General features: G+C 42.7%; 1 protein-coding gene and 1 non-coding gene across 4 annotated transcripts; both read right to left on the minus strand.

The window, feature by feature from the left end:
- Window positions 1–31,274: 31,274 nt before the first annotated feature.
- Window positions 31,275–170,139, minus strand: LMO1 (LIM domain only 1). 3 transcript variants are annotated; one of them, XM_048486296.1, is made up of 4 exons: window positions 169,382–170,139; window positions 76,130–76,343; window positions 45,785–45,910; window positions 31,275–31,728 (listed from the first exon to the last, which is right to left on the minus strand). In XM_048486296.1, exons 1-4 carry the CDS (start codon window positions 169,401–169,403, stop codon window positions 31,623–31,625), a joined length of 468 nt encoding a protein of 155 aa, XP_048342253.1. In that variant the 5' UTR covers window positions 169,404–170,139; the 3' UTR covers window positions 31,275–31,622. The 3 variants fall into 3 exon arrangements, with proteins under 3 accessions (XP_048342253.1, XP_048342252.1, XP_048342254.1); XM_048486295.1 differs by lacking the exon at window positions 169,382–170,139 and adding an exon at window positions 161,623–162,211; XM_048486297.1 differs by lacking the exon at window positions 169,382–170,139 and adding an exon at window positions 133,975–134,099.
- Window positions 91,882–91,990, minus strand: LOC125427624. The gene has a single exon (XR_007243741.1). It is a non-coding gene; the product is annotated as a U6atac minor spliceosomal RNA (small nuclear RNA).
- Window positions 170,140–217,525: the final 47,386 nt, after the last annotated feature.

Consider the following 217,525-nt stretch of genomic DNA (forward strand, 5'->3'; position numbering starts at 1 on the left):
GCAAGTAAAATAACAGTGCCAAATTATAGTGTACTGCTATAAAGAAGAGAAGGGTAAGGCTGCTGAATTCAGCAAGAATTCACAAGGTTTCTGCAAAAATTGAATAGAATGCAAAATAGAGAAGAAAAACTGATAAGAAGCTGTGTGTAGAACATGTTTGCTGTAAGACCAATTTTCAACGTCTCCACTGTGAGAGGGGAACAAATAAAATTAAGATGTGAGGAATACTTTTCTTATGTGATGTTTGGGTATCTCCAAACTAGTCTGTTAAGGGAAGATGACTGTTTCGTTTTTAAAAACACAGAGGATTTTTAAAAACCTGAACTCCAAGCTGGCCTATCCATGGCACTGACTCTAGAGATAAGAAGGGTTTCCTCGGCCTGTTTTCTGTCCTTAGCCCTTTTACTTGCCTCTTTCTTTCCTGATTTGTGGCACACCTGTAGTCCTGCTACCTAAATACAATGGAAGAATCCACAATTACCTTTTTCCTAGTGGCAAATGGAGTTTTTGGGTTGACTACAGTGGTAATCAAGCAAGACTGAATTTCTGTTGGTCAATGACAAAATTGCTAAAGGATTTAGGTGTCAGCTTGTTATAGTAATCCTGAAGGAGCAGGTTCATAGAATCTGAGTGCTGCTGGATCCTAATGTGTGACTGATTTCCTTTCAGATTTCAGACTTCCTTTCAGTACTTGTTTTTATTAGTTTTGGCTGAAACATCAGCTATGGACATTACTCAAAAAACATGATACACCATGGTGATCCAAGCTCTGATTACATCCACTTAGGTTACTGTAATGTGCCATACATGAGACTACCTTGGGAACCATCCATCTGATTCAAAATGCAGCCAACAGATTGCTGTCAGGGACAGTATCACTTGGGGGTGGAAAGATCTGCACTGGCTGTTTGTTTGATTGCAGGTACAATTCAAGTGCTGTTTCTTACCTCTTAGGCCCTAAATAGCTTGAAGCCAGGATACCTAGTGGACCACCTTCTCCCATATTTTCCAGTGCACCAGTTCATTTTGACCTCACAAGCCCTGTTGGCTGTATTCTCCTGACAGTGGTGAGGTGGGCCGTGGGTGGTAACCAGAGGCAGGGCTTTTGCAGCAGTAGAATCTCACCCATGGAATGTGTTCCCCCCCCCCCCCCCCGCAAGTAACTCCGTTGGAGGTGCCCTGTTCTCAGCTGGGACAGAAAGGTCAAGACACAAGCCAATCTTAACAGTTCAAATAATGGGTTTATTTACAGAGATGGACAAGCCTCTAGCTCCTCCCTGGCTCTGACTAAGGGGGTTACTTGCTTGTTGTAAGGAATTCCATAGAAGCAGAAATAAAAGGCTCTTTGGTGAAAAAGACCGTTTATTCAGACATCTTAGAAAGCTCAAATTGCAGGTAGCAGGAATGGCACTTCCTTAGAAGCTGGGTTATAACTTTATCCATCCCATCCCCCTCCCGGCTTCCCATGGGAACGGAGACCTCTCATCTCAGCACTTGGGAGATGGAGTCTCCGCCCGATGAAGCTATTCCATTATGAATGGAATGTGTACTCAAGGTTAGGCGGCTGCCCTTCCCATCAACACCATTGAAACCTTTACACTTGTCTGCTGATGATAGGAGCTGTAGACTGTGTCCTTTTCTGGCTTCTTTCAGTTGGAACACTGTCTCTTGCTTCCTCATGGCTCTGTTGGTCTTGGTCTTTACTCTGGATGCTGATAGACTTGACTTGCTCTCTGTAGATCATCACAGGGACATATGGACTCCTCTTTGAATCACCATATGGACTCGTGAACGTCACGAATAATAAGGGACCTCAGCTTCCCTTTGCACCTGAATGAGTCTGACTAACTAAAAACAGGGGATGCTGGGTAAGGAGAGGAAATTGCCTACTGGGAAAAGACTTAAAGGGGCAGGGACTAACTAAAATACCCTCCCAAGGAAGACTTAACAATAAGGCAGAACCATACTGACTATGGGGAAATTAAATCTTAAAGGGGAAATAACCAAAGGCTCTGTGGGGGCATGACAGAATGCCCTTTGCCTTGAGGCTTCCCTGGTTCCTCCCTTACTTTCTTTTGGGCACCATGTTACCCAGGCTTCAATTAAATTATTGATCATAACACACCATTTTTATAGTGTACTTTTAGCCTGAAAAGTGTTAAATTTGTTTTAAGCTGCTCAGTTATTCATGCTTGCATCTTTGATGTCACTCAGCAAGCTTCATAGATGAGAGGGCCTTTGAACCCAGGTCTGCCAAGACCAGTGTTCAGTATACCATCGACCAGCTTCTTATATTGAATAGTTAAGTGTGAAGTACATTGGAATATTTGTATCTGTAGCTGCACATATTTTTGCTGATTAAATCATCCCCACCCCTGCTCAAGTTAGCTGTGTATCATACATGGTCAGATTCTCTTAAGTAATCATCCTCCAGCAGCTCCTGTTGTTATATCTTCACACATACTTAAGTGTTCAAATATGAAAAACAGGGTCCTGAACTTTTTTTGAAAGTCTGGTCCAAAAATTCCTTGTGAAACCTATTCATTCCAAAGACAGAAAAATCTGCATTAAATCCAACATTACCAAAAGAAAATCTCATTGTGAAAGTTAGAATGAGAAAAGAACTCACTTGCAGCATCTTACAATTATGAATTCCCTCTGCAATTTTATTATAGATGACTGTTAAAATATATTATGAGGCAAATTACTAAAGGCAGTGTAGTGTGTTACAATTACATTACAATGTACGCTACAGAGAGAAGCCATTACGGTACCTGTAGTAGTATAAAACCAAACCAATTTTATGACCAATGAAGTTGTAGTATTGTCAAAAATAATGAGAAAAACTGAAGAAATTAAACACCAAACCCTTCTCCAACATCAACATCAATTAAATTTCAATGTCTTTAGAATTGATGTCAGACTCTGAATGCTAATTTGAAAGAATTCTTTTTGTTAAATAATTGAGTTGTTAAAAATAAATGTAAGAAATCTGGTTATAATAGGACACATTATCTACCAGTATTTATTTGTGTACTGTAGAAACCAATCAAGCTTTAACCTCACATCTCAGGTAACTGAAGATGATGCCCCAGTCACTTCACCACTAATAGAACTGCCAACAGCTTTGTTTTCATACTGTTAATGCTTAGAAACCTCACCAAATGATTGTACAGTGTTCTGGTCCTCTCTTTGGTGCCTAATTTTTCTGCCAGGCACCTTACATCCCTGCGCGACATGGGAGTCTTTGGAGAGTTTGGGGCAGGCCAGTTACCAAGAGAACTCTGATCCTTGTCAGTTTGACTCCTGCCAGTTTTCTGAGTATACCAGATCATCTCAGGAGGTAGCATAATGACTTAAAAAAAGAGTTGTGAATGAGGAGGTCATTGGTACATACTTCATCTTAGATAAGGCTCACATGGTAACTTTAGGTAATCTACTGTTTTCCAGCCTCAAGCCATATTCTGCAATATGTGGATACTAATACTGGCCTACTGCACAAAGCCATTGTAAGGATTAGTGCTTACATGTATGAAATACTTTGAACAATGAAAATTCTATATAAAAGCCAAGCATTATTATCTGCTCAATGCAGTACAAGTGCCAGTGTGAGTCCCCAAATGTGTTAACTGATGCTAAGAGTCAGTCAGGTGTCCAGGCCATTTTTTATTCCGAAACTTAAACATGTCCCTGCTTTGGCTGTGTTTGTTTGCATTTAGGGAAATGGGTAAATGTCACCAAGGGAATCAGCCCATATCCTGTTGGTGTAGAAATTTTCACCATTACTAGGCCTTGGGAAGGCCACTATTACTAAGTTAGAGATCTCCAATCCCTTGCCAATTACTTCAAACATTTGTTGGATGCCTTTCCAAAAACTCAGTGAGGCTTACAATATCTAAAGTATCTCTTAAAACAACAAAATGAAAATCCTAAAAACAATAAGCACCCCACAAGCCTTGTGTTAAACAACAGAAGTTAACAGCACTCACTGACTTTCAGTTCATTTCATAATCAGAAAGCCAGATAGAATCAGAACATATTTAGCATTTCTAAAGCAGAGAAAGAGTTGCAAACCCATTTCTCAAGGGAAAGACAATTCCAAACCTATCGGGCCACTTCTGCAAGGATGCTATACTTAAAGCCATGCCTTTTGTCTCTTTTCCTGATGAAACACCAGCAGCCAGAATTGAGCCTGGTAGCATATCAGGCTGCAGTACATGTCAGAATATATTGAGGCTTCACAATATTAAGGAGGCCAGCAGCTGCTGAGGCAGTAGGAAAAGAGGAACAAAGAACATGAGACCTAACCTGAAATGGATTGACTTCAGTTTTCAAGATGTGAACAGCGCTATTAATGATAGGATATTTTGGAGGTCACTAATTCATAGAGTCACCATAAGTTGGAAGAGACTTGATGGCACCTAACACACATGCAGTACTTCAAGGCTGACTTCAAGGACAGCGTTGTGAAAAAGCAACAAAGCAGTCAAGTCTAGAAACTGTAAAAGCAGAGATCTATTTATCAAGATTCCCCTCTGTCCATAAATGGATAGAGTGCATGCAATAAATGCGGGTAGTAAAAAGTATCTCCAACCACTGCAGCCACTTTCTTAAAGCTATGCTGATTCCAGGTATTGTGACTGGGATGGGGAGAGGGGTATGTAATGGACTTGCCCCCACCCTGAAGGGCTGGTGTGAAGCAGGCCTGCTTAAAGAGGCCTGTGTGACAGTAAAAGTAAGGCAGCAGGCCCTAATTTAAATAAAAGCAAGGTGATTGGTTGATGGAAGGCGCTGTTGCCCCTGGCCAATTCAAGGGGGCGCTAAAACGCTGCTAGATACAGAGAGAGCCTGTCAGACAGTTCTGGGTTGGGAGTTCTGAAGAGAACAGCTCGTGTTCAGTTGAGAGCAGAGTCTGTGGAGTGAAGTCTCCCAGCTCTGTCTCTGGTGTAAAGGAATTCTGGTCCAGCTCAGATAGCTGGCAGGATTCTAGAGACTCTCCCCAAGTGAAGGAAGCTTGTGAGAGGAAGGAAGGCACTGGCTTTTTGGTGCAGAGTGAAGCGCCGGCCAGAGGCTTGTCAGTAGACACCGATCAGACCCGGGAGTCTGTCTTGCCCAGTTCAACACCAGTCTTGAGAGGCCCAGTCCAGTGGCAGTTTGGTCAGTTTGGGACAGTGGGAGAGGGAGGCTTGTATGCCAGAATCTCACAGGGCATAGACTGGGTGTGTGTTGATTTAGTGGGGGAGGTACAGCAAAAGACTAGTGTCTGTCAGTAAAGGACTTTGATATTTGAAAGTAAAACTTTTCTCTGAAGAGACACCTGCGTGTGTCTGTGTTTGTGTGAAACTAAAGTGCCAACAACGTCTCTGAAACCTAAGTGAAAAGAACCTCTCTGTAACCGCCAAGCTTTAGTACCTCTCTAAGCCATTTAAGAAGCCTTTGTTTTTAAAATAAATTTCATTCGTTGTGTTCAAGTTACCCTTGTGCCAGCCTGCGTTTGTGTGTGAGAGGTTGAAGAGTGCCTGTCTGAGAGTCTAGAATTCCAGCCAATTTTGAGTTCCCTCCATTTTTGTACATGGGACTCTGAAGGACATTTCCCTCAGACCAAGAGTGAATGTGAGGTGGGATCCTTTTATATATTTGGCAGCCAGCAGCAGTTTTGGGACTCCTAGTTCCTACTCTTTTATGGTGGCAGCAGAGTAAAAAGTAGATCCCTGAACACTCTAGCCTGGGATATTTTGGGTGGCCAAGGAAACCCCACTGGTCAGTTTAGTGGGAACCTTGATTGCCGGTCACCCGTCCTGTTACAATTGGTGGCTAGTGGTGGGATAATCTCTCTCCCTCGCCCTTGAAATTAAGTGTCCACGTTGCAGGGTACAACCCCAACAATCACAGGCAAATCAGTTCTACCCAGCATCTGAACTGTCTGAATCCAGCAACTGAATTTTCTGGGGGTTCCTCCATTTTATTTGCTACATTTAGGCTACATTAAGGCACGTAGGGCCAGCTGCTCAGTCACAGTTACAAGAGTTCAGCCAATGATAAAACATGCAGCATGAGAGATAGGAGGGAGAGTTACTAAAGCCTCTTGTTAATGCTCGTGGAAAGTGTGCGCACATGCACACACACATATTTCTGGCTTGCAAAAGTAACTTGTGTAGTCTAGTGGTTAGACTGTAAGACTAGGATCTGGGAGACCCTTTTTTGAAACTCGATTTTGCTATGGAAGTTTATTGGTTGACCTTGGACCAGTTACATGCTATCTCACAGGGTTATTGTGAGGATAGAATAGAGGACCCACTTTGGGTCCTTAAAGGGGAGAAAGGAGGGATATAGATACAGTGAAAAATAAAAGGTTGTAAAGATGTAATCCCTATCTTATAATTTGACAGTCATGCTCAGAGAGGCTATTGACTAGTTGCTTGGCATGGATCATTCTACTTGTATGCACATATCTGGCTAGTACAGAGTTGGCTACCCTTTATGTCCTTGGTAACCATTCTCTTCTCAGTGAATAAAGGTATGTTAGCAGCACAAGCTGCACAAGTGATCAGTCTCCATCATAAAGTTGATGCCATCTAGCAGTAAAGGCTTTAGAGTTATGAAGCACATGTCCCTGGGAATAATATTACATAAAGATGTAAATAGGTATATACTGTGGAGGTACATATTATGTACATGTCACTTGCCCTTTTGCTTTGAAACATTGAAAATGGGTAAAGAGATTATGGGGGGGCATAATCTAAAACAAATTATAGTTCAAAATCACATTTCATAAGCTTAAAGATAACTCCTATTTCAAAATACAATGCATAAGGCATCATAGATTGAAATATGATTAAGACTTCATGTAGTTCATAACAAAACAAAAATTGTTTCACTAACTAACTAATACAGGCATTCAAGGGAATTTATAAAACCATGCAACTGGCTGCCACCTTATCCTAACTTATTGGATGTGGTAAACAACTGTGTCGATAACAATTCTATCAATAATGAAAGGAAGGCAGAAACTTGGATTTACAAACATTAGAACTTCATAGGCACTTAACACTAACAGAATTAAGATGGTAATGTAGATAGTGGTAGAGCATTGGCAGTAATGCATTGAATCAAAAGGCATATTTAATACCCAAGGTTTGAATGTGGCGTTTCTGCTTCTTGCCCGCATGCATCCAAGAGCATTGCAGATGTATGATGTCCTTTCCCAGATCTTCATGACAGATGCAATCCCTCCCCACAAGTCCATTCGCAGCAGAGTTCCTATTTCTGAAGCCCAACCCCCCATCTTCCCAATGAAGTCTGGTGAAGAGATTTCACAGAACCACGATGCGCTTAGAAACTGGAACTATGACATGAGAGCAAGGCACACTTTGGGGAATGCAAGCTGAGGGCTGAGTGGAGAGTTGCCTTGTGAAGGCTACCCAGGGTCCCATAAGAGTTGGCAAGGCATCCTGCACAGGGCATTAAAACTGACATGGTTAGAGGGTTGATCAGCTCAGCCAAAGCTGAGGGCATGCTCGGAGAGCGACATGGAAAGCTGAGTGACTTCAGGAAAGCAATGTGCCGTGCTGTCTAGCTGACTTAAGGCACAGTTAGTTGCAAGACATTGTGGTTCATGAATACATTAATATAGCAAACAAAAATTCCAGTCTGAACATGCTAACCTTTTAGTCAACTTGTTCACTGTATCCTCACCTGGATGTTTCCAAGATCCCTTCCCTGTTTATTTCACTGCACTTTTTGATCACATCTCGAGCAATCCTTGGTCCAACCTTTCTGGGTTGGTTTCTGTGTACTAGCTACATAACAGGGACACAGTTTAGATTATAAGTAACTATAATTGGGTATCAGTTTACAGTAATATAACTTAACATAAGGATTATGCAAATATGAATAACTTTACTGGATTGATAGAAGTTAATTGCCTTGTATCATTGCCATGTAAATAGTTTGATTGTACTACTACCATTTTGCTTCCTTTCTATTCTGTATGCTGGATGTGGTGTTAAGTTAATTGTTGGTTAAATATTTGTCTCCCATCCATCTTGTCTTTGGAGAATTGTTGCAACTAACTTGGGCTGATTCCACATGGGCCAAAAACAACGGTGTGAAAACAGTGTGAAAACAGTATAAACCCTTTTACACCATTTTAAACCCTTTTAAGCCATTTTCACACTGTTTTCACACTGCTGTTTTTGGCCCATGCAGAATCAGCCTTGGAGAATTGTTGCAACTAACTGAGAACTAAGTATACAACAGACTCAAAATATCCCTTACTTCTGAACTTGTGTTCCTAGTTCTACACATTTAGAGGACTCTTTTCATATGCCTGCCTGGACACAGGGACTGATTTGGGTAACATATCTCTGGCCTAAAAGAACTTCCACCTTCTTTGTACTATTCCATAGTGTTAAATACTCTGATTGTGCATCATAACTTGCTTTGCTTGCATACGCTATTATGTGTAGAATGATAAACGGCAGAGAAAATCCAATCCCAGCACCAAGTTCCTTGGCATTATGCACACAGTATCTGTCATGTGCTTATTGCATTGGCCAGGTAAGCTGCCAACAGACACATTTTTTTTAAATTTTGGTTGGGGAGGGGAAGAGACAGAAGATTAATTGTTTCAGAAAATGTGACTGTTTGCAAACCACATTACCAAGACTAGATAGATTTGCACTGACTAACCCAGTCCAATTTGATGCAGAAGGCGCAGATGTGTAAATCAGGATCTTTTCCAGATTATCTTTCATAAATTGTCTTACTCAGCATTGTCAGCACTAAACAGGATGCTTCTGTTTGTTACAGAGACATTAGGCACAGTAAATAGCATACAGTTTGTGCAAAAAACATGTTGGATGGTCAGTAGCTCAGGTGTGGGATAGTGTATTTATGTTCTGTAGTTTAGAATGTAGATCTCAATCCCCCCCCCCCCCAACACACACATGCTGGAGCCCTGTCGGACATCTGCATGGCAGTCCCTTTGTTAAAGAACCATTATGTCATTGATACATCACATTCAAGGCTAGTTCCACACCATATCGGAGAAATAAGGAAAGGCTTTATTTGTATACTATTTTCTTGCTAGGAAAAATTAGTTCCAATGAATCAGTGCTTTGCTCTTCTCAGCTACTATTCACTAAACATTCTGCTTGCTCTCATCATCCCTATTTGCAAGTAACAGCCGTTATTTTCTCATAGTGTACCTGATAAATCTATTTTATTTTTCCTTCTATATTTTACCTTTTAGGGAGACTTTAGGGATAGAATGAAGTGGTAGAGTTTCAGTTCATCAGTGTTCAGTCTGCTCTGCCATGTCTCCAGAAATAAAATATCTGGATGGAGAAGACACAGCTTATCGCTAGTGCACAGGAATACTGTCACAGTGTAATATGCTGGTTGCCATTTCATATGCCACTGCTATGAAATTCATTTTGGACATTTGATGATATGGTAGGTAGACTAGCGAGAAGTGACCATGTCGTCCTAGAAGTTCTTTTGCAGCAGAGAACCAAGGAAGTTCATAAGCAGATATTTATGTTAGATTTTAGTAGAGCAGACTTTAATGGACACAGAGTAATGATGGGAGTCATTTCACAGGCAAGAATTCTGGAAGGGAAAACAGCAAGTTAAGGATGGTGTTACGCTAGCTCAACAGTGAAAACGTTTTAATAATGGGGAATAACTCAGCTTGGCAGCGAGAGGTAGGCTAGCAGAGGGATCTTTATCAACAGCTATACCAGAAAATGGCTTGAAACGTTCTACAGAGAATGCCAGGAGACCAAAATGAAATTGAATATTTTAATAGGTTTTTGGTAAAAACATTCATACAGTGAGATTTGGAGAAGCTTACACACAGTTACTAAGAGATATAAGCAGGGAGGAAAAATAGGTTTGGATGAAAGATTAGGAGGGGAGTAGTGGGGACTTATACGTTACCTGGGTTCAGATGAGAGGTTCTTGAAGAAGTCAAGGATTCATATGACCAGCATGTGAATCCAATTTCCCCCTCCTGAGGAAGAAAACAAGCTCATCTAGAGATGGTAGGAGGTAAGCCATGGCATCTGGACTGCTGGTTGTGGAAAAGCACTTGGCTGCATTGGATGTGTACAAATGCCCTAGGCCAGATAGTATGTTCCCAAGTGTGCTCAAATAACTGTATAGAGAGCTTGTAGAGCTGTTGTCCATCATCTTCAAGATCCCTTAGAGGATGAGAGATGTGCCACAAGCCTGGAGGAGTGCAAATGGTATCCCATTCTTCAAAAAAGGAAGGAGGTATGACCCAGGAAATTACAGGCCAGCCTGATCTCTATCCCAGAGAAGTTATTGAGACACATTTGAAAGGGGTTAGTTAACCTGCAAGCATCTGAAGGACGGCTTGGTGATCCAAGGAAGCCAGCACAGATTTGTTGAAATTCATTTTGTTTGATTTGGCCCAACTCTCTAATCTGTCCAGGTCATTTTGAATTCTGACTCTGTCCTCAGGGGTATTAGCTACCCCTCCTAATTTGGTGTCATCTGCAAATTTGATTAGCATGTCATCTATTACATCATCCAAGTCGTTGATAAAAATATTGAATAGCACTGGACCCAGGACAGAACCCTGTGGCACCCCACTAGTCACTTCTTTCCAGGATGAAGATGAGCCATTAATGAGCACCTTTTGAGTTTGATCAGTCAACCAATTAGAAATCCATCTAATAGTAGCATTGTCTAGTCCACATTTCACTAGCTTACTTGCGAGAATATTATGGGGCACCTTGTCAAAAGCTTTACTAAATTAAAGTGTGCTACGTCCACAGCATTCCCTTCATCTACCAAGCTTGTCACTCTATCAAAAAAAAAAAGAGAGATAAGATTAGTCTGGCATGACTTGTTTTTCAGAAACCCATGCTGACTTTTTGTGGTCACAGTATTCCTTTCTAAGTGCTAACAGACCGTCTGTCTAATGATCTGCTCCAGAATTTTCCCTGGTATTGATGTCAGGCTGACTGGATGGTAATTATTAAGGTTCTCCTTTCCCCCCTTTTTGTAGATGGGGCTAACATTAGCCCTCCTCCAGTCCACTGGGACTTCTCCTGTTTCCAGGAGTTCTCAAAGATTATAGCAAATGGTTCTGATATTACTTCTGCCAGTTCTTTTAATATCCTGAGATGTAGCTCATCAGGCCCTGGAGATTTGAATTCATTTAAAGTGGCCAGGTATTCCCGCACTTCCTCTTTATTTATTTTGTGCTGAATTTCTCCTACTGTATCTTCTGTTTCATTTTCTCCTTGATGAACACCGTTTCCTTTTGGGGAAAAGACTGAGGCAAAGAGGGTGATGAGTTGTTCTGCCTTTTCTCCATCCCCTGTTAGTATTTTGCCATCTCCTCTGTGCAGTGACTCTATCATATCATTTTTCTTCCTTTTGCTACGGACATAACCAAAAAAACTTTTTTGTTGTTTTTAACCTCTCTGGCAAGCCTCAGCTCATTGTGAGCTTTAACTTTTCTGACTTTCTCCCTACACATCCTGGTTATTTGTTTGAATTCCTCTTTGGTGATTTCCCCACTTTTCCATTTCTTGTACATGTCCTTTTTACATCTTAGCTCAGTTGAAAGTTCTTTAGACAGCCACCCTGGGTTCTTTAGACACCTCCCAGTTTTCCTCCTCATTGAAACTGTTTGAAATTGTGCCCTCAAGATCTCATTTTTAAGAAACCAGCCATCGTGCACTTCTTTCTCTTTTAGTATTTTTGACCAGGGATCACACCCAGTAGATTCCTAAGCTTACTGAAATCTGCTTTCTTAAAATCTAGAATGCATGTATGACTATGCTTAGCATCTCCTTTCCACAGTATAACAAACTCCAGGAGAGCATGATCTACCTAAGGATCCTACCACTTCCACTCCACTAATCAGGTCATTATTATTGGTTAGGAGCAGCTCTAAAATAGCCATTCCCCTTGTTGCTTCTTCCACCTTCTGGACCATGAAATTGTCTGCAAGGTAAGTGAGAAATTTGACCTGATTGTCATGGAAGAGTTTGGCTCCCAGCAAATATCCAGATAATTGAAATCTTCCATTACTTCTATTTCTCTTCTTTGTGCAAGTTTGGTCATCTGTTCCAAGAATGCCTCATCCATCTCTTCAGACTGGCATGGGGGTCTATAATATACCCCCACAATGTGATCAGTGTTGTTTCTCTCCCACTTATTTTTTACCCAAATGCTCTCAACCTGGCTTTCAGGATTTAAGTCATGGACCTGCTCTTTTATGTATAATGCTACTCCTCCTCCTTTCCTATTTGATCTATTTTTCTGAAATAGGTTATACCCTTCAATTCTTATGTTCCAGTTATGAGACTCATCCCACCAGGTTTCAGTGATGCCTATAATATCATATCTAGTTTGCTGTGTTAAGAGTTTGAGTTCATTTTGTTTATTTCCCATACTCTGTGCACTGGTGTAGAGACATTGACGGCCATGGTGCATTTCCTCTGGCTGCTTCTTTAAGGTTTTTTCCTTCCTGCTGGTGCCTTCTTGACCTACTCGCTCAGTTCTCTCTATAACCTTTGGACTGCCATCACTATCATTTGCTGAACTCCTATCTGTTTGAATACTGCTCCCTCCCTCCATTACTCAGTTTAAAGCCCTTTTAATCAGGTTTGTGAGCCTCCTGGCAAAGATGTTTCTTCCTACAGGCAACCCATCCCTTGCCAGCAGCTCCTCTTCATGCAACCACAGATCAGGGTCCAAGAACCCAAATTGTTTCTGGTGGCACCACTTGCAAAGCCAGTTGTTCACCTCCACTATCCTTCTTTCTCTCTTGGGCCATGTCCTTCAACCGGGAGATGAAATGACAACTTGTACATCCAGATCCTTCAGATTCCTTCCCAGAGCCTCAAAATCCCTTCTGGTGTCCTGAAAGCTGTGTCATTTGTCCCCATGTGGATCAAAAGGAAGGGGGAAATGGTCAGTGGGCTTAACAAGTCTTGTCAGCCTTTCAGTGACATCATGGATTTTTCCCCAGGGAGACAACAAACCTGTCGTGACATCTTATCAGGCCTGCAAATCACTGCTTCTGTTCCCCTAAGCGGGGAGTCCCCACTCCCCAACTATGACTACATGTCTCCTCTGATGTTTTGCAGGGGCCATTCTGTGGGGTGTACCTTCTATCGCTTGCACATTCTCTGAGGTCTGACTCGGTTGCTCCTGTGCATCTACCTTATCCTCACTGAGAAGGGATTGATCTTCACATTGATTTTGTAGGTTTAAGCTCCCTCTACTTCTTTGTGTCACATTTTTCCAGTTGCCCACCTCCAGTGTTTGGGAGCTGTCATCTTCCTCAGAGAAATCCCCAAGGTGTTTGTTACCCAGTACCGTCAGCCTCACTGTGTTGATTAAATCTTCCTTTTTCCTAATGTCTTGAGGTGTAGATACTTGTGCCTCAAGCTGCTGGACCTTCTCTTCTAAGAGAGCAACCAACTTACACTTGCTGCAGGTGTAGCTACACACATCCTCCGGCAAAATCCACAGCTGTTGCAAGTAACTGCAGCAACTCCCTCACCAGCCATATTTACCAGTTAAGTAGTGCAGGGCCTCCTGTAAGAATTTCTCAACCCCAAAAGTGTTCCCCTTACCTCTTTAGACAAGCTCCTGTTTACTACACTCCAAGGACAAGACCTAATGGTAGAAGTCCTGGTCCTTTGTCAAGACTCCAATGTACCTTCTACTATCCTGCAAAATAAATGTCTCTGCTTCCAGACAGTGAGCCACAGAACTAATAGCAAGCCCCACCTCTCAGCAAGCCCCACCTCTTAGAAATCTGGGGCAAGCACACGGCCAGAACAAAGAAAACAAAGGAAAAATCCAGTTAAAAACACACTGTTAAAAGATTTGGCTTTAAGAAAAGCCCTCCAAAAAGAAAAAAACAGAGCTCACCTAGCACTTTACGTCCCACTCCTCCATTGCTACTTATCTCCACTGCTTCCAGAGATTCAAAGTGATAGAATCAGGGAGAATGGCCTGAAAGTGATAGAATCGGGGACAATGGTCTGATCCTGCAATCGGGGCTTCTCAGCCCTGCATGCAAGAGTTCCCCCCTGTTACCCAGCTTAACACTGTAAGAACTTATTTTTATACTCCACCAAATCTGTTAGGCGGCTTTAACAGTATACAAACTTATTTTTATAGAGCAATGGGGAATTACTCGGCTTGGCAATGCTAGAGGCAGGCTGGAAGGGGATCTTTTTAGACTATGTATACCAGAAGCGGCTTGAAACGTATCTGCAGAGAATTCACAAAAGAGACCAAATTGCAGTTTAAATATTTTTATATAAGTTTTGGTTGCAAACAATCACACAGTGAGACGTTAAGGCACATACACACAGTTCCTAAGTATATAGATAGGGAGGAAAAGATAGGTTGGATGATAGAATGGGATTTGGGGAAGCAGGGGACTTATACGTTACCAAAGATCTGCAGAGAAGTTCCAGAAGAAGGCAAGGATCTCTATGCCAGCATAGGGACCCAAGCGAAGGACGATATATCATGTCTCACACCAACTTGACCAAGGGAGGTTCAGGTTAGAAATGAGCAATGAGCTTAAGGTGAACAGGACTTTAATAGGGTGGATCACTAGTTTGGCGGGGAAAGAGACCCTTTGCATTAGGTTTCGTTTCTTGCAAGGCTGAGCTAATTAGCAGCTCTATCTATTGTTCTGCTCCCCAGGACAATGGGGCCAATTGGTCCTAGATTATATCAGTGATACCTTGAATGGTTTATGCAGAGGTACTTCCTAAAGTCTCTGCCTTAAGTATTCAAATTTGGCTGAGGCTTGAGTGATTTAGGAAAGGATCTTGTTGTTAGGGAGATCGTATCTAGAGGTTGAGGAAATGCATGGAAGAAGCAATTGTTTAGAGAAATGTTTTCTCAAAAGCACAGTATCAGGGACTTCCAAAGATACAGCTTAGCGAGGTGTGGTGCTCAGGAGTTCTACAGACTCCATTATGTTAAAGGAGTACTCTGGCAGGGTGAGATAATCAAAGATTCATGTCCTTATTATGAGACGTCCAGATAGTATTGCCTGGAGTAACTCATAGATTTCTGCAAACAGATTGTTTTGCCTTAGGCTTGCTTTCAGTTTGGACACTCTGCTATCCATCCATACAAACATGGAAACTGGCATTTTGCAGCACACAGTATGAGAAATAATATTAAAATCCAATATTTCCTAAGGCAGGGGATGAAGGCCATTGTAACCCCCCCCCCCCCCAGACAACTGAGGCAGGGAGAGAAATGGCCTGATCCTGCACGCAGGGCTGAGAAGCCCCACATGCAGTGTATTGTCGAAGGCTTTCACGGACGGATTCAACTGGTTGTTGCGGGTTTTCCTGGCTGTGTGGCTGTGGTCTGGTAGATCTTTTTCCTAACATTTCGCCTGCATCTGTGGCTGGCATCTTCAGAGGTGTATCACAGAGAGAAGTCTGTTACACAATTCAGTGTAACACACTTCTCTCTGTGATACACCTCTGAAGATGCTGGCCACAGATACAGGCGAAACGTTAGGAACAAGATCTACCACCACAGCCACACAGCCAGGAAAACCCCACATTCAAGATTACCCCCTCCTGCCTCTGCTATTCAAGCTCTTTGGACCTTGGACAGCACAAGTGGGGAGATTTACAAAGCAGTATTTTAGAACAGATGGATAATATATTGTGATATAATTTTTTCACAAGGAAATTGTAAATTGAAATTGAGATAGCAGTTAATAACAGAAAGGAAAAATCTTCATTGTATTTTTATGCACAACTACTAGAAAGATTCAAAGCAGACAAAGAAGTTGATGGTTTTGACAGTGATAAATGGAGCCTTGTTGCTGCTGCACTGTACTGACAGCCACAGCAGGACAGAGAACCTACACAACCAGGACCCATGTACAATATGTTCAGAAACAAGAGACAAAACTAATGATTCACACTTACTGCTACAACAATTTGTTCTCACACCTTTGTACCATCTTCAGTGAAGTAGAACTAGAATCTTGTTTGATGAAGCCGAATAAAAAGGAGCATAAGAACATAAGATGAGCCCTACTGGATCAGACCAGTGGTTCATCTAGTCCAGCATCTGGACTAGACAGTGGTCAACCAGTTTCTCTGGAGGTCTAACTACATGAAACAGAGGATTAGGACTTTTCCTGATGTGCTTCTTGGCACAGGTATTCAGAGGTTTACTGCCTCCGAATGTGAGGTTCCCTTTAGTCACCATAACTAGAAACCGCTGATACACCTATTCTCCACGAATCTGTCTAATCCCCATATGAGAAAGGACTGCTATACCGTCAATGAAATTTATTGACACTAATGTCTTGCTGTTTTGGAGCAACAGTTGGAAACTCTGTGTTAGGAGTTCAGAGTGGTACACATGCACACATCCTTGAAGAATCTCTGTGGGGAAGCAAAATGCTAGCAAATGTAACAACATTACAGACAACCACCTGATAGAATGTGCACACAATCTTTTGTATTTTTTTTATTAATCTCAAAGTTTTATCAAAAGCCTTAATGGAAAATTCTGACACTTTTTGGAGAGGCAGTAGAATGCAAAGTTGTGGAATAATAACAGCCTCAATTTCCAGTCTTTGCTTCATGAACAGTGTTAGCTACAGTTTGAACCTTACTGTTACCTGAGTACTGTGCATTAGCTAACCCAATTTCTAACATAGCAGCCTACATTTAATGAGAGTATCATTGCTTAAGTAAAGGTTGTGATGCAGAGGCAGGCAATGGCAAACCACCTATGAGCATCTCTTGCCTTGAAAACCCTACGGAATTGGCATGTCAGCTGTGATCTGGTGGCCATTTTTTCACCAGTATCCCCTGAATAGCAAACCTCTATTCATGAGGGTAGCCTTTACTGAACTTTGAAGACATGACCATAGACTCCCGACCCTTGATGTACACCTTTGTCTTTCTTGAGCAGTTGAGAGGGTTTGAGGGCTGCTTTGCTGACCCTTGAATCCTTGCTGCTTGAGTCTTGAGACTTGTTTCCAGGTTTTCCCTGCACCCAATTATCCTAGAAAACTCCAGCTGCACTGATTGTACAATGTGTCTGCTCTTTCTTTCCATCTTAAAACAAGGTGGAGAGAACTATTTCATGACTGCCAAAACATACCCATGAAATATAACAACTCCCCAAGAATGAAATACTCTTAGGGTCAGCTGCAGCAATAAATCCATGTGAATGATTTGCTGAAAAGCGTATGGAATGGCAATATTGCCTCATGGACTTCCTTCTTAGTGTCCTCACTACAAATGTGCAGATGGTTCATTCACTGTGTATGAGCTTTTCACAACCAAATTTTCTGCTGTTCTGTTTGCTCTGGACTGGGATCCATCATACGCATTATACTCTGATTTTTTAAAAAAAACCTTCTAGGACAATTTCCTCCAATATTTAGTAGAAACATCATTTTAAAATAATTATTTTAGAAGCAAAGATTTCTTTAAAAGTGTCAAAAGACTATCTAGGCTAAACTTATTTGAGTGGGTAGAGAATTGCTGCTTTTAAGAAGAATGCTTTGTTGTGACTCTTTTATTTGTTTTATATTTCAACAATGCAAACTAAGGAAGGGAAAAAAAGCTTTTCAATAGAAAAAACTGATACTGACATTTATCTGAAGAAAGGCCAGAAAAGGGGGGGGGATGCTTTATCACACTCACCTGAAAAAGAAGCAATGTTTTTCTATTTTTAAAAAGATATTAATGTGATGCTAATTGTTTTCCAAACAGATATTCTTATAAAGTTAGAGCGGTTAGTTACAGCAGAGTAACTCTTTAATAATATCCTTTTGAATGAATTATGATGGGTCCCAAGACCTTAACGTAACTAAACAAACTGGAGAGCTTTTAGATTGTTTCAGTCTTAACAGAACAGGATAAAATACTGAAATGACTTAAACTAGGTTAGGTGAAAGGAGCCAGCAAGTTGAATGTAATATATGTGCATCCTGTTTGTGAACTGCATCTAAAGACAGTTCATCTGATGCAGCCCCCTCCACATGGTGTGGATGGTGTTTCATATTTTACCATTATTGCGGTACAAAAGGAAATGTCCATCTCCGCCAATGTCTAAGCTCAATGACTTCAGTTGACTTAGAAGGATGCATCTCTGCTTGGGGTGGTACAGTTACAGAGCAACCCAAAGTAGGACTGCTCAGAATCCATATCAAGCAAGTGTATTCAATGGGATCCACTCCCAGAAAAATGTTAACAGTGAAATGCCAGATATTCTTTTTTCAACATGAACTGCTGTTGGAAGTAACGGCTGTTGAATTGTTATGTTTGTGTATCTCCAAAATTCCCCTGTGAGGTGCTTTGTGGGTTTAGATCTGAAAGGCAAAGCAACTGGATTTATGTTGAAGTGACAAGCAAAGCCATTTACTCACTGCCAGCATAACTGCTCAGTGTGAAGCCACTACATACTCTTTTGTCAGCCATAATGAAATGTCACCTAATGCTGGGAGGGGAAACCACATCTACTGTTATTACCCTGTAGATTTGGAAAAAGCAAACTATTTGTACAAGGAACTTTTGTAGATTGATAGGGTCAGTGATAGCTGTTGAAGAAGAAAGCAGCCAAAGGAACTGTTGTCTCCACAAACCAGAACAGTGTTTAAATATTTAATGCTTTCACACGTGTGCAGATTCTGTTTGGTTTGGGCCATTGTGTGTAGTTTGAACAGCTATGCTCCTGATGCCTGTTAAAGTAGGTCATCTCCTCATTAACCTTTTTCTTTAAATGAAGGTAAAATCAGTTCGTTGCTTGAGAAATGTGTTGATAGTATTTGTCTTTAACATATTTACTTAACTTGGCTTCCACTTACCTTTAAGAATTCTTCTGAATTACAGTGGGAGTTGTGTTGAACTTCCACCATTACTTTTAAAAATCCATTATTTTAGCCTTCCAGTGAGAACAGACATGGCCATCTCCTAGCCTCCCATATCGGTAATAGCCGTGGTCTGACGAACAGTTTAGCGCTCACATCTTCTTATGCTTACCTAAAGAATTTTGACAGGAGTTCAAATCTCAAGTATCTAACAAGGTATCTGCTCTCAGAAACTTCATTCAGTAACCTTATTCTTCTTGCACATTTTTTTTTCATCCAAGGAGCTCAAGGTGGCATGCAAAGATCACTTCTCTTCCTCTTTTTTCTCATAACTACTGTCTGAGAGTAGGTTTAGATGAGAGAAAGTGGTGGCCCAAAATCACCTAATGATGTAAATGACTCCATGGATGTTTGAACCCTGGTATCTCTATTACAACAGTGTAACCACAGAACCACACTCCGCACTCCCTCTGAATATACTCTCTCTCTCTTCCTCCCCCCCCCCCCACACACATACATACACTCACCACTGACAGAAACAAATAACCACCAACATAAATATAGCAGCCAATCCTCATGAGACAACTGCACTGGTAAATTAGGTGCTGAACCAGTGCTGAGTGGAATTTTTTTGCCTGACTGTATACTTAAGTTATGTTGCAGCTAATACAGATGGCAGTAAAGTTTCTGACTTTCTTAAATAGTTGTGTGATACATATGAGTGGACTTGCCTTTTTCCATATTCAGGCATCAGTCCTATATTCAAGCCGTGATTTTCAGAGCTGCAATGTAGATAGGTCTAGAATTAATATAGACTATGAATGCGCAACATGTGGCTTTCAGGGATTCGATGTATTATAAAGGTGTACCTTTATAATACCTTTATAACCCCATTTCTCTAAATCCTACGTAGCCATGTCCTGTATTCGAGTAACTGCATTTTTTTAAAGGAAGCTTGTTTCTTGATAAGGGGCAATGATAGAAATTTAAGTGATCTGAAAGACCTCAAGGTTGTTGATTAGATGAAACAGAAACATACTTATTTTCTATGACAAGAATTAAACCATAAAAGATTGCAGAATCTAAAAAAATAGGTCATGTTGAAGTAAGAAATGTTGAACTTTAAAAAACCCCTTCTATGAAGTAAATTAAAGTGGGAACAAAGTAAAAGATGGGAAGAATGAAGAGTTGGTGGCAAAAAAAGAAATCTTAGCAGTTCTGAAATACAGGGAAATGACAAATGTCAGCTAGCTACTGTAAAGTGAACATTTGATCTAAGCAGTTTCACTGAATTTAATGTTAGGTATTGTGAGTAGACAGCATTGTAGTAGAAAGTGAAGTCAGGTTTTAGTGCAAAACCAAAGTCAGTGTATCAATGTTCACATCAAGAAAAGTATACCAAATGGAACCAGAGTTCATTAGACTGATAAAGCAGGAGGGTTTTCTTGTGCTTCAATTATCATTTCATATGAATATAATGTCTCTATGCCATCAGTTCAACACCTCAAGGTAAAACTTTTGGAAACAGTTCCAGATCATAAAGGAAATTCTATAATAGGCAAAGGGCTTAGGAGTAGCCATAATCAAGCAGTGGAAATGGCATTAAGCCCACAATAACATACTCAAGTATTTACTTGCTTCAGTAAGATGTGAATCAAATTTATGGATAATTACTAATCTTCATTCTCTTCCTCACATTGGATCTTTTTAAAAGTTTGCATGGTTGAACTGCACAGAGCTGGTGGACAGGTTGTCTTTGAGGTAGGGGACTGGACCCAATGATGCTTGAATTCCAACTCTGATTCTGTGGGGTAGTTCACATATGCACATACATTATTTAATTTCATATCACTTTGTTATTCAGCACATGACAGCACACAATCAAATGTTAGAAACTGTCTCATTCTGAAGTCAAAATATGGTTATAAGTTTAAGATGGCTCAGTAACACAAACAAGTCACTAATCAATTGATGAATGTACATGTGTGAACTGACTTCAAGATCTATCATCATGTCAGCCAACTCTTATGAATTTGAGAGGAGACTGGTGCTCATGTAGAAACAGAATATACCCACTTCCTCTCATTGCATATTCATGTAATGTATACATCATGACCTGATCAGCAGCTGCCATATACAAATATATCTGATGCAAGACAGCTTGTTTTCTTTTCTTACAAAAAACAATCCACACACAGGTAATGCCATCTCAGACTGGTCACTTACCTTTCACTTCCTGCTTATATTGTAGCTAGGGGCTATTGCAGTACTTCCAACAAGAACTTGCCTACTATTGATTTCTGAGTCATAACAGTGGTAATAATTTTAAAATACATTTGAATAGGAGTAAGGGTCAGTTCTCACCATATAGAGAATCAGGCTGTGATGTTTTGGGGAGGGGTGTTCCCAGAAAACCTGAACTCCACTTTGACCCTTTGGTCACCTTATCACTTAGACCACATTGCTAGGGGTATCTAACAGATTTTCTTGGGAATAAAATATATTTCTATTCTGTAGCCTGCTCAGAAAGGCTCTGATGTAGGCTACTGTGAAAAAGGCAAACTCTATGCTGGGGATGATTACCGTATATACTCGCATATAAGCCGAGTTTTTCAGCCCTGTTTTAAGGCTGAAAAATGCCCCCTCGGCTTATACACAAGTCACTGCTTACCAGCCGGCTCTTCAGGCCTCTGCTGAGGCTGGGGACGTGGCCGGGATGACCTCCCTGCAGCTGCACAAGCCGCTTGTTGCTGCCCTCCTCCGAGGGTGAAGGAGAACCCTGGCTGGGCTTCCTCAAACCCCAGGAGGCAGAGGGAGCTCCTTATTTGGGCAGTGACTCCCCCTGATGTCATTGCCCAAATAAGGAGTTCCCTCCACCTCCGGGCTGGGTTTGAGGAAGCCCAGCCTGCGGGGAGGTGGAGGGAGCTCCTTATTTGGGCAGTGACTCCTCCTGATGTCATTGCCCAAATAAGGAGCTCCCTCCATCTCCTGGTTGCCTGGGCTTCCTCAAACCCAGCTGGGAAGTGAAGGGAGCTCCTTATTTGGGCAATGACATCAGGGGGAGTCACTGCCCAAATAAGGAGCTCCCTCTGCCTCCCGGCTTCCCACCTTCGGCTTATATGCAAGTCAATACGTTTTCCCAGGTTTTGGTAGTAAAATTGGGTGCCTTGGCTTATACACGAGTCGGCTTATACACGAGTTTATACGGTAGGAAAGGAATTGATAATAAAACTGCAAAGATTGTCATGCCCTTATTTAAAGCAGTGGTGTGACCACACTTGGAGTACTGTGTTCAGTTCTGGTCACCACATCTCAAAAAGGATATCAAAGAGATAGAAAAAATGCAGAGAAAGGCAACGATGATTGAGGGATTGGAACACCTTCCTTTTGAGGAGAGGCTACAACGTTTGGGATCTTTAGTTTGGAGAGGAGACATCTGAGGGGGGATATGATTGAAGTCTATAAAATTATGCATGGGGTAGAAAATGTTGACAGAGAAATTTTTATCTTTCTCACAATACTAAAACCAGGGAGCATACATTGAAAATGCTGGGGGGAAGAATTAGGACTAATAAAAGGAAACATTTCTTCACGCAACATGTGATTGGTGTTTGGAATATGCTGCCACAGGAGGTGGTGATGGCCACTAACCTGGATAGCTTTAAAAAGGGCTTGGACAGATTTATGGAGGAGAAGTTGATCTATGGCTACCAATCTTGATCCTCCTTGATCTGAGATTGCAAATGCCTTAGCAGACCAGGTGGTCGGAAGCAGCAGCAGCAGAAGGCCATTGCTTTCACATCCTGCATGTGAGCTCCCAAAGGTATCTGGTGGGCCACTGCGAGTAGCAGAGTGCTGCACTAGATGGACTCTGGTCTGATCCCACAGGCTCGCTCTTATGTTCTTATGTGTGGGAGTTTCAACCACACATACAAATTCTCATCAGGTAAAAGATTTATTTTAGATCAATATAGCATATACAACTTAAGCATTCAAACTGTGGGGAAGGACTGATATTCAGTAACACTTGCCATGGACTTCACCCAGGCAGGCTTAATACTCTAAATGCTAAAGATCAATATATATATTATATCTACCATGATAGACATGATATTATCAAACTAACATTGCTAAGCTCTCTGGGGCTCAGTTCAGCTCAGCATGGGAAAGAAGTTCAGCATACCCCCATCCCCATGCAGTTCTCCAGAGCCAAACAGCCATTGGAGAATCTATTTATCCTACTGTGGGCCTCCACATATACTGGCTGCAGCACATGGAGCCCCAAAGCAAGACAAATTGGATCTTGTTTTTAAATGACTTAGCACCCACTGTCAAGGAACTACACCGCACTGTCCCAGTTTGGGCAACACCCAGTTAGCAATTCTGCTTTATGCAGATGACGTGGTTCTGTAAGTTGGTCTAAAATGTCTTTTAACTAAGTTTAATGAATACTGCTCCAACCTGCTTGAAGTAAATACAGCCAAATCAAAAGTAATGGTTATTTCAAGTAGGCCTAATCCCAGCACTTGGCTTCTTAACGGCATTAGCCTAGAACAAGTTTAGATATTTAAATACCTGGGGATTCACTTCCACGTTAGAGCAGATTGGGCAAACCACAGAGAGGCAGCAATCAGAGGATGTCAGAATTCTGTTGATGCAGTTGTGTGGGTTTTTTCTCTAAAGGACATGAATTCATACCTGCGGCCTTAAAAGTCTCCAATGCAAAGGTTTTACGGAGTTCCCCTTTGAATTGGAGCTTGGAATAAATCTGTAGAGAGAGTCCAATCCAAATTTCTTTACAAGATTTTTGGGGTACCCCACTGTGTTCCATATGCTGTTCTGTGTCTCGGATCAGGACAGCACTTGTTGGAAACCAGAGCATGGATGACTATAAAATTCTGGTCTCATCTTTGCTTTAATACTGAGCCCGAAAGCCTCACCCATTTAGCCCTCTCTGAACTGCAATCCTCTGAATGGTGGAAATGTATAGAGGCCAAAATAACCGCTTTAGGTTTTTCCTTGGAAACCTTTTTTATGCAATCTGCAAATGAAATTTGGCTATCCCTTAAAAGAAGGCTACTGGACCAGGAATACCAGTTGCTGTTGAGTGCAACCAGGACATCTTGCTCTCCCGTGCACTTTGGAATCTATCTTGAAATTAGCCTCACAGCTAAATATCTATCCCAACTGTCAGAGCCCAGGCAGAGATGGATCATTAGTCAAGCTAGATGTAATGCATTCCCCTCTGTCATTCTTAAGGGCTGACAGTTGAATATTCCACTTCAAGAGAGAATATGCATATTGTCAGGATACTGTTGAGAATACATGAACTCCCATAGCCACGCTGAAATCCCATGTGACCCCGATATGACCCTGTGTGCCTGCGTGGCTACGCAGACATGAACTGGAAATGAAAGAGAAATGCAAGCTGAGCCAGAGCAGAAGTGCCTCCTGCCCGGTCGTTCACTTGGCACTGGTTGCACAGCAGCATTTCTGAAAAGACTCACTTGTTTAGTGACTCATAAATACACTGTTTGGGGGGAAATGGGATGTTGCAACTTCACTTCAGCAGTGATAGCTGTGCGAAGTCCTCCCCTACAACGGTGTTTTTACTGTCCTCACACCTCTGATTTGGGCTCATGTGTATGTCTTGTTTGATCTTACTTTACAGAAATGACCCAATATTCTTAGGTAACCCTTAGCTGAATATACTTTACAGATTGTCCTGTTCACATAGCAATTCTCTGGCAGACTGTAATCCTTAATATTTGAGCCAGCTAACTGCCATGTTTCTCTCAAATGCCAGCCCAATTGCCCTTTTCTAACTCCCCACTTTCACCCAAATCTAATCTTATTGGTTTATACAGCTACAAATAATTGACAAGAACACTACTGTTTCACGAACTTATTAAGCTTCTGCAAGGTTCGGTTTCTGTGGCCTTTTCAAGACCACCTGATATGCTTAGGTTGGACCACATTTAAGGCCTGGGAAGTATGGGTGATATTGAATGGTAGACTGTAGAAACACACAGTAGCTTTGAAAAATAATCCAACCCATCGATTGAGGACTTGATCTGGTCAGCTCAATGCCATTTTTTTAAACCACTGGTGAGATCAAACTGTCTGTTTGCTACCTGGAAAATCTTCTTTGACAGAGTGGCAAAGCATGGTTTGGCTCATTTGGCAGAGTCACCACCTGTATTTTTATCTGCTGACAAGCTTTCTTTTAGAAGTCTTCCATCTGAATACTTCCCAGATTTTACTCTTCTTGGTTTGAGATCTGAGCTCAGCAGGGAGAGGCTGAATAGAAAAAAAGCTTTCTAGGTTTGGTTCATCAGCATTCTTCTTACTTGCCCCTCCCTCCTTTTACAAGAATTTGCCAGCAAAAATAAAGATACTTACTTTGGCAGTAGATAAATCTCGTAAAACCTTAATGCACATGTTGACGATGAGCATGGAAGTAGTGCATAAATGCATCAGGAATTTGTTGGTATTAGAAATGTCTGCTGTTGTGCCCATATGTCTGCTTATTTCCATACTAAAGACATTTACTGTATACATTTGCCACAAGGGAAAACTGCCGTCTACTATTCAGCAGTATTACTGGAAGAGCAGTATTGTATTTGTATTCAGTGGTGTCTTCCATTTCCAGTACATGCACAGATCTTCATTCGGTAGCCCTTATCACTGAAAGACTTCTTCAAACTATCCTTCACCACCCAGCCAATTAGTGAATGCTTCTCATTACGGTCCCTCCTGTCTGCAATATGTAACTTGCTACAGTCAAGGCAAAGAGACTCTGCGTATCGCTCTGAGCAAAGTGAATGATCGTTAACGACACAGAGACTGGATAAAGCTTACAAATGAACAGCTCAGAGTTGAGCTGCAAATGCTGTGGCTTTTTGTAATTCAAATTAAGCTAATAGCAGGGTAACAAATTGCTGTTAATATTAGATTAACTTCTTTGAGAAGATATGAATTCACAAGAGTTAAGATTGCCTAGAGCTGGGCTGGCCAATAAAAAGAATGCAATTGAGGAAAAGGATAGCAGCAGCTCTCTGAAATACAGATGTACCAGTAAGGAGAGAAGGTAGACGGAAAAATGAAGTCAGGACTGGAAGCTCAATTACAGCAACATTAAGAATTCAGTGGAAGGAAACAGGTTTGGTTTTTCAACAAACACCTTTTATCCAAACACCTTTGACTTTTACTACTTCTATTATTTTACATTCCCCACTAGGATTGTGCACAATTTTTTTCCCTGTATTTTCTGGATTCTAGTTTAATAGATTCCAAAATTTACAGAAAATTCCCCCCAAAGAGCTGAATCTCCATACTGATATGGGTCTGGAGGGGAGGGGCTTTCTTGAATATCTGGAATTTTTTTGGGTATATTAAACCATATAGAAAAATGTTGTGTGGCCCTGGGAGGATTTTTTTGGGTAGACCCACCACATTTGCAATATAGTTGCTGGTGCCCCCCCTTACAAGAACCCCTGAGTTCGATAAAGATTGAGTCTCGGGTCTCATTTTTATGGGTCCCCAAAGAGGCTGCCCTGTCTGTTCACCCTTGCTGCGATCTTCACCAAATTTGAAGGTCCTTGTATGGAGAAGCGCGAGAAGCTGTGCTGCAAACTTGCTGCCACTACATTAAAAAAAGCACCCCCCACCCCACCCCACTGAACCCGGGAAAATGTGTCCCATTAAATAACATAGGAACCGCACCATTTATCTTTAAAAGGAATTCCTTTTGTGTACTTAATACGCACACTTAGAGCATGGTGTTGAACAATGTGTTTTGAATTTACAAAGTAAAAGGTTCTTCGCAGTAAAGACTTAATAACTGGATTAAATATGACTTTATGTGTGAATTCTTCCTTAAGAAATTAAGGAGGATCTTGTGGGATCAGATCAAGGTCTACCTAGTCCAGCGTTCTTTGCAAGAAACCCAGTAATTAACAGGATTTAGGTATTCACTGGAAGTTGTCTTGTAGTGCCACAGTCTGCCTTTGACCCTTGGTCTTCCCGCCACCATCTACTTTTTTTTTTGCTTTGTATTCACAATCTTTATGATTCCTACTTTACAAGACACTCTGTGGCAAAGATGAAATTTGACCCTGGCCTATTAGATCAAAATTCAACCAATTGGATCACACTGACTTAGAGAATATTCTCTTTGGACTTCAGAAACTAAATATCACTTTCATCTAAAATATGTAAATACAACTGTGCATCTTGATTATTTTTAATTCCCATAATCGTCAAAAGATTTTTTTTTTTAACAAAAATCAAGGGTTTAAGCAATGGGGTAATAGCACACTTATGGGCATACACATTCTTGATTCATCTACATTGGATACCATTTTGTATTGACCTTTAATGCCCTATATTGTTTGGGATTGTCATACTTTTAGGACCACCTTCTCCTATATGAACCTGCCTAACCCCTTTGTTCATCTTAAGGTGTCCTTGCCTTCTGGGATGGCAACTGCAGAGAAGGATTCTTAGGGCACCAAAATTATGGAACTCCCTTCCCAGTCATATTAACTGCCTCTTTATATTACTGTCTTCCAGCAGTAAGTGAAGTTTTAATGCTTTGTATTAATATTAAAAGTGTTAGTATGTGCCTTTCAAGAATATACATAGGACTGGATCAAATGACTCCTGTGACATTTGCACCAATGGGTTTTTACTGCCATCTGTCGTATATCAGTTCCATTTAGTACTGTTGTTAGTTGTTAAATGGTTTTAATGAATAGTTTTTATATGATATGGTAGGATTCAAACATTTTAACAACAGGTTCCAATGGTGGTGGGATTCAAATAATGACTGTTTAAAAGTATTTTTTTAAATATTTTTCATATCATTTTTTATTTTAAGTATTAAAAATATTAATACTTAATAAAAATATTTTAAGTATTTAAAAAGTGAAAAAGGAAATTTTAACAACAGGTTCTACAGAACCTTCGGAACCCCCTGAATTTCACCTCTGGATATGTATGATTTTATGCTGTTCACCACTCTGAGCCTTTAAGGGGGAGGGCGGTCTAGAAATTTAAAATATAAATAAATACATACATACATACATACATTTCTTTTGCTAAGTCTGCCAGTTATGGAGAACAACTTCCTCTGATTGTGAAGGGCTCTGCATTGGAGGAAACTTTCTACACTGTAAAAAGTCTTGGCAGGCATACCAGTGTCCATATTTATTAGCAACAATCCCAATTTTCATGTACTCTTTCCTGATACAACACTGTTCTAATTTTACTTTAGGGGTTATAGGGAATGACTGTAATGGAAGGGTGAAATTTAAATAGTTGACTAGTGTTAGCTGATACAGTTGACATTCTTCAGGTTTCTGTGCCCTTCTCCTCCTCTCCAGAAGGGATCAATTCTAAGCAGATTTACTCAGAAATAAATCCCATTTTATTCAATGGGGCATAGTTCCAGGAAAAGTTCTAGGACTGCAGTCTAAATCTCTGAAGGGGAATGCAAGTGTTTATTACTAGTCATGGAATCAACTATTTTGGTCACTAGTTATGGACTCAACAGATCTTTAAGTAATATGTACTTTTTTTAGTGAATCCAGTGTCATCTATAAATTGACCTCGAAGTAAGAATGATTAAGGTCTGTTTTTGATTCACTTGATCTGCTTCTACATGGGCTGCAACAAAAATCAATATTTTATTTTTAAAGTAGGAAAGAACTTGTGTAGCATTTATATAACCATATTCATAAATATATGTGTGTACTATAAGGCCCTCTGTAGTGACTCACATTCTGAGGTACCAAAGAATGATTTCCTTTAAAAAAAAATCCAGAATAAAAATGCAATCATGAATTTTGTGTGAACACTGCAAATTTGCTTAATAGAAACAAGTACCAAAGCCCAGACCTGCCACTGAATAATCGCTGCTGCTCTGAAGAACAGAAAGCAGAAAAAAAACCTTTTGATTGTGCTGTACTCATCACTTGGCATAAATATTCATTCACAGAATCAGAGCAGGGCAAATGGCATTTAGTATTTACAGATAGCCTTTTTACTGCAAAAGATAACTACTGCTTAATCAGTTTAGTGACCACTGGCATATAGTATGGCATTTATACTTTTGAATCAGGTCTGCATGCAGAACAAGCCCCCAGTGTCTGAACCTTAATGAATCTTATTTCAGAGTCAATGTCCTACACTTACTTTCCTTTATATAGTATTTTTCTTCTTTTAAGTCACAAACTTAGGCATAGAAATTATCTGAAGTCAGTTGCACAGGAACACTAACTCGAAATAATTAATACTTGAATTTAAAGGGATGAAAAGCAATAATAAGTGGATTTACATGGGAGTTCATGTAATATGAAAGTTAAACAAATAAGACATGTGGATTATGGAGCCATAGCAGCAAAGCTCAGCTTTCCAGTTTTAGAAGTATCCCATTTACCACTGAGCTGACAAACTAATGAACTAGTTGGGGAAAGTGTAGGCCTTTTCCTGCAAGTCAAGTTTACAGCACATAAACATTGACTATTGTTGGCAAAGACCTGGCAGCGGAGTTGCTTGTGCATCAAAAGGGTTATAAGCATCAAAAAGTGGGCTTAGTTCAGACATGGTGAAGGAGTAGATGAACCTTTCTCATTATTTATTTATGTCAAGAATTCTTACTTTGCTGCTCTATTTAACACAGCTCCTAAGGAAACTTACAAAAAATGAAAAGCAAAAGAAAATGAAGATAAAAAAGCAGCCAACAATAAAAGCCAAACTGGCAAAGAGATAAAAATATTAAAAGCATCATCAATTTCAGATATTAAAATATCAGGTAAACAGTGCAGACATTATTTGGTACACAAATAGTGATAGTGAAGGTGCCAAATCAATCTTGGGAGAGGAGGTATAATTGAAGCACCACAGTGAAGCATCGCAATAGAAAAAGTCATTTTTTTTAGTAACAGCCAAACTCATATTTGATGGAGGAACATGGAGTAGGTCCTCCGCAGAGGATTTTATTTGCTGGGCTAGTTCACTGGGCATCAAACAATCCTTAAATTACCTTGGATCATTTAGGATGCTTGGGGTCAAGATCAACACTTTGAATTGTTCGTAAAAACAAAATGGAAGCAAATTAAATTCTTTCAAGGTTGGAAAAAATAAGTTCCTTGTGAACAGCCCCAGTCAAAAGTCTGGCTGTTGTATTATGCTACAACCAACATTTTTGAACTGTCTTCATGAAGAATGAATGTAGCCAGAGGTAACCAGAGGATAACATTGGGAAAATTATCATTTACCAGCAGAATCTTCATCTTGTCCGGATTGTGTTTCAATTTTAACACTCATTTAACCTATTTCTGGTTCCAGAAACCTGTTTAGGAAAACTATTGTTTCACCCATATAACAAGAAGAGTTGGATGTCATCTGCATATTGATACGTCCCCCTAAATTTGTATACAAATTCCAGCAGAAATTAAACAGAATGAAGATAAAACAGTGTCCTGTGGACCATAAATGCCATTGTGCGAAGCAGCAGTGAAACAAAATCACTTCTGGTACCTGTCTGAGAGGAAAGATCAGGACCATTGTAGTGGAGATCCTGAGATACCCTTGGGAGTGGGAGATAATTTTTGATACTGTATTCCTCCTCCTTTGTTTTTTGATGTCGTTCACCATTTTCCACTGAGATTTTTCAACAGCAATAGGAATTCCTAGAGTAAAACTTGCTATTCTTGTCCATATATGCTTGTTCTACCTTCTCTCTCAATTCCTCCTCATCACAACAGAATTGCTATTAGCTTTCGGCTTTACTTAATCAAAGTAAGATCTTGCATGGTGACCACTTAAACTACTCAGCAGGACAATCTTTGACCTCACCACATCTGAGACCAACATTTTTCTAAAAGATGCAAAACAGCATTAATGATTCCTGGTATGGTTTAAAACACATTGCCTTAAAATGAGCTAGATAGCCTGGTTCACTCCACATTCATAGAATACATATTGAAAAGTGCTGGACAAATTAGTATTATCAGGCTGATAATAAAGGTGACTGGGGAATCTTGGAACAAAATATCCCATATGAATTGGCACATGATATCCCTTTCAGTGGCTTGAAATATATGTCTCAGTCCAGCTAAAGGTAATGCACATTATAACTCCAGTTGAATGAGGACTCACATAGATGATCAATATTTCAAGCACAGTGCTCCATCCTAATTCAGCTTATGGGGCTACGTATGGACAGCCCTGTTGGAATATTGTCAACCAGATGTTTGGGGGTGGCTGGTTCAGTTTTCCATGTTCTATTCATCCCTATGAATTAATCATATCTGGTAACATCAAGATGGGGCTGTTAGATGTGATGTGGTTCCTTGCTAAAATAATACAATCTCAATAAATAGCCTAAAAATGACCAGGAAACATTCATAATTTTAATTCACAACTGTAATAAAATTGCATTACATTTTTCATAAAATAAATGTTCAAGTTTATATACAGAAAACAGACTGTACAGATCCCTTCCCCAAATCCTCCCAAAACTCACAAACATACAGGCAATGCAGTGCTCAGCTAAGCAGGCACAACTGTACATCTAAAATTGTAACTGCTTTGTGTAGGGACAGGGGGAAATACTACAATGTATATAGTCCTTTCTGGACCAAGAATTAAAAAAATATTGCAGGCAAGCTGACAGACGCCCTTCACTGCTAGTGCGGCTGAACGTCCATCCCACAGTGTTTCAGCAAAGCAGGGTTTGTTATTGAACTTGGGGCTCAAAGCTTCCATTCAGCTGCCCCTCCTCATAGTCCATCTGGCACAAGATCATGTTGTTCTTCAGGAAAAATTTGTCTCCCACGCAAAATCTGAAATTAAAATAAATTAATAGATCAAAATCCATTTGCATACCCCAAACCTTGCCAAAACCTCATTTTACTAGTATTGAGTATATGAAACTCACTATTGAATGTAGTCATGTTTGGGGCTTTGAAAAAGAACTATGGTACTTTTGTACTTTTCCCCCACTTCTTTGACCAAATAAAAATAATTGTTTTTTTTTACCAACTACGAACCATTTTCTTTGATCATATAAAATCTATACAGTACTAAAATGAGCAGTAGCTCTACCATTGTGCGGCATAAGATAGTTTACTTGGTTCATTTTAACACAATAAAAACTCAGGTGGACAAATATTAAAGAGCAAAAAAGCTGATTTTGTAGTTCATATATTCATGTAGGTTTTAAATTAATAAATACAATGTACTGCAATGACCAAGGGAGGGCTTTAATCAAAAAAGTCCAGTTTATTCTTGAAATGCAGGTCTCTAAAGTCAGGCTTTTACACTTGTTTGGGCCTGAGATTGCAACATGTTCGATTCTCCCCATGCATTGGCTCCCTCTGATCAGGTGACCCTTTAAAGGGTTGAAAACTGTTTATCTAAGAATATACTCTTAGTAAAAGACAACTATTTTACTGAAGCTTAAATACAAGTTTCTTCACAGCTATACAACTCAGATTCAAGTGACTTGTTCTAGATTGTAATACAGTATTCTAACAGGCAGTCCTAAGCAGAATTATACACTGTTAAGATCTCTGATTTCAGGGGACTTATATATACCTCTGCTTAGAACTGAACTGGAAAAGACCAATGGTTTTACTTATTTTAAATACTAAATGAGTTCTTGTGTATTCCTTCCTCCTTCCTGTGATTTTTACTTTTTAAATCTTTAATCTCATCTGTGTAAATTGGAGCAAGTAAAGTCGATTTCACGTTGTACATTGAGCACTGAACAAGTTTTAAGGTACAAGCTGAATTAGGTAACATTCAGATTTTTAGCCTATTTACAATCTCTTGGAGATCTCTTTTAACTCTTCCCAAGGTTTTAAAGTTTGAATTAGACTAAAAAAACAACCCATACACCAAACAATAACACACTTGTTAAATCTACTCCTTGAAATTTGCCCTAAAAGTCATGGCTTCTCCAAGTGTTTTGCTGAACTGGAAAAGTTTTCCTTGCTGACTGAAAACAGACAGTTGCTGACTCGCTACTTATTTTAGCCTTAAACCGAGAAGGCAAAAACTGAAGGAGTAGTAATGCAAAATGAAGATTAAAGTGTTGCCAACGGCACAAATGTGTATGCTTGACAGCTGCCTCTTGCCAAATCAGCGGAGGTTTAGAGTGGCAGGATTGGACGACCTTGCAAAGCATTCAGAAATATTTTATGTTTTAAAAATGACAGTCTTGGAAGCTCGCGGGCTGGAGTTTCAAAATGGGGTCAAACTAGACCCTTGAGGACCTTTTCTCATCCTACATGCAACAAACTGGAGTTTGCCAATAATTCTACACATGGCAAGAAGCTACCGTCATTATTGTTCCATACTGAGGGTACCAACATGAAACAAACTTCTGCTGAAAACAAGAGTACCATATACCTAATTCTGCTTGACCAATAGTAGATATGATCTGGCTCCTCACACAGCAAATTTCTCTCCCCCTTCCAACAAAATGCTTTTGAAACAAAAGGGGAGTTTCAAAAGCAAAATGATATGGTGTGTTATTCTTGTGTTAATAGCAAAAAAGATTTGAAAAACCATTGGGCATGACCACAAAGGATGTGCAAAAAGAAAAAAAATGTGCATGGGATCTGTCCCTTGGCACTTTGCCCATGTGGAACGTCACTGTGCCCCATGGTTTGGCACCACTCTTTAAAGTATCTGGCCAAAGTGAATTATATCTTAATGCTCAGAGAATGAACTGAAGACACATAGTAACTTAACCAAGTCTTGCCCTGTAAGCTTTGGGAATGAGGGTCTACTGGAAGCTGCCTGAAAGCCACTCTGTTCTCTTTTGGGTGGGGGGAGGGCTGGAATGTCTAATAACAGTAATATTTTGCATTGGAAGCACTACCTGCAACACAGTCCTCAGGTGCCTGCAACAATTCAATGTCATGCTGACAACATAGGGAGACTTTCCAAACAAATACAATATGATCAAACTAATGAATCCAACCTGCTAAAATTAAACTTGTATTTAAACATTATAAACTTACTATAGTGAAATGAATACAATTTCACAACAAAAGGGATCAGGTCAGTTACACAGCATTGCACTTATCTATGTAACTGTAGTGGGTTTCTGTGCAGACACACATTGGGACTGCTTGTGCAGGCCTGCCGCAGAAAGATTTACAAGCTTTCTTCTACTCTGCAGCTCTAAAGAGCACTTGCTCCTCTCACACAGGAGGGAAGGTTCCCACACACATGGTCACATCTTTGCACTTCAGTACAAATGTTCTGACATCAAATGTCCTGGTTCTGATTGGTTCTGATGGGAAGATCAGTTCCTCCAGGAAGATGCTGAGTGATTCAGCAGGTCTAGAGGTAGATAGGTTCCGAGAACAAAGGGAAGAGGTAGGTGACTGCCAAGTGGGATGCCTTCTTGATCTTGATGGCAGTGTCAGTGAAAAGAATAGTCACTAAGCATTGAAGAAACTGGAGATGGGTATTGCAAGTGATGATGGTTCCAATGTCCTCAAAATTGAGGAGGATACTGCAGTAAGGACCACATGACTTAGCTGAGGCCTAGGTCCAGGTTGCAACATTGGAGGGACTCCTTGAATGGGCTGCTGCAAAACCTCAAAAATGCCATCATCCCGATGAAGGCTGGTCGGAGGCCACGCTTCTGACTCAAGGCTGTCAGCAATGATCAACTACAGCCCTTTGGAAGCAAAGTGCTTCAGGCCGGCGAAGTGCTGCCTCCCAAGAGCTCAGAGGCAATGGAGCTAAGTGCTGGGGAGAACTTGGCGGTGAGGGAGTATCTTGATGGTGACAATCTATAAACAACAAATGTCGTTAGTGAGACATCAAGTGGCCAAATAGCAAGTGCATATTTGGACTATGTCCTCTCGGCATTGGAGAAAACCTCAACAGTGATCTCGACTGCAGTTGAGAGCCATTTTTATTGGCCAATTGCCTAGTCAGGGGAGATGACCTCCTCTTTAGAAGAACGGTCTTCTGACTATTCTTCACCTGTCTTCTTATGACCCTTATTTTGAGGGTGCTCTAAAGCAGCCCACATCAAAGAAAGCCTCGAAGGTCTCACAACAAGGGATAGAAATAGAGGCTGGGGAACAAGCTTTCTTCTTCTCTTGATCTTAAGCATTCAAAGGAGCCAGAGACTTTTCATACCGGGTTGCCCTCAGGCCCTATCCTGGCTGGCCTTTGGTGAGAGAGAGAGGCACAGGTCTTGCAGAAGAAGTCTAAGCTGGACACAGTAGAGGCACTCCTTATGGCTACTGTTGTTAGGCATTTTCAAAGTACAAGTCACTCACTTCTTTAAAAGGACAAAGTCCTTCTAAACTTCCATAGTGGAAGAGAAAGGCTCCCAATTTTGAAGAAACAATACCTCACAGGGCATGAGACCATGCATAAGGTGAAGAATTAGCAGAGCTGAAGCAAGAACTTCTTTCCTCCTGAGGCCTGATATGAGGAAGTGAAAACTTGTTGGAAAGGGCAAAGCCCTTCTCAACTTCCATGCTGGATGAGAAAAAATATCACATTTTGATAAAAAAACCTACTTCATAGGGCCTTAGGCCTGATGTGAGGTAAAGAATCAGCAGAGCTGAAGGAAGAACTTTTTTCCTCCATAGCAGAGAGAAAAGAAGGAATAGCATTCCTCCCACTCCCATCATGTGACCACTTGGGTGGGAACCTTCCCTCCAGAGGGTGGGGGTGGGGGTGAGTGTTTTCATTGTTGCAGAGCAGATAGAAAGCTTGTAAATCTTTCTGTGGTGATTTGTGCAAGTGCAGTCTCAATGTGAGGATGCACAGAATACCCACAAAGATGAAGTCTTTAAAATTCTTTTCAAATACAGCGTGTAATTTTTGAGCCTGGATTAGCTATCAAAATGTAAAACACAGCCCTCTACTAACAAATTGCAAACGTTATTGCTGGGAAATAGTTTAGAAGTAAAAGTTAACATTGACAGTAACACTAACAGTGCACTGCAGAATATAATTAATGCAAATAGAGTCCTGAAGTAATTTTTAATCTAAAGTTTTTTTAAAAGTGTGTTCACAGTTCAGGCAAATAAATGAATTTATTTAATAAAGCTTAAATAAATCTCACTTTTGATTATATTTCTTTGTCACATATTTTAGGGAACAATGTGCTTTCAAATCACAGCCAATTTATGTCAACCCCACTTTTCAAGGCGACTGAGAAGCAGAGGTGGTTTGCCAGTGCCTTCCATTGCAGAATCTTCCTTGGTGGTCTCCTATCCAAATACTGACCCGCTCAGCTTCTGATATCTGACAAGATCAGGGTATACCATGTTGCTTTCCCTTCCAAACAAATGAACCCTTGGATTATATAATTTTTAGCTTTATTGAAGTACTCTCTCTGTCTCTCTGTCTCTCTCTCTCTCTGGGATTTAAAATTTTAAAAGATATTACATACAATGTTATTTAGCATAAAGAAGACACTAACAGATTTTGTTATTATTTATTCTAAAAACAATGTTAATTTCCATTAAAATAGACAAGAAATGTCAATATTCTGTATCTCAGTGGGGTGGGGTGTTGCAGAAAAAAGAGAAATCAGTTCTGTGGGTTTTAAACCCTTTTTAGGGGTCAAGAGATCACTTCATCAGATACATGAGGCAAAGTGTCAATCAGTAGTCACACTCATACACACTCACATAGACTGAGAGAAATATGAATGTGAATCTTCGCAGCCTTCCATAACACCAAGGCAGGGAAACTACTCACTTTCATTTTTCCCACCTTTTCTCTGAAGGGACTGAGGTGACTCAAAATGTCATAGTGTGAAGTAGGCAGCCACTTTCCCTCAGCCTGTTATAGCACACAGGAAGGTGAAGGGATGCCTATTGACGTTTCCGTTCCTTTCCTTATTCACTCTCCAAACTAGGCACACTAAAATAAATATACTGAGGCAGAAGTAAACTCAAAAAGAAACATAGATTTATTTAACAGGCAAAGGAAATGGTAAAGGAGGGGATATTTAAACTTGGAGATGGATGATAGAGTCAAGCAGGGCAGCAGTCGAGAAATATATTAACACTATTCACAAGAGAGCTTGGCACACAGATTTATAGTTTGGTTTGTTTAATACAGAATTTTAGATTACTAAATTCAGTTCAGCTTAGATGTTGTTTCAAATGATGTTCAAAGAATGTGTTCTGGCATATGGCTATTCATTTACAGAGTACATTCATTCAGTATCCCCCTCCCCCCCCCCCCCCCGGGCACCACACACATTCTTCTCTATTAGGTAAAACCCCTTAAAGCAAAACACAAACTCTTACTGAGGTAAACTTAAAGCAAATCCCTACACCCCAGACAAACTGCTATACTAAAATTCTCCTCTCTCTAGGAGAAGACCTTATCCTAGTTTATTAAGCTTTGATCTTGTCCTTCAACAAACCCCATCAATATAAGATGTCTATGTATGACTGCTTAAACTCAGCACTCTGGCTGATACCAGTAGATTCAGTCAATCCCTTTGGATCTACTCCCCTCAGAGTTTAGTTTTCTCTTAGTAGACAGACAGCACTTAGCTCCCACGGGGCGGGGGCATGACACCCCGGGTGGAGCAGTGGCAGAGGTGTGGTCTGGCCATCAAGGGGGCATGGCAGGGTGTGGCTTTCCAGGGGTATTCTGGGACGGGGCGGGTGACGCTGTGGTAGGGGTGCAGGGTGCGCGCTCCAGGCATGGTTTCTCCTTGCTCCGTCCCTGCTTAGCAGCTGTTAACAGTAGGAATGATTCCAACCAAAAGCCCTCTTGGAAGTCTGTGACAGGGAGATATCCTTCTTCTGCATCACACTGTTACTTGTCCAATCAGCGTGCAGGAGGCCACAGCCACACAATTGATTGCTAAGTCATTCCTGCTCCACTGTGAAGGTAAACAGTAAGTTTGCTTTGTCAGAATTGCATTTTAAGGGGACAAAGATCTTCCCAGCTGAATACTGATAAAATTCAGTAAGGGTATAGACGGAAACGACAATACTAATGGAATGGCCGGTTCAGATTATGGGTTATTTTGTATCTAGATGGGAAGAGATGTGTTTAAGTAAAGTTTTCCTTGATTAAGTAAGAAGAATATAATTAAATTAGAGAGCTACTTGGTAGGTTGTATACTTAGGTATTATAAGGGCATTAAGTAATAGGTAACGATGAAGTGAGTCCAGTTGGTAAACAGTCTTTTTTTTTTTTAACTATTCTGAATAAAGGGATGGGGGATTATTTTTTCATTCATTCATTTATTTATTTTCTAAGGGAAGGTAGAGTTGATGATTGGTACAGGAGAACATATATCTGGTGTAAATGTTGGAAAGGGTACTTGTAAGAGCAAGAATGTTTGGGTGTTTTTTTTAAATGATGTTAAATATTCATATTGTACTTAAAGTTTTGTTTGGCTTTGTTTTAAAAACAGAAAAGTGTTCATAAAAATTATAGGAAAAAAGAATTGAATTTAAAAATTATATGTTCCTTGCAATCTGTCAAAGTGAACAATACATTTCAGGGTCTTTTAATCCTAATATACTGATGATTTATCTAAAAAAATGGCAGTACCTAGGCAGCCCTAGGCAATTCTACTCAGAATCATACTTAAGTGTATTCAGTGGGGCTTACCTGTACTGTAATTCTTTGAAACCTCTTCTACATATAACCCAGCCCTTTACAGATTTTGAGGCTTGGAGGATCCATAAAGATGCGCCCCAGACTTACCCGGGGCACCGTTGCAGCAGGGGAGGATGGAGTGGTGGCTTGCCTCCCCTTGAGCTGATCACTGGACGGGTCACGTGATGGGGGAGCCAGGACGCCTATTTAAGGCAATGCCCGACCCAGATCAATCTCGTCCAAAGCAGCAAGCAAGCAGAGCACTTGCTTGTTTCCTCTACAGGGCTGACGCAGGCCTGAGCAGGTGGTGGTGGCTGATTGCATTGAGCCCTGGGGGCTTTTGGGAGCACGGGCGATAGGCCCAATTGGAAGGCTAGTGGCAGAAGGGGTGGGAGAGGGGGCCAGGGAGAGTTGGTCCCAGAACTGCAAGGCCTGTCAGTTTAGCGGCGCAGCCTCTGTAATGGCCGTTTTGGGGCCTTGATAGCTTGCCTCTCCCTTCCCTTTCATCAGATGCCAGTCCAGCAGTGAGGTGTTGAGTTGCCTGTGAGGGTTGGTAGATTTCCCCGCTTGATTTGGTGGCTTTAGACTGGGAACTGGCTCACAGTGGCCATTTTAGGCGGGGCCATTGCCTGCCCCGGCGGCCATTTTGAGGACCTTATTTAAACAGGAATTGGGAAGCTAGTTATTTCTCCCATTTACCTTATTGTTATATTTTTAAAAAAGAGAAAATAATATAATACTTAAAACAGGGTCAGGGGTAGTTGTTGGGATAGAGTTAATAGTAGTTAAAAAGGGGGTTATATATATTCATAGTTAGGGGTTCTTAATTCATAGATATCATTAGATAGTTAATCAGAGTTATTGCAATTGGGGTTTGATTAGCAGATTGGGTGGTTTGATTAGCAGATTGATTAAAAATTTACACGTAGATATTTCATAGTTAAGCAGGAACTTAATTATAGTTGAGGCTTGTTGTCTATTAGTGGGTTAGGCTATAGACAGGTGTAAAGCAGTGGCACATACTGCCACGCTATGGTGCCAAAGCCAAAAAGCAGTAAAAAGGGCACCGCGCAGCGCCCGTCTTCGGTCCCAACAAGGAGTGGGGGTCAGGGGCAGAGCACCCCAGCCATGGCGCAAGCAAACCAAGTAGGGTACCAGATGTCAAGTCCTCAGACCCGCGGTGCAGCAGAAAGTGCTATAAGTCACCCTGCACAAGACCAGATAGCACAGGAGTGGCCAGTGGAGCCGGTAGCCACACCAGGGCCAAGTTACTCTACATCTGTTGGCCTGGGTGGGGTAGACAATTTGCCAGCAGCTAACTGCCCGCCGGGAATATATTGTTCTTCACCTTATGTGCCCCCTCCAGGGACGCCAGGTGAGCCAAGCCAGATAGGACCTGTGCCATATTTAATGCAGTGGCCAGCAGGGTATGTTGGATCTCAGCCTGCTTATGCACAAGGGGGTGGAGGTTCCTTCTTGTACTTTTCTCCCCCTCGGGTTCTGGGTTTGAATGCGAGTTTAGTTAAGGAAAGTTTTTTTTATCAGTTCTTTTTGGCAATAGCATGCAGCCTCAGGCCTCTTTAAGCGTAGTTCCTTTACCAGTTAGTGGTTTAGAAAGGGACAGTGAGAAGTCTGTTCCAATGGGACAGAGTGGCAATGCAGACATGGATGCTAGACACATACGACGGAAGTCCACTCAGTGCTTACGGTCCTCAAGGTGGTCTCCTAGTGCTTCCTCTTCTGGTGAGTTGACAGATGAGGACTCTGCACAGGCCAACGGGGATTATTGGGTGCACAGGGAGCAAGTCCCCTTCCTTCATTCTTGGCTTGCTAGGAGGAGAAAGCTCAGTGCTAGCATACCTTCACCTCATGTGGCATCCGAGGGCCCAGGATCTTCCTCAGCTTGGGACGCTGGTGATCCTCTGGGGTTTCATCTTCCCAGGAAAATCAGGGAAAGGGCCTTAGATGGCTATTTTGTGGACATCTCTACAGTACTTACACCTGAGGGGGACCCGGTTTGTCAGGTTCCCGTTTGGGAAAAAGAAAGGGCCAAGTTAGGAGGGCAGAGTGTACTTTTGAGAATTGGTCAAATAGCCCTTGAGAGCATGGCATTTAGCGATTGGGCCAATGTGTTCAGAGGCCGCTCCCTGTCAGGGGACTCAGCAGCCCTAGATTATGATGAGGCATTCCAAAGGATTGGGATCTAATACACAACCAGACCTGGATGACTACAGTTCATCAGCTCACAAAGGCCCAAAGGGATGGTCAGTGCAAGAAAGGGGCCTTACAATGGGACCTGTCCAGGTCTATTTGCTGGGGATTCAATTAAGGGGCCTGCAAGCACTTAGTGCAGGTGTGAACATGTATGCTCAGCCTGCTACAGTGCTCACGCCAGGGGACAGTGTACGCAGGGTCCTGCTTGGCAGCCCTTTTGGACTGGCTGGAACCCTGGTCCCAGTGGTCCCAGAAGAGACAGCGGTAGCCAGGGAGGTCCTTCCTCCGTCCAGAAGACCTGAAATCCCAGCAGCACTCCATTCCCTGGCCCCCACCCCAGTGCGGTTGGGTCCTCTGTGCAGGTGATTGGCCAGGTATCCTCGGAGGCAGGAGGCAGATTACCCTTGGGATGCTTTTGAATCGGGTTTCTGTATCCTCTTTTCTGGTTGGAAGATGGCCACGTTTTCCCCCAATCTTAGATCTGCCAGGGAACTGCCTGACATTGTGGCAGCCAAAATCAACGAGGAATGCTTAGCGGGCCCCATTGGTGTGATGCCCCCAAAGGACCCAGGAGAGTACAGGATGATCCAACACTTATCCTATATGATAGGGGAATCAAGCAGTGCCCTTCTGGTGAGACAATCAAGCAGTGGTAAGGGTAGTGAACAGGCAGTCTAGCCATTCTGAAAGGGTCATGCCCTTGGTGCGAGAGTTGGCTTTGCTATGCCTTGTCGATAACATCTCTTTTAAGGCTGTTTTCCTCCCAGGGGTCCCTAACAGCATTGCTGATGCTTTATCTCATTGCCAGGTAGACTGTTTTTGCTCCCTTGCTCCCAAGGCCAATCAACAGCTGGATCCGTTCCTGGAGCAGCTGTCACATCTTGGCAGTGCATGATAGTGGATGGTGTCCTCCAATCCTTGGCTCCTGCCACTTGACCTTCCTATGAAGGGGCAGTGGCCTCCTTCCTGGACTTTGTGGCACCTCTGGGCTTGGCAGCGCAGCAAGGAATCCCTGAAGGTCTCCTCCTTCAGTATTTAGCCAACCTGAAGCCCCAGGGGTTGGCCCTGTGGACTATGAGAATTCACTTAGTGCCATTTCATTTTTTAGTGAATCTATAGGAATCCCTGACCCAACCACATCCTTCCTGGCCCGCAGGGCAGTGATGGGTTGGCACCGGGCTTCCCTTCGCCCTTTGGATGGCTGTTGGTCCATCACAAAAAACCTGCTGCAGGCATTGCTCAAAGTCACTGCCTCTGTCTGCTCTTCTCAATATGAGGGAGCGCTATTTCAGGCAGCCTTTGTCCTTTTTTGGCGCATTTCGATGCAGTGAACTAGTGGCACCTTCTACGTCATCGTTAGGACGTCGAGTCATCCAATGGGCTGATGTGGAAATATCCCACGTGCAGGAGGTGCATTTTCGGCCTGATGGAGTCCACCTGTCCAGTGGGGGGATGGACATTTGACTACATGCCATAAGGCATGCTCTATTGCAGTGGCTAAACAACACGCAATAGGCTAGTGGCTCTGGGCTTGGGAAGCTGGGGTGGGAGCTGTTGGTATCAGCTCAGTGGTGGTTTGGGGCATAGGAGCACATCCTTATTGGGAAGGCAGTGCTTGCATGCCAGACCCTCCCACAGTTGGGGGCCTTAATCAGAGGTCTGGGGGTATTGGAGAGCTTGATGGCACAGACCACAGAGGCTCTGTTTCAAGCTCGCTACCGCTGGCAGGAAGGGGTGTCACTAAATAGTATGCACCCAAGTGGCACCTAGTAACTTTCTGTCCCAATCCCCATGGGGGATGGAGCCAGGTTCAGCATGGTTGCTGCCCGAAGGGCTGGGGTCAGCGGTTGCTGCCTGGCAGCCAGGATGTACCCCTTATGCTCGCCCAGCTTCCTATGTTCTGATTAATAAACGGCCTGCAGCCAAATCTTATTCCAACTAAGAATGTGTCAGTGGTCAATGATGAGCGAACAGCCGCACATCTGTGTGCAAAGTGCATCAGAAGGAGTGCTGAGTATGGACTAGGGAAAGATACAGTCAGCTCGCTGATGAACCATGAAGCTTTCCTGCATGGGCCTGGGTAAGACTTTTCTCCCAGACAGTCTCTCTAAGAGCTGCTATGAGAATAAAACTGGATAAATCTAATCTACACTGCACTGAGATCCTTGGAGAAATGGAGGATACAGCAACACAAAATAAAGGCATAGAACACCTTATTGTTCATTAGGCCTGTGAAAGACTTACAGTGTCTCCATAGCTTCCTGAGATCCAACGCTGAGGTGGAAAGGAGACATTTTATCACACCACCTTGAGCAGACCCAACATGTTCAAGTATATTTTCTCCTGAATTTGGAATGGCTCTAAGAAGCATTTAAAGTCAGTGGAACTAGTAAAAGACTACAACATTCTAGCATGTTCCAACAAAAATAGTCACAAAAACTGGGATATCCACCTGAACCCACTAGATGTCACTATAACCTCAATGGAATAATGGATCAAATTGGACAGCTTGATTGATTGTATCTGCTGCTTTTAACCAGGCTGCCAGTCTATGCCAAACAAAATAATGACAGCTTTGTGTTTCATGCAGTTCCTTCAGTGAAAACCGCTCCAAATAACAGCATGTTCCCAGATATACTTTTACCTCTGATGTGTGCATGTGTGCGTAAAGTCCTGACCATTTGCAAGTTGCGGTCGAGTTGGGTGATCCCAGCAAGGTAAGTGAGAAGCAGAGGTCGATCGCGCCCCACCCTGCCTTCCTCTGCAGAGTCTTTCTTGGTGGTCTCCCTTCCAAGTACCAACTCTGCATAGCTTTCGAGATCTGATGAGATCAGGCTATATTATGTAACCTTCCTTTCAACCAGATGTGTTTTATTTAGGGGAAATAACGTTGGCTTGAGTAAGCAGTTAAATTGTTCTGTAGGTGACAAGAGAATTAGGTAATACCTAGGTTTTTATAGGAGGCGGCTGAGAAAGGTGAATAGTATATACTCAGCATCATCGTGCTCTGTTATGGTCAGTTCACATGGACATGCTGTGTGTGGCTTCTTTTGTTGCACAGTGATGAAAAGGTTCTCTGAATGATTTGTCACAAACAGGCTTAGTTTGCTACTTTAAAACTTCTTCAGTGTGGGTTCAGCATCAGCATGCCAAATTGCAGGTCATCCCTGTACAGGTGACCTATTTGCTGCACATAATTTCAGCATTGAGGCTAAAATGCAGCAGGTGGCTAGACACCTATCTTTTGGGTGAAAGCACTCTTTATAGTGAAAGGCCAATCATTATAGAAATTACAGTGTATAAGGAAACAGGGAGTGCAGGCATACAGCCTGTTCTTCATATGTCTTTGAAATTTCAGAAGTTCAGTTTATTTGATCACCTGATTAGATACACAGTCTCCTAGTAGTGGGACAGTCAGGGCTGGATTGATGCCAAGCAAACTAAATGGCTGTTTGGGGCCTCAAACTGGCATGGGTGGCACAGTAGAAAGAGTGCCCTGGTATACCTGTTCTGCTGGTTCCTGGCTTGACCAAAAGGTTGCTGTTGTTCCTTCATGTCTTGCACTCAAGTTGCAGCAAAGAAGACACTGGCCATTCTACAGCTTTCCAATACACTCTCCCTGTCTAAAGCCATTTCAGATTTACCCAGGGAAGACAGGGGGAACTGCACCTGGGGCATGCCTGCATCCCCGCCACACCCCCATCTGCCCCTGCCATGGCCCCACACTGGCGCGCCCCTGGTACATCACGCCCCGCTGCACCCCCTTGGTGCTACGCCACTGGATTCACTTACCTAGAAACTGACATGCTCATAAACCCCTCTGATGTTGATGGTAGCAAGACTTTCCTCATTACTGAAAAGACTGTTATATACTCTTCACTAAGTATTAGTTACTATTGCTCAATTGTAGATACCATCACAGTGGTTCTTCATAATGTACTGTGAAAACTATTTTTATTCCTCTATAGGCAGCTAGGCATTTTAAAAAGAAAATTATTATTTCAGACATTTTTGCATGTACATAGGATTGTTATGGCAGGTGAATTCTGTCCGGGCAAGAAGTCTGAACATGTTGAGTATGTCACGTGTGTAACATTCCTTGAAGGTCTGTGTAAAGGCTTTTTCTCTTTTGGAAGCATTTTTCAGATTGGGCTGACTTTTTGGACAGAGGGTTTTTGTTTGGTATTTTCATACGTCAGAGTTTCAGGTAGCTTTACATAAATCATACAAAGAAATACATCCGCATTTTATTTTCGGTATAGCTGCAAAATATGGATTTGATTTGTCTGAAACTTCAGATTGATGAGAACAAATGTCAAAATATCACCTAGAATAAAACCTTTGTGCCTCAGTTTTCCACATGAAAACAAGACTAAAACATCCTGATTGCTCTACACAATAGACAAGTCAACAACAATTCATTAAGAGCTGCTGTGGACTCTGATGCTATGATGCTATGAGACACATTGGAATGATGCTTGTAACCTTTGTTGATGAGCTTTGTCTGTATCTCTCTCCCTTTCAGGCACATATGCACATTCCATACAAAATTACGCTGTGAGAACACTTTACTGACTGTGCAGCAAGTTGACAGATGCAAGTCTAAGACCTTGCAAGGGATTACCTAGACTTGAGCATTTCCTTTGCCTCATCTCATCTTCTGAGCTTGTCAGATGCCTGGCTTAAGTAACCTTGACTTAAAAGTAGTTATGCCAAGTGATCCTCATATCAATGGATGTTCACCAGACCGACTAGAAGCCTGACTTTGAAGCTGTTCATTCAGTTGCCTTGACACGACTTAACACCACCTGCCAGTCTGTGCAGCAGCACCCACTTTTGTTGTCCCTTCCACAATCCAACCTGATTCTGATTGTGCTGCAAGTGAAGTCAGAGGCCTCCAGGGACAGGACTCGACTGTTCAATTAGCACTTAAAACAACTTGCACAGCAGTGGCAATTTGCAGATCTTGGAGAAGGAGATCAAACAGTGAAACAGACTTTCCTGTTCCATGGTGGAAAAAATAGCTTGAATTTTAAAAAATGCATGTAAAAGTCTTTTACTCACCTCTGGTTGCAAAGTTGGCAGGCAAAGCAGTCCAAATGGTAAACATTATCTCTGGCCCTCATCACCATCTCAAAGGCAGGGATCAGCTTACTGCAGGCAGCACAATTCCCAGTGGTCCCAAAGAGCCTGCCAAGGAAGCACAATCAGTAGAAGTCGTTTTAATTAAATGGCGGAAGGACTAATTAAGTGCAATTAGCAGTATCAAATACTGTATTGCACCAATAAAGAAGTTGCAGTCCTTGTTTTGCTGACCAGCCTGTGTGTGGGAATGTGGGCTGAAAGTACAGGAGGAAAAAGCTAGATTCCTTACTAGGCTTCTGAGCCTTCAGCTATTGTACTGTCTAATAATGGAACATACCCACTAACACACAGAGAGAATGACATTTGGGGGCTCACAAAATTTCAGTCATAAAAATCAACTTTTTTTTTCAACGCAAATGAAACGATGCCGTCAGGTTTGTTAATTATCTAGTGAAAATACTAGGGATGTCCCTTCAGATATTCCCAAGCCGAAATGATGTCCCAAATTCCTGTTTTAATTTTGGGTCATGAAATACCCTTATACCCCAAAACTCTCCTTAAATTTTGGAACTGGCAAAAATTCCTGTCTCAGAATTTTAGAAGTGTTTTGCCTTGTTCAGAATCACCGGAGCCAGTGGAGCCCTGGAGCCAGTGGAGCCCTGTGGTGAGAAGACATCGTAGCTGCAGACTCCTGCACTTCCTTGAAGGTGGCAGAAACAGCAGGAGTGCTAATGGAGAGTAAGAGAGCATGTGCTCCAACTGTGGTCCTTTAACATCCCACTATTGTAAACTGGTGGTAGACCTGGCCTGCTGTCCGAAAACCATAGACATTCTTTCATGGAACACTCTCAAGTGATCTCGGGCCACTCAGAGTCTCTCAGCCTAACTTAACCTCACAAGTTTTTGTTGTTAGAATTGTGGAGGAGAGGATATGCTAAAAGGTGTTGGGTTCTGATTAAGAAAAGTGGAATATAAAAATGAAAGATAATGCATACAAAAACCCAATCTAAGATACGATACTATATGCAATGCGACTGGATTATGTATGTAGAAGACATGACAACATAGTACATACAATAAACACTGCAAGATCCTTATAAAAGCATCCTCCTGAACCATTCCATTATATTATAGCCCTATTCTCTTCATTATATTATATCCCTATTCTCTTCAGAAAAACTGATGAGCACGTGGCCTGCCCAACAATGCCAGGAGTCCGAGGGCATGCCTCGCCCCCTCCCCAAATGGGGCAACGAGCAGCGGGGAAGGCGCAAGCCGTTGTCGCGGTGACAGGGAAGAGCAGTGAGACAGGAGCGCTGAGAAGGCTCATGGCGAGCCGAAGAAACAACAGGGAAGGTGGTGGCAGGACAAAGGGGCGGGTTTTTTAGCCCCGCCGAAGAGCAGAAAGAGGATAAAAGGCGGAAGGGAATCAGAAGGAGGGTGTGTGTGGTGGAAGGCGGGAGAGCGTGTGTGTAGGGGAACAGAGGAAAAGGAGTGGAAAGATGGGAAGAACGGAACAAAGGAGTGGGGGTGCAGGGAGGGAGAACGGACAGGGAGTGAGCGGGAGAGAAGGAGGGTGAACGGGGAACTAGAGGAGATGCGGTAACACAGGAGAGGGAGGGCCCCACGGCAGAGGCTGGCAGGAAGACTTCTATAGCCATTATTCCCAGCTGGCAGTCATTAGGCAAGCTGTGGTCAGCCTAAGCGAGCTATGGCTAAAAAGGCTGACTCAGTCCACTCCCCAGAGAACGGGAGTGAGGCCAGAGGTTCCAGCATCTGGGCAGGGGAAGGAGGATTGGCAACAGGGGACCCGGCGGGGACCCCTCCTGGAGCGCAGGACACTGATGTTGGTTACTATTGACCCATCCTTACACTTAAGGATCTTTTAAAACTCCTTCATAACTCCCCTTCCCAGACTCAGTTTCTTTCTGATTTCGAGGCTGAAGTCTCCTTTTTCATTGATGATTGAGTCAAAAAATATAAAATCTTGAACAATTCTGATTTTTTCATTGTCAGTCTTAAAGTTTTATAATTGTTCAGTAGTCATTATTGTTGTCTTCTTTATGTCCAGTTGCAATCCTGCTTTGGCATGTTTATGCACACACACTGTATATTGTTACATTCACATTCAACATTAACTGAAATAATTCCATTACTGACTTCATCAGCAAGTGGTTCAAATTCCTGTGATAAGTTTCAACCTGTACATGTGCAATAACCTGGAAAGACATGTGCAATAGCTCTTTCTTTACTTTCCAAGTCTACAAGACTAAGGTGGATTCTGTATGGGCACCGGGAGCAGCGGGGTTTTGGTGTACATGACACCGGGACTTGCGTGGGGCCGTTTGCGCACTTGTGCGTGAGCGGCCCCGGTGCACCTCTGCATGGAGGCGCGCCACTTTTTTAAAAACTTACCTCCTCCTCCCTGCGTAGCTCCATTGGGTCAAGGAGACACCCCCCCATGACCCTGGCAACACCTGGGGGTTGGGGGGGGGGGTGTCCCCTCATCCCAATGGAGCTACACAGGGAGGAGGAGGTAAGTTTTTTTAAAAAAGCAGTGTGCCAGAAAATGGCATTCGCTCAGCACCAGGCATTCGCTCAGCACCAGGTAGACGTTGCCACTTTCCAAAAACGCCATTGTGGGGGAAAAATGCCATTGCAGCTCTGCTCCAGCAGCGGCAGCCATGTGACGTCCTTCCCTACAACGACGTTTTTAGCAGCCGCACACTGCTCTTTATGGCCCATGCAGAATCCACCTAGGTCTACCTCTATATCAAATTATTTCACATCATCCTTACAGTCCGTGAAGACAGTGTCCCCCCCCCCAACACATACAGATATATGATTTCTTCCTCCAGACCCTCATACCAATGCATGAAGATATGAAGTACCACTGCTACATCATGGAGAAAACATCAAAGAGGCAGGAACTGACTGGTGAGCATGCAAAATGGGGAGAGACTCCATTTCAGTGGAAGAGTCCTTTTTTTCTATGTAGCAAGTCTTGGTTCACTCCCAATATTTCCACACTTGAAGCTTCTCAGGTAGTAGGGTTTTGAAAAACCTATGCATGAGAGCTAGGAAAACTACTTGAGGGGAACACTGACAGGAATGCTTCTGCCAAGGTATGGACTAATAGCAACACAGCACACTATTTGATGATTTTGTATAAGAAAATACATAACAGTTATCAGCTGGGTTCATTAATCAGTGATAAGGTCTCACAGTAGTCTATCTGGATCAAGGAACTGGGATACCATATTTAGAATTTGGATGTTCTGCAGCATTTACAGATGGGGGAGATGAACTTGCTAGAAACTGCAGAAGAAACCACTGCAGGAATGATACTTGGGAATCCAGATCAGAGTTCAACATTTCATCTACTGTGATAGAGTGTTGTTCCCTTTATATCTCAGCTCAGACAATGGCTTACAGTCCACAAAGCCTCAAAATCGTGTTTCATCAGCTCTTCATGTACCATGGTTGAAATATGCACTGGAACCTTCTGATGACCCATTTCTACATTCTCTCATTGTGAAGTGACTGAAAAGAGTTGCTAAAAGGTTGGAAGAAACACATTGCTTAAATCTATCCTCTGAGTGAAACCAGAATTTTCTGTTCTTGGAACACTGGATATATTTGAAGCATTTCACACACCACCACCACCCATTCTAACAAAGCCAGTTTTTCCGCGAAGATTCACATCACAAACTCAGTCTGCTGGAATTTGGTCACCTAATACATAACTACATTGTAAGAAAATCCAAAGCACAATGGAGCAGGGACCCATGGAAAAATCCTCCCACCCTGATTCAGCAGTTTCTCAGGGGACAAAAGGATGCACAGAAATGTGGCAGCAGTCACCCCCTCCCCTTGGCACGAACTCTGCAAAACAGAAGAACAATTGTGGTATGTTCTATGCTACAAACTACCTCTTTCATAAGTGGCAACCACCTTGGTAATCCACAGCATGACTTACAGCACAGTCCCTTCCTCTCCCATGGCCAACTGCTTGCCCCAAAACGGCAGGTAGAGCTGCAAGTACAACTAAGTCTCACATCTTTTAAAGCAACAACATCAACTTTGAAGGAACACTAATCAAAGCAATCCCATCCTCTCTCTTGGCCAAAAGAGAAGGTGGGATTGTAATTTTGTAATTTTGTTTTTCCCTAGGAAAATGTTTCCTTTTTGGAGAAGATGCCATGTCCCCCAGATGGGATTCTGACACTGGATCATTCTGATAGCAAATTTGGCATAACCCTAATTTCAGCAGGACTAAAGTTGTACGTTTTTCAGTATTAACAAAGTGTGTTTTTGATTTATCAAAATGTCACTTCCCAAGTTTTATTGACTGATCATCTCCCAGTGGGTTGTCAGAAAATTGATAGCATAAAGTCTGTCCCAGGACATATCACACTGCCTTTGTAGATTCAATGAAAATTTCCTCACTTATCCTTTGAAATGGGTAAATATTTGTCTATCCTGTAACTAGAATACACTAGAGTACTTTGAAAATAAAGAATGAAGCTTGATGCTTACCCAACAGTTGTAAATCTGTACTTTTTACTGTACTATTCATTTACCTGAAAAAGCACAAAACCTGACGAATACAATTTTCCTAAACTGCATAAAAAGAAGATTGTCGTATTAATCTTGGTGCGTCTTTTCAATAATAAGCTAGACATGTGGTTTTCATCTTTAAAATTTGAATGCTACCCCTCTTATCTTTAAAATATCCTCATGTTATCATTTTTGAAAAATCGCTGCCCTATATCCAAATGGGGAAACTGGAAGGAAGCTAATCCTAGATTTGTACAGAAGGCAATGCCACTCCATGTGCGAACATTTAAAAAAATCCATTATTCATTAGCATCACAGTTGTGTGGGGCTCAGTCTAGATTAAACAAAATAAAGGGACCCCAGACAGCACCATCTGCATTGTTAAACAGGCACTTTTTGTCACCCTTTGAGTTAAGGCCTTCTCTAAATGGAAATGATGGGAAGTTTAGACAGATGTTCACTTAACTATTTAAACAGTCAGCTTAAGGAACATGAAAAATGTATTTGGTACTGGATTCACCTGCCTCCTTCCAGGGGCTTGGGGGGGGGGGGGTGATGGTCGTATGAGAGTGTTAAACAGCTTTGAATGTTTGCATAAGATTTAAGGCTTATGTTCCGTCCAGCTGAAATCATGTTGCTTTTTAACGTCTGAAACAAATACAGCTCTTGGCTAGTCTGTATGCTAATCTTGTTCTCTGCTTTGAACATTCCTTTCCACTCTTCAGCATATGGACATTTCTCACTCACTCTAGTACCCTCTGGAATGAATTGGCTCTTTAGGCAAAGATGTAAACCTATGCTGTTATTCGCATTTCAACATTCACTATAAGGTATTTCAAAGAGCAAAAGGGATTGTTAATAGTGTTAGAATTGTCACCAGTGTAAGGAAGGAAGAAAAACTGTATCTTCTTGACAACCACCTCCTATCTACTCTAGAAACAGTAGATAGAAGTAATGTGCCTGGTCAATTGCCTCTGACTTCCAAATATTTATTTATTTATTTACTTACCGGTACTTATTTACTTTTCCATCCATCCATCCATCCATCCATCCATCCATCCATCCATCCATCCATCCATCCATCCATCCATCCATCCATCCATCCATCCATCCATCCATCCATCCATCCATCCATCCATCCATCCATCCATCCAGTTTTTATGCCGCACTCCCAAAATGGCTCAGAGCGGCTCACAACATTCATACAATACAATACAGTATCATATAGATGAGTATCAGAGCAGAAATCTTGAATAATCCCGACTGTGTTGACTTTGAAGTAAATCTTGTTTTATTCAAGGGGGCTGACTCCCAGGAAACAGCTCTTTGTGGACTGCAGCCATTATTGGGTGGGGTTTTTTTGCTTATTTCAGTCTTCCAGGCACAATTCCCACAACCCCAACTAATTTCAGCATTTAATTATTTAAAATATTTATATCCCATTGTATTGCTGTACATTCAAGGTGGCTAACAATGCAAAAAATAAATTGCAAGACCCAAAATGTAAGACTTCATTACAACACAAAAGCATGCAGATTAAAAAAAACACACCATCTGACCAATTCCCTTTGAAACAGAACTTTGAAATAGAATTCCACCCCCACTCTGGTAGGCCAGAATGGTGTGTAAATGGATTTCACTGCACAAACAATTCTAATAGAAGATATAACAACGAGAAGGCTGACGAATATAGCTACTGGTACTGTGTTACTATAAAATACCCAAAGGCCAGTGGTGGGATCCAAAAATTTTAATAACAGGTTCCGATGATGGTGGGATTCAAACAGTGGCGCCTCTGCACACACGCACCTCCAGTCCCTATTGGGCAGGGAGGTTGCTTTAGTAACCCCTTCTCAGCACTCAGAAAAAATTAGTAACCACTTCTAGAGAAGTGGTGAGAACTGGTTGGATCCCACCTCTGGCAAAGGCCACCAATTTGATGGCTTCAGTATAGGGTTAGACAAATTCAGGGAAGAGATAAGTGTATCAATGGTTCTCAACTATAACTAAATTGAATGCCCACATTTACCAGCATTGCACCTCCCTGAGTAGAAGAGTCAACAACAGAGGATGGCCAACCAAAAACTTTTCATAGATTTGATGCTCTGTTGGAAACAGTGTGCTGTAACACATGAACATGGATCTGTTAATGGAATGCAATCCTAATCTTATCTAAGGCTGTGCTTCCTCATAGATTAAAAAATGCATGTAAAAAGTATGCAGAAGATAGCCACAGTTTTGTAATGTTAGAAGGGTCATTCATATGTGTTCCAAAGTGATTTAGGACTATGACTCCTCTAGTTTTCTATACCCCAGAAAACAATGAGCATTTTCTATCCATAAATGCATTTTTTTGCTATCAAGATTAGTAATTTTTTTTCTAGAGGATTGCCTTTTTCCACATAAAGTTTGCCAGAGATTTTCCCAGTGGTCAAATCTTGTGTCTTGGAAATGTTTGTTGTGAAATCATTCCATACACCTCAATTCTCCCATAATTTCCCCCCTTTTCTTCAGTTGCATTAATTCCACATATTACTGCTGAAAACATTATTCCTAACTATCGGGGCCTGGCCACGCTTGGCTGTGGCAATTGTCCTTCTCAACACAGTCCACAACCCACACAGATGTCCATGCAGGTCCAATGATCCCCAGCATAGCTTTTTGAGAGCAGCAGTGGCGTAGTGGCTAAGAGCAGGTGCACTCTGAACTAGAGGAACCAGGTTTGATTCCCAGCTCTGCAGCTTGAGTTGTGGAGGCTTATCTGGGGAATTCAGATTAGCCTGTGCACTCCCACACATACCAACTGTGTGACCTTGGGCTAGTCACAGCTTTTCGGAGCTCTCTCAGCCCTACCCACCTTACAGGGTGTTTGGTGAGGGGTGAAGGGCAAGGAGGTTGTAAGCCCCTTTGAGTCTCCCACTGGAGAAAAAGGTGGGATATAAATCCAAACTGCTGCTGCTGCTGCTGCTGCTGCTGCTGCTGCTGCTGCTGCTGCTGCTGCTGCTGCTGCTGCTGCTGCTGCTGCTGCTGCTTCTTCTTCTTCTTCTTCTTCTTCTTCTTCTTCTTCTTCTTCTTCTTCTTCTGGGGTGGTCAAATGGAATACCTCTTTCCCTTTTCAATTCACATTATTATATGGTGCTGTCTTGGTTTTTAGTATAAGGTAACCCTTTCCATTCCACAACGGAACTGTCCAGAGTGCGAATCCTGCTGTCTATGAGGCTGGTTGACACGCACAGTCCTGGCTTGGGTAAGGCAGAACAGGGGCAAGCAGGCTATCCCAGTCAGGCAGCAGAGGCAGGGTGGTGAGGCGCTCAGATCGAGGCCAGCTCCCTGGGGTTTTAAAGGGCCACGTGCAAAAGAAGCGGAGCTAGTAGTGCTAGTTCACCCCCACCCCGTGGATTTTCTTAGACGAAAAAGGCGGAACTCTAGTTTGCTTTTAGTAAAAGAGAGCTGTGGCGAATATGGGTGAGGAAGTGGGTAAGTGGTGGTTGGATGTGAAGGAAGGCAGAGTGAGGTGTGTGAGGATGAAGTGGATGTGTATGAGAGTATGTGTGTTGTGTGGTAGTATTGGGTGAGCCACAGAGAGTGAAAGTTACCTGCATGTGTGTGTAGGGGGGAACCCCACCTGACGTCTCACACGGCAAAGTGTGTATGTGTTTCACTTCCACTCGTATTACCTACCAGTATTACCTATTTACTGTTTTCACTGCTCATCTCTGGCATCTCTGCGAACATTCTAAGGGCATACCAAGCCCTCAGGCCACAGACATTCTAAGGGTGACAGTTAAACAGAACATGCACGAACATTCTAAGGGTGACAGTTAAACAGAGCCAGCTTCATGGCCTGGTGCGCCAGGAAAAAGACGTTTTACCTGGCTCAGGTATGGACTTTTGGCAATTTGAAGGTCCGATTACCTGCCCGCAACAGGGAGGGACGTCATGTGAAAATTTGGGGGCGAACCGTCCAGCTGTTTCAGGATTAGGGCAAGACCAACAAACGAATGGTTAGCTTTTTATATATATATATTTGGTGGTGGGGTGTCATCCATGATGCAAAAGAACAACCCTCACCTTCAGCCATTTGCTCCTCCTCCTGCGTTTTCAAAAGTTTTTTTAAAACAATGTTCTCTATCAAATTAGTGATGTAATGTATGGCCACAGACATAAACCAGGTCAATTGTATCAGCTTTGTCAAATTCATCCTGAATGAGCATGTAACATTAAGGTGAAGATACAATGTGTCTGCAGCTAGGAGTGACTGAAATTGACAAGGGAAGTTGCTTTTGCTGAGGAACTTGGCAAGGGACTGCTGCAGTAATTCTTTATATCTTAAATTTACAAAGAAAAAAAATACCGTATATACTCATGTATAAGTCGATTTTTTCAGCACATTTTTAATGCTGAAAAAGCTCCCCTCGACTTATATGCGGGTCATTAAAAATTTTGTGTGCTTTTACTTTGCCGACCAGCAGGGGGCGCAGTTTTTATGCTAGAGGCAACAAAATTTCAGGGTACCCTCAGAAGACTCTCCTGATGATACCAGCTCTTTCTGGACAGTTGGTAAAGTTTGGTTCAGGGAGTCCAAAGTTATGGACCCCCAAAGGAGGTGCCCCCATTCCCCATTGTTTTCAATGGGAGCTATTAGTAGATGGGGCTAGGAGAGTCTCTCAGAGTCTCTCAGGAGAGTCTCTTTATGATACCAGCCAGGTTTGGTGAAGTTTGGGTCAGGGGATCCAAAGTTATTGACCCCCAAAGTGGATGCCCCATCCCCCATTGTTTACAACGAAGCTAATAGTAAATTTTTCATTTCTGATAATATCTCTCTTAAAATCTAAGTTGGGTTACATTTGGACATACAGATGATGATGAGGAATCCAGTTTTGAAGGATTTTAACTCTTGTGTTTTAGCTTGGTTGCTGGTTGAGCTAAGGTTTTTGTACTTTTAAAGTTATTGTTGTTACCATATTGTTCTTTTTGACCCTCTTTTCCACTTACAGAGCCAGTTTACTGTTTTTCTTTGAAATAAATATTCAGAAACATTTAACCTACTGATGCCTCAATCGATGCTGCATTTCCCACCCTTGACTTATATGCGAGTCAATAAGTTTTCCCAGTTTTTTGTGGTAAAATTAGGTGCCTCGACTTATATGCGGGTCGACTTATACACGAGTATATACGGTAACCAAAAGGGGGAACAACTTCACCTCTATGGCCATTTTTCATAGGAACTGCAATCTCTTCACTCTATACCAACAGAACGTTCAGATATATTAGGCAGTCTATCATAAAATCCACAGTACTTAGTATGATCCCAAAAGAAAGAAATGAGTCAGAAACAAGGAAGGCTTTTACCGGCTTTTAAAAAACTTTTTGTAAAATAAAAGTTGGCAAGTAGCAAATTTTTAAGTACAGATTTATTTCCCCTTATGTACAGGAGGGCCTAGCCAGCTTGTAAATAAGTTTAGGCTATGCAGATTTAAAATTTAACACAATTAAACTTTTACCCTGTGGTAGTAATTATGCTTAATGGCTCTTACCCTGAACTTAACCATGTCTATTGTCGTCAGCCAATCTGAAAGCAGGAGTTTAGCCAAGGACAATTTTCTGTAGTTTATAGGCACACTAAAATCCTGCAAGCTTAAAACCTCATTGGCTATTGATGTCATTGTGTAGAGTAAAAATTAAAGTTAATTGGCACAGAGGACCAGCAGTGAATACAAACGAATTGATGGGAGAGAATGGAATAAAAGTAAGCATGATTAGTGCCATGTGACTACTGAAGGCAGCTTTTTATTTAAAGACTTCTCTAATAATCTTTAGTTCCATTTCGAACATTTGCAGAGCTGCAGTCACATCCCAAACACATACCAGGCATGTATCTTTGCACAAGGTTGTTGAACATGGTGGCATGAAGGCTGCAGGACAAGCAGAGTTTCTTCCAAGAAATGTTCATTCACTGAGCAAAGCATTTCAGATTCCCATGTCATTGTTTCAACTCACCTTCAGATTCAATAGGAACAAGCTAGTTTTTAAAGTTGTATCTTTTGGCCTTCTCTCACTTCCGTTTGTGTGGTTTCTATCATGCTAATAATTACTGAAACATCTCACTTTCTTCACTAAAACTGAAGTACACATTATGGGTTTGTACATGGGATTGCCCATGACAAATATTTTGGCCCCAGGTACAAAATAAGATAGTCACTATATGATCAGCTACTATCAGGTTAGGAATTTTCGTGCTCCTTCTAGTAATGGTTGGGAATGTGTAAGCAGAGTACAATTGATCTGCATGAGGAGTATTTTGAGAGGAAGGACAAGGCTGATTCATCATGGCAGGCTGTGGGAGAGCTGAATAACTACTCTTCAAGTTCAAACATACTGCTCTTGAGCAAAGTGATAATGGGCAGCTTCAGATTCCTGAATGAAGAAGATTGTTTAGATCGATTGCAATTTGGTTTCAGCCTGGTTGTGGGACTGAAATGGCCTTGTTGCCTTCCTGGATGACATGCACCAGAAAGTGGACAGGGAAGCACAACCCTGTTAACTTTCGTAGACCTCTTGTTGGCTTTTGATACTATCAATCTTGGTATCTGTCTGGAACAATTTTTGGAACTGGTAGGCACTTATTTTTGGTGGTTCTAGTCCTACCTTAAGAACGGCCATGGAGCTTGGTGCTGAGGGACTGCCTTTAGCCTATGGGGTTCTCTCAACTTCCATCTTGTCCCCCATGCTTTTCAACAGCTATCTAAAACTGCTGAGAGAGATCATCTAGAAATTTGGACTGAACTGCCACCAATATGCAGATGACACTCAGCTCTATTTTGTATGACCAGCAGATGATCCCAGGGAAGCTGTGAAAACTGTGAAAAGGTGCCTGGAGGCACTTTTGGAATAGAATAAGGCTAACAAGCTGAAATGTAATCCTGACAAAATAGAGGTGACAGAAAAAGTATGGCTCTAGAAATCAAGTACATCAAAAGTAAGAAGCCAGTTAGGGAAGCGGTAGGCTGATTAGATAATGAAGGAACAAAAGGTGTGCTAAAGGATGACAGGGAGATTGCAGAGAAGCTGAATGAATTCTTGGCATCTGTCTTCACCCAAGAGGAGGTGAGGAAAATTCCTGCACCTGAACCAAGCTTCTTAGGAGGCAAATCCGAGGAACTAGCAAAGATAGTGGTAGACAAGGAAGAAGTCCTGGCAGCGATTGATAAACTAAATGCTACCAAATCCCCTGACCCAGATTGCATTCACCCAAGAGTTTTTAAAGAGCTCAAACAAATCACTTTAATATGCAGCTTATCCCTGAAATCAGCCTCCATCTCTGAAGACTGGAAGATGGCCAATGTCACACCAATCTTTAAGAAAGTATTTAGGGGGGACCCAGGAAATTACTGGCCAGTCAGTTTGACATCTGTTCCTGGTAATTAGTAGAATCTATCATTAAAGATAAAATTATAAAACATGTAGAAAATCAAGACCTGCTGAGGAAGAGTCAGCATGGCTTTTTCAAAGGAAAACAAACTTACTAGAGTTCTTTGAGGGTATAAACAGGCATGTGGATAAGGGGGAACCAGTGGACATTGTCTTCTACTTGGATTTCCAAAAGGCTTTTGACAAAGTTCATCACCAGAGACTATTGAGAAAACTCAGCAATCAAGGAGTAAGAGGGGAAGTCCTCCTATGGATTAAAAACTGGTTGAGAAACAGGAAGCAAAGGGTGGGTGTAAATGGGAAGTTCTCACAATGGAGAGATGTAGGGAGTGGTGTCCCCCAAGGATCCATTTTGGGACCAGGGCTCTTTAACCTATTCATAAATGACCTGAAAGTAGGGGTGGGTAGCGTGGTGGCCAAGTGATGATACCAAATTATGTAGGGTAGTGAGAACCACAAAGGATTGCAAAGAGCTCCAAGCGGATCTTAATAAATTAGGTGAGTGGGCTAAGAAATGGCAAATGCAGTTCAGTGTAGCAAAATGTAAAGTGATGCACATAGAGGCAAAAAATCCAAACTTTACATATACACTACAGGGGGCAGTGCTATCAGTCACAGTCCAGGAAAGGGACTTGAACGTCTTACATCTCCTATATGTGATGATGGTCTCTATCACCCTAGAGCTGCTAGCATGTTCCTCTCAATAACCAGGCAGTCAAGTGGAACCAGTCTGGGGTTGGATGTCACATTGGACTCTGTCAAAGAAGATCTGGAGAAAGTAGTAATCTGTGCACTTTCTGTCAATAGTTCCACCACATAAGTAAGGTCTGTGAGGCCAATCTGGGGCAAATAAATTGACTGTTGTCTGTACTTTTCTGATTTTCTGCAGTACTTTGGAGATGATGGGTAACAGCAAAAAAGTGTACAGAGGTTGTTGTTATAGCTACTGTGAAGTTAAGGCATCTACTGTTCGGTGTGATGATATTGAGTAAAGAACTGTGGAAATTGGTGACTCTGAACTGCTGCAAAAAGATCCACTGGCAAATCAAACTTCTCCATGATTTTCCAAAACATTCTGGAAAATCACATTTTAATGTAGGATTTTCCTGCTCAGCCAGTCTGCCAAGATGTTGTGGAATCCCTGGATGTGCTCCACTGAGCTGGATAGAAAGCAGCTTTCCACCCATACCAGGATGTGGAACATTTCTCAGTACAGCTGTGAGTATGTGGAACCATTCTGTTATTCAGATGGGGCACAGCAGGAACATTATCCATACATACCAGGACATGGTGGTGCTGAGTATGTTGCTTGAAATGAAGTACAGTGTGCCAGATGGCCTGAAGTTCCAGGATGTTAATGTTTAAGTTATGTTCCTGTAAGGATCAGAAACTCTGCTCTGGCATGTTGAAAAGAGAGCCCTGCCAGCCCAACAGACTGGAGATTTTATCCAGAAAATCTGGAGAAGGTATCTTTTTACATATGAGAGGCCCCATAGTAGATGTCTGGGGTTTGTTCACCAACCTAGGCTCTGTCTGACCTCTGGACTAAGTGCCAGATAGCTGTCCCTTTTGTTGGTGAGGTCCAGTTGGAATGGTCATAGGAAGAATTGTAATGGTCTTGCATGAAGGCTGGCCAATGGGACTGAGTTATGGCAGGCAACTGTGAAGCCTTGCAGGCACCTCAAAGTCAGTAGCCATTCTGATTTGGCTCTATGGTTCTGTTTTGCAAGCTTGGAGATCTTGGAATTGGTAGTGCCAACTGTGACAGGTAAATCTGAGGTATTTTGCTCTCTCTTTCTGTTTTGCCAGCTTTGAGATCTTGGAAGCCTTCTCTTAGGCAGGGAGAGTGTCTCTGTCTATGTGTCCCAGATGTAGTAACGACTGTGAAGGTTGTATATGGCCTTTCTCCCAGATTTGGTTTGTCAGCATCTGGACAACCACCTCCATATCGGGAACAGATTAGAGGGTGATTTTCCACTGGTGATTAATCCTGGGATAGTCACCCGAAATATCCAGGTTTCCTCACGATCTCCCCACTTCTGAACAGCAGAAGACAGATCAGTCCCATTTCTGCCACCACCACCCCCTTTGTCACGGGTTTTTTTCTGGACCTGCTTGTATATGCACCTTTTGGGGGGGGGAAAACACTCCAATGGGAGCTAATAGGAGATGGGGTCTACACATTCGATAAGTTTGGCTCCCATGAACCAAACTTCACCAAACCTGGGAGGTATCATCAGCAGAGACTCCTACTGATACCATCCAGGTTTGGTGATGTTTGGTACATAGTTTTGTACCCCCAAAGGGGGTACCCCCACCCCCCATTGTTTCCAATGGGAGCTTAATAGGAGCTGGGGGCTACACATTTGAGGGTCCATAACTTTGGTCCCCATGAACCAAACTTCACCAAACCTGGGTGGTATCATCAGGAAGGACTCCTAAAGATATTCTGAAATTTTGGTGCTGCTAGCTTAACCCTGCACCTCTGACAGCAGGCACCCCACCCGCCAAGGGGCAGGCCTAGACGTCTTCACTAGAAACATGCTGCAATGAGGATGTTGGAACCTGGATGAAAAAGTGCCGATGCTTTTGAAACTTGATTGTATCTAGATTAAATTTTCAGTGGGAATTTGGCCAGAATGTCCTGTAGGTATGGGTGGACCTGAATGCCTTGCCAATAAACCAGAGCCACCATATGGACCACAATCTTCATAAAGACCCTTGAAGTGGAAGCTAGTCCAAAGGGTAGGTAAATCTAAGGCATTTTCAGTGATCAGAGAAGATGAGGACATTGAGGTAGGTCTCCTGTAGGTCAGTTGATGTCTTGAAGGAATCTGTTGTTAGTGCCTCCATGATGGACCTCAATGTTTCCATCCTGAACCTCTTTTGGATCACAAACTGATTTACAAATTTTAGGTCCAGGTTGGCCTACCAGTCCCCATTTTGCTTGGGGACTATAAAGATATAAAATATATTCCAGTTTGTTGCTACTGAGGAGGAACCAGCGTGATGGCCCTGATTGACAGAAGATGTTCCATTGCTGTTTGAGTTCTTATATGTTCTCCTTTTGGCTGTTGGAAAGACTGGGAATCTGTCTGGTGGGGGACTGGAGGATTCTAGCATGTAGGCCCTCTGGATGGATTGAAAGATCCAGTTGTCCAGCTGAGAGGCTGTCCACTGACAGTGAAACCCATTGGACTCTGTATGGTATTACTGCTTTTGCTTGGAGTTTCTATTGGTTTTCCTGGGTTATAGGATGGAAACTGGCTGGATCTGTTGAAGCAGAAAGGATCCCCTGGAGGAGGCCCATGTCCTGTTTGATCTGTGGTGATCCCAAATAGGGTGTGAAAGGAGAGGACGGACAACTGGTGGGGTGTCCTTCTGTCATCTCTCCTCAGGCTCTTTGGCATTGCTTTAGTCTTATTCATGGTTTCCACCAAGATTTTTTTGAGATCTTTGCTGAAGAGCTTTTTTCCGCTGAATGGGTATGCCAGCAGACAGGGGCATACCTAGGCAAACTGGTGCCCGGGGACAAAACCTGAGTTTGGCGCCCCCCCCACCCGGCGTATGGGTGGCCACCCTCCTCCACCATGACCAAACAATGATTTTTTTTACCAGCTCACAAAACACCTCCCACTCCCAGCAAAACATACATGGCTCTCTCCCCACCAACTCTTTCCCTAATTTCCTAATCACAACAACCCTATGAGGTAGGTTGTTAGCCTGAGAAACAACTCCAAGCCAGTGCAAGTGGGTATTAAGCATGTAAATCTCTCACAAATCACCCCCAGCAAAACATTTACCAAACAAATGTCAGCCTCATCTCTCACAAAACACCTCCAGTGGAATCCACCCCCAAACAGCATCACTTTCAATGGTGTTTAAACTAGGGAGCTCAGATTCTTCTTTTAAATCTACCTTAAAGGGAGAATCTGGGGTCCCCGGTTAAAACAAAATTGAAAGTGATGCTGTTTGGGGGTGGATTCTCCCCCACCCTGAAACAGCATCACTTTTGAGGTTTGGAGATTCAGATGAAACAAATAGTAGATTTGGCTGGAATCTGGGCAAATTTGGGCACATTCGGACAAAAATTGTCCGATTATGTCCTGCCCAAATATGAACAAATGCGAATGCAAGGTATTTGGGCTTTTGGGGGGTAGTTTTGGTGTTTTTTCGGCCTGCAGGGAGCGCATTTTTAAAGCTAGCAGCACCATGATTTCAGGGCATCATCCAGAGACTGTCCTGATGATACCACCTGAGTTTGGTGATGTTTGGTTCAGGGGCAGCAAAGTTATGAACGCCCAAATGGAATGCCCCCATCCCCATTGTTTTCAATGGCAGCTAACCTGAGATGGGGGCTACCCATTTGAGGGACCATAACTTTGGTCCTCCTGAACCTAACTTCACAAAACTTGGGTGGCATCATAAGAATAGTTAACAGATGATACCCTGAAATTTTGGTGTCACTAGCTTTAAAAATACACCCCTTCCAGGCACCCCAAGAAATTTGCCCAAGATTCTTTGTTTTGCAGTGACTTTGCTCCATTGTAGCTAATGAGGAATTTCTGAGGCTGCACATTTTTAAAAGGTGGCTCCAAGAGGCCTTGAGTAATAGCATCCAAGCTTGGTGAGCTTTTCTTCTGGAGTGGGGGGGGGGAGTTGAGAGAGTTCTGAGAGAACTCAGCCCACAGGCTTTCATATGCAGGAGTGGGGAAACAAAATAAGCCTTTTGGGGGCCCATAAAATTGAACCCCCAGAAGCAAAGGTTTCCAAACCTGGATGCTATTACCAGGAGGCCCTCCTGGAGCCACCCTGAAAGTCTGGTGCCTCTATCTTCAAAAATGTGCAGCCTGCCTACACACTCAGAAAGTCCCCATTGGCTACAATGGAGCAAAGTCACTGCAAAACAAAGAATCTTGGGCAAATTTTGGGGTGCCTGGAAGGATGTATTTTTAAAGCTAGTGACAGCACCAAAATTTCAGGGTATCATCTGTTAACTATTCTAGATGATGCCACCCAGCAGGAGAAGTTATGTTCAGGGGACCAAAGTTATGGTCCCTCAAATGGGTAGCCCCCATCTCAGGTTAGCTCCCATTGAAAACAATGGGGATGGGGGCACCCCCTTTGGGGGTCCATAACTTTGCTACCCCTGAACCAAACATCACCAAATTTGGGTGGTATTATCAGGGCAGTCTCTGGATGGTACCCTGAAATTTTGGTGTTGCTAGCCTTAAAAATGCGCCCCCTGCAGGCCGGAACGTGAAAAAACACTTAAAACATTAAAAAACACACAAACAACCCTGAAATGTTGGCGCCCCCCCATGTAACCAAATGGGGGGCGCCCGGGGACAAAGGGTACCCCCTGTCCCTAGGCAGGAATGCCACTGCCAGCAGAATTGACTTGAAATGTACATCAGCTTGCCTGGCCCTGATTCACAAGGCTCTTCTGGAAGTTGCTGCTGCTGCTATGGACTGGGCAGCGAATGACACAAGCATGTGCCAGGAAGGAGGTATCCTTTACAATGGTGTTTGCTCCTTCCTGGAGGTGCTTGTGTTCTGGAGAAATTAACTGGATAAGCTTTCTTGACCAAACAATACAGTAGAGGCTTTCAATATTAGGGCTGATACTGCTGCCGCCCTGATGGGCTGAAGCCTCATGGACCTTTTTGGAGGTGAAACTGGCCTTTTCATCTACTGGACCCCCTCTGCCACTGGCAATTGGAGGACTATAACACAGCCACTGTGGCATCTATCAGGAGAAACTGTAACATTTCCACTGCCTGCTGTTCAAGGCAATAGAGCTTCTTTGGAAATGCAGGGGACTGTCAGATGGGCCCCTCTGTCCCACTCTGACCTAAGCATTCCGTAAAAAAAAAAACATCGGGGAAAGGTGCCATCTTGTTGGAGGAGGTGGCTCTGGGAAAATTATTTAGTGCCTTTGGGTTTAGAATTTCTCTCTTTCTGCTCATTAATTTGATCAGTGTCTTCTGAAAGGTCCATAGCCATAATGGCCTAGGAGTGGAATGACTGAAAATCCTCCCGTTAAATAGGCAAGAAGATGAGTCGGATGCATTTTGTTCCACTTCTTTTGAGAAGAACAACTCCTCTTTCTCACCAACAGCCTGTGAAGACATAGTTTGGGTGTCTTTGAGAGTCAAGCCTTGAGCCTGGGGCAGAGGTCTTTCTGGCTGCCTTGGTTCCTGATGCCCTGGAGTAGACAGGTTATCCACTATCTCAGTTCTCACTGATGATGCTGGGTATACAGGCCCTGGAGGGACTATGAGTGCACTGGTGGATAGGGCAAAATTGCTGAAGATGGTGTATTTCATCTCTGACTGCCCCATGCATCTCCTCTATTACCATTCTCTGTATGTGGCTGGAGAAATCCCAGGAACAAAATGGCTGCCCTTCCGCAGCATCAATATAGAAGAAAGGGGCTTGTATTTTATTTGCAATGACTTTTGTAAAACATCCTTGGGTCTGCTGTGGGAACTGCTTGTGGCCTGCCATTGTTACCCTGGTGGGCTGTCTGTTAGGTGTCTTTTGCTTTGGTGCTTTTTTATCCCTTTTTTAAAAAAAATGGTGCAACTAGTCACTTCTGCAATTCCTGTAGGTTTTCTTTTGCGACTCCTTCTCCTTCATCCAATCTTCGTGGGCTCAATCTCAGCTGCTGCAGGACAGTGAGCCTATGGCATGACTTGGTTTATATTCTTTTCTTTAGTTTCACATTAATGCAATGTTGTTATGCTATGATTGTATTGATACATTATCTATCTAGTTTCACATTACCAACTCTCTCACTTTGACCAGATGTTCATAATGGGAGACAACCTTTATTCAATAGCTGACTACTTTGCTCCACTTCTATCATATGCAACAGATGTAAACTGAGAATTTTACTGGTTCTCTGATCTGCATAGTGCTTTATACTGTTGGCACTAAAAGGCTGAGAACTAGCTGTAGTTAACCTGTTCCTAATAAAGACTTGATTTAAGTCTGAACAGCTTGTACCCTTCTACAAGTCATCTGTATTTTGAGTACAGAAGAATAAGCACTGAAATATGCCAAAACATTAACAGTTACAGAACTATAAAAAGTGATACATCTAATTACAATGACACATAATAAATAAGAACAATAAAATTTCAGTTTATAATTGAGTCACAATCTCTATTAAATGAACAGATGGAGCAAAACAATAAGCAAATATCTTAGCTGAAGTACATGCATAGCATTCCTTCAACATTCATAATAACTTTGGATAAAATTGTATCTCATTTTCTTTATAAAGTTCATGTGCACCAAACAACAGCTCCTTTCCCTTAACTATAACATGCACTAACAGCCCAATCCAAAGACGCAATCAGCGGCATGAGCATCAAGGAAGAAGGAGAAAAACCTCTTCTCTCCTGGGAAAGCCTATCACTGGGAATGACTTACACTATCCTTTTTGGTGTTGCACGTCTAGACTACATAAAGGAGGCATTCCTGGGCCAAAACTGCACTGAGAATGCCCTCAGACTGCTCCCACTCATATGAGTTGTGGGCTCCTGTGGTGGAAGGGTCCCAGCATGCTGCAGATTCTGGGTTCGGGTGTGAACAGTTGCACAGGGCCCTGCTGGAGGCACACCAGCACTTTCACTGGCATATTTGTCCCTTATGCTGGCGAAGTGGGCACCTATGTCAGCATAACCTTAAATTCCTTCCAAGGTTCAATTTGCCACACTCCTTTTGATTGATCTGATATTAGATTTATAGACAATGTATAAATTTTGAAACACCTGTGCACTGACATCCACAATGCATGTACTTAATAGAACGTATTTGCCCTAAGAAGAACCCAAATGACTAATCTCACATTCGGTTCACTTTTATCTTATGTTCTGAACTCAACTAACTCCCTTCAAACTTCTTCCTGAGATTCCGTAAATATCCCAAATACATTTTAGCAGCCTGATAGTACAGAGATCCAGATTGGCAGGGGCTGATGGGATTTGTAGTCCATGAACATATGGAGAGCTGCAGGTTGCAGACCCCTGATCTAGATGTTCTTCAAAGTTTTTGGATAAATAGTTGCATTTTTAATTAACAAGACAGCACACAATACATTGTAGCATCAAAAAAATCCCAGTGCCTTGTTAAAAGCTCCTTGACCTATTTCTACAGACTTTTTACACTTTTCCACTCCAGTAAAGAGACAAAAACCCACACTGGCATTATACAGGTGCTACCTTTCCATATTTGTTTACAGAATTTATACTCTGCCTTTTTGCCCTATATTCACTGCTTGACATATTAATATCTTTAAAGAAGAGAACTAAATTACCTACTTTCTCCAAAATCAGTCACTTTTTAGTTAATCAATATCAAAAAAGCACATATCCTTCAGAATATTATTTGATGGTGAACTCACATCCTTAGTGATTAAAAGGCATACTGAGAACCCAGTTATTTTATTCCATAGTGTCTTCAGATGCCAAGGCTTCTCTCTAAAACTAACTGTGTTCCTTCTATCTGTCTGCTGCTATCCCCCAGCTCTTCAGAATAGCTTCCTTCACCTGGCCTGGCCATCTCATTGTGTTTCAAATCATCGTCCCCCATTGTTACTGTGAGGAAGTTGCATCCTGTAACTCCAACAGGCAAACTCACACCAACATGATAGATAGCTTTGATCTCCTGGATGGAGAACCCAAAAGCCCATGCAAATTTACCAGTAAGCAAATGGTCAAAATGTCAAAGGCCAAGCTCAAGACGTTTTCAGCCCCACGCCAAGAGTGCGCGGCGCGCAGCGGGAAGCCCGTCAGCATTTGCTACGCTTAACGGCTGGCGAGTGTCGGGTAGATCTTGCAGGCTCAAGACGGAGCTCGCTTCGGCGTTTCGCTTCATTATTGGCCTTCACGGTGATCGGTTGTGCCTTCGCTGCCCTCCGACCCCTGGAGGTCGGAGGACAGTGTATGGGCTGCGACGCCGCAGGCTTAATGCAGGAGGACACCGCGGAGTGGGGCTGGACGGAGATTACGCCCGGGCGCCGTTCGCGACCGCTGAAGACGCCTTCCCAACAACAACCCTTTAAAGGGTTAGTTGTTTGTATGCTTCTGGACGCTTCCCTGGGAGGGAAGAAGACACGCTGCTGCGCTGCAGCAGCGGGCGCCAGAACGGCGCCTGGGGGCTTTTGCTCTGTGTCGCCATAAATGGGCCGTGTGGAAACGGCCAAAGTCTAGATTGCCTCATGGTAGGTAGGATAGTTTTCCCAGGAAGTGAGGACAAAGGCTTGGGAAGATTCCACCTCGGGACTTGGCCAGAGAACCATCTCTGGACCATGGGCTCCCGAGATACAGACAAAGGAATCGAAAGGAACATGCTATGCTAAGAAATCTATGTAAATGGATCTTTTTATTATTTTCGTTTGAAATAAAGCCTTTGAAACTCAGCAATTTGGAGGGTTTGGTTGGAGAAGAACCCGGTGAGAGATGATAGATTGGAACCCCCCCCCCCCGATCTCGTGACAGTTACCTACAAACCAGGCTTCAAATCAGAACCCCAGAATGCAGCTGAAATACCTCTGTAGAACAGTCAGAAAGGAGCAGCAGTTCATTTCTTAATTTGGTCCTTCCCAGCATTTGGAAGAAAACATTGTAGCCAATGAATATTGGTAGACAGGGGTAGTATCAGAGCTTTGAGGAGTTTTCTGTATTTCAAAACAAAGGAAGGACATCCAGAAACATTTTGCCCAAGAATGGATGCATTTAATTAACCCCTCCAATTGACAGCAGTGTCTCAGTTAACTGAACTCGTTATAGTCCAGATACACAAAATATGCTGGATATTTGGTGGTGATGTATAAACACATCTGTCTCTCAGGTTGTTACTTTTATTCTTTAGCACTATGTTTTTCTTCCAAAATCCTATCTTACCAAATGGCTACAATATAACTTAGTTTATTATTCTTTTAGAATTGTATACCTCATCAAAGAGGCATTGGCACCACAACGTCTGAGACAATATATTTCCACTTTTGCTGGTGTCCACTTAATCAATCAATAAGATTTAAAACTTTTGGCTCCAGCCAATCTCATTTTGAGGAACATCTTATTTCCCTCTCTATCTACACCTTTTAGGTATAAAGACAGTCTCACAGATCCCTGATCTTGGGTTCTGACTCATGCTTCTGTGCAAACAGTGGCTTCTCCATCAATTACTGCCCTAAAGACTAATCAGAGCTAGTTCTCATCCCCCTTCCATCTCTTCCTCTGTGAAGAAAACCTTCAAGAGTACCTTCCTGGACTTTACCTTTAGGACAGGTTCATCTGTTTTATCTAAACTCCCTTCCTTCCTTCGTTAGACTATTTTATATGTATTAGAATCTAGCCATAGCTAGGATGTATATATCAGTTGTTTATTTATATGAATGCAAGCTCTTTGTTCTTTTTATATTCCTCTTAATAATTCCTTATGCTATTTTCTAAATAAATATTCAGCTTTAAACGTGTAACTTTTTATTTTTCCTCACTCTTCTATGCAGCATTGCTCAGATTCAGGATCCTGATATACACCTGGCAGATAAAGCCAATAATTATTACCTGGGATGCGCAAGTGTACCTGACATGCAAAGGGGGCATGGTCCCATTGTTGAGGGACACACATACATTCAGGTAACACTCATATGGTACCAGGACTTTCTGAGTTCTATCCAATTTCTTTTGAAGGTTTTTTTAAATTAAAAAACATGTATGCAAATGGAGAAAATAAAGTTATACAATTTGGAGAGCTTAAATTCAATCACAGAATTGAGGTTTCATTTCATGCAAAATTCTAAACACCTGGGGTATCACTACTCCAAATGGTATTAATGTAAAACTAAAGTTTCACAGATGCTATGCAAACACACATGCACAGAGCAGAGGTCTCTGGAGATTTCAAGAATTATCAGTAGCAAAACAGCAAGTCTGAATGTGCCAGAGGCATGTTTGAACATTAAAGGACTGTGAAATGTAGTCCACGCAAGCTTTTCACTTAATCACAAGGTTTAAGGAAGTAATAAAAAGTCAACCAACAAACGAAGCGCAATCACTTTCTGATTTTTGAGTGCAAAAATTCTGATACTACACAGCCTCCGTTCAGATACCATATTTTAGGTGGGTCCTTGCTTTTCAAAGCTGCAGACAGTATAATTTAACTTCTCTCCAGCATATTACACAACAGTGTTTTCAGTGGAAGTTTTTGTACAGCAAAATGGTTTTTAAATGTCTGCTCAACTCTTGTGAATTGTGTGAAGGGGGAAAGAGTGAAATAGGGATGCTCTTATGTGAAGGTCTTTCAGTCCCCTTGGGCTAGCAGTGCCACAGCTATTATCCTAACACAGTGACATCATTATAATTGTGACTTGCCATGTTCCCATTTGACACCAAGCATGAATAGATCTTGTAGTCTTACTTAGCGATGACACAGTCAATCATTTGCTTATAACATTATTCAGCTATAGGCAGGGTATACTAGGGATTGATCCTTCTCCTGTCTGATTTGTCTCCAGAATATTTTAAAGGAAGGAATTCCAGAATAGGAATAATCCTCGGCTTGCAACAACTTTGCCAGGAAACCATTCTTAGGAATTCCCATTTGCTGATCCAAGTGTTCTGTTTTGCGGAAGACAGATAGCAGTCTTCCTGAGACCAGCAGGCTGACAGAAATCAACACAGATAGGCAGGCAGCAAGAGTAAAGTAGGCAAGACTTAAGCAGGCAGGTATCAGCAGGCAGAAGCGAAGGAAACAACAGCAAGCCCACCCACCATTCATTGTTTGTCTATCTGTTGCTCCAGTTTGCCTGCCAATGCTACCCAGGGCATGTGCCCAATCCAAGCACCAATTATCCTCTGCTGTAATTTGCCATGCCCAAAACTGCATTGGCGGCATTTGAATAATTCAGGGCTTGTGTCCAGATTACAGTCAGTTTTTAATGATTGGTACTGCTGCCAGGCAATAGCAGCTGTTGCTGTGTGTTCTGGGAAAGGGTCAGAGGGCTTTTAAAAAGTGGATTGCCTTTGTGTGTTTAAGTGGGAAACAGTTATCCTTTTTCCTGAGAGCCAGCACAGCATAGTGGTGAAGAGAAGTGGACTCTAATCTGGAGAACCAAGTTTGATTCCCCACTCCTCCACATGGGCTACAGACTCGTATCAGGTGAATTGGGTTTGTTTCCCGCACCTATACATGAAACCTGCTGGGTGACCTTAGGCTAGTCACAGTTCTTTCAGAATTCTCTCTGTCCCACCTACATCACACGATGCCTGTTTTGGGGAGAGGAAGGGAAAGGAGTTTGCAAGCTACCTCGAGTCTCCTTACAGGAGAGAAAGGTGGGGTATAAGTCCAAACTCTTGTTCTTTAACACTTTAAATTCTGAATGTAAATTTTGGTGCTAGTGCTCATCCCTAACATTTACTTCAAAATGAATGTGATCTCTTAATATAAACAGATTGACAGTAGAACTTTTATTATTCTCCATGATGTCAAAGGCTTTCACGGCCGGATTCAACTGGTTGTTGTGGGTTTTCCAGCTGTGTAGCTGAGGTCTGGTAGATCTTGTTCCTAATAGGCTTATTGCATTTGTGGTTGAGCATCTTCAGAGGGGACACAGGGTCTGTTGGCAGTGTCCAGTAAATGTTTTTCCCTTCTCACTGGACACAATGTGTAACAGACTTCCCTCTGTGATGCACCTCTGAAGATGCCAGCCACAGATGCAGGCAAAACGTTAGGAACAATGTTAGGAACCACAGTCACACAGCCCAGAAAATCCACAACAACCAAACCTCCATGATGTTTGTTGCCAATGGTCATAAACACTGTGTTTGAAAAAAATACCTGCCTTGGGAAGTTTAGCTATACCAAGTTTTCTCCTGAGCACTGAAAGAACAGTCACTTATATTAATCACTGTACTGAAAGATTAACACTGATTTTACTAGTTTTGCGACATACATTTGACTTTGCAGAGTCTAAGTGAAGAACTAGTATGATCTGACTATTTAATTTTACTCTTCCGTGCTTTCTCACAAATGATAGTTCAATGAAAGCCAGGTATTACAGAGTGTACCTTTCTAGATAGAAATGGCACACTCCAAGAATCAAGGACTTACTTTGCACAGACAGTAATCAAAGAGACACTGCAGCTACTGTAAACACCTTTCATCCACAGGGATCATGGAGCACTTTACAAACTGAAATAGAATGCGCCCAAAACTACTGCTAAGGCCAAACTAAGGAAAAAGTTGCAGCCCTACAGAACTGGAAAACAGCAAAGACACATATATTGTTGTCTAGTTGAAACAAGACTACATCCATGTTTCTTGTGAATAAAACATGTCTTCCTAAGGATGTATGGCCAGCTGACTAATGACTATAACTCTGATGAGCAGGGAGGAAAATACAGTTGACAGGCAGCCTTACCAGATGTCAGAAACTGCTTCTTGACTACTTTCCACATTTACCATCTTCAAGAAGAAGAAGAGTTGGATTTATATCCCCCCTTTCTCTCCTGTAAGAAGACTCAAGCTCCTTTCTCTTACAAACTCCTCCCCCCCCCCCCGCCAACAAACACCTTGAGAGGTAGGTGGGGCTGAGATTGCTCAGAAAAGCTGTGACTAGCCCCAGGTCACCCAGCTGGCGTGTGTGGGAGTGCGCAGGCTAATCTGAATTCCCCAGATAAACCTCCACAGCTCAAGTGGCAGAGTGGGGAATCAAACCCGGTTCCTCCAGATTAGAATGAACTTGCTCTTAACCACTACACTATTGCTGCTCCCAGAAGAACCAGCCAGTGTGGTAAATCACCACCTCTATAAGAGATCTAAAGGCCTGCTAAAATTAGATATTACAAGAGTTACTACTGAATTCTGCGATATTTTTGCAGGCTACTGCTCTGGCACCCTACTTGTTTTCACTTTTCTATTCTGGAACTCAAACCTGCATGTCTCCATTATTGTGCCATTTTCCATTTGCTCACGCCAATTTTCCCTGTTAGATTTGAACAGCAGTTAAATCAGTATTTGCGTAAATTAAGTAATAATGACATAAAAATAAAAGAAACAAAGCAGGAGCACCAAAAAGGGGAGGGGCAGCAAAAAGGCTTGTAAGAACAATATATAGAACAGAAATGGAAGATCTACTTCCTTAAGAAAGGCTGGGAAGCTTTCATCATCAAAGAGCTGAACTCATCTGGTCCAATTTGTGAGGTGAAGACCCAGAGCAGGGGTGGCCAACCTATGGCGCTCCAGATGTTCATGGACTACAATTCCCATCAGCTGACAGGGACTGATGGGAATTGTAGTCCATGAACATCTGGAGCGCCATAGGTTGGCCACTCCTGACCTAGAGCATGAGATGGCTGAGTTTCCCACCAACAAACACTGCCAGTTGGGTCCCTTAGCAGGAACTCTAGCAACTGGCACAGAAAACCCGAAGTCCTTCTTGTTGACCCTGATTCCACTTCCCATTTGGCATAACAGCTTCCCCTATTACATCCCTGCTATGTTTGATATCTTGCCTTTTTCACTGCACCTTATCCTCACTATAAATACAGAATGTTAGAAGTTCATCAAGATCAATAACTGTCACACTAGATACTCTCCTGTCTCACTGAATGCTGGTATCAGGACTATTAATGCACCATGACTATTAATGGCTCCATTAGAGGTAGATGTATGACAGGCTATTCAAGAAATCATAAGGCAAGCTACTTTGTGCATTCTAGATATGTACTTGCTTCTTTTTTATTAATAACAATGCAATATTGTGCAGATTCTTCAACATCAAATATCAGTGATCATAATTACCTGCAAATGTAAATCTCTATGTGAACTTTAAGAATATTTTTTATTTTTATTTTTTATTTTTTAAACTTTTATACCGCCCCATCCCCGGAGGGCTCTGGAGGGCTCTTTTCTTCTTATAGTGGGAATTCAACTCCTCTGTGAGTATGTTAAGTGCTGTCAAGTTGTTTTCAATTCATGATGACCCTATGAATCAATACCCTCGAAATGTTCTATCGTTAATAGCCTTGCTCAAGTCTTGCAAACGGAGGGCCGTAACTTCCTTTATAGGGTCAACCCATCTCATGTTGTGTCTTCCTCTTTTCCTGCTGCCTTCAACCTTTCCTAGCATTATTGTCTTTCCCAGTGACTCCTGTTTTCTTGTTATGTGACTAGATTACGACAGCCTCAGTTTAGTCATTTTAGTTTCTTTGGACAGTTCAGGCTTGATTTAATCAAAAACCCCACTAATTTGGTTGGTTTTTCTGACAGTCCACCATATTTGTAAAACTCTCTTCCAACACATTTCAAAGAAATCTACTTTCTTTCTGCCACCTTTCTTCATTGTCCAGCTTTCACACCCATACACTATAATAAGGAATACTAAGGCACAAATCAGCTGCAACTTGATGACACTTTACACCACCAAAAGAAATAGCAAATAATCACTGACAGCATTCAAAAAGTCACTAGGCAGAATCCAACAACAGCTAGTTGGGACAAATTCCTTTTAAAAGCAAGGAAATAAGACTTGTTTGTGAATAACTTAAACCCCTTCAGACAGAAGTCCCTATCAGACATAGCTGTGATGAGGTTTCACAATAATGTTATTTGCTATTTAAGCCAAAAAATGTAATCTGCTTAAGCATGGAGGAGGGGAATGGGAAGGAGAAGAGAATTATGTCAGCCACTTTGGGTCCCCATTGAGGAGGAAAATGATGTATACATGTATCAAATAAAAAAGATAAATAGAAATTCTAGATGCATGTGAAACAGACATTGCATCGGCCAGAACACATTCATGTTTGATTAGGTGGTATGTTGATGCCATACAAATCTATTCTATGATATGAGAGGGAAATGAATGATATAGGTATAAGGAAAAACTTTGATAAAAGTTTGACCTGTCTTCCAAAGTACATAATGATTTATCTCTGGGACACTTTGGTATTATTGACCTAATCATATACTTTTATAAATTAAGGGAGCAATGGAGAGGATCCAGAACAAACATCCAAGCACAGATGCCCCTAGCTGTCTTTTTCATCTACAACTTAAACATGGCCTTCGTCTCTGCATGCTGGGTCAATGACTGATGGCATCTTCTACCCTGCTTGTCATCAAAAGGGCAGCAAATCGTTCTTGTATATGGCCATACCAACAGTTGGTACTGGTAAAGGAAATGTGGTGTGTGTGTGTTAATGCATCTGCAATCACAAGGGGACCTGAGCTAGAGTTTCCCCTTCACATAGGATGCATCCTTAGCAAAAGCAATTCAAATCTCTGGTTCACTTAGGGTAGCCCCTTTGCACTGTGCAGATTGCCTAGGACCAGTTCTCAGAAGACATTTGAAAGCCTTTCTTCTGAAGAATCCCTAAGAAACCATCCTATTTTTTAAAAAAACTGCCAGTATTCCTACAATCAATAGTATCACATTTAACAAACAAAGCAGGAGAGGAGTATTTTATTGAATCAGTAATCTTACCATAAGAAAGCTGAAAGATCTATTACCAATTGCTGCAGTGATAATGGATCACTGGATCAAAAACACTCTTTCCAAATGTATTGTCGAAGGCTTTCACGGCCGGAATCACTTGGGTGCTGTGTGGTTTCCGGGTTGTATTGTCGAAGGCTTTCACGGCCGGAATCACTTGGGTGCTGTGTGGTTTCCAGGCTGTATGGCCGTGTTCTAGCAGCATTCTCTCCTGACGTTTTGCCTGCATCTGTGGCTGGCATCTTCAGAGATCCTCTGAAGATGCCAGCCACAGATGCAGGCGAAACGTCAGGAGAGAATGCTGCTAGAACACGGCCATACAGCCCGGAAACCACACAGCACCCAAACTCTTTCCAAATGATTATCCAGCCATTTAGATGCCTGATTCTTGTGATCATTTCTGAGTTCGGAAACTCTCATTTTGGGACGGCCAAGTGGTGGTGTGGTTGTTCATGTTTAAAATAGTCACATTATTAGCCAGACGGTTTATACTGGACCATTTTTTTTACAGGAACAAGGATCTTTCTACTAATGATAAGCACTTTTGCAATTTTGCTAGTTCTCGCCATTTAACCTCCCCATTTTGATTCCAGTGTTGTTCCTACGATTTCAATCATTGACAAGGGAATAATTTTAAGGGGGACATAGATGACTGGGAGGTAGAAAAGTCACCATTTAAAAATGGTCATATTTTTTGAGATTTTCGAATTAAATGGTCACATACAATTTAGGAATTGTTCACTGACAAATCCATGACATATTATTGATGAACTGATGACTATAAAATGTCCTGCTGATTCACAGGGAAATCTAGGGAGATTCTCTTTACAAACAAATACAAGCCTGCGAACTTTGATCTCCATCTAGATAAAGATGAAAGCCAACTACATGTTACACATCAGCACTTCATTATAAAATTTAACCAGAGCCCTTCTTGACATGTCCTGGTTTCATAGTCCAATCATGTCCTTTAGTGTCGGAGTTCTACAGAAATTTTTCACTTCTGCTATTTTCAAATTGCCATCACACTTGTCCAATGCATCCTTCAGATTGCAGACAACCTTAATCTCTCAGATAATTTCCTTCCTGTAGTCAGGAATACTACTACCCAGCCTACTTATATTTGCCTCACAAGACTCCCAATATTAAATGTGATGTTCTCAAAGGACAGAAACAATCTGGTGTAAATCAGAATAACATAACTGATGAATACAAATTAATTATGTTCCCTCTAGCAGCTAGATGCATATTGATCCATTAAACTTTGCATCCTTGAATAACATATGAAGCTTTCATCTTACCCAGTTATGTTCTAAATAAGGAATATGAATTCAGTTTCAGCTAGGTAATCGAAAAAGCCCAACAGGATATTTTGCAGCTACGGGAATTCCCCTCATGCTGCAACATTAAAACCTCTCTGAGACAAAGATTTTAACTTCACACAGTCAGGAGAGATTCTTCAGTGAGATAATTATGGAAGGACCATTGACTGCTTGTTTCCTCCTGTGTAAGAAGACAGGGACAGGGCTGAAACTTGGTTTTTCCTGAGAATACTAGAAGGCATATGTCTCAGAAACACTTTGAAAACATTTTTTGAAGTAAGCATAATTGTCTTGTAGAATGAATTAACATATGCAAAAATTTAAACAAACATCTAGTATGCCAAGTATCAGCACTACACATAAATATATTCAAGCTGACATCATAGTGTAGGTGTACTCTATACACAGAGACATATTTTTAACAGCAGCAGCTGGGAAAAAAGAGAGATGGTAGTTAACTGTGATGTGATATAAGCAGAACCCGTGGCAAAGACCTGAATTTACCTCAGGTAATCTCTGCGGCAGAGAATGAGATTTGCCTTTGTGTAAAGTGTTGATCCAACCTCTCCCAGGCGACAGTCGCAGCAGGCACACTTTAAACAATCCTCATGCCAATACTTATCCAAAGCCTTCAGAAGATATCGGTCCTTGATCTTGCGGTTGCAGCCAGCACAGCCCTTTTGCTTCCCCTTTGGTTGTACAGATAGCATTGGCACACCTAGAAACAAAAAGCACACTGATGAGAACATTACCAGTCATCTTCTGAGAAGGTACCTTCCAAGTTCAAATCAAAAATCCCAGGCATTGAATGCTTACGGATTCCTGGTTTTGTGAGCTAAAACAGTTTTGGCAAACTGAAGGAGATCCTGGTGTTCTCATTGTAGTCCAAGCAATATGATTAGTTGCATGGGTACAGCAATTATGTTTCCAATAAGAAAATGTGTTTATTCCCACAGATTTTGCTTAAGTAATTCTCCACTCTGAAAAATAAATTTGATCCCTGTATTACCTTTGAGGATTAATGGTAACAATTCCAGCTGACCCTACTTATCAAAAAACTTATTAAGAAACAGAAAATTCAAACTATATTTCAATAACTGTCTTTGGACATAGAAAACAGACTTCATTTTTCTTTGTCCATTGGCAAGATCAGTTTTGGAGGGGTAACAGCAAAAAAGAGAATAACATCTTTCTCACAGGATAAAGCCCCCCTTTTTAACTTCTTCAGAGATAGCTTTGCTTCAAATGCCATCTTTTATCATTCTTGCTGGTAGGATCAGAGGCTTTGGAAGTCATGATCCTAAGACCTTCTGGAATGGATCTGTTAATGTTCTTCCATGTGAGTTTTCCTAAAAGAGTCTTATTGCACGTCTTTGGCAGGTAATGGAGGAAAAGCAAGTTCAATCTGCTGCTTTATTGTTTTTTGTTTTTAATGGATGTATTGTTTTTAATTACATTTTAATTATTTTTGAGTTTATTAGTAGTTTTAAACTATCATGACTTGGTGATATATGTGTGTGTGTATCTATCTATAGATATATATGTATATGTATGTATATATGTATATGTTGTGCCTTGACATTAGGGTTGCTAGGTACATCCTGGTAATCAGTGGGGAGTAGGAACTCACTGGCAATAAACTTAGCCTCTGGCCTCCACAATGTGTGATATCCTTTCTAGTGTGGCTGACAACTGCAGGGACACTTTGGTATTTGGGAAAAATTTATGGTATAAGCATTTTTACCATGGAGTTTTCTCCAAATACCAGAGCGTCCTTGTGGCTATCAACAAGATGATGTCACTTCTGGTGCATGCTGGAAATGACATCACCATATTGCAGAGGTCAGGATCCTAGGCCTACGTTTACTGCCAGTGAGTTCCCCCTATTTGAATGGCACTGTGGGTGGGGTACCAAAGCTGGGGATCCTGCACTACTTGCTATTTAGCCAAGTGAAAAGTGAAAGCCTGGTATTCTCTGGATTTTCTTTCTCAAGGTCACTACTTCCAGTACTTTGACCTGGAGAGACAAGAGTCCTCCATACCTGCACAAAGCTGAATGGCTTTGGTTATCTTCCTGCCATCAGGATCAAACAGCACGCTAAAGTATTACTTGTCTCCTTATGCCACTGGAATGTTCTGAATGAACCAAATGGATACTGCACATGTTCTGAATGAACTCCAAAGTTCCCACATTTGAACACAAAACCCAAATGACAATTAGTTAGTAGATGACTGTAAATGAATTTATGGCTACCAGTTATTTGCTTAAAATACAGCGCAGAATGTGCTTGTTTCCCATTTTCTACAGGGTAGATATTTCCCATGCCTCCAAAAGAAATAAGCTACATTCCTATTTTCAATATTTCAGTTCTACAGATTCTCTTCACCTTTAAGGCCACTTATGATGGGGTGCAAGCCTACTATTCTGGAAGAAATTTATAGCTTTTTTTCCTGGATCATAGGTAAAACAATTCAATGGTGCTATATGGGCTGTAAGTGCAAGATGTTTTAGAGAAATGTGCCAAATTCATTTTTAAATGGTTGTTTTAAATGGTCTGATTTAGCCTAGAAAAAGAAATTATTATTAGTATGATAGTAAAAAGAAAATTCATTTGACAAGTTGAAACACAAGAGTGTTTTTTTTGGGGGGGGGGTTAAAATATATAATGGAAAAAATATATAATGGAATTATGAACAGACCCTTAACGATAGTGGCTCTAGTTACCGCTGCTATAGTAAGTGACATTTTCTGTTTTCCTTAAAAGCAAGGGTGACCCGAGGGTAGTAAATGCTCAACACATAAAACCCACCATTTTTACAGTAATAATTGCTTTGTCAGAACTGCAAGCGGACAACAATAGCACTTAAGACACTTCAAGACAAACAGGGAGGTATTGATCCATTTGTTATCAAAATGGTCTTAGTACTATGGAGACAGGTCAAGTAACATTCAAAAACCCTTGAGAGAGGCTTAAAGGGCCCTCCTCATCAAGCCTGCTACAGTCACAAAAACCACTTTCAGTGTTAATTCCAGCTACATTTGTGCCTTGTTTTTCGAAAAATTAGAAACCCTGCCAAACTCATATTAGCAAGCAAAAATACAGCCCTGCTTTCAAATGAAGGCACACAATCAATGCCATTCAAATTATATCAGGAACTGAAATACACAGATACATGTAAAGCATATTGGGAGGGTTTTTAAAAGTGGGGTTGCTGGACGCCTCTTGTTATTATCGCTGCCTTAAATTGTTTTAATTAGTGTTTTAATTGTGTTTTATGTTGTACACCGCCCAGAGCCCCTTGGGGATTGGGCGGTATAAAAATCCAAATAATAAATAAATAAATAAATAAATAAAAATATTGTAAAATATCTCCTACCAAGTAATTCTGTATTGTACATTTTATGCTTTCTTTTTTAAAAGCTCAAAGTAGTAAATAGCACCTCATCATTCTCACAATGTGTCAGTAAGATAGGGTAGGTGAAAGATTTTTTATGTGCCCAAGGCCATCCAACTGGCTCCATGATGTAAAGGAAGTTGGCACACATGTTCAGGTCCATGTCCAATTCCCATCACTATATCTTACTGTCTCTGTCTGCTTATGGATGACCCTGGCCATGTATATAGGCCTGATCCCAAGGAAATTAGTTAAAAAGTTCCACTGAAATCAATAAGCGTTATTTTCAATTAAATCTTCTTGGAAAGGACTCAGGAGTCCATTTGTGCTTGCATTGTTGCATTTACTTTGGTGATATTCAATAATTTTAGTTTGGCTAATAAACCCAACAGCCCATTTTCCCACAGAGAATGGTCTTCAATTAGATGGCCTACTGGTTGTCTTCCAACTCTAAGAAGCTGTAAGGAGAGACAGTCATGAAATAGAAAATGCTGATATATATTTTAAAAAGAGATAAAGTGTTGGACCTTGCTTGTTTTTTCCCAGGTGAAGGGGGAGATCCCTTTAACCATAAAGGTGTGTGAAGGTGCTGTGGATCCTTGCCATGGGGGCAAGGACTGTATTACAGAGGGAATTGGGTGAGACTGAGGCCTTGTCTGCCTAAACTGTTTACAACTAATCTTGGGTATTTGTACACATATGGTCTCTTTGTGTTATGCAGACATTACTTTGAGGTCAGATTCTCAATTGCACACTTTTCCCTCCTCTTCAGACTTCACTGCACAGTAAAGCACGATTGTGCCTTATTGCAGTTCTAATTTGGTTGAAAAATGTGTGTGTGTGTGTGTGGGGGGGGGGTTATGTGTTTCTGTTCCTTCAGGTAATGGTGCTTGCTCCAGTAAGGGTTGGGTTTTTTTTAAATTCCATTTTGTGTTGGCAGTTTTTAATGGTAGAAATGGGGGCTGAGACATGTAACTGCGAAAACTGCTAGAGTGCCTGTGAATAGACATGGGGAAAAACAAAGAAGAGAATGGAGGTGTATGGAATGATTTCACAGAAAATATTTCCAAGACACAAGGTTCGACTTCTGGGAAAATCTGTGGTAAGCTGTGCATGTGGAAAAGGTCTGAATGAAGAAGCTGGCTGAATACAGCCAAATAGTATTAATTCTCTGTGCCACTAGACTCTACAGAAAGCAGGGCAGGATTGGAGACAACACTTTCCAAAATCTATCTGATTATACAAGAAGTGTTCTTTCTACAGTTTTCTCATTCTTCTCAGCTGAATAAGTCGTTGTTTATGCCATTCAAAACTAGTTCAATAAATACAACTGATTAAGCATACTGGCTTCACTCAATTTGGGTGTGGAAGGATACTTTAGCTCATGAAAGTGAGGGAGAATTTCTATTGATACTCTTTCCCTGGCAATCCACATTGCAGCCCAAATCATTCTCAAGTTTCCTCCCCTTTTGCGGAGCTCTGGCATGAAGAGGTAAATGAAGATATGTATTTTAGCTCCTGGAGTTCAGTTTGTGTTTTTTTTTCCACCCAAGCACTAGACACATTAAAGTCATTAAGCTTTATGGAGGTCACTGGATAACATTGTGTCACATTTCTCAAAAGCTAGAAGCAGAACTATTCTTTTTTTTTAATCACTAGGTAGCTGCCCAGAAGATCATCTCATTTTCAAGCTCCCCATTTCCCATCCTTAATACATAATAAACTTTACACAGTGCCCAGATATCACTACAGTAACAATTTGCAGGGCCCTGCCAGTGGCAGCCAAGCTAGGAAGGGCAAGACAAAGAAACACCTAGCATAATGAATCCAGGACATGGGACTTGGAATTATATGGTTGGGCAGGGGCGGGGTGGTGGTGGTGGATTCAACATGGAGTACCGGTTTTCAGAAGAAGCAGTCTTTAAAAAATTAGATGTTTGGCCCTAATGCTGGCTCATTTGTACTCCAGTGGGATCAGGATCCCTCTCCCCTGATTCATAGGCATCATTCTCTCTTTTCTTCTGTGCTAAGAAGCATGTTTCTTTTTATTATTAATTTATTTTTTTTATTTCTAGTCCACCTTTCTCACAGGGATTCAAGGAGGATTATACGTAGGGAGTCAGTACAATCAACAAAATAGGTCATTCAATAAACAATGAATTGGGTTGTAAAGGTCTGGAACTAACCAGAAAGAGTATCCCATAAGTATTAAGATACATTTAAGCAGCATAAAAATCAAGTTGGGGTGGGCAGGGAAACTCAAATAAATAAATGAAATGATCCTACTTGCAGTAAACTATATTCAGCAGTACAGACCACAGTCTCTAATCATTTATCCAAGTAACTTTGTAAACCATTTTCAATAGTGCAGCCCTATTACCTATGCAGAAAATCCCTTTGAATAGTTCAGTTTTACATAGTTTGCAAGAAGCCAGGAGAGTGGAACCCTTCCTGACCTCTTTGAGAAGACCACTCTAAAAAGCAGAAGGCACAATGGAGAAAGCATGCGTATGGGCAGTTGCTGAATATAATCAGAACATGACTGAGTTGCATTTTGAGGAAAGGATGCAGCTAGAGATCCCAACAAAGATGTAAAAGGTGTTTTGTGCTGAAGAGGAGACCATCTGTAGACATGGGTCTAGTAAGAGTAAGCTACAAATTTGCATCTCTGTGTGTAGGTGGGGCAGTGGGGCTGAATCTCATCTGGATCAGGCTACTTAATTCCTGAGTGAATATTGCAGACGGTCATGTTCTAGTCCTTGTCCTAGATCTAGTTGTGTTCTGCCCTTTGTGGTATAGTAGTGATGAAAAAAACATGCAATATATATACCTATGGAAACTTTTCCATTATCCAAGTATCTACAAAATATTTTTCTAAACTCATCAAACACAGACTTTTGAAACAAAATTGGTATAACTCTGTGGACTTTTATAAAGAAGAGTATTGCACAGTGTAGGTGGAGCCACAAAAAAAGTCCTGCTATGCACCACTGCAATCTCACCTCCATACACAAGAAAATGCAGATTTCTTCTAAAAGAATCTTAGTAGCCATAGGACAGTATAGGACACACATCAACATTTCAGACAGTATAGAAACATAAATTAGTTTGAGGCTATGATTATCACTATATGTAAAGATTCACATAACACACACACATAATGCCTCAATGCTAAACCATGAACAGCTCCTAACTTGCGTAAGTGAAAATAAGAAATCAGCATTTTTCTTCACAGATCCTATGACTTTTATATAACATGTGATTGATACAAGATTAAGATGTATTCCTTTTCTCCGTTTTTCCATTTAAAAGACAATCAGAAACAGAGGCCGTTTCCGCACGGCCAAAGATGTCGCCGATGACGCCGCGCAAATTCGCGCACGCGATCCCAAAAAAAGCGCTCATTAGCATTAGGACAGGCTGTTTACGCCCCGCAGGCCCCGCGCAGAAATGTGACGGTTCGCACGAAGCGCCGGCGAAGGGCGCGCTCAGCCATGCCGGCGCTCATGCGACTTTCATGCGGCCGCAGGCAGGTCTCGGGACGCCATTTACAGACGCATAGCCCGTATGCAGGTTGTTCTACGAAAAGCGGCGCCGACAGCGTCACATGGGGAAAAAGAGTGGTTTTAAGCCGCTGAATACAACCGCCTTCAAGGCCGGCATTTAGCTGCTTTCGCTGGTTTGCCGACCAAGCACTTCGCGCGCCGCTAACGCCGCTTCCGACGCTTTTTTTCCGCTGGCGACGGATTACCATATTTTGCCCGTAGGAAACGGCCAGAGTCCTTTTTTGGAAAAACAGAATCTGAACAACAAAAGTAATGCTTTTCAGAATTTTAAAACTGGCTATCATTACCACGCTCCTTGCCTCATACATAATTGGCAGACAAAAACAATTTGGATTCTTTACTGTCTATTTTAGAGACACAATGGTCTTCAGAGAGGCTTACGAGTCAGGTAAAAGAGGGACACTTTCTGATTTTTTCCTTCTAGTTATTGGTAGAAAAGATCTTTTTTTGCAGTTATCATTGCGAGATAAAAAAAACACACACACACATTTGGTCAGTTTTCAGCAGGGGGTTTTCTAATGAAAAAAAGCTACCGTTTCAGAGATCATACGATGTTCAAAGCTGCTATTCCCACTCAGATAATAACGAGCAAGGTCAACCTGTGCCAGTCGAGTTCAGTTTTTTGAAATTAGTTTTTGGTCTGGAAGGCTTTCCTCTCCAACACCCTAACCAATCTGGATATGGAACAAATACAAGCGCAGAAAAGTTGGGACTGTAATTAGCTGGCAAGTTGGTATGGGAAGGGAGGTGTGAAACAAATTTCAAAACTGCCAGAATTGATCACCGAGGATTTGTACTGCAAACAATGAGAGAACAGTGTCTCTGCGGCATTGTAACTTTACAGTCCCAGAGCTGTAGAGAGATGCCTCAAGACAGAGTGCGTAAAACCACCAGTCCTTGCTCTTTTCTACAGGTATTTTAAATGCTACAACATTTTGATGGTGAAAACTCTTTCATGCAAGAATTAGCATGCAAGCTCTGTGTGCCATAATCTCCCACACAACTAACTACACATATATGTGCTAAGAAGCTGCAGCAACCCAGTGTGTTTGTATGCAACAAAATGCAGATATGTGCATGCAAGCTGCATCAAATATGTGGCTTAAAGGCTAATTTCAACACATTTTTAAGTGCAAGACTGTCTTGGAAAAATATCCAGCAAGAACAAATACAGATTGTAAATTACCTTTCAGTCATCTGCTATATTTGGACTTCACACAGCTATTGTCCAAGTAAGGTCTAACAAGTAAATACTGAATAACCTGTCAACCTTACACAGTCTTTATAATATTTTACCAGTAATGCTTTCCCTCCATGACAGCAGTCTGGAAAGAGTGTGGGAGAGTTCTTTTAGAGATCACTACCTACACTTTCACAAAAGTACAGTTCCCAAGGCTGAATTTGGCTTAGGTTTAACCCAGGCTCAGCCTGTATGTCAACTGTAGAACACATGACATAAGAAGAGATTGAAGTGTCCTTGAGCAAGTGCCGAGTGCTTTTCTGTCATCATCACTATGTAATTCTCCAGGGATTAGATGGGACAGTTTTCAAATCACACAGTGGTATTTCCAGCAGATTTGAATGTTGTCATCTTTTCATAGAAATTAATTACTGACATAGCTCCCCATGGTAGAAAGAAGATAGCTAAACCAACTTAGGCCTGTAGATACAACCTTAGCATGTGTAGTATCTGTATTTGAAAAGAGCCTCATTCTCCTTTTAAAATGGAAGGTTTTGATTTTCTCCTCCTCAGCAATCATCTGGAGCGTTAACCCTCCACCCAAGTTTCCCTCCACTCCCCCAAATTTATGGCAGGCTGTTAAGTGTTATGTGGTTTTTTATCAAAAAGAAGTAAACAGCCTGCCAGAGGTACAATTCCACACAGACTGAGTAAGGTAATACCAGAAATGAAACAACATATTTACAGTAATAAACCAATACTTACTTGTTTAAATATGTGATCAAGAGTTATTACACAGAAATGCTGATTGAGTACTTATTAGGGAATAAGACCAGTTCCATGCTCCCTACCCCCTGAGCTACTAGCAGTCTACTGGACCTTTTCTTAGAAACAGTTGATGAAGGTTTTCTATTTTTGGCTATGAGCATCCAAACAGAGATCACTACCTACACTTTCAGTTTAATAGACTTGCTGCTGGTAAATACAAAACAAAACCTGTTCTGGATGCTCATGGCTCAGTACATTAAAATTATAGACACCACCTCTGGTCATTCTGAAATTTATGAGGGTGTCTAAACAGGCTGTTATTGTACTGGGTAAGCTAGACTTTACTACCATGCAAAGGATGACAAACTGGCTTTAATCAGCCCAGCCTTTCCATAGCATGAACAAGACCAAAAGTGCCAACTCAAGGCAGTGGACATCTTCCCAAATTTATTCTGAATCACTTTACAGTTATCCATGTGCTGATCTCAAAAGACAGGCCATTTGTATAGAGCTTTCTTTCAAGAGACAGAAAACTTTTACAAGAGGGTCAACAGCCAGAGATGCAGAAATGGTGTTTGTTGCATTGCCTGGCCACATGAATCCCTAGGCCTCAATGCACTCTCGTCATTGTCATCTGGCCTGCAGGAAGGTTACTGATCCTACCTAAAAGCATGGAAATTCACCATCTAATTTCTTTAATGCAACTCTAAAGGTTAATTGGTCTGAAAGAGTAATGTGGGACTGCTAACTAATGAAATACGCTTGAAGGCTTCCTTGCCTTCTTGTGTTTTATAGAAATGAGTCCAAAGCTGAACACACAGTGGAGGTTGTCATGATCTCCTTTGCTCTTAGTAACCCCCATTCTACCTAGATTTTTTAAAAAGAATGCCTCACGTTAAAGCAACAGTAACTGAAGGCAGTTTAGCTCCACCTGTATTTTATGCCTTGTTAGATGGGGCTTAGTTAAGTGCCGTGACTACATTCCTCATTACTACAGCACAGAACTAAAAGCAAGTCTAATTAGGAAAGTGTCTGAATGCACTGTGTGAGGAAGGCAAAGCCCTCCCACATCCCATAAGGGATACGGCCAAAATCTTCAATTTGCCAGTTATGACAGCTAATTAGTTATTCTATTCAAAATCTTTGCTTTAAATAAAAGAACTAATTATACACAAAGGTCAGTCCCCCACCTCCTGTGAAGCATATATAATTGGCTTATTTCCCTAACATTGTGTATGTTTTATACAATGCTTTTGGGCAGATGGTTTTAACTCTTTCTGCCAGCAACCAATTTTAAAGATTTCCACTCAATAGTCTATAATATGAACTGTAATAGCCTATTTTGCTCACATTTATCTCAAGATGATATCTTAAAATCAAAGAACAAATGCTTCATCCAACAGAATGATTATAGTTTCTGAAGAATTTTCAGTATACTTTGCAACCCCTATCTCATTACACAATTCATTGCACAAAATACGGGTTTACTAGATAATACTTTAGAAAATCATCTATAAAGAAGAAACCTCCCACCTTATAATCCTTCAAAACTACAGAACAAGCAATCAGCACCAAAATGAAAAATGTTTCACCATTTTTGGGCACTTTTTATGCATTTGAAATAGATGAATTCCATCACAAGTGTGTCAAGGACAAGACAAGATGAAAATATCTAATATAGGTTTTAGGGCTCCAAAAGTCTTATTTTCATTGTGAAACTTGGAACCCAAACTTTATACATTGCAAATGAGATCATCAAATATGCCTTTTTTGGCAAAATAAAATAAGTTCATTTTAAGCTTAAGTTTTAAAGTAAAAATGTTAGGGGAAAAACGTAAAGGGAAGGATAGAATAAAAGATTTGCAATCAAAATTTCCAACTGCACAACAACTGAACAATAATTAATACAGAGACAAATGAACACTTTCTTCTTCCATTTTAGTCAAAATAACCACCATTTTCTTCCCTGCCTAACAATGGAAGACCAAAGGGTTTAATTACTACCCAGCAAAAATGTTATCCACGGTACAGATGTCAGGTAAGTACAGAGTGTTGGGAATATGTGACATAATCCCAATTCCAAACCACAAGTAGATGGTTAAACTATGTGAGCTTTAAGGCTTGGATCCAGAGATTTGTAAGTGGAAACATAATCAGTTCTGATGAGCAAGATCTTTTGCAATACCTATACTCTGTTCCACATAAAGATGATAGTTTGGTCAGTTGAGGTGAAGTAGGTGAGAAAATTGTATGCTTCACGTTAGAATATAGTCCCAAACTAATAAGACAATTATAATTCGTTTTTTATGCACTGCCTTTGTCAAAACCACTTTTTTGTGCATTAAGAACATTTATCGCAAAACATATTTTTACTTTCAAACTTCCCCCTTCTATTCATAGTATTAACAAAAGTTTGCTGCTATGGAACTATTAAATATGTTATAAATTGCCAACTATGATGGATGAAAAAGAGCTGAGACTGAAAATAAGTGTTGGGGGAGAAACATTAGAAGTGGAGATAGATGAATAGCAGTTCATGAAAAGATGAGAACAAAATGGAGGAGAAAAGTATGGGGAAAAGTTGGAAAAAAAAGATAAGACAATGAAAGGGTTTTTATATCTTGCTACCATACACTAACAGGGCTTCCCTTTTGCCAGAGCTGGCTATGCAGGGGCTGGGTCAAACTAAGGGGAAAAGGAAACAATAGACTGCTGAATATAATGACCTTATTAGGAGATTGCATCCTGGCACTGACAGTAGCTTGTCCTGGCTGGTCTTCCCTTGCTCCAGTGCTGGATTGGCAGATTTTTTAGCAGGAACTGAGAAATGAGATTTTCCCTCAGCCTGACAGCAAACTTTGCAGAAAAGCCAAGTCAGAAGAATCATAAATACTGTTCCTTACTGTGCTCTGCCTTTCCTGAGTGGCTGCAGTCAGGACTGTGTCAGAATTCTTCTTAAGTATATTCTGTGAATTCAGCATGACACTGGCTTCAGAGGCCCTCCAATTGACTTGGGCCCTTGGAATGTTCTCCTCCTTCCCTCAGTGGCCCTGCATGGGTATACATGTTTGACTTAGCAACCATGGTCTTTTTTCTTGTATTTACACATGTGCAAGTGTTCTGGAACAACTGGAAATGTTTGCCCTAGTTCCACTTCTATGATTTCAGTTTTCTGTTGCGAGTACAGTGCCTTTTGGTTGTGCTGCTCTGGTCCTCCCACCATATTCTGTCCCTGGCGTTTTCCCCACAGACAAAATATTCTGGGATAGACCCGGGATCATATATCCCAGGGTGTTTTTATCCCGGTTTCTCCCTTCGCACGGCTGCCCGTCAGTGCGTTCAGGCTGAGAGGAAGAACTCCAGTGAATTATGCATGAGCCCCTAGTTTATTTTCATTTTCCACATGAACATTTACATTTACATCGTTTACGTAGATTCCGTTCTTCCGACGTTCTGATTGGCTACAGCTAAGGGGTGGGGAGAACAGGCGGCGATGCTGGAAAAAATTAACCGGCCCGTCTCCCATGGTGTTTGCATGGGCACAGGATTGGCGTGCGCTTTTTCAAAAGAACCACCAATTTCATCGTTTTTGAAAGCCGTGGGATAAGGCAAATCTCGCAGGGCAGGCCTGATTTGGGCACAGAAGCCGTGCGGAATTCATGCCCAAACTGGGATGGTTCACTTCCTTATCCCACGATATATTGGCCGTGGGGAAAACGCCTCTGTTGCATTCTGTTTCTTAAACAGTGTTATAGACCCTCCCCCCAAATACACAACTTTTGTTGTTCTCTTTTGAGCACTTTAAATTGCACTAATTATTGGAGTTAAAAACCAATATAAAACAGGACTGTATGTTTGTTTTATTAAGAGAATAACTTCATAAAAAGTCCTTTTTCAGCACATGGAAATGATCCCTTTAACATAAGTACTTCCTCCCTCCATTGCACTAACCTACACATATTTGGAAGTATATAGTCTGATGCATAGTTATGTCCGAACAAATATTTTCTGTGGAAGACTTGATGATGTAATCAGTGAGATACAGAATTGGTTACTTGAGAAATGAGAATGGAATCCAGAAGATCTGATCTGACATTACTTTCCCCAGCGCAAAGAATCTACTCTGATACCTTTTATCAGGGATAGCACCACAATTACTCAAAAGGATCCATAGGGTCCAACATTGTTCCTACCATTCGTCTGAACCTAACTGCTTATGCATTCCCTTGGGTATTTAGAATGTAAAATAGTCTTAATTAATGTTCTTTAAAGACTGTATGAATGGGCTTTAATGAACATGTTGTGAATCAAATGCAGGAAGTCTTGGTAGATGACTAATAGACAAGAATCCTTAAAGCAATTTATATAGTTTGAGGTTAGATACTGGGAAGACTTTGCATGGTACTTGAGACACGAGCTTTAACATAAAAAAGGTTTAATTCCAGCATTTATCTTGCACTACCTCATTCCAGTAAAAGAGTGGTATCTAGAAGACTGGCAAAATTAAATGAATGGCAAAGCAATCTCATTAACTTTGGTCAACCCAATAAACAAGAAGCCTTTCAAAGATGTCTCCAATGGTTGTAAAATGTCAGACTGTCTTCACTGTACAAATAGAAGTAAATGCTCACTTTTTGGCAATAATAATGAATGCTAGTTTCTTCTAGTCTACAAGGCAAATGCTCTAATTCTTCACATGTTTGGGGAGTATTTAAGAATACACATTTATAGATACAGAAAAAATCAAAACAGCAAATTGTCAGAGATTGTGGCTACATTCTGTAATATTTGCAGTAGAGGGATGATCTGCTAAAGTTAGCCATTTGACAACACAAATTTGGATTGTGAATCATATATCCATTCAAGTCTCACTCAGGGTGAACTCTGGTTTCCTGCTATAATTTCTGTGGAAGCATGTGTCACATTTACTTTAAATTTCAGAGACACATTTTTGAAGTTCCTTTGCTCAACTGTACGTGAGAAGGTTACTGTCAGCTCATTGGTATAACACATTTTGTGCAGCGGTGGGATTCAAATAATTTAACAACTGGTTGTTTACAAGCACCATTTTAACAACCGGTTCTGCCTAAGTGGTGCGAACCTGCTGAGTCCCACCACTGATTTTGTGAAAGCTGAAGGTACTTGTTCAATCTATGTTATGGCCAGTTAAAAATCACATGTAGCAGGGCTAGGAAATACCTCTAACACCTTGGAAAACCACAATGAGACACCATAGCTCAGGCTAATTTTTGCCATAATGCAGCTTCATATAGCAACACATGGGATTGCTTCAGAGAGTATAAAACAAGAAGTTGTCTGTATGGTTAGTTTGTAAAACTAGGATACAGCTCACAGATGATAATTCAAATGTTCAGATTTTCATTTGCTTAAGAAAGGCTGATTTGTTCTTCTCCACACTTCCCTTGTTTCCAAACTTACAATGTAGTCGTGCCATTGGGAACAACCAACAACCAGGATTAAGCTAGGGTGTCTGCATTCATACAATTTATGAAATCAGGGTTTAGAATAAATATGGATATGGATAATAAACCACCTTCAAATCATGGTTTCAGATCCTGATTTGACATATCCCAACAAACCATAGCTACTTTAGGAAACTGCATTCAGACCATGACATTAATCATGTCGTTTTGCACGGGTCACATTCCTTCTGTGGCTACTGCAGAAAAAAGGTTTTCTAAACAGAATGAACTCTTATCATAGCAAGTTTAACTTTGATCACCAATGATTTGAGAAAAAGGAACATAAAATCAAATTTATCACAACAGGTTCAAGGTGAGCTACATGCACATAGTATATACTAATTTGCAGTACTGTTATGTGCAGGGGCTCATCAGTTAAACACACAGAAAAATTAAACCCCCAAGTTTTCATGTTTAAATTTCTATAAACCAATGAACAACTGTTCTCCCTTCTTAACAGAACTTTCAATCCACAGAGTTCAGCTGATGCTGTGTCAACCATAATGATTCATATGCAGTTTCATAAATACAACAAGTGGTAAACTTGGGTGGGCAATAATGAGATTTGGTTATAACGTATTTATAAAAGTTATATCTTAAATCATACCAGACATCTGTGGGCCTGTATTTCAGGAGTTATAAGCCTAATTTGATCACTCCAACAATTGTATATCAGAATATTGTTTACTGTCTTTCCTTATGGTGTTTATATTTATGTTAGTTCTTTGATACTGTCTTTGGTTATTCCTGATGCCTTGAAGGTACTGTTTTTTCCACCTCCCCTCTTTTTGTATTGTTTTGAGCTTTCCTCAATCTTTAATACATATAAAAGTGTTCTGAATTGAAAAAAGGTCTATCACTGCAAGACAGTCATATTTTCCCTTCCTCAGTCCTGCACAAACACACACAATATCAGATCTGTCTTCCAACAACCTTAATAGAATTTCAGCGTACACTGCCAAATGGCCATCTGATGTTCTCTTCTGTGTACAAAGATTAAAACAGTCTGTCACAGAAGCGCTAATGCAGTCAAATGACAGTTCTCCAGCCCAAAGCTTTTACAGGCCTACAGACATTTTTCAAGGCTTTTGGAGCCCAAAATAATTGGGGGGCATGGATGAGACGGACAGGGGTCTCTTCCAACAGTTCTGTGAAAAAGGAGATTACACAGCATATTCAAGTCATCCACACATCACTTTCAGTTCAAGAGGTGGCACCTTAAGCTCTGCAGTATTTGACATTTTTCATGAAACTCAAACCATGAAGGTAGAAGCACAATAAAAAGCAACAAGCTTTTCAAGAGATTGGCACAATTGCATGATTTTGTTCAGTATCACTGAATGGCTTCACCTGCTGTGTGCAGTTGGAAATGAGATTTATAGCATTATGCTGTTAGGAACTTATATGGATCTGAAATGTTGAGGAGTCATCCCTTCAACATTTCTCATAACAAGTAAATGCTGTAGAATACAAATAGCCTTTACTTCATTTTGTTTTGCATGTTGCCATTGTGAGCACTTTCAATTCACCAATTTTCATTGTTAGCAGTCCTAAAGTATTTATTTATTTTATGGCCTGTTTACACCATTTTAATGCCTTTTATACATTATGGACCATTTATACACTATAAATCCAAAAAATAACACCAAAAATTGAATGAGTCTGAATATGTGAAACAGCCGCCTACTGAGATACACCACTGGCCTATCAAAACTAGTATTCGGACTTCTCCCTCTTCTCCAGGGTCTCAGGTAGACATCTTTCACACCACCTATTATCTTATCCTTTTGCTGAAGATGTTGGGGATTGAACCTTCTGCATCTGAAGCAGATCCTTTGCTATGGACCAATGACACCATCCCTCAAAAAGAAGTCAAATGCCACAAACTAAGTGGCAATGCCATAGTCACGTGTGTTTTATAGGCTACTAAGACTTCTTCCATCCTTTTAATCTCTTTCCTTTCATACAACATGAATTTATATGGATACAATTCTGCCTAAGGAAATACAAAATGGCATGAAAATAAGAATGCATTGGTTTGATTTGTATAAGGCAAAGCAAAATGAAATGAGGATTGTCGTGCTGAAACTGTGGGGTTTTGAGATTGTGAAGCATCCCTAATGTAGAGCTATTCACACTTTCTCTTTGTCAGTGACAACTCATTTTTAAGACGGTCTTATTAACTTCCCAGTTTATTCAATTGATGCAGCCACCAACTGCTGTTGACTTTCTTGAGGTTGTGAAATATAGCCTTCTAATAATTCAAAAAGGTGTTCCTACCTTCTTAGTTCCTTTATTCCTTTCCAAATAAATATAAGGCTAAACCATATTCTATTAGAACTTGGAAGAGATTAAAAAAACTTTTTCTCCTCTGTTGAAAGAGCGAACAAACTCCCCAGTTCTTTGCAGGAATAACTACAGACCATTTGCATGCTGAGCTGTCAGACCATGCACTTTCCATTAAAGAGATAGCATCCTTTTTCATAAGTCCATTTGGGATCCATTTTAGTGTTATCTAAAAATCAAATCTACACGGTAATCCTTTTAATGTACTCTTGACTTTTAAAAAACAGCTTTATGTTCCTTCAGGAAATGTTTTAAGCCATTACTTAGTAATTACTATTCACCCATGAAAACACTGATCTTTTACAATATATAATCAGTCTGCAGACTCAAAAATAAAGCAGGCTAGAATTTTGTCAAGTGAAAGCAGTGGAGAAAAACTCAAAGGTTAGAGGGATAAAATCATTTTTTCCCAGCAGTATAAATATCTAAGTGGCTTATTTCTCCATTGTGTAAGCAAATTGTGACTCTACAGCAGAAATTCCAACCCTTCATGAGAAGAGACCTTCAAGCAAATAGAGAGATCACAATTTTGTTTTAAGTCAGGTGACCTGATGTTTTAAAGATTAGGTAATGTTACCAACTCTCCTTTATCATCAGAAATATACTCAAACATGGCTTTTGAAGAATTAGTCATAGCATAACACACAGTTGTGGGATTCAAATAATTTAATAACCAGTTCTGATGGTGGGATTCAAATAATTTAACAACTGGTTGTTTACAAGCATCATTTTAACCACCAGTTCTGCCAAAGTGGTGCGAACCTGCTGAATCCCACCACTGATAACACAGCATTTTAAGTAATTGTAAAAGTGGAAAATCAGTTAAAGTATTTTGTCTTCTATAGTTTTATGGTGTAGTTCTATGGCCACTATCCACTGGAGAACTAACAGTAACTCTAAAACATACATTGTCCCATTCAGTTCAGCAGTGGACAATTCAAGATCTATTATAACTTCACCCAAAAGCAACATTTTCAAAATGTCAACATAAGGAGACATCTACTGGGCAGTTTGAAAGAGGAATGGTTAACAAATACAATTTAGAAGCAAAGATGTTTCATGTAAGTTGTGCACTTGTAGTAACTACTGTGGAGCCAGCATAGACTACATAGTCAGAACTGAAGATGGGATTGTCATAGGAAAAGCCTTGCTTTCATTTCACTATGGTACTGCTGAATCCAAAGTGTAAATCATTAAGCTCAGTCTTGGATATTCTGTACTCTTCAATATTTCAAGATTGAGGACATTCCTTTAAGTTCAACTTACAAGATGGGCCTAACTTTTAATATTTATTTTATCTATTTTACCTTTGAAATTTTTAGTTTTACTTTTTATCTATCTAAATCTGCCCCTCACTGGCCTTCTCATCCCCTCTTGCTGTCTGGCCTCCACTGTTATCTGTACTGTTCTTCATTTTTCTATCTTTCCTTCCCTCTCTCATTTTACACATCATTTCTTTGAGCATTTCTGCCTTCTTTGCCATTGATCTCAAGCTTTCCAAATGAGGCCATACTGGAGATGGCAAAGACTCCTCAACTGAGGGGACTCCAAACTTTTCATGCCTTACGACTCCTTTGGAATTTTGACAGGGTGGTGAGTGCAATAACAATAACAACAAAATGGCTACTGGTGGAGCCACTGTAAAATGTCAGGGAGTGATGTTATTCATTAATAGAAACTCATCAACATTTTAAGCAGAAGCTCTGTTTATCAGGATGCCTCATAAGATAAACATATTTTCCAAAAAGTATTTCCTTGCATACACACAGCTCACCTTCACTCAGGCAGTGAAGATCCTTATGTCATGGTAAAAACTGCTGACAAAGCAATTTTTTAAAAAAATCTGTACAGCCAATCAACTTTCCAATGGCCAATCAAACGCCCCACCTAGCCCCATCCACTTTCTAAAAACACTTGTCAGAAGAAGTTTTGGCAAGCACTATGTTGGGGACTCCTGTCTTAAGTAATGTTGCAATCTATCACATAAAGACCTGAGTCTGACACAATCAAATCTTTGTCTTTCCCATTTAGCATTATGGGGAACTGAGAAAATGCATTATTCATGTTATTCCTGTGGAACGTTTGAATTCCTTATAGACAATAACAGTTTTCAAATTTCACAACTTATGAATATATTTTTTACAATATGAAACTGAGTGCATGTACATAGTTAGTCTATTCTTTCTGACTGTTAAGGCTTATACAAATCCAAAGCCAAAGCCAAATCAGACAAACAGGAGGCAAGTCAGTTGTTCCTGTCACCTGGCATTGAAACTGGTCAATTTAGAATTTAACTTTTTTGCTAGTTTAGACATTTTGCTTATGAATATATCTTCATTTTACATTACTTAACATACAGAAACAGTTGGACTATAGATCATTTTTATACCACTACAGCAGAACATCCATCCATCTCTATAGTTGTAAGAGTGATGCTCTTAAAAGAAGTCACTTAATTTGAGACATTCATTTTCATATTCATGGAACTTGTTTTTATGGTATCCCTTTTCAGCCAGACCTGAATTCAACTTAATCTGGGTTAATACCAACATAAGAAACAGCCTGCTGGATCAGACCAAAGTCCATCTAGTCCAGCACTCTTCTACTCGCAGTGACCCACCAGATGTCTTTGGGTGCTCATATGCAGGATGTGAAAGCAATGACCTTCTGCTGCTGCTGCTCCCGAGCACCTGGTCTGCTAAGGCATTTAATGAAGTGATCTTTGTTGAACTGGAAAAGTTCCTATTCCATTCTTCACCAATTTGATCTTTGCCTCCAGTACTATTCAAAACTCTTTTGTCTTATACTTTATAGTTTTAGCAATACAATCACACATATTCTCAGCTATAAAGGATAACAGTTACCCAAAAAAAGTTTCTGGAACCATGTCAGAAATGATGAATTTCCAACTCTATGTTATCATTTCAGCCTGAACATTATATTTCCACTAAGGTTCACACCATAGATTTGTATGATGGCATAATGATATTCAGTGTTCTATTTACTTTAAGAACATAAGAACATAAGAACAAGCCAGCTGGATCAGACCAAAGTCCATCTAGTCCAGCATTCTGCTACTCGCAGTGGCCCACCAGGTGCCTTTGGGAGCTCACATGTAGGATGTGAACGCAATGGCCTTCTGCGGCTGTTGCTCCCGATCACCTGGTCTGTTAAGGCATTTGCAATCTCAGATCAAGGAGGATCAAGATTGGTAGCCATAAATCGACTTCTCCTCCATAAATCTGTCCAAGCCCCTTTTAAAGCTATCCAGGTTAGTGGCCATCATCACCTCCTGTGGCAGCATATTCCAAACACCAATCACACGTTGCGTGAAGTGTTTCCTTTTATTAGTCCTAATTCTTCCCCCCAGCATTTTCAATGAATGCCCCCTGGTTCTAGTATTGTGAAAAAGAGAGAAAAATTTCTCTCTGTCAACATTTTCTATAATTTTGTAGACTTCAATCATATCCCCCTTCAGCCGCCTCCTCTTCAAACTAAGGAGTCCCAAACGCTGCAGCCTCTCCTCATAGGGAAGGTGCTCCAGTCCCTCAATCATCCTTGTTGCCCTTCTCTGCACTTTTTCTATCTCCTCAATATCCTTTTTGAGATGCGGCGACCAGAACTGGACACAGTACTCCAAGTCGTCAAAGTCGCGACTTCACTGCTTTATATATGGGCATGACAATCTTTGCAGTTTTATTCTCCTCACTCTTTCCTAATTATCCCCAGCATAGAGTTTTGCCTTTTTTTTACAGCTGCTACAAACATTGAGTTGACATTCCCATGGAACTATCAACTAAGACGCCTAAATCCCTTCTCCTGGTCTGTGACTGATAGCACTTTGAACTCCCCTGTAGCGTGTATGTGAAGTTTGGATTTTTTTTGCCCCTATGTGCATCACTTCCTTTTACATTTTTTTGGCTACATTTGAACTGCATTTGCCATTTCTGAGCCCACTCTCACCTAATTTAATCCGCTTGGAGCTCTTTTTTTTTTTTTGGCAATCCTTTTTGTGGTTCTCACCACTCCTACATAATTTGGTATCATCTGCAAACTTGGCCACCATGCTACTCCACCCCTATTTCCAGGTCATTTATGAATAGGTTAAAGAGCACTGGTCCCAAAAGGATCCTTAGGGGACACCAATTCCGACATCTCTCCATTGTGTAGGAACTTCCCATTTTACACTCCACTCCCCTTTTGTGTCCTGTTTCTCAAAGCCAGTTTTTAATCCATAAGAGGACTTCCCTCTTATTCCCTTCATTGCTGAGTGCTTTCTCCAACAGTCTCTGGTGAGGAACTTTGTCAAAAGCACTTTTGAAATCCAAGTAGACAATGTCCAATCGTTCACCCCCCCCGTCCACATGCCTGTTTACACCTCTCAAAGAACTCTTCACTAAGTTTGTAAGAACCAGGATTTGCTCTCTGCAAAGCCATGCACTGACTCTTTCTCCTTTTCTCAGCAGGTCTCTTGCTTTTTCTACATTGTTTTATAATTCTTTTATACTTGTAATGATAGATTCTACCAATTTTACGCATGGAACTAGATGTCAAACTGACTGGCTTGCTTAATATTTCCTCGGTCCCCCCTAGATCCTTTCTAAAGATTGGTGGTGACATTGGCCATCTTCCAGTCCTTCAGGGATGGAGAGCCTTGATTTCAGGGATAAGTTGCATATTAAAGTGGTAGAAGATCAGCAACTTCATGCATTCGAGCCTTACTAAGAACTCTTACCCAGGTGAATGCAATCCCTGGGCCAGGGATTTGGTAACGCATTAACATTTAGTTTATCAATGGCTGCCAGAACTTCTTCCTTGTCTACCACTATCTTCGCTAGTTCTTCGGATTCGCCTCCTAAGAAGCTTGGTTCAGGTGCAGGAATGTTCCTCACCTCCTCTTGGGTGAAGACAGATGCAAAGAATTCATTCAGCTTCTCTGCAATCTCCCTGCCATCTTTTAGCACACCCTTTGTTCCTTTGTCATCTAACGGGCCTACAGCTTCCCTTGCTGGCTTCCTGCTTTTGATGTACTTGAAGAACTGTTTGTTGCTGGTCTTGATGTTCGCAGCCATGCGTTCCTCTTTCTGTGGCCCTTTCCGCACAGGCCAAATACAGCACCCTGGAGATGGCAAAAACGCAGTCCCCAGGGAGCTGTTCGCATGGGGGGCGCAGCTGCTTCACAGCTGCGCCACCCTCACTCCTCCCCAGCAGCGCGAAGCCACCATTTTCCCACCTCGCTCCCCGAGCGAGGTTTTTGGAAACGGCGGCTTCCAGCTGCTGCCGTTTGCATGGCAGTGGCTGAAAGGTGCCATCCCTCCCCCTTTGCCCGATCGACCTACTTTCTCTGCGACCATCCGGCGCATCGCCGAGGCCTGGGGACACGCCCCCCTGCCCTGCAACTCCGGAGCGGTCGTGCAGGGCAGGGGGCGTGTCCCCTGGCTTCGGCGACGTGCTGGACGGTCACAGAGAAGGTAGGTCAATCGGACGATGGCGCTCCGCGGCGCCATCTTCCCGTTCGTTACTGGGACCGTTCGTGCGAACGGTCCCGGGGGGGTTGGGTCGGCGTCATGTACACCGACCCAACCCCCAGCGTGGCCGTGCGGAAACGGCCTCTGTCCTAAGGACTCTGAGTTGCCATTTTAACTTATGCAGTACAATGGGATGATGTTTTCAGGGAACTTTCTATGAGCTTTCCAAAACTTTTTTTTCCTGAGTGATTCAATTAATCGAAACCCATCACCATATACATGAAGCTAACATTTTTACCCCAACATACACTGTTGTCCAGTCACATCACTTAAACTGCTCCTTTTAGTGATCATTAAAGTCCAATTGGAATTTTGCTATCCTGGGCTATATGATGTCATCGCAAATGAGGTCCTAACACTGGTTCTTTCACGATCTGTTTCCTTCCCCTGAAAACAGAAACTGATTGGGGTGATATTCAGGACAGAAAAAAAGATACCTCATCACACAATATGCAATTATTGTACAGAACAGATCACTATAGGTGATTGCTACCAATGAAAATGTTGTTAAAAACAGAGACATTAATAAAGTATAGATCTCTCAATAGATATCAGCAAAATGAGGCGTCCATTATTAAAAGCAAAGTACTGTTGGAGGCAGGGGCCAAACTACTGAGCATGTCTGTCAGTCTCAATAACAGCTGGCTAGTCACTACCGGAGACTTCTGCTGAATTTGAAGGGTTGTTGGCTTGATTGACTAAGACAACTCTACATCCATTTACCTGTAGTTTTGCCTCTTGTCATTTAGGTAATTAGTGATTCTTAACAGGTCCCATCACCTCATCCCATGACTGCTAAGTTTCTTCAGCAGTTTTTGGATTCTCGTTTACTGAAAGGAGCAGGACTCACAAAACTAACACAGTGAGGCATTCTAAATGCCTTGCAATCTTTTTAGGAGACTCCGATTCTCTCAGCCAGTCTCAATTTCACTGCCTCAGGTAACTCTGTGCCAATGCAGTGAACCAGAAAGCTAGAGCCTAGCAGGAGTTAGAGACACATTGCAAACATCAGGGTTATTTTAGATTAGGGCACTTCAAAATCAATTTTGGATTCAAACTTTTAGATTTACTCTCCACAACACAGAAAATGAACTTGCAGTAAGTGGGTATTTTCAAGGCTAATTTGCTACAGTTTTCTACACAAAAGGAGCAACATGAACTTTTTGGTTCTTGAAGTTCATGCATGGAGAATTAGGTACCAACCACTTTTCATATTTATTGATATATTTTTAGTGTAAGTGATGTAGTTTCACACGGCTCTTATTTGACCTTTCATATTACTATTAAGAGCTGGTCTTTGCCATGCTTCTGTACCTTGACTGACTCACTGAATAATTATGGCTCTGCCATTGGAAACAGGCTAACATTTCCACCACTGGGATCAAGAGAGTCATCTTATGCTGTATGATAGCTTCAGGGCAAAGATAAAGACTTATTTGTTTTTAATATTTGAATTCTACTCATCAACCTAAAGGTTCTTGGGTAGTTTACAAACATCTTTACACCTTTGAAGCTGTTATTGGCCTATGAAGACAAGTACACTAGCATACCAAAAACCATCCATAATCTGACCTGTCCTCTTCCTCATTCAGTTGACACAGATAGAAAACTAAATATCTGTTCTGGAAGGTCCAGAGTATCCGACAATGTATAAATGAGATACTCTGGCTCCAAAGCTTTCTTTCCACAAAACAATATGTATAAGGATTGATTTTGGTTATTTATTCTGAATAAAAGACACATCCTCAATGGTATTTTTTGTCACTTTCAAAATTCATTTCCCATGAGGACTAGCTTCAAAGGAGGTTTAAGGGCTCAGTGAGTCCTGGCTGAAAGTAAGCCCGGCATGGTAGGGGAATGTAAGCTAAAAAGCAGTTATTATGAGCAAAAAACTCAGAAAACTTGTTTTAGTACATTTGTAAAGTAAATTCAAGGCATAAACACACAAAAACATTGTAACAGAACTCCAACAATCTTAAATTGTGATAATACATGTGATAATACAAAGAAATCTATCCCAATTATTTGAAATGAGGCAAGGAAATTTTCAAGACACATAGATGAGAGAACTGAGGTCAAAGTTCAGCCCCAAAGCAATTAAGATGGCTAATACTCAGCAACACAACACAGGTTTGCTTTGTATTCAGAACTTTTCACTAGCACTCAGCATCTCAAGAGATTGTAATTAAAACCTGTCAAGCTCAAATTAAGTTATTTAGAAAGACTCAAGAAAGCTTTTAAAGCAGACTAAATGCCTCTGTTAAAATGGAAAAAGTCAGCAGACAGGCAGAGATTAAAATAGTTTAAAGTTCTATGGGCACTTGAATTAAAAAGGACAAATGTGGCAATTAGGAGAACACACCATTCAGAAGATTGAGGGTTGTAATAAAATCATTTCAATGAAGGGTCCAGAAAGAATACAAAAATGGTAGCTTTTCATCAGAATTTGATTGTTTTGAAAAAAAGGAAAACTATTACCCACCCTGTCCCACAGGTTAAGAGTATGTTATTACAGCACATCAACCCAGACCCTCAAAAGAGGCATAGGCAGCATTGTCATAATGAGCCTTTGTCATTGTCATAATGAGCCATTTGAGAGAGTTCACCAAGAGTTACATACCATGCACAGTTCACTCTTATCAACATGGACTTTAGACAAACTGCTGAAAAATCCGATTTACCAAAATTTACAGAAGTTCAACAGCGAGAAAATCAGAGATGGTAATAAACTTTTCCCAAAAAGACAGCCCACTTTCTATTACCCGTCATTCCTAAAATACACATCCATAGTTTTTCATGTGTTCCATGGCATTTGCTGAATTTATGCAAAAGTATAAGTCACAACAGGCCAGGCTAGCAGCCCCAGACCATATAGGCAAAACAACTCCTAGTACCTGCTGCAACATGTACAGTTCAATTTTAGCAACACTTTCCTGGGAGTAAGCACAATTACATGGACCCAATCAGGATTTGGAGTAGGCCTGATTAGCTTTGCTCTTAAAGATTTCCCACAGTAGGTAGCCCCATAGACAGTTGCTATGGAAATGGAAGAATTGCAAAAAATACTGTTGTACATTTAATATTACTTGCATTTTGCTTTTTTGAAATTAGTTGTGCATCTTATACAATTATATGGAATTCCTGTTAGCAACTATACTGTGTATCAGAACTCCTGACTGCTTAGAACTGGGTATAGCCAGATTCCTCACTGACTAACCAGATAAACGCTAGTGTTTTCCGTGTTGCACAAATATTTGCTAAGAACTAACGAAGCCGGAAGAAGTGACCTTGCTCTTTACTGAACAAAAAAGGAATTATCCACAAAATGTCAAATGGCATCATGAACTAATCAGGCAATATATTAACTCACACAAAAAAAGATCAGCTACAGATCTTTTTGAGAAAAGTTCATGGATTATAAGTATCTGGAAGCCAGATTTGAAAGAACAAAATAGTCTCAAGGGAAGACAATGTTGCACAGTCCATTTTATTACTTTTGAATCACATTAGGATTTTACTCCTCACTCTCCCCACCCCTTCACGTTATTGAAGTGAACTTAGTGCTGGAAGAGCAGGTTTTTAATGGACTTGGAACAAGCTAAGCAGCACCCGGTTCCATCAGAGTTCACAAAACCCAGCCTCTCCAGCTTTGGTTCTAGAGGACAGCTCAAGTTCATACTAAGGAGACACAGAAACTGCTTACAAATGCGAAAATGTTCCAACAAAAACACTAGAATCCAACTTACCACTATGTCTTGCATTCACAGGAACATTTAGCATTTCCTTCTTACCCACCTCTATTTTCCCAGAATTACCTCTTTTTCTACCTTTGTACTATCAGACTCTACAAAACACACCAACCGCAATTCTGAAGTTTGTAATATTTCCTGAAGTTTGTAATATTGTAATATTAGGACCTCATCTAGTGAGCAAAGAATGTTAACTGGTCATGCATTTCCTATAGCCAAGCATGTCCATTGGTGGCAGGATTAATAGCAGTTCGGGGTGGGGAGAGCAGCAATTTTTATTTATTTATATGTTACATTTTTACCTTGCCAATCTCCCAAAGGACTCAGGGTGGCTTACATGTAAAAACATATAAAAACATTAACAATAATATAAAAAAAATAAACATTAAAACCAATTCCAACAAGATAGGATAGAAAAAACCTACATGGAGACATAGAAGGCAGATGTGTGCACCATATCCAGACAAGAACCATTAAACAATATTTTAAAAATGGATGCCCGGCTGGCTCGACAGAAAAGGCCCAGTGAAACAACTCTGTTTTGCAGGCCCTGCAGAACTGAGACAGACTCCGCAGGGTCCAAAGGTCACTAGGGAGTGAGTTCCACCAGGCTGGGGCCAGGGCCTTAAAAGCTCTGGTCTGTGTCATTGCCAGTCGAACATCCCTGGGGTCTGGGACCACCAAAAATTCCCCTCCGTTGACCGCAGGGGTCTCTGAGGGCAATAAGGGGAGAGGAAGTCTTGCAGACATGCATGTCCAAGATTGCTAATGGCCTAAAGGTTAACACCAAAACTTTGAAGATGACCCAGTACTCAACAGGCAACCAATGAAGATCTTTTAGGACAGGTCCCAGCTAGAAGCTCCAATTAGGAGCCTACCAGCTGTATGCTGTACAAGCTTCAACTTCCAGATCAACAGACCACTAAAGCTGGTCCAAAATGCAGCTGCGAGCCTGCTCACAGGAGGCGCCTTTAGAGAGCATATCCAGCCTGTGTTGTGCCAGCTGCATTGGCTCCCGTTTGAATTCTGAATCATCTTCAAGGTGTGGATTCTGACCTTTAAGGCATTACGCAGTCTGGGACCCTCATACCTTGGGGACCGCATCACCCCATATGTCCCTACTCGGCCTCTGCGTTCAGCAGAGGCCAATTTGCTGGTGGTCCCCGGCCCCTCAATGATGCGGCTGGCCTCCACACGGGCCAGGACTTTCACAGCGCTGGCCCCGGCCTGGTGGAACACCCTCCCACCAACTGTCCGGGCCCTGCGGGACCTTGGTGAGTTCCGCAGGGCCTGTAAGACTGTGTTGTTCCACCGGGCCTTTGGAGTGTCCAGCTGCTGATATGGTGCCCCCCACTGCTCCTGCTTTGGCACTGGTACAACAAAGCTCCTCATATTGAGGGGCCTGCCATCCCCCCCTTCTTGGGGTGGGTTTTTAAATTGAGCCTGGATGTTTCTTGTTTAATTTGCTAATTGTTAGCTGCTGTTTTTATGTATTTTAAGATGTTTTATTGATGGAGCCTATGTTTGTATTGTACCGGATTGGCTCCTGCTTATTGTTTATATTATGTTGTTCACCGCCTGGAGCCCTTTGGGGATCGGGCGGTATAGAAATTGAATAAATAATAATAATAATAATAACATCAAAGGTAGGCCAGCATAGAGTGAATTATAGTAGTCTAGCCTAGAGGTGACCGTTCCATGGATTACTGTGGCTAGGTCGGTTCATGAGAGATAAAAGGCCCGCTGCCGTACCTGCCGTAGATGGGAAAAAAACACTTGAGCTGTCTTTGTGACCTGGTCCTCCAATGAAAGAGCGGAGTCCAGAGTCACACCCAGGCTCCTTACTGATGAGGTAAGATGGAGAGCCTCACTGGCAGCTAGAAATTCCCTAGCCAATCCCCCAGCCAAGCCACAGATTTAATTTCAGTCTGCTCGTACTCAACCAACCAAGTATGGCTTCTAGACAGTACTGGAGAACTTCAGGGGCAGAGGCTGGTTGGCTCTCCATCATAAGAATGAGCTGGGTGCCATCCGCATATTCACGGCATCCCACAGCATGTCTGCAACATCCCACCAGTCAGAATACTGCTTCTGATTAAAAAAAAACTGCTTCTGATTAAAAAAAAAACAGCCAGGAACTTACTGGGGACTGCCATTGCTGGCCTGGCACAGGGGAGGGGTTGAAGGTCAGCCTGTTCAGTGGCTGCAAGGCACCCTGAGAAGCGGGACCATTAAAGGCCTGGCCGGTGTGAGTGGGTGAGTTAGCTGGAGGGTGAAGCTGTAGCTGTAGCCAACCTAAGACCTGTAGCAGTGTGGAGGGTGAGAGTCTTTCTCCTGGAATACTGCCTTGGCAGACTTGGCAAAAGTGTCCTGAAACAAGTCTGTTTTCAGAAACTCCATCTTGGGACTGTCTGAACTTGTGGGCAAGAATGCCTCAAGGAGCAGCAATGGCGTAGTGGTTAAGAGCAGGTGCATTCTAATCTGGAGGAACTGGGTTTGATTCCCAGCTCTGCCGCTTGAGCTGTGGAGGCATATCTGGGGAATTCAGATTAGCCTGTACACTCCCACACACGCCAGCTGGGTGACCTTGGGCTAGTCACAGTTCTTCTGAGCTCTCTCAGCCCCACCTACCTCACAGGGTGTTTGTTGTGAGGGGGAAAGGGAAAGGAGATTGTAAGCCCCTTTGAGTCTCCTACAGGAGAGAAAAGGGGGATATAAATCCAAACTCCTCCTCCTCCTCCTCTTCTTCTTCCTCTTCTTCCTCTTCTTCTTCTTCTTCTTCTTCGTCTTCCCATTTTTGCAGTATTGTTCAAAGATCTTTGCAAGATATCTCAATATTAAAAGGGCCCTGTGCAGAGTTGTAGCCCAGAGGAAAAGCAAAGGCATAATAACAAGAGTACTCAGGTATTATCACTGGCATTGATTCATTTTGTTATGAACCATCACTGGATGTAGCAGTGCTGGGCTCACCATACTATGTAGATCCATGAGGTAATCAGGAGATTAGCAAGGCCTTTACACATAATAGTGATTCAGTGGCAAGGCTATGGGCAAGGCACAGAATCTGAGCCCCTATGACAGTGATGGCGAACCTTTTTGAGACCGAGTGCCCAAATTGCAACCCAAACCCCACTTATTTATCTCAAAGTGCCAACCCGGCAACTTAACCTGAATGCTGAGGTTTTAGTTTAGAAAAAACTAGTTGGCTCCCTCTTCCACTGCCCCACCCACTTAAGCAGGGGCCACCCTGCTCTCGTCTCCAGCAAGCCCTGTGCGCAACGCTCTGTGCCTCTCTAGCATCTCTGCCTCCTCTGCACACACCCCCCCCCCACTCGGGCAGCAGCCACCTGGAGCACAGGCACCAGGCCCGCCAGCCGAGTCCTCCGTGCTCACCGTGGTGTGCGCCCGTCGTGCACAGTGGCCCAGGCCAGCCTAGATGTGTGTGTGTGCGGGGGTGATTTTCTGTCCCCCACATGACGAACTCTGTGTGCGTGTGCCCACAGAGAGGGCTCTGAGTGCCACCTCTGGCACCCGTGCCATAGGTTCGCCATCACTGCCCTATGAGGTGTGACACTTGACAAACCACTGCCTCTGACATTCTGTGTTCCCTTCAGCTGAAATTAGTTACAAATAGGAAACAGGAACCATCTTTCAACCAACATGAGAATGGAGACACAAATAAAAGTTTCAGCTTTTATCGAAAAGCTTGCAGCTTTTGTTGAGGCAGCACAACAGAAGAACTGGCTCCCTCAAGTCATTGCTTCTGTATACCAGTGTCCCCAACCTTTTCAGTATGGTGACCCCAATTTACATGGCATGGTGATCAATCCAGGCAAACTATGACCTTGGCACACATCTAGTTCAGCATACTATTTTCTACGGTGGCAAACCAGATGTTTTTGAGAAGCCAACATTGTTCATAGAATGCAGCTGCCCCCACTATGAACCCTAAGTAAGTGACATTCCAACATACACAGCCTTCATGGAGGTTATATTCTAGCCTTTGACCAGCATCTCCTTCTCTATGGCTGATTCCGCATGGGCTAAAAACAGCAGTGTGAAAGCAGTGTGAAAACAGTATAAACCCTTTTACACTGTTTTAAACCCTTTTACACCATTTTCACACCGGTTTCACACTGCTGTTTTTGGCCCATGCGGAATCAGCCAAATACTCTCTAATCCTAAGATTCTTACTTACACTAGAGACTGTCAGGATACATTTTAACATGTGTATGATGTAAAGGTAAAAAATGCTAACTAATGTATAATGCGGAAAATACGGTTTCCAGGATCAAATCTTGGTTTTCAAGATACAAAAAAGAGCAATAGAAAGGGCAGTGAAGGCCATTAGGGAAGGCTGGCCTGCAACCTACTTCCAGAGACTTTGCAACTTTCTTTGGGCCCCCAACCCACAAGTCTGCAAACTAATGAATGCTTGATTCTTTTCATAGTATTGTGCAAGGAACACAGTCTCTGTTTCCGCTTTGCTTTGGTCTATGTGCCCTGACTCTTATCCCAAAAAGAAAACTGGATGCAGACATTAGGTTAGAAGTTAGGTTTACTACCAAAAATCGCTGTTCTAACATTGCCTTCCCAAAGGCATGGTGGAAGGTTACCTGAGTGTCCCTTTCCGTGCAGTGCATATTTACTGTTTATCACTGTAAGGGCAGCACTGCTGCAACTTGCTGTGTTTTGGAAAAATGTTAAGCAACTACACAGTTTCTCTCAATTAAAGAGGCAACAATCAGACACTCTAGCTATGGATTCTTGAGTGATCTCCCATTCTTTTCTTACAGTATGCAGAGGGAGAAATGGAAGATGTATAGTTCTGGCTGGAGGCATGGTGTCCCTATCTGGTGATCCTTCACTGTCATGCTTACCTCTTCTTGTTTCTATGCCCAGATGCTGCAGCGAAGTTAAGATTCTTTATGGGTGCTGACATTTTGACTGCTGTAGCAGGATGTTGGTAAAGGCTTTTGAGAAGACAACTGCTATTATCAGTCCTTTTATGTTCTCCTAGAGGCTGGATACTATAAGAGTTGCTCTCTTGCTAAGTCTGCCGGTGGGGTGTATTTTTGCTTAAAATAGCCTTTTTGATATTCTGACTTTAGCCGACAAGGAAGAATTCACCCTAGAGGATGACAGGATCCCAGCAAAGTTTGTCCCTCATTATGCATCCAACTCCCCCTAGTACTGCCTTACTGCCAGGATCTATATGGTGGAGGGCTTAAGATTACTCTGTATACTCTAGTATACAACCATGTCACAACTACACTCATCACAACCAGGAATCTTAACAGTATCCCCTCCGTTTAAGATATGATATACTACATCTTGAGCTCAGATCTTTTCTGCTGCTGCCCCATTGCATGAGGTGGGTACCTACTACCTAACCTTGAGGTCATCCAGCATGTCTGTAAAACACAGCTAGTTAAAAACAGATTATGATAAAATTTTAAGGTTATGCATTTGATTTTTAATTCTATAGTCTTTTCTCAAGAGAAATTGCTAGGACAAGATCATGAGATAGGATTCAAAACTGTGTTCGCTAAAGTATAAGTTGGGGAAAAGGGCTATTAACCCAAAATTCAGTAACTAAAATAGGAAATTCAATAGCTATATGTTTATAGCATGTTTGCCTTTCTCCCTTCTGGGAATCCACAGCAGCTTACATCATTCTCTTCTCCTTCGTTGTATCCTGTAAGGTTGGCTCAGAAAGTGTGACTGATCCAAGGTCACCCAGTGGCACAAGTGGGGATGGGAACCCATGTCTTCCAGAAACTAGTCTGATGCTCTTAACCACTTCACCACATCGGCTGTACTCAACCAACAAGCACAACACATGACATAGGACTACACCTGTAAATTAATGCAGTTAAGAACAGGTGGATCCTAATCTGGAGAACCGGGTTTGATTCCTCCTCCTGAGTGGCGGAAGCTTATCTGGTGAACCAGATGTGTTTCCACACTCCTAGGCTCATTCCGCACATGCAGAATAATGCACTTTCAAACTGCTTTCAGTGCTCTTTGAAGCTGTGCGGAATAGCAACAGTTGTGAAAGTGGTTTGAAAACGCATTATTTTGCGTGTGCAGAAGGGGCCCTACATTCCTGCTGGGTAACCTTGGGTTAGTCACAATTCTTTGGAACTCTCTAAGCCCCAACTACCTCACAAGGTGTCTGTTGTGGGGAGAAAAAGGGAAAGGAGCTTGTAAGCCACCTTGAGTCGCCTTACAGGAGAGAAATGTGGGGTATAAATTCAAACTCTTCTTCTTTAAGTAAAGTTACTTGTATATGACCAAAACATCAATATAAGTTACTTTAATTTTATCCCATTCTATAGAGGAAAGGTGTAAAGGATTCAATGGTGTTGATGATCGGGACAGCCGCCTGGCCTTGACTGCATTCCATAACCCGGGCGATGGGCCAGCATCTGCGGCGGAGACTCTGGCGGAGACCTTATCTCTGCGAGAGAGATGAGAACTCCGTTCCCATGGGAATCCGGGAGGGGGGATGGGATGGACAGAGTTATAACCTGTGTTTCTGGCGGGAGACTTTATTCCTGCCACGTCGTGTACGTGAGCTTTCTAGGATGTCTGAATAAACGGTGTTTTTACACCCAAAAAGCCTTTTATTTCTGCTTCTATGGAATTCCTTACATTGTGGCAGGAAACCCTAGTTCATCTATCTTCCCGGAATTAAGCGGACCTCTGGTGTCGGCATGGAGAGGTTGAATATTCCTGAATCTGTGGAAGGTGCGGTAGCCCCCAAAGAGGGCTCCGAAGCTTTCCTTATGGATTTGGAGGAACCGGGCGGAAGCGGGTCGCTGGTAACTCTTTCCCGCCCTGCGTATCAACACGAGTCTTCCCTTACTCCGTTGGGACGAGGGACGAGGAGGCGATCATGTGGACTTGCATGAGTCGTTTGGAAGCTTGTCTATGGATCGGCTGGATCGGATATCTGCCCGCTTCCGTGTGGATTACAAACCTCAGATGCAACCTGTCACGGAGGAGAGCCGGGCCTGACCACCTTTCATAGCGGCAACACAGGAGTCCATTGAACGGTTCCGGACTCATTTTGGTGATGCTCCCAAGATCCCACCGTGGCATAGCACTGGGGCCACGACCTAAGACCACGTTTGGCAGGGACTATATCGGGATTGGGAGAGGAATTATCCGTGCCAACTTCGATCCCGGACCCCCAGATCGGATCAGCAGCTGCGCATGAGGCACCCGTGGAGCCGCTTGGACCGGGGTGCTGCATTCTGATGAAGAGGAATCCGAAGCCTGCCTTCCCATCCGGATCTATTCCTCCCGCCAAAGAGAGCTGGGATGAGGAAGTGGGCGACTGCGAGATGCCCAGGAAGCGTAGGCCTGCGTGAACGCCAGCTATGGGAAGAGGCAGGGAGCAGCTGCTGGCAAGAGCTGAAAACCTGCAAAAGACCGGGAACAGCAGGCGCACAGAGAAATCCCAACTTCGAATTGGACCGTACCAAAGGCGAAAAACGGCTGCAACGCAATATATGCAGAATCTATCAGTCCATGATAAGGTCCTGGAACACTCCAAACTGGACAGAAGCGTCAACGGCGTTAAGGCCGTATGCGCAAAGTGAATCCAACTGCAGCTGTTCAACGAGACGAACCGGCCAAACTGGAACGAGAGAAAGCAGCTTTGCATGCGCACCAGGATGCCTTGACTGCGGGAAAGAGAGACTTAGCGCGGAAAAGGAGCTGAAGAAGCAGCAGGACAAGATGCCCCAGGGTGGAGTCGCTGTCACTGGCACGTTAACGCCAGAGGGCGGCGCTGCTGGGACCTGCTACTAAGCGTGATCTGCCACCTTCCAAGGACCTGCTCCCCACCAGAACGGCAGCGGCGCCGGCATTGGTGCCCCCACCCCCACCGATTCCGGCCCTCCCTGCGCCGCTGCCTCAGCATAACCGCCCGCCCCAGCGAGAGCGCCAAGGGCCGTGGAGAGGATATTACAGACCTCCAATACCTGCCCGCTTCGATGGGACGGCTTCCAAACTCCCCTAACATCCTACAACTCGATGCCCACATGGAGGACTATGACGATTTGTACCGCGGTCTGAACGTTGAAAAAATCACGGGACATCGGTTCCGTTTTAGATGAGCGGCAGCCCGACTGGTTCGTGACTCTTTTGATCTGCAAGGGAGGATACTCGCCGACGGTGCCTGCGCTCCTCCAAGCCTTAAGGGCTTTCGCCTAAGATCTGGTGCTGAAAAATGAAGCCATCCAGCATCTCATCAAATCTATTCAGCAAGGCAACGCTCCTTTGCCGAATTTGCCCGTGAATTTCGTGCGGCTGCTCGAAGCTCCTCTGAGTGGCCTGAGCGCGCCAAATGTGAATACTTCTCGGATGCCGTCGGCGACGCAAACTGCGTGAAACGGTGTTCCTATTAGGATCCCCGCACTATTGCTGATTGGATCAGAATTAGGATCTCAAGTGGCGTCGTTTGGATTACGCTGCGTGCGGGGCATACGCTAAAACCCGCCCTTCGACCACGGCTGCGACTGTAAGCCAAGCCCAGCAGCCTCTACGAAACCACCTCGGCGTCATTAAGCTGTCTGGGATTGTGTCTTTACTGCGGAGGACCGGGTCATCTAGCTGCCAACTGCCGAAAAACAGAAGCCAACCGCTCGCCGCTGGCGCCCATCTGCCAAGCCACCACGTCCGGGCGGCCCCGGCAATTTCGTCTAAAGAAATGCGGTTACGAAGCGACAGAAGAGGGGAAGCAGCTGTTTGCCTCTCTTCAGCCCCATGGATATGGGTTCGACTCCAGATGCGGTGAGTGAAGGCAGCGCCCCATTACGATTCAAGCATTTCTGGCCAACCCGCTAAGCACACTCTATTATAGCCTCAGCCCTTGTAGATTCTGGGTGCTCCATTTGTTTAATCTCGCCCCAGGTGGCGAGGAGCTTGAACTAGACCGAGTCCCCTGGCTACGCCATACCGTTCACCCAAATGGGTGGCAGCGTCTTGGGGCGAAGGACCGCCCAGTTCAAACGCAGCGGTCCTCCTCGCTGCGGCTGACCATTGGGAGAAAATTAGTTTTATTCTGGCGCCCGGTGTCAAACACTCCATAGTCCTGGGCATGCCATGTTGTTGCATGAACCAAAATTCATTTTGAAAGAACGGATCTTAGAATTCACTGACCCTCCACCTGTGGAGAACACATGAATTGGGAAAACTCACCTCCTAATGACATACCCCCTGAAAGCCCGTCAGCTGTGCAGCTCCAATTGCTCCCGAATCTACGGCATTCCACGGCTTACCAAGATTTAGCCAGGGTATTTCAGGAGCAAGAATGCGATCGAATGCCACCCCATAGAGACACTGACTGCAAAATCGTGTACAGCCAGGGGCTCCAACTGCCCAAGGGTAGAATCTACGCGAGTCCCAATGAGGAGAAGGACGGTAGACAAAGAACCTTGCTTTCGTGGAGTTCCATGACGAGCTACCAAACACACACATGCTGCTCGGTATTATTTGTTAAAAAAAAGGGCCGGATCTTTAAAGGCTCTGCCTGCACGGATTACGAGGACTCAATGCGGTTTCCTGTCAATAAATACCCTTTGCCATTAATCAAGGACCTTTTGGATGCATTGGGCAAGGGGCCGCTTTTACTAAGTTGGACTTAAGAGAAACTTACTACGAGGTCAGGATTCGGAAGGCTATAGGCATTTGACTGCATTTAACACAAAATTTGGACAGTATGAATACTTAATAATGCCATTCGGGTTAAAGTGGAATTTGGAGCTTTTATGGCCCATATCAACGAAGTTCTACATGATTTATTATACAAGGGAGTGGTATGCCAGATGATGTTTTAATTCTAATTCACAAACCATGGAAGAGCATGAAGCCACGATTGGGAAGTATTAAACGCTTGCTCAACAACTCCCTCTTTGCCAAACTTTCTAAATGTTGTTTCCACCAAACCTCTGCTCGACTAATTTGGGTTACGGATCTCTTCCGAGGGCTAAAAATGGATCCTGCTAAGATTGAAGCAGTCCTCCAATGGCCTGCCCTACCAATCGGAAGGAACTCCAATCTTTCCTAGGGTTTGCTAATTTCTATCGTGGACTTTATACCCCAGTGCATGAACTGACTCTCCCACTCACAGACCTCTTACGCACTAAGGGTAAAAAGATCCACAGGCTGCCAAGCCGGGGCCCCCCCTTTCCTGGTCTAAGAATGTCAGACAGCCTTTTCAACTAAAATCAGCTTTTACTACCGAACCTATCCTAAAACACCCTGACCCAGATCTTCCGTTTGTGGTTCCGCGTGGATGCATCAGACAAAGCGCTTGAACAGCCCTCTGTTGCAGAGAAATAAAGATGATAGGCTGGTTCCGTGTGCTTATTTATCAAAGAAATTCTCGGTGAGCTCAACTGGACTGTAGGGGATAAAGAGACTGCGGCCATCAAAGTAGCACTTTCGCAGCGCCACTGGCTGGAGGGGCTAAACACCTTTCAAGTTTGGTGGGATGCAGGGCACCAGCGCCCTTTCCACCCCCTCAAGATGTCATAAAACAACTCCGTTGGGCGATTTCTTTTTCTCGTTCTCTTTCACTGTCCATTTTTACGGAAAAAAGCAATAAACTGGCTGATCTTTCGCCTGCCGGGGAGGAGTGGAGCTGCCTTCGCGGGATATCCCGGCGCGACTGTCTCTCCCCTCCCAGTACCGGGCTGGCTTGTCACTCGATCTCAAGCGTCCCACTCCTCCTTCTCCACCCATTCCCAGCCTAGTCTCTCCTTTCCTACGAGAACTTCGAGGAGGCGGGGCTGCTTAGCGAGCCACCAGCGGAGGAAGGTGACTCTAGTGCGCCTGGAGAATGGTGTTTGGCTGGCCGGGGATTGTTGGTACGTGCCCCTCCGTGGCAGGTTCTCCGAGGCCTGTCATGATGCCAGCTTCGGCTGGACATTTGGGCTTCCTTAAAACTCTGCATTTGGCCCGCCGTCAATTTCAGTGGCGTCTTGCCAGGGCGTGAAGACATATATCAAGGTTGCTCTGTTTGTGCGGAAGCCGTCCGTTCGGGGAAAACCCCATGGTCTGTTGAAACTCTCCCGGTGGCCTCCCGCCTCTGGAAGTCATCTCCATGGATTTTATTACGGATTTGCCAGAAAGTCAAGGCAACACGGTCTTGTGGTGGTGGTGGACTTATTTTCTAAACAAGCCCATTTCATCCCATGTGGCTATCCCTCCGGCTCTAAGTTAAGCTAGCGTCACCATTTCTATTCAGCATATTTATCGTCTACACTCCGCCCCGTTAAGGTGGTCTCCGGTAAATTCATTTCAAAAGTTCTGGAAAGCTTTCCTGGGCTTGTTGGGGAGACATGGCGGCTGCCTTCTACGTTCAAAGGCGGTGAGTCGGGAAGGCAGACAGAACCCTGGAGCAGTATTTCACGTTCTTACACCAACTATCACCAAGACAATTGGTGGAGTTAATTCGTTGCAGAATCACTTCTATAATAATGCGGTTCATAGCAGTACAAAAAAAAACCCCGCCGAAATTGTGTCGCAGTGATCCTTCCCTCCGTTGCGCAGCTACCTGCGGGCGTTGAATCCTCGGAGTTCAACGGTGGATTTCATCTCTGGTCAGGGTGGAAAACTGTCGAACCGCCTTACAGCAGGCTAAAGACTCCCAAAACTTCCAAGCGGATAAGCACGGCAAGGTTTCCCTTTACGTGTAGAGCCTGGGTGTATTTGTCTACCAAAATCTCAGAGCGTGCATAAATTTTCAAAACTGGGCAAAGGTCATTGGGACCTTTTAAGATTACTAAAGTGATTAATGATGTCACTGCCCGATTGGACTTTTCTAATTCTCTAAGTAATATCCATCCTGTCTTCCATTCCGGATTTGCTCCAAGGAGGCTCCGTTTCCGATGCCTGCTTACGACCGGCGGAGACCCCGCTGCGACTATAATTGATGGCCGTACGAGTGGCGCCATCCTGGACTCTGCGTTTAATCATAAGCGCTTACGTATTTTAGTCTCTTGGGTGGGATATTCCTCTGGGTATAATCAATGGGTTTATTCCGAAAATATTGACAGCGCCCTGCCCTGTTTCTGCTTTCCATGCCGACCTTCCGCACAAACCTGGGGGGAGAAGTCTTTCTTAAGGGACGCAGGTGTAAAATGGGATTCAATGGTGTTGATGATGGGACAGCAGCCTGGCCTTGACTGCATCTCCATATAACCCGGAAGCTGTATGGGCCAGCATCTGCGTGCCCGGAGACTCTAGGCCCGGAGACCTCCTATCTCTCGCGAGAGAGATGAGGAACTCCCATCCCATGGGAATCCGGGAGGGGGGATGGGATGGACAGAGTTATAACCTGTGTTTCTGGCGGGAGACTTTATTCCTGCCACGTCGTGTACGTGAGCTTTCTAGGATGTCTGAATAAACGGTCTTTTACACCAAAAAGCCTTTTATTTCTGCTTCTATGGAATTCCTTACAAAAGGCTGTAATCACATGGATGGAGCAAATCACATGGGTCCTTATTGTCTAACTATGCCCTTCTTATCCCAGCCAGTCAGGTGGGAAAGGCCTTTTTGCCTGGTCCTGAACACATAGTGCTGCTCTTTGCAGTGGAGACTGAACAAAGCCATCCAGAAGCAGCCCTTTCATTACTGGCTGCAGATGAAGAGTCCCAGAGTGACTGAGAAGATGTAAGATTGATTAACGAGAATGACGTGACATAGCCCCATCTTGTTAGATCTCAAAAGCTAAGCAGGGTCAGCAGTTGGAAGGGAGACCACCAAGGAAGACTCAGTAAAGGAAGGCAAACTACTTCTGCTTCTTACTTGGCTTGAAAGCCCCTTTCTGGGATCACTAGAAGTCAACTGCACCTTGACAGTATTTCACACTCATTCAAGATTAATTAAAATGTAAAAAAAAAAATTAAGCTTCAACTCACTGAAGTGAAAAGGCCATCTTTTTGAAATATTTTCTATTTCATTATCTATTATGGAAAGATTTAGTTAATTCCACTATCGATTAAAGTCTATAGTACTCTATCTCATGGTATGCTCAGTAAAAAAATTTCAGACTAACTCTTTAGAACCTCAAAAAGACCTTATACCATGAAAAGATGGCTATTTGAGTTTGTCCATTGAACGATAAAATGGGGGAGAGGAGAACAATGCAGTCTGCTTCAGTTCCCATTGGGGAGGAAGATGGGGCACGCATCAAACCAACTTACATGTTGTGTTTGTTTAAGAAAAAGGCTGGTTAATTTTTACTGCTGGACATATTCTGTAACCTTGCGTTGTGTGTTATCCAAACCATACCAAAGTCCGGGCTAATTTACAGAACATTAAACTTGAAGCATGGATCTTCGTGCATAAGGAAAAATAATGTGTTTTTTGACCCAGAGAAACTGCTCCAGGCTACTTTAGCATAGTTTTCACTTTCACTGTAGTGATGAGATCAGTGAGACCAAACACACTACTCATTTAATAATGGATAAGATGTAATGCTACATAAGACTGGCACTGGAAAAGATCTGAATCTAAATATTAAACACAGCTCTACTTTGCCATCATGCATGCATATTAAGGTCATATTCAGATCCAGCATGCCCACTTTAAAAGGACAGTTTCTCTCTCTCTCTCTCTCCCCCCCCCCCCAATTTCAAGTCTATCAAACTGTGGTGCATATTTTTGTCAAAGCAGTTCTATAATTCTGGCAGTCAAGGTTCCACACTAGGACAACACATTTGTTCAGATGGAATTTTCCCATTCCCATTTCCCATGGCAACAAGGATCACCTGCATTGACAGCTGTTGCATATACGTGTGAAGACAAGCATATGAACAGTATCAGGATAGAATTTGTGCCAATAGCTTTTAAGTTTTTTAAAGGTTTTCCCCATCCAATGCAGAATTCAGCTCCCAGGGAAGGGCTGGGGTTCAGTGGAAGAGCACCTGCTTTGCATGCAGAAGGAGCCCGGTTCAGCCCCCGCATCTCCAGTTAACAATACATGTTGGACCAGCTGTTGTGCTGGATGAAGATGAGGTGGGTTCAGAAGGCCAGTCAAGTCATGCTATTTTCTTGCCCCATTCCTTCTGGTCAGCTCCATGGCCAGGGGGCCAAGGCCATCAGATCTGAAGGTTGGTGGCCTCCACAGCAAACTGCAGGCAGGTGGGCCTTGGGATCCCTCTGACTGTGGTCATGCCAGCACTGAAATGGTAACTAAGGGTTGTCCTTTTTTTTAGCATTTTAAGTGTGGCAACTTCCCAAAGGATATATGAAAGTGTTTCACTTGCATCTGAAACATGCCCATCTCCCAGTGAAAAATATGAAAGCAACCAAACATTACAAAAAAAAAAACCCTGTGAAAACAGGAAGTGCCATTTTATTTTCTGTTTCAGTACTGTTGAGCTTCACAGTTTAGTGGAGGCTCACTGATTTGAATGCTCTAAAAACAAACACTAATAATATAATGCAGGGGCGTAACGAGGCAAACTGTAGCCCTGGGCAAAACCTGAGTTGGCTGCCCCAAGATGGTGACAGCCACTCCACCACGACCAAATTTTTTTGCACCAGGACATTGGATTTCCCTGCAGGGGGGGGTGCATTTTGCTTACCCGATATCAAGCACCAAAATTGCAGCGTGATCATCAGGAGACTGTCCTTATGCTACTCCCCAAGGGTTCGGTGAGGTTTGGTTCAAGGAGTCCAAAGTTATGGACTCCCAAAGGGGGTGCCCCATCCCCCATTGTTTCCAATGGGAGCTAATAGGAGATGGGGGCTACAGTTTTGAGGGTCCATAACTTTGCACCCCCTGAACCAAACTGCACCAAACTTGGGGGGTATCATCAGGGCAGTCTCCTGATGACACCCTGAATGTTTTGAGACTGTGCCTTCAGAAATGTGCCCCCCCAGCCTGCAACCCCCATTGACAGAATACAGAAAACTCAATGCAGAACAAAGATTATTGGGCAAGTTTCTGGGATGTTCCTGCAGGGGGTGTATTTTTGGATGCATCGTCTGATGATACGCTGAAAATTTGGTGCTGCTAGCCCAGTGATGGCAAACCTTTTTGAGACCGAGTGCCCAAATTGCAACCCAAACCCCACTTATTTATCGCAAAGTGCCAACCCAGCAATTTAACCTGAATGCTGAGGTTTTAGTTTAGAAAAAAAAACAGTTGGCTCCCTCTTCCTGCACCCCACCTGCTTGAGCAGGGGCCAGCAGGCTGTGGCCTGCTCTAGCCTCCAGGAAGCCTCCAGGAAGTCCCGCTTACACTGCTCTGTGCTTCTCTAGCATCTCTGCCTCCTCTGCCCCCCTCCCCTCATGCAGCAGCCACCCAGAGCACAGGCACCAGGCCCACCAGCCAAGTCCTCCCTGCTCACCGTGGTGTGCGCACGTCGTGCTCAGTGGCCCAGGCCAGCCTAGATGTGTGTGTGTGTGTGTGTATGGGGGTGATTTTCCACTCCCCACATGACGAACTTTGTGTGTGCGTGCCCACAGAGAGGGCTCCAAGTGCCACCTCTGGCACCCATGCCATAGGTTCGCCATCACTGTGCTAGCCTAAAAACTGCACCCCCTGCAGGCCAAAAATGGAAAACCACTAAAAATACCCAAAAACGAACCCTGCATTTTGATGCCCCCCACAAGGTGGTGCCCTGGGCAGCTGCCCACCTTGCCCAATGGGCATTACACCCCTGATATCATGTCTATATTCATTGCTATATAAAGACATAGGAGACTATGGTTTTTGTTGGTTTTTGTCTGACTTTTGAATTATCATCTCCTCTTATTCACAGTCATCACACATATATTAATGCACAGCGTTGGAAATACACTCTGTAAAATACCAGTATATTCCTTATAGGTAGGCACTGGTTGCATAGGACTGAAATGGCATGAGCTGCAATGGGATAGCAAATGCTGTTTTATATGCTGAATGTTTTATGCCTTTAAAGAATAAATGCATTCAGAAATAGCAGCAGAGACCTCCTGTCTCTAAAAGCAAGCAAGTAAAGTAGCATTTACTGCTCTTAATTAATGGCACCTTGATGGGAAAATTTATGTTATTTCTGAGAAAAAGATTTAAATGGATATGTAATGGGTAAGGGCCTCTTTCTTTGGCTACAAAAAGTTCACAAAGTGATCCAAAGAATAAATTTGATTCTGTGGTTCAGAATGGCCTAATTTTATTTCAAACACATTCTTAAAATGAGCCATCTTCAAAAGATGACACTGTGGTCTCTTTATTATTTTTAAATGATGTATCAAAATGCAGATTAAAGTATCTCAACCACGGCAGAACTTCACTGATGATCACAATCTACTGTATCAGGAGGCAGTAATACATCTTGATCACATCCTCCTATGGATTATTAGGAAAACCTAATGTAGTAGAACACAGCAAAGCAGCTATTTTTTAAAGGAAATTTTAACATAATCTTCAGCAGATACTGCAAGTTTATGGGATTAAATTTTAGAGAGCTTTTACACTATGGTGGTGCCATTCTACTCCCTCCCCCACATCCAACACCATCTGCTGCAGTGTCAGCTAGCCATGGAGACCGTTGGTCCATCTAAAACAGGGGTAGGGAACCTGCGGCTCTCCAGATATTCAGGAACTACAATTCCCATCAGCCCCAGTCAGCATGGCCAATTGGCCATGCTGGCAGGGGCTGATGGGAATTGTAGTTCCTGAACATCTGGAGAGCCGCAGGTTCCCTACCCCTGATCTAAAACCACGAAGGAGGAAAAGGAAAATGCATTGCAAAGTGACAATAACTGGATTGCCTGGACAGTAGGTGACTTTAGTTGCTTTCTGCAGGTCTGAGTTCAATTGTCCTTTGAGACAACATCTAGGTTCAAAGAAAGGAGAGTGGGTACAAACTAGACATGCATGGCTACAACCACACCTGCAAGGGATTATTCAAAGGGGGCAATTTAGAGACAGACATACCGGTAATAGAAAAAGAGGGTTCAGAGCATGCTGGTAGTTATTCATTCATTCATTCATTCATTCATTCATTCATTCATTCATTCATTCATTCATTCATTCATTCATTCATTCATTCATTCATTCAATTAATAATTATATTTTTAGACCGCCCTCTCCCAAGGGACTCATTAGGCTTGTACTTATGCTTGCCAGTTTTGCCCCCTGCCTTGTACACTGCCTACCTCACTACCACTTTCCTTTCTACTGCTTGTGGCTCCAGCTGAGGAAAATTTACAAAACACCCTTCTCACAAATGCTTGAGTCTGGATGTTTCCTATTCCAATTTTTTTTTTAACTAAAAGGCATTTTTATAACTTCCTCCACAGCTGGAGCAAGATGCAGTAGCAGGTAGAAAGTGGAATGTGAAAAGATTATTTACTTAGTAGTTCTTCTTTCATTTTATATGTCTATTCTCATAGAAAATTCAACAATTGATGTTCTAGCATTGACAGCACACCTGGGTTAAGTTTCCAGAGAAAGTTCTAATAAAGCTGAATTATTTCTCACCTTTTTTATTGAAAAAAATTATGATGTCATTAAGGACACTTTTAGGTAAGATGTTCAGGTTATTACTATTAAAAGAACAGTTCAGAAATTATTTGGCCAACTTAATCAATTTAATGTATTGTTGAATTAATCAATTTAGTTCTATGTATACTGATGAAACATGCTCCTGATTTTGATTAACTATATTATTGGCAATTACTCCAAAGTGATACCAATTATGTATCAGGAATCATCAGAAACCTGTCATACCTTGATCTTGATAACAAGGCTAGAAAAGAAAGGAAACTCCAGTTCCTGAGAAAGCAATGCAACTGTAATAATTTCGAAAAAACTGGAAATGACTGCTGGTAGTTAGCACAGATTTGTTAACAGCAGAGCTCACTATGAACTTTCAGCCTATGAACAGTGGCATACCATTAATTGGGACATGGAGTATCCCATGTTGCTGGGAGCATGCCATGCTGCATGATGCCGAGCCCTGCCCCCTCCCCGACTACAGTAAGGTCGGGGGGAGGGGGTTCTGTGATGGGTGGTGGCGGCACCAGCCTGGGCTGCCTGCCATGGTGTCCAGCCCCCATGGCCTCCCTGCAGGTTGGCTTCTGTCCTCCCCAGGCCTTGGGGAGGGAAGGAGCTGGCCTGTAGGAAGAGCGAGGGGATGGGGTGCAGCGACAGGTGGTGCTGTGGTGCCCATTCAAGCCACCCCCCTGAACCCTGCCCTACCAAGGCCTCCCTGATTGCTCCCATAAGTGGGGCACAGGGAGCTGGGCACGGTGGGGGGGGGTGCGGGGAGGGGGTCATGCCCCCGGGTGCCATTCAGCCCTGGTGCACTACTGCCTGTAAATCAAGGAAAGGCAGTAAACGTTCTAATATACTCTTAAATTATCAAACCTTTATATACACTGTAAAATTCAAGGGATGAAGGGATCTGGAGCAGAAAAGATAATTGCAGAAATGAAAGTGTATTGAGATGGTGAACACATATTTGGATATGGGAAAGTGAAAACTGCAGACCCCATTAAAGTGGTTGCAGAAGTTATAACTAGGACAAGTCCATTCTTTTTCACCATGATAATTTTAAAAACATATTACTCCAGATTTTCAGCAGAGTGCTTTATATGGGCAGTTTAACCAGTTCTAAGTTTTTGTACGCTGGCAAACTAAGATAGGCAATATAATACCCGGCTCAACTGATCATAGTTATAAAAAGATTTTGGCAAACATCCCAGTGAAGTTCTAGAATAAACTTCAATACGGGAATGCCAAATACAGATGTGGCAAAAAGGCTGATGTCAGCTCAAAAAACACATGAACACATGATTCTGCCTTCAGCTGAGTTAGCCAGTGCTGACTCCTCTGATTGGCACTGGCTATCCAAAGTCTCAGGGTTCAAGTCTTTCACATTACCAACTACCTGATCCTTGTAACTGGGGGTACTGGGGACTGACTTCAGGACCTTGAGCATGCAAAGCACAAGCTCTGCCACAGAGCCATTGCCTCTCCCCTTTTAGAGAAGATATTAAAGTTATTAAAAGTCATGATCATATAACACCAGTTCTTAGAGAACTACATTGGCTGCCAGTCGAGTTCCGGGTCATTTTCAAAGTATTGGTAATGACCTTTAAGGCCTTGAGAAGTGAACCTGCATATCTATGGGACCGCATCTCCCCATATTGCCCTACAAGACCCTCCGTTTGTCAGAGGAGAACCTCCTGGTAATCCCCAGCCCAAGGGACATCCGGCTGGCTTCAATGAGAGCCAGGGCTTTTACAGCCCTGGCTCCAGCCTGGTGGAACAAACTGCCTAATAATGTCAGGGCCCTGTGGGAATTATGTCAATTCCACAGGGCCTGCAAGACATGGCTGTTCCACCAGGACTTTTCCAACTAGCATATAGTGACCAGGCATCCCACATTTGGCGGGACCCACCCGATTTTTAACAATTTCTCCCGTGTCCCTCCGTGTTGTAAAAAAGTCCCAATTTTTGCTGGCTCTCCTTGGCTGTCTCGTGCTGGTGACGGTGACAGGGGGTGCCCAACGCACCGGGCGCACGGCTATGGGTCACGTGGGGGGCGCAAAATTCTCCCCCGGCCCCTCTCCCTTCCCCCTCGTCGGTCTGCTGCTCAGCTGTGGCCTCCGGCTTCTCCGCATCCCAAAGAAGCCAAGCCGGCAGCAGCCAGAGCAATCAACTGTGAGAGCCCTGAGCAGCCCTAAGCAAAAGGAGCAATTGACTGCTCAACTCCCCTTCCCCCTCCCTGCAGAGACTTGGAGCCTGAGGACTCACTCCAGTCTCCACAGCTAGCCTAGCAAGCAAAGGCAGGGAGGGGACGGCTGCATCTCAGAACATGGAGAAGCTGACCAAAGCGCAGCATCGGCCAGGCTGAGTTTACCTCCAATCCCCAGGGCCAGCCCAGGAGTCGGGACTTTTTGTGGGCTGGGATCTCCGCTCTGGTTTTCCTTCGGCTGCTTTGCTCGCTGGTGGATGGAAGGAGAGGGAGAGAACTTCCTCATGATCTCCCCAACGAGGTAAGGGGGGGGGTGAGAAAGATTGGGAGTTGAGAGGAGGGGGGTGGAGTGGTGAAATTGATGGGGGCTTTGTGTTGTTTGCTGGGGGAAAAACCAGTTTCGTTTTCTCTTAGCTCATCATGCAACGGCCCTTTTCCAGTCTTAATTGCTGTGTCTTTCAATGGCAATTCATAGGTGATGAACTTGAGCTGCTAAAACAATTCCCCTTCTTGTTTCTGTTGTTCTAAACCAAGGTCTCTGTTGTGGTATTCTGGAAGATGCTGGTTGAATAGTGGGGGGGGGGGGGGGGGGACTTTGGATTGTTGCTAGTATTAAACGTTAGCTTAGCAGAGACTCTCAGTTCTTGCTTTTTTGCTTTTATGGTGCCTGACCCAGTTCAGTGAAGGCTTCTGAGCTTATGAAGAGTTTCCATTATTATTCTCAGAACACTAGAACCAGGGGGCATCCATTGAAAATGCTTAGGAGAAGATTTAGGACTAATAAAAGGAAATATTTTTTTCACGCAACACGTGATTAGTGTTTGGAATATGCTGCCACAGCAGGTGGTGATGGCTGCTAACCTGGATAGCTTTAAAAGGGGCTTGGGCAGATTGATGGAGGAGAAGTCATCTATGGCTACCAATCTTGATCCTCCTTGATCTGAGATTGCAAAGGCCTTAGCAGACCAGGTGCTCAGGAGCAGCAGCAGCAGCAGGCCATTGCTTTCACATCCTGCATGTGAGCTCCCAAAGGCACCTGGTGGGCCGCTGAGTGCCAGATTAGATGGTCTCTGGTCTGTTCCAGCAGGCTCTTTCTTATGTTTTTACTGACTGTTGTACTGAGAGACCTTACACTTAGTCCCCCTTCCAGTTTGTTGAAATAAGCTAGTCATATGAATGGCTGTCCCCTTCTCAAGGCTACCCTGGGCTGTTTCAGTTAGGCTTGAGTTTTGGAGGGGCTTTTTCCTTCAAAAAATAAGAAGTTTTTGGGATTTTTTTTCTGTGTGGAATCTGGCCAGTTGGCCTGTATATTTAAGCATCAGTTTAGCATCAATTTCACCCACAGCCCCCACCACAAAAGAGATTCTTGTGTTTTCTGTGATCTGGGAGAGGACTCAGTTCTTTGGAAGCCTGCTCAATGCCAGCACCAGGCCACTAGCCTTGGAATCTGGCCAGTTGGCCTGTATATTTAAGCATCAGTTTAGAAATTTAGTGCCCCAGCTTTCTCCTGTGCATGTTTCTGAGAACTCCTGTCCTTTATGTGGCTTCCAAAAGGCCAGAAACTTTTAAACGTGACAGGAAACCTTCAGGCTTCACTTTTGTCTACTAAGAAGACAAGAAAAATGTCAATGCAATCTGCTTATTGTAGTTGTGTAGCCCTGGAGGAAGAAGGTACATCAGTAGGTAGAAAGTTAAAGACCAGAATCTCCAAGATAGCATTCTCAGAACTGCTATCAGTTCCATGCACAGATCCACTGAGCAGGCAGAAATTAGGGGGCTCAATGCATGATGAGGAAGTGATGCAAGAAGGAAAGCCTTAGATTTAGTAGGCACTGGGGAGCAGTGGCATAGCCACCAGGGGCCAAAGGGGTGTGCGATGCACCTGGCGCATGCCTGAAGGGGCTGCCAAAACCTCAAAAATGCATTTTAAAAATATTTTAGTGTTTTTACTTTGTCGGCCTGCAGGGGGCGCAATTTTTAGACTAGCGGCACCAAAATTTCAGGTTATCACCAGGTGACATTCCTGATGATATCAGCCAGGTTTGGTGAAGTTTGGTTCAGGGGGTCCAAAGTTATGGACCCCCAAAAGGGGTCCCACCATTCCCCATTGTTTCCAATGGGAGCTAATAGTAGATGGGGCTTCCCTTTGAGGGTCCATAACTTTGGACCCCCTGAGCCAAACTTCACCAAACCTGGGTGGTATCATCAGGATAGACTCTTGCTGATACCAGCCAGGTTTGGTGAAGTATGGTGGTATCATCAGGATAGACTCTTGCTGATACCAGCCAGGTTTGGTGAAGTATGGTTTATGGTTTACTATTAGCTCCCATTGGAAACAATGGGGAATGGGAGAACCCCTTTTGGGGGTCCATAACTTTGGACTCCCTGAACCAAACTTCACTAAACCTGGGTGGTATCATCAGGATAGTCTCCTGAAAGTAGCCTGAAATTTTGGTACTGCTTAACCATTGCTCCCCTGACAGGCACACTCAATTTTCCCCCAGATATTGGTCCCTTCTGGTCCCTTTTGAGTGGATTTAAAGGGAGAATCTGGGCTCCCTAGATAAAAAAAAATGAAAGTATTGTTGAAGGCTTTCACAGATGGATTCAACTGGTTGTCGTGGGCATTCTGGCCGTGTGTCGGTGGTTTGGTAGATCTTGTTCCTAATGTTTCGCCTGCATCTGTGGCTGGCATCTTCAGAAGCGTATCACAGAGAGGAGTCTGTAATAAGAGAAGTCTGGACACAGTGTATAACAGACTTCTCTCTGTGATACACCTCTGAAGATGCCAGCCACAGATGCAGGTGAAACATTAGGAACAAGATCTACCAGAACACGGTTACGCAGCCTGGAAAACACACAACAACCCACATTGAAAGTGATGCTGTTTGTGGGGTGGGTGGGGAATCTACCCTGAAACAGCATCATTTTCAATGTTGTTTAAACTAGGGAGCCCAGATTCTCCCTTTAAAGTGGATTTAAAAGGAGAATCTGGGCTCTCTAGTCTAAACAACATTAAAAGTGATGCTGTTTCAGGGCGGATTCCTCCACCCACCCACCCCCAAACAGCATCACTTTCAATATTGTTTCAACTAGGGAGCCCAGATTTGTGAGTTGAGGCATGTGTTCAGATTTGTGAGTTGCGGCATGTTCTATAATGTGATTGTGACTTTGAGATGACACGGTGCAAAAATTGTTCTTTGGTCATAGTGGGGAGAGGCCTTTGGTCTTGGGAAGCCGTCCACAGGGTAGGGGCACAAAACTCAGATTTTGCACCGGGCTCCATTTCCCCTAGCTACACCTCTGCGCCCAAGAAAGGGCTTTAACGAGGTTACGGGAGTGATGTTAGAGGGCTGCAGCTCTGCTGAGTTAAGGTATTTGAAAAAAAGGATCTGAAGCACCTTTTCTTATCGTCCATTCGGGTTAAACGGAAAGGTGTGCCTTGGGGTATTGGGTCCCTTGACATGTTTTGTGCCTCCCGGGGACCCTGAGAGCCTGGGTAGGTCTGGCGGCGGGGCGCGAAGGTCAATGGTGTCCCACTTTACCAGTGTTAAAATCTGGTCACCTTAAACTAGCAGGCTGGATTGTTTGAATGAATTATAAAATCTTTTTGGTCTCCGGGGATGGGAAGGAGGGAAGGATGGATGGCGGGAAGGATAAATTGTGTTACTAGTTATTACTATCTCAGCATTTATTTTAAACTAAATTATTTTACTTTGAAACTGTTTGATTGTAAATGTGGATTTATATTTTTAGTATTGTGGAATGTTGATTTATGTTGTGACCCGCCCAGAGCTCTTCAGGGATATGGCGGGATATAAATCCAAACAAACAAACAAACAAATAAATAAACAAAGTAAGCAAAAATGTAAATCCCACTCAGGCAATGATACAGTCTTCTAAGTAAATGTGCTTGTCATTGAGGTGTCATTTTCATGTATACTGTGGAATGTACAGCTTCATAGAGATGATGCATTACAAATACATATAAGCAATAAGTCACAAACTATGTCAGAGCACATTAATATGACATGTGTCATGGGCCAGCCAGGCTCAACTAAGCCCAGAGATTTGGAGGACTCTTCAGATGAACAACCAGATGGTGGTACAGCATTTCACCCCAACCAACAGCAAGAGGTGGTGACCGCTGTGGGATCAGACCCAGGGCCACAACTGAAAACCAGCACAGAGGCTGTGGGCTGGGACCTCAAGCCACAACCAGGGATCAGCAGTGAAGCTCCTCAGCCTCCCAGTTCCAGGCCAGTCTGAGGGAGCCTGGCTTACGCTTTCCCTCCCCCCACACCTCCCGAGCCTTGTAAGCGGTACAGAAAGCTGCCAGTATGCCACAAAACATTATTTATTAAAAAAACCAAGTCTCCTAAGAGTCCAAATTATTCTTCCTCTCACAAAAAGGGCTGCCTAGTGCATCTTTGAATCCCTAACTGTTCTGGATTTCCTTCAGTTATTGGCCCTTTCTGCACCACAACGGTGCGGGGGTGCGTTGGCATAAACAATGCCGATGCACCCCCTGGGACCGTTCGAATGGACGGTTCCAGGAGTGCGGCATGCGGTGGCACAGTCTTCACACAGGCTGCGCCGTCGCCGAATGCCTACCTTGTCTCATGGCTTCCAGCTCATCGCAGAAGCCAGGGGACACGCCCCTGCAGCCTGGAGCGACAGCTCTGGAGTTGCAGGCCAGGGGGGCGTGTCCCCTGGCCTCTGCAACTAGCCGGAAGCCAGGAGACAAGGTAGGGGTTTGGGAAAGGGGGGGAATGGCGCCTTCCAGCCGCTGCCATTTGCACAGCAGCGGTTGGAAGCTGCTGTTTCTGAAATACAGCGGCTTTGCACCGCTTGGGGGTTGCGAGGCCGCCGCCGCTGCATCACCGTGCGAACCACTCCCCAGGGACGCTGTTTTTAGCATCCCTGGGACGCTGTATTTCGCCCGTGCGGAAACAGCCACTGAAATATTAATTCCTCACCCTCCTCCTACAAAGGGGGTTGAAGAAGGCTTACATTAATCCTGTAAAAATCAGTATGCAACATTTTAAAATATACTGAGAGTCCCAGTTCTCTCAGAACTCTCTCAGCCCCACCTACCTCACAAGGTGCCTTTCTGTGGGGGTGGGGGAGCAATTGTAAACTGCATTGAGACTCCTTACAACAGAGAAAAGGCTGGGCATAAAAACCAACTCTTCAAAATATAATAAAGCACTGTAACTAACTATACAATATATTCTCATAAAAACCCTGCCAACCAATCAACAATTAAAGGCCCTTTTTAAAAGCACCACCTTATGTGATTTTCTAAAGGTATACAAGCACATACTGCCTACAGGTACACAGTGTCATGGTCATATTCATGGTGGTGCTGCACCTGTCTAGTCAGTCTTGGCTAGGAGGTGACCGATAATTCTTCCACATTTCTATCCTGGTCATGATTGGATTATTTATAGTGCCAAAATGCAGAACTTCAGAAGACATACACAATTAACTTGTGCAGAAACATGGAAGGTGGATGATCTGAGTGTACTTGGTTCTTATGCTTGCACACTCTAAAATTAATTTTTGGATGTAAGATTGAGCAGCTCCCCATATAAATTCAATATAAATGTGTCCCATAAAAAGTTATGAACCACTTGTTACAATGGGAAGGGGGTTCCAGTAAAAACTCAACTGTCCCAATAAAGGACAGACAATGTAGGTGATATCATCTGTGTAGCATGTTGGTATAGCACAACACTATTTTTTTTAATCTTCATTGTCAATGAAAAGACTGTGAAAAAATTTCAATTCGCCTCTGCAAAATGTTAGAAAACATGCCATGTACTGATACCAGGAAGACAAATATTAGCCACCCAAAAGACAGTTTGCTCACTTTTAAATGATGGAAAGTCGATTTGCATCATAATTACAACCAAGACTGGATAGTGTGACGTTTAGTTAAAGCAGTAAACTACTATAATAAAAATGCACCTGGGGAATATTTAGAGAAAGCACTAATGATTTCTTCCCTAGTGGTTAATAAATTCACTTCCAGATCAATTTGTTCATGATAGAAACTTAAGAACATAAACAGTTACACAAGCACATTAGAGTGTGTCTTTTTCAGTATAAATGATTTATTACAATGATTAGCAGCACATAAACAATTTAAAATACAACTCTAATTAGTTTTTTTGGAAGAAAAGGGGGTAAAAAACCTTCCTAACTCTCTCTTCACTTATGTTTTACTTTTCTAAGTGTGTACTTTTTAATTAAATCCAAATGTCACAATAAATTTAAAGTGTTTTATTACCACTCTGGCTAACTAAGCCATTCATGCAAACACCCATTATATTAAACCAGATGTAGTACCAAAAGTGGCTGGAGAGAAGAGGGAGAGGTGGGAAAAGAGGCAATCATTCTGAATTTGACAAGAGACTGTGCAAAAGGTTTAAATGCCACAAGATTTCTGCCTGGCATTTTCAATTTTGCCAGAAAAAGTTAGTGAGTTAATTGATGTCTAATAACATTTTCAAGATTGAAAGCATTAAAATGTCCCTTCTTGAGCTGGAATTGCAGAGGAGACATAGAGAAGAACCTCGAAGAATGGCGTGTGTCTTGAGACTGGGACTTTTCTCATAAACATTTCACAACTCCAAGTGTTAAAAAGTTAGTTTATCATCTGCATTAAACTTTATATTCTGGATAAATGCACTGATGTTTATCTAGTGGGGTGTTCCAGGAAGCACCTGGGTGAGAAATCTGTACATCTTCCTATCATCCGTTCACTGAAAAATTTGAACAGAATCCTCAGATGCTTTGCCCAGAGTGGAGGGCAGAAGGGACTGCTGGTTGGGAGCCCAGCCAGTGGGGGGGGGGTCTGCTGCCCCTGGCCTTGGAGAGCTGTTTTTATAAGCACTGAGGCTAGGGGGCGGGGCTTGTTGAGGCATGCCCCCCCTCGGATGGTTGGGGGCATGGTCTGGCCCTGAACCCCCCCATAAAAAATCTATACCTATGTCCCTGGTATCTCAGTAACAGTACATCCAAATAAAGTCTTGCATTTGATACACAGAGCCATCTGTACAAAATAATTACTGTAAGTGCTACATTCCAGAGCTTCCCTACCTTTTTGAGCCTGCAAGCATCTTTGGAACTCCAAAACTGAATGGTGGGGGCAAGCACAAGAAGTGGAACCAACTTCAAAACTGCTTCCACAAGAAGTGGAGCCAAACACAAAATCTCAGGGAATGAAATCATGCATTATTCTAACAGTTGCTCAACATTTCTGCCAGAAGATCTGTTTAACAGGATGCTTTCAGTCGAACAGTGAAGATCCTTGTGCGAAGGTGGCTGATACTACCTAAGCATCTTTTTTAAAAAGAAGCACAATCACATCTCCAGTGGCTAATCAGAAGCCCTACTAGATAAAACTCCCACCTGACCCTGCCCACTTCCTAAGAACGCTCAGCAGGCACCTGGAAAGGTGTCTGTGGGCACAGTGGCATGCATGGGCACTACACAGGAATCCCTGTTCTACAGCTGTTAGCAATTTTGTCAAGGGAGAGAAAGAGAGAGAGAGATGAAATAGATACATAGTTGAGCAAGTACCAGTTTTAAGTATTCCACATTTTTGTCAACAGATAGGTAGACAAAACTGTCTACAATATAGACAAGTGGACATCTCTGCCTGGTCACTGACACAAGTAATCTCTGCAAAAGAATCAACTGATAATACACACTGCAGGCCCTCTTCCTATCTGGCTGACTGTTACAATGTAAGATGGCTCACAAAAGCTAGACAGTGCATCCAGAGATCCCTCGCTCCCAGTCCTCCCATGGTGGGAATGGCAGGCATGGGAGAGATCAAGTACAAACTGCAGGCACTGAAAGCATTAGCAGCTGTTCCTCTAAGATGTCCCAAATTTTTCCTAACTAATTTCTTCCCCCCGGATTATTTTTTCTTTCCTGAGTCTTTTCAACTTCCCTGTTCTTAAAGAAAGAAAAGTGTGTTTAAAAGATAATAGGATTAAAAGAAAGAAAAAGGCCAGCTTCTGAACATACATGTATTGAGAAGAGGTCATTTGCCAAAAATACCACCTGCTAGCATCCATATTGTTTGCCTGAAAAAGCCTATTGAGAACTGTAAAGGACACCACATAAAGGATTTCTAAAACAGATTACTTAACATTGGAGGGAGGCAGAAATGGTCTATATGCAACCAACTTCTTTCAGACAAGTTTCTCTTTTCTCTACTCTCTCTCCCTCCCAAAATCTAACAATTAAAACTTTGTTCCCACTTCAATTTAAAAATGTTTCTATGGACTTTCATATAGCAACTTTGATAAAGCACAGTGGAAAGAATAGCCTACTGTTTTGAACTAGGACGAAAAAATGAACTTTTCTTCAGGTTTCCCATTAAAGTTATCACCTACTCCACCTACTGGTGGATATCTAGGTTGAAATCCTGAGTAGACCCCTAGTTCCCTGTTTCAATTAGGGCCAGACTGGATACAATTTTTAAACACAGAGGTTCTATGCTTAAACCCAAGACCACTCTCTTAGTACAGGAAGAAGGTGGGTAGGGTGTGTGATTTTAAATGCAAGAGAGGGTTGTCAGGCTGCAGCCTGGAATCCTCAGGAACAGTTGGTAGGACAAGCACAAGGCATGCAGGCATCAAACTGGTATACATCATTTCTGGCTAGAGAAATCACCTTCCAGTTGGAATTTGGAGATCCCTCAGAATTACAGTTTATCTCCAGACTATAGAGATTAATTCCCCTGGAGAAAATGGATCCTTTGGAGGGTTGACTCTATGTCATTGTACCAACTGAGGCCTCAGTCTTCCTCAAGTTCCATCCCCAGATCTCCAGGAGTCTCCCAACCTGGATCTGGCAACCCTATTCCCCATCCCCAGCAAGTGGTCAGGGAGTCCTGGCAGAAAACCAGAAAGTGATGTCATGGCATGGGAGAAATGATCTCTGACTCCTAAAGGATGGTATCATTTCTGGTTTCTGCAATGTCAACAGCACATTCCCCCCAATTTGCTGTCATTTTTCTCAGCTCAGGCAATGGCAGGCAACAACAGAGATTGCCAAGGCCTCCCACCACAGCAGGAGACCTGGCAGTCCTATGTGAAGAACCAAGAACCTCTCTAGGGTTGTCAACTTCCAAGTAGGGGCTAGAGACCTCTCAGAATTACATGGAACAAAAATCAGTTCCTCTGAAGAAAATGGCAGCTTTGAGGGTGGACTCTGACATTATATCCCTGCTGAGTTTCTCCGCCATAGCCCAACTCTGCCCTCCTCAAACTCCACTCAGCCCCCCTCAGACCTCCAGGAATTTCACAGTTTGGAGTTCATAGCCCTAGATTTTCTTCTGCATCCCATTTTCACCCTGCATCCTTTTCACCAGACTACTTTTTCTCCTGGGTAAAGTAACTTCCTCTGTCAGAACTTGCCTATGGAGAACTGTTTGGGGACAGAGGCTGCAAAAGCTTTCCTACAGTGGAAAGGCTTTTGAAGATCTCACTTGAGTAACTTTGGCGTTTTCCCCATGGACCAAATATCCTGGGATAGATCCGGGATCATACATACCGAGTTGTTTTTATCTCGGTTTCTCCCTTTGCACGACTGAATATTTCCATGAAGGAATCGAGTTAAGACCGGAAAGAAGTATTCCAGTTTCTTTCGCCCAAGTCCACCTTTTTTTAAAATGCATGCTCAAACAGTCCCAGTGTGCTGCATTCTGATTGGCTCTTCCCCTCCAAAGGTTTGTGATTGACTGATCCACAGCAACCATAGGAAAACCAAGAAGGACACACACACCCTTTTCTCTAGGTTTGCAAGGGATCTGATGCTCATGTCCACCCCTCTCCTTTTCTCTTTGCAAAAGGAACCAAGGGTCAAGTCCACCCCCCTCTTTTCTCTTTGCGATAGGAGCCGATGGTTGTGTCCACCCCCCTTTTCTCTTTGCAAAAGGAGCTGATGCAAGACGTTCCCTTGCTCTCCGGTGAGAGAGATGAGGGCTGGGAGGGCTGGCCATGACAGAAGAACATGAGGTAAGAAGAGGAGACCAGGGACGCAGGCTCAGTGGTGGGAGAGCAGGGGGTGAGGCGGGAAAAGTACAGCAGTCTGTCTCCCACAGTGTTCGCATGGGAGCGGGATTGGTGCGGAGTTTTCAAAAGAAATGTTAATTTTACTGTTTTTTTTTAAAAAACCTGGGAGAAGGGAAATCTTGCAAGTCAGGCCCGATTTAGGAGCAGAAGAAGCCATGCGAAATTCATGGGCAGACCGGGATAATTTGCCTCCCTATCCCGGGATATTATGTCCATGGGGAAAACACCTTTGTAACTTCTAAAACCAGACTCCTTTTTTCCTTTCTAAATGATCAGGTGTTTCTGTGTTTATTATACACCAAGAACTGCTTCAGTCTGACCTAGTTGGTTCTAAAGTTATTTTTAATTAATGTTCCTAATATTTCATTGTTTTATTTGAGAGCTGCACAGAAGGCTTTAGAACCACTCAGCTTGAGCCCCAAGTATTTAAGCATCTTACAGTGAACAAGGAAAAAATAAGGTCCTGGGTGAAGTACTCCAAGTTCTGCTGATATTGTAGCACTTATGGAACAGAGGTAGAGCTGAGGATAAAGAATACAACCATCAAAGTTTCCAGTTAATGCAAGTCAAAATAAACAAAAATCCGTCTTCATTCAAAAAGAAAAGTTATCTCCAAAGACATAGATTTCCAAGGAAAAATGCTTCTACAAACTGCTCTCCTATAGCTGTAGAACCAAGTAGAAGACAAAATAAGGCAATGGGCCAAGAAGTACTGTCATGTCTGTTTACCTTTTAAACAAGGGGGAAAGCCAGAAGTATTGTATATTATAAGACAGTTGAGGTTCTCTTTTATTTATTTATCAGTAACAGCATATTTGACTGTTATACTCTTTCTCACTGAAAGACGACTAGAGGCTTGTAAATTAATCCATCATTTACTGGACTGTCATCATTCTAGAATGCTCCGCTTGGGTTGTAAATAGGACAGTTGAGGTTTTCTTTTATTTATTTATCAGTAACAACATTCTTGACTGCTGTACTCTTTCTTGCCTAAAGATGACGAGGCTTGTAAATTAATCCACCATTTCCTGGACTGTCATCATTCTTCCTCATTCATGTGTTTGGGTTGTAGTGCCTTGGGGACAAAACTAGGTAAGCCCCAGGACCCAAGCAGAGCATTCTAGAACAAAGAAGGTCCAGGGAAGGGCAGATTAATTCACAGATCTTCTGTCATCTTACAGTGAGAAAGAGTATATACTTCTGAAGAAAGAAACTGTCCCAACAATCAGCTAATGATATATAAGAGAGATGAAAGAGACTAAAATCAGGGAGCAGAAAGAAGTTCGGTGGAGGAGTAACTATTCAATTTTTTTTTACCTTTCTGCAGATTGTGTGCTCAGAATCATGTCCCACCAGATCACTTTCCCATCTATGCAGTAGCAGCAGCAGCAGCAGCAGCGTTGGATTTATATCCCCCCTTTCTCTCCTGTAAGAAGACTCAAAGGGGCTTAAGTAATAGAATGCTGGTGCTAAAACAAAACAAAAAAGCCCTTTGATTGCTCTGAAACAGGTGGAACTCTGGACAGGTGAAGTTGGGAGGAGCAAGAAAATTTGAAGAGAATGAAGCACCACCTTGTCTGCTTTCATTTCAGAGGAAGGGGGAAATTCGAGCTTTGCCTGTTCTTTAGAGCCATGGGGCTTTTGGAATCTGTGGAATTGTGATTGCAGGACTGATTAAATCCTATGTGTAACTGCAAATCAGCCACAAAGGAAATGTAAGCTCATAGCAGACCACACGTGCATAATAGGCCAATGTCTAGGTAAAGGGAGCTAAAGTTCTATCCATCTTGCTTTGGTATGTTTATTGCATTGATTTCAGCCCCTTTCTCCCTTCCTGGCTCTGACACCGATACAGGAGGCTGACGCCAAAACTTACTGTGCCGGGAGAAAAATGTTTACATCAGCAGAATACAATGAAGTAACAAAATAAAGGTGAAAACTAAGTTTCCCATACCTATATGCTTATGTTTTTGCTTGCAGTTATACCCACCCAAGCACGTTTCTGCTTTTTTTGAGGAAGCTGAGAAAACACATAATGTTTTCTTGTCTCTGCTGTACTAGTGATAATATTAACTACTTTCCAAGGTGGGGAGGGGATACTTTTTCATATCTGTTTGAAAATTAGCAAGGGGGATCATCACATGTTGTGGCTCCAGCCCCTGAAAATTTCTTCCCAATGAGTGGAAAGGAAAAAGTAATTGCTGTTGAAAATGTGTTTTCTGTTGAAACCAATATCCCACTCAGCATTGCTTTCTGTATTGGACAACCACGCACAAGCAGGAGCTTGCAGAAGCTTTCTTCAGCCTCCTGTATCCCCTGAAAAGCTGTTCCTGAAGGCTTCAGGATCTGGGTAACGATGCAGCATGGGGGAGACTGGCAGAAATTGTCCCTCCCCCGCACATGCACACACAAATGCACACACAAGTTCCTACTCCATTCGGGCATGGCACGACAGTTACCATCACTGCCCAAACCTTTTGCCAACCACCCCCCATGCATCTCACATGGTTCTTGGGGATACCTCACACAGCCTTCAAGATCAGCTTTGCAGGATGCTGCAGAAAGAAGGGGAAGGAGGAAAATGTCACTTCCGTAAGCTCCTCTGGTTGCTCATTGGAGTCCAACAACAGACTGTTTCAGTAGATATGCAAATGCCATCCTGAAAACCAATGGAACACTTAATTTAGCAAAAACAGTAATGACTAAGTCATTTTTATGCATAGTAATAAAAGAAAATCTTTACCACTTTATGCTACTATCTAGACAGTTATATCACAAAATGAACTGACAAGAATGAAATGAAATATCAAGTGTTCTTGCATTCTTTATGTCATGTGGCAGATGCACAATTTTTATTTTCCATTCCCATTACTGTACACTAGACCTGTGGATTAGGAATGCCAATAGTAACTTCTCTGTACATAACATCTACTGAGCTTTGTAATAAATTTGGACCAGTGCAAGTACAATGCTCAATAATTTAGAAAATGAGAACTGACCACAAGATCATGTGTTAGAATGGGTCACTGCTAAAGATACACGGATGAGTAAAAATGTCATGGATTCTGCAACTGTTCCTGAATGCTAAACCAGCATTTAGCATAAAGTTTATACAAACACTGAAGGGCAAATTGCTAGATTCAGAAGTTATTTTTTAAAAAAACATTTTAAACAATATTATTTCTGTCAAAGCTGTAATCTGTACTGAAATTTTAAAAAGACAAATCCTGCATTCAAATACAGGCAAACCTTATAAAAAGAGTGTGAAAATGGAAACAAAAAACCAGGGATTGTTTAAAATGGGTGGAAGGGTGATACATATCAGGAGAAGCATTTTATCACTAAGGAGTAGATAAAAAAATGAAAATAAGCATTACGTGCATTACCTTGTATGTTGGTACTGTCAGTTAAAGTACTGACAGCTGGAGGGCTAAAAGCTCAAATGGAAGCCCACAAGTATTATGCTAAGAATTAACAGCAGCTATTTGAAAATAGCCCAATCAGTACTGCAAGAAAGAACAGAATTTGAATCAAACCTAACTCAATCCACAAGCAGTTAAACTAGTATTAATCTATTGACCCATTCAAGTCAACTGGGACCTTACAGTCCTTGTAGAAGATCGCTCTGCCTCTAATCAGATTCTTAGTGAATTCTAAAGAGCTACTGCATACATCAGTTTGTAAACTTCTCTCTTGAGGAAACCAAGATTACTTCTGAGCTAGCCAATTATAACATCACAGAAGGTGTGTTTTAAAGCCATAACGAGATGAATTGTAGGGGGACAGATACATTTAAATTACATCTGAAAGAAGGCAATGAGACCCTCAAAAATGTTATTCAAGCAACAAAGCCTCACAAAATGGGCACTCATGCAGTCATGTTTATTCACACTATAAAGCAGAACTCTCCAGGACAAAAGCAGTGGCTGTGGAAGATTGGGTGTTGGAAGTTCTTCCCACTTCCTCCTACTTCAGTTTCTCTGGGTCTTGGGCTGAGCAAGCAGAGTTAACATATTTATGTGAGAACAACCAACAATGGGGGGGAAGCATGTTTGTCTTAGGCTACTACTTTCCTGTAGTGTTTTTCCTGTATGTAGAAGAGAATTGTGTGGCCAAAATCCTTCCCCTTTTATCAACCTGCCCACCAGTGGGAACAAGAACAAAGATCAATGACTAAGTAACAGTAAGTTAAATTTGTCTTCCACCACTTCACATTTATTAAAGGGAAATTTACAATATATTTTTATTTAATTTTATAATCATGGCTACATTATGCACAATTTAGGAAAGAACAATTCACACACGTATTCATACTTCTTGAGAGATAAGACCCCTTCTGCACGGGTGTAGGATTCTAAAAAAACCATTTTGGGGAGGAACTTCACACAGATCCTGCCCCCCAAATGAGTCTGCCCCGTGTTATTTCCCCCAACCAGTGTCATAGCTACCAAGGGGTGGGGTGAGGACAAACGCCCCAGCGGGTCCCCATTTAGTCATGTGGGGGGCAGAAAATTGCCCCCCACACCCCTCCCCATTTCCCCCTTGGCTGGCCCTGGCCTCGCCAGGCCGCTCCTTCAGCTGGCGAAGGCTGAAGGAGCAGCCTAGAAGGGCTGCTGCTGGGCTACCCTCGGCCCTGCCCCATCAGGTGCAGCGGAGGTCGCAGCTGAGCACCCTTCGGCCTCACCCTGCCAGGCTGGCTCAGGTAAGTGGGCCGCAGGGGGCATAGCTATCATTTTGCTCCAGGTGCCATTTTCTCCCAGGTGCCTCTGCCTCCAACCCTCCAATTTTTGAAAATTGCTGAACTAGCGAGTCTTTTCAAAAATCACAAGTTGCAATGGCTCGTGAGGGGCCAGGCAGGAGGTGCTTTATTTGTCTCCCTTTTCCTTTAAAAAATTTTTTTGCAGCTTGTATCTGCATAGCTATGCAGGTGCAGATGGTCGTATCATGGAACATCAGCATGGGTGTGGGGGCTCATTTGTGCATGCCTGTGTAGCTACGCATGGGTGGGAAGTAATTTTAAAAAATTGATGTGTTTCCATGCGAAGGCACGACCCAGCAACCTGGATTGTTGCCGTGGGCTGCAATTGCTACCTGCATACATGCATGTGAATGCGAAAACAGGAAAACAGGTTCCTTTATCCCGACTGCAAACCGCTACAGAATTGATGTATAGAAGGGGCTTAAGTGAAATATTATTTGATGGTTTACGGTTGCCTACTGAGAAATGGTAGGCTGGATTTCACAGATCCATTCTAGTAACAGCAGCACTTTTTACCAGGACAGAGAGTCCTGTCTTGATGCTTTTCCTCAGCACACTAGCCTCTTGTGCCAGGAGAAGTCTGCATACAATAGAGGAAAATTCTGACATTATTTGAATGAATTCATGGTCTACAGTTTATTATAATTTGGGTATCTCATGTGAGGATAAAACAAAATGTTGAGAACCACATGTGTCACCCTGAGCTTCTTGGGAAAAGGTAGGCTAAAAATGTGACAGAGACAACTACTGAAGGTTAGGATTTGGTCCAGGGTGAGCATTCACTATGTGATAATACATCCAAATAGCATCACCAAACAAAACTGACATAATAAAACAGTGCTCTGATGTTACAGTGTTAATTTATTATGTTTGAATGTTCCACTTGGGAAGATCAATCAAACCTTCATTTTACTTAAAGAGGTTCTCTATGGCACAGGTTTCTAGTCCCCATTTAGCACTATCCTCTTCCAGTGAAGAATGTCTATCTCCAGCAGGCTAAACTGGAATGCCCAAACAATTAAAATGATGACAGCATTCAAATGGTGAATATACAAGAACGAATGAAAGAATCAACAGACCAATAATATTTCTCTATCCCAGCTACAGAGAAAAAGAGAAAAATACCCCGCTTAAAACAGGGTAAACTGTTAACTATCTGTAGCAAGATTTTTTTTAAAATAAAACACACCACTGAGGAATGAGAGAACCAGAAAAACCATTTGTGAATACACTTTATATGAAAACAAAAACAGCTCAGCGGGATGTATTCTCCTGCAAGGAAGTTATGTTTTGCTTTTATAATATATATTTTCTGCTCCAGGATCTGACAACAATTTTGGGCCCCAGAAATGAAACAATGAGGACTGCCAAAGTGTGGGTGTAGATACGGCTGATTCAGTGATTTGGGGGCAGGGGGCAGGAGAGTCTCATATTAGCATATAACGGCTATGGCCCTCTTGCTGATTGAAAAATTATCTGATAATCAGAGATAAAATGCGTATGGATATGGAGTTGTCAATAACGTTATTCTGAATAATAGTTGCTGATTATACCTTCTTCATGAAGTTTAAGTATCTGGACTTATTATTAAAGATGCAGTACAAAGGATATTATTATGTAAATGCAGTGACACTATACTGTAGGTTTTATAGTGTGGTGTAGTGGTTAAGAGCGGTTTTTTCCCAGGTAAAACTAACTGTTTGGCGGACGCGCTTTCCTGCCTGCCTCACTCAGGGGGTGGGATTGATCAACCCCTTCACACTGTTTTCTCCTCCTCTCAACTTGGACTGGCCACACGTCAGCATTCCCACCTCCAGGAACCCGCCACAGCCTCCCCAACTATCCCACCCTTTTTGGAATCAACCTTTCTGGATGCTGGAAAACTCCTGGAGCCACCGGGGGGGGGCATGGTGGAAAGGGGACAAACTGTATGTGCTGACCCCCCTCAGACCTGATGTGCTTCAGGGGGCCCATAATTCTAAATCTGTGGAGCACTTTGGCCTTGTGAAAACACTCCATCTCCTCCGGTGCCAGTTTTGGTGGTGTTTGCTCCATAAAGATGTTGAAGCTTATGTGAAGGGCTGCCCCATGTGTGTGGTGGCCAAGCATGTCCTTGGCAAGCCTCCAGGTCTACTTCAGCCCTTGCCTGCCCCCGCCACACCCTGGCAGGTCATTTCAATGGATTTCATTACAGATCTCCCCCGCAGTTGGGGAAAGATGGTGATTTGGGTGATTGTGGACTTATTTTCAAAACAAGCCCATTTCATTCCTTGCAGTTCCCTTCCTTCAGCTGCTAAGTTGGCCCACCTCTTTGTTACACATATCTATCGAATGCACTCGATCCCAGACAAGATTATTTTGGATCGTGAGAGCCAGTTTATTTCCCAGTTTTGCAGGCACATTGTTGGGAGTTGTTGGGAGTTGAGCAAGCTCTTTCATCCACTTATCACATGGCAATTGATGGTCAGAACGAACGGACCAATGGTAGAGGATATACCTGAGACGTTATATTAACTATCATCAAGAATGACTGGGCAGATCTCCTCCCCTTTGCAGAATATGCATACAACAACACAGTGCACAGCAGCACAGGCAAAATTCCCTTTGAAACTATCTATGGTCAAGCTGTCAAACCATTTCCTTTTTTGGGGCGTGAGGTGACAGGGCGGATGGCACCATGAGGTTGAAGCCATCCTAGACTCCTGAATTCACAGGAAAAACGTCTGATACATGGTGTCATGGACTCATTATCTCCCCCCCCCCACAGTTATGATGAATGGGTGGATGTTCATCATGTGCAAGCCCCCAGACTAATAAAAGCCTTCCACCATGCTTATCCTGATCGATCAAAGGGTGGGAGGAGGCCTTAAGAGGAGAGGAATGTCAGGCGGGAGCATGCCATCAAGCAGAGAAGCATTTGGGGGGGGGGGGGTTGAATAAACTTATGGCAAAATACTTTCATTTTCCCTAGGTAACCAAGTAGAGGCACCCAGGGCCAGGAGGCATTATCTAAGTCCTCCGACCATTCCTGTCTTTCGCGCTATGTGTAGTGTGGGATAGTGCCAAGGGAGCGGGGAAGAGGATGTGGGATTGATATATTGGGGCTGTTTGAATGTTCTAGCAGAACTAGCTTTTCCCGTCCAGCCTGTCTGTCTGCCAATAAAAACTTCTAAACCTTGAAGTTGCAGAGTCTGATTTGAATCACCATTCCTGGGCTTGACAGGTGGACTCTAATCTGGAGAACCAAGTTTGATTCCACAGTCTTACATGAAACCTGCTGGGTGACCTTGGGCTAGTCAAAGTTCTCTCAGAACTCCGTAAGCCCCACCTACCTCACAAGGTGTCTGTTGTGGAGAGAGGAAGGGAAGCGTTTGTAAGCCACTTTGAGACTCCTTACAATTGAGAAAAGTGGGGTAAAAATCCAAACTCTTCTTCTTTGATTTCTAGCTGTCAACCCTGAAACCACTGGAAGGCCATATTAAACCTATTATTTCAAACACTAAAACACAACTCCAGAAAACAAGATCAACCCTCCAAATTTCAACAACCAAACTGACATATTAGAAATGAGGCTGAGTTAATTCATGCATGTAGCAAAATATTGTGACTGCCTTACCATGAACCCACTCACTACTTAACATTCCGTATCACTACTTGAACTAGCAGGGAATGTGGACCAAGTTTGAACTTGAAAGTTAGGCTCATGGTGTTGCCCACATTTTCAACATTCTAGTTTGATTTTGTGACTCCCAGAGGTTTTACTAGAATGGCCTTCTAGGTACAGGCAGTGATGACTGTAGATTTTGAAGATGACAAACTTAGGCCTGATACGCTTACCAAATTTCAGATGGTGACATAATGACTGGCAAGTGCACTTACTACAAGTGTTGAATACTGCAAATGTTAACTGCAAGGTGTGTTTTAAATGATTATTTAAAAATGTTGCCCAGAGCTCTAGAGACCTCATATCCCATGAATCATTGCTAACTTTATACAGGATGGCACAGGGGCTAGCAATTCCATGGAGACATGGAGTCATGGAGTCACATAGCCAGTGGAAGGATTCAGCAGGTTCGCACCACTTTGGCAGAACCGGTTGTTAAAATGGTGCTTGTAAACAACTAGTTGTTAAATTATTTGAATCCCACCACCAGAACCGGTTATTGAATCCCACCACTGCACATAGCTATATAGTTCCTTTTCCCAGAAAGCTTGGAATCAGAACTCAAAGGTGGAAAATACATAAAGCTTCATTCTCTAAGAGTATAATGCGAACATTCTAATTGACATGGGCTAAAAAGTAAAATTACCGTGGACTTGATTTAAGCTCTGAAAAATCAATATATACTGAACAAGACTTCTAAGAACAAAGATCTATCTCACTTGCTATTTCTGCCCACTGAGATACTCAAATGCAAAAAAAAAAATGTTCCGGGATAATAAAATAAAAATAGCCTCTAGGTGACATCATAAGGGTACAGTTTTCCATACAAAGTGAATTTTGATTAAAATGTTGGTTATAGCCAAACAACAGGACTCATCCAGAATAACTGGTTTGAGATTGCAGCCCAAGGCTGCGATACACAGACCACTTAATCCAACATATTTGCATTTAAGCTGTTTTAGTGACAGCTGACAGCAAAAGGGAAGGTAGGACCTAAGCTAGGTTATATGCAAAGATACCAACTTGTCTGGTTTGTAGAACACACTAAAACGGATTTTTCTCTCAAATGTTTACATTAAAATATTGGAAAGTAACTACATTACTTCTTATTGACATGAACAGTTTAACTGTACAAAAATACATTTTTTCTAAAAGCAAAAGCAAAACAAGTTTTCCTAACCTTTCCTTAAACAGTGGCTCCTAAGATGGGGTATACACCAGAGCATTTGAGGGCAAGCAAAAAAAAGTAATGGTTTTGCTAATATGGGAGTACAATTTTATGGAATGGATTGCCAAGGGAAAAGGGAGGGGAATGAGAAAAGGTTAGGAACCATTCCTTTAACCAACTAGTCATCAAAGGGAAACTTTTCTGTACAAGCGATTTAATATGTATACTACCACCAAATGTTACTTTTTAAATGATATTCAGCATGTCTTTTCCTACATTTGCTCTTGAAATATTTTAACTCATTTTTTCTCCATTGTTTTCATGAACGCCTGTTTTTTCCAAACTGTTTCCCAAGCCAGCTTCCCTTGAGTGTACGATTATATTGCTTCATTGGTTATTTCTCTGCCCCACTAAACACCTGGCCCCTATTCATGGTCCCGTGTAGTCACTGAACCTCCCCCTGAGCCATTTTGTATTTTCCTTTTTTGGTTGGGAAGGGGAGGGATCTCAGCAGGATATAATAGCACATAGTCGAGAGAAGCCATCTTTTACTGGGGAACTGATCTCTGTTGTTCAGAGATCAGCTGTAATCCTGGGAGATCTCCCAGCCCCACCTGGAGGATGACAACCCTAGATGTTTGGAAAGGAGAGGCGGGGTGGTATACAACTTGACAGCTTAGAGCTCAAAATCAAGAATATAGGAATATCCCCAAGAAAGAAGCTTGACTGTTCAGCGTCCCATCCATTGCCAGCAGTGTGATCAGGTATGGGGTGAATATTGCCCATTCGGCCAACACAGATCTTTATGCTGCTGTAAAATAACTAAAGTAGGCCCTTGATTCTCTTCATTAATGGCACCATCTCCTGTTATTCTGTGTCCGTCTGCAAAGAAGAAGGAAGCAGTTCCAGTCAAAAAATGATGGTGTTTTGTGTCTTACAACTTTATACTGTAAACAGTGAGCCAATAAATACTCTTTCTACTATGACTCACTAGTAGATGGTAGATGATGACATACAACAATCCTTCAGATTTCTTTTTTACATACATCGCCCTTATTGGCATATATATAGATTCCTTTTTTTAATGCTTTCCTGCCTTGATCTAGCTACTAAATGCACCGGCAATGAACATTACTCTAAAAGAAAAAACACATGTAAATATTCACCACTCACTTACACAAGAAGGCAGAAGCTACTTCTGGTATTGCACATTCACATAAATAACCTTAGGCCTTAATTGCAGAAACTTGCTCTAGCATAGCAAATACATTTCTGTTTAAAAGGAAATACTATGCAAGATGGATGCAGTATTGCACAGTATTAAAATGTTAGAGGTCTACTCTCGCTTTTGGTTTAGTCATATGTTACCCAGGAACCATTGATGGCAGCCGTAAAACTTCCCTTAAATTATTAAGCATAAAACACCAGACTGTAATATTTTGCTAAACCAAAGTACAGACACAGACAAAGATGTCATTTCAATATTTGAAACCAGCAAGTTTAATTTAAAATAAGAGCAAACCAATAAGCTCAGAAAATAGCACTGTGTGAGAGGAAAATTACACTGCTAGAGAAAAAAGGGGAAGGACTTAAGAAATTTATAAAAGTAATCTCCAAGTGGAAATTAGAAATCAACCCCTAGAAACAGAGTAACACAAAAGAAATATTACTGTCCACTTTTTAAATCAATATAACACTGCTACACGACAGAATTACCATGGTAACTCAAGTAAAAAGAATAAAGCAATTCTTATTATTTCAAAATAAAATCACAGCCTGAAGCCCAGCTTTTATTACAGCTGCTGATACATCGCTGGCTTGTATTTATCTGAAATATTGCTTTTCAATCAGCTATTTTATGAATGTACATATTTCGCTGAGCAGCCCACTTAAAGAATGAACTTTTTAAAAAAGCCTTAAAAAGGCTAATGAATGATATATATGTACATATAATGTGTGTGTGGGCATAATATATATAAAAGCAAAGTGAGAGAAGAAGGTTCTGTCTGACCCAGAACTTCAGCATGGCTAATCTCAAAGTACACAAGTCTGTGATTAAAATCCAAACAAAACCCAGATTTCTTGCACTGTGAAGATTATGTGCCTGTAATATCACAGGTAAAATATTGTATCCAACACTGGCTAAACCAAATATTTATCATATAAGACTGTATTTGATCTGCTGGAAACTTTTAGCTGTTTAAACCTGCCAGCATATGCTGGAAATATTTTAGAAGGGTTGACTTCCAATTCTCACAGGCTTTCCGAAAACCACATGACAACCAGTCCTACCACGCATGCCCTCTTTGCACTAAAGACTCAAGGCCAGCAGGTGACCTCCTGCTTTTCTTGTCTAGCACGTTTTCAGGTGTTCAAATCAGGAAGGGAAGGAAAAATGCTTTTAAAACTAGCAGTTCTGTTGAATTGTTCACTGAACTCAGCTGTCACAGACATACCAAAGCAGTAACTAAGACAAAGGCAAAAATTCTGTGTAATAACTGAGGATACATATTGATTTGGTTATGCAACAGCTATCTTCAGTGTGTATCAGAATTACTCGGGGGTTTCCACCCTTCAGCCAGTCACTGCAAGAGAAAGCAAGAGGTTCTCAGGAAGTAGGAAAAAAGCTCTTGCTTATCTTCCTGCCCTCACCCTCCAGAGTAGCAGTAGTAGGATTCAAATATATACATTCGGTCAGACTCCTGAGTTTAAAATTCTACACGCAATGTGGTCCCATTGCCAGTCACATGATAAGCAATGTGTAAGCCAAATTTTTCTCATTGAGCTCCTTCTGCCAGATGATTATGATAGAACAGTGGTGGCAAACCTTTGGCACTCCAGATGTTATGGACTAAAATTCCCATCAACTCCAGCCAGCATGGCCATGCTGGCAAGGACTGATGGGAATTGTAGTCCATAACATCTGGAGTGCCAAAGGTTCGCCACCACTGTGATAGAACTACCTTCCATGAGTTTTTTCAAAAATGTATGAACTGATACTGAGCCAGGATTTGTGTTTTTGCTTGCCAGAGTTTTTGTTAAAAGATATTGTATGTAGTAGATAGTTCAAAGACCACATGAAATAAATCCCTGAAGAAGGATGCTCCATTAAGTGACTTAAACATGTAGGGTGATTTTGTCAAACTATGGGGTTAAGTGGGGCACAGGAGAGATGAAGGAATTTAGATAGCAAGCACAATATAGGGTGTCTCGATTCCAACACCTTCCATTTATAGTCCTGACATGTACATCACCCCTCATAACCTATTTATTATCTTTTGATAGTTTCAAAACGCACACTATAGAACTTTCATTCTTCACTGCTACATTGGTTATATCACTTTAAGTTGAAATCTCTCAGTTGCTTTAAGATTTCCTTAAGCTTGTGTCTAATATTTTACTAGGCTATTGAAGAATTGAAGAATTTCTCACATTTGTCAATTTTTTTTTGACAAGGAATATCCAACATGAGAGTAAGAAGTAAAGAATCTGTTATCACATACTTACTACTGGCTCACTCTTCTATCATTTTGAGTGAAATATGATCCAGTAGACAGTACTGAAGACTAACATACAAATGTAAGGCTCAAAACTGAGTTCAGCCAGAAATCCCACAGAGAAACTTCCACACAAGTATCTGTTTCTCCCATCTGTTAAACTTGAATGACATACTATTTCATAAAGATGAGCTTAAAACTGCAGAGGAAACTGCAGACTAAAACAAGCTATTCAAGAATAGGTCCCCCCCTCCCCTTTGCAATATGTGATAAATAGCTTGCAACCTGTACTACTTTCACTAGGAAGAAAACCTTCTGGTTGAACCACAACTATTCCAACAACTTGTTTCATTTTAGGTCTCCATAAACACAACACAGCATGGAAGCTGGTCAAAAGTCTAAAATCTATTTCCAAGGTCTGGTATGATTATTCTCAAATGGCTTTTTAATGTAGACCCAATGGCCCATGTGACAAATTCAGAATACAATTAGACTCAGGGGACTATAGGGCTATAATAGGAAGTCCAAGTTATTCCTTTTCCTGTGATTTCAGAGGAAAGTACAAAGCATGTCTATGAGATAGACATGTGCATCTGCTGCAGAGACAACTAGAGTGAATATGGCGACCAACTTTTGATAGAGCTGCAAGAACATTTAAGAAATTCTATGAGATGCCATCGAAGTTTTTACAGCCACAATTGTGTCCACTACCTCACACCTGACAAAAATGTTTAGGGTAATTTGGTCTCTTATGTCTCTTTAAGAAAGACCTAAAATGATTAGTGATTTGACTCTGTGTTGTAAGGCCTCTGGGAACTTTTTTGTGGATAAAGTCCTGTCACTGCCAGGATCTCTCCATGAATGTTGATACAGTAAATGAACTGGAGGTTCCTTGGCCATCTTCAGGTCCTAGGTTGGACCAGGTCAGTCTGCTCTCCCAAGCTGAGGTGGACAAGACTCTGGTAGCTGTGATGCAAGCCAGCTGGCAGAATTTATTGTTTCTGGGAAAGGTAGTTGAGAGGGCAATGGCCTCATAGCTATAAATGTTCTTGAATAAAAAGTTGGCACTGGAACTGTTTCAGTCAGGTTTCCAACCTGATCATAGGACGGAGACCATGCTGGTCATTTTCACAGACAATTTCCAATGCCACTTGGATAGAGCTGGATTGGTGCTGCTGTTGTTGCATGACCTCACAGTAGCATTTGATACAGTTGACCATGACCTTTTTACCCACTGCCTTGCCATTTCTGAGGTTTGGGGGAAAGCCCTACAATGGCTTACTTCATTCCTCCAGGATTGGGGACAAAGGGTGGCATTTGGGGGAGGTCCTCTAGGCTCCCTATAGATTGTGGGATGCCACAGGAAGCAATATTTCCCCAATTTTTATTTAAAATCTACATGTGGCCCCTTGCCCACTGGTTCAGAGTATTGGGCTAGGTTGCCATCAGTATGACACCCAACTCTATCTGTTTCTGGGGACCCGCTGGACACTGTCCCAGAACATCTGGCCAGGTGCCCAAAGACTGTCATGAAATGGCTGTGTCAGAGCCAACTGAAATTAAATCCATGGAGGTCTTGTGCAGTGGTGGGATCCAAAAATTTTAGTAACAGGTTCCCATGGTGGTGGGATTCAAACAGTGGTGTAGCGCCAATGGGGCTGGGCAAGACATGACGGGGGCATGGCTGGGCATTCCAGGGGCAGGGCATTAATAATTTCCTTGTTACTGTAAAAAACTCTTACTGTAAAAAAAAAGTTCCTAATTTCCAGCTGGTATCTTTCTGTCCATAATTTAAACTCATTATAGCAACTCCTATTGTCTACTGCCAACAGAAACAACTACTTCTCCTCTAATTGACTGCCTGTCAAATACTTAATACTTTCAAATACTTAATTTTGTTTCTAGAAATCAAAAGAAGGATACTTTCCTTAAACAAGGAACTTTACCATATTTCTAAAACATGTTTTTAAAACAGCCCAACAGGGAGAATTATCCCGTTTTCTACCTTCACTAACCAGCCACTTAGGAAACAACAGGACTTTATGCCAACTGTGAAATCATGATTGGTCGCTACAGTTTAGTGAAGATTCACCATCACCACTGTTTGTTAACTATATTCTGAAGGGCTAATACATTCAATACTCAAAATAATTTGCACAAGACACAAATTCATTAAAACATGGATCCGATGGACCATTCCTACTGCATAGGCATATTCAAGAGCTAGATATCAAGGCTACTGCCAGGATACACGGGTCATGACTTTTAAAAAAATTGAGTAAGCATTAGTAGTTAGTACCTTTAACCTTTCACTTATACAAAATGCTTTGTAATCCTTTAGCCCCATAAATACCTAAAATCAGTCATTAACACTCCCTTTTTATTCCTGGGTGACCTTGGGCTAGCTAGTCACAGCTTTCAGCCCCACCCATCTCACAGGGTGTTTGTTGTGAGGGGGGAAGGGCAAGGAGATTGTAAGCCCCTTTGAGTCTCCTGCAGGAGAGAAAGGGGGGGATATAAATCCAAACGCTTCTTCTTCTTCTGTTTAAAGTAAAAAATAAACCAGAACATCATCCATTGTGAACTAGAATTCGCAATCCATACTGTATATTCTGCAAATATTTCACATTAATTAATCCAGGATTAGAGACACAGATTAGCATAACTTTCTCACATACAGGAATGCAGAGCTTTTAAGTGGCCAAGCATCATGGTAAATAACAATTTATCATAAAATGAACAGAGTGCCAAAATAAATAGCCTACCAAGCAAGTAAAGAGTCCCCTGGACCCAACAGTAGTTAAAGGGTCCCTCCTCTTACTAGCCGGCAAGCTCCAGGCTATGAGAAAGAAGAAGAGAGGGGGAGGCGAGGACGTGGAGATGGAAAAGCGGACCCAATTAGTAACCCCCTCTCAGCACACACAAATAATTAGTAACACACTCTCGGGAACTGGTGAGAACCAGCTGGATCCCACCTCTGGTCCTGTGGCTAGATTGGAGGGAGGAGGGTTGTAAACTGCCAGAGATAGAATGGGTGACATTGGCACCTTCACCTGTGGTCAGTAGCCTTAAGGTGATCTTGGATACCTCCTTAACCGTGGAGGCCCAAATCACTTAGATGGCTGGATCAGTCTTCTACCATCTTTGCCAGGCAAAGCAGATAGCCCTCCCCACCTGTCCTGCTCGGACCAAGCCACAGTGATCCATGCAACTGTCACTTCTAGACTGGATTACTATACTCTATACTAAACTTCTGCTGAAGTTGTTCTGAAAACTGCAACATGTCATTATCCATCTCCCTGCAAGAGAGTTTTTAAACGATGTCAAAGATATGTTGGATGAAATATGTATCTTAAATCTTATTGGACTGATTTTATTGTTTGTATTGAATTTGTTGTTGTAGTGAATTTGTACTGAATTTGCTGTGAGCCGCCCTGAGACTAGCATTGGCCATGGAAGGGCGGAATAAAAATTTAGAATAAAATAAAGTGAAAAAAAGATAGTTAACACAGATTCCAATGACTTACATCTTCACTCTCTTTATATGCCCCCAAAGACTGACACATTAATGCTTTTTCTGTTGGTAATTCTGATAATATGGGGTGGGGGGATTAATTATGCCATGGCAAATCTACTAAAATATGCGGAACGCCTGACATGATATATATGGGTTGCTGCAATCACATTTGCTCAACATTGCCAAATTCTGTACTCTCTCTATGATACTGACTGTTCTAGTTCTTTGGCAGTATCTAAGGCACACAACAGACTGGGGACAATGCTAAAAGATTAATTTATGGTTTTTTTAAAAAAAAAACAAGGCCTGTTTTGTGTCAACTTGAAAGCACCTCTTGCTGAACTGTGAATTGGGGGCTAAACTCTTCTTTTAACCTAGGAGACTCAAGTGGGAATGTGAGGCCTAATCCAAGAACATGTGGTTTCCTGTATTGTCGAAGGCTTTCACGGCCGGATTCAACTGGTTGTGGTGGTTTTCCAAGCTGTGTGGTCATGATCTGGTAGATCTTGTTCCTAACATTTTGCCTGCATCTGTGGCTGGCATTTTCAGAGGTATCACAGAGAGAAGTCTGTTACACACTAGGTCTAGTGAGAAGGGAATGTTTAGAAGGGAAACACTCACTGATTGGTTCCCCACCCTGGGACATGGACAATGTTCCCTTCTCACTAGACACAGTGTAACAGACTTCTCTCTGTGATATACCTCTGAAGATGCCAGTCACAGATGTGAAACATCAGGAACAAAATCTACCAGACCACGGCCGCACAGCCTGGAAAATCCACCACAATCATAGTGGTTTTCCTCTCCTGTGTGGGTGCTTCATTGTCCTGTACAAAACTATGTGGCAGGGGAGATCAGTGCCAGCTCAGAGGTCTAGAGAAAGCCTCTTGAGAAATGATCTCTGCACTGTAGCCTCCTGCAAATGAAGCACTTATCCAGTGCTGTTCATGGTGGTCCCGGGCCTGGCTGCCACTGAAGGAGAAAATAAGATAAAGAATGCATGAGATGACTTTTATGTCTGTAGGATTCCAAAATGGCACGCCTGACTGCTTTTGCGGGTGGACATTATGGCATTATATCCTGCTGAGGTCTTTACCCAAACCCTGTCCTTCCGAAGCCCTGCCCTCAAATCTGCCAGAATTTTCCAACCCACAGTGGACAATCCTAGAGGGTAGACTCTATAGTACTACATCCCTGATAAACATCCTGGCTTCCCCAAATCTCCACCCCCAAATCTTTGGGCACTTTACAAGTCAGAGTGCAGTCTGTTATGTTTTGCAGCCATCCCTGTTGAGCACTCCTGTCACTTGCCATGACTATAGTTTATTTATTTATTTAGTGGATTTCTATCCTGCCTTTCAGATACATCCTAGGATGGGTTGCACAGTCTAAAATGCATCCAATAATACAATAAAAACATAATATACTCAATAAAAACTTCTAAAAACATACCAAAAACCAATTACCCAGTACCCCAAAAACCCACCCCCTCCCTAACCCCACAGGTGCAGATGGATGGCAAGTTCCAGGAAAGCCAATAGTCTGAGGGTAGCAGGCATCAAATCAGTGAAATGCCCGGGCAAAAAAGGCAGTTTTAACCGGGGGCTGAACGGTGTATAATGTTGGCACCCGTCTGACCTCTAATGAGAGGGCATTCCATAAAGTGAAGACTATTGCAGAGAAAGCCCTCCGTGCAGCCCCACTCCCCTCACAGGGGGAAGGGACCACCAGCAATGCCACCCCCTTTTAACCTCAATACCTGGGCCAGTCTTTATGGCAGAAGGTGCTCTTGCAAATAGTCTGGTCCCAGGTAATTTAGGGCTTTATAGGGTAATAACCAACATCTTAAATGGAATCCAGTAGCAAACTGGGAGCCAGTGCAGTTCCTTCAGTCCTGGTGTAATATGCACATGGTCTGGAGTGTTAATCAGCAGCTGATCTGCAGCATGCTGCACCAGCTCCAGTTTCTGAACTGTCTTTAAAAGTAGCCTAATCTAAAGCTCATTGCAGTAGTCCAGCTTGGAAGTTATCTCTGCACTGTAGCCTCCTGCAAATGAAGCACTTATCCAGTGCTGTTCATGGTGGTCCAGAAATGGGCGGAGCGGGAGAACCAGCCAAAGACGTTGGTAGCCCTATCAGCTACCTGCTCCTTCATAGAAGAAGAAGAGTTTGGATTTATATCCCCCCTTTTTCTCCTGCAGGAGACTCAAAGGGGTTTACAATCTCCTTGCTCTTCCCCCCTCACAACAAACACCCTGTGAGGTAGGTGGGGCTGAGAGACCTCCGAGAAGCTGTGACTAGCCCAAGGTCACCCAGCTGGCGTTTGTGGGAGTGTACAGGCTAATCTGAATTCCCCAGATAAGCCTTCACAGCTCAGGCGGCAGAGCTGGGAATCAAACCCGGTTCCTTCAGATTAGATACATGAGCTCTTAACTTCCTACACCACTGCTGTATCCAGGAGGACCCCCAAATCTTTGACCCAATCCTTTTGCAGCAAAATCACACCACCCGGACGTAGGTGACCCTCTATAGACTGAACTTTAAAACTCAGCATAAACAACACCTCCATCTTGTCAGGATTCAGCTTCAATTGATTCACCCCCATCCAGTCCATGACTGCCTCCAGGCATCTCTCCAGCACCTGTATTGCCTCACCCGATGAAGATGGCATTGCAAGGAACTGCTGGGGGTTATTGGCATATTGATGGCAACCTGCACCAGACCTCCTGATGACATCCCCCAGCAGCTTCATATATACTTTGAACAGAGCAGGGGACAGCACTGAACACTGGGAACTCCACAAAAGAGCTCTTGGGGCTCTAAGCTCACATTCCTCACCACTACCCTCTGGAATTTCCCACCAAGGAAGGAGGAGAATCACTTTAAAACAGTGGATCCTACACCTATTCCCTGCAGATGGTCCAGCAAGAAACCATGGTCGATGATATTGAAGGTCGATGATATTGAAGAGGTCAAGAACCAACAGAGGTGTATGACCCCTGTCTCTCTCCCTGATGAGGTCATTCCTCAGGCAACCAAGCCAGTTTCACTGCTGAACCCCCACCTGAAACCGGATTGTCAAGGATTTAAAAAATCCATTTCCTCCAAGTATGCCTGTAGCTGACCTGTAGTTGCAATCAACTATTTCTCAATTTTCTTGAATGACTATTTTCTCAATTTTCTTGAATGACAATTTTCTTGAATGACAATATCCAGCCTATGGAAATGAACAATCTTATAGAACATATAGAAAGTGAAACATGTGAAACAGAACTGAATAGTGCATGATGTAATGAGCTGATTTCAGCTCACCCATGATGTATGCTGACCCCCCAAATACTAATAAAGATCCTCATTTTTTTCTGACCACCGACGACTGTAGGGACATGTGGGGGGGTCAAAAACCTGGTAAGCTTATGGCTTATGGGATATGTTTCATTCGGTGAATCATAAGATGACATGTCTGATTTAAAGGATTTTCATAGCAGTGCTGCCATCCTATGCTCAGTCAATATGGGGACTCCCAAATATACAGTCACTGTTGGAGTGTGTGATGCACAACTCAGTGTAGTAAAGAACTGTGCTCCAATTTCAATTGTAAAACAGCCCTACATATTGGCAGTATTGTATGCACAATTCACAGGTCAGGAGAGAATGAGCGGCTTCCTGCAACACAAACTGCTAACAGGCCATATTCTCATTTATTCTCTTTATGCAGATCTACATCACTGAGGTGTTAAAAATGTGCAGTTCCTCTTACAATGGGTCCTCACACAAATAAATCTAGCATTTCAGGGAAAAGAGTTTTTCCTCCTTCAGTCTTAAGTGGTGCATCCCAGACACAGATTTACCACCTCAGTGAGAACATAAGACTATAGCAATAGTCTGTGGCTATATTTAGAACACTTACTAGAGACCTGAGGCACCTGGGGTCTCAAACAATCAAGTTCAGATTTCTGACAAGGCAAAAAAATGGGTTAGGGGACAGGGAAAGTGTCCTGCTCCATCTAATCCACAAGTGTAGAACTAAAAAGGAATAGAGTACATCTTTAAGTGATATAAGAGAGGGGAAACAGAATCTGCAAGTACAGAGGTTGTTAACATCTTTATTCAAATAAGGCCTTTTCCCTGAGAGACGGGGAGTAAAATCTTGAAATACGGACATTTGAATTTACATGCATTAAAATCATCAATGTGACACTTCTTTTTGAGAAAGGGAAAGTGAAAGCCACCCCCCCACACACACACCCTTTGTTGCTGTACACGACAAATAGCAACTAACTGTCTGCTTTGATCCCAGCGCATAAAGGGTGAAGCTTTTAGGCAAGGAGCGGCAGGTGATCTCAGCTCTTCTGCAAGTCCTAATGCTCCTAAAAGCCACTCTTCCAGTTTCTGTAATTGGGCATCAGTAGTTAATGTAGTATTGACTGCATTACATGCTCCTGTGCATCCTCTCTCACTAATGCCAATTGCATCACCTTGTACATTTACCATATTGCTTAGCCAATAGCTGTTAAAAGCAATTCAAATCATGAATCATATAGGAAACTTTCAGCAAGACACGACATCCAAAGGAGACAATTTACAGTTGAGTTAATCTGGGTACATTAGCAAGACATGGATTCAGGAAGACAGACCAATTTATGTTACTTTAGTTTTACCCGTTATTGCTTTGTATAGGCAAATGAATGGAAGGACATAAAGTAAAAACAGACATAAAGGAGTCTTTTTTAAAAAAGAAAGAAAAAGAGTTCCCTTCTCCCCAGAGAGGTCAAAAGGTGTAAGACCGATGCCTAATGCAACCTTCATATCCCCAGTAAAGCATTTATTAAAAAAAACATTCCCCTGAACAAAGCATAGTACAAAATATGAAGTCAGATTCATTTCAAACATTCTGAATCATAAACACAATTTGCAGTCTTGCAGGCCAGGGGATAATTACAGAACCAGTAAAATCCATTTTCCTATGGACCATCAAATGACCTTTGCCAATCTTTACAATACCATTGGGAAGTTCTCTCAACTGCTTATACTTATCAACTGACATGGATTTCAAAAGGGACTCTGGCTGTGCATTCAGTGCTCATCAGGAAGTCCTCAGTTCAAATGTCACCTCTGCCATGAACTCATTAGGTAGCCCGAAGCATGCCATTCCCTCACAACCTGAACCTGTTCCGCCTCTACATTTGGGAATCACAGTACTACCACTCCTTACAAGGTTGTTGCAAGGATTACAAGATAATGTACATGAAGCACTTTGAACACTCTGGAGTGTTAGTTAAATGGGTAGTATTATCATTATCTAAAGGCATGTCTGGAAGTTAGCAACCAGAAATGTACGGGGGGGGGGGGGCTGTTTTATTTTCTGGCAAGATGACAGATTGTCACTAGACACTTGGCAAAGCTGCCGCATGTTTCTTGCTCGTATTCAATTCCACCATTTTGATTAAGCACCATAGTTAAAAATTACCAAGTGGAACACTTAGGCTGCAGTCCGGAATCCACTCAAAAACAATTCCAACAGCTTTCATTGTTAAGTGGTTTCAAGACTGCGGTTGTATTAGAAGTGTGGGTTTGCAGATGGTAACTCCAGTTTCTGTCAGAACTGTGACAATGGAAAGCAAATCCACCCTTAAAAATAATCTGTAACGCTGGCAATCCTAATCTTTAAAAGGCTCAATTAATAAGATCCAAATTTGTCTTCAGAAATATCTTGGAGCTTCCTTGAAAGGGCTGCAAGTCGGGCTCCTGCCTAAACAAAATTGATCAATTTAAACAGCTGTGGTAAAGCTGCAGCCATTGGCACCATCATTAACAATTTAAAGCATGGCTGCCTTTATCTTCCTTCCCAGTTACACACTCATTATACTTGCTTTTATTTATTAGAAATCAAGTCTGTTGCAATATATTTCCGTTTCTTCCATCCAAACTGAACCAGATTGCAAGACTGAGAGTCTTGATCATTCCACGGAAGAAGGGCAGTTGTTCATATGACTGTGATACAATTCTCTCCATTTAAGTTTACATACCATTTTTAAAAAATTATATCCAAAATACAAAATAAAATCTGATTCCACAGGATACACCTCCTTTTTACTGAGTTTCAGCAATGCATTTCTATACTGTACAAGAGTAAACGTAAACCAGATATTCACACATAGCCCTGTTCCTTTTCTGGTATACTATTTCTTGTGCCAAAAGCATAAACAATTTCCCCAAGATGTTTTACAAGGAAAATATTGTTAATTAAATGAAACCAGAAAAATCCTGGCAGGTATTCGTAGACCTAGCAATCAGAAGCACACCAATACACTTAACCTTTTAAAGATGAAGTCTATGAGCTAACATACTAAAATACACTTGCCTCACTGATTATCTTACTTTAAAAAAGGCATATTGGAATAATTCCAATGTAATGGAAAATCACTATTTGCAAACCATAACTTGTTGTTACATCTGAAACATTAAGCCATTGTTTAAAGGAAAGTATCCAACCAGGATCTTCAAATGATTCTGGAAGCTGTTTTGCAAACTATATTTTAGACAAATTGTAATTTGCCATTACCGCTGAATCCTCAATCCATAATGTGAGACAACACTCCACCTTTCATCATCCAAAGATTCTGATGAAGGGTAGGTGAGGACCAAGGGATATAAACCATAGTTTGTCTGTGCACTAATCATGGTCAATCTTTTACATCTGGAACAGCCTGGAAGGCTGACTAATACAAAACATGGCTTATGAATTCATGTGTGACAAGTGAGTGCAAACAGAGCTCATGAACTTCATTACTTTCCACTTCTGAATTTGAATTTAGGTTACAAACAACAATTTTAACACTATTTAGTTATTTCTTTCACTGTTTATACACTGATGATCAGAAATCTACTCAAGGTGGCTTATAAAAGCACATACTCACCAAACAGGAACAACAGTGCTAAATTTGAATGTGGGAGACCCAGATTCGAAACCCTTCTCAGCTACCAAGTTTGCTTAGTGATCTTAAACTAGCCACCATCTCACCTCTTAGGTTGCTGTGAGAGCAAGTACCAAACTTCTTGCAGGAAGGGGAGAATTTAAATTTACCAACAAATGATCAGTTCAAGTCTGATGTTTACTTTCACTGGGGGAAAAAAATCAAAATTGTTATCTGATAATTAAATAAAACAACTTCCACTAGGAAAATCGCATTTTACAGAGCACTTCTACCTCTGAACTTGAAATGTGAAGAACTAAAATGCTTCCCAAATGAAATCAATTAATCCTCCAACCGTGATAAATTCCTTAACCATTGGAGAGACAGATATTTCAGACTCTCTGACCCTTTATCACCAGACCTAATGGACTACTTTATTAATAATGTACTGCTCTTAAAAGGAACATTTTTTGAAGATTTTGTAGTTCCAGTGTTTCATAAGAGCAGCTACAGCAAATAGATTGATATTTTATCATCTCTTGTGAGTGTAGCATGAAAACTGAATGCCGGGTTGTGGAAAGATAAAAGTCTGTATTCCCATGCATTGGAGATTCTTCCATACTGCAGTTAAGTAAACCTCAAAATGTGCCCCTATACTTATTCTGTTCTGCAGAGTTGCACATTTTCTCCCCTCCCTAACAGTTAAAAGAAAAAATCCCAACTGTGTTCACATAGCAAACTCTTTTCTAACAGCACCACCAGAGAATTGTGCACAAATTTAAAGTGGAACTTGTACTCAGTTTTCACATGTGTTCGCTGCCCCAAAAAGATCTGATGAATAGGTTTGAAAGCTCAGACAATTAACCTAGTTCTACAGTTCTACTACAATTGGGCACAAGCATTTACCACTGTTTTCAATGATATTTGGTCACAAGAGTATCCTGAACACTGTTTTAAACTGCAAGATAAGGACGCTATCTTCAAATTACCTTTTCTATTGCACTTTGGTGCACCAACTGTTTTACAAGCTTTAGTTCATTCATCCTCACAAGTACCCCTTGAGGATTTTAATGTGGAGAGACAGACTGAGAAATACAAACAGACTCAAGCTTGGCCTAGGGACTCTGCAGTGTAGTAAAGTTGAGTTTTGAACTTCTGTAAACTGAGTATTTGAACCAGTGGAACACACTGGCTATTTGCTCACACAATCACTCCCAGTTGTTGGGAAAGCCAGTCTTTTCTTTGGGGTGATAAAAAATATTGATTAAAGGTGCCAATTAATGAAAATTCCTTCCTAGATAAATTTTCTTCTTAGAACTTACCACCCACAAAAGAAGGAGGAATTTGAGGACGGCATTCTAAAGGGAAAGAATTCTATTTGAGTCAATCAGAAAGTCCTGTTTTAATCACAAATCAAAACATTCTTCCTTACCTTCAAACATTATGCTATCAACATCCTTCTTATTCGTGTCATATTAAGTTTGATTTTTGGCAGAAATTTTGATCACAGGTGTTACCAACTTGATACATTATACATTAAGACCCCAAATACTTTGTGAAAAAAGCCAATTACATGTTTTTCTAACGTTTTTGCCACCAGTCAAAGTCTAGTGATAAATGTGGGCAAAATATTTGTTTGGTACTCCATCATGCTTTGCCAGGATTCAGTACCTGCCTATTTCTATTACGTTTCACCACTGACAATACTTTTTTTAAAAAAAGGGCTAAACACAATAGATGGATAAGGATATGGCTAATTTTAAACATGTACCTTTCTTCTTCCTGATCCTGCAGGATATAATTTCCTGAAATGGCTAGGTCAATGCAGTCTCCATTGCAGCTCATCCTAGTCTGTTTTTTTATTTGACACATATGATCACAGATTATTTTTACCAGGTCACCTCCTGGAAATCTGTCCAAAGCAAAAGTTACTCTTCCTTATAGGAAGGCAAAAGTCACACAGAACCTTCAGATTGATCTGTACATAAAGTTCTATGTAAATATTACTTTTATCAAAAAGAACAGGCTCAGGCAGTGTTTCAGATGACATTTTAAAGCAATTTCCTAGTATGTCTGTCACCTGGTTCTTATCTTTTCTCTCAGTATCAATATGCAGGTATTTCCACTGTCCAGTATCAACATAATTTCTTCCCATCCTAAGCCTGTATTTATCCTAGAAGTGCCTTCTTAAATCCCTATAAGTGTTATAAATAGTGTCTTATATCAACTGGATTGTCCTTGCTTGATCAAGTTATCTGCAAGCTTTGACCTGCTTTATTATATGCAAAATTGACCCCAACATCAAGTGTTGTGGTTCTGTTAACTGCTCCTGCTCTTTCCTACCACTTTAAATTACCTTTATTCTCTTTCTTTGCAATGGCTATGGCCATGCCAATCATCCTCTTATTCTACAACCAGCTGGTGCTTCCAACGCCAGCCGTTTCTGCAGTCCCCTTCATCCATGTCTAGCGCATGTTTCTGTCTTTATGCGTTCGTATCTAGATACTTTCTTATCTAGTATTTTGCAAACAAAATTCTAAATCCATTGTGAAAGAAAAGGGTTTTTTGTTCGAGTTCTCCTCAAGTAATTAAATTTCCTGCAAAATCTAAACTGCTTTTTTAATATGATCAAGAAACGTGCGCGTGAAGTGCCATCAAGTCACAGCTGACTTATGGTGACCCCATAGGGTTTTCAAGGCAAATGATGAAGCAGAGGTGGTTGGTCATTGCCTTCCTCTGCAAAGTCTTCCTTAGTGGTCTCACATCCAAGCACCAACCTTGTTTAGCTTCCAAGAGCTGATGAGATTACCCGATACTATACCATTCCACAACTGATTTAAAACATGCACCCCTGCAAATAGTTTGTTTAAAAACATGTGCAGCTTACATTCCCCTTAAAAAACAGAATAAATCAACTGAAACGAACAAATGCATACAAGATATCTAGTTGACATTTTGAATTTTGGATTCTAACACAGGAACCTTGAACTTCCACATATAGGATTTTAACGCTAAATCTGATTTTTGTATAGGTTTCCACTTGACACAGGAGTGGTTTGTGATAATACTCACATTTCAGTGTTTGAACTTTGCTGATATCTACAAAAGCAGTTTCTCTCCGTAAAAGCAATGTCCCTCCAAAACATACGCTCCACAAATTGAAAGCTTAAATCAAAATTAAGAAAGCACTTCTAAATTTTACCCCACTTCTACAATTTCAGTTCTTTCTACTACCAGTAGTACAGTTCATTCTCAAATGTTCAACCACCTCTGTAAACTTTCCACTATTTCCGCACGTAGGACTCCCCCCTTGTCATTCAGTTTCTCTTGTTTCTTTCTCCTGCTGCTTACAAGTATGGTAGAGGTTTACACAATTTATCACAGTTAAGACTTTGTAACAATTTTCACACACAGGTTGTAAATAATTTGCCAACCTTCTGTAAAATCCCTATGATCTCACAATAATTACCTACACATTTTGTCTGTGATAAACTCCCTCTAAAAGACAAAAGTTTTCAAGAACTGGATTATACAATGCTGTCAGCCAATCCATAAGGTAACAAAACAAAATAATTGGATTTGAGTCAATATTCTCAATTTTTGAATCAATAAGATTAAAGCAGATTAAAGTTAAGAAATTAGTTTAACAGATTTGTGGATCATTAAAATGGCACTCAATTCGGGGAAGGGTCAAATACCTGAAATACATCCTCTACCATACAGTGAAATGTTTTATTTCATATTTGGGAATTTTTTAGGAAAAATAGAATCAGTTTTCCCAGATTTTTCCACAAAGATAAATTCAGTCAGTTTTATTACGGCCATTAGGCCAGCAAACACAAAGATAAATTTAATTCTCTGCCTCAATTGGAATGTCCCTTGATAATTTTTGTACCAATCTCGGGCATAGTTTTGAAAGTCCTGTTGATTTCTTCAAGCCCAAAAAGCAAGTGACAGTGTGCACAATTTCATCTTTGATATTTTTCATGAAGCTTTGACACCAAGTTCTGTCTCAGACATGCAACACCTTCAATTAAGTGTGAACTAAAAAGGACAAGTAACCACAAACAGAGGAGCTGTTGCTTTCCTTTGAACAAACTCTTTCAAATTCTGAAGGGAAAAAAAGAAATTAGCACAGTTAGCATGAACAGTAAAAAATAAAGTCAATGCCAAATATTTCTTATTTATAAGGTCACAGACCAATTCTAAGCATCTTTACAGGCAAGCAAGTTGCACCGAGTTCAATGGGATTGCCTTCCTGATAAATACGCTTAGGAACATAAACTTCTATTTTATGACTCTCAAATGAACTTCATAGATTTACTTTATTAACTATTTAAAGTTTATTTTGATCAAGAGCCTTTGATCATTCAGCAAACTATGAGATTCAGAAACTGAACCCTTTGAAACACATTTGAGAACAGAATTTTTCTATTATTTTGAAAAGAAAAGAGTAGTAATCTGAAAGACACACCCCTGCGGGCCAAGGGATGGACCCGCCCGCTCAGCCTACCTTTGAACATACCCCAAAGAAATAACACATGACAACTTTTGTGGGTAAAGATTATCTGTGAATACGTTCATGTACTGTTGTATCTAATAAAAAGGTTTTGCAGGTTTTCACAAAACTTTGAAAGCATGGAAAAGCTGTTTGGCTGAAGTCAAATGTGGTGCAAAAGAAATTAATGACTGTACCACTGATAACAATACCTCCATCACACCACTTTTAACTATTTTTAAAGTTATGTTGATTTCCAAGGACCTTTTGGTTCATATTTATCTATTTGGTCCTTTCCATATGGACAGTCCAGTCATATGCTTTTGGAGAAGTTTGTTTTCTAAGTTGCACAACATTGGTCACACAGCCAAGGAGAACTGAATTCAGATATTTCAGTCCTCACATAATTCAAAATTCTAAGCTGAAGCCTTCAGTTGCCAGTATATTATCAGTTCAATACAAGATGTTTAAGAGATGCTGTAATACATTGAAGATAACATCAAAAGTTGTTTAAAAAAACAAACGCTGAAGTGACCTAACGCATCTCAAAGCATAGTGCACTTATTAGAGGCTAGAAATGAAATGCAGCATTTCTTTTTTAGTGTTCTGTGAACAGGTTAGGTCATAATGGCAGCATACAGAAAATTACACTCAGTGATGACAGTTCATGTCATGCATTAAGAGGTGAAAGACTTCAAATGAGCTGTGGACACCCACAGAATTCCTAAAGCTTCTACCGTTTCTAAACACACCAATGAGAAATCTGTTGTTTTAGAAATGGTAGTTATCTATCTCCCTAAATGTCAGGTACTATTTTAGCCATGAGCCAGCTCCACCCCTCTGTTATCCTCACTTCATAAAAGGGACATTAAGAACAACTGGTTTTGGTTGATGCTACAAACTAGTGATGTTGACAATCAACCAAGATAATACAATGTATCACTGTAACTTAATCTGAGCTGTTTTAACCACATGAAAAGTTAAACCCTGCACTTTCCCTAACAGTAGTACTAATACATTTCAGTGAGAAAGAAGAATTGGGGGTGTTGACCTGCCCTGCAATACTATGCTTCTTTTCACCCCCTCCACCTACCAGGATGAATGCTATCCAGCAACAGATAGTAAAACAGTCAGTCACATGCAAGAGGTGCCACTTCCAAAGTACAAAAGCCAGCATGGTCAGTTGACATTGCTACACACAGAACTGACATTTACGTGAATGTTCAGCACCAGCCTGGAAGGGCTTCCTTCCTTGCCTTGTGACACTTTGCAAAGAAAAGGGGACAAAGCTAAAGGGGGAAAGGAAACTTTCAAAGTCAGCCTTCCTTAGTTTCCTCATTGTATTCCAGGCACAAAATGCCCTATTTGACCCATGAACTTGTTGAACAATCCTGCTTCACAGGTCCTTCATCACTAGCAAAATGACATGCGAGGCTTATCAAGACTGTCATTTTCCTCACTGACCACGACTTTCCTAGGAAACGACCAATGTGAGTTGTATAGCACAGGGAGTACAACAGTCACACACAACTACGTCAACCATGCCACAGCTTCTACCGCTTTCCAATTTGTGCAATCTTTATGGGCTTCAGAATTGTTTAAAAGACAGAAGACTATCCCAGGCTCCTCGGAGATCATTCATTCAGCCAGGCACACGAACACAGAATGACCCACTCCTTCTACATAATGATTCTTCCAGCAGCCCAGTGGTAATTTCTTAAAGCCCATTTAGAAAGTCTATTATTTGCTGTCATAATGTTTTCAGCCACAAAGAAAGTGAAATGTGAGAGGGAGAAGATGCCTTAAGATCCTCCCCAACTAACAGCTAGGAGAGAAAGGGAAAGACTAAAAAAATATGTCACAAACTGACGTGGAGAAGGGCTCCAACTTGCAAGCAAAGCCAAGCCCAGAAGCTTCTTAAATTAAGCAGTATTAAACTTGTATCCCTCTACTAGAGTAAGCCCTGCTGGGCTGCTTTACTTTTTTCCCTTCCCCCAGAGCAGCAGAGCAAGCATGCTGCTGTATCCAGCAGGGACACATAAGGCACCGGAGGCAAGAGAGTTATGCACCTTTCAGGTCCATTTACAGCATGTAAAGAACATCCGCAAATATGCTGAGCCCTGCTCAAGGAATCTCTCCGCTCACCTACCGTCCTCCTTGTCCAGCACCATCATCTCAGGGTTCACAGGAAGTCTGGGTCCAGATGCTCCGTCTCCAATTGCCTCCGCTCACGGGAGAAAAGAACTAGCCTACGTGGGAGCCCAAGATGAGCTGCTATGGCTCAGCTGATTGTCCTTTAGCAACGAGAGAGCTCTAATTATCCAGTTGTCCAGCTTTTAACCTAGATTGCACTCAGTTAGAATTACCTTCAGAAATGAAGCACTTTGCAGATACAAAAGCCGCCTCACCTACTTTTGTACCTCGGAATTGTAAGGAACTAAAACTGCAATTTAGAAAAAAGGGGGGATCAGAGCTGCTTCTTTGGTTCTCACCTTCTAAATGGCTCAATTTGCACAGTATAATCTGTTTTAATGTAATTGCATTTGATAGCCCATAACCTTGGCTGTTGCAACTATACAGCTTTCAGCCTTACAAAGTGTTTTCCCCTTGGATTTAAGCTGAATCTCAATCTAAAATTACACTCCAAGGGGGAGGGGAAGGAAAATATCTAAGCCTAGCTACTGCTGCCTCTGCCTCTCCATTTGTGTGAGCTTTGCACCCTTGCTGCCGAATAAATGCACTCATTTCCCAGGGACCCCCGCTTATTCTTCTGTCAGGCTTTAATGGAGAATTTAAAGCTTTTCAGCTCAGCAGCACCACCTACAGCCCAGATATACCTATAACCCACTGTACAGTATTTCTATTAACTTTGTCCTTTTTTTTGGTGCTCTCCATTTTCATTACATTAGATTTACTAGTGATTTGATTGAGCGTACCTTTAATATAATGCTCAGAAGGAATTTAAAAAGCCCTTTCAGTATCTGAACAGTAAAGTTTCCATCTGAATTCTTTATTTTATTTATACAAACAAATCTCCCGTAAGCAAGTCCTGCTTACCAGCTTGCTTACTTTGAAAATAGCAAATTAAAATTCATCATTTTGAAACAAAAGTTTTCTACGTAGTAATCATAGGTTTTTAAGACTAAATTTACCCTATGTTTTGTTGAAAAGATAAAGCCCACAACTGAAAATGTCCTCGTCTCATTTGCAGTAAGAACTATTGGGTGGGTGGGGAGGGTGGTCAGCATTTTCCCACGCGGAGGTTATTCCTTCTCACAAATTTTCAACTGTAAGTTATTATGTCATGAGCAGACTTCACACAGCAGGAACAAGAATCTAACACTCCTAATGTGTGTGTGTGTAAAGTGCCATCAAGTTACAACCAATTTATGGCAACCCTTTATGGGGTTTTCAAGGCAAGAGTCTGACTAACGCAGGTCGCTCGCCATTGCTTTCGTCTGCATAGCAAATCTGGTATTCCTTGGTGGTCTCCTATCCAAATAATAACCAGGACCGCCCCTGCTTTGCTTCAATGATCTGTCAAGATCAGCCTTGCCAGGGCCATCCAGGTCAGAGCATCCTAATACCATTGTCCTATTTTCTTTTATCTCTTAATAACAATTTAGCATCTTCCTTTCTAAAATCACTTTCAGTATTTCCATAATACATGCCATTGACAAGCTATGTAACATTTGCAAAGGTTCATTTTAATCTAGAGCTTGAACTCTTGGGTAGGCTAGGTGGAGAATTAGGAGACTTTTAATCCAGGATTTATACTGCAATATCCCTTGATATAAAGAAGGCGAGGAGGCCTTTCGAACAATCTCTCCAGTCATTCCACTATTTCAAGCTGGGTCTTTTGTGGCAGCTGACATTGCAGATGACACCCAAATCTGAACCGAAACATTTTATAGCTATCCAAACAAAGTCACATTCTGAAAAGATGAGTATGTGTATTTCTATCAGAAGAATGGAGGGTTAGACTTAGAGAATGGGGGTCTTAAATACTCACCACCAAAGAACAGGTTTCTGACTGCTTTTTTAATCCAAGAAAACATTTTATCCCAGTTTCCACGATACTTCTCCCTCTCCTTTACAACTGATACAAGAGTAACCTTTTAAAAGCATGATAGGAAGCTCTAGCCAGATACCCTTAATACCTATTTTAATTAGATTCCTTATCCTTAACTCAAATGGCTTTGCCTTTCCTCTTCATTTTGAATGCTTAATCCTAACAGTCCTTGAATGTATTTGATGCTAAATATACCATTTTGCTTGGAGAATAATTTTATTCAGTACTGAAAACTTCCATTCCCATTCAACTACTAGCTATTTGCTAAGAAAAATATAGAATGCTCTAGCAAAAGTACCACAATTTTAAATAGGACTTCTATAACATGATCCTAAAAGGCACTGATTCTGGAAGCTAGGCCCTCATCGATACCAACAAATCTACTCATCAACAGCATGAATCGGGTGTGTCTAAAATCCATTAAATTTTCTGACAATGCTACTTGAAACTTTTAAAATGCACTAACTAAAGTAGATTTACAATCATTTAGATGGATCTGAAGTGGTTACGGGGTTTTTTTTGCTAATCACAAAGGCAAATATAACACTTCTGTAGCACAGTGTTACACTTACGTATCTGACAAATCATCATAGAGTCGAGAACCAAAGTCTCACTCTTTAAACCACCAAACTTATTTTAGCAATATCACTTCAGATATATATTTAAACTTACAATCTTTCACAGTTGTAGTTTTCTAAATGCATTCCATTGTTTTAGAGATAGTTGTAACTACCATAAAGAACAGCACTCCCAAATAAACAATCTATTCATTTCACTTCCACTGAAGTAATTTAAACTTCTCATTCACTTTAAATTGAATTATTAGGCTTTTAAAGAAATGTTCCCTAAAACGCTAATAGATTATGAGCACAATCCAATCAAAGGGAAACAATCCCATCATTTTCAGTGTAAGAGTCAAGCACTGAAATCAAGTGGACAAAGTGCTTAACTTTGTTTGGATTGTGTCTGAAATTATTAGCCGAACTTCTTTAGTTAAACAAAGCATTATAGCAGATCACTATAATTCTGTATCGAACACATTAACTGAAAACAGATTCTATTCTTTGAAATTCAAGTAGGAAGTCCCTTCACAAAAATGAAAATGTGAGACTTTTATTTTTTAATTATGATTTTAACCACCCTAAAAGAGAAAAAATGCTTCTCAGTATCACATTCTATTATATTAGCCTCATTGCATCATATTATTTTTGACATATAGGAAGTGATGTTGCCTCGCTGACACAACTTGACATTGTGCCAGGACATATCAAATCAGGAATGTGACACTCTGGTCTGCCAGTTCTTTCTCCATATTTAGAATGTTATTCTATTATATTCCAAACCCCTACTTCTATTGGAATGAATATCTACCAAGAATACAAGGCAAAACATCCCACTTGTTAATGGTGACACCTGCATCATTTATTCTGCCACAGGGCCGGGATTCTAATTATCCATTGACCAAAAGGCTCAGAATCCTCCAGTGTTCCGCCTGCATCTAATTACTCCCCACCTAGTTCTTAGCAGCCCCCCTTTCCCAAAACTAATGCATTGCAATATTTACCTAACTGAAGAACAACTTTTGAACTGCATTGTTCCAGATTTTCTAGAATGATGGGCTTCCAAGGAGTAGTTCATCAGTGTACTCCACAAGATTCATGATGACCTCAGTACTCACTTAGGTGAAAGCAACTTTTATTTCAGAAGTTTCTAACAATTTTTTAAAACAATAGCAGCTTCTCTTTATCTGAAATGATAAGATTTAGAGATAAGTAACAAGTTGACCTGTGTCAATAAAAGCACGGAAATGTTCACAAGCAACATAGTTCCATTATGATTTTCTAGGACACTCTGGTAAGACAGTTCAATCACCAACAATACTTTTCTTGCATCCCATTTTAACATGCAATGATACAACATTCTTTTTAATGTTCACAGATCAACAACAAGTAAGAGAAAAGTGAGAGGAAGACTATGAAAGAGTGGTGTAAAATGACCCATGTGCCAATGGAAAAAGACGTTATGTCCCTAATTTCTCTGACACATTTTAAAAGGCACAATTTCACCGCTGGAATAACTTCCTTACAAACAATTCTGAAAAATTTCCCAGGCACCACTTCAGTTCGTTACTCTGATCTCCACATCCCTCTCATCAGGGGTTTGTTCCTTAACATTTCTTCTTTTTAAGTGCATCCCATTCTAATTTCCTCTTTACCTTCACTATCATCCCCATTATTTCCTTTTATATAGTCATTCATGAGAGCTCCTGGAATGAGGGCTGTTGAGAACTGTCTGGATAATCAATGTTTCTAGTTCCACTTCCTTATACCATCATCATTCCAGCCCCTGAGCTCCTTATGTTTAATGAGTATGTCTGCAATACTTGAAAGAACCCAAATACCCCCATTAGGAAACTCTCTTTAGATCTCAGTCTTCCCTCGTAGCTCACCTGCTTCCCTTACTACCTCTGTGGAGGCAGCATCCTGCTGTTTGACCCGTCAATCAGATTTAAGCAGATATAGGCTAGCAGGCACCCTTTGGCAAAAAAGGGGAAAAAAGTTAAGGCAGGACAGAACATCACCCACTTATTTATAAAAAGGAAAAGGGGGGGGGGGAGTCCTGATTCTTCTCTAGTTAAGCAAAATTTGTAACATCTTGCCATTGCCAGGATAATTTGGTGCAGCTCAAATATCAGAATCAGAGCAGATGGAAATGCAAGTGAAATCCCAGAGGAACAAAACAGCAATGAATTAACCTTGCTTAATTATACTGACATTATTTAACCTCTTACATCTTTGTCTTTAGGGGAGTATACAAGGGGGAACTTTTTTTATTCATATGATAGTTACCATGGGGATTCTAGACCCAAGCCTAAATTATCTTAGCCCAAAGATACTGCTATTAAGCTTGAGGGCCAAGGCTTATGTTTTGATCACACTTAAATGTTTAATTCCTAGGCACGAACAATCCATTCTTAGGAGCCAGCACTGAATTTTTAGAAACAGGGTCACAAAAAGACGTTACTGGCAACAGGGGCACCAGTTTTGGTATCTATACAGCTAGAAATACTAGCCCTGCAAACTGAAAATTCTACAAATATATTTCAGATTCCAAGAAGACAGTTCGGCAGAGATGAGAAAACACTTTTACTGGGCAGCAATAGCAAGTTTAAGTATGTAGGCAACCATGTGCTTGAGATACTACTATGACTACAAGCTGCACGGGAACAGAAAGCATCTTAAAACCAGCAATCATCTGACACAGCTTTCTCACATGCCTGACCCAAATCACAGGTGTGTTCATTGATGTTCACAGGTCTGGCCCATGGTGGGAAGGCACAGACACAAACGCAGGCATGGGATCTAGTTCACCCCACTGGTGCTTATATCAAATTGGTTCCCAGCTTTCATGGGATATAGCGCTAAAGCATAAGTTTTTATAAGGAGTACTTTCATTTTTCCCTACTTGAATATAGTTCTTCAAAAGTAGAAGCATACAAAAACAAAGCAGAAAAGGAATTTTTAAAACAGCAATGACAGTCTCGCAAACACAACGACAACGCTATCATGGAGGAATTTCATAGATCAAGAGACTTGTCATGAAGATAAAAAGTTGTTGTCAGTTAAGTTTACTCTGAAGAACACAAATCCATGACCCCAGCTGAACTCCTCCCCACAAGAAAAAGCATTCATTATAGCAAAAAGAGGCACCCTATTTCTGATGTGATCTCCGGTCCTCATCCCACATATCACAACCACACTAAGCCTGAATTCTGTGTACTGATGCAAGTGTACTGATACAAGTAAACCTTGCTGGAAAACAATGCAGTAACTTCTATATATGCTCACACTGGTTGTAATGAAAAGTTAATTTGGGATGAAGGAGGAGTTATATGGCGGAAGACAGGAGCTCCTCTGAAGCTTTTTTCCAGCTTTTTTCTACCCTTCCCAATCCCAACCTTTTGAGTGTAAGAAGGAGGGAGGACAAAATAAGATCCATGTTGAAACATCAGTTCTGGTAAGAGTTATTCTCAAAGAGGATCTCAAAATAATTTGAATGAGAAATGCTCATCCATTGAGATGGCATCTCTCCAGTTATGATCAGAAAGAGAAATTAGCAAAGAAATCACTGTTCACACCACATCCAAGACATTAAAAATCTAACCTCAGACCTTGTCACAAGTCCACTAGTTAATTACAACCAGTCTGGATTTGGCACCAAAAGTTCTCCTAACAATAAGCAAGCTCCATTGTCAATTCTTCATATGTTTGTTTATGTTCACATTTAGCATCTTTACAAGTAATATTTATTAACACTCTGGTGTACACCTTTAAAAGCATAATGGGTGAAGGCACCATGAGTTGTCTGGGCACATCTGGAATATATTGACAAGCGGCTGTATTAAAATTATTTTTTGTGAAATCACAAAAGGTGAAAGCAAAGTACAAAAATTATTTGGAAGCTCCAAGTGAGCAAACAATGTAAACTCCGACAAGAAGCCGGTTTTAAAAAGTAATTTTCCAGGAAAGAAAGTTGCTGAGGTTGTTCTGGCCAATGGTTCAGTTGCAAGATTTCTTGGGGGGCGGGGCAGGAATCACTAAATGGAACCGGGACTAAGCCAGATGACCTTGTTGTGTTTGTGGTTTCAAAAGTGCTGCTTTATGAACAAAAAGTGGCACAAATTATTGCCCAAAAGCACTACAGCCAGGCCTGAAGTTCAAAATTACAGTTTAAATGGACGGCCGCTATTCTGAATTACCCGCCCTCGGTTCTCAATTCACAGAAACTTCCCAGGACGGAGTCCATCCATTTCTCAATGACTTCAGGAGGCAGCTTCGGAAAAGCTCCCTGCCCACCGCAGCCCCGGTTTCCCTCCCTCCTCGTAAGTAATTGCCCTTTTAATTAGCTTAGATACTCTTTAACCTTCGCCTCAACCCGCGCCTCTCATCGCTACGCCCCAAGTGAGCCCTGCCTGCATTTTTAGAGCGCCTGACAATAACCACATGGTCCCTCGAAAGTTACTTGCAGTCACTTCTCGCTCTCACTCCCATACAGACAAGCACCTTCCCGCTTCTCTCCCCCAATCCCGGCCTAAGACCCCCTTTAAAAAGAAAATCCTTTCCCATAATAAACCAAGGGGTCTTTTGTGAAGCAATTCGGCAAAGCCGCCAGCTTTTCCAATCCCTAATAGACTTTTTTTTTTCTTTTGGAGCAAGAGGAAAAGAAAACACGAAGGGGGGACGCGAAAAAAAAATCTGTTTAGAGACTAAGGAAGAGGTTAAACACCACAATAGGGAGACTGAGACGCTGGATAGGTCGGGCGGGGAGAATTTTAAAACAGTTCAACTAATAGGGGTTTAGCAAACAGGCGCGCTAATCCGCGGACAGACGGATATGAAGGCGAAAAGGAAAACGATCGAAGCACCAGGGACAAGCTGTTCCGATTAACATGAAAATATGTGCACAGCAGTGCAAGGGGGGGGGGGGGGGGCAAGCCGATCATATGGATCAGCGTTGGCCATCGGCGGCGCCGCCCTCCTGGAAATGCGCACACGCACACAAACACCCCCCCGAGTGCGCCTATTTGCACAGTAAGAGCGGGGACGCTCGGCGCACTTGCCAGAAATGCCCCCCTCATCTGCACGCACAGTAGCCGCTTCGCCTCAGCCTGCTGCTGAAGCTCGCCGGCTCGGACTGTCGGGCTGCGCAGAGCGCGGCCAGGCGGCGGCGGCGGCGGCGGCGGGGGGGGGGGGGCGTAGGGGAGGCACGGTCGCAGCCGCCGCCCCCCACCCCCTCCTGGCAGCTCGCCCTCCGCTCCGCGCTCCCCCGCACCTACCGTCTTCCTTGTCCAGCACCATTGTGGCGGGGATCGGCTGCCTCCGCCGTTCCGTCTCCGCGGCTGACTCGCCCTCCAAGCCGACGGCTGCTGTCTCTTCGGTCCGTTGGGAAAGAAGGCAGAGAGCGCCCGGGGAGAGGGTTTGCGAAGCGGGCCGCCGAGTGGAAAATGCACCCGACTCGTTCTCCCCTTTTTTTCCTCCGCTCTGGTCTTTGAGCACCCGCTCCTCAACACAGGCACAGCCCGGCCGAGCCGGCTGCAGTTGCACGACTTTTAACCTAGATCGCACTCAGCTAGAATTACAGGCGGCAAACCCCGAAGAGCATTTTCCCCCCGTTTTGTTTTTGCTAAGGCAGCGGTAGCAGCAGCAAGCTCAGGCACCCACCCTTCTTCTGGGGCTGCAACTCGAGTGCCAGTTTGGAAATGGCAAGCGCTAAAAAAGACAAGAGGGTAAGGGAGATGAATCAAGGTTTCGCCTGCTCTTTCTTTTCCCCTAACCTACATGCAGCCGGAGGGGGAAAAATACCCCGCTCTTACTGCAAGCGTATGACATCCGTCATAAAACCCTTTTTGCTGTTGCTACTGCACTCCTGGCCAAGCTTCTAAAGTGCTTTTCTCTTGATTTCACTCTAAATCTAAAATAATATTCAAAATGCGAGGGGGGGGGGGAAGGATGGGAAGATGCGAACCTATCACTGCAAGCAAATGCGCTGGCTTCTTTGCTGCCCTCTCTCTCTCTCTCTCTCCCCTTCTCGCTCTCTCCCTCTCTCAATTTATGTGCTTGCACTCTCCTGCTGCTGAATAAATGCACACATTTCCCAGGGACCCTCAGATTCCCCTGTTAATTAAATCAATTCATTATGCTCAGATCTGATTAGCAGCCCCCTTCCCCCCTCTTTGAATCAATTATTCAATACACAAACATAATTGCTTGTGCCAGAGGTGTCTAAGTATTAGCTTATTTAACTCCAAGGACACTAATTACCCCTAGGGCAAGGGAACTTTTCTCATTAATTCTGACAAAACACAAAAGCACAGTTAAAGTGTGCGTGTGGGTGGGGGTGGGGGTGAGCGCATATAAGAGTGAGAGAAAAGGGGGGGGGGTGTGTGTGAAGCGGGTAGCCGGGAAAAGAAGTATTGCTGACACACGTGCTACTGTATAAATAAGCTCTTCTTCCTACCAATTGCATTCGATTATTCCTCACATCCCTCCCCCCCCCCCCAACTTTCCAAAACTGGAAAGCAAGAGTTGCATTGCAATTAACTGAGGCGGGATGGCTGGGTTGAGAAGTATTTGCAAGTTGTCTTTTGCCCAACTTCAGGGTGTAAAAAGAGGACTGCAAAATAGCTGTGTTTATCTGAACAGACAACTGTGAAAAAATTCTATGCTTTCTGTTATACCCTCCCTCCCAAAAAGTGCTTTGAAGGAAATAGCCCCATGAAAGCAGCAAATGACACATAATTTAGTACGCAGTGGTAACTGTTGTGAATTGTTTACAGTCTGCACTAATGTCAGTGCCCACTATTTAATGTTCTTGCTTCCTACGTTTACCATATAATGGGCTTGATTTTCCATTAGCAGAAACTAGAGTGCTGAAAAGAGACTAGGCAGAACTAATACAAACTGAAACCGACAATTGTATGCAGGCATGTGCATACACCATCTCAGTCTTTCCTCCTCCCGACTTTTAAAAAAGAACTTGGTACTTGAAGTTGCCCATAGTATTTTCACATGAAATTCTGTTTGTTAGATTTTAAGAAGTTGCACTTAATTCTCTTTTTCCCCATCCACTTGTAACACATTATTAGCTGAGGTGTTCTTTAAAGGGTCTTACTGGCCTGTGCACAAGGCTATGATCCCCCCCCCCCTCAGGCAGTGCATGAGCTGATCCATTAATCCATTTGGCTCTCTGTATCAAGAAACGCATTAACTCTCCTCATCCGGGGGTCTCAGTTCATATCCCACCCCTACTTGCATCAGGCTCAGTTTCCTCATTGTCAGTTTAAGATGGTTCCTCCTGATGGGACACATTCAAATTTTAGACCTCTTGGGAAAACAAATCGCTACTATATGCTTCATTTCTAGGGCTTTCTTTTTCCTTTTTTGGCCCTATGCGGTCACATTCACCCATGTCGGGACTTCCATGATTAGAATGACTCATTTGGCAACTCTGCCCATTATCTTTAAAGCACACCTTGTCCATATCACTTAGAGCCAAAGAGGAAACCTGGCAAGATTGTTGCCAAGCAAGCTTAACTGAAGTACACTCGTTGCTTTTGCAAGTATAAATATGACTTGGAATATAGCACTGTGTTCCATTAGCTGAGGATGTGTTTCTATGCGCACAAGGATAAAATGTCTTCAGCTTTGTAACACAACAAACCCTGTTAATTTTCTCGTCTTTAATTTCCAACTGATGGCATATACTGCACCCACAGGAACCTGACCTGCTTAACTCAATGAATCACATTTTCAAAGAGCACAACAAAGCTGGAAGAAGTCCAAACCATGAAGAAATAATTTTTTCAGCAAGCTCTTTTACAATAGGATAAAACTTGTTGGGTTGATCCTATCCATGGAGCTTTCATTTGGACTGTTAAGCCAATCGTAGTAGATGGAACAGTTTCTTAAAATGCAGACTACTTGTGATTGGTTTGACAGGGGCAATGGTGATGGCAAGATCACCAAATTTAGGATTTCACCCGTGACCACAGTGATGTGAAAAGGTTTTTCTGCAGGAGCAAATCTTGTCTGATGGTCATGGTATATTAAACTTCCTTATGCTGAACTGGTCTATAGGGCCATCTAGTCCAGTATTTGCTCTGATCGGTTGACACCTTCAGGTCTCAGCAGAGATTGTTCTCTTCTTATCTGAAATTAACTACAGGTATTATCAACTGAGTCTAGAACTTTATGCCAGGCATACACTTTACCACTGCTCCATTGAGAAGTCCAACTCAAAGACTTACAGCTAGAACTCTAATACAGATAGAGCTGTAGAAAGCCAGCCTGGTATAGTGGCTAAGAACGGTGGACTCTAATGTTAAGAATGGGATTTGTTTCCCCACTCCTACACATGAAACCGGCTGGATGACCTTGGGCTAGTCACAGTTCTCTCAGAACTTTCTCAGCCTCACCTACCTCACAAGGTGTCTGTTGTGGAGAGGGGAAGGAAAGGTGACTATAAGCTGTTTTGAGACTCCTTAGAAGTAGAGAAAAGTGGGGTATAAAAACCAACTCTTCTTCCTCTTCCAAGACTGAATAAACTTCCCAGATAGACCAGTTTCTTCGGTTCAAAAGTGGGCATTCACAGCTGAATTCAGACTGCTGAAGAAGGTGGGTCCTTCTGTCCCTGGCATGAAGTCTGAAGCTCACAGCTTACTTGTCTTCCAGACTGTGTGGCATAGGATTGCCAACCTCCAGGTGCTATCTGGAGCTTCCCTGGAATTAAAACTGGTACCCAGACCACAGAGATCAGTTCCTGTGGAGCAAATGGCAGCTACTGAAGGTGGACTCTATGGCATCACATCCTTCAAGAGCTCCTTCCCCTCCACAAACTCTGCCCTTCCTAGGCTGTAGCCTCAAATTGCCACACATTTCCCAAACCAGAACTGGCAACCCTACTGTGGCAGCAGCTTTTCAAGGTTGGAAACACAAGCCATAGGTTGTGCAGGGCAATGGCCTTGCTGTCTCTCCTGGAACATGAAGATAAGTGCTATAGTGCCCAGAAGAGCTATAGGTGGCACATCAGAAAGATGTGGCTCCTGAGGCACTGAACAAGTATTACTGTCTCAGAGTATAAGTGTGTGGAAATTTTGGAAGGCTGTATGGATATGCTTAAGTTATCTGACTTCCAGAGAAGTCTGAAGTGATGATGATCAACAGATCCTCTGGTCTGAGGACATAAAAGCATATTTCACTGGGAGAGTTTGGCTGTAGAATTGCAGCATTACTTTGCCCAGAGCTTCATGCTTCACCAGAAACTAGGATCTCTTTTCACCATTTCTGCCTGGTAAAAAGCTTAGCAGCCTTTCTTTGTTTCCAAGTTCAATGACATCATTGATACCCTCATAACCCCAAGACTGCGTAGTTTGGGTTCGCCAATGGAATGCATTGTAACTGTGCAGTGTTGTGGGTATAGATACAATTGGTACAATACAAGACAATTTGTTTACTTGAAAAGAATTAATCATTTGAAATTCTCCCCGCTAGTGGTCTGCATTGTTTCAGTTTCATGTTGAATATAAGGTACAATTCATGTAAGACAACTTTATAGTTTGGATTCAATCATATGCAGGTTTACATTGGCTGCACAAGCACACCTTTGTAGATGAACCAAACTGCGTTCTAAGGTCATTGCTTTTAAAATTTCTTAGGTCTAGTTTTGCCTGTAATCTAAATGCATACTGAATGATTTACGTGATTTACATCATCACCCTGCATTGACTGGGAAAAGTGTACTTACACTGAATATACCCTCTCTCACACACATATACCAATACTGGTTATGTGAATTCAGCTTGATACATCATCAGTTGTAGTTTCAAATAGATCTCTAGTGTTATCTGGTTGGAAGATTCATTTTCAATAATCTTGCATACATTTTTAATTAAGTGCTTACAAAATGTAACAAATGATCTTAAAATAATAAATTTGAAACAAAACCATCATTTTAAAATACAGGTGGCAGGACTGTGGCCAGGACTTTACCAGCTGTAACTGGCTAGCCAGAAGATATGAGGATGACCTACATTACAGTGTTTTCTAAGGACTACTGCAGTAAAATATGTGAAGCACTTTGAATGATCCAAAGCATTACATGTATGGTATGCTTTTCTATCTTGTTCAGTATTCATGGATGATACATACCATGTAGGAGTTGCATATGCTAGAGCAGGGGAAGGAGGGGCTCCCAAATTGGCTTACATCATTCTCCTCTCTTCCATTTTATCCTCACAACAACCCTGTGAGATTGGTTAGGTTGATGGTGTGGTCAATTATGCACAAGGTGTTTGCTGCATGATGGAGGCGAATGTCTGCCATGGCAAAATCTCTTGTACGGATATAGCTCCTCTTGCCCCGTTTTCACTTTCCCTTTTCTTCACAGCAAGCAAATCCACTTATAGCACAATTTTAATTTTGCTTCACTGCCAAAATGGGACACTTTTGTCAGTGGGATAGCTTTGCCCCGGACTTCTTCCCTCTGCCCACAGCCAGCCCACCCCATGTTGCTTTGCACAATTTCCCCCACCCTCTTTCCTGTTGTTGACTACTACCTGCCATATAATTTCTATGGCCCATGGCCTTCCTACTCCTGCATATCTTTTTTAATTTTTTAGATTAAAAAAAATTAAATAACCACATTGACAGATCGATGAATCAATATTAATACTTTTAAAAAGTCAAAATAATAAAGACTAATTGATCAGTCAAAACATCTGATTTGCCCCTGCATTTGATCAACAAACTGGGAGGTCTCCAGCTTCATATACACAAGCAATCAATGATTCCAGACCACATTGGTCTTGATGGTTGGGTTTACAGCACATTGGAGATGGACCATCATGAACCTGGGGAGCTTAGCAAATGGCAGCTCGCATTGTCCTTTTGAGGTTTTGCAGTTTGGGCAAAAGTATACAAATTCTGCATTCGTGACTTCTTTAATAGTTCACCTTTTATGTTGATAGATTGATATATTCATCTATTGATAAGATTAAAGATAAAATTAAAGATTATATTAAACATTAAAGCATGCATGCATACTAGAGAACACACGAACATCACCCCCCCCCCAGTGCAAGCAAGAAGCCAACTGATGGGTAATGCCTGCCCCACTGCAAACGGTGGTGGGTAATAATGCTCATAGTTCTGTCCTGTCTGGCAGATCTTACATGACCTGATAGTTATTTTTCTTAGCTGGCCTCAGATTCCACTGTATTTAAATTCTTTGATACAGACTGTCTTGTTGAAATAAACAAATATATTATATATGGAGTATTCTGGTTACACTGCCTTTGTTGATACTCCAGCACTTTCTCCACTTTGAAAAATAAATGTTGATGGATAATTCATAAAACTAGACCCTTGGAGACTGAGCATGCAATACTCCTATAACATAAGGCTGACACTTTGGCTATTAGACTGTACAATCTATGGTGACCTTCAAAGGAAGTTCTCAGGTATTAAATGAGTTACATGATACAGCTTCAGTACAGATCTTTGAATGGGTCTGCATTACAATATTGAACAATTGTTCTCTTGTGTGATAGTCATGGAAGATACGGACACATAAAAATAGTCAAATGGACACCACAGCAGTGTCTTCTGCTAAACTGTTAACTACATCACAATGCAAATATTCATACTTTAAAATACTGATTTCACCTTGCGTGCTGATTTGTGGAGCTTCCCTTGCCCCAAGAATGTAACACAACTTTTGTTGGAATAAAATTTTGGCTGCAGCCCTTTTATTAAGCAACACGGAAGCCAGGCAAGCATAATGGGCACATCCTAGCTGCCAGGCAGTCTGCCTGCTGAATCCAGCATCATCCCCAATCCCTATTGGGGAATTGAGACAGAAAGTTACTATGTGCCACCTGAGCATGCAAGAGAAGGAGAGGGCGGGGAGGGAGTTAGGGGTGGCAGGGAAGGGAAAGGAGGGGCCCGACATCTGGACATGGCCCACCCACCCTAGAAGAGGGAGGGGGAGGGGAGGGAGGAGTAGCATGCAAGGGAGGGGAGGGAGTGACGGGTGGCATGTCAAGGAGGGGAGGGAAAGGGAGGGGCCATTATGTGACAACCCTTCCTGCCAGGGGTAGCGAGCTCTTGCAATGCCTCCGCGGCTTGCATTAGGGAGCACGCTCCATCCCCAGGCCTCTTATGCGGGTAGGTCCAGTGCACAAGCACAGCCTCCCTGAAAAGGATGTGCTCCTATGCCCATACCCGCCAAAGACTATGACAAAACAACCAAATAAACCAACCCAACCCATTTTAACCAAAGGTAGGGAGGGTGAGTCTGCTTGATATCTAATCCTTGAAAGAGGCTGGAACACGGTGGGCAACACCTTATACAGGCTCACCCGCCCCCTCCCGTGTCACGTGATGAGGCCCCATCACGTGATTCAAGGCCGAGCATGCGCATCCACGTTGCTCACCAGTTGGGACTTGCCGGCCCCATAACGGCAGCCCCGGCTGATTCCAGGGCTGTGTTTTCCTTTTTAAAGTGTGTTTTCAGTGTATCCTTGCTCAGTGACCAAGGGTTTCTTTGGATGGAGAAAGGAGTCAAATTATTGTGAATATTAAAAATCCTTGATAAATTACCTGGAAGTAGGGGTGGGTAGCGTGGTGGCCAAGTTTGCAGATGATACCAAATTATGTAGTGTGGTGAGAACCGCAAAGGATTGCGAAGAGCTCCAAGCAGACCTTGATAAAATTAGGTGAGTAGGCTAAGAAATGGCAAATGCAGTTCAATATAGCAAAATGTAAAGTGATGCACATAGGGGCAAAAAATCCAAACTTCACATATACGCTACAGGGGTCAGTGCTATCAGTCACAGACCAGGAAAGGGATTTGGGCGTCTTAGTTGATAATTCCATGGGAATGTCAACTCAATGCATGGCAGCTGTGAAAAAGGCAAACTCTATGCTGGGGATAATTAGGAAAGGAATTGAGAATAAAACTGCAAAAATTGTCATGCCCTTATATAAAGCAGTGGTACGACCGCACTTGAAGTACTGTGTTCAGTTCTGGTCATCACATCTCAAAAAGGATATTGAAGAGATAGAAAAAGTGCAGAGAAGGGCAATGAGGATGATTGAGGGACTGGAGCACCTTCCTTATGACGAGAGGCTGCAGCGTTTGGGACTCTTTAGTTTGGAGAGGAGACGTCTGAGGGGGGATATGATTGAAGTCTATAAAATTATGCATGGGGTAGAAAATGTTGACAGAATTTTTTCTCTCTTTCTCACAATACTAGAACCAGGGGCATCCATTGAAAATGCTGGGGGGAAGAATTAGGACGAATAAAAGGAAACACTTCTTCACGCAACGTGTGATTGGTGTTTGGAATATGCTGCCACAGGAGGTGGTGATGGCCACTAACCTGGATAGCTTTAAAAGGGGCTTGGACAGATTTATGGAGGAGAAGTTGATTTATGGCTACCAATCTTGATCCTCTTTGATCTGAGATTGCAAATGCCTTAACAGTCCAGGTGCTCAGGAGCAACAGCCGCAGAAGGCCATTGCTTTCACCTCATGTGAGCTCCCAAAGGCACCTGGTGGGCCACTGCGAGTAGCAGAGAGCTGGACTAGATGGACTCTGGTCTGATCCAGCTGGCTTGTTCTTATGTTCTTATGTTCTTGATGCATTAAGCCTAATATTTCATTCATGGTAAGGAAAGTTCAGGAGAATTCCACCAATATACAACTATCTGATATATAAGCATTGTGCTTCCAGCACTGGAATTATAGTACAAATCTCTCTGCAACTGACCTTGCCCTTCCAAAAAAACTTCTCATTGTATACTGTGATTTCCCAGAAATTGGCATTATTATCGAAAGTTAACCCCAGTAATCTATTGTCTAGAGTGCCACAGTTTAGTGACAGAGCACAAGCTCCAGGTTAAATTCCCCCCTTAAAAGATCGCAGGTAGCTGGGCTAGAAACCTGCTGCCAGTCCTAGCACATGAGCTAGATCAGGGGTAGGGAACCTGCGGCTCTCCAGATGTTCAGGAACTACAATTCCCATCAGCCTCTGTCAGAATGGCCAATTGGCCATGCTGGTAGGGGCTGATGGGAATTGTAGTTCTTGAACATCTGGAGAGCCGCAGGTTCCCTACCCCTGAGCTAGATGAACATTCAATATAAATCAGCTTCATGTGAGGCCTTAAACTCACCAAGTGATCTTAATCAAATCACATGGGCATGGTTCATATGAGGTAAAATCCCCAATGTGGAGCAGTTCTTGTGGCTACAGGCACATAATATGATGGGAGTTTATTGCCTATTAATCAGACCTTTCTCTCAAACTATAAGACATATGATAATGTGTTTGAAATTGCCTTATACCAAATTAGACCATTTGCCTAACTAGGGTAGAGATGTCTACTTTATCAGGTAGTTGTTCTTCAGATTCTTAGGTGAGTGCCACAAGATACAGAAATAATACATCTCCCCTAATTGAATGTAGTCGAATGGGAAAGGTCACAACTGTCCTTCAAAGTATCAAATTTCTTCACACACCTGGATTTAGAAAATAAGAATAGAATTCAAAATAAAAAATTACTACCATTTCTGAAAGCTCTGCAGTTTGTCAACATAGTATGGAAGGCTTACAGAAAGTTGTGTGGTACTCATTTTGACAATGCTTTGTACCAGACAAAAGTTTACTGAAATGGGAATAATGTTGATTTAAGAATGTGGGGGAAGCTATTTAAAATTTTTAAAAAATATCATAGTGTCTTTGGGTGGAAATCCTTTGTTCTGTGTTTCAGATTGCTTTCTCTATTTAGTTGAGAACCTACATTGAAAACCTTGTCATATATTATGTGGCATTTAAAAGCACTCTAATATTTTTACATTTGGACTGAAAACCGTATGGTGCACTAAGGAGTACATTAGTTTGGACTGCTGAAGAATATAATTCAAATTTAGCCATGACATCACTGGTGGTCTGGAGTTATTGGGGTAAGTTGCCATTTCAGTTATCAATCTGAACTAATTTTAAGGGGTTGTTGTGAAGATTTGTGTTTTAACATAGGTGGTATAGAATTAATCTTTTGAGCCAAATGTGATGGCACTAAAATCTGAAATGACTTGAAGCTGTTAAGAATCTTCTCCTTGGCAATTTTAAGAAGCCAAGTCCAAATAACCAAAGGCTGGACTGGACTCCTTTAAAAATCACCCCAGTGCCATTAATCATCAGCCCCGCAGCTCTCCTCACCCAAACTTATCTGACTGTGATTGCAGATATGTTGGGGGGCACAGCACCTGGGAGGCTCCCGAGTACGGCAGCCATTCTGCTTGGAAACGGGTCTCACAGCGCCCGGGAGGCTCTCGAGTACGGCAGCACCTTGCTTGGAAAAGGACCCCCCAACACCCAGGGGGGTGCCCGAGTACAGCAATAGACTGCTTGGAAAAAGGCCTCTCACCTGCAACTGACCTCTCCTTCCAAAGGTGGTTTTGAAGAAACCTGCTGACATTGCAGACTCTCTGGCCCCAATGTGTGCACGTGCAAATGCCAATTCTCCTGCTCAAATCCCCCTGTGCTCTTTGCCCCATCCATTGTGTTGTGCTTCCCCCCACCTATGCCGTGTTTGATTTTCCACCTGTAACTGTCAATAAAAAGGCTGGAAGGGAAGCACTACGGCAGAGTTGCCCTGACGCTTCTCTCAGTCCACTAAAACGACATGCTGCCTCCGTTGCTGTAAGACAACAAGTGGCCTTGAGCTTCGCCACCCAACTCATCGTCGTCTGGAACAGACCCCTGGTGCACCTCGTCTTTCTTGGACCCCTTATCAATGTGAGTATGGGATCATGCCTTAGCTCAGGAGAAGCTACGCACGTCGAGGAGATACAATTCCTGGGACATAAGTAAATGTCCTGTAGCAACTAGAGATTTCGCGAGAGTTGGTTGAGGAAGTAAACAGGCAATTACTCAGATCCGGGGACGCCCGATCTGGCAGGATTGGGTTGGTACTTCACTCAGAACCCCGCACTCCGATTCGTGTCCTCCACTCATGGTTTCAGTGCAGGCAATCGAACAGCAAGTCCCCGATTGCTCTAAAGCAGCGCCGGACATCTTTTCCTCCTCCCCTGACAAATCGCCCTTGCCGTCACCCCCCCGCCTACCCTATGCCCGTCATCCACCCTCCCATGCGCCCCTGTTATTTCTCCTCCATCCCCAGCCTGCCCTCCCAGCTCCAGCAGAGCTGAGTGAGCAAGAGCTGTCACCACAAACAGCAGAATGCCTTAAAGCTGAACTGCAAGATAAGAAAACTCTCAGTACAGAAAATGCAGATCTCCTTGCCCTGTGCCCGGCACACTCCACTGAGAAGCAAGATCAGGATAGCAGAAACATAGGACTGGATTTTAAGCAAGGTACAGGATCCAGCCACCCTCAGCAAAGCCAAGACAGTATTGAGCATTTCTCTTGGCCACAGAGTGATTTCTCAGCTCTTCAGCAAATGTTAGATCCCAGCCCTTGCTCCAACACCTCAATAAGGTTCACAATTTTGGCTGAGCTAAGAGATTTAAGCAGAGCAATGTCCCTATGCAGCAAGCAGCCCACAGAAATTTTGGTGACTTCTCTCCTAGATAACAAAGTCCAGAAAAAGCCCCATTCTGTGCTCCTTCTCACCCATTTCCAAGACCTAGGTAAATTCGGCTAGGATTGCCTGGAGTTCACAAGGTTCCAGCCAGAGACCAACAGTAAATTGGTGCCTGGGATCTGGCAAAGACCTGAGATAAAGGTGAGTGGAACCATAGGCTAAAAAGAAAAAGCCAGCAACCCTAAATTCAAACCTTCATTCTTTAAAACATCCCACTAAAAGTAGGCAAAACAAAATTAAGAAATTTAAAAACCCCATCAAGAAACAAAATTCAGGTATAGTTCAACAAAAAAGCAATCAGGAATTTGGAGAAAAATTACAAGCCTGTCTCAAAGACAAATCAAGAAATCCCAGACTTAAGCAGAGAAGTAAAGCTGAGCCACTCCCAAGTCCCTCCTTTCTCAAGGAGATGAGAGGATGATTGATGCTTCAGTTTCCCCAAAGCAAAGACCAAAGGAAATCATAGCCTCTGAGAATGTGCAAAGTTCTAAACTCAGGGCTCCAGATATAGAAAACACTAGCAAATGCCCTGCAAAGCAAGTTTCATTGGCAGAACAAATTGGATAGCTGTTCCAAGACACCAGAAAAAAAAAACTCCAGTGTTTTTTTTAGACAATGTAACTGTACATTTTAGCTCCCAAAGAACAAAGACTGTCTGACAAAAATCTAGAATTTTTGGCAGGAGAAAACATCTTAACAATTTTTATTGCAGCTAAAGAATATCAAGAGAACTAGGAAAAATGTTTGTACCTTTTAAAATCTGGAATCTCAGATTTCAGCTCAACTGTAGAGCTTCCAGTTTTAAATGCAGCCATTCTTAAGAAATCTCACACAAACTGCCTCTGTCTTAGAGAAACCTCTGAAAAAGTCAACATTGCAACGCTCACCCCTTAATCCTATATAGATAAAAGTCTAAGAATGATTAACCCTTTTCCATCTGTAGCAAGCAAAGAAGAGCCCCACCTCCTTGGAAAACCAAAAAGGGGGGGGTGGAGAAACTAACTCAAACCTTTTTTCTTTTATTTAGGTGAATGTATCAAACAAAAATGATCCAGCTTGGTAGTCCACCTCTTTGGAAAAAAGAGGGGAATTTAACTCAGATGTTTTATTTCCTTTATTTAGGTGTTTTATAACATACAAATGATCCAGTTTGATGGCCCCACCCTTTCAGGAACAGAAAGGGGAAAAATCTAGCACAATTTCTTTCCTTTAATTTAGGTATGTCAAATAAAACATGATCTATGTTGTATGTATTATATCTCTGCCACTTAACAGCTCAAAAGGTGGAAAAGTTATTGTGATATTTTGCATTCAATTGTTGTTGTTTAAAATCTTATTTCTTACACTCATCCCACATGGTCTGTCTACTTGAGACAATGATTAATTAACTAAATTGGATTCTGTACTGAAAGTGTACTTAGCCATATGAAGCTGCAGCTCATATTATTAACTCCACAGAAGTACTGATTTGGAATGTTAGAATAAAACATTTTGTGTGTTTGGATTATGGGAGGGCCGCCCATGGTCCAAAATGCATAGAAATGAGAATCTTTGAAAGACTTTGCTTGAAAAGAAAGATTAATGGTGATAGGAATGGAAAATTTAGCAATACAGACCACTCCAGTTAACTGCTTAACCATGCCATCACGTGTTCTATAATTGTATATGCTCTGTGTTATGTCCTTGTTTCATGAAAAAGTTTCTAATGCGCCCTCCCTCAATGGAGAGATTTTTCATTGCCTTTATGGTATAAATTTTTGGATTTTTACTTGCTTAGTTTTAAAACTTTCCTTTTTCTTAACCGCTTTAAAAGAAAAAATGCCAATGTTTTGAAAATATTTTGTCATTAGTTTTGATTTGTTTTGTCTTATTTTCAGTTAGTGAAATGCCTTTTATTTTCATTTTGCTTTCCTCCCCATCAGAATGCTTGAATCGTGGTGGTTATGTTTTAGTCTAATTCATTTTAATCCTTTTTTCCCTTTTCTTACTTTGGCCAAATAAACCAATGCAAGGGGAGATGTGGGAAGATCCCAATCATTAATCATTCAAAGGAATCACTCACAGTAGCAAAAGTTCTTTTCACAGAATTTAAATCTACTCACTCTGCCCTCAGCCAACCAAAGCGAGAACATCTCATAACAGGTTTTACTATAATCAAGATTTAACTTGGCAAGAGCCAACCCTCCTAATAACTTGGGAAGGGTCAGCCTGTTCTTCTTCTTCCACAGGTCCTGTCTGGCTCCCGGCTTAAGTACGCTTGTCCCACCAGCCATGGCCTGGCATCAGGAGGGCCAACCCAATTCGGATGGAAAGGTGACCCTGAAGCAAGACCAACAGCCCCAGAGGTTGCCTCACCAACAAGGGCAACCAGCCACCCCGGAAAATCTCTGCAATGCAATGTTTGCGGCTATAAATGCAAATTCTACAGTCACAATTTTGTGCTTTCTCTGTTTCCTGATGCCTGTGAAGATTTGCTCTCCTTGCCACCCATGCCACAAGACCCAGAACTTTTGGGAGAGACTGGCTTCGGCTGCTAACGTTTCTACTTTCTGCCTGAGTCAACATCAGGGGGCAGGAAGATTGCTGAGCTCCTGCTTGCTCCCTGTTTGCAAAGCCCCTGGACAATTTCTAAATGTCTCTGGACTGGGACAATTCATGGATGCTTCCACCATCAAGCATTCCATGGGCCACAATTGGGGCCCTATAGTGAAAACCCTTCCCAAGGGTGCCTTTTCTTTCCTTTCTACGAATGTAACAACATTAATCATAAGAACAATACTTGTGAACTGCTCCCATATAGAGGACATTTCTTATGTTAATGCACACATATTGCTCCCCCCTGGTTGATTTTGGACTTGTGGTCAAAGAACTTTCATTTATATCCCTGCAAACTTGACTGCGGGGACTGTGTTGTCTTAGTCATTTAACTGTAATTTTGCCTCAATTGCCTCACCCCGTTCACTCTGCTCACAGCCATGCCCATCGCACTGCCATCCCTCTTGATTCATCATGTTGAAGTGATATCAGCTTTTCTCCAAAGCAGAATATGTTTCCCTTGCCTTTTTCCTCGTAGGCCTCTCAGGCCTGGCAACTTACAACACAAAGCTGTTCGAAAATCTTTCTGGCTTAAATTCTCACCTAGTGGTACTATAATTCAAACATTGATTGGTTTTGCTTGCATGTATTTTCTCTTAGGTAGCTGTTTATTTCAATGTGTTTTTAGGATTGTTAAGTAACTGTTGGCAGAAACGCACTGATTTTCCCCTACATAAGAAAGGTGCATTTGTCTTGTCCAAACAATTGGGCCAGATCCAAAGCTGAGGCGACCTCTTGGTGCAGGAGGCTTGAGGTGCCGTAGGTGAGGAGAGTGTTGGGGGCTGGCCTGGGAGGCTCTAGTGCGGCAGCCATTCTGCTTGGAAGCAGGTCTCCACAGCCTGGAAAACTCGAAATGCGAGCAGCACCTTGGAAAAGGACCCCCCCCCAACGCGAGGGGTGCCGAGTACAGCAATGAGCTGCTTGGAAAAGGCCTCTCACCTGCAACCTGACCTCTCCTTCCAAAGGTGGTTTTGAAGAAACCTGCTGACATTGCAGACTCTCTGGCCCCAATGTGTGCACGTGCAAATGCCAATTCTCCTGCTCAAATCCCCCTGTGCTCTTTGCCCCATCCATTGTGTTGTGCTTCCCCCCACCTATGCCGTGTTTGATTTTCCACCTGTAACTGTCAATAAAAAGGCTGGAAGGGAAGCACTACGGCAGAGTTGCCCGCGCTTCTCTCAGTCCACGAAACGACATGCTGCCTCCGTTGCTGTAAGACAACACAGATAGGCCTCTCTTAAAGCCCTAAATTACACACCTGGTATCGGGAACAAAACAAAACACAGCAGCATTTCTGGTGTCAAATTGTTAAAAATGAATATCTCTAATGTTCCATGTCTGTATAAACATGAAGGAGGGAAAGTTACAAATGAACTGAAGGAACTGAATGCTGTGGCCAGCTGCTTCATTCCAGAATTAATTTAGAATTCTCCAACTTAAACCAAAATTAAAGTGAAGTGAAACACAGTTCAAAAATCTGGACTGATAAAGAGATGGAATGGAGAAAGCTACTCATGCCTATATAAAAATGCCCAGTGCAGTGTTTGAATCTATGTGTTCATTAGAGTGATATCCTATGCAGAAGTTACTACTGTGTGAGCTTATTTATTTCAATTGGTTTAGCCTGGAATAACTCTGCATTGGTCTGCATTGTTAGAACCTCACAAGGTAAATACTATTTCCATTAATATACCTTCAGTGCTGAGATCTGAGAAGTGCCTCCTCAAGGCATGGGTGAATGTATTACTGACACTTGTGGGCGGATCCAGAGGCACTTTGGGGGGCATCTAGAGACATCTGGTGCCCTGGGGGATTTTAAGATCCCAATGACAATTCTGTTGAGGCTGTGTTGGGAGCCTGGAATGGGAATCTCATGAGAATTTACCAGTGTGGTTGCCTCTGTCAGTCATTCCTACTTCAAGGCAGAAGAGCTACAAAAAGTCCAGAATAGCACTGGCAAAAAAATCAAATGGAATCTGACAGGGTGTGCTTTAGAGCTCATTTGAAGATCTATGAGGCAATGACAACAGTGCCAAAGAAATCCTACTTCTTTCACTATTGCATCAGTTAGTTCATGCCCAGTCTTGTTATTTTAAGTATTTTGGCTCTTGTTGACTTCAGAATCTGACCCAGTCTCAGGCACTAATGATTAGTTGTGATGCTTTTGCCACTTTTTTAAAAAATGAGACATTTTCTTTAATACATTCTGATTTGAATTCTGTTTGTAGTATAGCTGAGATACTGGAAATCTCTGACACACTCTCTGGTCCATTTATGTACCACATTATTATTATTAACAATATTTGTATGCCACCTTTTTGCCCAGTCAGATTCACAAAGACAGCTACCCACAAAGCAGGTTAAAACAAAGAATTGCAAAAACACATCATAAAAACAATTAAAACTAAAACTAAAGTGCATATGTAAAAGCACATAAAACAGTGGTTAAAACATAGGGCATATGTAGGATAATTGAGGGAATACCATACAAAATTAGTCTCCATCTGCTGGTGGAAGACAGTGATTGAAGGGAATAGATTACCATACCTCTGGTGTCCTTTAGTTTCGGTGCCATGACCAAGAAGGACTTCTGTCAGCTAGTCATCCACCTCAGAAGGCGAGGGCACCCAAAGTAGGACCTCAGAAGATAATCTTATTGATTGCGTAGATTAATACAGGAGTAAGTGATGCTTCAGGTATGTTGGTTCCGTATATGGCTTTAAAGGTCAGCACTAGCACCTTGAATGGGGCCTGCGAGCAAATTGGAAGCCAATGCAGATGGGTCAAGACAGGAGTGATATGCTCCCTATGACCCATTTCAGTCAGCAACCTAGCTGTAGCATTCTGTACCAACTGAAGTTCCAGAACACTTTTCAAGGGCATTACAATGAAGAGAGGACTGCAGTAGTCTAATTTTGAACTAGTTACTGCAATGGATGATAATGGGATCTTAGGTTCTGAGAAAGCCACTGCTTGTACTTTGGATCATTGTCCATCCGGCTTACTGAAATCATGTAAGGATCACATTAATGATCCTGTAAGGATCACATGGCCCAGATTCTTCAGCTTTTCTTCATAGGAATGGTGCTCCAACTCTCTAATCATCTTGGTTGCCCTCTTCTGATTAATCAGAAGTGACTTTGATGTTTCGAATCTTCATCACCCTTGTTATAAAAGCAGCAACATCTGTGGTTATCTGGGAGTTTTTGTCACGGAGTAAGTATTTAAGTTTTCCTTTGTCAGAAGTCAATATGGGGTTTTATGAACATATCTCTTAAGGATGTAGAAAATTTACAGTGTATGAATACATGTGCAATGGTCTCTATATGCCCCTGCGAACAAGGACGGAGCTGCTTGCTGTACGGAAGGAAACATAAGAGATTGAAGATGGTCACTAATACAAGCATGGTATGCGTGAAGGATACCACTCATCCCCTTTCAGTTCCACAGCTTGGACTCAGTTTAACAGAGACAATAGGATGGCCCTGCCAGGAAGTTGATCAAGCCTAATACAAGGAAGGAGAAGCTCTGAAGGGCAATTATGGCAGTTTCCTAATCACAACATCTTTTACAGGAGAGCATTCCTATAGCTGCCAAAATCAAATTAGCATTTACAAGAAGCTAAGAGTTTGAAGCAAAGGATTATTTCAAATAAGAAAAAAAATAAACCGTAACCATTCTTTTTAACATACACTTTTTGATACATTCAGAGTGGATTTTCACTATAAATGCCTCTTTAAGCTAACTATAGCGCCTTGCAAATGTCTTCAATTTACATAAATATACCTCAAATATTTATAGATCGGTAGATATAAATGTGCATTTAAATGTGACTACCAAAGTGCAGTACAACAGAAAGCTCTTACACATCTCCCAATTAATTCAAATAATTGCACGTTGGCTTATTAAATTACACATTAGATAGGTAAAATATAGCTTACCGACAGTTTCAAGCACTAAAATGAGAGAAGTGCTACTGCCAGGTAGTCAGTGGAGTCGAACTGCTGCTTTGAGATCTAAGGCACAGAGCAACTAATTTTGAAATACAAATGACAGGCATATGTGCACACTTTTAAACAGTTTTTCAGACATTGTCAAATATTTCTGCATGCCTTGGCTAGGCAAAAACTGCATACAAGAAGTTCTAGTGTGGTGGGGGAGAGCAAATCAAATAGACTAGCTACTTCCTCAAGTTCTGGTGCCGTACATTACAATCTAAAGCAGAATTACACCCTTTTAAGCAATGTTCAGAGTAGACTATTTCATGTTTTATATTAGTTCCAGCATACTAGAATCTGGAGTAGTTTCAGTCCAGATTATACTCATGTCTCTGGATAAACTAGGTTCAGGAACTAATCTGAAGGATTCTACTAGGCCTTAAGGTTCTGTACTGGTTTTCTCCTGAATAAAGTTACCATACATTTATGACCTTTAGCATCATCCTAGATTATTCCAACATCTTACACTAAGCCAATTGACATCAATGAATCCAGAAGGATGTAAGTTAGGATCATACTGTTTAGGATCATACTGCTAAACAACCAGTGATATAAAATACTTTGTGATACATTTTCACATGCTGCTGTAGAACCCTCCCACCTTATAACTGCATAAACCCCCAAATGTTTAGAATTTCAAATTGTAGTACAATCTAAGTGTTGAATTCATTGTTGAAAAACAAACTGTTGATATTGTCCTAATAATCACCTATGTGTTAAAGTTGCCAGGTCTTGGTGGTGGTGAGGGGTTGCCAAATCTAGCTTGGGAAACTTCTGGACATTGAGAATGGTGACTGCGGAGGACAAGGACCTCAGTGGAGTACAATACCACACAGCCCACCCTCCAAAGCACCCATTTTCTCTAGCAGAAATGATCTGTAGTCTGAAAATGACCTGAAATTCCAGGGGATCTCCAGGTCTCACCTGGCTGACATCCATACCTATGTGTACAAATGATTGTGTATGCAGATTGGAATGGGGGGGGGGAACAGAGGCATACTGACCTGGGGACATGGGGATACCTATGTCCCTGGGCACATACCTTTCAGTCACATGGGGGGAGCTGGAGGTCTGGGCTGTGTGCTTTTAAAAGCACGTAGCTGGAGGCTGGCAACTGCTCTCCCCAGGCTCTGGGGAGAGCAGCAGCTGGGCTGCAGGGAGCCGGGGGGGGGCTTGTGGGGACCCCTCCCCCTGAGCCTTGCCACTGAGCGGGGGAGTGCCCAGAGTTGTCTCCAGGCACCATTTTCCCTCCGGGCGCCTCTGGGAGGAATTACTCATTTTCCCACTACAACTCCTTAGGTCACATCAGATTTTTTCTCCAAAGGAATTTCTGACCTGTAGGAGCAACATGAATAAAGCACAAAAGGTTATGATGGGTCATGGGTGGAAAAGTCCTGAGAAGTCTCAGTATATGTGTGGACATGACCTTTGGATTCACATCCTGTCTTTTGGTAGCAAAAGTCAAACAACTGGCTGGTAAGCTTTCATAGTAGGTAACAATTCAGGGCACATAAGCAAATAGAACAGATAATGAGAAAATCCCATGCCTTGTCTGTGTGTCACAGGCACATGAATATGAAGACTGGCACAATGTGGCAAGAGGGGTACAGTAGGTGTTTAATCTGTACTGTAAACACAGTATCCTTTCTGCAATTGCAATTTACATAGCAGACAGACATTAAAGTGAACTGAATACTAGTACAGCCATTTTGGCTTGCCTCTTTTGCCATGCTTCAGACATTTTGCAGAACCTTTATGTTAAAGCATGACATGTATGTGTATTTGTTTATACATTCATCATGTCTTTTAAAAACTGCACTTTTTAAAAAAGAGTTGCAAAACTACTCTCACAACTGGGGTGGCATTTGGTTTCATGATGGGTTGAGAATAAAGCAACAGGTGTTTTCCACGGGCAAATCTTTCCCATTCAAGCTCTACCTTACTGAAAATCTGTACAACTCATTTTTAAAAGACCAAACACAAATGCATCTGTTTACAAAGCAAAATACTGCATCTGCCACTCTTTCTGCAGTACATGTGTCTGCTTTCAAAGGTACTAGTCCGACACAGGTGCAGTTTAAGCACACTGAAATTAACAGGCTCATTCAACCATTCATTTTTAAAATGTATATCCCATATCTCAGCCAAAGCACCTCAGGCAGTTAACAATAAAATCCAGAGTAAAACAAAATAGAATCCACAGTAAAACACAAACAGGGCAATCTCTACAGCCATTAAAATTCATAAACAGCATGTTTAACTCATTGCTGGATTATGGCCTAAATCAGGGGTCAACAACCTTTACTATCAAAACAGCCATTTTTGCCCCCCCCCCCCCCCCCCCCAACAAAAAGAAAACTGTCTGGAGCCACAAACACATTTGAGCCCTAGGATTCCCTTGTTTCCACTCTCTGCCAAGGTTTGGCTGTGAAGTGGGGAGTGCTAGTCTTTGGCTGCTGGCCCATCTCCTCGCTAGAGTTCTCTGCCTCTGCTCCTCTTCACTTGCTGGGTTGCTTGCTTTTCTTTCCTCCCTCCCCCTCAGGTCTGTTCACTCCTTCTCTCACCCTCTCTCTTTCTCTCACTTTGTCTCTTTTCCTCAGCCTTGGCATCTTTTCACCTCCTATTTAAGCTCCCCTGTTCCCTCCTGGCCAATCCCAACCCCTCCCCCAATGCTTCTCAACTTAGTTGCTCCTGCCCCTTCCATTCAAGTGGCTTCCTTGAGGAGCAGCAATGGCGTAGGAAGTTAAGAGCTCGTGTATCTAATCTGGAGGATCCGGGTTTGATTCCCAGCTCTGCCGCCTGAGCTGTGGAGGCTTATCTGGGGAATTCAGATTAGCCTGTGCACTCCCACACACGCCAGCTGGGTGACCTTGGGCTAGTCACAGCTTCTCGGAGCTCTCTCAGCCCCACCTACCTCCCAGGGTGTTTGTTGTGAGGGGGGAAGGGCAAGGAGATTGTAAGCCCCTTTGAGTCTCCTGCAGGAGAGAAAGGGGGGATATAAATCCAAACTCTTCTTCTTCTTCTCTTCTTCCTCTCCCTCACTCTGGCTATCTCCTGGCTGTTACGGGCCAGTTTCTCCTGTGTCCTGCCTCTACTATGGGGCCCGGCACGCTGCATGGACCAGGCCATGCTTCTTGCTCCACACTGCCTCCTTGGCTGCCTGTTACATGCCTACTTGGCCCGGCGTCACTGGTTGCAACAGAGCTAGCTCTCTCCTGAGCCCTGGGGCTGTAAAGGCTGGTGGGCCTGTCTGCTGAGGGGCAGTGGGGTGGGCCACAGAGAGCCACTGTAGAAGTGCCAAAGAGCCATATGCAGCTCTGGAGCTGTAGGTTGCAGATCCTTGGCCAAAGCAAATTAGCATGATATCATCTATTGCCATCAGAAAAGTTTTTTGCTTCACAACTTTTAACCACCTTTTTCGTTTCCCATGTAGTCAGAAACAACCCCACATCCACCATTCTTTCCTATACTATTTTCCATTGAAATATTAAAGTGCAGTCAGTTTTTGTGTGGAAGAGGAAATAGTATGCTTCCACATTAGAAAATAGTCCCGAACAGTGGTGGGATTCAAATAATTTAACAACTGGTTGTTTACAAGCACCATTTTAACAACCGGTTCTGCCGAAGTGGTGCAAACCTGCTGAATCCCACTACTGGTCCCGAATGAATATTTGAATGATAATTCATTTTTAAGCACTGCCTTTGGCACAACCATTACCTGTGCATATTTAAACATGGCCCAGTGGGCAGGGGAAGCAGGAACCCCATGAGGGAAGGAATCTTCAGGCTGCTTTGCTGATGAGACAGGAGGCAGTGGCAACAGCAAGGCTTGGCTGGCAAGGGGAGCATGAGGATGAGAGAGAGTGTACAAGCATCTGCAAATGTCCGAATTCTCCCACAGCCAGCCCCACATTACAGCAGAACCAGGCAATGCCCCCATGCCCAGCCTCTTAAAGGGGATGAAGGGACGGCAAAAGGTGGAGGAAGCAGAAGTCATGTAGGCTCTAGGACCCAAATGGAGCATTCTGTAACAAAAAAAAAATTGGTGGATGAATATATAATGGTACTTTAATCTTTCAGACGAAAAGAGTATATAGTTCTTATGTATCCCTTTCCAAATTAAAATGCTGCTCAACAAAGTTACTTAGAAGTTGTGTGCATGGCTACGTACCTATTTCATGGGTTTGTATCACTTTAAAGCTTTTATGTTCCTACAGATGCTAGCAGAGGGTAAATCTAGCTTTGCTTGAAAAGCTGTGATTAAAGTTTTTAAGCAGCACAAAGATTTTATACAGAGTGGTATCATATTCGAGACCAATTAAATGTCATCTTAAGTACTTAACTGAAGCATTTTATGTGTTTGGAATCAGTTAAGTGGAAGGTGCCAAATTAAACTTGCATTTAAATTTTGTCACAGAGTTAATCTCAGGAGATTATGCAGTATATTTCAAGAATTATTTCAGAAAGCTTTCAATAAGTCTCCATTAAGTTTGCTTTAGGAGGCATAGAAATTTCTGTAAAGAAAGAAAACAGAGAGGCAATTCTCTAGGTCCTTGCTCCACGATTGAGTTAAGTGGAGATAACGAGTCAAGTAGTGCAATTATGTCCAAAGTGATGCAAGAGGTATCAGGAAAACCTTGGCCCAAGCATTCATAAGAAGAGCATAGGCATTAGCTACATTTGGTTGATAGCAAAAATACATATACAAAAACTTGGAGAGGAAAGGCAATCTATGTATGCGTGTCTGTTATTTTTAAAATGCATCTTCAGTTTGCATTGTGTTGCATTAACCATAATGAACCAAACATTTATTAATCCATTAGTAATCCTTTTTTAGAAAGCATTTTGTGCCCAGAATATCATTATTATCAGGTGTGACAATTTGCAGCATCCAAAGTACAAGGTGTATATTCGGTGTTAACCAAAGAGGCTGTGATTTGTCTACTACCATCTAATGAATTTCATAGGGAATGAAGATCTGAATATTTCAATTTTCCTACACCCAATTTCAGTGCTGGCTAAAAGGAAATCTCAAAATGCAAATTTTATTTTATGTTTTTTTTTATTTTATTAAAAATCATATTATATATTTAAAGCTTTACTACAACTGGATGTTGATAATGACAATTGCTCTACTCTCTGGGCCGTCAGAAATTGTCTTTTCCCCTTTTCCTGGCAGCCCAATTGTCATTACACTAGCTATAAAGCCCGTTATGTTAAAAAAAAAAAATACAATGATCTCTAGAAAACTATTCCAAGTCATTTCTGTCATTGTTCATGAAACATAAAAATTGAACATGTAGAAACATCAAATGCTGATTCTCCCAAGGCAAAAAAACGTGGCCCCCCTTCTGTTTGTGTGCCTGTGCAGCTCTTTAAAAAGAGAGTTGTCTCCAATATGCCTTGTCTTAATTGTAAACCACAGGGATTGGTAGGCCCTGCCCCTTTAATGTTATACAACGCACTTGCATCAGCTCTGCCTACTCCCCCTGCTTGTGTGCCTGCGCAGCTCTTTAAAAAGTAAATTGTCGCCAATACTTTTTAAAGAGCTGCACATATATATCTCCTCTGTGCAGGACAAATTTGACTAAATGAAACCTGTTCCATAATCAATGTGCTATTTCAGTAAATAGAGTTGTCAACCTCAGGCAGGTTGTAAATCTCAAAATTACAATTGGTCTCCGGACTATAGAGATCAGTTCCCCTGGAAAAAAAAACAACCACTTCCCTGCTGAGGTCCCTCCCCTACCTCATATCCTGATCTCTACAAGCCCCACCCTCAAATCTCCAGAAATTTCCCAACCCAGAGTTGGCAGTCCTAGTAATGGAATGGGAAGGAGTTCACAGCAAGGATCCAAGGTCTATCTTTAGATCTAGTCAAAACATAGTAAAAACATAACACATTGCAAATGCTCCATCTAAAAGTCTGAAGAAGTTAGCTTTGACTCACAAAAACTCATACCCTGCCAGAAATTGTGTTAGCTTTTAAGGTGCTACTGGGCCCTTGCTCTTTTCTATATCTAAAAGTCAGAATTGGGCTCACATAGAAATCTATTTTGTAAGTAAATGAATAAGATAAAGGCAAAACTTCTAATAACAAAAATGGAGTAATTTCATATCTAATTCTATATGATCCTGATCTGGATGGGCCAGGATAGCCTGATTTTTTAGATCTCAGAAGCTAAGCAGAGTCAACACCGGTTAGTTCTGGGATGGGAGACCACCAAGTAACACCATGGTTGCTATGCAGAGGTAGGCAATGGCAAACCACTCCTAGAGTTATAGAATCATAGGCCGTTTCTGCACAGGCCAAAAACAGCACCCTACAGATGGTAAAAACAATGTCCCTGGGACACTGTTTGCACAGCGCTGTGCTCACCTCCCTCAAACGGCGTGAAAACGCTGCTTTCAAAACTTGCTCCATGAATGAGGTTTTTTGGGGAAAGTGACGTCTTCCCTCTGGCACCATGTGAAGGGCACCGGCATGAGAGCGCCGCTTTCAGGCACTGCCTGTTTGCATGTGCTGTTTACCTTGTCTTCCCTCTGAGGCTCCAAAGGGGAAAGGGACATGCCTACGCTGCCCTCAGTCCCCCATAGGTCAGAGGACAGAGGGGGCATGTCACTTCCTCCCTCCACAGCCTCAGAGGGAAGACAAGGTAAACAAAACACACAGACCAGAAGCGGCTCCATGAAGAGCTGCGTCTGCGGTTTGCAGCAGCTTCGGGGCCACCCGCATGAGACCATGCGAACAGTCCCATGGCTCCACTGGCATTAATTATGCCGGTGGACAGCCATTTCTGCCGCCATGCAAAAACAGTCATAGAGTTGTAAGAGACCACAAGAGTCATCAAGTCCAATCCCCTGCCATGCAGGAATACAAAATCAAAGCACCATTGACAGATGGCCATCCAACTTATGTTTAAAATCCTCCAAAGAAGGAGACTCCAGCGCACTCCAAGGCAGTGTATTCCACTGTTGAACAGCTCTTACCATCAGGAGGTTCTTTCTAGTGTTTAGGTGGAATATCTTTTTCTGAACTTTGAATCCATTACTCTTGTACTAGTCTCTGGAGCAGCAGAAAACAAGCTTGCTCCATCTTCAATATGACATGCCTTTAAATATTGGCTCCTTCTGCACTTGCAGAATAATGCACTTTCAATCCACTTTCACAATTGTTTGCAAGTAGATTTTGCTATTCTGTACAACTGCAAAGTGCACTGAAAGTGGATTGAAAGTGCATTATTCTGCATGTGCGGAAGGGGCCAAAGCAAGATGGCTATCATGTCATTCATTAACCTTCTCTTCTCCAGACTAAACATACCTAGTCCCCTAAGCTGCTCCTCATGGGACATGGATTCCAGACCTTTTACCATTTTGATCGCCCTTCTCTGGACCTGTTCCAGCTTGTCAACATCCTTCTTGAATTGCAATGCTTAGAACTGGACACAGTATTCCAGGTGAGGTCTAACCAATTCAGAGTAGATAGGCACTGTTATGTCCCTTGATCTAGACACTGTACTCCTATTGACGCAGCCCAGAATTTCGTTGGCTTTCTTGGCTGCTACATCACACTGCTGACTCATGTTCAGTTTGTGGTCTACTAAGACTCCGGATCGCTTTCAGATGTACTGTTGTCAAGCCAGGTATCGCCCATCCTACATCTGTGCATTTCATTTTTTCTGCCTAAGTGGAGTATTTTACATTTATCTCTGTTGAAGTTCATTTTGTTAGCTTTGGGTCATCTCTCTAACCTGTCCAGGTCATTTTGAATTCTGCCCCTGTTCTCTGGAGTATTAGGTCTTCCTCTTAATTTGGTTTCATCTGCAAATTTAATTGACATGCCCTCTATTTCATCATCCAAGTCATTGATAAAAATATTGAATAGAACTGAGCCCAGACAGAACCCTGCATCCTCCCCCCACACACACACACACTAATCACTTCTCTCCAAGATGAAGACAAACCATTGGTGAGCACCCTTTTGGGTTCATTCAGTCAATCAATTACAAATCCATCTAACAGTAGTTTTGTCTAGCCCACAGAATATCACAGGGAATCTTGTCAAAGGCCTTAGTGAAATCAAGATATGCTACATCCACAGCATTCGTTTCATCTACTGAGTTTGTCACTCTATCAAAACAGACAGAGAGAGAGGAGGGGGGGATTAGTTTGGCATGATTGTTTTTGAGGAACCCGTGTTAACTTTTAGTGATCACGACATTCCCTTCTAAGTGTTTACAGACTGTCTGTTTAATGATCTGCTCTAGAATCTTTCCTTGTATTGATGTTACACTGACTGGGCAGTAATTGCTTAGGTCCTCTTTTTTCCTTTTCTGAAGATAGGGACAACATTAGCCCTCCTCCAGTCTGCTGGGACTTCTCCTGTTCTCCAGGAATTCACAAAGATTATTGCAAGTGGTTCCAAGATTACTTCTGCCAGTTCTTTAATACCCTGGAATGTAATTTATCAGCCCCTGGAGATCTGAATTCATTTAAAGTAGCCGGGTATTCCTGTACTACCTCTTTATTTATTCTGTGCTGAATTTCCCCTCCTGCATCTTCAGTTCCATTTCCCCCTAATTAAGCACTGTTTTCCTTTTGGGAGAAAATTCACATGACATTGTAATAGGCAGTGTTCTGCATTGTGTTTTCTCTCCAATGACCCTAGAAACTTTCATTAAAGAACAATAGAATGAAAGAAAGAAATTCTTACAATTATTGTGGAGTGGAAACCACTTCACAACAGTTCATCCTTTTCTTCTTCACACAGAATAATCATGGTTTGTATAGAGCTTTGGGGATATAGGCTGTCGGATGGAGCAATGCAACTATTTAATTTGCATATTGGGAAGAGTGTCTATTGATAGTTTATTCGCTGCAACCATAGAATGTTGTGAAGCATGAGGCCTTGTCAATTGTGAACTGAGTTTTGAACAGAATCTTTTCAGAAGCTCCTGTGTTTGCCTCAAGAAACTGAACTGTTCAAAGGCCTCAGCTGAAGAAGCAATAGCAGGAGCTGTAAGGGAAGAAAATTTCATTGACCTTGCTGCCAAGTTGTTCTTTTTGCATTGTTGAGCTCATTTTTGCTTGGTGTGGGCTATTTGTTCAAGCCCCTATTTACTGAAGTAACTTCTTGAGGAGAAGGTTAGCCCCAGCCCCAGCCCCTAACCCAGACCCAGGGACGTAGGCATAAATTTTTTAATGATGGGGTTTGGGGGTAGGACCATGCCCCCACTCACCCCTGGGGGGCATGGCCATGCCTCCCCAAACCCCACCCTGGCCTCAGTACTTATTTATTTTTTATTTAAATTTTACATTTCTACCCCGCCAATTTCCCAAGGGACCCAAGACGGCTTACATACTTATAAAAATACAATAATATAAAACATTACAAAGTGTAAACATTAAAACATTTTAAAATGTAAACATTTGGAGGATGTAAACATATGTTAACAGAAATATAAACATTTGGAGGAGCTTAGTAGAGAAGAAAGAGAAGGGAACTCCATTCTTTTTCCCAGAGCTCTCCACTGTCATCCTTACAACAGCCCTCTGAGGTAGCAGAGTCTGAGAACACCTGACTGGGCGGAGGTCATCCAGCCAGGTTCTGCAGCAAACTGGGGATTCGAACTTGAGGCTCCCAAATCTCAGCACAACACTCTATCCACCACACCTCGCTGCCCAGTCAGAGATGGGCCGAGAGGCTCCTGGGAGGCCCATCGGAGCAGCTCTCCAATGCCAGGGACGGCAGACTTCCCTGCCCTGCACCCCCACCGGCTGGGCAGTCCCTTCTGCTCTCTTTTCCGGGGAGAGGTTTAGCTAGGAAAAATGGAGCCCGGTGCAAAATCTGAGTTTTGCGCCCCCCCCCCATGGGCGGCCACTGTGATGCTGGAATCCACCCCCAAACAGCATCACTTTCAATGGTGTTTAAACTAGGGAGCCCAGATTCTCCTTTTAAATCCACCTTAAAGGGAGAATCTGGGGTCCCCAGTTAAAACAACATTGAAAGTGATGCTGTTTGGGGTTGGATTATCCCCCACCCTTATTTCCCTAATTCAGAGATCCAGGCCATCTAGTTTGTAACCACTGTTCCTCCCTGACAGTCTGAGATTAGAGGAATCTGGCCACCTATCCTTCCTCTCCCTGCCTCTCACTGGCCTCACTGCCACTAGACACAATCTCCAGACTGAAGGAACTGTGAGCTGACACGATCTGTGTCTGACTCCTGAATCTGCATGTCTCTCCACTCAGACTCAATTCCTCAACCAGCCTTTTCTGACAGGCTTCTTCCTGCTTTTATAGCAGATAGAGTACCCTATCTGTGGCTACCAGGTAAAGCATTACAGTCCAGCCAATCAGGTTGCACTCTGGCTGTTACTGTGGTGTTTTGCTCTGGCTAACTGCACCTTTGCACATTAACCCCATAAGAGCCAAATCCGTCACATTCTCTCTTTCAATTTGCATCATTTGGTCTCAGTGACATCATATGCAGCCAAAACTTATTAACTATGTAGTATAGTAATGTGATTCAGTTATGTACCTGCTCCCTGACTGGGTAGATCCCTGATGTGACTAATCTCTGCAACATTACCTTCATTCTCAGTGGTCCTAATTAGCCTTAAGTGATACCATTACATAGCAAAGTTTCTCTAGGTATATAACTTTATAACATCATCCAGTTCACTGTGTGATTCCTGATGGGATGCCTGTGACAAACCCACAAATGTGGCAACCATCGGGGTGAAATGCTATATGCAAACAGTAGAACAGAATAGGAGCAAAAAAAAAAGATGTCTGCTTGTACAAAGTGTTTTTGGGTAAATATTTCTGCCTCACCAAAATTACTAATTTTGACCATAAAATTGAATCTGTAAAATATTTAATGCATCTCTAATCAGCTAGAATTTGATGCAGCTCTAATGCATCATCCAAGGATTTTTTGATTCTGGCCTTGATCAAATTTGTTCTAATGTAAGGACATAGGTAAGGGGGGTTCTCGGGTTCAACCCCCTCATTACATGTCCGAAGCTCCGCCCCCCCGTTTGTGGTTTTTTTTGAAATTTTAAGTGTTTTTTCACTTTGTGGTCTGAAGGGGGTGCAGTTTTTAGGCTAGAACATGGGTCTGCAACCTGCGGCTCTCCAGATGTTCAAGAACTACAATTCCCATCAGCCCCTGCCAGAATGGCCAATTGGCCATGCTGACAGGGGCTGATGGGAATTGTAGTTCTTGAACATCTGGAGAGCCGCAGGTTGCAGACCCATGGGCTAGAAGCACCACAATTTCAGAGATTTGTTGGGAGACTCTCCTGCTGATACCACCAAGGTTTGGTGAGGTTTGGTTTAGGGGGTCCAAAGTTATGGACTCCCAAAGGGAGTGCCCCATCCCCCATTGTTTCCGATGGGAGCTAATAGGAGATGGGGCTACACATTTGAGGGTCCATAACTTTGGCCCCCATGAACCAAACTTCTCCAAACCTGGGTGGTATCAAAAGGAAAGTCTCCTGGGTGATACCATCCAGGTTTTGTGAAGTTTGGTCAAGGGGGTCCAAAGCTATGGACTCCCAAAGGGGGTGCCCTATCCTCCATTGTTTCCAAAGGGAGCTAATGGGAGATGTGGGCAACACATTTGAGGGTCCATAACTTTGCCCCCCCTGAACCACACTTCATCAAACCTGGGTGGTATCATCAGGAGGCCCTCTTAAAGTTTGGTGTTGCTAGCTTAACAATTGCACTCCAGACAGCAGGCACCCCCTAAATTTCCCCAGATTCTCCTTTCAAATCCACCCCCTGTGGTATGGATTTAAAAGGAGAATGTGAGGTCCCCAGTTTAAACATTGAAAGTGATGCTGTTTAAAGGTGGGGGATAATCCACCCCAAAACAGCATCACTTTCAATGTTGTTTTAACTGGGGACCCCAGATTCTCCCTTTAAGGTGGATTTAAAAGAAGAATCTGGGCTCCCTAGTGATGCTGTTTGGGGGTGGATTCCAGCATCACAGTGGCCGCCCATTGGCCCCCCAAAACTCAGATTTTGCACCAGGCTCCATTTTCCCTAGCTACGCCTCTCCCTGGAGGGGAGGGCAGAAGAAATTGCTGGCTGGGAACCCAGCCTGTGGTGGGGTGGAGGAGGGGAGTCTGCTGCCCCTGACCTCGGAGATCTGCTTTTATAAGCACTGGGGCTGGGGGCAGGGCTTGGGGAGGCATGGCCACACCCCCAGGGGCGGGTGGGGGCATGGGCCCCCCGAGCCCCCCACCTAAAAAATCTATACCTACATCCCTGTTCTAATAGTTTGCCCTTGAGCAGTTAAAATCAGGGATTCAGTTTCCTTTTTCAGACTTCCAGTTGTTAACCACAGCCAGGTGGTCATTGTCCATCTTGTCCTTGATCTCCAGAAATTGGCCGTGCAGAGCTATGTTGTGCCAGCTTTCGGTCCTGATTTTAATCACATTTTTTTCTGTATTCCTGTTTGGTTTTCTGGGTCTTCAGCAAATTTCTGTTCTTCACCTCAATCAATGCCTGTTCTTGACTTTCATTCACATAATTGGCTAGCACATATTTCTCCTCTTTCACTATTTGCTGTACTTGCAGTAAGCCTCTGCCACCAGATCTCTGGGGAAGGTATAATCTATTAGTATCACTGAGTGGGTGTAAGGCATGGTGCATTGTCATAGGAACTCTGAATTATTAAAATTCCAATTCTAAATGGTCAATTCCAAATCCAAATTTTGGTGATTGTTTTTCAGGGCTAAGTACTTCAACCACAAGATGAGTTTCATAAGATTTCTTTTCCATTTAATTCATTTCCTTTACTTTTGGAGTAATCTTCCTGACACTTAGCCAGTGCCTGTATGAATAGCCATTGACAACCCATGCCAGAACCACTATATTCATTGCTAGCAAAGTTGTATACGGGCCAAACAGCAGCAGGCAACTCTGTGTTAGAAAACGGAATCAGTACAAATATATATAAACCCACATGTACCCTTCCATGCATTTGGATGCTAAAGTGAAGTGTATCATTTGGCAGTATGTGATTTTTTTTCAGCAGTACTGTGTAACATGATAATGACTAGTTTATATTGCCATTTAGCACCTATAATGGTGTCAGATGGAGGTGACAGAAGATGAAATCTTAGAACTAACAAGTTATGGAGTGTCAAAACCACCTCAAATGTTAGATGGCTGAACTATTGACTAAAGTATGTGTTATGACTAAAATCTGCTTCCTTATCAGAGGACTGGAAGGTAGCCAGTACAATTGTAATTCTTATAACTAATCTAGCAGGGATGCACAAAATTACAAAATCCTGTCAATTTTGGCTCAAAATGGGTGGAAAGCATTATTAAGAATCCAAGGGTAATCTTAAGCAGACTTTCACACTTGTGAGTCCATTGAAATCAGTTAGCTTAGAAGGGGATCACTGTGTAACATGGTTAAACACACAAATGCCTTCAACAAGGCAGAGATGAAAATTGGGAGCAGCCTGCAAACTGGCTAGCAGCAGCTGCATAGCATCTAGCTAGCTAATTCCCACTCCACATAATTCCCGCTATGCAGTTCCTTGGTCTCTCAAACATTGGTTCAGCCTTTAAGACCTACTGCAACTTCCCCACCCCACCTTCCTATTTTCTTAAGGCTGGGAACCACTCACTGCCTTGTCTTGCCACTTTTTCCCTTCCTTTCCCCCTTCAGAATCTGAGGAGTTTCAGAAAATGATAGTTTAGTTGAGAGTTTAGTTGCAAGCACTTTCCCTCAGCCCTGTAGCACATCCATAAAGTGAAAGATGCCTGTTGACTTTATTCCTTTCCAGGTACTTTCCTTACTAAGGCACTCTAAAAGAAATACTGGAGGCAGATTTAAACTTAAACAGATTAAGGATTTTAACAGATAGAGGAGATGGTAAAGGGAGGAATAATAACTTGGAGATGGATTTTGATGAGGCAAAATTAGACAGGAAGCAGGATAAAAATATATACACTAAACACAAGAGATTGGCATAGAGCTTCAGAGTTTTCCAATAACATTTAACTTTTGTACATTGCTATCTTAAACATGTTAACACATTGTGTATTAACTTAAACCCTTTTTGCATTTACCTTAACATTCCTGTAATTCAAAACTCATCTTCGTGTTCACAGCACTTTCATGCAATGGTTACCACATTACAAGTTTACCTTAAACATTTACATACTCATTCAGGTAACTACATCAGTTCACATGTACAATTTTTACCTTCAGTTGGTCCTAAAAAGTATGTCTTTCATGTATCACCAGGCATTAATTTGATTGGTCATTGGGCCCTGGACCACCTGTAGTCTTCTTCCATAAAGTTTGGTTATTCAGCTTAGCAAAGTGTGCTTCTTGGTATCTTTTGCTGCGTTCTCATGATTCACCATTTTGGACCTTGACAAGTGTGTTCCTGGTGCTTAGCACTATGGCTCCCTGACACCTTGAGACTCTTGCTCTGGATAGAATTCGAGAAACTGAAGGATTATAGCTGGAAATGGTAACATCTTGTTTTGAATCTTGCCCTTTGAACCAATGCTATGTTACTGTGTAGTTAGTATGTTCTGGTTCAGGTTTTATTATTTTATTGCTCACTGATAATGTTCTCTTTTTGATGATATTCTTGCACAATTTTAATACACTTTCTTTAATCATATTGCATGGTGTTTCATCTTCTGGTGGTTTCAGTCTAAATTCAGTCCTAGATCCTCACTGCTACATACTATCAGATTAATTTGTTTTGTGAAATTCACTCTGCAAGTGGTTTGTCTCAGAGGGAAGACTTTCTTATTCATACTCCCAGTAATATTGGAAGCATGCTTCTTAGCTTCTGGCTATTGGGGTAGACAAGTGGGCTGGTGGCAGCTACCAAACCTAAGGTCTGTGGACTCAGGCTTCAGGGATTTAAGTGTTTGTTTTGATCCTCCTAAAACAAAGATAATCTTGGATTAGAGAGCATTTGTATATGTCTCTTGTTCCTGAGGTTGTTAGGGCCAAACTAGATGTTTTGGCAGCCTTGGGTTTTAGGGAACAATTTGACCATCTATCTATATATATAAAAATCTAAACGTGTGTTTGTCCCTGATGGTCTCCCTCAGAATCTGCTGGACGGATCACCCCCAAATTTTCACAGGGCATCCCTCCCTGTTGAGGGCAGGTAATCGGACCTTCAAATCACCGAAAGTCCATACCTGAGCCAGGTAAAATGTCTTTTTCCTGGCGCACTGGGCCATGAAGCTGGCTGTATTTAACCGTCACCCTTAGAATGTTCGTGCAGCATATCTGAGCCTGAGGGCTTGGTATGAGGGCTTAGAGTGTTCGTGCAGATGGCCAGAGATGAGCAGTGAAAACAGTAAATAGGTAACACTGTTAGGTAATACGAGTGGAAGTGAAACACATACACACTTTGCCATGTGAGATGTCAGGTGGGGTTCCCCCCCCCCCCACACGCAGGTAACTTTCACTCTCTGTGCCTCACCCACTGCTACCACACAATACACATCCAGCTCATCCTCACACACCTCACTCTGCCCTCCCTCACATCCAACCACCTCTTACCCACTTCCTCACCCATATCCGCCACAGCTCTCTTTTACTAAAAGCGAGCTGGAGTTTGCCTTTTTCTTCTAAGAAAATCTGCGGGGTAGGGGCGAACCAACACTACCGGCTCTGCTTCTTTTGCATGTGGCCCTTTAAGAACCCAGGGAGCTGGCCTCGATCTGAGCGCCTCACCACCCTGCCTCTGCTGCCTGACTGGAATAGCCTGCTTGCCCCAGTTCTGCCTTAACCAAGCCAGGACTGTGCGTGTCAACCAGCCTCATGGACAGCGGGATTCGCACTCTGGACAGTTCCGTTGTGGAATGGGAAGGGTTACCTTATACTTAAAAAAAAGACAACACCCTATAACGATGTGCATTGAAAAGGGAAAGAGGGATTCCATTTGACCACCCCAAAAGGCTATGCTGGGGATCATTGGACCTGCATGGACATCTGTGTGGGCTGCGGACTGTGATGAGAATGACAATTGCCACAGCAACCCGTGGCCGGGCCTGCTAGTTTTAAATAAAATTGCTGAGAGGGCCCAATTACATTTGGTGCAGGGGCACAAAGGAATCTTGTTCCTCGCTCTGCATGTTTTCAAGTATTATAACACCATGGAGCTGGTCTTTCCAAGAAAATTGGGTTCCCAAGATGGCAAGCATCAAACATCAAAACATTTCAGCATTAGAAAGATCCTCCTCTTTATCACACTGAAAATAATTGAGGTACAGCACCTGCACTATCATCTGGGTTATGGTAGGGAGCACCTTCCAGTATAAACCAAGTTGGAAGTTAGCATTTTTTGTGGCTGCATTAATTTGCTTCTCTAACAGTAAGATTGGGTCCAACATTGGGTCCTAGGCTCTTGACCAAGTCAGAAGGGATCAGCTGACCCATCAAAACTGGGAAGCATGACATTGGCTGATTCCTCATGGGCCAAAAACAGCGGTGTGAAAACAGTGTGAAAACGGTGTGAAAACAGTATAAACCCTTTTACACCATTTTAAACCCTTTTAAACCCTTTTCACATCATTTTCACATTGCTGTTTTTGGCCAATGCAGAATCAGCCATCCTTCCAGATCTTAGGCTTCCCAACAAACATTACCTCTGTCTTGTCAGAGATCAGTTTCAGTTTAATCACAGCAATCAGACAATGTCTCAAGACCTATATTGCATCCCCAGGAGTTTTGAACAGAGAGCTATGGGGCTTGGTTTCATCAGCATGCTGGTGACATCCAATACCAAAACTACAAATGATTTCTCCTAAGAACTTTACATAGAAATTGAACAACATGGTACATCACTGTACCTTGTGGAACCCCACAGGACAACTCACACACTAAAGATGACTAATCTCCAGTGGCAACCCTCTGATTCTGAGCCATGAGGAATGATTTAAAAGCACAACGCTCTATACATATTTCTGTCTCCAAAATGTTTTAGCAAGATATTGTGGTGTACTATGTCAAAGGCAGTGGATGAATCTAGTAGGTGCAACAAAGAGACATGGCCTTTGCCCAGTGGTGGGATCCAAAAATTTTAGTAACAGGTTCTGATGGTGGTGGGATTCAAACAGTGGAGTAGCACCAATGGGGCTGGGCGGGGCATGATGGGGGCATGGCCGGGCATTCCGGGGTGGGGCATTTCTGGGTGGGGCTGTGGCAAGGGGCGGCAGAAGCGCGCACGCCCACATGATACATTCTTGCTCCACCCCGCCTCTAGATTCAAATAATGACTGTTTAAAGTATTAAAAAAGCAATATACCGAAAGGTAGCGTATTATTTATTTTTTATATAATTATATTGATTGATTTTAAATAATAACATAAGTAAGGAGAGAAACCAAAAATCTTTTACAATTGTTAACAGATTACAAACATATCTAATTGTCTATCTCTCTCAACCCCCCTCAACTAAAGCATCCTATATTGCCTCCCTCCTTCCCATATTTCCCTCCCTCCATACTCTCTACTTCCCCTTCAGATTCCTATAACTACTTTATCTATTCTACCTGAAAGAAAACTAACAGAGGGAGAGATCCCAAATCCTTAATATAAAAGAGTAGTTTAAACTCCTCTCTTTCCAATATAAATTTCAAGGGAAAAAAAGAAAATGAAAAATCTTTACCTATAATACTTTCCCAACCTTTGTACCAATGAACAACAAAAAAAATAGAATCACTATATATTGTATTATTTCATACAGTTCATACACACATGGGGGGGTGCCATGGGGAGCAGGGGGGCTGCAGGGGGCCCTGGGGGGTGATTTTTCATTCCCCACTTGACGAGATTTGCTGTACCCAGGGACAGAGATTACCCCCCTGTCCCTAGTGGAGCTAATCATTAATAACCGTTTCTCCGAACTGAGAAAATTTTAGTAACCGGTTCTACCGAATAGGTGCGAATAGGCTGCATCCCACCTCTGCCTTTGCCTATGTTGGCTGTTTCTGCACAGGTCACCTAATTAAAAGTTTTAGATCCTCCCCAAAAACATGATTTTTGTTTACACTCACCCCCTTGAAACAATTCCTGGCTGGCTGCCATTTTCTGTTTTTCCTTGTTTTTTTTCTCACTGCAAATCAGTGTTTCTATGCTTTGCAGCCTCCAACTCTGATTCCCTGAGTCTTCTGTAATTGATGCTGTGAGGATTAAGCTCCCTCAAACCCGCCCCAAATCACAAAAATGCCCCGAAATGTTCCAAAAACAGGGCAAAGGGCTTCTGCAGGTTAGGAGTGAGTGAACAAAATGGCGCTGATGAGAAGTGCAAGGAACTTCCAGGCTAGACTACTGTAACTCGCTCTACGCGGGCCTTCCCTTGCACCTGATCCGGAAACTGAAACTGATCCAGCATGCGGCAGCTCGTCTGCCCTCGACCTCGCCCATGTCACCATGGACATGGGCAAGGTCTGGGATGCCCACCTCACCCCCCCACTCCCCTTGCCAGCTGGGAGCCCAGCCGGCAGCCGGCAGTCTCTTCTGACCTCCCCTCCGGGCAGGCCAGAAGAGACTGCAGTCCTGGCCTTGGAAACCTTCTTTTATAAGCACTGAAGCGGAGGGGGGGGCTTGGGGAGCAGGAAGGGGTGGGACTTCCTGCTCCTCAAGCCCCACCCCTGGCCTTAGTGCTTATAAAAGAAAGTATCCGAGGCCAGGACTGCAGTCTCTTCTGGCCTGCCCAGAGGGGAGGGGGAAGTAAGGGAGGGGGGAGTCCAGGGGGGTTGAGGGTACTTGGAGGCAGCAGGAAGTCCTGCTGCCTTGTCGTTTTTAGCGTGCCTCAGATGGGTCGAGGCATGCGAAAACTACGAGACAGCAGGACTTCCTGGTCATGTGGGGGGCCGATTTTGCGTCCCCATGTGACCAGAAGAGTGGCACCCGGGGACAAGGGATACCCCTTACCCCTAGGCAGATATACCACTGGGGATGGGTACAATGGGGTACAATTGAAGGACCACTGGTATATTTAGAATATATAATCCTGTCAAGCAGAGTAACAGCAGAAATGTGGATTGTGCAGCACGCAAAATTAGAATAGTTTATCTCTCAAAAGACCAGCCATTTTACCTCAGAAGTTCATAAACATAAGGAGAACTTTACTTAACTGAGAGAGAAAACATATACACATTAACAAAGTATCACATATATAGTTACATGCACGGCTCACAGTTTGTTACAGTTTGGTTGTGATAAAATATCTTTGTCAGAGCACTTTTACATAGCATTTGGTTTACAAAGCACAGAGAACATCTTTTCACTTAGTCAGGCAGTCAGGCAGTCAGAGCAAGTGAGAGAGGGAACAGAACACTACCAATGGATTTTAACTGTCACCTTTAGAATGTTTGTGCAGCTTCCCAGAATTCCCTGCTGCTTCTGCTGTGACTGCATGCAAACAAGGCAGGAAATTCCAACAACAATAACTATATTTGAGTGACTGAGGGAAGGTGCCCTGAATCAGTGGCCAATTTCTTATAGTAAAAATGCCCCATTGTTAGCATGGAGAATAGTCCGGGGCAGCCAGGAATTCTTCACGGCTCCCGGTGCTGCAGCGTATCTGCCATGTTGTTGCCCCAGTGCCACCCTATGGCATTGGCTTTGCTCTGCGTATTTCCAAAACCGCCAAAGTTTGAAATGTCCCTTTGTTGCTGTGGTGGCCTCTGCTGCTGTGCAAAACTCCTCGACAGCAGAACTGGGGCCGCTTTTCCCACCTCGCTGCTCTTGCCTGCTCCACCAATGGACAGGTGCTGAGAATCGACGCCTCCCCTTGCAGTGGGAAAAAACACAGAGGGAGAAACCTTGGTTTTTAGACAGAAAAGCAGTATGTGCAGGCACCATGAACGGGAGGGCGGTGATTCTCTTGCACACACAAGGATTTTAGATTTAGATTTTAGATGGGGGGTGTAGGATTGCAATTCCCTCGCACACGCAAGGATTTTAGGCAGGGCAGGGGGTGAGGGTGCCAATTCTCAGCGCCTGTTTTGTGTTCAGAGCCATTTAAAACTAAAACAGTGAAAGTGAGTGGGGGGAATGAGGGAAGATTCAGCCAATCAGAATGCGGGAAATGGAGGTTGTCTGCACATGCGTGGAAGACATTGCGGAAGAGCTCGCTGTACAAATGGAGAAGTACCGAGCTCGTGAAGAAACAGTTGGGGCATATCGCGCCAGCCCTGCCTCAAATCCGAGGAGTGGTGAAGAGTCAAAAGCAGGGCAAAAAGTGCCTTGGCAGGTATCCTCCCTGATCTACCACGGGGCATTCTGACCGTGAAAAATCGGCCAGTGATTGATTTGTATAGGTTTCAATGACTCATTTATATGATGCTTACATGATTTCAGCAATCACGATTGACAAGGTCCCAGAGTAGTATTCAAAGATCTCAAGATCCTGTCACATCCATCATGGTAAATTGGTCAAAATAATCCATAAAGAGCACAGATGATGTGTTAGATATTCTGCCTGATCTGTTTTACAACCAGCATCCAAGTCAAAGCATATTTAAGAGTTTTTATCATTAAAAAGCTTGGCAAAGGCATCATAAATCGCGCCCCAGGCTTCAGTCTGGCGGCGCCGTTGCAGCAGGGGAGGAACGAGGGAAAGCCTCTTCCCCCTGCCGGCCGGCCGGAGTCTGTCACGTGGCCGGGTGCTGGCACGTGACAGGGGCCAGGGCAGCCTTTAAAAGGCTGCGTCGGCAGGGCCCCGGCCTCCGTCGAGGCCGGCAGCTTCAGAAGGCCCTCCCTTCCCTCCCAATTTGAATGGTTCAGAGGTTTGTTGATTGTTATGTTTATCGCAGTTAGGCTGGAAGCGGTTTGGGCATAAGAGCACATCCTATTGTGGGAAGGCAGTAGCTTGCATGCCGGACCTTCCCACGGGGGCCTCCATATGAGGTCCGTGGTGGCGATAGAGCTCTTGAAGACAAGCCTTGGGGCCGTGCCAAGAAGCTTCGCTGCCCAACTGAGGAGGGGTATCACAAATTGGGTTTCTGCGTCCATGTGGCATCCAGTGCTTCCTGTTCAGGTTCCCTCGGGGGATGTGCCGGACAAGGAGTTCACCAATCGAAAGGGCCTAAGGGGTCAACTGGGGCTGCCCTATAACCAGGTCAGCCGGTTAGCTGCCACAAGGAGCCAGGATATTATTAACTCTATTATGCTTCGCCCAGCTTCAAAGTTTTGTTATATGTTAATAAATATGGGCTGCGGCCGATTTCTTTTCCAACAAACATGTGTCATGGTCATCAATTGAACGAGTCTCCACACATCTGCATGCAACTGATTTCATGTTTCTGCGGCTATATAGGCTCAAATTTAGGAATCAGTAGCTGCTGAGATATCTTAAACAATTGGGAAGACCATGAACTTGCTAAAGCAGCAATAGCAGAGAAATAATACTACTTTGCCATTGTCACTGCTACTTCATAGGTACTCCAGTGAACTCTATAACATGATTCATTAGATTCAGTATGAGTTTTCTGGCAGCTTAGACATAGATGTCTTCCAGACTTCTTTAGGTCATCCAGCTCCATAGTAAACTATGGGGCTGGATTCTGCCATAAGGATGGGAAAGGTTGACAACTACCATATCTTGTGAATAGTATCGAGGAGTTTTTTGTTCCGAGCTCTCACCACAGTCTCAACAAAGAGAGTTAGAATCCTAAAATCCTCTAGAGAATTCTGGAACATAGTGGAATCTATGTGTCTCCATCCAAAGATGTTTGGATGTCGCCCAGGAATTATTGTAGTGCAGATAACATATTATACCGATTCTCCATGAGCTTCTCAGGGTCCAATATATTGTTGAAGTCTTTTATGACTGGAATCAACTGGCTGTTATGGGTTCTGGGGGCTCTGTAGCCATGGTCTGGTAGTTTTGCTCCTAACGTTTCACCTGCAGCAATGGCTGATGTCTTCAGAGGCATGTCACAGGGAGATGTGTTTCTTTCTGTGGCACAAAGTTCCATTCTGCTTTCCATTCAGTACATCACCTTCATTGTGAAACTTCTTATCCAAAGAGGATAACCAACAAGGTCTGCATGTTTCTTGCTGGTTAATTTTTTTAAATTGAAGAAGCACTGAAAAGTCCAAACTGGTTTTTAGTTTTAATCTTGTTGTTTAGCTCAAGTCACCATGATTTGGTAACATAAGTGTGCAAAATTGCACTGTACTGTGTTGTTTGAATATGTGAAAAGTAGCCAGATTAACAGACTTGAGGTGCTCATAAACAGCCAAACTGCTTAATTAAAAAATTCATCTCTCTGCTCATAACTGGCAGTCAGAATGTAATGTGATCCACAAGGTGTTTGAACATTCCTAATAATAATCACCATTGTAAAACCAAATAAAATCTTAGTTAACTGATTGTAAGGAATTCCATAGAAGCAGAAATAAAAGGCTCTTTGGTGAAAAAAGACCGTTTATTCAGACATCTTAGAAAGCTCAAGTACACGCAGTGGCAGGAATGACACTTCCCGCCAGAAGCACAGGTTATAACTCCATTCATCCCATCCCCCTCCCTGCTTCCCATGGGAACGGAGACCTCATCTCCCGCGCAGAGATAAAGTCTCCGGCGATGAAGCTGGCCCATCGCCCGGGCTGTGGAAAATGTACCTGGCAAGGTTAGGCGGCTGCCCTTGCACCATCAACACCATTGGGAGGCAACCTTTTACACTCTGCCTCCCTTTAAAGAAGACCCCTCCCCAGGTTTTATGCGGAGGAAGGCGCGGTGGAAAGCAGGGAAATAAGGGTGGGGGCGTCAATATTTTCGGAATAAACCCATTGATTATACCCAGAGGGAATATCCCACCCAAGAGACTAAATATTGCAAGGCGTTTGCGATTTAAAGCGAGAGTCCAAGGATAAAGCGTCAATTTTAGAGTAGCGCTGCTGTAATGCCATCAATAACTACAGTTGAGTGGGGGGTCTCTCCGGGCCGAGATTAGGTGCTTGCAGCAGGCATGCGGAAGCAGGAAGAAGAACCTCCTTGAGTAAACTGGAAATGGAGAGACAGGATGAATGTTACTTACTAAAGAGAGTTAGAGGCAAATCCAATCCGGGCAGTGACATCATTAATCACTTTAGTAATCTATGAAAAGGTCCCACGAGAATCTTTTGCCCTAGTTTGGAAAAATTCTATGCACGATCTCTGAAGCATTTCCTTTTTGGTAGACAAATCACACCCAAAGCGCCCACACGCGATGAAGGAAAATCCGAGCGGTGCTTATCCGGCAGCTTGCAGCTTTTGGGAAGTCCATAGCCTGTTGTAGGCATGGTCTGGATCCGATTCCATCCCTCGGCTAGGGATGAAATCCATTGTTGAAACTCTGGAGGATCCCAAAGCTGTCGCGGGTAGTTCGGCGTAAGTAACGGCGAAGGAAACAATGAAAGCCGAACCAGGACACAATTTCAAAGGGGGTTTTCTTTGTGTACCTGCTAAGTGAACCGCCATTGTTATAGGCGTACTCCGCAAGCGTGGAATGAGCTTCGCACTTCAATTGTCTTGGTGGTAGTTGGTGTAACAACGTATTAAATACTCGCTCTAGGGTTCTGTTACGCCTTCTCTCCGACTCACCGTCACTTTGAGCGTGGTAGAGAGCGGCGACCGCTGGGCTGCCCCCAACAACCCCAAACGCCTTCAGAACTTTAGGAAATGAATGGTGGGGAGACGGCGGTCGAGGAGACCACCTTAACGGGGGCGGAGTGTAGAGCCCGGTAAACATGTTGGAATGAACAGCCGTGCTAACTTAGGAAGCCGGGAGGGGATGGGAAAGCTACATGTGGAATAAAATGGGCTTGTTTAGAAAATAGAGTCCACCACCACCACCCACAAGAGCCCGTGGTTGCCATGACTTTCGGGCAAATCTGTAATAAAAAATCCATGGGAGATGACTTCCCATAAGGCGAGGAGGCCACCGGGAGAGGAGTTTCAACTTAGCCCATGGGGCTTTCCCGGAGATGGTTTTGGCTTCTGCACAAACAGAGCAGCCTTTTAATATACGCCTCTCAATGTCCTTGCAGCATTGCAGGCGCCACCAGAATTGATGGCCGGGCCAAAATGCAGAGTTTTCAGAAAGCCAAAATGTCCAGCCGGCCGAGGGCATCGTGGCAGAGCTTACGCGAACCTGCTTCTGGCGGAGGGGGAGGCATCGCACGCCAACCTCCCCCTCCGCCAAACTCCATTCTCCAAACGCAATTGGGGAGTCACCTTCCTCCGCTGGAGGTTTCTCGAGTGCAGCCCGCCTCCTCCGAAGTTCCCGCTTAAGAGAAAGGAGAGACGAGACTAGGAGAATGGGCGGTGAAGGAGGAGTGGAGCCGTTTGAGATCCGGGTGACAGCCAGTCCCTAACTGGGAGGGGAGAGAACAGTCGCGTGGAAATGTCTGCGTAAGGCAGCTCCACCCCCTCCCCGAGGTAAGCCAGCGAGAGAGCTGTTCGTCAGCCAGCTTCTATTGGTTTTCCCGGGGAAAAAAATGGACTGTGAAAGAGAAAGCGAGAAAAGAAATCGGCCCAACGGAGTTGTTTTCGGCGTGACATCTTGAGGGGGGTGGAAAGAGCGACCAGGTTTTTTATGATCCGACCCAAACCTGAAAGGGGTGTTTAGCCCCCCCGCTCAGCCAGTGGCTTGCCAGAAGTGGAGAGTGCTACTTTGATGGCTGCAGTCTCTTTATCCCCTACAGTCCAGTTGGAGTTCCAGCATACCCGGAGAATTTCTTCTTTGATAAATAAGCAACAGAAGAGGCTTGCCCCAAGCGCTTTGTCCGGGAGAGCATCCACGTGAACCACAAACGGGATGATCTGGAGTCAAGGAGTGCTTTAGGATAAGGTTCCGGTGGTAAAAGCAGACTTTAAGAGCTGAAGAAGGCTTGGTTTGTTGACATTCCTCAGACCAGGAAAGGGGGGCCCCGGGCTTGGCCCGGACAGTGGATCTTTACCCTTAGTCGCGTAAGAGGTCTGTGAGAGGGAGAGTCAGCTCAGCCAATTGGGGTATAAAGTCACGTATAGAAATTAGCAAAACCCAGAAAAGATTGGAGTTCTTTGCTTGGGTTGGTGGGGGCGAGCCATTGGAGGACCAGCGTACAATTTTAGCTTAGGATCCATTTTTAAGCCCATGCAGGCGAGGATCCGGTAACCCAAATAGTCAATGGAAGGTCTGGTGGAAACAGCATTTGGAGAGTTTGGCAAAGAGAGAGTTGTTGGAGCAAAGCGTTTCAATACTTCCCGAACCAATGCTTCATGCTCCTCTATGGTTTTGTGAATAAATTAAGCGTCATCTAAGTATACCCACAACTCCCGCTTGTACACAATAGATCAAGTGGAGACCTTCGTTGATAGAGGGCCATACAAAGCCCGGGGGGCAATCCCACTTAACCCGCAATGGCATTATTAAGTATTCAAACTGTCCAAACTTTGTGTTAAAAGCGCAGTCAAGTGTTCATAGCCTTCAGCAATTCTGACCCTGTAGTAAGCTTCTCTCAAGTCTAATTTAGTAAAGATCGCCCTTTGCCCAGTGCATCTAAAAGGTCCTTGATCAAAGGCAAAGGATATTTATTGGACAGGGAGACTGCATTGAGACCTCGATAATCTGTGCAAAGCCGTAAAGAACCATCTTTCTTTTTTACAAACAAAACGGGAGCAGCGTGTGTGTGTTTGGTAGCCGCCGTATGAACCCGCGGCGAGGTTCTTGTCCAAGAAGGCAACGAAGTTCCTTCTCCTCATTGGAGGACTCATCACGGTAGGAATTCTACAACTTTGGGCAGTTGCGCGCCCTGGCTGTATAACGATTGATTGCAGTCGGTGTCTCTATGGGGTGGCAACTGATGCGCATTCTTACTCCTGAAAAGGCTTCCTGGCTAGATCTTGAGTGCAGCCGGATTGGGATGCCAATAGGAATCGTGGGAGCAATGCAGCTGATGAAGCCAGGGGAGGGGTGTGTGTGTCAGGAGAAGTTGGGTTTTCCCCAATTCATGTGTTCACCGCCAGGGAGGGGTCAGTGGAATTTCTAAGATCCGTTCTTTCCAAATGAACTTTGGTTCATGTAACAATAACCATGGCATGCCCAAAACTATGGAGTGTTTGGCCACTGAAGCCTTTAAAAATAAAACTAATTTTCTCCCAATGGTCGTATAGCAGCGAACGGAGGAGAACCGGTTGTGTTTTGAACTGGGCCGGTCCTTACGTTCCTCGAGAGGGCTGCCGTCCATTTGGGTGAGAATGGTATGGAAGCTTAGCCAGGGGAATTTGGTCCAGACCTAGCTCCTCTGCCACCTGGGGCCGCATTAAGCAATGGGAGCAGCCCAGAATCCGGCCAAGGGTCGAGGCTATAATGCGAGTATGTTTAGCGGGGTTGGCCAGAAGCAGGCTTGGACAGATAATGGGAGCTGCCTTCACTCACCGCTGTCAGGAGTCGGACCCACTTATCCATGGGGGGCTGAAGAAAGGCAAACCAGCTGCTTCCCCTCCTCCTCTAGGTGGCCGATCGGCGACGCCTTAGAAGAGAGAGCCCGTCCGAGGCTGCAGTCTCCGACTTGCTGATGGTGGCTTGGCAGATGGGTGCTGGCGTGGCTGGAGCGGTTGGTTTTGTTTCCTTCCGGACAGTTGGCGGCTAGATGACCTGGTCCTCCTCGCGAGGCTAAAGAGCGACAATCCCAGTCGGCGACGGCGCTCAGAGGAATGAGACTACCGGTGGGGCGGCTGGAGCTTGCCTTTGGTGGAGCGCTTGGTGGCAGAGTTTCGAGGCGTGGGCGGTGACCTCCCGGCACGAAGCGTATTCAAAGCGAGAGCGCCACCTGGGATCCCAACTGGATCCAATCAGGCAACAGTCGCGGTAGGAACCCGAGATTAAAAAACTTACCGCTTTCACGCGGCTTGCCCGTCCAACAGCATCTGAGAAGTGATTAGCGTGATTTGGCGTAATGCGTTTCCAGGCCACTTTCCAGGAGGGAGTCGAAAGGCAACCGCCCGCCTGGCAAATTCACGGGCAAATTCTGCAAGCCGGACCCGGTTGCCTCTGCTGGAATAGTTTTGATGGAGTGCGGATAGCCTCATTTTCGGCCCGGATCTTAGGAAGCTGGCGCTCTTAAGGCTTGGAGGAATCACGGGCACCCGTCACGGGGAAGTCTTCATCTTACCACCAAATCCAAAAGGGTCACAAACCAGTCGGCTGCTGCCCCATCAGGACTGAGCGATGTCCGGTATTTTTTAGCGCTCCAGACCCGGTATAAATCATCATTAGTCCTCCATGTGGGCATCGAGGTTGCAAAATGAAGTAGGGAAGCTTGGAAGCCCGGTCCCATCAAAGCGGGCGAGGTATCGAGGGGCCTATAGTAACCCCTTTCCACGGCTCTTGGCCCGGCAGGGGCGGCGGTTGCACGGGCTGAGCAGGTTTAGGCGGGCAGCCCGGTTTGCACAGGGGGGGGCGAGGAATGCAGAGGCGGTATCAATACCGGTGCAGCTGGCGTTTGGGTGGCAGGACCCAGCCCGCGTTGTTGCCCCTCTGGCGCCCGGCAGTATCCCGGTAGTAACAGCATAGACTCCAACTTGGGGCTTCCTGGTCTGCTGCCTCCTCAGTTCCCTCTCCAAGCGCCAGCCAGCTCTCTCTCTCCTTAGCGGGTCAATGCATCCTGGGTGTGTGTGCATGCAGGGCTGCTTTTCGTTCAATTTAGCCAGTTAGGTCCCGTTTAATAGCTGCAGTAAAGCTCACTTCTGCGTGCGCCAAGGCCTGAAGCAGGCTTTGGCGTTGCGCTGTAAATCAGTCTGGAGTGTTCCAAGGACCTTATCATGGACTGACAGGTTCTGCATGGCCAATTGTCGTTGGAGGCGCATCTTTATGCACTGATCCAACTTCGAGTTGGACTTCTTTAGCGTTACTGTTTCGGTCCCTCTGCGGAGTTTTCGCTCTTGCTGCAACTGTGCCGTTCCTCCTCCCATAGCTGGCGTTCCGCGCAGGTCCATGCTTCTTGGGCATCTGCATGATCGACCCACTTCCTCATCCCAGTTCTCTTTCGATGGGAGAGGGGAACAGATCCGGCTGGGAGTGCAGGCTTTCTTCCGGACTCTTAATGCGTCTGGAGGCGAGACATCGGAGACACCCATTAGCCACCGGTGGCTCCCTGGGGAGTCAACCAGCTGACCCGGGATCAGGGGGGTCCCGATCGTCGAAGGCTGATGCAGGACACCCCTCCCAATCCCAGGTTTAGTCCCAGTGTCGCTTCGGACCCGGGCCCCAGTGCTGCACTGCCACGGTGGTTCTTTGGGAGCATCACTGCAAAATCACGAGTCCAGGAGATCGTTCAATGGACTCCTGGGTTGCCGCTTTATGAAAGGTGGTCAGGCCCGTCTCCTCTCCATGACAGGTTGCATCTGAGGGTTTGTAATCCATCACAGCGGAGTAGAGATCCGATCCACAGGCGCTCGATCCATAGAACCAGCGCCCCAAAGCGACTCATGTAAGTCCCCATGAGTGTCGTGCCGTCCGTCCCTACGTTCCAGCGGAGTAAAGGAAGACTACGTTAACGTCTGATACCCGAGGGCCAGGGGAAAAGAGTCACCAGCGAGGCCCGTTCTCCCGCCGGTTCCTGCAGATCCAGAAGGGAAAGGTCGGAGACCCTCTTTGAGGGAGCTACCGCACCTTTATTCCATGCAGTAATATTCAACCTCTCTCCATGCCGAGACACCAGAGGTCCACTGCACTAGGGATACTTATAGATGAATTAAGATTCCTGCCTACAATGATAAAGGGAATTCCATTAGAAAAAACCAGAAATAAAAGAAGCTCTTTGGTGAAAAAAGACCGTTTATTCAGACATCTTAGAAAGCTCAGAAGTACTGCCTTGGTGGTGGCAGGAATGACACTTCCCGCCAGAAGCACAGGTTATAACTCCATTCATCCCATCCCCCTCCCTGCTTCCCATGGGAACGGAGACCTCATCTCCCGCGCAGAGATAAAGTCTCCGGCGATGAAGCTGGCCCATCGCCCGGGCTGTGGAATGTACTCAAGGTTAGGCGGCTGCCCTTACCATCAACACCATTGAAACCTTTACACTGATGGATCTTGTTCCACTTTGTCTCATCAATCAAGAGAATACATCTGTAGGTCACCACACCATGGCCACAGAGCCCAGAGACCGAGCCCTGGAAACCTCACAAGGGAGCTCCCAGGACTGGAAGCACCTGTCTCCCAAATGCTGTCTTCTGAAACTGACCCCAGAGATGGAAGGAGAACCACTGTAGTGCACTACACCCCAGCCCAATTCCCCATAGTTGGTCCAGCAAGATATCATGGTCTATGGTATCACAAGCCACTGAGAGATCCTGGAGAATCAACAGGGTAGCATTCTCCCTGTCTCTTTCCCTGTACAGGTCATCCATCGGGGCAACCAAGGCCATTTTCATGTGATGGCCATGCCTGAAACCAGATTGAAATGGTCCAGAAAATCAGTTTCCTCCAACTATGTGTACAATTGAGCTGCCACCACTGCCTTCAAGACCTTGCCAAAAAATGAGATGTTGGCCCCCAGACGATGGTTTCCCAGTGCCATAGTGTCCAAGAAAGAAGGCAGACCCTTCAAAAGAGGGCAGCCTAAGAGATGCCATCATCACCCCTTCCCTCAAAGAGGCATTCACTATCTCCTGAACTCACTGGGTCAACCCTCCATAGCAAGGTTTTATTAGCCAGGATGAACAAGGGTCCAGAGGCCTAGTAGTAAGCCACATCCCTGGAAGCAACTTGTCCACATCCTTGGATCTCAGAAACGAAAACTGATCCAACAAAACAGGACCAGACAGTGCTTTGGACACCTCCACAGGATACAGGACACTGTTCATCAGTGGAATCCAATCCTGTGTTGATCTGAGTTATCCTTAAAGTGCATTGCAAAATCATCACAGCAGTTATCAGGGGAAATACTGGCCACTGTCTTCTGAGTAGAGGATGCCATTTTTATGCAGTTCATGCAAGATCAGGTGTCAGTTTTAATAGCAGTGTTTCTATCAAGTGTGGTTACAGTAGTCAAGAAAAAGATCAAATACCACTTTATCTGTGATGTGGACAAATGGTAAATAATCTTGTGCTTTTGAACTGAACAAAGGTTTTTACAAAATTCAGTAAAGCGATTAGTATTTTAGTGGTTCTTCATTGGCACAATGGTGAATTGCACAGCAGAAATTTTAGGATTTAAAAAAAATGTTTTGGGGAAGAA

The sequence above is a fragment of the Sphaerodactylus townsendi genome, linkage group LG02, assembly GCF_021028975.2.
Source record: "Sphaerodactylus townsendi isolate TG3544 linkage group LG02, MPM_Stown_v2.3, whole genome shotgun sequence".
In the NCBI taxonomy this organism is placed as follows: Eukaryota; Metazoa; Chordata; class Lepidosauria; order Squamata; family Sphaerodactylidae; genus Sphaerodactylus; species Sphaerodactylus townsendi.

What these genes read in the sequence shown, in the direction of transcription:
- LMO1 (XM_048486295.1), bottom strand. Translation starts at nt 161,647, where the DNA reads ATGATGGTGCTGGACAAGGAGGACG. An exon ending in TGCCGCAGAGATTACCTGAG is followed by an intron (nt 45,911 to 76,129) that starts GTAAATTCAGGT and finishes CTTCCTTGGCAG; the next exon opens with GCTCTTTGGGACCACTGGGA. An exon ending in TGCCAACTTTGCAACCAGAG is followed by an intron (nt 31,729 to 45,784) that starts GTGAGTAAAAGA and finishes TTTTAATTTCAG; the next exon opens with ATTTTGCGTGGGAGACAAAT.